The sequence below is a fragment of the Anser brachyrhynchus genome (assembly GCF_964034855.1).
Source record: "Anser brachyrhynchus genome assembly, chromosome: 3".
NCBI lineage: Eukaryota > Metazoa > Chordata > Aves > Anseriformes > Anatidae > Anser > Anser brachyrhynchus.
In genome coordinates this window covers 112,439,633-112,727,990 of record NC_137696.1, presented here as the reverse complement: position 1 = coordinate 112,727,990, position 288,358 = coordinate 112,439,633, and the positions used below count along the sequence as shown (strand labels likewise).

Sequence of the window (288,358 nt, the reverse complement as noted above, 5' to 3'; positions counted from 1 at the left end):
GACATGACCACATTAAAATAGGGAAAATCTGCTTATTCATATCAGAAAAATTACCTATATGCACTCTGTTGTTTCATTCATGAGCATAGTCTAAAAGTTTGTATTATTTACTTAAATTCAGTTTTACTTTTTATCTCTGTTAGGAAATAAAATATAGCCTAACCTTATGGTGAGCCTAACCAAATGATTGTAGCCATGAAATCTGTTTTTCTGGTGACTGTATTTGAAAGATTTTGGTTAAGTAACCTTGGTCTTAAATTTGCTAATTCAATCACATATTGGTATGAGTAGGTTCAATATTATATGTGAATTTATATTATTTATATTCTTTTTTTTTTCATTAAAAGTGCAGTTTCACATTACATTTAATCATGAATAAGAGGTGCACCAAATGACAGTGAGCTTTAACCCCAACTACATACTTCTTCAACTTCTTTTACAGCTGATCTTCTAATCATGTAGTTACAGGGTGAGTTTAAATTTACAGCACTGCTGAAGGAAATGTTGAATATGTGCCAGATGAAAAACAGATCTTTTTTTTAAAGGTGTTGGCGCTTTATATCTGGTGCTCTTAAACTGAAACAGTTGCAGGTATTGGTCTCTTATGAATATATGCTTTTGACAGGGCTTTTGTTAGACGTGGTTAATTGTTCCTATGATAAAAGGATGATGGTAGTGGCAACTTAGAAGGAAAATTCCCATAGTCTTCTCTAGCTCTAGCTAGAAGTAAATCTAAAATAAAAATGACATCATAACTTTTGTGCAGGGAAAATGGCTCCAGAAACTAGTGCAGCTTCAATAAAGAAGCTGATAGAAAAAAAAAAAAAAGTATTTGTAACCATCTTCTAATGCAATCTTATTAAGACAAAGGGCCACTGTCACGTGGCAAATCAACTTTTAATGTCTGTCTTCAACTAACATTTTGTAACTTCAGAAACTTCAGTAACTTCTTTCCTAATCAGTTTTGTAGACTGATTTTTTTTTTTCTGGAAATATCTGTCCATAAGGAGTAATATAGTAGTTCTTCACAACAGATGACTTTTCCAGTGTATGAGTCTTCATTAATGATATGTTAACTCTGTCCCTAAATGGCCTAATGAGAAATCCATAATAAATATGGAGTATCTAAGAACCTATTGTTTACTCAATTATCATATTATTAACCTTATTTACTATTAGCTTTGCCAGCTTGCTTGTTAACTATTAGCCAAGCTCTAGAAAGAGAAAAGGCAGAATGTTTTCTCCAGCATAAGACATGAAGTTTTCATGTAGTTCCCATGCAAAACTAGTGAGGATGTCTATTATACATACATGAGTATACATACACAAATATATATATATGCATGTGTAAATATATACCTAGTTGAAAAGCTGCTGGCAATTTAAAATTTGACTGCATGTGTTAAAACAGGGCTGCTTGTTTGCTTGGCCCTTTCATTTTCTGCATATGCTTTGGGATCCTTTATCATGTCATTGTTCTCTAAGTCCATTCTATTATAATTCTTCTCATTTTTAATATGTATGACATTCCTGCTGCTGCCCTGAAGGACTCCTCTGAAAATTAAATGTTTAAATAAAATGAGCACCCAATGTGTCTTTCTATTATGCTGGTTAATATTTTATAAAATATTTTTATCTGTGAGACTTTCAATACCTCAATTCCAAAAATGACTTTCTAAATATTATAAGCAATAACAAATACCCCTTGACTGAATAGCAAAGAAGAGATTCAATCTGTGTGACAGTTGCTATTCATAAACTGTTTGAGCTTCACTCTCATGGTTTATGATGTTAGCTGAACCCTTTTGACTGAGTTACAGAACTAGATTTAGTATGGGAATCATTGCTAGCTATATATAAATATCTTTTGGAGTTAGCCTCTATTTTCATTTTCCAAGTACAGAGCCCAGTCTTGAAGAACTAAGTCATTCAAAACTCATATCAATTATGCTGCCAGGCCAACCTCCTCCTGACTATAATACAGAGAAGTCTGTTACCAGGTGCATGCACACTATTTCCTTTGAAACCAATGAGATCTCTGTGTGCATTCAAAGAAAAAACTCAGACATAAATGCTTAGAAATGGCAAATTTATACAATTAGAATTCATTCTGTTTGTGAAGGTGTATTGAATAAAACCACTGAGACTGCACAATGATGCTTTTAAAAATAAGTTTCTGCTCAGCAGAAAATGAATTTGAATAAGTTTGAGCTTTTAAGTATTCCCAGTAAAAATTTGCAAATATTTTGAATCTTACAAATGCCAGCCTCTATACTTATCCTTGTGTCTAAAATGCAAGTAGTCTCTTCATATAACTAATTTTTACAGCTACAAGCCTGACTGACCTAATTAGATTCATATGTTAACCCCATTACCTTTATACTTGTTGTGACTATGTCTATATAAACCTATTATTTTCAAAATTTTTTGGAGATGTAGTGTACTAAACTTTAAACAACTACTTTATCTATAATGCATAGATGAGCGTAGACTAAAGCTCATTGTACTTAGCCACATTGTTTCTTCAGTAGGAACAGAAACCATACAGAGTTGTTGTTTTCCTTGTGTTTAGAAGATGCATCATGACTTGAATATACTTAGGATGGGTTGTACAAAATATGAAAGTACTTTACCGAAACATTTTTATTTTCATTTTTAGAAAACAGAAGTAAATGTAATTTTGGTAAAGAAAAAAAAATACTGTAAAGAAGAGAAAAAAAGCCTTCTGATTTGAAACAGGACTGGTTTTGTACCTCTTTGTTTTATTCTTATCTGTGCTACAAAGTCTCTCTAAGTTTCTCTGGCCATGTCAGTGAGGGTTAGGTTGGTGTTTTCAATCATTATTTAAAGCAACAGAACAGGAAGCAGTCTTCTGTTTTGACAACAAAGAGGCAAACATTATATCGTATCTTACTGTTACTCATCTTAGATGTGCAAAATCTGGGTTCAGTTCCTTATGTAGCCACAATGGCTTAAATCTATATCATTTACTTTAAGAGTATCTACTCATTAGACACTCTAGAGGTTATCTGGCTATTTTCCAGTCATCATGTTGTAACCTCAACATTAAGAAAATAATTCAAGGAAGCATGAGTGAAACTTTTAACTAATTGATTAGAGTACTCACCTTAAGGCAAAGAAACCTGGGTTCCTATTTCTGTTCCTATAGTTCAAAGACTACTTAATGTAAAAATGGAAATAGCCTTGAGATGAGAACTTTCCTCCAAAAATAGGTGCTTTTTTTTCTCTCTTATGGAACAGAAAAAAACCTCTGGATCCTACCTTCCTGATAAATGTTTTCTGATTTGACTCCTGATTACAAAATGGATGGTTGAGAACATCATCTTTTCTAACAGCAATGTTTTAAAACAATGTGGTTGTGAGCTGCACCCTGTGTTGGATGGTCAGCACTACAGAGCACAGCACATTGCTCCATGGAGCTTCCCAGGATTTAACATGAGCTCACACGGGGCCACTCTTGATACTCCTGTGTTGCTTAGGTTCAGAAAACTTCACGCATACTCATAAAAGGGAATACTAACCTCTTGTAAAGTCAGAGCTACAGTCTCTCTTGGGTGGAAGTGCCTTCAAGTTTAGAAAACAGATGTTGCTTTGCTGCTCAGATTACAACTATTCACCCAAGCATCTCTATTTTCTCCAAATCCTGCTTTAGATATGTAAATCTATTATTAGCTCTCTCAATCTCTGCACTGCTTACCTTCCCCATGTAAATGGGAATATTCATACTTCCTTCATCCCCTTTATCTTCTATGTTTCCTGATACCAGTTATATAGGACATGCCTGTCTATTTGTTTGCAGTAATTCTTACAAGTCTTTTTCTTTTGCGGACTCTTCAAACCCTTACTGGGACGTAAATTTGCAATAACAGTTGGGCTCAAGGTGCTAAATAATGTCGGGAGTGTTATTCCTTGCTAGGGAAGAAAAATAAATAAATAAAAATATTGGTGGCAATATGAGATGGTAATTTAGGACACAGAAGACGATAGTGCTACAATCTCAGGGAAGGTCTGGGGAGACAATGTAACACTGTTAAAATGAAACATAGTGATGTTAATACATCTCTGCAGGGAACGCGTAAGTGAAATGTAACAAACATGGGATATGGAGATACTGTCAGAAATGAATTTGAGCAATATAATTGCATATTCATTTCATTTTACTTACATGTTCCCTAGACCATCACTGACATTTCGCATACAGTGCTGTAAGAATTATGCTATTTTTGACATCATCAGGTTCGGGTGGTCAATAATGCACAATATGGATGAAGTTCCAGGGGTGAAAACACAGCCCATAGCAGCTCCTGTGTTGTACTTGTAGTGTACAAGAGAACTCCTAATGATAATAAGCCTTTGAACACTCTGAAACCCTGGATAAACTTCCAGTGACTGCTGTGCCATTTAACACAGAGGTATTCACCTAAGGTTAAGATCATAGACCAACGTCTATGATGTGATGAATCTTGCAGCTATAAAGCCCTGGTGTGGCCAGTGATTCTTTCAAGAATCACTCAGTCAAGAACTGTTGTTTATGAGCTGTGCTGCATCCAAAAATTTACCAGAAATTAAAAAAAAAATAAAAAATAACAGAACCCAAACAAAAATTTAACCTATGAAAATAAGTAATTTTATATTAAGTGAAATATTTATGACCTGAAAAGAGTGGGGAGTTTTAATCAAGCACTTTTTTTTTTTCGTGTAAGTGGGAAGTGAAATTTCCTTTTGAAAGAAAACAATTAATCTTTTTCAAATAATAATAATAGAATAGATGCTAATGCTAATGTCAAAACAGTATATTTAGAATCTTCAAAAATGCTGAATATTTTTTGGGCTGAAAGTTTTCACTGAATTTAACTTGAATTTGAAAAAAATAAAATGAGCAAGTAATATATATATATATATATATTCGTACACAGAGTATTTGCCAAAGAAAAAAGATGTAGCTGTTCTAGGAAACCATCCTGACAGAAGTGGAACTGCAGTGAATACTTTCCATGAACTGAAATTGCCTCTTGTTTTCATACTTTCATACTAAATAGCTTGATTATTACCTTTGTTCATGAGCTTGTCAAAATACAGGCATGAGAATGGTTTTGGTGCACATGACTCAAAATCATTTGTACAGTTGTCTGTGCAAGTGAAATAGGGGGAATTTTCATGGCTCCAGGATAAATTTACTTTCAGAACATGAGTTCAGTACAATATGACTGGAAGAATGATAACCCAAACAAATTGAGAGGAGAAATAAAACACTATAGTTTTACTAACAAAATAATTAGCTATTAGAAAAGAGTTCAGGGAATAATACAATACTTGCACTATCTAATATTTTAAACAGGATATATTGTACAGAACAGTCAAGTAACATTGGTTTCTATATAGTCAAAGGAAAAAATAAAATGAAATATTTTAATAAATTCATTGCCTAATCTCCTCCTTCTGAGCAATATCTCTGAATACTGATAGCTCTTGCACATCATTTTGAATATTTCTACAGTTGGAGAGTCCACAGTCTCCCAGAAAATCTATTTTAGCTATTTCACTATTCTTACCATACTACCAATACTTGTGTTACCATTTTCTTATATTCTAATCCTAATCTAAACCTTTGTTGCATTTTAAATCCATCAGTTCTTCTATTTAGTAGAGCATGAAGAATAATTTGCTCTTTGTCATGTTCTTGCAGTGTTTCATATACCTGAAGAAACTCCTTTTTTTTTTTTAATTCATTCAGTCTTTTCTCTCCAGTCTTGTTTTCTAGAATCCCAGTTGCTCTTTTTATTCTACTGAGCTCTCTTTAATTTTTCATCCTTCATAAACTACAGTGCCTGAAATTGAAAAAAGAAATCCAGCTGAGGCTTTAACAGAGCAGGGTAAAGCACAAGATTTTTTTGCAGGCTGTCTATATATTTCAATATAGTTTCATACCTTTCAGTATGTTGTGTAACTTCTTACAAAGGTGTGGAACTGTTGATTCACATTTACATTGTGATCCAACTAGATCTTTTTTCAATGAAACTTTTTTTTTTTTTCCTGAATTCCTATTTCTGACCTTAAAACTTTGGAATCTGTGAAATTCTTGTAAATCACTACAACTTGCTTCTTGCTCTCGTGATTATATCCACAAGTTTTTTCCTCTTTGCAGAACTCAATATCACTAAATCTCTTGTTCACAAAGCAGTTCATCTATATAAACTGAAAGACCCTGAAGAGAGACCCTGAAGAGCACACAAAGCATTTGAATAAGATGTAAGCAGAATAGAATTATAGAATGCTTTGGGTTGGAAGAGACCTTAAAGATCATCTAGTTCCACCCCCCCTGCCATCGGCAGGGACACTTCCCACTAGACCAGGTTGCTCAGAGACTCATCTTGGCTTTAAGCACTTCCAAGGATGGGGCATCTATAATTTCTCTGGCATACCTGTCCCTCACCACAAAGAATTTTTTGGAAATATCTAATCTAAATCTACTCTCTTTTAATTTAAAGCCCTTACTCCTTGTCCTATCACTACACTCCCTGACAAAGAGTCCCTCCTAATCTTTTCTTGTAGGCCCTCTTTAGGTACTGGAAGGCCGTTATATGGTCTCCCTGGAGCCTTCTCTTCTCCAGGATGAACAACCCCAATTCTCTCAGCCTGCCTTCATAAGAGAGGTGCTCCAGACCCTTGATCATCTTTGACTCACTCAAAGATGTCCATGTCTCTGTTGTCCTGGGGGTCCCAGAGCTGAACAGTGCTCCAGGTGGGGTAGCACAAGAGCAGATTAGAGGGTGAGAACCACCTCCCTTGACCTGCTGGTAATGCTTCTTTTCATGCAGCTCAGAATGTTTGGTTTTCTGGTCTGCAAGTGCACATTGCCAGCTCTTCAAGATGAGCTTCTCATCAACTAACCTCCCCAAGTCCTTCTCCTCAGGGCTGCTCTCAATCCATTTTCCACACAGCCTGTAGTTGTGCTTGGGATTGCCCCAACCCAGGTGCAGGACGTGGCATTTGTTGAACTTCATGAGGTTCACACAGGCCCACCCATCAAGCCTGTCAGAGTCCCTCTGGATGGCATCTCTTCCTTCCAGTGTGTTGACCACACCACACAGCTTGGTGTCATTGGCCGATTTGCTGAGGGTGTGCTCAATCCCATTGCCCATGTCACCAGCAAAGATACTAAACAACACTGTTCCCAATACTGACCCCTGAAGAATGCCACTTGTCAATGATATCATTCCATCTCACATGCAGAATTTTCTACTTCTTGAGCTTTACAAAGTTTCTGTTGGCACAGTTGTCATGTTTCTCAAGGTCCCAGGTCTGAATCCATATAATCTGATGTATTGAAAACTTCCTCCACAAATTTTCTGAAAGAGTGTTGTGCCTAGTGCTCCAGGAGAAGATACTAAACTGCACCGACACTGATATCAAACCCTGGGGTACCTCATTCATTACTAACCTTCAGACTTCAAACTATTTAATATGTCCTTGGAGCTCACTGGTGCAGCTACTTTTCAGTCCAGTTAAAAAAAACTATTTATCCCACCATACATTCTTAGGCTCCGTGTGATAATGTGGAAGACACTGACAAATGCCTTACTGAAGTGAAAGCTGCAGGAACAGTTATCCCTTATCTTCATAGTCAGTCATTTCTTCACAGAATTCAATCAGGTTGGTCAGGTATGATTTGCCTTTGTAAATCTGTAGTGACTGTTCCTGATTGCCTTCTTGTCATGTGCATGGTCATAAATGGATGCCAGGATGATATACATACTCCATCCTGCCAGGGATAGAGCTTAGTTTGACCAGCTGATAGTACCTCAGATTGTCCTTCTTACTATTTTTAGATATAAGCCTGATTTGTCTTTGCCATGATTTTTAAATATTATTAACAGCTTTATAATTACTGTAATAAAAATAAAAATAAATAAAAAAAATAAAAATTGGCCAACTCTTCTACAGGCTTGGGTACATCTTCAGAGTCTATAAGTTGAATAACTCAGTTTTAATGCCTGTCCTTTTGCTACCTGACCATTCTTCTTCCTAAACCATGCTGGCTTGCCTGGTAAGACAGAGGAAAAAAAACCAAAGTATTTCAGTTTTCCTACTGATCCATTGCCAAGATATGACCCTCATCCACCAATGTTCATTCATTTAGTGGCTAACTGATTTTTTTCTCCATTACTCTCTCACCAAAAGACATTACTAGGTCATCAAACACATTGAATGCTACAGTGCTGCTTACCTTAATAGCGTGTCATCTCCTTACCTGCAATGGTCTCACTGTCGCCTAAAAATGTTCCTGCTGTTGTGTTGTTCTGTGGGGCAGAAGTTCCATGTTACATGGCATTCCAGAAATAAAGAATGGGGTTAGTATTTCAAACTAAGTGACTAGGTTTAGTGGATATTTTTGATACTGATCTCTCCAAGACTCCTTTTGCCAGTAGGATATTCATTAATGACACAAGAGGTTTTGGTTCCTTGTTTTCCAAGTTTGGTCATCTTTCTTGCCTAGCCTTTTCCCCTTAGCCAGTATAGTCAAGTGATGTGCAGCATCCTCAGTCAGTCTGAGGCCTAGAACATGTGCAATTCTGTGCACAACACTAAGAACTATGTTAGGTTAAATGAAGCTCTAGCAAAACATTTTTTTTGAGCATGCAAAACTGACTTTTAATTTTTTGTTTTCCCCAAATGTTTAGAACTGGTAAATTTCTACAGATTTTTTTAAAAGATGATAAAAAGCCTTCCCATTGCAAATGTGATGTCTGGGCTTCAAAACACAGTTCTACTTTATAAAATGAGGTTATGCACATTGTAATGTTAATTTTTCCCTAATTCAATTCCCCAAAATGGTTGAGTTGTTTGATTGATTGTTACCCACCAAAGAAACAGCCTCAGGCAGGCATCTGTCATTAAAAAAATCACCTCAAATCATTAATATTTTGCAAAATTATAAGCTATAACAATGGTGACTTGAAAAATAAGGTGGCAGGGAGCCTCAGTACTACATTATGCTACTGTATTCCTGCAGCAGTAAGTTATTAGTAATGACTGTGTATTTAGTAAACTTCTTGAACTACACACATACACATATATATTCATAAATGGGTGCACAATTTTTGTTTAAATGTGCTTTGGATTTGTGTAGTTCTTTGTTACAACACCTAGGCACAAAAGATCTGTAATAATAGTGAAATGGCATTCTGAATTCAGAATGTCCATGCTTTAGTGTTTTGATGTTTCAGCTTTCATGTTATTTTTGTTGTTTCTTTCATCTTTAATTTTACCAAGATATTCATATTAGATGCATTATTAATCCCTGCAACACAGCCTTTCCTTTTTCTGCACAGTATGAGAGATTTCTGGCTTCAATAGAAATAATAATGTGTGAGATTATTTTCTACATTTAATATGTGAATAAACAAATAAACAATGTGGATTTGCTAAAATCTCTATGCATTATAATTTTCTTCCAAAGATTTCACTGATGCATTAGGACTGAGAGGCATGAACAATCATCAAAAGCTTTTAAGCAATGATTTTGGTTGTGTATTTTATAACCTGAGAAATCTCAGCATGCAGTGCATTATAACACATACTACACTGGAAAATAAACAAAAATGTGAAGCATATTAACTGAACTTTCTATATGGGTTTGACATACATTAAATGAAACACAATTCCAACATGATGAACTGCAGAAGAGGCAATTAAATGTCTCACTGATGATGGTTAATGGTACCAATTAGAGATTTGAAATGTGAGTGATAGTTATGATGCCTGCAACTTTGAGAGGCAGGAGGAAGGGCAATAAGAGATTTTTAATGGCTACTGGAAAGCTTGATAGTTTAGGGTCTGTTTCTTTTTTCTTTTATATATACATATTTATAAATTTTTATATCTATATATATATTGGGGGTAAAGCTGATTACAGATACTCTTTCTCTTTGAATTAAAATGTGTATCATATTCTTTTGGTAGTTTTACTTATTGAGCAGACAGTATCACAGTTTCACTGTGAGCAAACAAGTGAGCAAAAAAGAAAAAAATGTCTGGCCATAATATTTCTACATAACTGCAATAAATGGGAACTCATAGGGCGTCTATAGCATTGATCACAGCAAGATCATCTGATGGAGATCAGTCATCTATTCAAGTCTGGGAGCAATAACAATAATCCAATTACATAGAAAATTAATACTGAAAGAGTATTTTGGGGTCTAAACATCAGCAGGCAAAAGGTAGTGTGTTTTTGTAAAGTAGTGTTGTGCTTTTGTATCTGACCTCTTTTCTTCTATTAAAAACAATGACCATTGCAATGGTTAATGCTTCCTGAAACACTAAATTTGTATTTTATTTTATTTTATTTTATTTTATTTTATTTTATTTTATTTTATTTTATTTTATTTTATTTTATTTTATTTTATTTTATTTTATTTTATTTTATTTTATTTTATTATTTTATATTTTATTTATTTATTTTTAAGCAATGCTAAGCCATAAAGAAATTAAAGTATTTAGTATGCATGTTTGCAGTTAATACATTTCCAAGGATACTTGACTTTTTTCTTTTTTTTTTCAGAGGAACTGCCAAGGTGATTGGGAAGACTTGCTGGAGTGTTTTTTCTCCCACAGCTTGAATAGAAACTGTCTAACACTAGTTCAAACTGAGGAGAGAATAACTGATTGTTTTTAAAGTAACATATTGTGAGCCAGCAGTGTGCCCTGGTGGTCAAGAAGGCCAATGGGATCCTGGTGTGCATTAAAAGGAGCATGGCCAGCAGGTCAAGGGAGGTGATCCTCCCCCTCTACTCTGCCCTGGTCAAGCCTCACCTGGAGTACTGTGTCCAGTTCTGGGCTCCCCAGTACAGAAAAGACAGGGATCTCCTAGAAAGAGTCCAGCGGAGGGCCACAAAAATGATACGGGGCCTGAAGCATCTTCCCTATGAGGAAAGGCTGAGAGACCTGGGTCTGTTCAGCCTTGAGAATAGAAGACTGATAGGGGATCTCATCAATGTTTACAAATATCTTAAGTGTGGGAGACAGTGGGATTTGGCCAACCTCTTTTCAGTGGTTTGTGGGGACACGACAAGGGGCAATGGCCAAAAAATGGATCACAGGAAATTCTGCACCAACATGTGAAATAACTTATTCACGGTGAGGGTGACAGAGCACTGGAACAGGCTGCCCACGGAGGTTGTTGAGTCTCTTTCTCTGGAGATAATTCAAGGCCTGTCTGGACACCTACCTGGGTGGGCAACCTGCTCTACGGAACCTGCTTTGGCAAGGGAGTTGGACCCGATGATCTCTGGAGGTCCCTTCCAACCCCTACAATTCTGTGATTCTGTGATACTAAAACAGAAAAAAAAATAAAAATAAAAATAAAATAGGGTGCATAGTTTAAGCAACACAGTTTCAAGCACCACCACAGAAGTTGACTGTGGCAGATGTGACCTGTTATGAACTTGCTACATGAAATAGTGCTAAATGAGTATAAAATATCCCTGTTCTGCTTTGGAAAGGTATATGTTACATTACAAGGCAATGGAGATCAGTGCTGTCGGTGCTGTTGGTTTTGGTGAAGTTACTTCTGATATAAACCATTATATCTGAGATGAGATTATTGTCTATTAAGGCTTCATTTAGACTTATTCTCATTGTAATCCTCAGTGAAAAATACTTCACAGCAGAAAACAAATGTAATTGGGTATAATTCATGATTCATGGAACAACACCTGCTGTTCCAAGTCAGGACTGAAAAATACTAGGAGGCGTATTAATGTGAGACAAGTCCAGAAATGGTGTAAACGACTGTACCTCCATTGTTTTCAACGTGTGTGCATTCATTCAGACTCACTTATGTGTATTCAAATTGGAATTCAGCAAAGTTATTATCAGACTTTTAATAAGAAATATAAGCACAAGGCAGCTGGAGCTGGTGCTTTCTACTGTTCTTGGTTTTGTTGTTGTGGCTGGTATTTCTCATGAAATAAACAAGCACTGTTAGAAATATCCTCTTCTTGAAAATTTAATATAATTTAATCCATAAATACTTCTCTAAACACCTCTACTTTACTAATCATAACGACTATATTCACTGCAAAAGTCATAAAATAGATGAGGCAGTGAAAACATTTAGGAAATCTTAGAACTAATAATGATAATGACACTACTAGAACAGTTGGAGCACAACACACAAAGACACAGCAAGATGTTACAGCAAGCTCAGTGTACTCTATGCAGAATCAGTGGTAATCCAGGACTGAATAACTGGTATTACAGGCTGCACTGGAGCTGGTGCTGGCTTCTGGGATTGTTTTGTGCTAGCCGAGCCAAAAATAACGTAAATGTTCATTTGATATTTAGAATGCTTCCTCTCTCTCAGCATTCATTCTCTTTTCTGTCTCTTTACAGTGTTTAGGCTGAAGCTTTTTGTTTTGTCATTATCATCTTTTATCTTTAGCTCCAGTTGGTCAAAGAAAGAAGGTTCATTTCTTCTATATCATTTGGAGGTGCAATACTCAGTAGATCAGTGGTGTTATGCCACATCAGATCCAGGTATGTCACCCAGAACTGCAGAGCTCTGCTGCTGACTCACCTGGCTGTGAGGTGTTAGGTGTTTTTGCAGAAAGGCATGCTTAATATGCTGACTTCTCTCGGCAGGCAACCTAGGAAAATAAACAAGTTAAGTTTCTGAGTCTGAGAGAACTGAAGAATAAAGAAAAGTCCAAATGGAGTAAACTCAGCTAAGCACTGAAGAGGCAAAACTGCGGTTATGCAGTATGTATTTTTTAATTTGTATTGGGTCATTTTAAGTATGTATACTGTATGCACGAGTGTGCATGTTCATGTTCACATGTGTTAGGAGCCCAGTGGAATTACCACCAACATAGGAAACATTTTAGCTTGGAATACTTCCAGAAGAATTATTTACAAGCTGATCTTTGCTGGAGTTTATTGATAATAGTAATATTAATAAAATTAGATACAAGATCAGTTATGTTGCATTATGGAGGATGGTTGAAGAACCTAAATAGAGTAAATCATAAATAGAATAACTTAATTCAAAGCACAGAACAACCAATGAGGTGTTTGCAGTGAATTAGGTGTGTGCCTAGCCCAGGCCTGTTACCTTCTAAAATCAGCATACCTCACCCAAATATGAGGTCTGTTCATCCTCTGTGAAGTCTTTGTATCCCTATGTAGAAATTTATCTTAAATTTGATAATGTATAATTAACTAATAGTAGACTGTACTTCAGAAGATTATCAATGCTTATATTGTCATAAATAATTGATAATCTGACAAATGATATTGTAGGAAGTTAATTAGTACGCGGCAATATATGCCTTAGGAAGATAAGCTTGTTTCAGAGACCCTGTTTTCCTGACTCTGATTGATGATTCCCTTTTAGTTTAATAACAGTTCAAATCTGGGATCAAAAACTACATCTTGCTAATGTCTTGAAGTTATTGAGCTATTATTTGGAGTATTGTAACTACTCTAAAGTAGTTATTGCCTATAGGGATGCTATAAATATTTTTTGTCCCTTTGGTATTTTTCATCTATACCACATGACAAAATGCTTTGTAGTACTAAACTAATCAATTACAGAGATTTATATAATAGTGACTCAAAGAAACTGAGAGATTCTGGCAAACAAGAAAATATACATATTCAGAACAAAACTGGAAATAAATGAAAAGCCGGTGAAGACAAGGGGTGCCAGGAAATGCAAATCTTAGTAATAACGCAAAATAAATGGAAACAAGAAAACATGCACAGACAAGCAAAACCTACCTACAGAATACCCCATTTTCCAGACTGCAGTATTAGCATTTTGTATTTACTTGTCTTCTATTCTTAGAAGTGACCATATTTACAGTCAGTTTCTGTTCAAATCGTTGAAAATATGTAAAACTGCAATGTTTCATTTTAAGTTGGATGGATGTGTCAATTTTTTTCTGTCTAGGGCCCTCTTCTGCTTCTATTGTAATCATGAACAAAAACCTCAAATAGAAAATCTCAGTATGGAATTGAGACTCAGAGTACTAAATAAAGGTAAAATGAATATTATTCAAAATAGAGTTAATATTTTTAGTACTTATTCATCTAAGGAAAAGGAAAACTTTAGATCTTCATCAAGAAAAGCTTTAGTGTTAAAAAGAGAAACAAAATGAACAAGAAAAAACAAAAACAAAAAAAAATTACCCTGTATTTGTTACAAAACTTTTTTCCCCTTCCTCCTTAAAAACTCTCCAAAGATCGAAACGTACATTCGCTTTGGTTGTGAATGAATCTAAGTGCACAATTGTTTTTGTGGGATAGAAAATAATTAGCCTCTCACTCTACCTCATTAAACTTGACAGGCTAGAGCCTGTGCAGTGCTCAGAAGGCAAGTGGAATAACGCTATGTGTGTATATATATGTATAAGAATATATGTATACATGTGCATGTGTGTATATATTTATGTATACATGTATATGTATATATTTGTGTGTGTGTGCATGTGTATGTAGGTATATCTATATGATGATACCATCTCCCTGTCAAAGAAAGATGGCTTTTGACTGCTGGGAGAAGTCCCCTGCAGGTGTTGCCATCCCTTCCAAATGCATCCAGGGGTTGTTCAGGGCTATGTTAGGTGGCAGGAACCAAAGCAGCACTAGCAAGAGTCCTGCAATTAATAAAGACTCTAGGAAACCATTCCCTGCCTCTGCCTTCCCCGTTTTATCCAGCCTTATATGCACAGCACTTGGGGTCACCTCTACCCTGTGCAGGATGGCGTGAGTTAGAGGGACTGTCCCAGTTGCTAGCCAGTGTACTACTGTGGAAAAAAAGCAGTAGCTGTCTTGGAAAAGGGGACTAAAATGCACAGGAAGATCAGACAAACAATGTTTAAGACATCCCTCAGTCTGCTTTCTGCCTTGTGGCTTATCAGGGGGCAGTGAAGCACATTTAAGTAATTTACAGGGGTGCCTCAAAGATGTTCTGGAAGGCCACAATCCAGCATGTTATCACATGTGTCAGCCAGACGTCCACTAAGTGAAAGATAACGGCAGCTATGGGTGCAGCCTCTCTGCTGCACCACTGACACCACAGCTTATGCAGGTTGCAGAGGCTATGTGCACCCTTCTGGGGGTGTGAGAAGGAGGATGAAAGCAGGAAGAAGGGATGGGTGGTAATTAGATACTTTGTGGGAGGCAGAGATGTAATGCTAGAAGGAAAAAATATGTAGCTTTGCTGTACATCAAATTGTTAAACTGTTGTACTTTCTGCTTAAATCTGTGAATAAGTTAGACTTTATTTTTTTTATTTTTTTTTTCCTTTGGTGGTTGGACTGAAAAATTAGGCAGAAAAATAGTTTAGTGTTGGTCTGTCATTCAGAGGTTATTAAGTTTTTTATTTTCCATTGATTAACTGTAATTGTCAGACTCAAAGAGATTCTAAAATGAAAAAAAAACCAAAGCTTTCAACATAACAAGCATTTTAACAAAACTCTTTCATTGAAGAGTAATGTTTTATTTGGAAAATTTAAATTTCTTCAGTGAAATTATTTGCTGCAATTTCACTAAATTGACATATATTTACCGTTCTCTTAAAATGACACTTTCTGAGAAAGTTTGTAAGAATCAAAATCATGCATTTGGACTTAAGCAAGATTATGACTTGCCAGCAAAGCCTAACAGACTTACATGGCCTGTGGGCACTCAAAGTAATAGATATAATATGGAAGCTATTATCAAAGTTAATTTGATTCTGGAACATTAAAATAGACTTGTACAGATTTCAAATATTGTTTTACTTCCTGCTACGTGCACTGTGTAGCTACTGAACTCTTCCCTATGCAGGTGCAGAAGAGTGGCTGCTTGCAGATTTCCGTCTGCTGCAGCATGAACTGTGGAATGAGTTTGAGCTCAGGCTTACAAGGGCTATTCTTTGTGCAGACTTGTGAAAATGACATATTCTTCCTGTCAGACAATCCAATCAGGCCAACACAGCCAGGCTGTCCTGTCATCAATATTTTATTTGTGATTTTATATTTTCATGCAAGTTTCAAGTGAGGACATGACATGAGTAGATCTGTAGCACGCATTACCACTTACTTACTAGTATTTGAACAATATAAGTATATTACTGACCATTTTAATAAAAAATAGCAACCATTTTCTGGTGGAACAAGAAAAATTTTATGTAAAGTACTTTGCTCATGATAAGAGAAGATCTGTAAGATTGTTTTCTTTCCAGTACCCGGATTTTAAAACAGTTCCTGTCCCAGACAACGTATCAAGTTGTATAATATATGATTTTGTCCTATGAGTGGCACACCTGTTTTTTCCCTTTGACTTATCATGGAGTCATAGCATGGTTTGGGTTGGAAGGGACATTAAAAATCACTTAATTCTAACACCCCCGCCATGGACCGGGACACCTCCCACCAGACCAGGATGCTCAAAGCCCCATTCAACCTGGCCTTGAATACCTCCAGGGCTGGGGCATCTACAGCTTCTCTGAGCAATCTGTTCCAGTGTCTCACCACCCTCAGAGTGAAGAATTTCTTCTGAATCTAATCTAAATCTATCCTCTTTCAGTTTAAAGCCATTACTCCTTGACATATCACTACACTCCCTGACAAAAAGTTCCTCCCCAGCTTTTCTGTACCCTTTAGGTACTGGAAGGATGCTGTAAGGTCTCTCCAGAGCTTTCACTTCTCCAGGCTGAACAAACCCAATTGAAATAAAGATGTTGAAAATTCTGAAAAGTCCAAGGGGAAATTTAATATTTTTTTTTCTTAACTTCCATTCTATTCAATATTCTAAAAGACTCCTGGGTCCATTTAGATTAATTTACTTACAGCAAAGTTCTCTTCTTCTCAGTCTTTGATACATCATGTATAAGCAGAATATATCTGTGCAGAAGTTGACAGTAGTGGTTTATTAATTCTTTCATGCAAGCAGAAGAATGTACATGACAATTAAAGATAATTCAGCACTCAAATATAAACAAAAGAAATGTTAATATGTCTGTCAATAACTCAGCTCAAAGAAATAAAAAGGAAAAGGAAAATAAAAGGAAATAAGTCATTTCCAAGATTTTTTTTTTTTTAATGTACTACAAAATTTGTAATAGCACTGCCAGACAGTGCATGCCAACTTGTCTTTTTAAAACTTTCTTACATGGTTTATACTTCATTGTGAATATTCACTCTAGCTGAATACTTGGTTTTGTGGAGTTTAATTGGGCCACACTATTTCTGATACAAGCCAGGATGTTTGATGTTGGACAAACTTTCAGGAACAAACAAACAAACAAACAAGCAAACAGAAATAATCAACCACACTACTAGTCTCAGCATTTATTTATTGTTATTTTTTTACTGTCACAAGTATTTGAACAATATTGAATTTTTGAGATTTGTATGACTGTCTTAGATATATGGAGAAATGAAGACTTTTTTTCCAATATTCTAACAGTAATAATGTGTTTATTGATGCATTTTAAAGGTTGTCATTTTCACTTTTACCAAATATGTAAATCAAACAGGAGGGTGGCACATATCAGAGCCAAGTGTAGTAAACATGTGTTGCACTGTGAACACTAAGTAGTCATGACAGTGTAATCTCTGTCTGAAATAATCCTTCTATTTCACTGTTTTACAAGAATAGGACATAGAGTTCTGAAACATTTCATATTTTAACATGCCATCAAAAAATAGACAAAGAAAAACAAAAACAAAAAAGAAGGAAACAACCAAGAACCCTGAAGTAATGCACAATGATTATATAACAACGAAAGTGGACAGCAAGGCCAGCAATTAAAGCCTGGTTCAAAGGAGATTGATTTCATTAGCACCTAATGTTAGAAGTTTACAAGAAATGTACGTACAGTTCGGCTAGTAGCCTTAGCCTCATGGAGTAGTCTATGGGGAGAAACAGGCAATGGAAAAACAGTTTCTCAGGTCTGCTTTATAAATCTATGTCAGGAAATAATGAATGACACCTACAAATGCCTATTTCTCTTCTTTGTCTGTCAGAGGAATCTAGACCACCAGTTCAGATGTCAACTCCTATTCTGTAAATGTCTGCAGTTACTCAAATGTGTTTAACTTAGATACCCTTCTAGGTAAGATTTACCATTTCCTGGATAACTTGCTGAGGTTGTCTTAAGTTAAATGGATCTGAACCAGATAATGTGGTATAAGTGAACTAATACATCATTTTGAAAGTTCATAGGTCTATGGAGCCAGATGGGATTTATCCATGGGTACTGAAGAAGCTCGTGGAAGTGTTCACCAAGCTACGTTCAATAACTTACTTGCAGTCTTGGCTAACTGGGAGGTCTCAGTTGACTGGAGGTTAGTGAATGTGTCTCTAATCTACAAGATGGGAAGGAAGGAAGATGCAGGGAATTACAGACCTGTCAGTTTGACCTCAGTACCTGGTAAGGTTATTGAACAGGTCATCACGAATGTCTTCACATGACATTTATGGGACAATCAAGTGAATAGAAAAAGCCAGCCAGGGGGTTATGAAAGGCAGGTGTTTCCTGGCTAATCTGATCTCCTTCTATGATAAGGAGACCTGCTTAAGAGATGAAGGAATATTTGTGGATGTTGTTTACCTGGATTTTAGTAAAGTGTTTGACATTGTTTCCCACAGTATTCTCCTGAAGAAACTGGCTGCTCATGGCTTAGATACGTGTACAGTTCACTGGGTGAGGAACTGGCTGGATGGCTGGCCTCAAAGAGTCATTGCTAATGGAGTTCAAATCATTTGTCAGCCAGACACTTGTGGTGTTTCCCAGGGCTCAGTGCTGGGGCCAGTTTTGTTTAACATTTTTATCAATCATCTAGATGAGGGGTTCAAATTCACCCTCAGGAAGTTTGCAGAAGATACCGAGATGGGTGCAACTGTTGATCATAGAATGGCCTGGGTTGAAAAGGACCTTAAAGATCATCGAGTTTCAACCCCACTGCTCTGGACAGGGTTGCCAACCACTAGAGCAGGCTGCCCAGAGCCACATCCAGCCTGGCCTTGAATGCCTCCAGGGATGGGGCATCCACAACCTCTCTGGGCAACCTGTTCCAGAGGTTGATCTGCTGTAGGAAGGCTTTGCAGAAGGATCTGGATAGGCTAGATTGATGGTCTGAGTCCAGTCACATGATATTCAATAAGCCTAAGTGCCAAGTCCTTCACAGACCCCATGCAGTGGTATAAGCTTGGAGAATAGTGGCTAGAAAGTTGCCTGCCAGAAAAGGATCTGGAGGTGCTGGCTGACAGCCAGCTGAACATTAGCCAGCAGTATGACAGGTAGGCAAGAAGGCCAATGACATCCTGGCTTGTGTCAGAAATAGCGTGGCCAGCAGGGTTAGGGGTGTGATTGTCCTCTTGTATGAGGCACTGGTGGGACTGCGTTTTAAATATTGTGTTCAGTTTTGGGCCCCTCACTACAAGAATAATATTTGAGTTGCTTGAGCATGTGCAGAAAAGAGCAACAATGCTGGTGAAGGAACTGGAAAACAAGACATGAGGAGTGACTGAAGGAACTGGGGCTGTTTAGTCTGGAGAAGACGAGGCTGAGGGTAGACCTTACCACTCTCTACAACTACCTGAAAGGAGGTTGCAACAAGGAGGGTGTTGATCTCTTTTCTTCAGTGACAAGTGATAGGATGCAAAGAAATGGCCTCAAATTGCACCAGAGGAGGTTTAGATGGGACATTATGAAGAATTTCTTCATGGAGAATGTGGTTAGGCATTGGAGTGGGCTGGCCAGGGAAGTAGTGGAGTCCCCATCTCTTGAAGTATTTTAGAGATGCGTGGACATGGCATTAAGGGTTTTGTGATGGGGCTCAGTAGGTCAGGTTGATGGTTGGACTTGGTAATCTTGAAGGTCTTTTCCAGCCTAGATGATTCCATGATTCTATGATTTGATGCTTCTATACTAAGGCAGCTTCCAAGCTTTGTGGAGGCTTATTAAAGTTAAAAAAATAACATGAATCAGGAACTGTGTATGGTCATTGTGTCATATTAGCTATGTCTCCTACCATCAAATCAAGAAGTTTGCTTAGAAGTATAATGAAAAATGTGCATTCTTATATTTATTATCTCAGTGAGAAATAATCTTTTTTTTCTTTTTTTTTAATTTCCATAACCCTGAGCCTACTGTCCACAGCACTGCAGGCAGAATTGGATCTGACCACCACCAAGTCAGCTCCAGAAGCTGTTCATTCTCAACTCTCAGTGTGAAGGAAATGCCCTGGATGTTCCTAGCCCTGAAATTTCTGAATGCAGAGGGATTGAGGAGATAGGTAGCAAGAAAGCTTAGAGCCACTTCTGAGCCAATCTGTATGAGCCTGCCACAGGTTTAATTCTTCCAGCTTGGGAAGTTCATGGTGCTTGCATAGTGCCCCTTTTCTGAAATTCATCAAGCTCCTTTTAGGTCAGCAACATGGACATGATGGTATACAATATGTTTGTGTCCCCCATCTGCAAAGCAATGAATTATATACAAGTAGGCTTCTAAGTAATTTTTTCATATAATGTTTTCCCTCCATCTCACTATCCCACCCCCAAAGAAAAGAGTTTTAGAGATTTCCTTTGATGAGCTTAAATCATTAGGCTTTCTAAATTTGGTCTTACATGATGATTAGCAGACACTCATTTGCTTACTGGATTTTCATTTCTTGCTTGGACATGCCTTGTGCTCTCGTGTTTTCCCAGGAGCAGTTATGCAACATTGCAAAAGCAGATTAGTGATGGACAAGGGCATGGTTAGTCTATGTTAAGCAACAGCTAACTGTATGTTATTTGTCAAGATTCCTGTTAAGACATGTAGCGCAGTGTTCATTTTGAAAGGATATGAACATATTTGGTAGCAATACTGTAGGTTACTGTCAATCAAAAATTTTAAATGAAAATGTATGTTATTCAAAAACCCTCTTCAATCCATACATTTGATTTTTGGTGTTTTCAGTGAAATTGAATGGAATTCCCTACAGACTTCATTTTACTATATTTCTAGTCATTTTAAATAACAAAATAGGACTGTAAATGTAAACTACTGAAGATTTTCTCTTCACCTAAGTGACCCGAGACATTCTCATTATCTCCAAAATGATTGTCTTCCCAGTTTAGTTAGTTTAAAATTTTATTTTAAAAACACATGCGGCATTTAGGAAAAAAAATAAAATGTTAAAATCCAGGATTTTATCCTACCAATTGAATCTCAGAGTAGGTTCGCTAAAAGCACTGGTATCTCCTAAGGAGAACTGAAGGTATATTTAGTATTAGATGCACAATAGTATTAATGAGAACAATAAGTAACTGATATGATAACTACCTTTCTTGGATGAAGACCAACAAATTAGCATAGAAAATTTACCTGACTCTGTCATGTTAACCAAAGTCTTCATATCAACTTTTCACTTTTATGGCTTTTAACTGGCAATTGTTTTGATAGAATATATTTTAGAGTAGAGCCTTATGAGATTTCATATGGTCCCTGCAATCTGGAAACTTCACTTGACTGTTGAAAAGGATGATAGGCCAAAATGATATGGTTGCAGCATTACAGATGCCCAAATAACTGAGTAAACGCATTGACATAGACAAGCTTTCTGTGGTGCAAGCCCCAACAGGAATGTGCTTCTGACTCAGAGGAAAGGCTACATACTCACTGCAAAGTTGGAATACTGCAGAGGCAATGCACTTTACCAGGTAAACAGGATTTGCAGGCAAAGAGCTGTGAAACCCTGGAAGCTCCTCTAGCTGCAGAAGCCCTAGAGGGGATCTTTTAGGTCCTCCCAGACTCTCCAAGATGGATGATAGGGAGGAGTAAATTATGCTATTGTACCACATGTAGCTATGGTGTCTAAAGCATATAAAACCTCTGAGTGATAAAGATCAGTGATATGCACACTTTCTAACTGGGTAAGCTGCATTCCCTGTGTAGAGTGGGGAAGGAGTCCTTTTTGCTCCCCTGAAAAATCATATCAGTTGTGGAAGTGTCACCTATACAGTGCCTACATAGTGAGTGTAATGTGCAAAGAAGGGGTACTTCAGAAAGATAACTAGAAATGGACCTGCTTTAGCTCATGAAACCTACAAACTGGTTCCAAAAGTACTGTGCATTGATAGACCCCTGAAAAAAATGACTTCCAGGAGCCAGCAGGACCACAGCTTGAAAGCGAGGCTAACGCAACCAGTTTGTTTGTTTTCTGCTTTGTTGATCTTGGATATTTCCTATCACGCCTCCTGTGGAAATGCCCAGACAAACTTACAGTCAGAAACACCTCCTGGAGGAGAAGGGAGAACAGGCGCTCTCACTCAGGTATGCACTTCTTGTTTTAGCAACTCTGAGTGGGTGGCAGTTCCCAGAGGCCTATTTTCCTCTTTCTTTCCCTGTATTTGACACCACAAACTTTATTTGATTGTTTTATGCTGACCTCAGTGACAGTCGTCTCAGTAAAGGAAGGGCAGTCTGACATGAGAAGTTTGATCCCATGGGCAACTCTTTGTTATAATTTACATATAGAAAAGCATCATTGTCATATTATTGTGTCAATAAAGTTGACTTTAATCAAGACTCTGCAAGTATCATACAGAACAAAAGAAGAAATGTAGTTTGTTCCTGAAATGAGCTAAGGACTTTATAGTAACTATATGCCTTTTCATCTATGCGTGTGCATGTCTTTGCTTTCTTATTAATTTGTAGACTTCAGTAACTTTGGCTGGAATTTGAGATGTAACATTCAGGAATACACTATAAGAGTATAAAGATAGCAGTGTAGTTTAGGAAGGATGCATATAAAATGGGCATGCTGTGCTTCCTGAGCACACCTGACACTCTGAAATGCCTTTGTGGTCTACTCTGCGCATCATGTAAGACCTTTGTGGCACCATCTCTGCAGTTTTCCAAAGGAAACATAATAAGTGTCTAATCCTTTCACTTCACTGTCTACTGTGAGCTTTCAGCCAGTACCAGGTATTTTTTTTTTCTTTTTGTTCTCAGCTACATAGACAAGAATTTCAGTTATAAATGGTATTGGTTTAAATAAATAAATGAATAAAACGAATGACATTACAGTAGGTTTATAAATTAATAGTTTCAAGTGGTTCATCCTGAAACTGTAACATCAGACCGTGGCATAATAAATCACATTATTTTTTATCATAAGGAAGCATATCTTACAATACATAATGACTGATAAATAACGTTTTAGATAGCTCTGAGAATTTATATTTACATACTAAAACCCCCCTATAATTTCTAAAGAGGTAAATAGTTCACACAAAGCAAAATCATACTCAATATACACTTTACTACCCCAAAGTACATAATTCATAATTCTTTGAGAATTAACAGGTCTCAGGGGCATGCCCATTTGTCCTTGACTTTGGGCAGGTAGTTGAGCCCTGTGACTGTATGGTTAGGCAATTACTTCAAATCCAGGCTGGTGTCAGAGGAGTTGCTTAGTGGAAAAGCTGGAAGAAACCCTATTCATACTGTCCTCCAGGTCTGTACCACAGTAGCTAACTTTGCTGGAATTCAGAAGAAGTGATTCATAGACAGAAGAATTTCATATAGTTGTGAGCAAAAGAAAAATTAAATAACATTGAAAGTTTTTGTTTTGTTTATTTGTTTCTTATAGATAAGCCCATAACTGCTAAGAGAACTAATGCATTTGCATGTTTGACACCCCATGAAAATCATACTTCAAATTAAGATCAAGAAATCGTACATTTAGGTGTTCCTAACAGCCACTGAAAACTTTTGGACTGTTAATTTTTTCATCAGGAAATATGGACACTAGGAAGCTGAGCTCTTCATTAAATTCTACTAGCTAATTCATGACACATCATTAAAGACTTAAAAACCACCCTTTTTGTCAAGTACTTTTCCTTGTATTAATTATCTAATCACAACAGACTCAATTGATTAATAGTCCTTGTAAAATGTGTTTTCAGCTTGTTGGAAAGGTCCATCTGGTTAGAAAATTTGTCCTTATTATGGGAATTCTTGTAAGAAGGTCTAGCTCTATTAAATGCTAGCAGAGTATTTAAAACGGAGTGTGTAGAGTTATAATGGAGAATCACAGCAAGACCATTAAGGAAGTTAGAAGGGCTTTCCAATTTATTTTCATCCCCAAAATCTCTGTCTCTCCCTGTGCAGTATGTAGCACAGAATAAGAATTTCAAACAAAATGTGTTTGAATACTCTGTCAGAATTATCATATTTTTAAAACTATCTGTGCCAGGGATTCCTGCAACTTTTTTTGATGATTCTAGTGGTGTGATGGTATGCTCTGCAAGTGTCTGCAGCTAGAAACATGTTGTTAGTTTAATTAAATTAATTAATTTAATTTAATTTAAAGACTTGACAATAATGTCGGTGGATATTGAGAAATTTTATGTTAAACTCCATCTTTCAGGACAACGTATTTAATAATCATTGAGTTAAATGACTGTTTCAGAAACTAAACAAACTATCATTTTAATAATACAAATATTCCCAAGCATGAGGGTTTGATTTTTTTTCCCCCATATTCGAGTAGCTTTTGAGCATTTGATAAGATATATGAGCATGTCTCCATAGCTACTAAGGTAGCTACAGGTATGTATACATATCCATGTAAAAGCATTATATAAAATTCATATGTATATATATAATTTGACAAATACACGTCTGCATCATGTATTAGGATATGTGCAGTTGTGTATACATAGATAAGATTTATGTAGCACAATTATAATCCTTTTTTTTAATGAAACACTGATGGAGCCACAAGACTTCAAACAGTATGAAGTTTTCAAGCTTCATGATTTTTGAGAAGCTGAATTGAATTGAACACAAGAAGCTGAACTGAGTTGAACACAAAACTTTCTCTTTCAACCAATGTAAAACTTAATCAAGTGATGTTCATGAACAGCTCCAAAACCATAGTTAACATTGAATAAAACAAAACAAAACAAAATCTACAAATATCACTTCAGCACAGATGCTAGACAAATGCTATCAACCCAACTACACCCAACTACACCATAAGTGTTTCTTTTTCTAAAAAATTCCATGTGATTGGTTTAAAAATCATGAAAACAATAATAAGCCCCTCCTCCTCACACAAATGGTCAATTCCTGCTTTTTTTCTCTCACTGATTTTCAAGCTCTTTTTTTCCAACATGACAGATAGAAACTTATTTTCACAAGTAAAAGGTGATTTAATTCCAGCAGATGTGGCTTGAAGTAAAACACCATCCATTGTGAAATTCACAGTAAAATCACTGGAGCTAGCAATACTGTAATGACACTTATAGATAATGCCAAATTCTGTATCAGAAGTGAAGGTTCATTAAATTAACAGCGTAACTTTATTCCTTACTCTCAGAAAGCACTTTTCCATCCATCCATAAAATGCAATGAACAGCAATTGGTGCAGCCCCTCTCCTGTTTAGAAAACACTTCATTATAATCTTAAATTCAGAACACTTTGTCAGAGTTTAAAAAACACTTTGTCAGAGTTTAAAATTAATTTTCAAGACTCTCTCTTAAAGTGAAAATATCCTGATTTGAGAGCACACTTCCCTCAAAAATATTAGAAAGATTTATCCCGATCTATACAGAAAGGACATCGAGGTGATATCTGACACACTCAAGATGAGACATTCTTGATGATGAACACAGCTTTAAGGGAAAAAAAAAAAAAAAAAGCCTATACAGTAGCCCAGAATATCAATTGTTCATCTCATTTATTTCTTCCTATTGGGTATATGTGGAGTGGCATCCTAATTGAGTGTTAATGAGAAGTTAATTAGAATTAAGTGCTTCAATAGCAGTTGGTAATTATTAGCTTTTTTAGGATGGGGTAATTTAATTCTAAAGTAGTTCTCTCAAATTTTCAAAACAGGGATAAAACAAATAGAAAGGCTATTAGTTCTCATTTATCCCTTCAAGCTTTGAACTTGCATTCCTTCGTATGGTGACATTTTTAGTATGATTTTTTAATGACAGTACTAGAAACCTGCCTCTCCCGCCTATCCAAAGGAAAAGGACTGTCCAGGTTTTCAGTAAGATTTTTTTGCACATTTTCCACGATGTTTCCTCTCTGTTTTCAAGAAGACTTTTCTAACAGAGCAAAGGTGTTGTTCAGTGTCCATGCTCACTCAATTTTCAACCTGTCTGCTGAGATGACAAGTCTTGGAACTAGGATATAGATACGTAAGAAATCTAGCATTTCCAGGAAACAGAGTTTAAAAACAAACTGATTTCCCCGAGGTCAGAAGACACCTGCCAGGTGACAATGACTTATGGTCACGATGGAACTAAGTTAGACATGGCCCAGGGACTGCAGACAAGTGATTTTGTATTCCTTCAACCGAAAAAAAAGATTAGACTTTCTGTCAGTAACATCCCTGTGTGTTTTCAGACATGAGTGAGATTGGATTTTTTGATTTATTCTGTATTGACTTGATATGAGAAAATGAAACTCTAAATAGGAAGACCTTCTTAAAGAATTATTTTCTTAATGTTCTGGCAAACATGAGAAAAATCAACATTGTATAACTCAAAAGCTACAGAAATTACAGAATACGAAAACTTACATGTTCTCCTTATTTTATGGATATTACTGTTAGAGAATGGGAGAGCACGGTCACTCTCTGACATGAAAACAAGATGAGGTTAAATTAAGATAATGTGGTTCTGTGATACTTTTCTAGTCCTTCAGTTTCCTTAGTGATGATGCTGCCTGAGCTTTCCATGAAAAGTCTGAGCTAAGGAAGCGTGTCACAGGATATAAAACCTGCATGCAGGAGACCATAGCCCTGTTTAGAACTGCCAATAAACCTGTGTCTGCATATCTAAATGTAAACTTAGAGCAAACACACAAACAAACAAAAAGCCCCCACCAAAACAACAATTTTAAGTCAGACAAGTTGAAAACTTAACCCTAAAATACAAAAATGGAAAAAAAAAAAAGAAAAGTAAATTTGAATTTTACTCATTTCATATCACTAGGAAATGAAAAAATCAAAATATTTAACAATATTTAAAATACTAAAAAGTAGTATGTGTGTATGAATGTAAATATGAGTTTGTTTGCTTGATCTCATACCCAGGCAAAATATGTTGAACATGTTTTGCACATGAAATGAAGAGAATATTGGCCAATATGGGCTTTTGAAAGATGATATAAGAAGCATGAGTAATAAAAGCAACTGGATTTAAATAACATCCTTATGATTTAGTGATATTCGCCATGGTCAGGAACTGCATTCTAACACAAAATTATCATGGTCTAATGTTAAAATTTTGTTAACGAACAACTCCAGCTTGTAGTTCGGGGGTGGGGTAGGATTGGACTAGTTGTTCAGCTATTCTTTATGGTTCTTTAGTAAAAAAAGAAAACAATTTTTATCTTGAACACAAAAATGAATAACTGGGGCAGAGTATCAGTCTACTCATTCTGAAATATAGAAGATGGGGAGACCAATTTAGCTAGGTTCCTATAAAAGTATGTTCTTTTTTAGTCTGGGCATGCTAGCTGAATCAATGTGACATGGTATTCAAGCTTCACATAGAAGACCAGTTCAAGATTATTGCTAATACTTTTTTTTTCCTGATTAGTGTGTATCAGCATGAATAGGAGGCTCCTACTAATGTCTGTAAATCTACATGGTAATTAGCACTCATTTTGCTAGCTTTTAAGAATATGCAATACTTAACATTAAAAAAAAAAATCTCTTTATGAAAAAAAAAGATATTTTTCTTTGCAGTACTGAATGAAGATAACATGGTTGTGTTGACTTAGGCTTAAAAAGGAAAGGAATGAAGTATATGGCATACTAATAAGTATATTCAGTTTCTAACACAGAACTTAAATTTAAGCAAAATGGATGAAAAGTCTTGTGTATACAATTTCTGAAGTGGTACCTTGTCTTATTTATACTAATGAACCAAAATATTTATGGATCCTTGGAAACATTACTGTTGCAGAGTCTCTAATTTTGTAAGAGCTTCAAACACACAAAAAGTATACATTTATTTGCATATATGGATATGTATATATACGTGCATGTAAACTGTTACTGACAAATAATCTAAATAAATAACTGGAAAATATTTAGTTCTTACTAATCACCTTACTGAAATATAAAAGATGTTCCTTGAATGTCTCTGCTGGAGGAATATCATCTTTAAGAAGCTATCTTCACTAATCAGATTAAGAAAGAAATTCTTAATGTGTTAAGAAAATCACAGGAAATTCTTAACCCAAGCAAGAAATGCACTCAGAGAATACCACAGTAGCTATAAATTAAGGGGTGGGGGTGGGGGTGGGGGGAAGTCAATCTGGATAGAAGGTACTCAATCATGCAGATGTCTGAATAAGACTCAGTGAACCTGATCTCAGAGATACAGCATTAACTATTTTAAATAATGAACAATGTCAGTCTGAGGCCAACAAGCAATCTTGTAAGAGCCAAAACAACAAACAAAGGATGTGCCCTTTATGGACAAACCTAAAGCAATATTAACCTGAAGCCAGGGAAATTGAAGCCAGTCTTGCTGAAAGCTCATTTTGTTAGAAAGAATAATAGCATGTCATGATCATGTGGGGATACGTTCCCATGGCAAGGACATCAGTGGGAAAGAAAGGGCAAGTCATGTAGTTGCATGAAATGACTTGTAACTATCCCTGATACATGGCTGAAAAACTATCATAGAGTAATTAAAGGTATAAAGGAAGAGAGATCAAGCTTGTTTGAATTCCTACATAAGCAAGGGTCTGTTTTTCAGGAACTAAAATGTAAAGCATCCAGCATGAAGCACTCATTCCATGTCAAGACAGACCTTGGAGAGCCCAGGAACTGCATAATATGAGTTTATTACTATAAGACAAGATCTTTGAGGTATTGACAATAATAATAATAATAATATAATATTTACATGGGAATGTAAGAATATCAGTGCTTGGTCAGACCCAATATCTACCCATATCTGGTTTTTGAGAGCAGCCAGAAGCAAATGCTTAGTAAAAGATTGTACAAACAGAGTAAGCACACATTAATACTTTCCTGTAATACCCTCTCACCTTCTAGAATTCTGTACTTCAGCTGCTTTCAGCACCCGGGACTGCACTGTTATGGTTATTGTAATGTGAAATATTCATAAATGCATGTAGTACTAATGTCCATATATATGGAGAACTATATATATATATACACATAAGACCATGAACAGTGTATACATGTATGTATACATGTAAGTATATACAAAGGCAATTTATATATACATATACATATTGTATATATATACAATTTATAAAAATATATGTCTAATATATATGTTGTCTAACATTTGTCTAGCATAGATCCTCTTACTTTTTTTCACCTTTTTCACAAATTTCATATTACTTTTAAATATATCAGGAATGTTACTTTAAGCAAAATGCATATCATATAGTGGTACATCAAACCAATTTACTTCAATATATCAGTTTGTTCTTACATCTTGCATCCCCTCACCCCACCCTTTGTGTTCACGAGAACATCTTTGTCTAAAGAATGTTGTAATGTCCACTGTTTGCAATATAATTTCTATTGAATGAAATCTATAGCTGGTAAAAGCCAATTAAGTGAGATGTAAGTATGCCCTGGACTCAGCTCTTACCAGTTTCACTGACTGTTTCTTTAAATTTTTATGTCTGCATTCATTTTACAAGTACTGGGGAAAATATTGTCAAATTTTAAAGTTAATCATCTTATTTCTCTGGAGAATATTAAAAAAAATAAATCTTTGATTTGCAAATTAGAGGTTTATCTAAAATAAAATTTTTGGTTTAACAAAAATGAATCATCCAGTCATAAAATGTCTCCATGCCAAATATTCTTAGCTACAAAGGTCAGCCTTGGATATACACGTGGGTATGTGTGTGGGAGTGCATACAAAAGCAGTTCTTTATAAAGCTACAAAACTGGAGCAAATATAAAATCATTCACATTACTAATAGCTAAAAAATCAGAAAAAATATATTTTTTTTCTGAAAATCCATTATTTAATCTTAAAACCTCCAAGTCAACAAAACAATGATTTTCACATTTAAGAGAATGCAGTCTGACGTATTAAAATCAGTACATAATGTGCTTGAGAAATTAGTATTCAAAATCAACTATATATGCTTTTCTTTTTTTTAAATCTTTTTTTATTTTATTTATTTATTTATTTATTTATTAGTTTGTCAGCAGACCTTCCATTGAGTTCGTAGATCAATGGCTGACAGTTTAATTGATATAGTTAGGCTTCCTACAGCTTTCCAAGCTTTCCAAGTTTTTCAAAGCAATACTTAGAGAACAATGTGTATAAAACAAACTAGTTACTGATTATTTATCTGTTTGTTTATCTGTTTACTTATAATGAAAGGGGTTTGTACTAATCCAGTCAGTGCCTAAAGGATAGCAAAGGATGGCATCAATACCAGAGCCAGTGCCAAATTTTCCTAGCAGACATCAGAAGATCTTAAAGAGCTCCATACACTCATAAAGCTTCATTAGCAATGCCTTGCTGTTGGCATGGACTTAATAACACATGCAGCTAAATGAGGCAAAAATATAAATGAAAAAATGGTACCTGATAAACTAGATACATAAGCTACATACAGAACCTAGACAGTTTCTGAGGTCATTCTTTAGTAAAGCCAGCAAGTGACTTTTTTTTTAATTTTTTTTTTTTCTCTTTAATTTCATGGCTTTTTGAGTCTCTTCTGAGACTAGAAGAGTTTTTGGCCTATGTAGTTGGCCAGGCACACACCATGAAGTCAATGCATCATATATTTCAATTCTAGGCTCCCAGTGCTGAACGTGGCTCAGAGGATGGATGGTCTGTAAGAAAGGTAGTCTCTTCTGTAAGAAAAGTGCCTCTGTAAGAAAGGCAGAGTAACGGAAAAAATATATTTTGAGGGAAAAAGATTTGTAGAGATTTTTAAGTTTTGAAGAATTTCACTTAATGGTTTGGACTCTTTGTAGAAAAGCAGCACAGTTTAATAAACAACTGTCTACTCAAACTATCACATGCAAGAACATACTGCTTTTTTTAACTACAGCACAGATTGTGTGGGGGGAAACTCCTACAGATTAGAGAAATAAAGGAAAGATAGAGCATAAATTCACCCCCTGACACTATTGACACCTGTAATGACCATCCTTCTGGAATTCCATTGCATGACGTCTAACTAATTTAAGAATAAAACCAGTTATTTCAACATACTTTCATTTTGTGTTTTAACTTACAAAGCTGCCTTGTTTTTCTTAGCTGCAAAGGACTAGAGCCTTCTTTCATAAACATATGAACTACTCAAAGCATTTGAAATGTCCCAAGAAATTTAGAATGCATGTTTACTTACACTGATTTGTATTACATAAAGTGTAACAAAACACAAAAACCCTTCAAGAAAAAGAAAGAACTCAATTCTAATTATTGATTTTTTTTTCCTTCACTGTGATAAAAATTCTATTTATTTGAATGTAAACATGTACACAGACACTGGAGTAGAATTTCCAAAAGAGCATGAACAATTTGGGAGTACATAACATTCAATTTTGCCCAGATTAGTGGTGGTGCTAAGTGTCTTTATTTGTTTGTTTTGTTTTGTTTTGTTTTCTGAAACCTTAAGTTTTCTTCTCTCTTACAATGTTGGGCCAGCCTTATACCACCTGTGTAACCACCTCTCTGCTTTTAATCATCTCTTCCATCTGAATAATATAGTATAGAGTATACCTCAAATTTTCCTTATCTCAGTATATTTAATGCCTATGAATGAATTTGTTTTAGTGCTGCAGCATGCCAAATATGAGTTCACAGACACAAGTTTTAAAAGAGCACTTCCTCAACGTTTTTACAGCGTCATAAACAGTGGGTGGAAGGCAGGTTTCCAGAAGATTCTTGACAACTAAGACTCATTTTCTACAGCATGGATCTGGGAGGGTTTAATTCAGAAAGAATCTCTGCTCTATGGAGTAGTTACTGCCAGGGGTTAAATTTCCAGTTAGTAATTTATCTTTTGAAGGTTCTTTTTGTTTTCACTGGAGAATACTAGTAACAGTGCAGAAAACGTGTTGGAAGGAGGGGACAACTACACCAATCCTCCAGGTACACCAATCTTTCTAAAACTCAGTTTATAACTCCTCTTCTAATAGATTTTGATGTTTTATTTCTAACTTTTCTTGCAGAATATTTCCAATTTCCTTTCCAGCTAACGAAACTTCACCCATGATTTTTTTTCATCTCACTTCCTGACTGAGGCAGCCAGTCGAGGCCTGTCCATAACAGCAGCTAGGTTTCTGACTATTAAATTCCAGGTGCAAGATATAAGAAATTGAGTATTAATTATTTTATACTACATCCCTATGAGCTGGGTAAAGTCAAAATAGAATTACTTGAAAGGCTGACAGAAAGCACTAAGGAGTTGTAAATACCAAATTACCACTTTAAGTACATTGCTCAGTGGTCTATTATTTCAGCTATATATCATAATCTTGCTCCACATCTATTAGATTCAATTTTGGCTATTAATAAGTGTTTGCAATTGGACACAGATATAGTGTCTCCTGAACCCTGACCAAATTGTGACTTGAGTTGTAAAACCTACCCAAGGTCCAAACAATAATGTAGATTACTTGCTGTACAGCAGTGCTTAACTCTACAGGCACCTTCATTAACTGGGTGGTTTTTGTTAGCTTAAAAACTCTTTTTAAGCCAAACTTCAGTTGTTCTGTGCTGGGGATCATCCCTTGTATATTTATCTGCCAGACAAGCCACTTTCTAGGGAAGAAAGATAACTCTGTTCACAGTTCCATCCTTAATGGGCTGGCTGGCTGCATAGTGTTCTGGTTTCAAGGGAAGGGTTGCTGTGTGCTCCAGCACAGATTCTCCATGACTTTGGCTTTCTGATTGGGTATATGGTTCCACAATTATTATTTTAACTGTAATTTGTCTAAGAGGCCAAAATGCTGTTCTCAAACATCCCAAATATACATAAGAGCCTAGTATTTTCTTTTGGTTCCCATTATTCTTCACAAGGAGCAGATGTATATTTAAATATATAGCTTTGCACAGAGGTGTCTCATATAGAAGAGAAAGTATACAAAATGGGGTAGAAGATCTCCCTCATAAACATTTTCAGCAATTTCTTTCTCCTTCCATTAAGTATATGGAAGGGAGACAGGATGATCAGGCACTACTCACCCTCAAGACAGGTAATCAAGAATTTGGTAAGACTGCATGCTGGGTCAGGTGTCTGAATTACCTGCACTGTATTATGCCCAAAGTCATGTCGGTTTTTAGTGCAGTAGAACTTAATATAAATATGCCAATCTTTGTGGCAATTCTTTATATTTCTTTCATCTTTGAAAATGTTTTTATTTGCTGTTGTTTTCATTTAATGTGACAATTAACAACATTTTAACATATATTTGAAATATTTCTTTGTAATGTTTCCCAGTTCTGAAGCTAACATTGTTGGTAAGTGCTGAAAATTCCTGTTTTATTAATGTTCTCTAGAGTTAGATAATCCCTATGATCCTCGTGCCTAAAACTGCTCTGGAACAGACACCTGATGAATTCCAAACAATGAAAAGGCCAACACCTTAGCTACGCTGCTGGTTATTTCACATTCAAAATTCATGAATTTGCTTTACACTTTTGCCAACTTCCTGGTCTGAGATTAGGGGGAGGGGGAAAGAAATGCAAGTTTGAAAGTCCATGGCCATATTTTGTAAAACACCAGGATAAAAGAGAATGAAAAATAAAAGCATGGAGAAATGTCTTTACCACTGATTTTTGTAATTTTGTAATCAAAGTTCTAGGTAATAACAACAACAACAACAACAAAATTATTTGATCTCATTCATTATGAAAATATGCACTGCTTAAAATGTTTAGAAGAAGCTGATTCAGAATTTTATCCTAATATACTTTAAAAGGTATAATATTTAACTACTTTTACCATTTAGATCATTACTCAAGCAATTAAATTGCTTAACCATTTCCAAAAATATAGTTTGCATCCTCCATTTCTAATGATTATTTCTGTATCTCAGTATCACTCCATAACAAATGGCTACATCTAATATACTTAAATAACAAATACAGTTCTAAAGCTACAAATCTAAATTAAATTGAATTTCTGAATTGCAAAACATTATACTCTATTTTAGTTGCTGATAATTTTGCCAAGACTCAATCACTTGGACTAAAATCTTCCACAGATTTGCCTGCCTGCCTTCCTTCCTTCCTTCCTTCCTTCCTTCTCCTTCCTTCCTTCCTTCCTTCCTTCCTTCCTTCCTTCCTTCCTTCCTTCCTTCCTTCCTTCCTTCCTTCCTTCCTTCCTTCCTTCCTTCCTTCCTTCCTTCCTTCCTTCCTCTCCTTCCTCTCCTTCTCTTTCTCTCTCTCTCCTTTCTGTCTTTCTGTCTTTCTCTCTTTTCAGAAGGAAGTGAAAGGGATTTTTTTTTTTTTAACCTGAGTAGTTTGCTCAGGAGAGCTTCCCATAAAGCCCTCAAAGAAATAGCAGTACTATCTTAATTTGTCTTCTGAGTTCCTAGGCTTTTTGATGTAGTTACAGCATTACATACTACTTTTTTTTTTCTTCTTTTTTTTGGTCTTTTTTCTTTTTTTTTCCTCCTGACCATTGCTTCATTCACTGTAGAGGAAGGACACACCTCAGAGAATAGATCAGGACTGTGCAGTTACAAAACGCCCTCCTTGTCATTGTCATAGGCCCTCCACAATAATTTCCAGCGAAAGGTGTAGGGTGTATAGGGAGTGAGGGTGCAAGATGGGGTGGGAATGTCTTGGGAGGAAAGCACCAAAATGCCACAGCAGGTCTGAAATATCCTGCTTTGTAGAGCTGAATGGTTAAGGCAGAACATTGTATTAACACTAGTGTGCTGTTTCTTATATCCAAATCATTCATTCCAAGACGTTGCTCACAGATCTGCAACGTACTGTGTAGACACACGAAATGGTGTAGTCCTTGTTTTCTCACTGCCTGAATTGAGACTCCAGTGTCTGATTTCCAGTAACTGTGTTCACTCACAGCTGCCACTGATGCCTGTAGGAGGCTGCTTTGAACATCTAATATGCTGTGTAATTCTTTCTACTCCACAAAATCAGGTTCTGTGTTTCTCTGATTGAATGAGAAGATTAGTGGGAACTTTGGATGTTTGTATCCATGTGCCTCAATTCTCAATCTGTAAAATGGGGATGATAATTTTGTCAGATGGTTGTGGAAGTGAAGTCAGTAGTCTATGTAAAACACTCAGATACTACACTGATGAGTACCAGAAGAAAAGCCGCAGGAAATGAATAATTCTGTGTTCAGAGCAGGGTTTAACTAATGTGCAGAAAGTAATGCATTGAACTACTCATTGAGCGTAAGCAATAAAATAGCTGTTGAATAGTTCTATTCATATAATATAAGTTAATATAACAACACCATTATATGATAAAAATAATAATATATTATAATAACATTATCATTATATATTCATATAAGTTAATATAATGAGTTAATCATTATATGGACAGTTGTCAATCTTTGCACAAACAACAACAATATAAGAAATATATCATGTGAACTTGTAATTAAAGAGCACATCAAAATCTAAATACATTAAAAAAAAAGTCTTACTATTTTTCCTTTGCAAATTGTAGTATTGATATTTCCTCATTTCTAACTGCTTCATTAAATGTTCTTGCACATTCTTTATTCTACTATGTTAAAACTTTGGTGTACAATAATGGTTATGATGTCTTGGTTGAATTTTATTTCCCTGTAAACATCTAGAAATAATATTTGGAATTACGTAATGCCTACCTGTTGTCTGGACTACTTTGTTTAACTTCAAAGACTGATGTGAGCAAAATATGTACAAAATCTGTGTTTCTCACTCATCAAGATCTATGCCCATTTCTTCATAATCTATTTAACATGAGAAATGAATTTCATTTTCTGTGATCTTAATTTTTTATTGTGTAGTCCAGTGTAGGTTTCCTATCCATCTCTTTCCTAAGAACAGAACAGAATTTGAGGAAAAAAAACAAACACTCTGTGGTCTTCAGTATGTCCATCTTAGTGAATATACCTATGCATAACAAATATAATTCTGTTTTCACTCTGAACTTTACTTAAGCACTGTTGGTATTACATTTGGGAATATAATCAACAAATCTCTATAGAAACATTTTGTTGGTATAGTTACAACAGTTACAGCCTGCAGGACTATTCTTACTGAAATGAGAGGTGAGACCATAAACAACCCTTCTGTGACATGCCACTGTGAATATGCCAGTCAATAGAAATAAAAGGTATGCACCTTACAAATCACTGGCAAACACCCCTTAAAAAACAGCAATACCTTTTTCCTAAGTTGTTGCCATTCTCTTTCTTTCCATCACACGTGATAGAATGAAATGATACCTTTCACATTGATTTATTCCCAAGAGACACCTTATCTAAATTCAGCAAGGCATTAAACAATGTAAATAAGCAGAGTCTTCCCTCAAACTTCCCAAAATTAGCAACAAATTCTTATGATCTCATGCAGTTTCTTTCCAACTCCAAATAAGCTGAAATATTTGTGTATCACTTGTAGAGGGTCAGAATGAGATTAATTTTACTGAACTTTAGAAATCTGTGTATACATGTACAACATCTCTGACAACCAAATTCTGCTCCCTTTGTAGTCAGTGAGAGCATATTTAAAGCACAATCTATCTAATACATTTCCAGATGAGAGATGACACCCAGAAATGTTTATTTCTCTGTTCACTACAAGGAACTCAGGGAATCTAGACAACAAAAAGTCAAGACAACAAATTTAAACAGAAAAATGCATGTTTGGTCATAATCCCTCAATTTGCAACTAAATTGATAGCTGAGCACTCTAATATAGTGTGCATATTAGAAACTATTAGTAAACTGGTGATCTGCATGAGCAGTGGAATACCTGAGTCCATACTGTTACATTATTCAATAGCATCTGTTATAGGTAGGGCTGTGGCCACTGCTATATTATTCAAAGAGCCTCTGTTATGGGTAGGGCTGGGGCCACCTAGCATTAACTCAAGCAGTCCTTTGGTACAGACTGAGAGTCAGCATACGGCCTGGCCTGAGGGCTAGACAGCAAGTCCAACATTATTTAGCTTGCAGCTGTGGGTGTTCTTTATATGTGTTGTATCCCAGTAAGTGAAAGGCATCCATTCTGCTCTTGGGAGAGACTTTTGTTACCTGGAGCCAAGTAGAACAGTGCAATAAATGCACAGTACTAAATCTCTGGAGTTATAATCAAATTTCAGTATTTCTCTCTATTTTCTAGTAGCGGTCATACTATCTTTCTCTTCTTAAGTAGGACTTGATTCTTCAAACATATTTTTAATGAGCTCTAGTCTTACAAGTAAATATTTGTCATTATGCAGAATAAGTAAATTTCTTTGAGGTCAGGATTTCATCTATTTTATCAATAAGATTGGTCTATGGCTTTCTGTGCTTTCTGTGAAGCAGATATTACTCAGGTAATATGTCCTAATATTTCTCACTCTCTCTTTTTTTTTTTTTTTTTTTAAATTTTATTTCTATGCACGTGATTTTCTGAAATTAGCAGTAAACACACCAGGAAAGCGAATCTTTTTCTAACACAATTAAATCTTAGATATGTGGAGATATATCCAGGGAATGTAGCTGGTATATGTTGACTACCCAAATAAAAATAAAAAAAGATCAAGGTAAAGAAAATGAGTGTAATGCATGCTAGGATTTGTAATATGTCAGCTATCTGAACAGTAACATCCTAAATCTCATATATATTTTGTGAATGCCATTAAGGATCCAGACAGTACTTATAGTGGTGTCTCAAATATTTCAGACTGAAATATGCATACTAAATTTAGTACGAGCAGGTTATGGTAAAACCCAGTAACTCGATATGCTTTCTTATATTCAGCAATATATACTGACATATGCAATCCATGGGAAAAGATTAAGAAAAAGGTAGAGGGTAACATTAGGTGAGACAAAGGCAGATCAAACAGTCAAAGGCCAAGTTTTTGAATGAAAAGATAATAAGGTAGACCGGCAGAGAGTGCATTTTAAAAGAATGATGATAATAGAGACAGTAGGGAAATGTACTCTAATTTTGAGCTCTGCAGCTACAAAGATTAGAATTCGAAGGTGATAACAGTAAGCAGTTTCCATTAAATGTTTTTTTTTTTTTTCTTTTTCTTTCTTCTTTTCCCTAGCTGGGTGCCATTATTTATCTTCTATTTTCAGTTTCATATTCCTTTCCTTTATTGTCTGTCAAACTCCTTTCCCCTCCCTCTTTTTTTAACCTCTTCAACTTTCATCTTCACTTTTTTCGTATTGTCTCCTTTCTTCTAGATTCTACCCATTCTTTGATTTCTTTTAAACTGACTCTCTCAGTCTTCTGGTTGGTGTTTGTCAATTTGGTGTACATTATGAATGTAACTTTAACTTTGAGAGTATTTATTTGAAAATAATATTTTCATTTTTTTTTTGTGTGTGTACATTGTGAATGTGACTAACTTTGAGAGTAATTATTTGAAAATTATATTTTCATTTATTTTATTTATTTATTTATTTATTTATTAATGGTCATTCATCTCTACAGATTCCTTTTCCAAAAGAGATTTTGGCCCCTGACTTCCTGTATTATTAGCTCAGCTCTTAACACCAGAGATGAAGGTTTCACTATAGGAATAAGCAGCCTGAGATATCAGTAAGACAGATACAAACCCTTGCTCCAAGAAGGACCAAGGTTTGAAAGTTTGAATATGTTGCTCTGGACCTTGTTTTAAATATCTCTAAGTATGGATATTTTTCTGCATTTCTGGGCAACCTGTTTCAGTGTTTGACCACTTCAAACTGGGAAGGCTGAGTAAAGACCAAGGCAAAGAAGAAATCAGGTGTCTTGGTCTCTTCTTTTTCCTTTGGATATAAGTAATAATCCATATATAAGGGAGGTTTCATCTTTAAATTCATTTTGAACCCAAGTGAGAACTGAAAAATGCAGTTACTTTGTTATTTCATTTAGCCTCAAGATCTTAATAATCACTTAAGGCTAAATGTAAGTAAGTTGGGAAGCTACTACCAGCTTGTGTTCACTATCACATGGACTAACTCACCACCGTGGAGTACTGTTTTATTACAGGTTCTGAAACTGATCACATTTTCTAAATTCACACTGTGATAAATTTCCCAGAAACCACCTTGCCCTCTGCAAAGATATGACAGAATTTACACTTGCTTTTTACATGGGAAAACTGACCCATATTGAGATTTACATAATGACCTAAGACTGTAATTATAATAGGAGACAAAGTATGGGAAAATAAAACATTATTCAACATCTTGTGTATTAAAGTTTCCTAGGTCTTCAGGAAGGGGAAATGTTTGATAAGGCAGAAATATATGTATATATATATATATATAGTTTGAATTTTATTAAACTTTAAAAACAAACAAACAAAAAAAAAGAAACAATACCACACTATAAGTTTAAGAGTTAGATCAGATACTGTGAATGAAAATTTGACCCTGGAAAATCATCAAAGAGGAATGTGTCTAAGTTTTCACATGGCATATGCACTATCTACTTCAGTTTTTTATTACATTTTAAGTATGGGTGCAAAGCATTTTGAAAATAGACTGCTAATACTTATAGCAAGTTAGGTCTTTCACTAAGAAAATATTCAAAAAATAGAGAAATGTAAGTGTTAATAAATATTATTCTGCCTGTTAGAGGTAACATTTGCTTGCACTTAGAGTTTGATTGGGAGTTAATTGGTCCATAATTTTGCTCCTGACATTCAAATTAGCTCAGTACAAGAAACAATATAGAATGGTTCTCAATCCCAGATTAAAAGATGAAGGATGGGGAAGAGAGAGGGTGGGGTGGAAGACTACTTTCAGAAAATTAATTGAGATAGTAATAAACAGAAAAATAGAAAAGTTCCAGTCAATGGGTAGAATTAATAAGGGTAAAACTGCCAAATAAAATTCTACCTACAAGGTGTCTGTCATATCTCATACTAGATAATCAAAAGTTGAGGTCTCTGAAAGCAAAGGTCATTTCTGTAATTCTGACAGCAAATAGCTTTCAGTTAGCATAAAACTTAAAAGTACTGACTATATAAATCTTTCAAAGCTGGAACATTTATGAAATATATTAAATCAATATAATTTATTCAGAAGAAAAGATTAAATATACAATCTTACAAAGGTGAAATGTTGATGTCACCAATATTCTGTGATAACTCAGTTCTTAATGCATTCATCTGTGAACTGCCTACTGAATAGAAACAATGCCTCATAATAGCAAAATCCATTTTCAGATCAAATGAAGAAAAGACAATTTACATGCCACCTCTTTCCCACTGCCTGGCATTGTCATTAAAGAAACACTCTCAATCAATACCTCTCACTTGTGAATTAAGTATTTGAATGTATAAAAAGCATTAAAATTCATCAAATCCTACTCCTTCCAATACGTTTGGGAGTCTGACATTGTTCTCATGTATTCAACAAACTCGTGAAAGCTTACTGATAAAGCATTTTTCTGTGTTTCAAACTTTCATTTCCAAGTTGTAACAATCCAAAGACCTTGGATACTACAGAATGCTTTACTTTGTGGACTGAAACTAGCTATAGATTAATTGCAGATCCAGATCTGTACAAAATTCACAACAGCTAGACTGTGCGGTTTGGTCATGAGAAAGTTGAGCTTGGTGTTATGGGAAGTCTAAAGGGAGTCTAGATATCTCTTGGACTCCTACATGCATTGCCAATGGAGACAGTCTATTTGAAAAACATGTTACTTGTAAAGCTTGCAAGTTCAGCAGTTTAAAATGTAATGAAGGTGGTTTATGAGGGCACTTCTGTAAGTCCAAGGGTTTGTGGGGACAAAACAGCTTTTCTATAGTGTCAGTGCTGCAGACAGTGTAATTCCATCTTTATTCTGTTCTACCTCTGCTAAACTTTTCCAGCCTACATTTCTGTGAGGGAAGGTCTGCAATTTAGCTCATATATTTAACTACTATTATATATCATAATTATTTAGACAAGGAAGATAAGCACTGGTCATCTATAAATAACTTGGAATTCTATTTTGTTTTCTTCTCTTTCTGTTCCCTCTCTCTCCCCCCCAACTAGCTGACTATACACATCACTACATTTGCAGGTACTAATTTTCTGGCCATGAGACTGATATACAACCTTGTTGAATCAATGATATTGAATTCTTTTAAGACCAAAACCATGGGATGGCTGTATCCAATCCGGGTATTTGTTGGCTGTTGGTGGTCAACCCCATGGGGAAATGTCTCTGACCCAAGCTAAATTTCAAATTATGCAAGGATTTCTATGGGAGACACAATATGTCCCAGGTTAAAAAACAGAACAAAACAACAACAAAACAAAACAAAAACCACAAACCTTTTTTTCAGAAAACACAATAACATTTTAACAATAGACAACTGAGTTATAGTGACCTGGAGTTTGTTAGCACAAGCACAATTCTGTAGGGTGCGAAAGAATGTAAAGACAAAACCATTCCCTCTCCAACTATTCATCTTCAAATACACAGGAGTGCATGCATAGTGTTTTTAGTAATGAGGAATAATCTTAGATCCACTTTCCCAGCTAACAAACCTTACTGAGGGGCAAGAATGTCTAAGATCTCTAAATACAGGCTGGGCAGATCAAATCAGTATGATCCAAATAGGAGCGTTTCATGATACCAGAGATGTGCTGAGAAATTTTAGGTGTCATTTTTCTTTTTTAAAGAAATGACACAGTTCAGTCAGAAATTATTGATATAAGATTCAGCACCTGAAATTGCATGCCTTGTGGTATAAAGCAGGGTACGATAATCATAGTAGTTCCATCTTGTATTGCCAATTAAAACTTTTTTAAAGGAAGGTTGTAAAAATATACCATAATATAAAATTGATTTCTAACTTTATTTAACTTCATTTAAATGGAATTCTAGCATTTCTTTTTAAAAAAGCAATCCAAAGACTCCTGCTTGAGCAGCTGCAAAGCCCATTAGGAGTAATACTAGTTAAAAACTACATAATAATCTAAGACATCTTCTCCCTGAGACAGTACTACACTCCTCTGCAACACTTACATATTTAATAAGAGGTGGTCAATATCACCCTTACAAGTTATTCCCTTTACTATGCTTCAACAAATGAGTCCTGCTGTGTCAGTTATATTCTACCTGAAAGAAACTCCATTTTGGACCTCATCTAGCATAAACATCTAACTCACCTAGTCTGGGTGCCAATGGACTGTTTTGTGCTTTTTGCATTGCCTCGTTCTTCATGTACTTTTTAGAGAACCTGGACGTCTGAATCACCTGTGAGCCTAATTTTAGACATCATGAAATCTAAATTGAATGCACTTAAGGGGCCTATTTTGGTCTTTTTTCTATTCTCCAAAATAAATATTTAAAATAAATATTTAAACCTTCCATGAATTTCTGTAGAATACAGATGATTAGAAAAAAAAATATAATTCCAATACCTAAATACTAACAGAATAGTACCTCGAATATTATTTTCTCTTTTCTGCCATTCTTTCTAAGTTTGACAGTTTGAACCATGACTTTAACAGGGACAATCTGCAAAGCTTTACTCTGGAAGAAAATACAAGTATATTGAGTTTATAAAGCTCTACCTTCATCCTCACGTCACCTTCACTGATAACTGCAAAAGCTCAACAGTTCACAAATTTTTCACTTGCAAGCTCAGTTTTGGTTGTTACAACTTTAGTCCGTTAATCTTTCTCTCATCAACCCTGCAGACCATCTTGTCTCTCTGGTAATGCCATACAGAGTCTTAGACCACTCCGTTACTGGAAGATGCTTTCACTTTCAGGATTAATTCATGCATGGCAGATATGTTCCAGAGTAACTTACATGTATACTGCTAAAACTGATTGCCTTGTACAGTGAATTGGTACACTGGATCATTAAATTGCATTTAAAATCATAGAACAGTTTAGGCAGCAAGACACCTCTGGAGATCTGGTCTAATCCCCACTCAAAGTAGTCCTAACCTAGAATAAATTACATAGGGCCTTACCCAGTCAGCTTTCAACTGTCCTCAAAGGTGGACAGTTCACAGCCTCTGTGAGCAACCTGTTGCAGTGTTTTTCTACCCCTATGGTGTGATAAAATCCTAATATATGAATGGAATTTTTGTTGCACTTTTGATAGATGCCACTCATTCTTTCTCTTTCCACCTTCAAGAAGTCTCATTCCATCTTCTCCATATCTTCACATTAGATAGTCAGCTATAAGGTAGTATGGCATTAGGTAGTTAGCAGTAAGATCTCTCTTCTGGTATTTCTTATCAAGGCTGAAAAACACTTTTCTCTTAACCTCTCCTTGCACATTATGTGCTCCAGGCCTCTGAAAATCTTGGTGACACTTCCCTCAACCCATGTCTATGTCTTATTTAGATAGTATTTGGATAAAACTGAACAGAGTATACCAATGCCACCCCACAAGTGTGAATAGAAGGATCATTTCCCCATCAGTTTTATCTCCTCTGCAAATTGGGTCATTGCTGAAGTCATTGAACAGTATTGGCCCTATCATTGTGCAAAAGGAATCTCATTGGTAATCAGATGCGAGTTAGAATTTTTATTGATGACCACAACCTTTTGAGCCCTGTGATTAAGCAGTTTTCAACCCACATTTTAGGCCACACACCCAGTCCAACTCTTTTCAGCTTTGCTACAAGGATATTATGGTCAAAAGACATTGATGGATGTTATGACTATGTCAAAACCATTGCTAAAGTCAAAGTAAACAACATCCACTCCACTTCCCTCATTGATTGAGACAATCATCTTAACACAGAAGGACAAGATCTCCTTTGAGCCATATGTCATATCTCTTGGTGTGTGAGGAACAAATATTAGCTTATATATATATATATATTTTCATTTAAAAAACATCTGAAAACTTGTGAGGTCTGTTTTTATACTATGAAACTAAGATCAGATTCTACATGTTCTTTGGAGGAAAAAAAGTATATGTGACCATTTAAAACACAAATGTCACTGAAATAGTAAGAGAAGAGAGAATCAATTTGCCTGTCAGGAATGACCCTAGGGTAGATTATCCTCTGAAGCTCACCTGAGTTTCATCTCTGGAAGGACTACCTGGTTCACTGCAAAAGAGAGTGAGAGTGAACAGAATTAAATGAATGGATTTCTGAGGAGAAACCAAGGAACTAAGTTCTTTCACAATGTAAATGTACTCTCTGTTTGTACTCTATAAATGTACTCAGCCATCCAGGTTCTCTAAAAAGTACGTGAAGAATGAGGCAATGCAAAAAGCACACTGAAATCCTTGTCCCTTTGCTATATGAGATTTCCTCTGTCAGGATTACTGGCAGAGGAGAGACTGGGAGAAAGCACAAAGATGTGCTTTTTGCTCAGCTCCCTAAACTTTTCAACATAAAAAGAAATTTAGAACATGGATTTTCAGGGATGTGGTATGTCTCCTGGCGGGCAGGGTATTGTCAGAATTAAAGTTCTCTTATTTACAAATAAACAAGAAGGGTTTAACATATTTTTAAGCTATAACAGAGAAAAAGCTGGAAATCAGTGATCTGGAGGAAGCCAAACTCAAAAGCTTTAGAACCTGATTTAAGGATTATACTGTTTAAATCAAGACACTTTTTTAATAGTGTGATTATTAATGGTTCAATCCAAAATCATTCTGCAAAAAGTATAAAGACAGACAAGAAACATGAAATCTACAGAGTGGAGCAGGTGGAAAATCAAGTGTGAAATTGGCAATTTTTTGAGTTACATGGGAGTCTAAAGCTTTATTGTTAGACACGGTGTGACTGGAACTGAGTAGCTGAGGTTATGATGTCTAAACAATGGCTATTTATCATGTTGGAGTAACAGGATCTTTAATCCAGATTTGAAAAATGTGCAAAATTATGATTTAATTGAAGTGAGCTAGACAAGGCATGACCAACAAATAGCTTAGACCCATGTAATGGGAATTTTACTATGAGTGGAGATAAAATGGGATGTCTCATTTCCTAAGATGACCAGGGATTTCTGTCATGCCATGTCAGCACAGAGCAAAGGGGATGGGGCTACAGAATGATGCAAGAACTGTTAGGAAGGCAAGTTTATTCCTTTTGCTCAGGTTTGCTTTGTAATATTCTGACAGTATTAACCTTATAAAAAGCAAGGCTGTACGATATCACACCTGAATGGAAAATGTTGAATTAATAAGTATTTATGGTTAATATATATTATCAAAAAATAGGAGTTATCTATCATTTTTTGTAAATTTATAGTACTTATTGTACCATCAGACTGTATTTAACACAGACACATAGCTGACTAATGAGATACTACCGCTTAAATTACTGGAAAATTGTAGAAACTATGAAATGTAAAAACATCTTTAATTGATTACTCTTAAATAACATTACTCAACCTTTTAGACTTGTGAGGTCTGTTTTCATAATATGAAATCTTGTTGCTTTTGTCATGCTGTGCAGTGTGAAGATTATATTCATAGTGATTATGACATTAGTTCGTTCATTTCAGAGATGTGTACTGTTCAATCTTATCTCTTTCCTTGTTTTGCTTAGAAATATTGAAACTAATGTATCATAACAACTTACGTGGCATCTTTAATAGTATAAATCTGCTTAGGTTTAGAATCAAACAGGTAATCATAAGAAGCAACTACAGATCGTCAAATCTATGTCAGAGTTGTAACTGTATAGTTAGTATAAACAAATTGTCAAATAATAATAATAAAAAAGAAAACTGAAGTGTAGAAAAAACAGTGATCTGTGTGGCACTGCATTTTTTTCTCCTAATTGGTCTTTTCTTGAATGTGTGAAGTGCTTATTCACCTGGGGTGGGAGTGGCAGGATTGCACCTGATTCTATACTGCATTTTAGAGAACTGTTTTATAGGACCAAGAATCAGATAACAACTAAATAGTGACACTACAATAACAAGAGAACCTGAGAATATAGTTGTACAATTTTTAAGGAGAAGGATCAATATAGGCTTCTGAGAGACTATCATGTCAGCGCACAGCACCCATCATTCCCTCCCTGTAGATTACGACGTTATCAATGAAGCTGTCAGTCAAAACAGTGCACTTCATATGAAGGAGCAAAAGCTGCATCACCAAACTGTCCACAAATCTGGGAGACTGCCAGAGGAGAAAGCAAAGTGACTGTGAGTCTAAATGCTGTCAGGCTAACGTTGGGGACCTTGGTCCACACTGATGGGTCTCTCCCCCAGCCTTTCTCTGTTCCCCAGACAGTGGGTTTTGCTCAGATTCCCTTCCATGAAAATGGGGATAATAAATGTTGCTGAAGACAGGAGTTTTAATGTATTATGAAGTGCCTAGGTGTTCCAGCAGTGATATGGAAGGTATGAGTGTCACAGATAGTCTTTGATTGAATTTTCTCTCTGTTACAAAAAGGAAGGAAAATAAACCAAACAAAAAACACGTTTATTTCTCAGCAACTTGTCCCCCCAGATCAAGTCACAGTAGACTGAAGATAGCTATGCCCAGGTAGGTACAAATTCAGAATTTTCTCTATATATTCATACCTATATATATACTTCAGAGTTTTGTTTCATCCTCAGATATCTCTGTGATGAAAACCATTAAAAAAATTCATTCATTTTTAAAGAGAAATGTAAGTTATATGTCATATGCACTACTGACTTGACAAAAAAAATAAATCTAGTTGTATTGCACTTTTTAGGTGGTTGTTTTAAAGCACCCAGCTTCATTTGTGAGGCTGGTGATTAATAACGTTTTTTTTTTTTTTTTTTTTTTTTTTAATCTACCACTGTCATATTACTAGTTTCTGCTATTTTGCTATTTACTTCCTTATGTAAATCTAAAAAAAAACAAAAAAAAACCAAAAAAACACAACAGATAAGACCTGACGAGGACCTGGATATTATTTGAAAGCTGGAACTAACTAAACTGTAAATGATTGTAAACTGGAAGAAAAAAGTGTTCTAGCCACGCTTGAAAAAGCTAGTTTTCCCTTTTTGTTAAACTGTGACTCTTTTGGTCCTCACAATCTGTTACTGTTGACAATGTAGGAATAATTTCTGCATCTTCCCCTTTGGTTGCGGAACTTCATTTGCTAGTGGAAATCAATGGCTTTTGCTTTATGACATAGAAAGAAATCTCAGCAGCATTTGTGGCAGCTTAAGCATGTAATTTCTGTTAATGTTAATGGCAACTGCATGCCTAATCTACTATGCACGGCCCTAAAAACTTACTTCAGTAGATCCTCTTTTTCAGAAGTGCATTTGTGATATTGCTTGTCACAGAGAGTTGATACGTAATTTTACTTTTCTTTTTTTTTTCTAACATACAAGCAACAGCCATTGACATTTCTCTATGTAACTCATGTCATCATTATAAATAGCTACATTTATAATTATTACATGAACATACTATTTATACAAGAGAAGACAGAGAATCAAAGCCAATGTTTTCCTGTGAAGGACTCAAAACCAGAAGCACATTTTCTCTTAAACAGAAGGGATCAAACAGTGTAGGTTAGTGTGTATTTCAGTAATGTCTGTCCTTATTCTACCCTGTGGAACCCACTTGTAGTTGTTTTTAGCAACATGAAGTGCATTTTGAGGGAACTTGGAAGGTAAACATACAGACTTATTGAAGCCAGATGTCCCCAATTTAAGGCTATTGGGTATCCATAGATTTGCACCTTTTCCACACAGAATGCTACTGAATTCTTTGTTTTGAAAGTCAGTAGGTAATTTTATTTATTTTTTAATTTATTTTCCATTTGCACAATGTCCTTTCACTACAGTTTTACTGATAGATCATCAGTTTAAGGATTGCTTGGACTATTCCTAACAGATATTTATTTCTATCTGATACAGAAATAAAATGATTTTCCAGCAGAGTTCAGTTCCTGGGAAATGAGGGACAGTTCCCAAAGAATATGCACAGTAAAAATCATGAGAATTAACACCATGGTATATTGGCAGTATCCTTAGAGGCTGAGTGCTATCTGACCTGAGTCACATTCTCACCCTGAGGAGTAATACTTGCAAAGATAATATTATGTATTATGGGATACTTCTAAAGATCTCCATTTTTTTTTTCTGATTTATTCATCCCTATTAAAAATTCATTACAATACAGGCTGAGTGATTACTCCTTTAGAAAGAACTAGCACTGACTTTTCAGATGCAAGTGTAGCCATCATAAGGGCAAGAAACTGATTTATATTCAGAAGATATTTTCAGTTACGTACACAGATTAATCTAATTTAGGTAGCTAAGCATTAGCTGTTACAGTTCAAACTAATTACCTTAGGCTCCTAAATACGTGTGTTGAATCATCTTTGGGAATTATCTATTTATCTCCACTGACCAAAAGAAATTTTTAGGAGCCCAAATTAGATGAGATAAATCCTTTGCAGTTCATTTAAATTGCTAAGTGCTGGTCGATTCCTCTGTGACCTGTGTCACAGGTCAATTCCCCTGTGTCCCAAAACACTGGGGCATAAGGCAGCTTCAGTGCTGACACCATTTAGACAAATTCGCATGCACTGACATGACTGTGCTGAGTGTTAATGCATTCTGTGTCTCAGGTGGCTTACTAGCCTGTGGGCATATTCCTGCACTTCTAAGACATTTATTTTGTGGCCAGAAGTGGTTTGCACTATTCTGGCTTGGACTGTAGGTAGAGTTAGTTGTACTGAAAATGCTGTATAATTTGATCCTAGCTGGGCAGGAAACTAAGTGTAAAGGCAGTTTCACTTGACCATAAAGACAGATCTAAAATCACCCAGCCTTTATTTGACTGTGTATGAAGTCTTGTGTCCATTTGTCTTGATGTCCATGATGTCTTGAGTCCATTTAAGACTACATTGAATGTATACATTACAATTTTTCTTTACTATTTGGATCCAGAGCTTTTTTTTTTTTCAGGATTTCAACGGAAGTTTTCTGTACTGATGAAAGCATATTCTTGCTCATGACAAGAGAGATCTTGTCAGAAGATTAGGGATTGGGTTGTTGCATATGCAGCTTGAAAATAACTTTTGCAGCCAAGCATTTCAAATTGATTTGGCTGTTTCACTATTCCCCCATTTTTGTACAGCAACATTTGCCAGTTATGAAAATAATCTTATTTATTGTTTTTGAATACATTTCTTTTTTCCCCTGGACATAAAATATCGTCTAAAAAGCAACACACACACAAAAAAAAAAAAAAAAATAAGAGGAGGATCAGACTAGTGAAAATACATTTTTTTCCCTTACCTGTCCTCACAATATTATCTGTCCCCTCAGATGAACCCTCTTTCATCCATGTTGGAAAAAAAAAAAAAAAAAAAAAAAGAGGTTATTTGTCTATTCAACCTGTCTATGTAGAAACATACTGGTAGAAAAGCATTTGTGGATCCCCTATGTACTCTACAAGTCTAGACTCCTAACAAGTAGAAATTGCAACCAGTGGAACTATTTTGTTTTATTTTATTTTATTTTATTATTTTATTTTATTTTATTTTATTTTATTTTATTTTATTTTATTTTATTTTATTTTATTTTATTTTATTTTATTTTATTTTATTTTATTTTATTTTATTTTATCATTTTTATTTTATTTTATTTTATTACTTTATTTTATTTTATTTCTGTTATGAATTATCCTGAGAATTCTTGGGCACCCTAACATCTGTCCTCATTACCCTGAACTCTTCATTTTCTCCTAAATAAAGCTTCTGGATATGTCTTAATGCTCCTGAGCTTCAGGTCCGTAAAAGGACCATTGGCCTCTAAAAACATTACCTTTGAATTCGGCTGTTACGGAATGTTGCTAACCTGCAGGGTGGGCTTTTCTGTTCTCCACATACAGCCAACTGGGAAAACAGAAAGAATAAGCAACAGTAATGGCTCAGAAGAACAAACATTTTCCTTATCCGAAAAAAGATCTCATTCTTTCTCCCTCCTTCACCTTCTTCACACTCCAGTTTGTTTTCCTTTCTTTGCTTTGCTCAACAGATGATGACAGCATCATTAGCCATATGGGCTACAATGGCATTACCTGCAGATATTATCCATGGTAGAATTACAGTAATATTCCTCTTATGTGTGCACTAGAACTCGGTTTCTTATACTCTTTATTTGATTGTTGCAATATTACCTAGTCTGCTTTTCACTTTGACAGACTAACATTCTCCAGGATGTTTCCCATATGTAATTCAGGCGTTAAGCATAGGCCAAGTAGATAGTTTGGATGCAGACACATTGTGAAGAGAGGGGTCTAAGAGAGTTTCACAGAACAGATAAAACCAAGCCATGCTAGTTGGTTGGGGGAACAGAGTAAAATCTCTAAAATATTTTTCTTCGATATTATAAATGTAGCCAAAATTTTTCAGCTTTCCTGTTCCAATTCTCTTCTAAAATTACTCCAGTAACACCTTTACACTTACATATGTGAGACCCATAGGCTCTATGGTTATGTAGCAATATGATATACTGATATATTGATATCAGGGGAGTTCCACCACTGCTAGTAGCTGTTAACTACAGGACTATATGTACAGTTGTTTTTGAACACATTATTTTTTTTTTAATCATGCATTTTGGCTTCTCTTTAGAATGATTTCAGGCTTGGGCAGTATGTATGACTGTGCAATACTCCATGCATACTCCATGATCACCCATGTTAGCATGTTCTCAGGTTCCCACCTGGTGTGAAGCTACTAGATCTTTCCAGCAGGAAGCACAGGTGAAGTCAAAAGCTTTCTTCGGTCAGGATCCAGTCCTCATCTGCTACGTTAGAAGGCCTACATCACTGTTCACTCATTCCGTCAGTGTAACCCCCCGTTCCCCCTGTTACAATACCAGCAGATCTTGTGCCTTCACTAGCTTCCAAGGCATACATCAAGCATCCTTACTTGACAAGCTGTAGAAATGTAATTCTGATGGATTGCAAGCAATATCAGTATTTTATCAAGTGATTTTTGTTTGGGCATTGTGTGGTCAAAAGACCCATAAATAATTTTGTCTCGAGAGTTTGCAGAGGAGATACACAGAAAATATAAACCACTTGTTATATATATAAGAAGACATAGATCTTCATGGAGTTGTGTGTATAAGGAGTAGGGAAGCCATAGTTTTGTTGTGAGGAAGACTCCTCTAAATATATATATAGAAGTAGCTCAGCAAGTTGGTACTGCCATTTCTGAATTCAATCCTGGTCAGTTTAGATTTAATTTAAAACTTTTAAGGTAGCAAATCCAAGATTCAAGTATTCAGTGAGGTTTCTTTGTATTCACACTACAATGAACTGCCCCTGCTGTTTTTACATGAATCCAGAGAACTGTCAGACATGCTCTTCATCCCCATCTCTGAAGAAATGGTTAGAGGGAAGGAAAAGTGAAGAGAGCAGAGCAACTGCAGAAGCATTCCCTTCCAAACCATTTCACCTTCGTAAAAAGCACAGAAGAGCTGCATGGCAAATAGGAATGATGCTCTACACGTGAAAGAAACAGTGTGATGTTCTAGATTCACATGCCATTTTGAATACATAGAAAAGACAACAGAGAAATAACAAAACATGCTCATCATGCAGGATATACACACAGACTGATGCTGCCTTCTTTCCCTCCTTTCTGGAATTTCTAAGGCTGCTGCAGGTCACTGAAGCTATACATAAAGCCATTTATCCTTGCTTAGATGACCAGCAATAGGATAAGATTCTCCCCAAAAGACTTTTTAGATTTCAATATTCAAGTCATGAGGCTTGTCTAAACATCCTTATGCAAAGCTGAAACCTTTGGTACTGGGCTGAAGTAGGCCATGAAGATCCTGGCAATATTCTTAGTGGTGATTCTTTGATAGTTCTGTTTTCATATTTCTTTGGTCAGCTATCACTTTGCAAGAATGTAGTTTTTTTTCTCTTTTTATTTTTTTTTGGGGGGGGGTGGGGGTGGGGCTTCTTTCTTTGCTATTTTTAAGGCTGTGTCAGTTTCTTTACTGTTGATGTCCAGCTGTATGAAGCAGGATAGTTGTCATTGTCAGGCATCTTAAGCACTGTTATCTTTTAATGACAATGTTCACTAGAAAGGGAGAAGATAATTTTTTGTTCCCACTGTAATAGCTTGAAATTGTTTAAACCCAGACATTGTGTTCTTGCTGGTGTCTATATGTATAAACCTGTAATTGTTTAGGAGTGTGAGGAATAATTGAATGCTGGTCTTTGCAATTTGTATGGACATAGAACACGTACTCCAGAACTTATGTGATACAGAAATCCTATGAATTCTTCTTTGGCTTAGATCCCCTGTTATCTTTATCATTTGGTTGATACAGACTCTGTTGATATTGGCAAGAAATCAGAACTGGAAGGTCCATATTATATTTGCACTTATAGACTGATAACAGTCTGGGTTTATGAAAATGTGCAATGTGGTGACAAAAAGGTAGGATATTACCTTTATGTGAACGGGTCCATCAAAGGTGGCACCTGACCCTGATGGAACAGAATTTTACCCAATTCTGGTCCCCAGGTGTATGAAACTAAGAACATATTTATCTTCTTTTACCCAAGCCTGCTTTCCAAGCTGGGGAAAGTGTTTTGGCACGTGGATGTGAACTAGACCAGAGAAACAATACAATTTTGAGGACAAAGCCTTGAGGAACTCTGTATGGATCAGCAGCACTAGCCATCCACATGTGGTCAGTCTGCAAAAGTGAGTACAGTTTGGAAGGGTGCAGATGTGAGCCAGTCCACAACATCTACTCCAGAGGACAGTACCAAATGGAAATACCCTGAAAGAAACAGAAACAAACAAACTAACAAAGAACAAAAAACAAGTGGAAATTCTGTGCATATCTAACATTTCATTCAGAATATAATATGAAATTCACACATTAATACTACTAATAGGGTAAAAATTCAGGGGCATAAAGCCAAAATCTCCTTATGGCAATGGAGACCATTAACAATAACTGGAATAGTTCTCAAGTGTATGATGCAATTATCCAGTTTGACCATCTGTACTAACGTGAACAATATTTCATTGTAAGTCGGTTTTCTGAAATCAGTTGGAATTCTTTTCATGAAAGATTCTGCTTGGCATAAGGTTGTTAGGCATTGGAATAGGCTGCCCAGGGAAGTGGTTCAGTCACCATCCCTGGAGGTCTTTAAAAGACGTTTGGATTTAGAGCTTAGTGATATGGTTTAGTGGAGGACTTGTTAGTGTTAGGTCAGAGGTTGGACTTGGTGATCTTGGAGGTCTCTTCCAACCTAGATGATTCTGTGATTCTGTGATCTGTGATTCTGGTTCATGGTCTGAACCTGACAAAGAAAGACAAATACACAGAAAACTCGAACATACAATAATACAAAAAGCTTTTGTTTCGTGAGATCAAACTCTGAAAAGAAAAAAAAAATGTAATTACTGAGTGATATATTATAAATTCCACCATGATTTTTCTGGTGTTTCTGTTTTGTCTGTTTGTCATTCAGTTATGGATTTGTTCTTCATTTCTTGACAAAATAATTGTTTTTAATTGTGTGTTAATATAATTAAATTCCTTTTGAGTCTACCCTATTCAATACAGTTGCAAAATAATCAATATTAACAAACACAGAGGGAAATAGACAAATCCCAGTTTAATAATAATAAATAAAATCTAAGAAATACGTAAGTCAACTGTCTGGTATAAGGATATCAAAAGTATGTCTTAAACTGTACCATAACTAAAGCACACAATCTAGGAACAGCAAGGGTCCAGCCATGTTCTTTAATAAGTTCTCCATATTGTACCTGGAGTTCTGAAGTCAGGTTTTTATTTTATTTATTTATTTATTTTTTAAATGCTTTTATGATTTTGAATATAGTTCTTTTATGCAGTTTTTGTCTATAATGTATGTTGCTAAGAAATTGCTTTTATTATTATTATTATTATTTTGGTTAAGGAAAATCACAATTAAATGATTTGACATGAAGAGGATTCAATTTAAATCACTTTAATTTAAATTCCTCCATAGTTAAAAGAGATCAGGATCTAAAATCTGATATACAAGAGTAACACAATGCAGTAATCATACTGTTTTTCAAATCACTCAATAGAGAAATACGTGATGAACAGAAATGTTTGATATACTTGTAAGTTTTCAGTAAAACACAAGCCAAATTCTAATATGGGCTTTTTCACCAAAAATCCAAATGATAGCACATTTGAGATAAAGCATAATTTAATAGAGTGTGAATACTGACAGTCAGTTCATATTGACACAATGTTATCTTTGTAGTTTTCCTTTGAAATTACACTTTCTCAATTACTTTGTTCTTGCTGGTTTTTAGCTGCTATATAAAATTGTGCTCCTATCAAAGTTAGATTAAAATTCGTAAATACTTTAAAAGGGTTGAGATTTTACTCTTAGAATTTTGAAATATAATTTATTATTTATCTATTTAAATATCATTATTAGAATTAATGATATTAAATTATTTGGATTTTTTATAAAAATGAAAGAAAAAATCAAAATCAAAGGTAGCATTTTCCAGTTTTCTACCTCAGCTATATATATGTATATGTTTTTTCCACTGTGTTAGAAGACTGCTGTGAAATCAGTTTTGCATAAAACTTGCCCTCCAGATCAAAGTTGGATTTCCTTCTGACCAGAAATGAGTCAATATGGATAGAAAAACACACAATAGCAGATGACAAGATGTAGCAGCCTTACAAGAGGAAATAGAAGTACAGTACCTTCCATTACAAGTAGAATATATTCCAGAAGGACGCAGAGACAGAATTTTCTCATAAATATTAAAAGACTGGTGTTTTCAAGATGACATGTTACAGTTATCTTGTTTGGATAATGTTTTTCTGTTGGAAACACATAGACACATGCATGCTTCCCTCTTCTCCCCTCCTCCCCCAAATACACACACACGTATACACAGAAATATCATGAAGGATAAGAGTTTCCAATGCACAAACTAATTATGAATGTCATGGATACTGAAAAAAAATATTCAATTGTTTAAATGATTTTTAATCTTATGAATCCCATGGTAATAAGGACCATTCTGGAGTAGATACAGAAATTAAATGACATTGCTATGAGGCATTGCCTAATTGCATAAAAATTGTTTCCATTTAAGTAGGTTGAAAAAGACTCATAGCTTTTAGTCACTCTCTCTGTAAATATAACTGTAAATTGTACCAGATCAAATATTAAATAATTGACAGATACATATGTAGGAAAAAGGACTGAATATTTGCATGCACTTGAGGTATGTCTATGACAGAGAGAGAACTTCAGGTACCTAGCAGGCTGTAAATCTCACATCTCTAGCCTACGCATCTCTGAGGATAATTCCTCAGACATTGGATACAATAGATGAGAGGCTAGCTAAAATGTTCTCTAAGATGAGTAGGGAGAATTGACCTCTGGAGCTGCCTTAGTCTAATATGATCTCAATAATCGATGTTCTCTCTACACAAAGAACAGAAAGAAACTAATTACATGATTATTTAGTTGGGAAACTTAATTTTTAGATTAATACAGTTTGGTGAGTCTCAACTCATTTATCCTATCTGTCTCTCTTTTTATTTTTATTTTTTCCCCAAAAAACAATATTCTGAGACTATTTACATATATGTCTGATAGGGACAAATTCAAGCATCAAGCATCGACACAACAGTTTTCAAAACAATGCTACACTAGTTCTCCACAGACAGCAATCTAGAAAAACTATGACTAGATTAATCACCTAGTATTGCATCTTTTCAACTTGCATTCATTTCTCTTATGCAACATACCCCATTTCCCTGGGATACTGCATCGTCTAAATGAGTCTCATGCTACAGACTGAGCTCTCTTGGACAATAAAGATGCAAAGATAATTCTCCATGTTTTCCTGAGTAGTTCTAGAAGCTACATTTTCTACTCTGCTTAGCAGAGCTGAAAGAGATATATGACAGTAACAGTCACAGTGAAAACTTCAGTCAGATGTATCTTGGGTGCAACGCTATTGACATCACTGCCACTGACATTTTAACAAAGAAATATTGCTATTCAGGTAGGGACAGCTTGGAAAGAGCCTGGAACAATGTGGACGGTAACATAACCCATAACTATTTAATGAAAATTGCACAAAAATCTGATCAATTTACAAAAGTTTCATAGAAGCACGGATTTGCTTTTATTGAAACCTGCATGCCTCAGCTCAGTAACAATTGTGCCTAAGAGAAGAATTTAAATAATCAATATCAGATCGTCACACAGAATGGTTTAGAGCATATACTTCCTCTGAAATAGAAAGAGGTAGACCCAGGGAAATATATCAGAATCAGAACTGTAACTCTTGGCATCTAGCACAGCTGGAAATAACATGGTTTCCAGACAGCAATATAGAGCTAAATTTAAATGAACTACCTTTGCTCCTTGCAGCAGAGAAACAGATTTTCCAGGCTAAGAGGAGCTCTGTGTTGCCAAGGCCAGACTGCCAAGGCCAGACTGCTCCAGTATCTGATCTGGTTTCTTTGAAGCAAACTCTATTCTCATGAATAAGGAGTGGTAAACCAGACAGGGTTGCTTTGCTGGAGCACTTGAATATAAAGGGGATTCCTGGTAAAGCTGATCTGTGGCCAAGTGACAGAATCCAATGACATGTTTGCTAACTACAAACATATGGATCAGAAGTATTTCCTTCTGTTGCCAAACAGTGCCTTCAGTCACAAGTGCTCAGATTACTGGGAAAATATAAAACCCTTTGGCTGTGTCACCATAACAGCCTAGCTGGTGCCCTCAGACTGCAGGAAATATGACTCATGCTTCCCTGTGTCCATACATAAAAGTCTTTTCAGGCCCGTGTCTGGTGCTCAGAATATAGTCTTCAGCGAAAACTGGGGCAATATTCAGATTAGACTTCTGGCATTCCACCTACCATGGAATTTAGCATGGAGTTTAATTCCAAACAGAAGAATTTCCAAATCTAGCTTTGCTTACATGAAAGGCTGTCACATAGTCAATACTTTTTTTTTTTTTTTTTTCCTTCAAGACAGAAAGTCAAACTGCTTGGAAATAATCTCCACATCACCTAGTTTTCCTTCTTCGTTCCAGTAACAACCATATAGTGAATGAAAGGTTTAGAAAACAGCATAATTTCACACCAATAGAATCATTATTTGCTGATAATCTCACATGAGAATTTTTTAAGAGCTTGTTACTTTAAAATACTTTATATAAATCTGTGTGAGTTTGATCTCTTCTATTTCTAAAAAGCAATCAAGGAGACCTGACACTGATCTAACACAGAGTTAGATAGATGAGAAGTCAATAGTTAACATGACAATATACATTGCTGTTTGGCTGCACTGAGCATTCTGAAGGATGTACGATTTTGTGATGCTTGAAGAAGAACCCTAACAGGTGCTCAATGTGACATTTTACTCCTTAAAGATGTAGGCAGTCAATCAGCAACTGCCATTCATTGTAATCCTGAAGCTATTAAAAAGAAAAGCTACTACACCTGTATATCTCCTGTAAAAGGACTAAACTCTAAATTTTAAAATGTCTGGAAGAACCCATGATCTTGGAGATCTTTTCCAACCTTAATGATTCTATGATTCTATAATTAGCTGCAACACCTTTAAGTGGTAACTCTAAGGACATTAAGAGTTTTTTTTTTTTTTTTTTTTTTTTTCCCACCAGCTTTCTTGCTAAAATCAGGAAGAAATGGAGGAGAAAGGGGGAAAAAAGAGGAAATCTACATTTCTATTTCTCCTAAGGAAAAACAAAACAAACAAACAAACAAATCAACAATATAGGAATGATACATACATATACCTACCAAAGTTGCTCTGCAAAATCTGCATGTGTTAGAAGATTTCCTGTTCAAAATTTGCCTGCCAGACATTACTTTTAACATATGCTGCCTGAAAATACAAAATAGAGCTCCCTCATACAAGACTAGGGTGACTAGAGGTCCTGCATTTGCACTAAGCAGTATATTCAGTGAAAAGATCTGCCTACTGTTACATGGCTAACTTTATTCTCTCTTTTGTGTTGTCTGGGCTGTCAGACAAAATTACTGCCCTTCAATTAGGTTTTCTAGATCAGAGTGAGCTTTCTGCAAAAAAAAAATTCAAGAGCAAGGTTTTTTTTTTACCCCTCAATGCAAGTTTTGTTTAACTGAAACCATCTGTGATCTTGCATTGAATTCATTGTATTGTCAGATCTTTTCTGACATGTCAAAAGAAAATGATGCAACAACCTAGAGAAAAATAATCTTTTCTACTAGAACCAAAATAGTTGCTCTAACAATTTCTAATTGAAATGTGTTTTAACAACTCAGTGTTTTTCAATTCACTTGAAGTTTCTTTTTAGCTGGAATGATATTTTTATTCAGTTTTAAACACTGTTTTTACTACTTGGTGATTTTCAAAGAGCTACAATTGTTTGACCATTCCATTAACCTACTTTAATTCTTTCAGCTAACTTCCAACCAAACTTCTTGTATAACTTACTACAGCACATTCACTTCACTGTAGCTCTAAATAGCTACAGAAAGCTCACTCAGCACACAGTTTTATCTGTCTGCTCATTAGTTTTGTCACATGCTCCCCCATATCTACTACCTTTGGGTCTTGTTGTTTTCAAATAAATTGGAGGTTTGCTATTGGCTTACTTTTAAAGGGACTTCAGCTGATGAGCTGTGAGAAAACACGGTGAAGTAGAGATTCCTGAAGCAGCAAGGTAGAAGTTTCATGTCCTGGGTGTAGGTCTGAGGGCACGTGGAACATTGCAGGGTGCAAAGCTTTCTGGGACACTGTTGGGGAAGTGTATAGGGTAGAGAATGATAATTGGCAGGGGCTAAATAGTACTGGGAAATCTGCCTGTAAGTAACTTGAACAACTGCAGGAAGTCTGTCCTTGAGCCTGTGCCCAGGACTTGGCTTCTATATTAGCATAACTAGACAGCATAAGCTATCATAGATATTCCTGTTTCTGTAACCTGAAGATCGCTAGATCAAAAGATGTTTGACATGGATCCGGGCTAAAAGAGCAAGCTCTTTTTTAAATAAATATAAGTGCCCAGCCCCCCACCCCCCCCTTTTTCTTCTGAAGGAATGTTGCTTACTTTGCCACATGCATCTGGCCTGACATTGCTACCATATGTCATGCAGGAGTTTCTCTCCATTTACATAAACCAAGAAAAATGGTAGTCAGGTTTAATGTTAGAGGAAGGTGAATTTTAACAATGCTTCTGTTTTCTACAAAATTCAACCTTAAAGTGTACGCTTCTTTTTTGTATCACAAGATACCTCATTTGTTTTATTGACTCACAGTACTAAATGTTATGATGTATAAACCTGTCTTTCACTGTCATGCTTTATGTTAGCTGAACTGTTTTGGTGGAAGAGAAATGTTTCCTGACCTCCTCTACAGTCTCCACTAGCTTCTTTTTATCTCTGGCGTGTAAAGCAGAAGTCAATTAAAGGAGTTTGCTATGAAAATCTTGCAACTTTTTAGAAAAAACAAAGGAGATTTTGAACATTTCAGTGTGATTTCAGTTTTCTATGCTACCATATCATATGTTCAAAACAGTTCTTAATAATTGTTCTATGATCTTTTGGTAATGTTTTTAGTTTATTTATGCATTTATACATTTATTCTAAGAGTTTTTCTTTTGTGTGTGTGTGTTATATCCTTATATGAAAATTATTTTGTTCAGACTTAAGCTTTCATTAGCCACAAAGAATTCTAGTTTTCCTCTTGCATTTTTCATCAATAAGTTCAGAAGAGACCAATGAATGGAATGATTGCTCGACTGATTGTTGCACTGCAGCTCACGTACACTGAAGTGTGAATAATTTAAACTGTGCTGGCTTGTCAGTATTGGATTTGTATGTGGTGAGAGGAGAGCACAGAGGGAGGTTTCAGATAAATTATAAAGCAGAAAAAAAACAAAACAAAAATTCTTTCAAAAGGTGGATCAAGGGTGAGGAAAAAAGGGCTGTATTGTACGTACAGCATGAAGAGGGAGAGGAGGGTAAATCCTATCATTCTTGTCAAAGAACTGTTTTGGATACTCAGTAACTTTAAAAAAAAAAATGCATCAGCCTGCAGCACTGTTCAGATCTTCTGGAAGGAAAAGGTTTTCTGAATTCAGTGGCAGTGAATCCATTTCGAGAGATGTCTTTCAAAAAGTCATTACTTTCTTTTCTTTTGAAATCATTACTTTATATAGTAACAGTTTAATAGTACATGGTAACAGAAAAAAATCCAGCTCAGCATTAGGAAAATAACAAAGTCAAGGTTAAATGTCACTAATCTGTTGGTTGTTATGATTAAAGATTGGAAAGAAAAAGATTTTGTTTTGTGCCCATTTTTAACCTTCTCCATTTCAAAAATGCTATGAAATCCTCAGAGAAGAATCAAGGGGAGAAAAAGGATCTTTGTGTAAGTGTTTTACTGTGATTGTTTATTATTTATACTCTGGGAACCCTTAAATAGGACTGGTCCACAGAGTCATACAGCAGTTCTCTACCTGTCTCGGGACAGTTGTTGCCAAGTGAAAGCATAGTAACTGAAACCAATGTGCACATTTTACTACCAGTGATTGGTCATGTCCTCCTGAATCATTCCAAGGATTTCTCTGCATACTGCAGGTAGCAGAACTGAGCAAAAATAATAAAAAATAACTGGAGATCATTTCGACATTGAATGCTTTGGTTGTTACACTTTACCTACTTACTCATATATTCTTTTATTTCTCTTCTCTGTTTTTTTCAAAGTCTGACATGTCTTTTACCGTGTCTCAGACTTGAAATAGAGACAGCAACCCTGTTCTTGCCATGTTTTATCACAAGGTCTCTGCTATTTCCAGTTCTCTTTGTCTCAATGCATCTGATTAGCCTTCATGAGGGGTCAAACCAGATTTGCAGGTTTGGCTAAGGACTGACCATGATATCTTTACAGAAATAAAGTTTGATGAGATGCAAAATGTCAGGTCCCTCTAGCAATCACTGATGATTAAATGCCGGTTTTCCCCAGTGGGAGCTACATTGCTGTGCTGCTGCCAAGCTGATAAAAAATTGTCTGGGGATAAAAATAAATAAATAATCTATTTCATCATGTCCAATATTAAGTAATGCTTATTTGTAATAAAAAATGTGTTGCTTAAATATTCATTCATGGGGAGGATGGTTTCATACTTTTATAAGTCCCAAGGTGTTACGTAAACTGGAAAAGACAGCAAAGGAGAGCAATTAAAACAGTTCACATTTTTCTATGTAATATCACAAAATAATGGTCCCAGTAGCCCCTATTACAAAGATAAAATAATCATGAAATGAAATAATAATTATATGAAAGTCTTTTCAAAGACATTTTTCCTCTTAGTGCCTCATAACACACCCAGGTATGATGTGAAGGTTATTTCTGACTGCCTACTATTCATACTGTAAGTTTATTTGTAAGGAAAGCATCTGCCCCTTTCAGGGTATCTGGTTAATGTCCTTCTCCAATGCAACAAAGGGGAAGAAAGGGAGGAAATGATGGGAACCAAGTCTGGTCAGGAAAGAGATGTTAATGTTGGAATATTGATTCAAGCAAGGTTGTCTGAGTGAAGATCTCTGGAGCAGGATGATAGAAATAAAGAAGTTGGCACTGTAAACAAAAAGTTGAGACACAGACCTGACAAAGCAAAAATGAAACAATGACAAGAAACAAACCTCATCACACTGGTTGATGAGCTATCTAACTAAAGGTGCTATTTCCAAGAAGATCATCCTGGACTTTGCAGCTAATAAGATTGTGAACACGGACCATAAGGATGTAGAAACAGCAGAGCTCTTCAAACCCCTAGAGGTTTGTGCAATGGAAGGGAGAGCAGGAGGAACAAAGGAGGGGTAGGTAGAAAAGGGTATGAAAAGGTCAGTCGTGTGTAAGAGGGGGCTGGTCATGCATGTCTGGCCGAGCCCTGTGCCTGATCAGTGCAGTCTGTCTTATCTTCTTATATTTCCTCAATAAATCTTTCCTTTACTCTTTCTCTCTCTGTATTTGCACTCTCTCTTCTGTGTGTATGTGTGCTGCAAGGACTACATGCCAGCTCCTGGTGAGACCTGTGTGTGTGTGAATGAAACTGGTTCCCCTGCCAGGCCTCAGACCCAGGCAGGGGTACTGGACAGACAGTACAGGGTATTCAAGGGATCCATGAACGTGTGTGTGATTGTGAACCTAGAGACTGCTGTGTGCGTACCTTCACTAGTGAACTGTCTCCAACAGCCAGAGATGAGGAAGGGGACTTGGCTGTCTGTGCCTATGTTTTATGCGAGTCCTGTTGAAGGCAACCCTTGACTGGGCAGACTGTGTGGCCAGTCATGCCAGTGTGACAGAGTCTCTGCCTCTGTGTGTCACCAGGAAACAGGCTTAGCTTTGCCACCAGCTGAACCTGCAAAGGGGAAAGAGGCAGCCACGTCCCCCAGCCTGGGCAGAGACCCTGGGTCTCTGGGCTCTGGGCTGGGCCTCAGCAACTGGACAAGAGCAATCATGGGTCGGAGCGGCTGGAGGAGGTGTCTGGGCTTCTTTGCCTCACGTAACACATACCAATTCAGATCTCAGCATTTTTGGAGATTACATAAGACTTGCTCTTAAAACCAAGTTACCAGGACACCAGGAATACACTTTATTTTATTTTTATTTTTTCCTCTCAGTTCTGAAATTAACAGGAAAAAAAGAAGCTATTAATACTTATTCACAGCTATGTTTGTACTAAGAAACTGAACAGTGCCAGAGTTTTTCTCCAGTTCTGAGTCCAGCTGGCAGAATTTGACTAGCTTCATGCTACATTTTCTTAGCCTATATCCAGCATGTTACTGTTAACTTGTATGTAAACCATACCTGGAAATTTTAGGAATCAATTGTCCTAGGCCAAAAGTTTAGGGACTTTTCTGATAATTGACCAGTAGAAGGATTTAAGTTTCATTGTGTGGATCTATTTAGACACAGACGCTGTTTAGTGTACTGTTAGAGATGTAACCCTTATGTTCAGCACACAGAATTGTGTATAAGATTGATGTTTTGTCCTCAGAGCAGCTGCCCTGATTCAGGTTGTAACAGCAGCTGTTAAAACCAGAGCAGAGGACCTGTGCTACCTGCTATTTATATCTAACCCATGTTAGGTTGTATCAGAAATAAAGCTTACCGAAATTGTAAAGTTTTAATTATCTTAATGATAGAATGAATCCTTCTTTTAGGTTATACAGTTATAGAGCTTGGTACTGATGAAATAGCCTGGAACATGGCGGGATAGATTTTTTTTTGGAATTGTTGTTATTTTTGAGATACAAAATATTATTTTTGTTTGCATCAAAGAACAACATCATAATACAAAGATCATTAAAATGCTTAAAAAACAAACAAACAAAAACTTACACTTGTACAAACCTTTATGGAACCAAAGTGCCCATTTAAATGTCCATTTTGGAAAAGGGCAATTTTCTCTTTTTTTTCAGTGGAACTAAATAGTATCCATTTTGTCACACTATAGGTGGTCATCTTTCCTGGAAGCTGCTTAAGTGACCTAAATTTGACATATAGGATAGACATTTGAAAGAAGTATTTGTTTGTGAATTTTTGTGAAACCAGCATTAAAAAAAAAAAAAAAGTGAAGGATATTAAATATTTATTTAGTCAATATATTTTTTTTTCTTAAATGTTCCTACTACAAGAAATATAATGAACTGTAAATGTAGACAGAATAGGCAGATTAGTAAATAAATGTGTCTACATGTTTACATTGAAATTAAAGTTCAAGAGGCAGATTAACTAATGTCAAGGTAAAGATAGAGAAAATCCAGGATATTTACCCAGTTGCTTCATTATTCTCTAACGAGGAAAAAATATAAAATAAAAATTAACCCCATCTGTTATGGCTGCAAAGCTCTAGCTTTTCATGGTATCCCAAGAAACATAAAGTAAGCAGAACTTATAAAGGAATATGTTGTAACATTTTAATTACTTTTAAAAGTTTATATCTCATATTTTAGAATTTGAATATGTTAAGGTATAAAAGTGCAACTGAACAAACTAATACGCTGCTTTATAATTATATCATAAAGATTAAAATATACATTATATAAATAGAAATAAATATAGGCTAAAAAAGATTTTATAGTCCTGAAAGTTTATTTTCTAGACTTCCAATGTTTATTTTTGCTGTGATACAACATTACCTTGAAGTTGTATTCACATTTCTTTGCAGCCGTAACATCTGCTTCTGAATATACTTGGATGATATTATTTACATGGGAAAATTTTTTTCACAGTAGAGGTTGGAGCTTTCTCAAAGTGAATACAAAATAACATTTATTTATTTATTTATTTTATTTGGCCTTAGATTCAGGGCTTAGTTACAGGGTTTAGTTACATTATCAGACTGCATCTGAGTTTAACATTCTCTTAATGATCTGTCTCTTTTCCTATTAATTTCATATGCTATTAAAATCTTGCTGCATTTGTCATTGAGAAGTGTGTGCATTACATTAGCATAAAGTAAAGAAAGAAAAGAACTATTAATTTCTTCTTTTTATGCTCAGGCAAGGCAGGCTGTCAGACAGATTGGAAAATGGAATACCAGAAAAAACGCATGCCTTATGTAAGATAGAAGACATATTTTTCTCATATTCTCTGCTGCATGGTTTCTTTAGTTTGCTGGATGCTTTTAACAGTCATGCATTCAATACATATATTCAAACTGTGACAGTTGAACTTGTTGAGCTTTGTTTTACAAGTTGCAGGTTGAATTACCTTTCTGGGCTTGGTGGTATCGGTTTCTACACAGTGAAATTAGGAAGTAATTACATGATCAGTGTGTTAGATGCTTCCAGCATCAGAAGATATTTGGCACTTTGTCTGTTTTTAGGTTTTTATTTTCTTGTAAGCTATTTTGCATTTTCTATGGACTTAATGCTGCTCAATGAAGCTGACCAAGGCAGAAGGGCAGAGAAGAAAATACGAGAAAATTGTCACTGGAATTGCTTAGTTTGGAAAGAGAAGAGTGGGTATTTTGCAGTACAAATGGCTAATAAGTCAAAGCTAGTGTTTCCTCAACATTTACTACACCTATTGTACCACAATACCATTCCTAAGGTCTTTAGGTTTAATCCCAGCAGGCAGCTCAGCACCACCCAGACTTTTGCTCACTCTCCCCAAGTGTGCTGGGGAAGAGAATCAGAAAGGTAAAAGTGTGAGAACTCATGGGTTAAGACAAAGACAGTTCAGTAGGAAAGCAAAAGCCATGTGCACAAACAAAGAAAACTAAAGAATTCACTTGCTGCTTCCCATCGGCAGTCAGGTGTTCAGCCACCCTCAAGAAAGTAGGGCTCATTGCATGGAACGGTTTCTTGGGAGGACAAAAACCATTACCCTGAACATGACCCCTTCCTTTTTCTTTCCCCCAGCTTTTATTGCTGAGCATGATGCCCTGTGGTATGGAATATCCCTTTGGTCAGTACGGGTCAGCTGTCCTTGTTGTGTTCCCTTCCCACTTCCTGCCTCTTCCCTGGATGGGCAGTATAAGAAGCAAAAAATTCCTTGGCTCTATGTAAACACTACAGTGCAACAACTAAAAACATCAGTGTGTTATCATCACCATTCTCATCAAAAATCCAAAGCATTGTGTGAGCTTTTACAAACAAAATTAACTCTGTCCCAGCTAAAACCATGCTATAAGGCCATTTAGGTTGCATGTAGCTCTTAAATATGCTCCATTTCTCTCTCTCTCTCTTTTTTTTTTTTTTTTTTTTTAATCATAGTATCATGGAATGGTTTGAGTTGAAAGGGACCCTTAAAGATCTTCTAGTTCCAGCCCCTGTCATGGGCTGGGACACCTTCCATTAGACCAGGTTGCTCAAAGCTTCGTTCAACCTGGTTTTAAACACTTTCAGGGATGGATAACCCACAGCTTCTCTGGGAAACCTATTCCAGTGTCTCAGCACCCTCAGAGTAAAGAACTTCTTCTGAATATGTAATCTAGGTCTACCCTTTTTTTAGTTTAAAACCATGACTTCTTGTCCTATCACTATACTCCCTGACAAAGACTCCTTCTCCAGCTTTCCTTTAGGTACTGGAAGGCCACTGTAAGGTCTCTCTGGAGCCTTCTGTTCTCCAGGATGAACAACCCCAACTCTCTCAGCCTGGCTTCATGAGAAAGGTGTTCCACCCCTTTGATCACCCTCATGGCCCTCCTGTAGACCCACTTCTACAGGTTTTTCTTATGCTGGGGGCCTCCAGAGCTGAACTTGGTACTTGTGGGGTCTCATGAGAGCAGAGTAGAAGGGGACAATCACCTCCCTCAACCTGCTGGCCACACTTTTGATGCAGCCTGGCATATGGTTGGCTTTCTGGGTTGCAAGCGCACATTGCGGGGTCATGTTGAGCTTCTCGTCAACCAACACCCGCAGGTCCTTCTCCTTAGGGCTGCTCTCAATCCAGCCCTTTCAGTACTCCAAGAGTACAATCACCTGATCTATGGCACTGAATTGCAAAACTGTTTTAAAAGGAAGACTGTTGTCTTCTACAGTAGTAGGCATTTGCACTGCAGGAGCCTCACCGAGGCCAAAACATCCCCAGTGCCTCAAAAGAATGATCAGAGGCAAAACGTGATTAGTGTCTGTAGAGAAAAATGTGAGCTAAAAGCTTCTGAGATGAGGTTTCTTCTTAGGAATTCTGGTTTTACATAAAATGTCCTGTTCTTTATGACTGGAAGTAAAAGCATTTCCAACAGGGCAAAAACATTTTCTTACAAAAAGTAAAGGCAAGGAAAGAAAGAAAGAAAGTAAAGGCAAGGAAAGAAGGAAAAGCAAGGGAAAAAGTTAACTATAAAAAGACAGAAAAAAAGAAAAAAGAAAGACATCTTCACTGTATTTAGTATTTCTATCATTCTGTTTGTTATGTGGGGTGGTATTGACCATGGATTTGTGGGCGCAGCTACAGTTCACAAGGTTAGGCTTGCATATATGCTTAAATCTTCGGGCATCAAGTTGAAATTTTTCCTGTTTTTTTTTTTTTTTCTTTTTTTCAGTCTGTTTCTCATGGCTTAAAGTAAAACTCTTCTTTCTTCCTTTTCTGAACTTTTTGACTCCAGAGAATTTAAAACCACTATGTAATTGAAATCCATTTTAAGACTAAAAAGGTGTGGAGGCAGGAGGAAAAAAAAAAGTGCCAGTTTTCATCCTTTCTTGCCTGCCATTTGGGATGTCAATAACAGTGTAATATAAGCATAGGTAGGATGGAATCTGTGTGGGCTTTCTAACTACCATACTTTTACCTTATCAGTGAACTGAGCCTAAGATCTATGATTCCAGCAATAGATGAACAAGCATACTTTAAACTTACTTATGATACTGATTTTTTTTCCCCCAGTTTACTTGCTTTTGTTATGTTTGTCTGTCATAAAATATCTCTACTTCTTAAATAGTAATTAATCAATTAATTAAAGTAATTAATTAATTAATTAGTAATTTTTTTCATACTTCTATTTTCATATGGAAAATCTTTTTGCTCTGTTACTAGTATGGTAATTTCATAATTAACATTCTATTTTCAAAATGCTTATGTTTTTGACATGCATGACTATAGCTTAGAGGCAATTGAAAATTTTCAATTGTAACTAGACCATACATTTTGATTGGAAGTTTCATATAATTTTGACCAAATTAAGAGATCTTAAGTTTTGTTCTGCCAAAGTTTCTTGTCACAGAGCTGAGGATCACATCCATAAAAAACTTTTAGGAAATTGTATGAAACTACAAGTCTCAGGAGTCATAATAATGACTGAGAGTGCTCATAGTTTAAAAGCATAAAAGTATACAAATGACTCAAAACATAAATTGTATCAAATGCATCTGATAGTCTTTGTCACTTTCCTTTGGATGACCTCAGAAATAACCCAACCAGAATGTTCTTTCTCACTTTCATCTGAGCTGCGTGAAGGTGGGAATTTAATGATTTCTTGTCTGATATTAACTTATTGCTTTTAATATTTTGGCTTTAAAAAACAGCCACCAGCATATTATAAAAAGGTGTAGCCTGAGCATTAACTACTGCTTTATCTTTAAATTTCTTATTGAAGATGCAAAAGTAAGAATAATCAATAAGTGAAACAGGTTTTCTGTAAACTGCTGCTTTTCTACATATTGATACTTGGTGCGTAATTGAGAAATATATCACGTAAAGTTTCCATTTGCTTAAATTAGAAACTGGTAAGGGTGTAATTGTTATTATTATTATTGTTGTTGTTGTTGTTATTATTACCTTTAACCATAAATATCTGGAGGTCCAAGTGCCCAATTTTATCTATGGATTATATAATCATTATGCCAAAAGAATGGGTGTAAAGCAACAATCTGCCTACGTGTGTGTATAAGGCTAAGCATATGTGGTTCTTTCCTGAACCAGGAATATCACCCTTTATTCAGTGGCAGTAAGAAGAAACTTTCTTATGACAGCACAAGGTAAACACTTATAGAATCGATTAAGAATACAGTAAGGCACTTGCAGTAAGGTTGTATAACTACTAACTATTAGAGTATCTAACCCAGAAGAAAATAAATAATCCTACCTGGTAGCTTAAATATGATTATGATCATTGCATACAACTTATCAGGGATCACAGCTAACATTCTATTCTCCAAATGAACATTTAGAGTCAAATAGAAGAATTAAAGGAGTGGAATAAAATAAGAAAAATGACTTGTTCTACCAATCTTTACCTTTGTGCATTCTAACGCTTTTCATTTAGCATCTGTGTGATGTCCATATGCCATATTTACCTTGTGCAGCCTGGCTGAGCAACATTTTGGGGTTACTCATTACCTTCAAAGGTATGATTCAGAGCAGACATGCAAGGACACTCCAATTTTACAGTATTAAGTCAAAAACTTGGAAACCGCAGTTTATTTAAATTTGTCTCCATTTCAATTTGTAATAAATAGTAATTCTAGTCTTGTATTGTTATATTTGAGATCAGCATTGCTTATTCCGTGCTGAGAGCAGGGAGAACACATATCAGGGTTTTTATTATGCACTTGTAAAAATGTTACAGATAAGCCTTATTAATTTAACACAAAATTCTCTTGCATTTCTTTAGGGACTGGTTTCCTGGAATGCCAAAATGCAGTATAAAAACTTCTTTATCTTTGATTCACAAAGATCAAGATAAAGACCAACATGGACTTATTAAGAAATATAAAGATGCAACTAAATGGATTTGAAAGGGACTTTGTCAAGTGACTGAGTCCATCTCTGTGCTCTGACATAGCTGTGCAAAGAAAATGCTTCTTAGGTTTTTGCCTGCCATCTTCCTGTGAACCTCAGTGAAAAGACTCCATATCTTTCCTAGTCCATGCTTTCTAGTTTCTACAGATCTTTGCTTATTTTTTGTTTGTTTGTTTGTTTGTTTTTTGTTTGTTTTGTTTTGTTTTTCCTTATAAGTAAGTTATTCGTTATTTTTCAGCTACAAAAATAATGTCTGCTTCATACTTTACTTCCAGGGAATGCAGGAAACAATCATTATAATATCATTTTGTGAATGAAAGGAAGAGGCAGAAAGAATTCAGTTCATGCATTTGTGAGCGTATTGAAGCTTATAGACACCATTGACTTTAATTTCTTAACACTATAGTTAAGCTTACCTAAAAAATATTATATGTTGAGGTGCCCACATCAGTCCCCAGTCCTCTGTGTCCTCAGTTAAAAAAATAAAATAAAAAAAATTAGCTCTTTAGGTAGGAACATTATCAAGTAAATACTTCAGATTAAAATTTAAAATTAATTACTTAATTAAGAAAATGTCTTTTAACATGATAAATAATTCAGTTGTAGAACTTAGAATGGTGTATGGTGTAGATAGTGAAAGTGTAGTTGAAATTTAAAAAGTGTTTAAGTCAATTTATGGTGCTGAAGTTGTCAAGTGTTATTAAATTTGGTAAGAGGATGAAACATCATTCTTCACCTAAACTGCAATTTGTCAGAAACTTGGAGTATAGTGTTGGTGCATCACCTTATACTTGCCCTGTTCTTCTGATACTGGCCACTACCAGAAACATTCTCTGGGCTGTACACCTTTGTCTAATCATGAACATGTGTTTTCATCTCTTTATGTATAATCTTCTTTGTAAAAGTAATATTACAAAGAATACGCTATTTGTACTACAAGATAGTTCTTTCTAAAAGCTAAGATTTTTGTTGTAAAAATAGAATTAAAATATTCAAACTAATGAGATCTTAAAAGAGTTTAAGAGCTTTTTTAAGAGTTTAAGAGCTTAAAGAGTTTTAGTTTATATAAATAGTTATTATATATATTTATATGTATGTGCATAAACATACATATTGATATTAGTATTGCCATTTAAAACACTATGCAAATAAATACATTCTGTAGTCAAATGAGTTATACTAGTTATAAAATATTCTCACTGAGTCATAAAGAAAATAATGCTGTCTATCATAAATTGTTTTATTGACACCGTATTCAATCACTCTGTTTTGATTTTCTACTGTGAATATCCTTGAGTCAAATAGCAATTTTATTCAGTCCTCATTTTAAGTATCGGATGAAAAAAAGAGACAAAACGTTTCTTAAGCTTTGTAGGTATAAATTACATATGCCTTTGCTACATGTGTAAATGTAAGTATCTATGAATAAATATATATATGGGTAGATCTTCCTGTTCTTTTCTGGAAAAGACTGGATATTGCTATGCACACTAAACCTGAGGCTGGTATTTTTCTTCTTGATATTTCAGCTTTAAATGTAAGGATAGTCTCACAAGAAATCAAGACAAAGTCTATGTAACAGTTTGACCCAAAGGCAATTTAGTGAGAACTTCTGTAGAAATACATACCAGCTGTAAATTATTTCAAAGGCAATTTATAAAAGTGACAAGAGAATACATGCATGTAGATTCTCCAGCTGTTTGTTAGTCTTTGCTGAAAGATAAGAATTTACATTACATTCCTTTACACAGAATTCTTAACTCATATGTTCTAAAAATAATTTCTATAATTCCACTATATTACCACACTATAAAGTTAACAGTCATAGAAAATTGTGATTTATGCATTTCTGACAGTTAATTCAAATTTTTCATATGAAGAATAAAACTGAGGTTTTGTTTGTTTGTTTTCCTAGCTTTCCAATGTTCTTCCAGAGCTATGTCTTTTTGTACATCTTGAGTCTGGTTTCATTTTGGTTTTTATACCATATCAGAATGTGGTAGTTCAGGGCTTTTATTTTCCTGAATCACAATTTTCAAAGCATGTTCAGAGTCTTGGATTAAAAGCCTGCATGTTATTTAAACAAGAACACTTTCACTGTCTCAGCATGTGCTTTCTTATCTATTTTAACCCATCAAAAAGTGGTGTTGACTTTTGGCTTATTGAGAGCCAAACAAATTGTAAAATCCTCTATAGATCTAAGTTTACTCTGTAATTAGGATTAATTGAAATTACTTACACATCCTGGAAGAGACAACAGAAACTGCAAGCTAAACACCAACATTTAAAAATCAATAGTCCCTTAAAATAGATCTTCCTCAGTTACAACCCTAATGATACTAATATTTAAAAGAATTTTTTTTTTTTCAGATTGATGGGTTTCATTTTTAAATCATACTGCTCCAGTAAGATGTGTTTCCTTTGTCTCCATCTTTCAGTCTAAATGCCAGTATAAGAAGAAAATGATCATAGAGGTTTTCTTCGAGAAACTATAATAGAGGTGAGCATCTGGACTTTCTCTAAGGACCAGGAAAAGTAAGAACCTGAAGAGCAACACTGTGCAATTCCTGCTATACTAACAAGAACAAAAAAAGATGTTTAGTTCAATGTCAGCTCTGCATTTGTCTGATATGGCATACAAATCATGTTTTTCCCTCCAGCCTGGGGATGTTTCTTCCTAGATAGACAGGCCACAGGCATATTCCCTTAGCTTCTTATTAGGTTGAATGAAGTTCCTCTGATTTAAAATGTTGCCTTAAACAAAAACATTTGTGTTTATAACCAGATCATACATGTATATTATCTTCTTTGTTCATTTCTGGAGAAGAGGAACAAATATTTCTGAAGAGAATACTTTATATATATGTGTATATTTAAATACTTTTATTCAAGCAACTGTTTTCAATGTAATAAACATTTATTCAGTTAAGTGCCTTATGTTTCCAAACCATTTTTGTACTTCAGGTGTTCTTAAATCGTGCATAAATAATGAAGATTATTTTGGATTGCCGTGACCCAGGTGCAGCACCTTGCAGTTGGACTTCTTGGACTTCATGTGGTTCACATGGGCCGACTTCTCCAGCCTGTCCAGGTCCCTTTGAATGGCATCTCTTCCTTCTTTGGTATCAACTGCACCACTCAGCTTGGTGTCATCTGCAAACTTGCTGAGGGTACACTCAATCGCATTGTCCATGTCATTGATGAAGATATTGAAAAACACTGGTCTCCAGACAGACCCCTGAGGGACACTGCTCGTCACTGGTCTCTGCCTGGACATAGAACTATTGACCACTACTCTCTGGGTGTGGTCATCAAGCCAATTCCTTATCCACTGGATGGTCCACCCTTCAAATCTTTCTAATTTAGAGATTACGATGTCGTGTGGGCCTGTGTCAAAGGCCTTACAGAAGTCCAAGTAGATGACTGATACAGTCACTCCATCATAGAAGGCTACCAGATCGGTCAGGCATAATTTACCATTGGTGAAGCCATGCTGGCTGTCCCAGATCACCTCCTTGTCCTGCATAGATCATCAAGGCTGCAATTAAAATATGCGGTAACAGATATAGGAAGCAAATGAGAATTAGGAAAACTATAGTTTCATACTGACTTAACGCATTATTGACATTAAGCTGTAAAAGACAATGAATAATGAATAACGGAATTGAAAATATATTTAAATGAATCATTAGGACCAATGGAAACATCCATAAATTTATTCCATGGTTAAACAAAGATGGTCAAAACAAATAATAAAAGAGAGACACCGATTCTCAACCATTGACATTCATCCTCAAAGTGAGAAGATGATAAACAGAATAGCATCAAAAAGTAGTCGTAGTTTCCAGTGACTTTTATGAGCAAAATGATTGTATTATCTTCTGTTTATGAGCAAGCCATGAAAAATAGATGCTTTGCTCAGAATAAAGCTTTTATTTCACTTGTCATTTTCATCTTGCTTCATCCGTAGAAAAGTGTTCTTCATAAATTCTATACCATCATACCCAGAGGTATACACTACCACAAAAAAATGGCATTAAAGTTACCTTTAATGTTTTATTATCATTATTATTAATAAAAAGGCACATTATATTTCTTTTTCTATTGTAAAGAAATCATGCTCCCCTAGCACTCAGGAAACTCAGGCAATTAAAAATAGGAATTGATCAAGAAATGCTCAAACAGCTAGCCCTACCATAACATGATTACAATAAGAAACTATACATACGCTGAACATCAATAGCAAAGTCTGGTCTGCTGCTTTAAACAATATGGTCTAATTCTGCTATGGATTACATCTGACATTTCTATTAAAATATTCTGATTTCTGTATGTACTTTCAAAGTAATGTTGATATAAGACTTTAAAGAAGAGTAACTGACATGGTCCTGTAAGCCTTTCTACTCCTTTGTGCTGGAAAATCTAAAGAAGTTGAAATTATTTTGTCCAGTCATCTGAAAGATAAAACAAAAAGACAAGAATTATAGAGATACTGTTAAGAGCTAGTGCTGTCCTGCATACTTCTGCTGGATGCATCAGAAATTACTGAGGACTGATGCTAGCAAGTGTTGGTGTATTCCATATCTGGCAGGGTGACAAAGCACTATGTAGGCTAGCCCTTAACCTTCAGCTGTATTATTTGGCCAGTGATGTCAGCAGATCACACAAGTTAAACACCCTGACAATTGCCTGGGAGTTGCTTCATGGAGAAGTGGTTGTGATTTTTATATAGTTTTTTTTTCACTGAAACCTTCTCAGAGTATTTTCTCACCGTCTCTGGGGTTTATTTGCTTGCCTCAGATCTTTACAAGCACAATATTGCTTTTGATAAATTTGAAACCACTCCATCTGGCACAGTAATACTGTAAACAAAAGGACAGAGTTTGTAGTGATAATTGTGTCTTTCTTGTTATTAACATCATTTTTGGATGGGCATTTAATGGTTTCAGAAATCAACTTTTTGACTCAGATGTCTTTAAGAATATGGAAAAAGGAAAAAAAAAATAAAGTACATAAACATGTAGATCAAGCTTGCAAGTTTTTTCTTTGCTACTCAGGGGCAAGAATATCCAATTTAAAGAGAAGCAGAAGATTGACTTTAGATGGATCTTCTGTAAAAAACAGAGGGTGAATACCAGGGATAGTGATTAGCTAATTTTGTAGCTCTGTCATATCAGAGAACTGTCTGTTCTGGAAGAGCAGAAAAAGATAGCAGACACTTATGGTTAACAAGTAAGACTTTTCAGTGTGTTGCTCCAACAAAAAAGTTACTATTTTTCTTCAGTGAATTTAAATGAAAATGAACATTTGTAGGTTTTAGTAAGCTATAGCCCGTTGCTGTTCCTGCACTTGGAGTCCTCTGTGCACACTGACAATACTCAATGTAGAAAGATAATTTTATAAACTTAAAAAAAAAAATCCAGAAAGAAGGATTTGGAGCTGTGACATATGAAAAAAAGCTTAAGACATTTTAATATACTATTCCACAGTTTGACGGAAAGACTATAAAAATGATATGAGTACTTACAAATACCTCAGAGGCAAAGTGTGATAGTTACAGAGGCTGTTATAACTTTATTTACTGCATTGTCTCTTCTACCATCAACATTGACTATTAACTCTCTGAGGAATTTAAATTGAGCACAATGAGGCCCACTGCATAGGGATATTCCACAGAAAATCTGGAAATTGAATACACTGTACAGGAATTTTTAGGTTACATTTTAGGAAATAACTTTAAAGAGTAAGGCTTTGAGTGTTTCATCTTGCACCATTAATATCTTAGGGCATTTAAAAAGTGACTTGAATAAAAAATTAAGATATGGCCCTTCAAGCAAACCAAGGCATAGTTAATTCATGAAATTAACTTCCATCAAAGATATTTTTAAAGACCTTTGAGTGAGTGAATATCAGGGAATATCAGAGAGATGACTACAATGGTGGTTTTTTTTTTTTTTTTTTTTCTGGGTCTGTTGTAACTCACCTCAAAGGCTTTTAAATTGACTTTCATTTAGTATTTTAAACATGTCAAAACCAGAAAGTGAGCAGATCACATAGATGATATGCTATGTCATGCATATGACATGACGCTGAGGCTGCCTCCTGTCAGATATGACACAAATGAAGGAGGCTTCATTTCACAACTTGTTTGTAATTAGTGCAGACCAAAAATAAAGCCTCTCAGATATGAAATTCCATGTGTTTGAAAAACTACTTGTTTCTATAAATCTTACTGTGAGACAGACTATTTCCTTGTTGGTGTTTTCATAATCTTAAGGGTTTCCACACCTTTAATGACCATTATAGAATAATAAAACTGATGCATAATGGTGGGGGATCAAGATACAAGTGAAAATTTACAGTTTCAATGGACTATTTCCTATATGACACGCATTTCATTTGAAGAAATTGCCTATTTGCATTCTAAACTGTTTTCAATGTCATAATTTCAGAGCACAGCCTATAATTTTATGGAAATAATTCTAGTTCTAAGATTTATAGTAGAAAACTGATTTAAATAACAGCCAAACTACATAAGACTCAGTTTTCAATTCATGTTAAGCACTGACCATTCTTGTGATTTAGCACAAGTTTTTGGTGGTATAAGATGTATCAGTAGCTTCCAATACAATACATAGATGAGTAGTAAAAATCATTGTTCCTGGGTGCTATGGTTTCTAAAATTTTACACATTTCATAGGAAGATTGGACAAACACAGAATAAAAATCTGCTTTGGGTTACTAAATACGGACAGACCACTTCTGGCAGAGGAGACTCTTAAGCCATATATGATTCAAGCCTAAGACAGTACTTGGCAGAAGTGTCCTTGCCGTCTTCTTACACTTAACTCCAGGCATTCATTTTGGTCATTGTCTGTGAAAAGGTTTTATGCTGGATGCAGTGACTATGGCTACTGTCAAGAATGAAGAACTTTTGTCAATAAAAGCTATTCACTTTTTTGTTTGTGTATTGCATGCTCTTCGCTGGTAATTATCTGGCTGTCTCTGTGTATGATTCTGCTTAGGTCCTTGTACCGTGGTGTCTGACAGCTCTTTTGTTAAAAAGTGGGAAACTGATTTTATAATGTATGCACAAACAATCTGATGAATAACCCATTTGGCAGGGCAGGGTGCTGAAATGCACTGAATTTTTCCTTCTGTGAAACAAAACAAAACAAAACAAACAAAACAAAACACAGAACAATTCTCTGTGATCAACTCTTATTTTAATTTATAAACAATTCTGATGTATTATCAGATTCTTTTGTGACAGGATCTGAGGTGTACTTTTTCTATGTCCATGATTATCATAAAATCAGTGTTCCACAAATTTTTCTTTGTATTCTTTTCAGCATAATAGTTTGCATTTGTGAAAAAGTTAGCATCACGAAATCTAGTCAGATGGTGGTCAGATTAGATAAAAAAATGCATGAGTTTACTGAAAAATTCAGACAAAAAAAAAAAGATGAAAAATAATAATCTTACAACAGTCAATAAATGAACAGATTCTATATGCGAATGCAGTGTAAATAAGAAAAGGCATGTGTATAAGAAAAGGCAACTGTTTCTTCAGATTTATTCTTCAGAAACAATTTGGCCGCCAATTTAATAGTGTCATCCCTTAGAAATACCATATTTTTTAACATTTATCTGGGAAGAATGTATCATCGACCTTCATATCTCCATCAATGATTTCCTCAGGGCTTGTCAGGGTGCCTGCTTTGCTTCTGTATTTGAAATTAAACAGAAAAAAAAAAAAGACTATTTTCTTTTTGCTATTATTTCGGAATTCTTAGAGATCTTTATCCATTCTTTTTTTTTATTTCAAACAACCTCAGAATGAAGTCCATTTCAAATCAGACCTATTTTCTGTTGACTTTTCCTCAAAATTACATAAGCATCCTTTTGAAAAATCCTGTTTGAAATCATATAAACTGAAATTTGAAAGCAAATTCCTATAAATAGTTCCCTTATCTGAAAACTAAAACTCTTACTAGTACCACAGTGGAAAAGCTATCAGAGTAACCACAGTTCTGCTGTTCTTACATTAAGCAGCACCATACTCTGTAAGCAAATCCATATGCTTTCTTTCCACCTGTCTATTCTCTGTTTTGTAATTATTATAGTATATATATAAGCTTTATACATATATATGACATATATATATATACATATTGAATGGACCAGTCAAACTAAGTCTATGTTGATGTCATTTTCTCAGAGCATAGTTTGTTGTAGGATCTGTAATAGAGATAATGTTAATTGACCTTGACAACCTGGAAAAGAATTAGAATATGTTTAGTAAGTTATAATGTTATATATTTAAATATGTTATAATATCTACATAAAGTTATAATACTTAAATTACAAAGAATGACAAAAAAACATAGGATAGGAAAAGACCTGACCTGTAGTCCATCTTTAGGCCTAAGTAGCATATGCTTTATAAATATCATTCTTAACGGGCATTTGATTAGTCTTTTATTTTATTTTATTTTTAAGATGCACATTTTCTGAGGTTCCCATAACCTCCTAAAAAAATCTACCAGTCTTATCAGTAAAAATATTTCCCTCATGTATGAATTATTTTTTTTTATAACTGTTTAAGTCAATATCATTTTATCCTGTCAAGAACACAAGGGTCTGAGAATATTATTTGAAATACTTCTAACATGTATTAGAAGACTATTATCTTTTTTTTTTTTTTTTCCCCAACTGTTTTACCTTGCATTTTTGCCTACCTAGCTTCTCTCCAAACTAAAAACATTCTAAGCTTTACATCTTCCTTATCGTTGATGTTCTCCATTGTTACTCTCTTCTGGAGTCTATTCTATTAATCCCATTTTTTGTTGACAATTAAAGCCAAAACTAAACAGAGGTTAATGCAGTACTGAATAATGGAGAACAATTACCTATTACACTCTGCTTATACAGCCCAATATGGAATTTCACTGTTTCAGAACAACACGCCATTTCAGCATGTAAACTTTAATTCCTCTCATGAATGGAGTAACATTGTGAAGCCTTATATTTTGTATGTGGATATGTTGCATATTTTGAGGAAATGCATAGAATAATAAAGCCACAAAGGGAAAATATGTTATTATTATATATGAAATTATCTTTAGTGTTAAGCAGGATCCTGTGCCCAGTCCTGTGAATATTCTCACCAATTTACATGAACTATCAACACCTTCCATTGTGTTCACACTCAATACTTCAGGTAGTAATACAAGATTCAGAGTGATTATCTTTGAAACTGTGGCTACTTGAAGGCCACAGAAGTAGTTAAATCCTGTACTGAGATCAATTTATGAGCAAGAAACAGCTGTGTTGAAGTGAAGCAAATTGAAGAGTTTGTTTGGCACTAACTTCTTTAAATAAAGATACCTAGTTTGGAGAAAAAAGAGAATAAGAAGCAAATTCATTGTTCTCTATGACTTTATGAGAAGGGGAAATGGAGGAGGTGCTGGTCTCTTCAATGGTAACCAATAATAGGATGCGTTGGAACAGCACAAAGCTGTATCAGACAGATATTAGAAAAAAAATTCTTTACCATGAGGTTGATCAACCACTGGAACAGGCTTCCTAGTTAGGTGATTAATGCACCATGGCTGTCAGTGTTCAAGAGACATTTGGATAATTCCCTCAGTAACATCCTTTAATTTTTGGTTAGCCCTGAAGTGATCAGATAGTTGGACAAGATGATCTTTGTAGGTCTCTTCCAACTGAACTATTCTGTTCTGTTCTGTTCTGTTCTGTTCTGTTCTATTCTATTCTATTCTATTCTATTCTATTCTATTCTATTCTATTCTATTCTATTCTATTCTATTCTATTCTATTCTATTCTATATATAATTATCACAACATTACTTAGGAATGTTCTCATTTTTCTTACTGGTATTAAGGGTGGTTTTCACCTCTTCTATTGTCAGACATCTCTAAATTGACCATCTAATTTCAAGTTATACAGTCTTGGCTTCTTTACAAGCTATGGGCAGAACAAAGCAATTGTGAGGGTCAGTTCAATTATTTTACACCACTATCCTAAGGAAACTGACATCTGAAAGCACCTATTTCTTTTCATAGGCTAAAAACATGGCAGTCTCAGACAGCCTATGCTGGCATTGGACAACATACTGTGAGATGTCTATATGAAATTAACCCCTTGCAAAATTGTGGTGAAATCAAGTGAAGAATAGTTTCAGGCCAACCCACAGCTTTAATTAGTGGCAAGATAGAGGACAGTTTTTACATATAGTCTTGACCTGAAGTAATTGAATGACATTTTTCATGTCACTGTATTCACAGTGTTTTTGATACTGTGACATAAACAGATGATTAGCCATATTAACATCATAATGTTTTAAATTTTGGTGGTCATTCTGGGACAAAGATTGAATAACTATTTAAGTTTTGTTTTAAGTGATCGATTTACCAAAATATCACATATATTTGTCATGGCTGTTTGGTGGATTTGAAGTACCAGTAGAATTAGATATTGTTTGAGATGAGACAATGTTTGAACTTCAGTAAAACAAAAAGCAGTTCTTTGGGTACTGGTATGTTTGTAGATCTCACTGTGACAGCATGATTGGAAATGTATCATCCCTGCTGCTTTGAAGTTTTAATGTCATCCTCTTTCACTTATGCCATTAAATATAAATGCTGTTGAAGGTTAAAGCCCTTTATGATAGTTTACTTGAAAAAGTGTTTTGCAACTGGACAACTGTTTATGAATATATATTTGAAGGATACATTTACATTTTATTTCATGGTGTGATTAACTGATATGTAATTATACTACACAGACTAAAAAATGATCTCTTTGAATGAAGAAAAAAGGGATCAAAAATGGTATTATTATAAGTAAAACTAAAGATCGATTACCAATTGCAAAACCTCTAGGTCACAGCAAGCAAAGAATAATAATATGATTAAATCTTATAACTATGATGTGAGGAAAATAGGCAGTTTAATTTGTGCCAAGCAATTTTATTAGGGTAAGTTTTGCTTTTGGCGATTGGGGGTTTAGATGGCAAGGTTTTGGTAGCAGGGCGGCCACAGAGGTGTCTTCTGTGAGGAGATCTAGAAGCTGCCCCATGTTAGATAAGAGCCCTGCTGCTGGCCAGAGACGAGCCAATAAGCAATGTTCTTTGCACCTTTATGAGAGCATATTTAAGAAAGGGAAACAAAAAGTGCTGGGAACAGCAGCTGGGAGAGAGAGAGGAGTAAGAAACAGCCTTGCAGACAGACGCCAAGGTTGGTGAAGGAGGGGGAGAGGTGCTCCAGGAGCTGGAGCAAAAGTCCCCTGCAGTCTGTGGAGAGGCCCCTGGTGGAGCAGGCTGTCCCCCTGCAGCCCACGGGTCCCACATGGAGCAGATCTCCACGCTGCAGCCCGTGGAAGAGTCCCCGGTGGAGCAGGTGGACGTGGCCTGGAGGAGGCTGCGGCCCATGGAGAGCCCCCGCAGGAGCAGGCCCCGGGCCGGAGCTGCAGCCCGTGGAGAGGAGCCCACGCAGGAGCAGGGGGTCTGGGGGGAGCTGCCGCTCGTGGGGGACCTGTGCTGGAGCAGTTTGCTTCTAATGGATGGACCCCATGGTACGGAGCCGTGTGGGAGCAGTTCTTGAAGAGCTGCTGCCTGTGGGCAGCCCCCGCAGGCTCAGTTCGGGAAGGACGGCATCCCGTGCGAGGGACCCCATGTGGAGCAGGGGCACAGAGTGACCGTGAAGGAGCAGAGGAGACAAAGCGTCCGGGACTGACCACAGCCCCCGCTCCCCCGTTTCCCTGTGCTGCTTTGGGGGAGGAAGTTGAAGAGGGCGGATGGGGGGAAGGTGTTTTTGGTTTCTTTCCTTTGTTTCTAACTTCCCTAGCTTGTTAGTAAAAGGTAATAAATCTTGCTATCTCCCTACTCTGAGTCTGTTTTGCCCGTCACAATAATTGTTGAGTGATCTCCCTGTCCTTATCTCAACCCTTGAGCCCTTTGTGTCATATTTTCTCCCCCTTCCCCTTTAACAAGGGGGAGTGAAAGCGGCCATGGTGGAACTCAGCTGCCCACTCAAGTAAAGCTACCACAGCTGTAAACATGTTTTTGTATGGTGTTTTCTGTTATTGACTTTGATTAGTAAATATTGCTTCATTTGTGCTTTGGCGGAAAGAGGATGACATGTTCCTCTAATATTATTGTTTGGTTGGTTTTGGTTTTTGTTTTTAATTATTCCTTATCTGTAAAATACAGCCTAAATTTACCCACTTTTATAACCATCTCTTTATTGCTTACCAAGTGACTCCAATTACTTGTATGGTTTTAGCTTGTTTTCTTCCAGAGAATAGAACAAAATACAGGCCCTCTGTCTGAGAATCCTTAAACTACATGACTTATTTCATATGACATGGGGGAAAAAAAAAAAAAAAAAGGAAAATCCAGAAACTTTATATTAAAAAATAATACATGTTATTTCATTTTTAATTAATTTTAGACTACACTGAGTCACAAGCTCTCAAAGAAAACAAAATGTCTTGGAGATAATACACAAAAGCATGCTCATTACATTTAAGTAGCAGTTTACAATATACCTTTATTTCATGGAAGCTGCTGTCAGCACAAAATTTTCATGATGTCCCTTTATGTCACTTCTAAGCTGATTCTGACCAGGACCCATGGAGACCTTCCATACACTAGCATTTTGATTTCCTAGGTTTGAAATTTGCAAATGTAACTGGCTATCTCCTTGAGAATGTATTCCAAATTACAAACATGAACATAGGAAATCTCTAGCAATTTTCTGCGTACCAATGAAATTATGGCCATGAGGAAAAGGCTTTCTAGGAGAAATGGCACCAACACGAGCTATTTTGTTTTTAACCTTGAAGTTTCAATTAAGCTGTTTTGGAGACTATTTTTTTTTCCCTCCCATCTCTCTTATGTGCAGCTTCCAATTATTTCTAATAGCTTCCCTGTTTCCTTTTATCCACATAATAATTAATTTCCCTCAAACCAATTTAATTTGACAGAAAGAAAGATATTGAATGGTGATCACCATGGCTATGTCTATACCCCCCTAAAAAACAGTACTCAAGATGGATTGTCAGCTCTTAGAAAGACGGAATCTTAGAACCACCTAGCTTGGAAAAAACCTTCAAAATCATCAAGTCCAACCATCAGCCTAACACTACCAAGTCCACCTCTAAATCATGTACCTAAGAGCCATATCCACATATCTCTTAAATAACTCTAGGGATGGGAACTCCATCCCTTGGCAGTACTCTCCATTGACCACCCTCTCTGTGAATAAATTCTTCATAAGGTTGAACCTAAACCTCCCCTGGCACAATTTGAAACAATTTCCTTATATCCCATCACTTGTCAACTGCGAAAAGAGACCAACACCCTCCTTGCTGCAACCTCCTTTCAGGTATTTGTAGATAGCAATAAGGTCTCCCCACAGCCTCCTCTTCTCCAGACTAAACAACCCCAGTTCCCTCAGTCACTCTTCATAAGTCTTGTTTTCTAGTCCCTTCAACAGCTTTGTTGCTTTTCTGTACAAATGCCTGAGCAACTCAATATCCTTGTAGTTAGGAGCCCCAAACTGAACACAATATTTGAAGTTCGGTCTCACCAGTGTCACATACAAGAGGATAATCACATCCCTATTTTTGCTGGACATACTGTTTCTGAAGCAGGTCAGAATGCCAGTAGCTTTCTTGGTCATCTGGGCACACTCAGCCTACTGTTGACATGCACCACCAAGTCCTTTTCTGCCAGGCAACTGTTTATGAATATATTTGTTTCTGTTCATTTCTTCTCTAAATCTCATAGAAGATATTTGCTAGGTATCTCTGATGATATGACAGCATATTATGTGCTGCTTCTCAGGACAGTGTATCTCCTAGTTTATAATCTTGCTATTTTCCCTTGTCTATCTGCCTGTATGATTTTGTAGGTGATCGTGATATCTCCATTGACCCCTGCACACACATAATCTGTTTTATATTGCGTTACGAAGATTATTTACTGGTTTCCATCTCCACCACAGCTAGGCCTGGTCAAAAGGGCTAACATCATCCTTGGACACATTAGCATCCCCGGGGAGGTGCTGATGACCAGGTCTGGGGCTGCCACCAATGTCTCCTGGCCTGCCCCCTGTTCTTGGCTTTCTTGTTGGGATAGGCGCTGGCTGACAGTCCCTGCCCTGACATCCCTGGGGAGCCCCTGCCACTCACAGCACCAGGGAGCTGCTGGCCTGTGCTGCACCCTGACATATTTTACTCTGTTTCGTAAAATAAAAATTCAGCCAAGTTCCTGTCTTGACCAACTGTCTGCTTCTGAGGTCAAAGATTAAAGATGCCTTGAAGATGCTCAGAGAGGAGTGGGCAGCCTACTGAAGTCAGCCTACTGATATACATAAAGGGTACATCAAAAATGTAGTTCTAGACAGGAATGCCAACGCAGGCTGCTCTGACTGCAGTTACACTCTCCAAGTACAGAGTCCTCTGCATTCACTATTTTTGTATTTCAGATGCATGAGTCAGTCAGTTTGCATTTCAAATACTTATTACATTATCTGCATAAAAACAACATGCATTAAAGAGAGAGAGAGTTTGAGATTTGTGAGTTCTTCTTTGGGGTCTGAAGACTTAATCAGTAAGAAATAAATATTGTGTTGTTTAAAGTACTGGTGTCCTTGTTTCCATATTTAATAAAATATGAATAACTGTTTCGTTCTCCAACTACTTTTTTCACTCTTTTTTTTTCTTTCTTTTTTTTTCACTCTCTTTTTTAACTTTCTGTAGATTTGGTCACTGTTGTTAAGGGGACAATATATTACATATTTCATGCATTTTATTTTTCTGAAAATTTACTACTTTGTGGAAATAGCTTTTGAATGTCATGCAAAGTTTCAACTTTTGGCATAAAAATCACAGCTTCCTAGAATAAACTTCCAAGATGTTCACAATTAGCTTCAAATTCTAAAGCACTTTATGCAAGATTTGCAAATAGTAGAGACCAAACTCTGAAAGTATTAGCTCCATAGAGTGAGATGCAGTATTGGCCACCAACACCTCAGAAAAGAGATCACAAAATCAAAAAAATGTTTTGCTAAGTTTCATTGATAAAAGGCTGTGTGCAGTTTTTTTCATTAGCACATTTTTTCAGTCTGTCTCACAATGGTCTCACAATGTGCAAGGGAGCATGATTTGAAGTCAAGCTACAGAAGCAAATTTAATTTTAACATCAATGCTATTATGGAATAATAACAATTTTATTTATTTAATTATTTATCTATTGGTCCATTTAATGTCACCAGTATTTCAGCAGGGAATCACAAAATATAATTTGGCATATAGCTGTTTATTTATTTATTTATTTCCTAAACAGATTTTTTTTTTTTTCTGCACTAGTAACAAGAAGCAAAATCAGGAATTCACATGTATCACCTCCTATAACCTCACTGTGGTGAAGAGACTGACCTGACTCTTCTTACCTGTGCGAACCTCTCACTGAATAAAGACCTACTTTTTAACGATTTGGATGTGCTTTTGCTGCTGCTACATATTCTGCCAGACTCTTGCTGAAGCAGCAATTCAAATCATGTTTGTTCTTGGGCACAACAGAAACTTTATGTCTGACTACTGTACACTTTCTTTAGGTATTTCAGTCTCTTCAAGTACTCTATGATACAATCTTCTTGATTACAGCCTACATGAGTTCATGATTGATGCAAAGGATCCCCTGTTTCAAATACTTTGCAAGCAGAAAAAAAAAGTAAAAAGTTAAAAAAAAAAAAAAGAAAACTATTATGCTTCAATCTAATGCATTTTCTTTCAGAGCTACCATTAACCAAGAGATGACCTTTTCCATAGTGCTTGTCATTTGATTTCCAAATTGGAAGAAATAGATGTTAACAGAATCAGGCAGATTTTGTGTTTGACATTTACTGTCTCTTAAATCTAGCTGAATTCCCCAGATTATTTGTACCACTAATAAATATAAAAGTCAAATATTTTTCAACCTCTGTTGTACTGTGCCTGAGAAGCCTTTTAGTACAGACCATGTGAAAAACTTTGTGTGTAGGCAACTAGCAGCTATATTAAACCATTGTATCAAACCTGTGTGGGATCTTTTAAAATTCTGACCAGCCTCAACTGTTCTAGCTTAGTTCTGTGCTTTCTTGTATGGCTTTTTTTTTTTTTTTTTAAACTAATTATGTTGATCTTAAAGCTCTATAGTTGAACAAAACAAGATACTACTGCCGTACCAGTGCCCTTATTTCCAGCACCCCAGATTACTTTCATGCTGAAGCTGTCACCTCACATTCTACTCTTTATCTGATCCACTCTGAGTAAAAATTAGCAGACCACTCCTAGACTCTAACACTAGTTTCTTTGCTTGTACACTATTCCTGCAGCTGAATGCACAAAATTTGTGTTTAGATATCAAAATACTGACTGTTATCTAAAGAAAAAAAAAAAGGCAAACCAAAAAAAAACTTGATTTATATTTCTAAAACTATTTTCTCAAGGTGTAGGAAGGAAAAACGTCTTTTGCAGTCCTTGACAATCAGCATTTCTTTGAAGTTTCTGCTTTAGTGTGTGACATTGCAAAGATTTTTCTCTAAGGTTGACTTCAAATTAAATCACAGATTAGACAGCTGCTTTCTTTGAAGTTTGTTTGAGTGGATGATGCATTTGTGAGTGTCTAACAGGTAAGAGACTGATCGGCTGATTTTTATCTTATGTTACCAGAACAAATTCAGTAATGACCAACAATTTATTGAGGAAAAGCTTGGCAGAACATACCACGTGGAAGTGAATCACAAAAATTTGCTTACAAGATAACAGTATATGTACTGCTATCACCTGCCAACAGACCTGCTTGAAGTTGAAAATTGTAGTGTTTTATTCATTTGAAAGATAGTTCAGGGAGTCCACAGGCTGTGTGGTATAGTCCTCCTATAACTTTGTGTTCAGTTTGAAACTGTGACTATATGTATTTAGTAAAACATACAGCTACCAAAACAAGCAATATGAGACAAAGACATGTTTTCTTTGCAGATTTCTGGCTGCTGCAAAGCACACCATTTCTGGAAATAATTTTAGATTTGGTTATGGAAGAGCTTTATACTTACAAACAAGGCATGTATCTAGTTTGATTCAAAAAAGTCCGAACTGCTCTTTAATAGGTAATAGTACAAGGTATAATAGTATAATTGTCCCTTTTGTAAACGTACCTTTAGTTCAGCAATTTGATCATAGTACTTCTGAGTCTAAAAATAATACATTTAACTAACTTTATTATATTGCTTTTGGTCCATGCTATACTTTGCTCTCTAGGGTAGAGTAACAAAGAGTTTCTGAATTTTAAATACAAGACATACACTGTGTCAATTATTTTGACAAAAAGAACTACTGACAGCTATATGACATTTTTATTCTCAGAGGTCCACAGAGCAGACCAGAAGTCTGAGAACTATTTAATCAAATTAGAAAGAAACTATGAAAGCCAACTGCATTCTGCTCTGAAGTTGAACAGTTTTTCAAAAGTAGAGAAAATTCTAATTAAACACCTGCCAGAATAAAAAAGTTCTGCAAGGGAAAATGGGAGGTTGATAGACTGCAGCTCTGTGTAAGTGTTCAGAAGTAAATAAATAAATAAATAAATAAATGTCAAGATGACGATAGTGAATCTCAAGATTCATAGATAAAAAATGAATATTTAACATCTGCCTCTAACTGCTTCAAAATCATTAGAGCATCAGGGTTACACGTGATTTCATTCATTTTTATTTTTTTTAAAAGGGGGGAAAAAAGAAAAAGAAAATCATTGCTAGAAATGTTTGAGACCTTAGAAATAAAACTCATTGGAAAATACAGTGTCTCCAATGATTATTTCAGTCCAGAATGATGGGTCAGGGCTAAACTGGATGGAGTCGTGCCACTTGTGAATTACTACTACCCCACTGTACATTCTAGTCTTCCAAGGCAATTCAAGTATAGATCAGCATGAACTGAGATATCTCACTGGATCTTAGCAGATGATAACAAAACTTTCTCTTACGCATTCACTTGTTACACGATTTCTTTTCAGGATTTCTACTCACTAGTGTGCCACTAATATTCATAAAAAATAGTGAGCTGATTAATGACCTTTGGAAATTCTAGTAGATATACACTGTCATTGTGAAAGAGTTTTTAAGAAGTAGGACAGTTATGAGAGTACAAAAAGATCTTGTATGTAAGCAGATTTTCTTTGCTAGAAGAGACAAATTCTTATCCCACCTGGGTGTCAGATTCTTAACTTATATGACTGCTGTAGGTCAGCCCATCATTATTTCTTCACAGCTGTGAGTAGCTACATAGAATCATAGAATCATTAAGGTTGGAAAAGACCTCCAAGATCATCTGGTCCAACCATCACCATACCACCAATATCACCCACTAAAGCATGTCCCTAAGTACCACATCCAACTTTTCCTTAAACACCCCCAGGGACGGTGACTCCACCACCTCCCTGGGAAACCCATTTCAATGCCTGACTACTCTTTCTGAGAAGAAATGTCTCCTAATTTCCAACCTAAATCTCCCCTGTAGCAACTTGAGGCCACTCCCTCTAGTCCTATCGCTAGTTATCTGCGAGAAGAGGCCAACCTCCAGGTTGGGAGGCTGAGTACTCCAAGGATAAATGGTCTGGCTAGTAAATACAGATGTAAAGAAGGCATTAAGAACCTCAGCCTTTTCCTCAGTAGTCATGTTCCCCCCTGCATCCAGTAAAGGATGGAAATTCTCCCTGGCCTTCCTCTTGCTGTTAATGTATTTATAATTTTTTTTTTTTTTTAAATCCTTAACCATAGGGTCCGGGTTGAGCTCATACTGGGCTTTAGCCGTCCTGATTTTTTTTATGTTTTGTTATTGAAAATAATGCTACTATCTGTATCTTGATGTATTAACAGTTTATTTTATTTTTAAGGGACATCAATATATCTGAAGTGCTGTCTTAGGAATGAACGGATTTCTGCGTCTTCATGGTGATTACCTTGTATCTGAGAAAAAAAAATCTGAAAAAAAGAAAAAACCAAAACTGTCAACATTTTTTTTTCTTTCTTACAGACAATCAACTAAGGCCAACAAACAAAATAACAAAAAGTCTAACATTCCTATTGAAGTACACCTCATTAAGTGTGGAATTCATACTAAGACACATAAATTAAATATCCAAATCAGCACCAAAATTTATGAATAATTAACTGGCATTTAAAGGCCATTTAAAGATGGCGGACATGAATAGTTCAAATGATTTCTGATGAGATTTTGAGGCGATAAACAGTCTTGAAAATTAGAAAAGTATTTTAAAGCCACGAACATGCATGTTATCTTCAGAAGAAGGCTTGATTAGTATGTAATAATAAAACATGAAAACACACAGATAACAATTAAAAGAAATTTTGAACTGTTGTTCTTAAATAAACATCACTATGCACACACTCAGTGAGCCAGGGGTCTTGAAGAAGAAAAATGTATTTTGATTATATCATTGAACAACAAATACAAATTTATTATTTAAAAACAAAACAAAACAAACAAAAAAAACATGCTAATTTCTGACTTTTACTTTTCAGCTACAGGAAGATACATTGTAGATAAGGTTAAGTCCATGCTATGCTTTGGACTTAGTTTATGGTTGTGATTTAGATTTCTACCATCAAATACCTAACATTGCTGCTAGCATACAGAACAACCTACGGCATTCTACTTCCCCACAGCATCACGAGACCAGCAATGTTTACTTTCTCAGCAGATGTCGAACTAATGAATACTAGGTTTGAGGAATATTTTTTGGATCATCACAAGATCAAAAAAATCAATTTACACTTGTATATTTACCAGCCTTTTCTGTTTGCTTTCCTCACTCAGATAGTCATTTGACTGAGTTAGATACAAAGTTATTCAAAAGATTATGCATTTCAACAGTTGGTAGATTGAAATAAAAAAAACAAACAAAAATATTACCCGGGTGTTCAGTCAAGGTTTCAAGCCTTAGATGAAATACCATGTTCAATTAGTCACGAATGCATACAACTAAAACAAAGAGCATGACTTATATTTGCAGCAGTAAACCACTGAACCAAATATATTTGTAAAGACAGCAGAAAAACTGAATAGAAACATATACTTGAGAGACTTATTTTACAGATGTGTGAACAAAAGAAACACAAGCAAATTTTAATCTCTCTACAGAATTCTCTTTATGCAAGCTTATAGTAAGCACCATATTTATGCTGGAAAACAAATTGAAACAAAACAAAATATATTTTTTAAGTCTCAAACACCTGATTTTTTTTTATTTTTTAATAACAGTATAATGTAATGATTATGGTAAAGATAAGAGAACTTTTGACAGAAAAGACTTTTGTACAAACTGTTTTAATTTCCCTGTACATGGTATTTTAATTGTCTTGGGAAAAACATGTGACCTGTAAACAAAATGTTATATGAAGTCAAAAGATGCACTGCTGTGTTCAAGCTGTGTATTGCAGAAATAATTTGACTGAAAGATGTTTGAAATTACAATTAACTTTTTTTTTTTTTCCTTCAAAAGCATCATCCTTTTAAAAATATTTATTTATTCATTGCCTGTGCCAATGCACACATACCATCAGCCAAAGGAATGACTTTTACAACACATGCTCATGCCTGTTCAAAAATTTGTCATTCTCATAAGAAAGTCAATGAGAGGAAAGGAATTAACTGATAATTAACAATATTTTGATATTGTTCATTCATTTATCTGTTTTCTGAAAATCTTTCTGTAGAACTTTGTTATAAGAGCTGAAGCAGATACAGAGAACTCTGTTTTCCACTTTCTGGAGAAAAGAAACTTCTGTTGAATGTAATTGGAGTTGCTCACTCATGAGTGCAGGAAAAGAGTGTCTACGTGCCACATTAAAATGAGAAAAACATGTTACTCCTTAATATAAAATATATCTAGGATGGCATAATGTGTTGACAATTCTTATGAAAGACCTGATTAAACTAGTTGGACCTGAAATATTACCTGGCACACTAGAAACATAAAATAGAAATCACCTTGAAATGTGAATTTGAGTCATGCTCCCTGCTGTTTTACATGGGGGTAACCTTCTGAGTGTCAACATAATTAGGAGTGCTTTTTTCTACTCCAGCCCTTCCAGACTTGGGCTTATTAATGTTTTCTAAACAGGATCCTTCCACAGATGCTAGGTCTTCAGGCCGTTAAAAAATCTTCGGTGGTGCCAAGGAGGAAATCTGATCTTTTTTCATGCATTGTACGTACATATCTGTACATAGATATGTGTGTACATGCACACACACATACAATATCCATAAAGGCATACATAGATATAGCATAAAATTATACATACAGCAATCCTGTTTTATTCTATTTTATCACACAGTATTAATGAAATTTTATCCAGTTTGGGAAGTAAAATGACTAGGTGTGCACTAAGAATTTACAGATCATTTTAAACTTAACTCTATATTGTAGAACTCATATTGCTTCAGAAGCCACAAAAATAAATAAATAAGTAAATAAATACAAAAGAAAAAAATAGTAGATTATTGCATTAAGAGAAAAAAAAAGAAACAAAAGAAACATCTTTGGAAACAAATGAAAACCCTAATAATACTGGCACAGAGCTATCTGCATTACTCAAAAATTTGAAAATGAATTTTGCAGTTATTTATCTGTTTAATAGATTAGGGATTTTAAACACAGACAATCTTCTGAAGAGTATTACATATTGAACAAAGAAGCAAAAGGAATTTAACAAAGAATTGAAATAAGAATCAAAATACGAGGCTACACTCGCTGCATGCACACAGCCCACATTCATGTCAAGAGCATATGCATCACAGCTGAAAGAACACAAGGAAACATCACCAATTAGGAAAATATTTTTTTGTGGACCCTTGTTACTATAACAAAATGAGAGAAATATGTATTACCCTCCCTTTTAATTCCCTGAGGTGGCATCTTCTGCAGTGACAGGGATATTAATGTATTGAGCAGTTTCTGTGTCACTTTGAGTCTGCAGCCAGCAGGCAAGTTTCAGTCATGTCCATAATAGTAGATGCTCTTACTGTCTAAAACAGGGTGGCTGCTTTCAAAATATCTGTTGAAAATTAATTACTAGCTTGTAATAACTCCAGAAATGTGCCCGTGTATTCCTGCCCATGATTCCCATGTATCAATACATGACAATCACAGTGCTTGGGCTCTGGTACTGTTAAATTTAATTCTTTACCATTTTGAACAGTTTTTCATGTTTTAGAAATATGTATCCTCTGCAGTGAAACTCAGACAAAGTCTTTCTCAATTAACTAGTGTTTTTCCTGCTATTTCACATGAAAGATATTCACAAAGAAAAGATGAGAAAGACAGCAGTAAAAATATCAGAAAAATAAAAAAACACAAAACAAAACAAAAAACAAACAAACAAACAAACAAAAAGGACACTGTAGACAGAATCATCTGATGATTATTATGTACTCAGATGAAGAAGATGAGCAGACTCAAACTGCAGTTTGATGGGTCGGGGTGCCACTAAAAAGTTAGATGTTCAGGTTAATGGAGGAAACTTGTTCTTTAGTATCAGAGGACACTGACCTGGCTCTAGCTGTGAAGTGGAGCTGGTCAGATCATTCCGTTACTCAAACTGTTAAAAATAGGAATGAACTTGCAGCCCTTGTATGGTTAGAGAAAATTTGCAGTGCTATTTCAGGTACTATGCATGACAAAATTTGGCCACTGAATAATATGTGCAGAAAAGGAGGAAGTAGAAATAAGTCAGTGTTGGGAAGTGTTCCCAATGCAGTCTTTAAATTTTCACAGAATTGATAGATTTTTAAATGAATGCAATAATTGGAAAGTCTATATATGTGATATGTCTCATGGATAAAAGAAGCATAACTGTGTTGGTATCATTGCATACAAAGAAACACTGATGAGGATGTAGCAGTGACAGATTATCTGGAGACAGTTATTGATAAGAATTGTAGAAGAAAGCAGAGGAAGGGTTGAATGTATACTATGAAAAGAGATGACAAGCAGGTGTTTCACAGAGAGGAAGGAAAGGAAGGGGAGCATGCTTAAAAAGTACCTGATAAAACAACGAGGTAGTGGAATATATTGCCCAGAGAGGTGCACTCTACTTCCTTGGAAACTTTCAAGATCTAACAAGACTAAAGCTTAAGCAACCTAGTCTGACTTATAGTCGGCCATTTTTTTGGTCAGGAGGTTGGGCCAGAGATCACCTGAGGTCCCTTCCAACACAAATTATCTTATGATCCTAAGATCCCAGATCACAACATTAACAAGCGCAGCCAGATACATCAGTAGCATGGATACAAGTTCACTGATACAAAAGCTATTTATTAATAGCATATCCTTTATGGAAATAACTATGCCTGAATTAATCATCATTTATAAATATAAGTTCATCCATACCCACACTGGAGAAACGATGTAATCTTTTCCAGAACAGTTAACATGGTACACATTTCTAATGTAAAGAAGCCATATACTTCCAAGGAACAGTAACAAGAAAGCTAACAACATCACTTACCTGTAGAGAAGCAATTTACTAAAATACCATCATCATCCATCAGCAACTAATCACTAAATAGGAATAATTGCTAAATGTTCTTTTGTCTACTAAGCTGGACAAAACAGGATATAAACACATTGCTAGATCACTTAAACCATAACTTACAATGTTTGTCATGCAGCTTGAGTAAATATTGTTGACTTGGAGTTCACAGTAAGAATACAGAGTGGCAGGAAATTGTATTGCCTTAAGTAGACAAGCAGTTGCTTTCTTCAGTCTTAAGGGAATCTCTTTTTATAAATTTCTCTTAACAGTCATATACTTTATGAATCAAGTGACTCTTCCAAACTTAGCTGATTACAATGAATCATATTCAAATGGTGAATTTCTTTTGGAATGCTTTCTAAAGATCAGAAAAGTTGCATAAGAGTGTTCTTCGCACTCACATGCTGTCTCAAGTAAAAAAAATTGTCAGTACGGTCTCGTGGAAAAACGTGACGTATCCACTTATGCTGTCCACCTGTCACTGAAGTTCCCAAATCACGCAGTCTTTCTACCTAATATAATGAAATATAGCTAAGACAACATGAGATATCCTTGAGAACTTTCTCACACTGACATAATTTTGAACGTTATAACTGGATATTTAATCCATATATATATATATATTTTATATATATATATATTTAGGTTTGTGGACTGGAAACAAATGTAGGATTAATAAGAAAGAATGTTCTATTTAATATGAAAATCCAGTACTATACCACTAGTTTCTATGTTTGGATTAAAATTTGGGGGGGTGGGGGGAGGGTGCTGAATTTAGATTCACGATATGAAAGTGTTATAAAACAGTGGTTGCAGTTGCCATGTCCTCATTTATACAATCAGTTAAGGCTCCCCTCTTGGAACTTAATATACAAGAATAAAAAAGAAGGAAAAAAGAAAGAAAGAAGAAACAAAAATGACGAAACACAAGTGGTTGAGCATTTGCATGTAAGCCGATGATTGGAGAGCAGATCTAGATTTTTAAGACCAACATTTTAAAACACAGGCAGGTGTATATGACCTTGACATCATTCTGGTTGGAAGGGACCTCAGGAGATCTCTAGTTCAACCTTTTGCTCAAAACTTGCTCAGTGTTTTATTTACAGGTAATAGCTGTAAACTGTAGCAGTGTTTTATTTACCTCTTTTATTTACAGGTATAGCTGAGAATTCAGTGAACATTCTGGTCAGACCAGAATGCTTCGGACTTTTTCCAATTGATCTTGAAAACTTCCAAAAAGGGGAACTGTACAATCTCTCTTAGCAACGTGACAAGTAGGCAAGTGGTTCACTGCTTGACTGTCCTCACTGGAGAGAAAGATTTTAACTCATATCCAGTATGGATATATATTATTTCAGTGCATGTCCTTTGCCTCTGCTCCCTCAATGTACCACTGTGAACAGCCTAGCTTCATCTCCTTGATCACCTTCCTGAAAGTACTGTCAGGCAGCTATTAGATCCCTCAGAAACCATCTCTTTGGATGAACAAACCCCAGTCCATCAGTCTGCTCTAATATGTTATGCATTGGCCCCTGACTAACCTTGTGGCCCTGTGCTGAACTTTCTCCAGTTTATCAATGTCTTCTGGGGAAAACAAAACTGGAAATAATATTCAGTGCTGAGTAGGGGGATAATGTCCTCCCTTGGCCTCCTGACTCTACTTCTGTTCATACAGCTCATGATGCTGATGCATATCATTCCTTTCAAGGTACTCTAAGAGCACCTGTGCAGCCTTCCCCAGGTTTTCAACAGAGTTGCTCCCCATCCAGTCGGTACCCAGCCTGTGTTGTTGCAAAGGATCGTTTCTTCCCAGGTGAAGGACTTCATATTTTAGCTTGATGAATTTCATAAGGTTCCTATAAAACCATTTTTCCAGCCTTTCTAGGTCCCTCAGGATGTCAGCCTGTTCTCTGAAGTAACAAATCATCTCTCCAATCTGATGTCATCTGCAAAGTTGATGATGCAGCACTCCACCTGCTCTGGGGCATTGGTAAGGACAGTTGTACGATTGACCCCTGTGGTACCCTGCTAGCTATCAACCTCTAAGCATATTATGATCCATTACCCACTACTCTCTAAGCCCAAACATCCAACCAGAAATTCATGTATCTGGTTTTCCATTTATTCAGACTAGATGGATATGAGAATATTGTGGAAGATGGTGATAAAGGCACATATTTTGACTACTCTAAAGTTTTAAAGATATATAATGTATAAAGGTTTAAAATTGTGTTTATCAAGAACTAAAGTCAATGCAGATGGTTAGATATTTTTAAAAAAGATAGTTCCAGAGTTATTGTATGCAAGTGTTTTCAAAATAAGCCATACGGCATTTTTGCATATTTACTCATCCATGCATTTTTGTTTGGCTTCATTCAAATTTGTCTCATACAATAAAAGAAGCATTGCTGTCTTTGTTCCATGTAGCACATGTACCACCTGACCTATAATGAACTTCAATGACACAAAAAAGAGAAGCACTTTTGCACAACTTAAGCCTCTTCAGTCTTTACAACAAAAGATTCTCTATCAGACCTTTTGTATATTCTGGTGCTCCTTCCTCCTCCAAGTATTTCTGAAAAAAAAAAACAACAACAACAAAAAAAATTAAATGATCATGCCATTGTTTTTACCATGTCACTGTCCTTTATGAGTCACAAAATCTGCTTGTCATTACACATTTTAACAGAAAAAAAAAAAGTGTAAATCTCTGTCTTTAGTTTTTAGAATCAAATTATTTTTATTTATTTGTTTTTCTTTTCTTTTCTCTGCACACCTCTAAACTGTGAATTCTTTGCTGAACCACTATTTTACAGTAACTGAACCACAATGCTGTACAGACAAACAGGACCAAAACTGTCCTTTTTTGAAAAGGAGAGGTAGAAGGAATAGGTATCTACCACCAGAAGAGCTTTGGACATCCAGTACATGCCTGTGTGAGTGAAGCATGCAACCAGATGCACTCAAACAGGCAATGTTCCCCCAAATGGGAGTTAGTTCAACCATGGCTTTGTATTTAGCATTTCAGCAGAATATGTGTGCCTGCTACTATTAAGTATCAGAATGTCGTAGATTTTTAATGCAAGGCACTGATTGTTTCCAAGCTTTTTTTTTTTTTTGTGCCCCTGCCACTAATACAGATCTCTTGGAGACAGCTACTGGCTGGGGGGCCTCCGGAGGCTAACTGCTTATCAGCAACTGCATGCAGAACTGAGGTCCTCTCACCTTCAGGTAGTCAGGATGTGAACTAGCTCCAGTTCAGGAAACCTATATCAACATTAGCGTTATCATATCAGATTAACACAGTCTTGAAAAAACAGGGTATATGTGCATGAAATCAATGAAATGCCCACTAGCTTGTCTTGAATCTTAGCTGGTTTCTGGTTGGCCAGCCCTATGTGCAGCATGTGTGCTTGCATCTACCTGTTTTTACTGTGTGTAGGCAGCACAAAATTCTGTATGTGCACTAAAATGCTGAGAATCAATGCATTATATATAATTACCAAGTGAATCCTGATCCTGGACACACAAACACAAAAATAATAATAATAAAAAAAAAATCCTATTTTAAGGCATTTTAAAGTTTTGTTTTAGTCTGTAGTTTCTTTCCTTAACTGGGATCACTGAATTAGCAGAGCTGGCAGCATCATCTATTTCCCTGTGGTGGCAGACTCCTGTCCTTATGCAGCCATAACTTCTGTCTCAACCTTTCTATCAACTCTAGCAATCACGGTGTATTTTTGATAAAGGAACTAATAAAGGAAAAAGTATGCCCACCATATTCTACAGGTAAAAGATTTTAACAGTGTTGAACAGTCATCTCTCTGCCAAGGAACACTCCCTGCCCTCTTTTATTTACAGGTATAGATGTGAATTCAATGAACTAATAATGAGTAATGGTGCAATTTTGTGCTGGGAAGAGAAACAAAATGAAATATTGGATGACAAAAAAATAATAATAATAAAAAAGAAAACTGTAAGCTGAAAGCCATGAGAAGTGGCTGGAGAGTAGCAAATGAAGCTTGTAAAACTATTTCTCTATTTAGACTGGAAAGCTTTCAAAGCACGACCTGACAAATAAATAAAAAACAAACAAGCAAACAAATAAATGAATAAAATAAACGGAGGGAATGTCCATGTAAATAGACAGCTGGAGAACTGAAGCAGCAGAACCAAAATGTGTATGAGATCACTCATGAAAAACAGGAATCAAAACAGGACATTCAGGGTCTTAAACTGTTGCCCAGTTTTAAGACAAAAAGTGTCTTACAGATGAGAATATACTATGCTATGACGTATTTCTACATCCAGGGTCCTCTGTATCTCATGTAGTACTGGGAATTTCTTCCCTATGGTGAATTCTATAGGAAGTCTCAACTGCCCTATGTCAAGAAAATACTCTGTTCCAAAGAGGTGTAACTTATCTGAATTCTTGCAGTGCTGAGTAAGAAAATAAACAATAAATAATTGCAAGTAAAGGCTTTAGGAGGGATGAATAAAACTGATGATTATTTGGTATATGACATCTGTGTTTCAGACAGCATTATGCCACTTTTCAGACATTTTTGGGAAAAAAAAATAAATAAAGTGTCTCTTCAGTCACTAGCATCTATCCTTTGCCTTACTCTCTTGAAAATAGATGATATTGATCAGTAGCAATCTTTTCTGAAATAGGCAGAAAGGTATAAGCCTATTAAATTTATGTTATTGAGGTTGAATATGATTAAAAAGAATAATTAATTCCTCCTAAATTTGTTAGCTTTTTATCATAATTCCCTATTTATAACATTTCCTTACACAACTTCAGAAGCTATTTGTATTTCTTTTTATTTAATTCTGTGGTTTTCACCTCTGGTATCCTAAAAGAGGGACCAATGTTTTTCTTATTTTGCTATTAATATTATTTTGAAGATATTAATTTTGAACCAATCAAAACCTTGAAAATTATGTTTTCTGGGGGAATCTTAGTCAGCTATGTCCAATGTCTTTTGTTAGTGATGTTTACAATTACTGCAGAAGTTTTAATGTCTCAATATCAGTATTTAAATCTCAAATCATAACATTTTTCTTTGAATATGAAAATTGGAGGTCTTTGATTAAAAGATCAAAGAAAGAAAAGTGAAATGGGAAACTTTTGAACAAATATTTCTAAACAAGTCCTCTGCTAAAGGGAAAGAAATAGAACAGTCTCTGACTACCCAGTCTCTCAGTGTTCTCTGTGAGTTTTCATATAAGAGTCCAAACAACATGGTTCAGTGCAGGAGAAAAAATAAAGTTCTGAATATGCAGCCAGCTATTCAAGTGGCTCTACTCTGGCCAGTGCCATGCTTAGCAACTAAGATGTCAGCTAGGATGCTTGCATATAAGTTGAGTTACATTTTAAAAATGGGATTTCAAAATTAGCACTTTGAAAAGAGTTGATTATAATTTTTCTGTGTCCTTTAATAAGAATGAAGTTAGGACTAAATTATTTCAAGCCAGTCAGATCGTTTAGAATAGATATATATAGTAACTATCCGTATATGTTTGAATGTTTTTCTAATTTATCAACAGAAATTTTGTTATTGATGTTGCCTGCATTTCTTGCATCATCTTCAGCTCTGTTTGAACCCCGAGGGCCCAGCATTGTGTCTTGGTGAATGTTTTACAATGACTGTTTTCTAAAACAAATGTATATTTGGGTTGCCTGAAGTCATTACTGAATTCATGTTGAACTAGAGAAAAGAAAAGTAGTTGGATATGTCAGAATAAACCAACTCAGGCTAGATTCTTGAGTATATGAGATGTGGTTTGTAAAAGGTAAGAAAAGTATTGATTGCCTCTGAACATCTCTGAAGAATATCTTAGTCAATGGGCTGAAGATTATCATTGTGTCAAAAGAAATAATGAGTTTCTAATTTTTGAAGTGGTCATGTGTACCTACAACTTTCTTCACGTTGAAAAAAAAAAAAGTTCAAGCTGACCCATAATATTTTACTTCACTTCTTAGTTCACCCATCAAACCAAAACACCTTTAAAATCAATCAGACAAACAAACAAAAAAAACACACCAAAACACCTTTAAAATCAATCAGACAAACAAACAAAAAAACCACATGCATATTGTTGGTTATCTTTAAATAGAAGCGAATTTAAGCATTTCTCAGAACATGATTTCCTGAAAATATTATTTAAACTCTGCATGTATGCACTACTGGAGACTTTTTGAAATATTTTTGATTTAAACAAATGTTCTTTGAGCAATGTATCTGAAATGTGAGATACTTAATAATTTTCGTTTTCTTTCTTTCTTTTCTTTCTTTCTTTTTCTTTTTCTTTCTTTCTCCTTCTCTCTCTTTCTCTCTCTCTCTTTCTCTCCTTCCTTCATTCCTTCCCTCCCTATTTATCTCTCAGTCTGTAGTCTTTTTATCTCTTTCTTTCTAAACACAGAAATTATCCTGACTCCAGGTCTAAAATCCAATTATAAAATAGTTTATTGAAAATATGTTTGTTACATCACAGACAATGAAGTGGAGATCATTTCTAGTGCCACTTTTGAGTTCTAAATCTCCTATTTCTCTTTATAACAGTTTTCTGCTTCTTTGCTGTTTATTTTCCATCAGAATACAATCAGGTTCTTAGACCTCCCCTCCTAATTTCATCAAAATGGTAATGAACTGAGTTTGTTCAATTTTAAAGAAAATTGAACTGCTTCTTGAAGAACAACATAATAAGGAGATGGACATATATTTCTCATACTTTTGAAGTTCAATATAATTGTCTAAAAATATGTTGGGGCAAACAATATAGAATATGCCTTGCCTGATATTTTAAAAATAATAATAATAATAAACACAATAAGAAGCAACACAATAGAATTTAATTTGTTTGAAGGCTATGATTAAATGTGAATGTCAAACCTGAGAAGGTTCACAGAGAGATGCCAGAAAAGCAAGCTTGCTTTTTTTTTTTTTTCAAGTTTATGTTCCTATGGAGAGTTTAATTAATATCATTTATCGTGAATCCTTACTTACTGATTGAAGGGAAAGAGAGGCAAAAAGGAATTAGGAAAAAAAAAAGATGCAAAAATACATACACACTTAAAGAAATTATTGAGCATTTTCAGAACAGGTGGAAGAGATTGCTTTTAGTACACAATTTTTAGCAACTGTACGATGTTATTCATTACTGAGCTCTGAGTTTGTAAAGGTAATTATTATGTTCAGTGATTAAACTTGTCCTGAGCTTGTACTGTGACCTTCTGAAGTTAGTACAGAAAATTAAGGACTTAAGAAATAATTTTGTGCTGGTGGATACTGACTACAGGTGACTGGTGAGACTATAGGTAGGCAGAATATCATCTCTAAAAATTGTATCAACTGAGCTGACTGACAAAGATATACCTGCTGATCCATGACCTATACACACAAGAAAAGGCACTAAAATTTCATTAAAATAATTTTATACATTTCAGCTTTCTCACATAGAGAAAAATATGAAGGAAGAGTGGTGGAGATTGAAGATATCTTAATAAAACAAAACTAGTTCTGGGATAAGTAATAGTCTCTTAGTAGTGTGGACAATAAACATCAGACAGACTACAAAGAGAATAGGTAGGTTCACCCAATCTCAGTGTAGATATCTGCATAGATAGATAGATAGATCTGCATTATCTTCTTTCTCTCTCTCTCTCTCTCTCTCTCTCTCTCTCTCTCTCTCTCTCTATCCCTTCCTTCCTGGTTATATGAACTTTTCTTTCAAAATAACTGGTCCATATGGAAATTGTTTTTTAATACTTGTCAGCTAATGATATGTTTCTGTATAAAAATATGAAGATTTATTCCCATTTTGAACAAAATCATTATTTTCTATCTAATATAACAGTGGGTGTTCCCATTATCCATGTAAATGGTTAGTTGTTTTAAAGCTTACTAGGCTCTTGAACTCACCAACATATTATGGCAATGAGTTCTAGAAGTTAAACAGATTTCCACTGTGAAAAACAGATGTCTTGCCATCAGTTTTAAATCTGTTCTTATCAATTTACTTTAATTTAAGTTTAAAAAGGTTAAACAAAAAGCCTTTGGATTTGCTGTTTCACTTATTATTCCTTTGACTTTATGCACATCTACATTGCAATGTATTACTTCATTAATATTACTTTATAATATAAATACAATATATATATTATATTAATATATTAACATTTTGTTTTATATTAATATAAAATATAATATTATTTATTAATTACATTAATGTTAATATTTAGCATTATTAATATCTTTTCAATCTTTTCTTTTGTCATAAAATGTACATCTTCTTTCCTTTACATTTGAAATCACTTTTATCAAAAGTGATCACCAAAGCAGGATAGTCACAAGTAAAATTTATGATGAATCCATAAAGAAAGTATCATAGGAGCTTTCATGGATAGAGAATTATCAAGTGGAAGCTCTCAAAGTAGAGATGAAATGATTGAATTCATAACTTCTTTAACCAGGAGTCAGGTAATCAAGAATGAGAAGAAAAATGGTGACTTTCAACAGCTCCTGTGACCTGTGTGTTAGCCCTTGATGATGTGGACCTCTGTGGTCCACTTCATGAGAAAGGTAGGGGCTACTTCATTTTCCAGTGAGTCCTGACTCTGTGTATGAGGCATGAAAATGCACAGGTTGAAAAGGTTTCAAGAGCAGATGAACCTATAGTCCTACCATACTCTGTCAAAGTGGTTGAAATGAACTTTCATATAGCTGAGAGAATTGAGTTCTGACTCCCTGACCTCTTTTGGTTTCACAACTGATGTCAAGCCCTGACAATACTGCTGCTGGCAAGGTTATTTTCTTGACTTTCCTCAACAACATGAGCTTCTTCCAAGCATTTTTAAAATGACAGCTTTCATAACCTGACAGGGAAGAATTTGCAACTACAGCAGCATCTGTGATTGCTGATATTCAATCCAAACTCTCAATTTCTCCTTCTTTTTTTTTTTTTTTTTTTTTTTTTTTTGGTGGCAGACACTGAAAAAGAGCAGCCACAAGGAAGAAATGATGTCAGTCTGGTTTTAGAGTGAAGGAAGTACTCCAAGAAGCAGAAAATGAGGGACTCCATTCTCATGGATACTCATGGTATATTATGAAATAGACTTCTGCAAATATGCCTGTAGTAGTAAAATAAACAGTGCCATAGCCCATTTGCTCTCTATGAAACTGACTGTTTTAGATTGGTTCAGTGCCTATGAATTGTTTTGAAGATTTGACCTGACGCAGAAACCATTAAGGATTGTTCTAACAGTGGCTAGTTTCTTGCACTGCTTGACTTGCTAGTACATATATACAGAACTGGCACAGCCAGTGCAACTGCCCACAAACAATTTACCAACATTTGTGTGCTTCTCCTTCTAGGCTAACATCTGTGTAGACATCATACAGACAGAGCTGGATTGCTATTATTGGTATAGGCATATTTCCTCTGCTTCATCTCCTCATTAATAAATGGGATAGGAAGGAAAGGGGAACAGTACTTCCTTTGTCAGTGTTTCTGTTTCTTTTCACTTGAGAGATGTGAGGATTTAGATTATAGCTGGGTGATTTAAGATGCTCTGATGTCGCAGTAGTCTGATTTTAATAAAAAGAAGGGCAGTTAAATATTTTTAGTTTCACCTTAGAAAAACAACACATTTTTCTTTAAATAGAAATCTGTGTTACATGGATGCAGTAAAAAAGAAGCTTATCTCCAAGTTTAAGAATTGCCTAGGTCACCTAATTTCTAAACACTTTGAAGCGATTCATCATGCTCAGCAGTAAGTAACCAACCTGGAGGAAGTACATAATGCTCTGAAAACAGACGGGATTTCAGCTGAACTTAGTTTTCCTATCATGGAGCAGTGTGACTTCAAGATGAGAAAAAAATTGCTCATGTTGAGCTCATAAAATAGTTAGCTCAGTCACTTAATTATTGCTAATGCTATATGATATCCCTGTAATCAGGTGCTTCGCCCTGCTCTCATGCCACTAAAATAGAGCAAATGATCTCAGCGCATCATCTGCTTTATGTCTCTGCTACTATTCATTTTTGAAACTGGCTGAGAATGTTCATGTATTTTCATTCACTATAATTGTCTCTGGTACCTCAACAGAATTGAAGACAAACCTTGGCTTAGCAAGAAAAAATGTCACTCTGCCATTCTAAGCTAGAAATAGTGATGGTGACTCAAAAGTATATTCATTTTCAGAACTGTAGTTAAATCACTAGAGTAACAGCAACAAGAACTGCAAAATCGTACTTTAAGGTCCAATGAACAAATGAAAAGATTTAAGGTCAATATTAATAGTTTTTCTGTAATATTGTGTTTCATATGCTGAAATTACACGCTATTTATAGTTCATGCTGTGGGAGCTGAAGTAATATATTGCTTTGGCAGACCTGTACTTCAAGTATATTTATAAAGTGGGTTTGTATTAATATGAAAAGTCAAATAGAAGTGTCCACATTTCACAACCGATGAAGCCAAGATGGAAAAAAAAAAGGCAAGAAAAAACTATTTTTTAAGAATGTATCTTGAATCACCAAGGTGATTCTCCCCCTACATTTTTTGATGGGACACTACAAGGTTTCCAGTGCATTTTGAACTACATCATTTTGGCTTCTACAGAAGAGTGTTTGACAGTTTTTAGTAACAAAAGTGACCATGCAGATGATGTTTCCTGAATAAGCTAACATTCACAGAGATGTTACAGAAGACAAATTCTCGTCTTTTTACTTAATAACTCAAATTCTTTGACTAATAATCTATCCTTAATTTAGTGACATTTACTGCACTGATCAGCAATATCATACAATTTCTACTGAGTGAGTCTCATTTAATTTCTGTAATAAATTGGCAGGTCTATACAAATAGATGATTTTCCCACACCTTGTTTCTTTCTGAGACAATCATCCATTCTCTAAACTGAATGCTGAAAGGATCCTTCACTACCTAAATAATTCAGTACTGTTAAATAGCACCTAAGAAAGAAGTTAGACAAATGAAGACATATTAATAAATAAATAAATAAATAAAGTTTCTTAACATCTCTCTATAATCTGAGAAATTGAAAAGATTTCCCTGTTAAAGGTACAGCTATATAAGGATATATTTTAATGTGAACATTTGAAATTCTGTTTACATTATACAAATTATTTAATCTTAAAATCCAGTTTCATAGTATAGGTGTTGAAAATTATCTGTATTTATTTGTTCACTAAAAAGTAACCAAATATATAAAGTGAATGAAAATACTAATTTCTGAAAATCTGTTAAAGCATATGTCAGTTATTGAATCTAGTCTATGAGGGATAGTAGGCTGTGGGTATCGCAACTAGAAACATATTTATAGAAAAGGAAAAGTGTTCTGAGAAAGGGAAAACTCATTCGGAAGGACTGCTTCTTGGGCAAACCAACAACGTTACAACATAACTCAATTCTTGAATGTAATCTTATAACTAAATAGTCCTCAACATGTGATTTATCCAAATGCACTGTCAGCTACCCCTGGATGAGCCATAAGTCCAAACTGGCAATAAGTCACAGTATGCTGAGTAGTGTACAAATTCAAAGATCAGCCAAAGGGTTTGTACTCTGGTTTACATGATGTTTGACTCTGAGAGGGATGGGTTCATAGAGCACGAAAGAAGCATTAACAGCATAATATACTTAGAATGGAAATTGATATAAACTTCATAAAGGACTTTTGCACAGCAATCTTGAGAACTCTGTTATAGCTAAAGATTCCTATCTCCCTAATGAAGCAGCTCTCTTTGGCTGCTTACAGCTTTGCCTAATAAGAAAATATGGGAGGCTATTGTCCAAGTCACCATCTGAAATTTTGAATGTATCAGTTAAGGAAAACACATTGCTTTTAGAAAGAACTGCCTTGAAACTATTGAACTAACAGGCATGAAAAATGGAAACATCTCTACTCTTGGTGAAAGGACAAAGTGTTTGAAAGAGGAGACTGACTGCAATTTTTACATAAGGAATGTGAGTTTTTATCTGCCATGAAAATTTACTCAAAATTAATAAAACATATGAACATTGAAAATGTATTATTTTGAAAATATGTGAATAAACCACTTTGTTGGAAGCTTCTGAGACATAATTTCGTATTACTAAACGTAATTGAACAAGAAAAGTCTGAATTTCAGTTATTCATAAGTTAATTATGTAAAGCAAATAATAATGTTCTGCTATTTAGTGAAATGTTTTTCTATTTTAATGCTGCATTATCACAGTCATTTTATTGTCCTCTTAATTTCAATGTTTTTTAAATAGATATAAGTATTTACATTTTTCTGAACATCATAGTCAATATGTTTATCCTTTAAGTACAACACAGTTCTATTTTTTTTCTTCCTACAAAACCACAAAATCTACTGCTGAGTTCTAAATTTCAGAAAAACTGAATGATCATAGACAACAAGCATCCCAAATGTATCATGCATAATTATTAGATTCTTTCTCCATTTGTCCTTCTGCTTCCTACAGTTTCAGTTGCCCAGTGAGTTATATATTTGAGAGGAGGAAAGAAAGCTATTGACTACAGAGTCAAATTCAGTTAATATGGCTCACACTAGTAGGACAGTGCTTGTAACACAGCAGGTTGAATTTGCTGTCCCTTTTGTCCATTACTGCCTGTGAATATAACCAACAAATGTTTGCAGTCAAGTGTTTTTCATTGCACTGAAATTCCACGGTATGAGATTCTTGACAAACTTTCATGACCAAAATTCTCTTTTTTAAAAAATGTACTCTTTTCCAAAGACGTTCTGCTTAGGCACCACAAGTAAATGAAGTACTTAAAAAAGTATATCTGCTGAAAAACATGAAAATACACCCTGTCTTGGTATCTGAAGTCAAGTGTAACCAAAGAAACAACCTTCTAAAGGAACAGCAAAAGACCAAGTTGTTAGCTTTCATATATAAATGTATACACTCCCTGAGAATAGGTTCTTCTAATTGATTGCCAAGTCCATGAGAACACTCCAATACATTATTTTCTGGAAGCAGAAAGCATGACTGTGGCTTTGAAAGAATTCTGCTGAATATGCAAGGTTAACATGGTGTTTAAAGGCAAAAGAAAAATTCAGCAGGGGAACTTTTTTTCTTCAAATAGTTGCTACAGTAATCAGACTCCTGTTTTATAACTGGGTTATCAAAGGGACAGCACTCAAAAAACCTCTCTGCTGTATTCAGTACCTTGTTCTCATTACGCTTGTTGCTAGTAGCACTAATCATCCCTATATTTTTACACTGAACAGTGACATTGTGATTTCAGCCTTGAGAGCAGAGGGAGAGAAAAAGATGAATCTAGCAGTCTTTCAGTTGTATAAATCTTTTGGGATCAGTTATTAGGAGATAATGATTTCAATACATTCCCACACACCTGTAATTGTCCTAATTCTCTACCATTTTCTTTAAGTTATAACTCTTTCCTGTGATCTTTCCAAGTTCCTTTGCTGGTTTAAAGAGAGGCAGGCAGAGGGGGATGTGTTCTGGTCCACGATGCAATTTATAATGTACGACCAAGTAGTTGCCCTTTGGGTTTGGGCAGAACTACCCAGTGAGTAGTTTAGGCATATCTAGGTTGTTACAGGATGACTCAACCTTCTTTAAAACAAATAGGTAAGAAAATGCAGAAAGTAGACAACAAGGTTTTGAGAGGATAATTGACGGAATAGAGCCATTTTAGAGCATTTGATTATATGATGTACTGATGATATTAACAAACTGGAAGTAAATCAATAGCCAGTTGCCATGCCTGAAAGAGTCAAAAAAATATCTATCAGGTATTTGTGTTTCTGAGAGAAAAGGGCTAAACTATAGAGTATCTGGACTTTTGGACAACATGTGGCTGGTTTAAATCCAGAAAGAGGGTACTAGCATTTAAGTTGCCAGCTGGAAAGATGACCTGACCTGTCTGAACTCCTGGTCCATCCTTGGAGCTGTTAGCAAAAGTTAGCTGTTTTCAGGCTGGCCTAATCCAAAACCATAGTAAACGGCTACAGAATGTCTAGTGCTCATATTTGTGCCCATACCCTGGCATTACTGAGGCTACCAGTGAGTTTGTAGCCTGTTGCTCCTTAGGAACACCTCTGAAATGGCCTGGGGAAATGATTGCAAACAGAAGTCTGTGGGAAACTACTTCTCAGTACACCTGGTACGTTCAACTGAATAAAATATCAACACAAGCAAGAAATAACTACAACGCATTCACGAAAAAATCCTGAGGTCTGACTGTCTTCTTGTTTGTGGCATGTAACACGAAAAGGATGATGAAGAAAATGAAGAAAATTCTTTTTACTACATATTTGGATGGCATGACATGGAAAAATGTAACATTTAACAAAAGCACCTGCATTACTGCTATCTAAGGATGTTGCCCCTATCTGTGGAATGGTTTCAAGTACCAGCACTGGGAATGATATCATTAAAAACTGTTTACTACCTAAGGCTGTCGCTCCTACAGAGCTGCATGAAGCCTGAGGTCAAATTTGAACTGAGATGTTAGAGACAAACTTCCTAAGCTAAAACATGAATTCAAACTCTTTTGGGATATTTCAAGGAAGACAAATGGAGAGACATCCTTTATTTTGAGGTCGTTACAGAAGGAGTAAATACCCTGGAAGGAAAAGAAGGAAAGGGGGAAAAATGAACTGCTGATTGTGAATGGTTTGATACTGAGTTAGTTTAAATACTGAGAACATACAACAATTAAACCAAAAGCAAGATTATTGCTAGATACATTTTTGCTAGATGCATTTTTAACTCTAGTGGCTGAATTACACTGTGCATGATTATTAACTAGTACAAGACTTATATCAGGCAGTTGCTGCTTAATTTTACCTGACAACACTCAGTTTTCAGTATTACTTTTTAATATCATCCACCAGAAAAAAAATGTTGTTAGGAAATTAGAAATGGATTAGAAAAGTGATTTGTTTTGCAATTCCTCAGTTCAGTCAACAACAACAACACACACACACAAAAAAAAAAAAAAGGAAAAGAAAACCTGGGAATATAGGCATTGTTATTTCAGCATCTGTAAGAAACAATTTAAATGAAGGCCAAATTAATCAATGTGCAGATAGCCATTTTTACATATCAAACTTGCCGTTATGCAGAAAGAAAATAAAAAAACAAACAACTCTACAGTCTGACTCTAATTAAAGTAGGAATATTATTGACTCATAAATCAAGGAGGTATTGTTTGCATTATATAGAATACACAAAGTTAAACTCAGTCTTAGAGTAAAGCATTGAATTCATGACATCATCAAATAAGATGGAGTAATCACCAACCACTAATTAATAATTTTATGGTAACCTTGTTTTCCCTGTACATGAAGGTTTTTACGAAATAAGATATTTTATTCTCCCCCCACCACCTTTTTTTTTTGGGGGGGGGGGAGGGGTGTAGAAATGAATATTTAAATGGCTGTTTCCAGCTAGAGTTTTCTGCTCTTTTGGGACTGAACACTTCTAATTAGGTTTGTATAGCCCTTAGCCAAATTACTAGAGAAGACTTTTCCCTGTTTTCTATGCAAAAATGTAGGCCAGTCAGCATTACACAGAATTTTCTCTCAAAAAAAAGTACACTCCTCTTCTAAAAACAGATCCTAAGTCTTAGGATCCCAACATCCTAACAGACCACTTCTGAGAAATCAGAACAGTCTGGACAGTGTGGTTACTTCATACGGTGTGATACTACATTTAGGTTTAGATAATTCTAATATTTTATTAGAATTAAGTGAAAAGAAAATGATTAAATGCAGGCTTGCAGTCAATATGAAGTGGAATAATTAGTCACAACCTCTTTTGCTATTAGTGGCTGAACTCTCCTTACCCAGACGTTGTACTAAGCAGTGTAACAATGAATGGGAGAAAGAACTTTCACTGGGGCATATCCCTAGAGAGAAGGATATCACAGGTCTTTAGACCCCTCACTAAACATAAGATGCTCTCTGCTCTCTGTCTGGACACAGGATTGAAGCACTGAGTCACTCAAATGTTACATGTAAACCAGCTCCTGGCAGTAGATATCATTTTGCTCTTTCTCTTGTTCTGTTATTTTTCTGTTATTTTTCCAAAGTAGTAGCTAATAATAGAATAGAATAAAAATAATAGTAGTAGCTAATAATAATTTCCCCTGCTTTTTGAAATGGACCATGGCATCTGTGCAATCTTTCTCCTTCCTGTATGAGCACTCCCCTGAGTTTCCACTGAGTCCATCCAGTTTAACCACCCTCACAGTGTCGCAGATAACCTCATCATCTTCATTCTCAGAATGTCCTGTTACTAATCTCCAGCCCCTCCACTAAACCTCTGCCTCCTCTACTACCAACAGACTTGATGCTCACTGTGATGGCAGCTGTGTGTTCACTAGCATAGCTTTGCTAGCATTTGGGAGCCAGTGTGCATCAGCTTTTTCACTTCGGCTCACTGGTGCATTGTCTTAGTAACAATGGGTCCAGGGCAGATATAGAACAGAAGGTTCAAGAGACTTTACACTGGGAAGGGATGGAATAACATCTAGTATCTAACTAACTCATAGTAGTTAGAAGTGAGTGAAAATGAATATTTTCCCCAAACCTCTGATTTAAAAAAGATGTACCAATATAGTTCCGCATGTTTAGACTATCTATGCAAAAGTCTGTGTTTGATCGAATCCTGCATAGATAGCTTTTAGCTTCAGCAACATGCTGAAGGGTAAATTCTAGAAAGTTAAATATGCATGGTGCAAAGATATAAATGTACCCATTGATAAGGTTTGAATTTACTAATTGTAGGAATCCTTGAACACTTCTGCTTCTGCATAATAAAGATAATAGAGATTTCTGATTTGGATAACGCATTTGTCATAGCTAATACAGAGAAAACTGAAGCTGGTAGAATGTATGAAGCTAGGGGTGATAAATACATGAACACAAACTTACTCTTACCAGCATTCTCTTCATAACTGAGCAGTAGTGGGATTATAGGAAAAAAATAATTAAAATCAAACAAAGCTGAACTGTAGTTCATCCCTCAAAGCCTGTCAATGCAAGTGAATCTTTAAGCCATGAGACTCTCCTTAAAAGTCCTTACCACTGAATATTGTCTGCCAAGATGAGAATAAGTAAATCTTGTGGCTTGAATAGACTTACACTCATTTATTAACACACAATTCACCCAGGTTGTCAGATTTCAGAGCTAAGAAAGCCTGTCTGGGTAAGGAATGGGCTGCCACTGTGACTATACCAAGAAAGCCTCTAAATGGAGAGAGCTTATATCAGAATAACAGCTCTTGAAACAGCAGTTTGCATTGCTCTTCTAAATGAAAGGTGCTATATCAAAACCATCAAAAATATATATCAAAAAGAGGGGGGTTGTTTGTTTATGTTTTCAGTGTTACTGCTTTTTCTTGTCTTCCTTTGTTGTTGTTGTTGCTGTTGTTTGGCATACATATTGGGCTGGCTACGCTAGGTTGGTAATTACTAATAGGTAATTCTAACATCAACATATTAAAGCTACAGAAGCATTTAAATGCATGCTAGTCCAAACATTCTAGCTTCCTAATTAACAGTAAGAAGAATGACAATGAGCTCTTAAAAAAACAAATCTCAGACTATGCAAGGCTGTAAAAATCATCATTAATATTCTGAAATATACCTGAGAGCACATCCGAAGCCAGTAAAGAAATTTAGCACAAGTGTCAGCAAGATTGCTGGAGATTTTTGTTCTGCATCCAATTAGAATCAAACAACTTAGCAAAGATGAAGATCTTAACTGATTCAAGAATATTATAAAGGAGATATTTTATAAAATTAGTTTTTATTTTTATTATAATATATATATATAATAATTAAAATTAAAAATATGTATAATTGTGAAGGCCTTGGCATGTAAGAACATTTGTTTCATGTAATACACTTGCAATATTTTTATTACAGCTTCTTGCAATATGTCTGAAAACCAGACCTGAAGAACAGTTCATGATTATTCCCAGAATCATGTACCATTCTTCACAAACAACTGTGAAAGAGAGGGAGTATTGCACCGGACTTAGTGTTCAGTAGGTAGCGGCTATTATTATGAAATGTTTATGTCACATTACACCAAAATGTTTAAATAAAAATCACTGTTCTGCTACTTTAAGGTACTATATAAAAAAAGCCATTAGTAGACCAGAAAATTATGTTGTGATACTGTTATCAGTACCTTACTCCAACTTAGATGATCCTAGTCTGACATTGAAATGGCAACAGACAGAACTCAACAGCAACATTTTATTTTCTGTTCTAGAATAGCATAGTCATATTAGACTTTAGTACGTTAATGAATTCTGACAAAATGTATCTAAAACGCAGAGTACTTGTGTTTGCAGTGCATAAAATGGAATAAAGTAGAAGTGAGAAATAAAATGATAAACTTCTTAATTGTTCCTGATGTTACTGGTGAAACAGAGCTGGGAGCCAACTGATGTTTTGAGTTTGCAGCAAGTTATTTTCACAGATATTTTAAGTGGCTGAACCTCCATCATTTTTTATTTGTAGTTTGAAAATCTGTCAGATGAGCTGTCACCTTCCATTATTAATTAAAATATGAAGAATAGCTCTGTTACTAATACTTTTCCCCCTAAACCTGAAAATGAATACAGGACAAGCTTTCATACTGTGGTTTGATTCATTCAAGAACTACTCTTTTGGACGTGTTAGAAGATCTAAACAAACCCCAAATCAATATGCACATGGCTTTGTTCCACAACCCTAGGCACGGTCTTGCACATTCTTTTAACTTTCAGGGTGGGGCTATATTATTTTTGAAGTTTCTTTCTCTACTCCATAAGTAATAAACAGGAATAAACTAGAAACAGCAGAAGCAGAACCTTATAAGCAGCCACTTACAGCTGTAATCAAGCTGTCCTTAATAAATTCAAGAACAAGTTGAAAACTACCTGCCATCAGGCCTGAAAACCAGTCCTCTCTCCTAATTTAAAGCTGAAAGTCATCCAACTTTCTAATGAGGCAGGGGCTCATTAGGAGTTCTCTGTTCTTAGGGTTGCCAAAATTTAAGGTTCTGGATATTTTTAGTTTATAATTTATATGGTTTTATTATAGTTTAACAAAAATAATCTGAATGGGATTTGCAATACATCCAAATATTAATCTATTAAAGACACCAAAAACTCCCTCCTCCCCAAAAAAAAATTAACAGTACAGCTGTTTCAGAGAATAAGGCCATGAAAGGAATACATCATTCCACTAACATGTAAAAGTATTGATTTTTTTTAACAAAACGTGCTTAGATTGATAAATTTAAGTTACGAAACGTATTTAAGTTCCCATGAAAATCTACTCAAAGTTGAAAATGATTCAGCTTACATAGAATCCTCCTTAAATAGGTCTCTCCTTAACTCCAAAGAGATTTTATTCATCTTTAGCACAGAGATTGCCTTCCTCTGTAAACCAATATCTGTGAAATCCATTAAGTGTGTATCTCTTCCATACGGCATATTGAATTTCACAAAGGGTGACAACTTGTAAGTGCCAGTAGTTATTATATATTGCTTGGTATGACCAACAGAGTGGATCTAAATTTTCCACATTTGTAAGACCGTATAAAAAAAAAAAAAGGGCCTTCCAGTTACAGCAGTTACTTGGTGACCTAGACATCAGAATGCTTGCATGGAACTATATATAATTCTCTGATTGTAGTAAATCACTTAAATTCAGTCTTTCAGAGGAGACTACCAACTACATGTTCCTCATTTTCTGTGTGTCTAACTTGAGACTGTAGGCTCTGATTTATAGAAGTGCAAATGCAGTCAATAGAGATTGTGCTTTGAATATATAAAATGCAATATGAACACTCTGCAAAATCAGATTCTGCATTTCTTATTCTGGACACTTAGAATTTCTAGATCTCTTGCATTTAATCTATAAAGGGAAACAAGTCTTACTTTTTAGAGTGGGGATGATATACTGTTCACCTTACAAGATGCTATGGAAATAAATTCACATCTCTATGTGATACAGACAGATATGATTTTACGGGATAAATAGGGGCACTGGTTCACACATCATCATGTGATATGTAGAGAAGAGGATGCAAGATAAACTATTTTCAATCACTTTGAAGAAATATAGTTCAGTAACATAAAATAGATACCATCATAAAATAAGATTAATATTTTAAAATTTAAGTGTTTATTCTGATCTTTGACATGATTGTAATTCTTTCCTATATAGTTCTTTTAGAATTTTTTTAAGAGTTCAAGTTATCTTTTGAAAAGCAACAAAATAAAACAAGGATTTTCTGTGTGATAGACATTAAAAAAAACTTTAGAATATCTACTCCAGACACCTAACCCAGGCATGCACTTTAGCTTCTATACATTGAGAGAATTATTTAGCTCTGTGCGGGAGGTATGGAGTTCCACACAACGGTGAGGAAATGCACAGAGATTTCTGTAATGCTATTTTTAGAATGGGAATGACAAAAATCTTTGGTGCAGTCATTTCCTATATATTATAGCACAAATTTGCTAACTCCACAAGTCAGAAAGAAGAAAGTTTTCTATCATTTAAACAGGATGATCCTTAATTAAAGTATTTCTTGTTTCCTTGTATTTTCTGACTTTTTTTTATTTTTGTATTGCTCCTGGCAAAATGAAAATTAAGCTTTTAGATTATTTGTTGTCTGTAAGCAGCACAGAATAAAGTAAAATAGAATATTAAAAACAAAGTAAAATAAAATCTCTGCGTAACCTTGTATCAGTAAGACACTTTACACTGTAAGAATTCACCCTCTTCTGAATTAATGGGCATTTGCTACCACCATTAAAAAAGGCACTCAAACTTGTATGTTTTATGCTGTGCCAGATTTGTGCCATTTCCTTCAACTAATAAGCCATTTTAAATAACTCCACTTATAAATATAAATTATGTGCTATGTATATAAGAAGCTTGACTGAAAAAAGAAAACACCTTTGTAGGTAAATTCCAGTGTTATTCACACAAGTTTCCTCATGAAAACTACAATCATATCTGTCAAATCAGCTGTTGTTTAACAGAACTGTTGATAAAAATCTAATTCTCCATAATTTATTTATTTTTTAATATGATATTATTGAATATCTGTCCTTGCTGACTCTTCTGAAAATTGAGTGCTCTGTTTTTTCAAGGAAAGAAAAATACTGCTGCTGCCACCCGTGGTGAAAACATCCTCATGTACCTTTGAGGGCCCAATCCAACTCAGCTGAACACAATGTCTATCTTTTGATGGACTTCAGTGCATGGTTGAACCGGACCTGAAGGGAAAGGCTGACTGAAAAATGAAATATATCAAACTCTAAAAGTAAAAGATCATCTCAGCCAAAGTCCATACCATGTCAGCTTTAACGGGCTGAATCTGCCCTCAGTCCTTGGACATTCTTTGAACCTCAGAATCAAAGTGGTGTTTAGTGCAACATGGTGATAGGGAGTATGCAAGGAAGACAAAAATCACAATAAAATTTAGTGCAAAAACCTATAGATAGATACTTTTACATGCAAGAACATGACTTGCTCTAACCAAAGGCTAGAAATTCTTATGATTTTCAATGCTTTGTGCATGCTCCTGAAAATATTAAAAAGAAAATAAAAATTCAGATATATAATTGGAGAAATCAACATGCACATTTCTGATTATGCAGACAAATAAATGTCCCCATATAATGTCACTTTTAATAGAAAACCTTTAATGTAGCTGCTAAAGTAAAAGAATATCCACATGGGGTACTGCAGGCTGAATTCATTAGTTCAATTAAAGTAGCTAGCTCTGCACAGCTCCACTCAAAGATTTGGAAGGAGACAGCTCTGCTTGAACATTTCATTTTAATTGTGATAATATTGCCATTCTCCTCATGAAAGTCTTTAAAGGGTGAATGCAAAATACTAAAAGATATTCTTCTTTTATTAAAAGCAAAGAAAAGAGGAGGATAGTCTTAAATATAAGAGAAGGAAATCATTAACAATCAAATATAATGATAATATTGTAATGTGAATTAGGACATCATGAATGCAGCTCAGTACTGGAGTTTATCAGAAATTTATACTATTTTCTCTATTTTCTTTTTTTTTATTATTATTATTTTTTAATGTCTGTGGAATAAAGTAAATTCAGGTTATAGAAACACAGGGAAGCTTTTTTTTAATGAAATTTACGGAGTGCTGAAAAGCTAACATATTTCTTTTACTAATCAGTGGGGAAAAAAAAGTTCTGTTTTTCTCCAAAGCAACTTTTGCTAGCAGTAGCTGAATTAGTCAACAATAATTCATGGAATAGTACCAGTTAAGCCAAGTTTACAGTTATTTTATGTCAGGAAAGCAATGCAAACCAGAATGGGTGGTTCTGATTCACAACTTCTAATGAAGCTGTCAGAAAACTGAACCAACCATTTAGTCACAGCTAAAATGATAATCTTGTCATAGTGCTTCAGTTTTTACCTTTTCTTAAATCTATATAAAATATTTTCAAACTTTCAGAGGAAGTACAGAAAACAGCTTTTCTGCTGCAAGCATGAAGAACATCTGTTTTTCCACAATTCACTCCCTGTGATGAATGGCTCAAGTACAGTCTCTAGGAGGAAAATTTTGCCTTACAGCACAGAATATCTCTGGAATAATCCTTTGGGCTCTTATTCTGACCATTTAATATTATCTAAGCTGTGGTTCTTGTTATTGTTTCAGATTAAGTAAACACAATTTTATAACAATAAAGAAGCTCCAGCCATAGTAATAGATAAGTTTCCCCAAGGAAAAGATGCTGTTCTGATAAAAACACTGAGTAATGCATTGGCAGTGCTCTGTGCATCTTGGAAGACAGTAATGCTCCAATGACTGAAATTCGTCCTTGGGAAAGTTGGTTTTCCACTTAAACATCCTTAAATTACCAAAATTTTTGCAATGGTAATTCCCTCACTAAAAGGCATATTTCAGCATGGATACTACAGAGGGCTGCAGGGTACTGGGTCAGTTGTCGGAAGAGGCTCCCTCTGGTCTTGCAGATGTCAGTAAACTCTCCCTGAAACACAGTAGCTTCAGGGATAAACAACAGAGACTTCAGCTTGTCCTGCTATTCTGAATTGGCCTGACAACTTCAGATATGAGCAAGTGACAGAGATTATAATGGTTATGTTGGAAGTATTGGAGAACATGCTAGAAGGTGACAAAAATTTTTCATCCTTAGTAAGGTTCAGGTAAGTAGGAGAATACTGAGCAGTTTGGGTGGAAAATTCTGCTGGAATTCATTTAAAATTTAGAACCTGCTCAACACAAACTAAAGCTACTATTAAAAATCTACTTCAGCAATGTTGTCTTCCTATCTAATGTGCAAGATCATGACAAAATACTGTTTTTAATCAAAGTCAGCAGGCATGTTAAACTGTTGAGACTGTGTCATTTTAGATCATATAATTCTCTGCTGCAAATCAAGAAGCGCATATTTAATATCTGAGCATGAGAGACACCTTGCTGAGATCTTTGGGTCTATTTCTGTGCTTGAAGAGAAGTAAACAAAAACAACAACAACAAAAAAAAAAACACAAACAAAAACAAAACAACAACAACAGCAGCAAGGTACTCCCGAACAAAAGCATGGTATTCCTTATCTTGAAAGGGAATTTTTTTAAAGAAAGATGAGCGCACACATAGAATGCAGATAGGTTTCTGTGCTGGCCCATGAAGGGTTTCTAACATGCAGTAACCTGGTCTGCAACCCTGATCCCCACATTGCCTCTGTACTTCATATTTTCTAATCTATCGATAAAATATAAAAATATAAAAAAATAAAAACAGTATAAAACAGTAAAAACAGTATTTTGTATAAAAATATAAACAGTCCGTGTTGAGGTTTTTCAAAGAGCAATATGCTGCAAAAAATCCCCCCCCCCCTTTTTTTTTTAAACCTTCTGAGATTTCTCAGTCTTGTCAGTGCACCTGCAAAAGAAAGCAGCCCTTCACTCAGAAAGTAGGTTTGTGTTCACTGGCTTCAGAAACATCTAACTGGTAAGTATAAACGTGGTGATGTCTGGCAGGTGGCAGCATATGATGATAGAATCAAAACACCATGGCCCAGTGCCTTATTGTAAGGCACTATTATATTAACTACAAAAAGCATTTATGCCCCATACACAAGGTTCATTGATTTCTGGCTTCTCATATTTCTGCAAGCATGTTTTCCTTGGTTTGTTGCTGAAGTTCCTGACTCAGCAAATCATATGAGTGTGTAACAGCATAAACTCTTTTGATTTGTTTGCCTGCATAGTGACCTACTAATACGTGGCTTCAAAATAGTGTGGTTGGAAATGCAATACATGGCAAAATGCTTTGAATCAGCTGGTACGTGAAAGAGAGGTAAAAATCCCTGTGCTGCACCTGTCTTTCTCCACATCCTCTTGTAAGTCTGCATCTGCAGAAGTATGGTTATTAGTTCTGGTATTTAGGTTAAAAAATAACCAACTATTCAACTCCAAAGCAAATTAGAAACTATGGGGAAAAAAAATAATGTTATGTCTTGTCTCTATTTCAAAGGAACAGTGCTCTAGGGAAGGACCAGAACATTAAAGTTATACAAACAAAACAAGAGGTTTAATCCAGATTTTACTCTTTTGATTTTCATCAGTGCTGCAGCCTTAAAATGTACATTAAATAATGTAAAAAAAAAAGAGAGAGAGAGAAGCTTGAAAAATACTCTTAGTGCCTTTCCCATCAGTCAGACGATCATTTTCATTAATCAGTTTCTAAACAGTATATGAAGTAGAACACCAGTTAAGAATCTGATGTATAATACCTTTATTTACATTAATTGTCTTAGTCCCCTTTTTAACAGTGCAGGTGACCATAGAGAGCAACACAGAAAGGAAAAAAAAAGTGGAATAATTCTAATCAGGAAAAAAAGCCAAAGGATAAATTTCATTATGAGCTGAATTGCTAAATATGCACAATTTTTCAAATATAAGTGAGTTCAGAGGAGGGCTGCTAAGATGATTAGAGGACTGGAACACCTGTTGTATGAGGACAGGCTGAAAAAAATGGGCCTGTTTAGCCCAGAAAAGAGAAGACTGAGGGGAGATCTCATCAATGTATATATTGGTAAGTATTGCAGGGGAGGATGTCGAGAGGATGGTCTCTTTCCAGTTGTGCCCAGCAACAGGACAAGAGGCAATGGGCACAAACTGAAGCACAGCTGAAAATGAGAGGGCACTTCTTTACTGTGAGGGTGCCAGAGCACTGGAACAGGTTGCCCAGAGAGGTTGTGGAGTCTCCTTCTCTGGAGACATTCAAAACCCACCTGGATACCATCCTGCATAAAATGCTCGAGGTGATCCTGCTCAGCTGGGGGTTGGTCTGGATGATCTCCAGAGGTCCCTTCCAACCTCGGCCATTCTGTGATTCTAAAAATTAAAATTCCTCATAAAGTAAAACCTATATTTGAATGTGTGATTAGGTTAAAAATGCAAACACTGGCTGGACTGGAAAATAATATGCTTTGTTTTAACTATTTGCACTTGGTCAATTATTGGAATTTCTAGATGGTAATAAAATTATGCAAATGAAAAATTTCAAGCACAAAGATTTCTATAGTTGAAATTCAGTTGTTGGCATTATTAATGCCTGGATATTTTTAATAACATGCTTTCAAATTTTCCTAGGGTTATTATAAGACTATTATGAAACAATCCTGTTTGTTGTTATTATTGTCATTATTTTGAATATTAACTTGCATAAACAGTATGGCTAAAGGTACCATACTGCAGCACAAGCACTTCAAAACCTGGAGTGGAAACCTGTCCCATGGCTGAAATTCACTGCTGCTCTAAGCCATCATGGCTATACTGCAGTCAGTGGTGATAAGCAGATTTGCACTGATCAGAGATATTACTAGTATGTAGTCCTCCACCTCAGACAGTTATTCTGAATACATATATATGACTTCGTTTGCTTGTTAATTTATAAAGGCAGGTATTTCCAAATAAGAATGAAGAAGGAACTTCTACAGAAGAGTCCCTGACTACATGAATCTCCCACATCAAGCACAGTGTCAAGATGAGGCCCAATTTGTACTTCTGCTAGCCAAACCAATCATAAACCTCCTGTTTCAATGAGAAAGATTGCAAGCTATATAAGAAAGGTTCAGGAGACACAGGAGAAAGCAGTTAGAGAAAATTGCTTATTGAAATTTCCACAGTTGGTAGTAGCCTACAAAAGGATCATCTGGTCAGTGAGGGTGTAAAGGGGGGTAAGACTAAAAACAAGGATAGGGGAGAAGGAAGAAAATAAAATGTAGGATGAAATTGTTTTGAGAAAGGCTGTGACTGAATTTAGCTATTAAGAGTTAATGCTAATGCTTACTCTTATTTTACTATTTTCCTAAAAAAAAAAAAAAGTAACTAGTAAAATGCATCATTTAGTTCAGCACGGACTTAGATGTTAATTAGAGACTTGATAAATACAAATAAATAAACTATGTAGTATATAGAGTGAAAGAGTTCTCAGCTCTATCTACAAACGCAGTCAGAAAGAGATTCTTGCCTACTGATTAAAAATGTTCCTGGTAAATAAGAAAATGTGTCAAGTCTATTAAGCAAGAAGGGCCACATTGCATCTGCATTACAATGTACATACAAAGATAGCTGAAGTCAGTGTTAAAACTTCTTTGCCCTAATTTGTCTTTGGACAAGGTCCCCAATATTCTGACAGCTAGTGCTCAGAGTAGTTAGAGTTCATAGGCATTAAAAGAAAGAGGAGGAGGCCAGGAGAGCACAAAGCACCTCATTAACTCATCCTGGTGTGTGTCATTGGTCTTTATAAATTATTTTGAGCCACACAGTATCAAGAAACATACTCTCATACTAATTTCTTACGTGTCACTGTGAGGTTTGGTAGATTCACTGGGAGTGACATGTTTATGTCACATCTCACAAAAAGTTTTTGTCATCTGCTAAGAAAGATGCCACTATGTTATCTGCTAAGGAACCCATGCACAGATCATTGTGTGCTTCTTTACTGATTCTTTTTCATCTTTTCTACCTCTTCTAAACTTTTACATGTGTCTAGGTCCTAAAACAAGGGTTTTAGTCCAGAAAGCTCTATTAAAGCAGTTCTTCTCAGTCATGCTGGGAGCGCACAGCATCACCTGGAGGATTTCTGTCAGGATGGTATATATCATTCCTCCAGATCCTTAAGGAAGACCTGGTTTGTAAAATATGACTGTTGCATTGTCTTCTCTTACAATAATTTTTAATTGTTTTTTTTTTTCAACTTTGTGCTTGGTCCTGTCTCTTTAAATGATGGGGAGGCCTGTATAGCTTTCATCTTAGAGGTTCTATCATTTGTTGCATATTTCAAAGTGCTGTTTCAAAAGGATAAACCCATATTTTGATTAATTTACTCTGACATAGTCAAAAAGAAGGCACAGATGTATATCTTTAGGTCTATATTAACCTCCTTAATAGCAACCATGTGCTCAGTTTCACATGTTGTATAAGACAATAAAAGTTAAAACAACCTGATTAAAAATCAAAAAGGGCAAGGGGATGCAAGAATTTTATGCTGATGCCATCTTACACAACTGGGAAAAGGAACATTCTCCATGTTACGCAGAAGTTTCATTTTCTTATCCTTATGTCTTTCCCTTTATTCCACAAATCCCACTGAAAGTGAATGTATTTAAAACAATTTTTACCCTTTGCATTGGCTTGCTGGTATTAAACTTTCTCAGTAAGTTTTCCCAGTAGTTTTTCCCCAGTTTTCATAGTACTTAGTTTCATTAAGACCAGTCATAATCGTGCCTGATTTATTTGAAAGTTTTATTGAAAACAATAAACAATGAACCTAAGGGCCCCCAAAAGAAAAATATGGGCACCCAACATTAAACAATCCTTTTACTACCATATAAGACTGTTCAGATTCAAAAGAAGATCACAGTTAATGTTACTAACAGCAGTTATAAATCTAAAAGAATTAATATAGAAATATCTTCATCCATTATAATTGTGAAGAAAGATTTGAGCTAACTCCAGCTGAAATGGTTTCAGTTGCTTACTTGGTCATATTGTCCTTTCAGTATTCAAAGATAAAGCAATAGAATTGGTGCTTCTGGAAACAGCCCAGTTCTCTGTGCTGTGCTTTATACACTGTTGAGCTAAGCCAGATAAACAAGAACAACACAGCTGCTGCTCATCCTGCTTGATTTCTACATTTCTGCTTTGCCCCCGCCCCTTTCCCAGGTGATTGGTTGGGTACCAGGTGGGCCTAATGGTATATAAGCCGCAGGTGTCCCATCAGAGACCTTTTTCTGCCTGAGCTGCTCTTTGGGGTAAGTGCTTTGTTTTTCCTTCAGCCAGTTGCAGGGTTCTTTAGGTGGGTCAGAGTGTATGGGCTGATGCGTTTCCAAGTTGAGAGAGGTAAGCATGTCTTAACAATTAGTAATGTTAATAATTGGTAGGATCTTTTAGAGTAAAGCAAGCTATATGGTAGTAGGTGCCTTGACTGCATGCAGCTCTTCTTCGGGTAAGTAACTTTTAGAGCATCCTTATGGATAGGAAGATGGTGTTACTTTAAGTGTTTGCTTTGTGGTTCTAGGTCTCTTATGATTTTTGCAGAATTATGGGGCTTACTGTGAATGTGACCTTATGCCTTCACCTGTATGTCAAATGTTATCAAAGTTACAACCTTGGTGTTAAAGTGATGCAGCAGGGTTTAGGGGAAATGTGTCATCCGAGTTCCCTGTGTCAGTGAGTATCTGAAAACAGCAAAAGTAGGTACGTAAGGTGTAGCCTTTTTCAGGGTTAGGGACAGTTTTTTATATTTCTGGAGCTTTTTTTCTGCTGTTTTGATGGCAGTAGACTCTTCAGACCTTGCAGCCTTCTAGATTTTAAGTGCTTGGAATTCCCTTAACAGAGGGATATTTAGCGAAGGTTGCCGGCTAACTTGTTGTTGGGATGTGGTGGGGTACATTTCTGTTTTTGGGTTATGTTTTAATCTCTAGATATATCAAACCATTTGTGTAACTCTCCAGAGGATTCACAGAGAGCTTCAGTATGTACTGCAAGGGGCTTGACCACATAGGTGCAGTATTACCAAGAGACTGAGCAGGGTCACTTTTTTCATCTGTGAAGGGTAAGTCTGTGATTAACTCTGCTGGGGCTGCTGTGTATTCATGTCCTGTTGGCATTTGTGGATCTGAGGTTTTTTTTCTGGCTCTGGTGTCTGTGCTTGAGTCCTCTGCAAGGAGCTGTACTGTTTGTATGTCCATCATGGATATGACCTTCTCCTTTTGTTTCTTGTAGAAAGAAAATAAAAAAACTTATTCTACCCCAAGCACCACTACAGGCTGGTAGATGAGTGGTTGGAAAGCTGCCTGACAGAGAAGGACCTGGGAGTATTGGTTGATAGGCAGCTGAATATGAGCCAGCAGTGTGCTCAGGTGGCCAAGAAGGCCAACAGCATCCTGGCTTGTATCAGAAACAGTGTGGCCAGCAGGTCTAGGGAGGTGATTGTCCCCCTGTACTTGGCTCTGGTGAGGCCGCGCCTTGAGTACTGTGTTCAGTTTTGGGCCCTTCACTACAAGAAGGACATGGAGGTGCTTGAGTGAGCCCAGAGAAGGGCAACAAAGCTGGTGAGGGGTCTGGAGAACAAGTCTTACGAGGAGTGGCTGAGGGAGCTGGGATCAGCCTGGAAAAGAGGAGGCTCAGGGGCAACCATATCACTCTCTGTAGGTACCTTAAAGGAGGCTGTAGAGAGGTGGGGGTTGGTCTATTCTCCCATGTGCCTGGTGACAGGACGAGGGGGAATGGGCTAAAGTTGTGCCAGGGGAGGTTTAGGTTGGATATTAGGAGGAACTTCTTTACTGAAAGGGTTGTTAGGCATTGGAATGGGCTGCCCAGGGAAGTGGTTGAGTCACCATCCCTGGAGGTCTTTAAGAGATGTTTAGATGTAGAGCTTAGTGATATGGTTTAGTGGAGGACTTGATAGTGTTAGGTCAGAGGTTGGACTAGGTAATCTTGGAGGTCTCTTCCAACCTAGATGATTCTGTATGATTCTGCGTATATATGCTGCGGGCTGCTGCTGATTCACCTCCAACTGTGGAGTTCCTTGTAGTGGCAGCTATTACATTACATTATAAGGGACTTTATAAAATAGGATTTAGACTGTTTTGTTGTTTTGTTGGTTTTTGTTTGTTTTATATATAGATAGATAGAAGCGTGCATTATTCCTGGAGTTCTAATCAAGCCTTGCTCAAAATGCATGAGCACTCTCTAAATACATTTTGTGTGCAGATGTTCCAGAAGTAGAATATCTCTTAAAAAGGACAAAACAGAGATGATATCTGTTAAAGTAATGATGCTGGCTGAGAAGTGACTAGTTACAATAATACACTCAAAATTGTCTAAACCACTTCAACGGTGAGCTTCCTGTAGTGCTGGTAAAGTGTATTGGTCTTTAAAACTGTGTATTTCTCTAGCTGTATTGCAAAGGCAGGTTATCAGTAGTGAAGGTCATATTTTAAAAGTGAGATTGTTTCCTGAACCTGTCTACTCTGTCTTGTTCTTATCATTGTCTAAAGGAAATTACAACAATTACTTAGCTGGGGAACTAATATTAAAATAAATATTTGTTTCCTTTAATAATATTCAGAAGGCAGAAGCAGAGATGGATGGTATCTTCTACTTGGTATCTTTCTCTTTCATGCCTTTAAATCAGCAACACCACAAAGGGCTCTGTCAATCAGGCATCTGGGACTGTTGTTACTGTTCTGCATTATCTCTGACTGGACTTTGCAGGAAAGCTTATCAGAACTCATAGTCTATTAATTACACAATCCAACCAAAAATCTTTTCTGGAACTGTACTGATAGGCAATGTGATGCACTTAGATGTTCTAAAAAGAAGTTAATGTTTTTGGTTAGTAGCAGTTGAACAGCTAGAACTTTTTCTCTCACCTATTTACAGCACAGTTCTTTTGAGCCAACAGTGGAACCATTGCATATACTGATCAGTCCAAACAGTTCCATTGCTTTTAATGCATACATTCATATATCTAAGTAATGATCAGCAAAAGCAATTTTTTTCATATTTGGAGTTTTATTCACAGTTTAAGTTCTTCATTATGCCTAGAGGAAAATACGCTTACCAGCCTAACAAAGTAGGACCCTACCAAGCTTCAGAACCCAAGAGAGAATACATATGTGCCAGGGCAAGGAAATGCACCATTACACCACTAAAAGATAGATAATATAAAATATCTATGAATAGTGTTTTTCACAGCACTTTAAGAACCATTAGCAAATTTGCAAATATTATTCTTAAATCCTATATCAGGTGTACAGATTTTTTTCTGAAAAACCGTTAATCTGCTTATTTTAGACTAAAAGGAGAACAGTGACTAATAGATTGGAAAGTATGATAATCCTTTGGACTTGAAATCTACACTTTGTATCGAAAAGACTTTCGAGTTAAGTGAAATTTAAAAAGGAGTATCGTGTGTACACATACTTGGTAATGACTTTGTGATATAAGGGAAGCATAGCAGCTCCTCTTTAAATAAATAAAATCATCCTGATAAATGTTCTGATTATTTATTTTTTATTTTTTTGTGAAATAACCAAAACTTGGCTTACAATACTTCTAACAGATTGTTTCCCTCCAATTAGTCTATTGTAATAATCAGAGCTTAGTTTTGCTGAAAACTCTTCATCTAACTATACCAAACTTTGGCATGTAGGAATGGGCTGGAAATAAGTCAGCTGCCCTACTGATGACTTCAATACAAGAAACTAATTAAAACAGAATCTGTGTTATGTAGCTTGAAACCATCTCCACTGTAAACGTCAAATGAATCAGTTAATTATTAATATTATCACAGAGCCTGAAGGGACATGAAATCAGGGTCCATTATGCTTGGGACTGCATGAATACAAGAGACAGCCCTGAAGAGCCTTACATCAAATAGACAAGTCAAAGTATGGCAAAATCATTGTGATGGTGGAACTGCCATAGAGATTGAATCATTTATTTGCAGGTATCTAGGAAGTTTTTGAAGGTATTCTACGCCATGTTGTGTATCATTTTAATATACATAATATTCATTTTATGTAGCATCCTTAATACACTGTAATCTGAATACATTTTAATAATATTAATGCTCTGCCAGCAGTAAAATGTTGAGCTATCATGCAATTGATGAAGTTACCTCATAGAATCATACAATCATAGGATGGTTTGGGTTGGAAGGGACCTTAAAGGTCATCTAATTCCAACCCCCCAGCCATAGGCAGGGACACCTCCCCCCACTGGACAAGGTTGCTCAAAGACCTATCCAACCTGGCCTTGAACACTTCCAGGGATGGGGTGTCCACAGTTTACCTGGGCAACCTGTTCCAGTGTCTCACCACCCTCACAGTAAAGAATTTTTTCCTTATATCTAATGTAAATCTACTCTCCTTTAATTTAAAACCATTGCTCCTTGTCCTATACTACACTCCATGACGGAGACCATTTCCTGTTTTCTTGTAGGTCCCCTTCAGGTATTGGATGACCTCTATAATGTCTCCCTGGTGCCTTTTTTTCTCCAGGCTGAACAACCTCAACACTCTCAGCCTGTCCTCATAGGAGAGGTGCTTCAGCCCATTTGATCATCCTCATGGCCCTCCTCTGGACTTGCTGTAATAGGCCCATGTCCTTCATATACTGGGGACTTCATAACTGAATGCAGTACTCCAGGTAGGGTCTCACAGGAGCAGAGTAAAGGGGGAGAATCACTTCCCTGAACTTGCTGGCCATGCTTTTGATGCAGCCCAGGATACAGTTGGCTTTCTGTACTGCAAGCACACACTAGCAGCTCATGTTGAGCTTCTCATCAACTAATATCCCTAAGTCCTTCTCCTCAGAGCTGCTCTCAATCCATTCTCTGCCTGGCCTGTACTTGTACTTGGGATAACCCCAACCTAGATGCAGGACCTTGCACTTGGCCTTGTTCAACCTCATGAGGTTCACACAGGCCCTCCTCTCAGGCCTGAATAGGTCTCTTCTCTCAGGCCTGCACAGGTCTCTCTGGATGGCATCCCTTCCCTCCAGCATGTTGACTGCAACACACAGCTTGGTGTCATCAGCAAACTTGCTGAGGGTGCACTCGATCTCACTGTCCATATCTCTGAAAAAGATGTTAAATAGCACTGGTCCCAATACCGACTCCTGAGGAACACCACTGGACTGTAGTCTCAGTACTTCAGGACATATATACTTTAAATCATCAGCATATAAACTTTATGAAGTGTCATTCTACTACAGTAAAAGCTGGAACTTTTGACATTGTTATGAGAGAACTTTCTGCAGTTTTTTTAGACAATTACATGTGTAAAGAGTTATCTTATAAATTCATAACCAATCATTATAGAATGTGGTTCATATTTTTGAAAGAAAGGAAAATACAAAGAACTTTGTTTCCCTGTTGCAGCTCATTGCTTTTACCTGCTGAGAAAGTGTACATATGTGCAAACAAATGCAAGTTAACTACAGGTTTGGTTTAACACTACATGTTTTTCCATATTGGCTGGGAACAGATATGTGTCAAAGTTGGCTATTTCTGTAGCCAGATATCTACTTAAGATCTCATTATGGGACATCATGGTAAATTAACAGCTTTACAGGTCAGTTCAATGTTGCCTAGGAGCCAGTGACCCTGACCTAGATATATTTAAAACGGGCAAACAAAGAAACATCGTTATCAGCAGTAAATGTATGCCCACTACTTGTAAATGGAAAGTTTACTAAAGCTTAAGGTAATTCAACCAAAGAAGAAAAATAGAGGAAAAAAAAAAAGGTGAATTAGAATTTACAGTTCTTTATGAAGAGTTCACTGAATATCCTAACAGCTTAATCTAAAGGGAGGATAACATTAGACATCATCAAAATTTAATTAAAGGCTGGAGGTTAAGTAAAAGTAGCGATAACAAATCATAGTATTTTATGAATTGAAAAGAAGACAATTTTAGCAATGTATATAAATTCAAAGATAAAGATTGTAATATATTGATACAGGATGATAGGTAAGCAAAGTAAGAAATCCATGGCTTATGGAGCTAATGACAGTAAGAACAATTATTATTTGTTTACTAATTTATAAGAATGAAAAAATAGTTTGAGTCTGATAGTGGAGATTTATTTTTAGCAATCTATCAGAAAAGCCAGAAATCTTCAAGTATTTTTTTCCATATTTAAGAAATAACAAGATGATTGATTACATCACACAAGCATGATGAAGTTCTTTACAGCCCATTAGAAACAGTGGAGCATGTCAAACATCTACTAGGTATAAACATTTTTAAATCAATGTGTTTGGTGAAATTGCAAACAGTATTACTAAATGAGCTAACTGTGGATTTTTCTGGCCTACTAGTGCTCATTTTTATTAAGTTTTGAAACACTGAAAAATCCCAAAGGTCAGAAAACTATTGACATTCAAAGAAGGCAAGCAAGAAAATAGCTCAATGGCCCAAGCTTCATTTGCTGTGAAGTAAAATTATTTAAATGTATTTGTCCAAAGAAACCTGAGAAATTTTAAATATACACCTTCACATTAGGTTATTGAAAACATCTGAAATAGCTCTGCTAGCATCTTACAAATTAAGGTTTCCTTTTTTTTCTGCTGACCAGCATAGAATAATTTTGGCCTCTAATGGCTACAAAGGACCTGTGTCATAATGTTTGGACTTAGAAAATGTTATGTTAGTATTCAGTATGATCAAACCCAGCTTTCTCCTCAAACCTCTCCAGGGTAAAGGTTTTTCTCATTAGTCTCTTGCAAATCCTGAATACCTGTGTTAGATAATGTGTTAGAAACTTAGGATATCATTTCAAAACATGCCAAGCTCAAAATCTCACAAAATCTGGTCCTAATAAAATTTCAGATGTTTTGTTTTATTTTAATGCAAGTTAAATTTACTGCTTGGGATGTAAGGCAAGGTAAAAATAGCTCATATTAGTGATTCTAATAATGACTAATATTAGTATACTAGGCTGTACAGATCTGCATCCAAATCTGCAGAACTAGTTCTATTTTCTTTGACAGTGTTTTCACAGTAACTTTTCCTGTAGGAACTCAGTAATTTTGAATTTATCAACAATAGGTCTTACACTAAGCCTTATCTACAAACCAACAATTTTAAAATTTATTATTACTATCCATATAGGTTTCCTTTTTACAGTGTTTTCCCTCAAACATACCCCATGTCTTTTACTAGCCACAGAGTGCCTTCTACATAATACATTAGTATTACATAATTAGTATACATAATACATAGTACGGTAATCTACGTTACTGTACTCCTGCTTCTTAAAGCAGAGAACTGTCTGTCTTTATATTCCCATAATACGATGAGCTGCTTCTACTCTATTCTGCCCTTGTGAGGCCCAGCTAGAGAACTGCATCCAGGTCTGGGGCCCCTAGCACAAGAGGGATGTTGATCTGTTAGAGAGGGTCCGGAGGAGGGCCACAAAGATTATCAGATGACTGGAGCACCTCTCCTACGAAGAAAGGTTGAGAGAGATGGGGATGTGCAGCTTGATGAAGAGAGAGCTCCAGTAAGACTTCACTGAAGCCTTTCAATACTTAAAGGGGGCTTATGAAAAAGATGGAAAGCAACTTCTAGCTTGGGCAGATAATGACAGGACAAGGGGGGATGGTTTTAAACTAAAAGAGGAGAGATTTAGATTAGAGGTCAGGAGGAAGTTCTTCATTCAGAGGGTGGTGAGGCACTGGAACAGGTTGCCCAGTGATTGTGGATGTCCCATTCCTGGAGGTGTTCAAGGCCAGGTTGGATGAGGCCCTGTGCAACCTGACATAGTGGGTAGTGTCCCTGCCTATGGCAATAGGGTTGGAACTAGATGATCTTTAAGATCCCATCCAACCCAAGGCATTCTATGATTTTCTGAGTTTGCCTTTGCTTCAGAACTATCCAACCCAGAAAGAAAGGAGAAATTAGATTGCTGTATGTGATTGTTTATCAGCATCTGGAAAAAAAATCATAGAATGGTTTGGGTTGGAAGGGACCTTAAAGCTAATTTATTTCCAACACCATTGCCATACGCAGGGACACCTTCCACTAGACCAGGTTGCTCAAAGCCCTGTCCAGCCTGGCCTCAAACAATATTAGGGATGGGGCACCCACAGCTTACCTGGGCAACTTGTTCCAGTGCCTCACGACCCTCACAGTAAAGAATTTCTTCCAACTATCTAATCTAAATCTCCCTTCCTTCAGTTTAAAAACATTATTCCTTGTCCTATCACTACATTCCCTGACAAGAGACCCTCTACTGCTTTCTCATAGGCCCCCTTTAGATACCAGAAGTCCCATATGAGGGCAACCCAAGGGTCTTCTACCACTCTGCAATTGTATGCTGTGCTTCTTCTCTATCTTCCCTTAGGATGACAGTGTCCATACCGAGGGGGGGAAAAAAAGGTAGGAGTCAAACATCATTTCCCTTCTATTACAAAAGGGAGGAAAGTTATTTATCATACATACTAGTATAAGAAATCAGTATTTTTACATTGCCCATTGCTGATCTGGTTTCTTCTTTGGACTTCAGTCTGTATACCTATCCTTTTGGAAATCCCTGCTCGTTTAGATGTCTGTTTTAGCAATAGAAATAAAGTTGGATATTAGGAGTTTTTTTTTTTTTTTACTGAAAGGGTTGTGCTGCATTTGAATAGGCTGCCCAGGGAAATGGCTGAGTCACCATCCCTGAAGGTTTTCAAGAAATGTGTAGATGTAGAACTTATTAGCATGGTGTAGTGGTGGACTTCATTACTAGCTTAAAGATTGGCCTAGATGATCTTATATAGAATCATAGAATATCCCAAGCTGGAAGGGAACCATAAGGATCAAGTCCAACTCAATCTTAGAGGTCTTTTCCAATCTGAATGATTCTATGGTTCTACAGTTGTCTTTGAAGACCTTTGGAGTGAGATGCACTCTGCCTAATTTCCATGTTTAATGTAATGAAAAAATCTAGAGTAATTTATTTCGCTCCATTGGCAAAATGCGATGAGATAAATTTGACGGATGGTTTTACAGTTGCAATTTAGGCACATATGAGTTACAGAAGTTAAGCAGTCTATAGCCTACCTTGAAATTCTGAATGTACATCTTCAGCTATCAAGAGTTATCTGATTTGATCTTGAGCACTAAGATTCCCCGGTGTGACTCCTGACTTATTCTGTGCTACTTCTTTCTCCTCAGGAGTTCTTCCACATTACAAACAATAAACAAAAAACTTCTGTCAGTTTGAATGAAACATATGCCTGATATGATATGCTTTGATTCAGCTTTAGAGAATTCTGTGTGTTGTGAAAATATAAATTAATTTAGGTATGTTTAAAAATTAGAAGATTCCTACAAAAAAAATCAAACTCTCCCAAAGTCATTAGAAGACATGAAACATTTGTTTCAACTTCTTTCTTCTGTGCAACAACACTATGAATTAAATTAATTGAATTTTTTCCAGTTACGTATTCAGATATGTATTTTTCAATTGTTGCAACTCCAAGTTGCTTCCAATAACTCCTTTAAAGGATCAGCTGACCCTTTTGTAGTCTGTTCAAGGATAACAGACTTTCCAGTTAAGGGAAAAAAGATAGCAGGAGATTTACTGGTGTACTGGGTCTGACTGGGGTGGAGTTAACTTTTCCCGTAGCAGTTCATATAGTGCTGTGCTCTGCACTTGTAGCTAGAACAGCACTGGTATCACACCAGTGTCTCATTTATTGCTGAGCAGTACTGGCACAGCATCAGGACAAAGTCATACATAAGGCTACTAATGTGACAGAAAGTTACTAACCACAGCAGTGACATTAGCATGATACATCTGGGAGTAGAACTGGGAGTAGAAAGTAAATATTTTTTTGTCTCCTTTCTGATATTGTCACCTACTTACCACCAAGAGTAAATTATTAACATCTACAGATTCCTAAGAGTACTTTTATTTATTTATTTTCCACAGGGTTGGGGTTGACAACCTTTGTTGTGGCAGTTATATTGACACACATTATTTGCATGGTTAATTTTACAGCAATTCAATGTGAGATACATCAGATCAACCTAATACTTAAGGCAAGGGAAGCCTGAATAGTTATTTTCAGTTTATTCTGACAATGATAAAAAAAGCTTAAAAAAAGCTTCTTAAAAAACAAGAGAAATTCAAGGGCTGTTTCAGTGGGACAATTTTATAACCATAAGCTGACTTCAGTTAAGTGATACTGCCTCCCACTGTTAGTTTTGTCTCTAGACTTCTTTAAACGGACAGGTTGTGCTGTGAGAGGGGAAGGTCAGCTGCCTGTATTGGATAAAAGCAGCACTTATAGGCTGAAGTCAAGTTAAAGACACACATCAACAATATGGCAACTAGTGGTGCTGCCTTTGCTGGAAGAAACAATGTCAAGAGATACCATTAAGATCAAAGTAATTATTTCCAAATTTGCAGAAAGAACACAAGAAGCATGTATTATGTTGTTTTTCCTGTAACTTAGCACCCACTCAGAAACACTTAATAAAAGATACTCATAATTATGGATACATGATAGCTTACCAGTATTCTCAAATAATTCTATTTTTTAAATACAAACTGTCTCCAAAAAGTTCTGATGAGCTGTGATAATTTTTAAGCAAAGTGGGATGTTCTTGTGGGACAAGATCTTCATCCTATTTTAAAAAGACAGACAAGTATAAGATTGTCAGTATCATATACCAAGCGCTATTAAAGACGCTGGATGTATTTGTATTTGGTCCTGAAAGTGTTTTATTATTGACAGCCTATGCAATGCAGTATTTAGTGTGTAGTGACTCCTAGGGGCCATTTAGAAAAAGTGAATGTCTTTTGTTTGAGTACTTGCTTCAAAGTTTTTTTTCCCCTAAAAGGGAGTACATTTCTAATTTTGGAAATTATTATTACAATTTATCTGAAAACAGTGAATCCCATCACCTGGAGGATTACCAGTGACAAGATGCAAGAAACCATTCAATAATTTCAAATTCTCTAGGATAGTAAGCAATATTTAATTTGGTTTTTGTCTGGTAAATCAATATACTGCTTCTAGTCATGGTCTCACCATGAAGAAAATATAATCTAGATTAATCAAATAGAAATATGAGATATGGCTCCAGCCAAGTACCAAGATACATTATTTAAAACTCTAGTGAACTTCTTACAGACATTATCAGGGAATTTTTAAACAATAATAAGTCAGTTTCAGTAAACAGGGAGATAAACCAAAAATCACTGTGGTTGTGTAGGGGAATTGGGGTTTTTTTTTTTCCTCTCCAGTTCTTTATGTGCATCTTTTTCTTTTCTTTGTGGTGGTGAAGAAGAACGGTTTAGACTTAGATAAAAGGTGCAGATTCAGATTTTATTCCGTTGTAACACTCTATTTAAGGGCAACATCCAGAATATATGATTCTCCTCACATCATTTTCATGATGATTTTTTGGGAAACTCCAGGTTAACACTCACAGGAAAATAAACTTATTATTTGTGGCGGCATTTTACTTTCTGAAAGGATGATGTAACTGCAGTCCGGCTGGCTTTTTTTTAAGGAAAGAATTCATAAGGCTAGGGAAGTGTTTTGTTAAGAATGGGAGAGGATAAAGACACATTCTTTATCATAATTCATATCATAATATCTCCAGAAAAGTCTGTCTAGAGGAATGAAACTATACTATTCAACTGTAGGATGCAGGAAGTTAGACTCAATGGTCCTGTGTTCTATTCTTGGACATATCAAAAGCCAGTGATTTTTTATTAATTAAGGTTTAATCTTGAGGAATTTACCGTAAGACAGTCTGAATGAATTCTTCGTTCTGAAGAACTGCAGATGTCGTCATAAAGAAACAGGAAATTGCTTCAGAATATTATAAAGTCAAGAGAAATAATGTCACCTAAAATGTTTCCAAGGTTCCTACCCTTTCTGGTCATTCTATTTTTCTAGCTGTTGGCTCTGTTTCATGTTCCTTCATGATATGTTAATGCAAGCAATAAATACTGTACAACTCACATCTGTTATATCTATGACATCTTTTTGAACTGAAGAAATATCTGTTCTTTACATAAAAAATGACATAGTGAAAATAGGAATGAAAAACATCTCCCTAAATTTTAAAGGGTTTACTCTTTGATCTAAGAAAAATTTCCATTTCACTAAAGTAATATCAATATCTGCTCAGTCTATGCTAGATAGAGTTTCATGGTATATATCAAATATAGTTGTGGTTCATGGCCTAAGCATTTCTGTCCTTTCCTCTGTGACAGAAGGCTTCATTTTCCATTGGGGTAAACAGTCTGGATCTTTGAGGTGAATGAGGAGTATACAGATTGAGAGAGAGAGATTTTGCAAAAGTGAGTTTTCTCCCACCTTCCTGTCTCCTGTCTTTCTCTACTTTGGTACATCAGGTGCCAATAACAATTTAGAACTTTCCCTGTGACCTTTAAAATTACACTCCCAATACTTTCTAGTGTTTTTAGCAATGCAAAAACAAACAAAAAAATGTAATTTTAAGCTAGTTTACGTTAGGTGTAGGAGAAGAGTTTAGTCAGGCAACATGTTCTTGTTCAATCTATTCCTTCCAGTGTGAAGGAATTTTCACATACAAGGATTGGGCACATATGTGTTAGGTAGTTTTGCAAAAGAGAGCTGAAATAGCTTTTGCTACAGAAGTGCATCTCTGCACAGAATAAAGCAAAAGCCCCCCAAGCAAGGTAAGATACAAGAGCAGCTAAGATCCTTGTCAAGTATGATCTAAGATTAAGTTTTCCTATTTTATGCTTTACTTTGGAGGCACTGCTTCCAGCTTTGTAATCAAGAACATAACTCTGTGCTGCAAGGAAATGTATGAGTTTTATTTTGAGCTAGAGGGCTTGAAGTGGACTCAAAGGTCTTTACCAGGCACCAAGTCTGCTTCTCATATAGATACAGCAAATAAATAAATAACCTGTGCAAAAAAACATGTTTTGCTATATTTACGAAGACAGACTGGAGAACTTTAGTTAAGTTCTTAGTAAGCTATAATGGCTCGGGCAGGGGGGCAATGTTAGGAAGTGCCATCTGACAGGGATGTTGTAATCTGGAATGGGTAAAGGGGAAAGCTATTAGGAAAAGCTCACAGCCAGAGGACTAATTCTCATTAAAGTAATCAAACTGAAAAGAACTATACTTAATATATTATAAGCTTAACATTAATGAAATGTGGCATATAAAAGTGTTTATGAAGAGAGCTTTGTTACAAGACTTTATCAAAAAAGAAAGACTCATTCATCCCTGAGTGGTATCAGTATAACTTTATTTATCTGAATTTCTGTTATCATGGGAGCTTAATAGTGACATACCCCTTGGTAAACAGTTCTTGCATTACCTTGCTACTTCCCAGCTGGTTTTGGAACCATGCATAGCTTTTTTTTTTTTTTATCAAGACACACAAACTCAACTCCTCGGTCCAGGGAATGAATTGCTACTTCATTTTTTCCTCCTATTCTAGAAAAACCTAGATCATTTTTCTTGATTATTATTATTGTTACAAGAAGTAGCTACTGCAGCAGAAATGGCAAGTTGCTTTTCTCTGCTTCATACAGTCTCATATTTCTAAATATACTTTAATCAGTTGTCCTCTTGCAAATAATAGCTATAGTCTTATTAAAATACTGCTCCTTCTAAGCTTGTGATGGTTAACATTTGTTAATGTTAATTTGTTAACATTTTGTTAACTCTGAGTTCTTCTCCAGAAGTGTCAGACACCTTCATCTCCCACTTAGTGAAACAGGATTTGCAACCATGCAGCATCTCCCCAAAAAGGCACATGCTGAATCTTGCAAAAAAAAAAAAAAAAAAAAAAAAACAACCACACTTACAAGAGGGGGGGAAAAAAAAGAAAAACTGCTTACATCCAAACAAAGCCTAAGAAATTTTAGCAATGAGCCAGTGCCAAATTACTTGATTTCATTCAAATCCTTGTTCAATTTACTACTTGAACATGAAAGACTACAAAACACACTTTTCAGGAGATCTCTGAAGATCCTTGACTTAAGTTAAATGAGAGCAAGTGTATATTTTTTTAAAGATGTAGTGGGTTTATGTGGCAAGGTTTTGGTGGCAGGAGGCTGTAGGAGTGGCCTCTGTGACAAGAGTTCAGAAGCTGCCCCATGTTAGATAAGGGCCAGTTTCCCCTGGCTCCAAAGGGACCCGCCACTGGCCAGAGCTGAGCCAGTAAGCGATGTTGTTTGCACCTTTGTGAGAGCATATTTAAGAAAGGGAAAAAGAGACTCCTACACAACTGCAGCTGAGAGAGCGAGGAGTGAGACCCAGCCCTGCAGCCCCCAAGGTCAGTGCAGAAGGAGGGCAGGAGACGCGCCAGGAATGCAGCAGAAGTTCCCCTGCGGCCTGTGTAGAGGCCCCTGGTGGAGCAGGCTGTCCCCCTGCAGCCCACGGGTCCCACACGGAGCAGATCTCCACGCTGCAGCCCGTGGAGGAGCCCCCGGTGGAGCAGGTGGATGTGGCCTGGAGGAGGCTGCGGCCCATGGAGAGCCCCCGCAGGAGCAGGCCCCGGGCCGGAGCTGCAGCCCGTGGAGAGGAGCCCACGCAGGAGCAGGGGGCCTGGGGGGAGCTGCCGCCCGTGGGGGACCCGTGCTGGAGCAGTTTGCTCCTGGGGGATGGCCCCCGTGGTACGGAGCCGTGTGGGAGCAGTTCTTGAAGAGCTGCTGCCTGTGGGCAGCCCCCGCAGGCTCAGTTCGGGAAGGACGGCATCCCGTGGGAGGGACCCCACGTGGAGCAGGGGCAGAGAGTGACTGTGAAGGAGCAGTGGAGACAAAGTGTTAAGGGCTGACCGCAGCCTCCATTCCTGGTTCTCCTGCACTGCTCAGGGGGAGGAGGTGGAAGAGGGTGGATTGGGGGGGGGGGGGGGGGGGGGGAAGGTGTTTTTAGTTGATTTTCTTTGTTTCTCACTTCTGTAGCTAGTTGGTAATAAATTTAGATAATAAATATATCGGTAATAAATTTCTCTTATCTCCCATTGCTGAGTCTTTTTTGCCCGTGATGATAATTATACAGTGATCTCCCTGTCCTTATCTCAGCACTTGAGCCCTTTTCATCATATTTCCTCTCCCCTTTCCATTGAGAAAGGGGAGTGAGAGAGCAGTTGTGGTTTTGGTGGAGCTCAGCTGTCCAGCTGGGTCAAACCACCACACTAGATATGATAAAATTTACATTTACAGTTCTTATGAGAATCTGAGTTCTCCTACCAAAGAATAAACAAAAATGGAAAGAAAATGTATTGAATTCCCTACTTAATTCCTGTAATCAATACGTTTCACAATAATTTCTCATAGAACATTATCACAGTTGCTTTCTTTCATGCTTGACAAAACTTGGCAGATTAAGTAATTTTGTCATCTCAAAATCACAGGAGGTGTAATTATAAATAAATCAGGATCAGGGCTGGGCAAAGATTACAACTTCTAAAATTCCAGAAGTGGAATCTGTCAAAGCAGAAGCCATAGAAAGGGACTGTATTTCCTCAATCATTTATGTTTGACATATGTCAAAGATTCACAAGGTTAAATGCATTTATATCCATGAGGCAGAGAACTGGAAACACAGGGCCAAGCCTCCACAAATCGTGTCACCAGGTATGACAGATATTTTTGAAGATGATAGCCTGGAAGAATTTTTTCAGAGTCTGGTTACTAAGCAGAGAAAATAAAATTGCATTCTTCCACCCACTCTCCTGCTCTCAAGTACACTGTTTAAAATTTAAAAGTATGTTCTGAAAACAAAAGACTGTGCAGCAAGTGATGATCTGCTCTAAAGAAACTTTCCCCTAACTTCACCAATTCAGAGAAATTTTATACTGTGATATATGAACACAACCTCCTCACTCAAACTTCCAGTTTTAGTTTTATTATAAATTCTGCACTGTCAAAGAGACTTCCACAGCTTGTTAAGGTAAATTATTTGTAATATGCATACCAGTCCTACCCCATATTGCACTAGCTGACCAGCCCTCTGTAATGGGTGCCTTGGGGAAGACATCACGTTTGAGTAGTTAGTGATCTTGGGCAAGCCACATATGCTCTATTGAGCCTTGTACTTAAAGCTTCAAAAGCCGTAACATGAGCAGCTGCCATATAACCAAGCCTCTGTATGCAGCACTGTAATTGAAGGTGCTGGATGCTCTGGGATGATCAGTGCCGAGCTCTAGGGGGATGTCAAGAAAGAGATAACATCCCATCCTGTCAGGAGAAGACACAGTTTTCTTTGCTACACAAAGCAAAATGCACCACAGTGTGGCAGGGAGACAGAACCTCTCCGCAGATGGGATCTGCCCAGTGTGCTGTGGGAATTCACCCAGGGTCCATTCAATGCTGCACAGAAGCAGAGTTCCCAGCATCTGAAGGAATGAAAGATTTACTTGTGATAGCAAGTAGTATATAGTATATATAGTTCTCTTCTTATTTCCATCTTATTATTAAAGCATTTTTATTACACTATTTGCTGTTGTGCCCTTCTTATTGAGATCCAGAAAGAATCTTGTACTGTCCGCCCCCCAGAGCAGAGCATCCTCTCAGTCATCCCTTTGCCATCCACCCCATGACATGGATACCTACAAAATGGCACATCTGAATCACTGCAGCTTACAAAGGAGGAAGCAATTTCCATATAGCCAGGTGTTGTGTTAAAGGTTAAAGTAATTGGGAGAGATGCCCAATTAGCCATTATATGTCTGGTCACGTTCAGTGTACAGAACTATCATGATTACGGATTCACGAATAACATAATACACCCTCAATCTAGTTGCATTCCATGAACTACCACAGCCACACTTAAAGAGTTTGATCGTGTTCAGTGAGAACTATCATGGCTAGGTTTAATGAAATCTACTGCAATTTATTAAAGCAATAGGTGCACAGGTTTTTTGGGTTGCCCATGATAAATTCACTCTCTGCAAAGCACACTCAAATACCAAAAGTATGAGTAACACAACCTGGCTATAAACGCATTAAAAGGCACAAAGACTCTATAGAGATTTCTAAGTTTCCTGGGAAGGCACATGGTATGACCAAGTGTTCAGATCTTACCCAGAGGCATCCCAGTGTGGGGGGAGATAGACCAAAGTATAGCATTTTGTCAAAAAGATGGCAGGCCATTGGGCCAGGGTAGCAAAAATGAAGTTTATCAGTTCTGATGTACCTTTGAGTTCCCATCTTATCACAGAGCGTGGCCACGGTGTCTCCACTCTGCTCCACTCTCCATACAGTTCCTCTTAAAGTCAGCACACCAAGTTCCCGTGGTGTGGCCAACATCTAAGGTTGGAGGCCTAAGGAACTTCTGTGGAATGCAGCTACACTACGCCCTGGAAGCTTCTTAAATGCTGTACCTTTTCTGTAAAATATGAATATAAGCTTAATTTCTAAATCACCTCAGGCAATTATTCCACATCAGGAAAGCCAAACACAGACAGGTATAACTACCTCCCCTGTTGGTACAAACAAATGGAGTTTTGCTCAGTTCTTTTTCTAGGAATTTGGATTGTGAATATACCTTCAGGATATCTTCAAAGCTGGTCTAGTGACTCTTTTCTGCTTTTCATCCCATGTTTCTCATTGTTTCTTAAAGCTGTAATTTCACAATAGCCCTGAACTGGTTTTAAGGCAAAAATGCCTTATTCTCAAAAACAGATAGAATGTTTTATTTCTACTAATTGTACTTTCTTTCAAATAATTATTCTATAAGCAAATGTTATGTGGTTAAACTCTTTCTAACTATAGTCTCATTAAAATGCTGCCATTATTTGGAAAGCTGTGTGAATGGAAATTATTGACATCAATTCATTTCTAACAAATCAGTATTATAAAAGGCAGTGTCATAGCTGACACTAATTAACGCTTATTTTTACCATTTCCCCAGAAAGTCAACATAATGAATGACTGTAACCTACCATTTGCTATTTTATAAATTGTAACTTCCCTTACCTCTAAAAAGAACAGTGTAAAATTGTGGTAATGAGATGTGCATTTTATAAATAGATGAATAAATAAATAAATAAATAATAAAAGTAGCAAGCTGAAAAAGTTTAGGGTTGAGGTTATTGTCATAAAAATAAGATGAGGGTATCATCATAAAAATCTTAAAATCTATTTAATAATAATAATAACAACAACAACAACAACAATAATGCAAAGGGGCCCAACCCTTTTGATAGTTTTACATAAAAATAAGTGTTTTTCCCATTTATTATTTTATTCTCTGGTTTTGGGTGACCTGTTACAACATTAATTTTACACAACAGAATTTCCACTCATTTATCAACAGCTGAAGAATTTGACAGAAATATTCAAAGAAAATTTAAAACAATGAGAGACGAGGGAGTGAAAGTGATGTGACAAGGCAACCATCTAGGATGCAAGATAAGTTTGTGCTTGTGATCAAAATTAAGTCAATCCACATTTCATGTAATGTTTGTTCACTATCACACAGTGAAGAGTTTTAAGAATCTGTGTTTTCTCCAATGTATAACAGAAAAACAAAACAAAAACAAAACAAACAACACGTTTATTTTAATTCAGGTGCATGTGAGGGGAACCACTTTTCCTGACTAATGCCGAGAATCAGCTGTTCCAGAACAGGTTTAAAGTATCCTGCAGTTCACTGAACCTTCAACTCTCTTGAGGGTCGCAGTCTCCAGACCAACCACTCCAGCACCTTTCATTAAAGTCATTGACCCCCACCCTCAGCATGCCTCAAAAAAAAAAGGGGGGGGGGGCAGAGTAGGATTTTTTCTATGTATTTGGAAGCCTCAGAAATTCCATAGCTAATTGGGTTTTGTTCTTCCTGCTTGCTCTCTAAAATGCACCTTTCTCACAACAACTATGCTAGTGACAGCGCTAGTCTAACATGAACATTTTACTTTAGCCCAATTATTTCCTGTATATAAGATTTTATAATAGCAAGCTAGTGTAGAAGCATATACTGGAAAGCCCTTATTATATACCATGTATCAAGATTAATTATTGCACTTAGCCTAAAGCACATCAGGTTATTCTCTGCTATCATTTAATTATCTTCCTCGTTATCTTTTAATTATCCCATTCCCTACTACTGATAATATATGTAGCTACTATTCTGTATCTTTTCCTTTACACAGAACACACACTGCTTTTGAACTGCAGCACAGCTTGTGCCAAAGTTTTGTAAATGCCACCTACGTTAGAAAATCTTTTCTTTAAAACCACAGATGTCATCATGGTAGAATATCATCCACACAGTAACTGATCAGAGTAAACAGAGTGTTTAATTATTTTATGAGAATTTTTATAATCTGAAATGTTACCCTGATAATTGCTTTTCCTTTCACGTATGTTTTGTCATGCATTAGGCAGAATATCATTATGTGAAGCAGTGGGGATTGACCTTTCACTCACTGTTCAGTCATTCCCTCTCCAGTTGATAAGAGATCTTATCGGATAGATTTTATAAGAGGAACACACACACATGCTTTTTTATTATTATTATTATTACGGAGGATGTTTTGCCTAAGCTTCTTTTCATTTTTATTTCAATAAGAATCTTGAAAAGTAACAAAACCAAAAAGTCTGATTTCACAGGAAACCACAAGAGATGGTTGCTTGGGCAGTACATGTAAAATTTTATCATTCTTTGTTACAAAAGAATAAATTAGCAGAAGTAAGAGAAATAAATTAGTAGAAATAAGAGAAAGCTGGATAATGGTACAAATTTTTAAACTCCAGTGATTATTCAGTGTAAGTTATGCTAAAATACCAATTGCAAGGAAACTAAATGTTGTGCTTCATTGAACAACCTGATAAGGTATATAGTGCAGTAGATTATCTGTTTGTTGTTAATTTAGCCAGAATGGTATGCTTCACATAACAAAGGGAATAATATGCAATAAATAAACAAACAATAACAACAAAACAACAACAACAACATCAATAATAATAATAATAATAATAATAATAATAATAAAGCACAAGAGGTACCTCTTCCTAAAAGCTTGCATAAAGTTCAGGCAGAGATAGGGCTTTTGCTGAAGATATAAGTACACAAAATGTGCTTGCCTGATGAATTATAACTATTAACACTCTATCAAATATCATTAATCAAATATTTGGTATCAACAGTGATCTGATAACCAACCCCTGCTTCAACTGTCAACTTTTTGTACCAAACCTGAAAGCAGCTAAGGAGAGTTGAGGCTGAAGAGACTCAAGAAAGTATTGAAGATGGGCTGCTACATTTGTGTTTTCCCAGATGTATGTCTATTTTTTGGCAAGCACATCAAATTGAGCATATCAAAAAGAGATACTTGTTCATTTCTCTAGAGTTTCCAGATGTTTAGTACCTTGCTGAAAGCCACTTTGCTCTACAGAAGTAATTATGACACACTGGAGTCTATATGTCAGCACATTTAACTAATTCCACACTCCTTGCTCAGAAACATTTTTACTTTTTTTTTCTTTTTCTTTTTTTTCCTGTAGACCAGAGTTATGCAGGGAAGGGATCTCATTTAACCGTTTGCTTTTAAATGGAGGAAGATGCTGCTGAAGAATATAATGTACAGTATTAAAGAGAAAATTCTACTTAGCCCGGACATTGGTTTGGGTAGCACTTGACATCAAAATATGAGGAGAAAAATGTAGTTCAGAATGTTTTCACTTGTCCCTCTAAAAATAATTACATGTGAAATTGTGTGCTACAGTGGCACTGCTTTTTGTCAATTAGTGTAAGATGAAAATGCTTGTTGAATCCAATTCTGCCTGGGTCTATGCTAATTTCATGGTATGTTTCCAGATTATATCCTTCAGTTTGACATATTTTGTGAAATGTTATATGGCAACATCTGATTTATTTTGTTAGAGTTGCTACCTAATGAGAAAAGTAATCATCCCCACTAGCCTTTGCTTTTAAATATCAGTTCCCATTAGAGACATTTCTGAAAACCCTTGCTGCTCTTCAGTTTGTTAAGTGGAGATTTTCTGACTGAGAAAACTTTCTAAATTCACACATCATAATTTAACTGAAATAGAGTTGCTTTCTCCAATGTATGTATTTCCCTTTCTACCTTTTTTTTTTTTTTTAATAGCTTCTTTTTGCTGTTCAGATTTAAGCAAAGTTTCTTCTCTCCTGCTAGCCAATTATTCTCATTTGGTTGATTCTGCAGAGGAAGTACAATCAGTCCACAACCTGTGATGATGCAGCCATTGCCATGACAATACCTCATCAGACTTGCTTTATGGAATGAGCTGTCAAGATTTGTTGTAAGCCAGAATATTCTTCAATAATATTTAGCACTTGTAACTTTTACAGAAATGTACAGATATTAAACAACCAATCATTACACCAGTCATGATTGATAGAGTGCTATTATCTCCCTTACTCTACAGAGGTTTTCCAGTATTACCAGTAAGCCAGCTGGAGAACAGGGTCAAAAGTTATAGACTCCTACATCCTAAATTTATGCTAAAGATATTATTTTCCTCATTTAACTATTTCCACAACATTTATAAATGTAAATGTTGCAAGACAATTGCTATCATAGTCTAATGTTACAAGAACAAATTGCTGTGCTATTTTTTAAACAAAGGGGAAACTAAAGGACTACTTCAATGAAATTTTCATGTAGACTGATAAACTTTAAATTCCTGCCATTGTATTTTACCAAAAGTGAGTACTTAGCTATAAAGAAAGAAAGGGGTGATGATAGAGGCTGAAAAAAGTTGTAAAATTACATGGAGAGTTACAAAGTTTAAAATAAAAATAAAAACCTTTTGCAGTTCCATAATGGAATTCATAACATCTCCCAGAAACAGATTATTTGTTTAACTGACATTTTTATAAACTTTTGCAAATAATCTCAGGCATTATTTTCTTTTCCACAAAGCTGTGTAGCAGCTCACAAATTTCATTATGATCGTTTCATAAAATGTAATATGGATCAAATGCACTGAACCTGTCATAATGCATATGATTTAGCTAGTATTATTAATGACAAGTCCTGTAATAAAAGTGGAACATTTATCTTTGTTTAATTCAGATGCACATGCAGGGACTTAAGAACTACACTGTTTTCCATCATGTATTCTTGTATACCGAATCATTAAGTTTCATGTTAAAAATGATGTTCAGAAAACAGTATTGTGTAAAAGGACTCTATTAAGAGAACAATAAAAATGGCTCAGGTTTTAAAATAGCTTGAATCATTTTATATTCCAATATAATGCTGATTAACAAAAGCTATCAATTCAAATCCAAACAACTCAAGCATTCATCACAGACTGAATCACAATTCTTCATCTATTTCCTCTCTTCCTGGACCACCTGCCCCTTTTAAAATGAGGTGGTGTTTTGTTTTTATTATTAATTTTTTATTTTATTTTATTTTATTTTATTTTATTTTATTTTATTTTATTTTATTTTATTTTATTTTATTTTATTTATTTTTTTATTATTTTATTTTATTTTATTCTGTGTGGAATCAAACACAACAAATGGTAAGCTCAGTCCACAGAGGCTTTGCTCTGAGAATTTTCAGCTGTTCATTCTGCAGGAGAGGAGGTTTGCTCTCCCTTTCCTTTTACAAATAAAGCAAAGAAGAAATTGAACTTCCAGAGCCTTGGCTCCTGCCTAGCCACGAGCACCACAGATTCTCTGGATTCCTAGTACAATGATTATCTAATTGTCCAGGGGAAAAGCTATCCTGCTGTGCACCTCACTTACCTGAGGTGCCTGATTTAAGAACCTCATCATTAGAAGGTATCTTGTCTTCACTGAAATGCTCTTCATGACTGGTCTAAAGCCAGTTTAAGACAAACTCACTCTCAAGAGGACTTTCTTCATTATTATAGCAAAAGTGTAGGTATCACTTGGAGTATTGCATCCAGGGCCCCCAGCACAAGAAGGATATAGACCTGTTAGAGAAGGTCCAGGAGGGCCACAAAGATGATCAGAGGGCTGGAGCACCTCTCCTATGAAGAAAGGCTGAGAGAGCTGGGGATGTTCAGCCTGAAGAAGAGAAGGTTCCTGGGAGAAATCACTGAAAATAGAAGATTGAGAGGAGACCTCATCAATGTGTATAAATATCTGAGGGGAGTTTGCCAAGAGGATGGAGCTGATCTCCTTTTACTTGTGCCCAGTGACAGGACAAGAGGCAATGGGCACAAACTGAAGCACAGGAGGTTCCAGCTGAAAATGAAAGGGCACTTCTTTACTGTGAGGGTGCCAGAGCACTGGAACAGGTTGCCCAGAGAGGTTGTGGAGTCTCCTTCTCTGGAGACATTCAAAACCCACCTGGATGCAATCCTGCACAATGTGTTCTAGGCGATTTTGCTTGGCAGGGGAGTTGGACTAGATGATCTCCAGAGGTCCCTTCCAACCTCGGACATTCTGTGATTCTGTGATTGCAGCCTTTCAATACTTAAAGAGGGCTTATAAGAAAGATGGAGAGCAACATCTAGCTTAGACTCATAGAATAGCTTAGGTTGGAAGGGACTTCAAAGACAATCTAGTTCCAAGCCCCCTGCCATAGGCAGGGATGCCACCCACTAGATCAGGTTGCTCCAGGTCTCATCCAATCTGGTCTTGAACACCTCCAGGCATCCATAGCTTCTCTGGACAGCCTGTTCCAGTGCCTCACCACCATCTAAGTGAAGAATTTCCTCCTAACCTCTAATCTAAATCTCCCCTCTTTTTGTTTAAAAACATCCCCCCTGGTCCTGTCAATATCTGATTAAGCAAAGAGTTCTCCATCTTTTTTATAAGTCCCCTTCAAGTACTGAAAGGTTGCAAAGAGGTCACCCCAGAGCCTTCTCTTCTCCAGGCTGAACATCCCTAGCTCTCTCAGCCTTTCTTGTTAGGAGAGGTGCTCCATCCCCTTGATCATCTTTGTGGCCCCCCTCTGAAACAGTTCTAACAGATCAACATCCTTCAACATCCTCCTGACTATTTTTTATTTTATTTTATTTTATTTTAGCTATTTTATTTTTTGCTTGCATTCAGTATTTAAATAGTCCATGAAAGCAACTTCATGTACATTACTGATTAACAAATTATGTCAGCAGTTTACTATTGGACAGTGCTATATAGTGAATTCTGTAGCTAGGTTTTCTGTAGCAACATTTGTCTAATAAATTACTGTGCATCAGTTACAGCAACTCAGTCCCAAGGTACAAGGCAGTAGTCTCTTACAAAGAGCATTGTGGGGATGCTTACCGATAACTACACAGTCATTAGACTGAATATATCCTTAGGATACAAGGAAAAAAACATTTCAGGCTAACACAGAGACTGCTTTAGAAAACAAGGTTTTACAGAACTAATACAAGCAACATATATGGTTCTCTGACAGCCACCTCTATGGCTGAACTTAGAAATAGTTCCAAAATTAAATGTTTTAGTTCACTTCTGAAAGCACTGAAAAAAGGCAGAGTATGCCTTCATGATTCATCAGGAGTAAAATTTCAGTTCACAACAATTACACTAACTATACTGGAATTAAGTTACTTATTAAAAACAGGCAGACTCATGTAGAAAGCAGCTGCAAAGAAGAGTTTCACTTCTGCCTTTGCTCCCATTCCTTGCCCAAGAGAGGGAGATAGCAACTTGTGGGCTTCCTGAGAGTATCGTATCTATCTCTGAGAGTATGATGGGCAACAGCCATGTAGGCAGTCAGCAAATACAGATCAAGATATTAATTGGACAGTGTGAAGACATTTCTCTTCTTCTGACGCAAGGAATAAAAAGGGACAAGCTCAGTGCTGTGGAGTTGAAATAGACCTATATATGATCATATCAGCAATTTTCAATTATCATTGAAATATTTTTTTCTGAATAGTATAAGAAGGTGATAGTACTCTATACCAGGACTTTCATTTTACCATTCAGACCACCAAGGAAGAATATTGCCCACTGATGTGCTGAAAGGAATGTGAGCTGCCAACCTAGTCCAGGCAGAGAACAGATCTCATGCAAGCCAGTAAAGGTCATTAAAATGTTTCTTCTGTTCAAACTTAAAAATGTTCATTCTTAAAAATGCAAAGTTCTGTACAAATACTTTCTGATGCAGACACCTTTAAATATAAATTCTATTTTGGTTTTATTTCAGTGAGTGCTGTTGCTCAAGCATAGCTTTTAAAGACGCTTGACTGTATCTTAAAAAAAGGTTTACTCTTGGGTCTGACTCATTATTGAACATCACCGTCTGGGTGACAATAACTCTAGATTTGAAAAAAAAAAAAAAATCAAATTTCCCCCTTCATTTGATGAAGGTGGGTTTTCTGATAGAAATTATAGTACAAGCTGCCTAGATGCTTGGACTGATTAAGTTCATTGAGTTGAATACCAGATTTGATCTGTCATGTCTTTGTAGTTCAAATACAAGTCAAACTTTACAAGTTAACATTTAGCTATAGATGAGACAGCACAGTGGGTATTTTTAAGAGACAACTAGAAATGTACAAGCACTACAGTCTTGACAAGGGTATAAAACTAAAGAATGTCCTGAGATGAAGGGCCTTCTGCAAGGTTTTTGAGTTATCACAAATAATATTGGTATTGCTACTGAGTAAAATTTGTTGATGACTTTATCTTATCTCTCTGGCAGAATTAAGCAATTTCATTCACTTGCATAAACATTAAGATGTTATCAAGAGCTGACAAGCTCAGTAACAGGAAAAAAAAAAAGAATAAAGACAAGGTATCTTTTTTAATTGAATTAAACTACAGGACTCTCAGAAAAAAAAAAATCTGCAGGATAAATTCTTAATTGCTTCAGCCTTTATTTCTTCAGTTTTATTTGGGTGTCCGTTGTTTAATTTAACACTCCAGTGCACTATCCAATGAAAAACTACGTGTGACAGTTATCAACTTTCACATTTTCACTTATAGTAACAAATTAAGACCTTCAGTACAAATTATTATTATTATTTATTATTTATTATAACAATTCCCAGATGTGGGCTCCAATAGTTCATGCATCACTAAATCTATCAAGTAATGATTGTGTTCTTGCAGCTAACAGAGATGGAACCATTCATTTTTTAGTGTCTTTTTCCTATGCTGATGTTAAGTTTTGCCTTAGCTGTTTCAGACAGAAATGAATGGTTCCCCCAAGGCAGAAAGAATCTGTAAATTTAGCTTTGAATTCTACCCCAAATCCAATTATTATAACAAGCCTGCTACTAGTGTTATAGTTAAATGCTTGTCACTGTTTCTATTATAAACCTTTACATGGGAGTTTATAACTCAACCATTAAAAAAAAAAAAAGCTCCAAGTTACAGCTTGGCATGTATGGTTTCAGCCCAGAAAAAAAAGAAAAAAAGAAAAAAATAATAATAAACTTGCAAAGACACTTCCCCTTCACCTATTTTATAAACCACCTCATTAGTGATTTTTAAATGTTTAGGAGGGAAAAAGAAAAAAGTTTCAAAGAAATTGAAAAATAACAAAGAACATGCAAGCCTTCATTCATCTTGTATGAAATCAACAGCAAAAGTTGAGAAACAACTGGACCAAAAATTTTGGGAGCAATCCATCTCTGGGTAAAACCTTGATTACAGAATCTTTCTTGACACTGTTACTGCTGCAGGCTCCTTGACAAATAAGTGTTTCTTGAAATAGGCTGTAGTATGGTTTTACCAAGCCCCGCAGATGAGCTCTACCACAACTGCTCTCTCACTCCTCCTCCTCAAAGGGAAAGGGGGGGGGGGGGGGGGGCGAAATATGATGAAAAGGGCTTGAGCGCTGAGATAAGGACAGGGAGATCACTCAAAATGGGCAAAAAAAGACTCAGCACTGGGAGATTAGCGAAATGTATTACCTGTTACTAACAAGCTAGAGAAGTGAGAAACAAAGAAAACCAACTAAAAACACCTTCCCCCCATCCATCCTCTTTCACCTCCTCCCCCTGAGCAGCAGGGGAAAGGGGGAATGGGGGTTGCAGTCAGTCTATAGCACTTAATCTCAGCTGCTCTTTCATGGTCACTCTCTGCCCCCGCTCCCCGTGGGGTCCCTCCCACGGGATGCCATCCTTCCCGAACTGAGCCTGCGGGGGCTGCCCACAGGCAGCAGCTCTTCAAGAACTGCTCCCACACGGCTCCGTACCACGGGGTCCATCCCCCAGGAGCAAACTGCTCCAGCACGGGTCCCCCACGGGCGGCAGCTCCCCCCAGGCCCCCTGCTCCTGCGTGGGCTCCTCTCCACGGGCTGCAGCTCCGGCCCGGGGCCTGCTCCTGCGGGGGCTCTCCATGGGCCGCAGCCTCCTCCAGGCCACATCCACCTGCTCCACCGGGGGCTCCTCCACGGGCTGCAGGGGAACTGCTGCTGTGTGTCTGGAGCACTTCCTGCCCTCCTTCTGCATTGACCTTGGCATCTGCAGGGCTGGTTCTCTCACATTTTCTCACTCCTCACTCTCCCAGCTGCTGTTGTGCAGCAGTTTTTGTTTTTTTTTTTTTTTTTCCCCTTTCTTAAGTCTGCACTCACAAAGGCGTAAACAACATTGCTTATTGCTTTGTCTCTGGGCAGTGGTGGGTCCCTTCTGAGCCAGCTGAAACTGGCCCTTATCTGGCATGGGGCAGCTTCTGGGTTATTTTCATAGAGGCCACTCTTGCAGCCCACTACTACCAAAACCTTGCCACATAAACCCAATACAATGTTACGGTTAATACATACTTGCTGTAATTACCTGATCTAAATAATGATAAATATTAAAGAGTGAAGGGACAAGAGAAATGTCACCAAAAGACTTGAGGAAGTCCCAATATGAAGCTGTAGAGAGTAGACCCGTATGCAGAACTGCAGTGGTGGCACCATCAGTGACATATTCAGCTAGCATCCTGACTTGTTGATGCATGCTTTTTTCAATCAACTGCACCATAACAAATGTGATTTTTCTTATAAGATATAAATTAAAGTCTGTGCATTTTCTTATCCTATGGTGTTACAAATTATGGAAACCAGCACTCATCAATCAACTCAGCAGTGCAGTTTTGGACATGGAGAAGCCAATACCTAGGACAGGGATAAGAGCAGTCAGATTTGCTTTTAAAATATAGCCAGAAGCATCCTGTTCTAAAATATATCACTTACTAAAACAGTGCACTGGGGAACATCGGAATGAACTGTTATATTAGGATGCTGGAGAAAAGGTTTTCAGACAGCTTTGATTTTGATTTCATCCTTTTTTTTTTTTTTTTTTTTGTGTGTGTGTGTGTGATTTGTTTGTAGTAATTTTTTTTCAAAGCATTATTCATCCTTTGTTTGGTTGACTTTTTCAGTATTACTTCAGGAAATTATCAGAGGGTTTACAGTTTACAGTCTAGGTTTGCATGAGGGTTTACAGTCTAGGTTTGCATGAGTTGCTCAATAGCTTCTGTCCAATCCACCTTACTTTGATGTTGTAAGGTTCCCTCTGCCATTGCTTTGTGTCTTTAGAATTTCTCATAATCTTTTACAGTACAGCTTAGACTCAACTAATTAAATGTGTGATCAGCAGGCTGTCACCCAGTGTGACCTTTTACAGATCGTAGCCTGAGTACAATACCTGCCTTCCCCCTCTTAACCTTTTGGAATTTTGAAATATACCATTTAAACCTATCTCTGTTGTTTTATTGCTGTTTTCTTATTTTGTATTCAAACACAAATCCATTTTATTTTTTTTTGTTAATACTATTTTATACATATAGATACATACATATGGATAACATTATCCATTATAACATTATAACATTAACTGAACTGAATTGGCATGGATACTTTCAGTTCTAGGAATCATACTGATGAATAACAAAAGATGATTTGATTATATGTGTTTTATGCACCACCTATAAGACACTCTGACATGTAAGTAGACGTGCATATACTTCAGTTTTCTTATATTTTGCTGAACTTCAGTATTTTGCTTAATTGTTAAAAACTGCATTTTAGGATTTAATTCATTTCTTTAAGGTAATCTATTCAGCCTACTCATTATTTCGTGAGGTTGCTACGGGGCATATAGAGTGACTTTGCTGACAGACGTAAGCGTATTAACAAGCAATATTTCAGTGTTTTTAATTTACAATGCTAAATTCTTACTCTACGTGAATACAATCTGAATGGCATGACGAGCTCATGGAAATATATGGAAATACAGACCTTCATTTACACTCTTTTGATAAAATGTTGTACTACAGAGGCTAAATATATTTGTAATGTGCTTAGTCCCTAATTGTTTGAACTTCGTTTTAGAAGTAACTCCTGCAAACAACAGGAGATTCCTGATAGCATGCTGACTCAGTTTATCAACCATATGGATAGAAAGCTTAAAATCATAAGTAAATATTTTGAAAAGTGTCTTGCAGTAACCTCTTGAGCAAACCTCAGGTTTGCTTGAACTATGCTGTAAGGAATGACTCAGACCTGTCATCAAGCTCCACAAATCCTCCCCACCCAAAACTGTGGTGCCATTGCAGATATCAAAGCATGTATGATAGATAAGATATATGGAAGGCCTCATAATTTAAAATGAAGGTTTCAATATAACAACAATTGAGACTAAAATGAATCTACCTGTGGCTTAAGAAAATTATCTGCCCTGAACTAGATAGCTAGACTTCCTGTAGAATATATGAAATATATTAAACTTTTCATGCTGATCTTGTACTTTTAGCAAGTTCCATGTCAATAGGAAATCCAATATATAATAAATAAATAAATAAAAAACATATGCCTTAAATCTTGTTCCTGTCTAATATTAAAATGTTTTACTCTGTTTCTCTGTTCAGCACTCATAGCCCTGAACCTCCCCCAAGAGAAAGTATTTAAATCCTTTCTTTTGAAACAGTTGGAGTCACTGAACTAGAGCCATTACATTACCCTAAGAAACAGGCAGAGGTGATAATGACTTTCATAAACCTGCCAGTACAAAGGTTTCAGCACTCTTCCAGGACTTGAGAAAATTGGTATCCATAGGAAAGTGAACTTAGGTGTTTTCATTTTCCAAGGAGATTCTACTATATGCTTTCCCAGGCAAGTGTCCAAAGTGTGATGGTTTTGCCCTATCACTCTCCTGGGGAAAATGTTTCATTTGCATTAAAGAATGAAAACTTCTGTAGCCCAGAAAGGGAGAGAAGTCCATTTTTTTGGACTTTCTGTACAATACTTAGTGTAATGAGCAGAAAGTCTGGATTCAAACAGTCATTAACTTGAAATGTACAATTTTATGTTGCTACTGTAAGTACTATGGTCTGGTGACCCAGAGATCTCATTCTAGTATTCTCATGAACAGAAGACTAAAGAAGAATTTGGGCATTGTTTTATTGCAATTGACAATTACAGACAAAAGTCTGTGAAATTTCTTGCACTATCAAGTTTAATTTTTTGAAAGACTCCTATTGAAAAGCAAGGTCAAATTGCAATTTTAAGAGGAGAACAGGTTTTGTGAACTCTGTCATCACTTCATCTTGCCTTTATGCAAATAAAATTGTATATTATGTTCCAAGTCACAGTACATTTATTCTCAGATAGTTTTACACTGCAGTCACCACCACATATTTTCTGTCAAAATGTTTATGTCAACTGTGGAACTGTTACAGAATCTAGCTACGCTTCTATAGTTTGGAAAGAGCAGACTTCCTCTGGGCTTGGCACATCTTTTTTTTCACAGCATAAGTGAAGTATATTTCCAAGGTTTTAATACAGTGTAGTGATCAATAAAGCAGGAGTACAGCTATTTCCATAATGCTTAAAAAAGGGTTATAACCCCACCACCATTCTTGGTATACATTGATTCCTGCTAATGCTGAAACCTAAACAGGTTCTTCTTCATTTGAGCATTATGGAATTGAAACTCCTCAAACATACTAAAGAAAATATCTTCAAAGCTTCATAGTAAACTGGCTAAAAATTATTACTTCCAAATTACAAACTATGAATTAATTAAGTTTATATGCAAAATATAACACCCACTGGAAAGATTCAGACTTGTTTTTTCATTTAAAGTTTTTTTAATTTATTTTTTCAACCCCCTGAGGGTCTGACTACAAAATCTTTAAGATAAAAATCCTATACACTAATTCTAAAGCATTGCAGAGGAAAAAGCCCAAGTGAGCTGGCTGGTATATCCTATGCTACTGATGCTGGTCAGAGAAGGTAGGGTAGCTCATTAGCGGAGTGGCTCTACAGTAAACCATGGCCTTAGGCATCAACTGTCTGTGACTTAAAGTCCAATTTTGTGAATTGTGGCTGTGTTACCTTGGCATATTTTTGCAGCATTAAAAAATATGTATATCGTTGGGCACTGAGAGAGTAAGATAAGTTACAACATAGAAACTGTTGAGGTGGTAAGAATGACTCAGTGATTCACAAAGATAATGCTGAACTTCATGAAAGTTATATACCCCTATAAGCCCTCAGAAACAGAAGATGACAATTCAGCATAACTGAATATCAGCCATTTGGAAAAATGGATGCTGATGGTGAGCATGTGAACAGGTAAACTAGTTGAATGCCAAACCTAGTTATCTACTGTGTATGAGCTAATGAATAAGTGGTGCATACTGTTAAGCTGTGCATATTCTGCTAACAAAGACTCTTTTCATGTAGCAAAAACTGTATGAACAAGGTGTTCATGAGGGAGAGTTACAATGCCTCCCTATATGACATATTTAAATTTTATAAATCATCTATACATCCCCTCTTATCAGGAATGCGAAACACGAAACAGGGTCAGGGTCCACAGCTTTCATCCCATCCCCTTCTTTTACGGACGATACAGATCCAGTTTAGGTTATAGTCCAGAGTAAGAAAGTTTACAAGAGATCCAGAATTAAGCTGAGATCCTTTGATTTCTTTGTGGTGTTGTAGTGTCCATTTTTCACCTTAGGAAGTCTTTGTCATTTTTGATCTGACCATGAAGCTTTTCAATGGAAATTGAAAGCTATGCCATTCTTGCATCTCACATCTTCACAGGGAAGAAATAATATTAGTTGATCATGTCATTCTTACATGATATTCTGCAGGTGACTGATCTAAATCTTCATGAGGCTTGAAGGGTCACTTGTATGTTCTTTGTTTTTCACCTACAGAGGGTGATTTATAAAGGACAAGTTTATGATTGACTAGCTTTTGCTTGTCCTGGTTTAAATAAGTGACAAGGAACAACTGCTGTGTTTATAAACATGACTGGAGTTTATTTTTAATCAACTTTTATCTCCTATTAAACCTTTCTAAAGGGAAATAGGCTATATTAAGACATACTTGATCAGAAAAAAAAATAAATAAAAAAGAATTGAATGCTTCTGTTATTTAGCATGTAGGCAATTTATTTCATATCCTCAACAGCCTTCATCAGTATAAGTCTTACTAATTTTTACTGTGCAAATAGGTACTGTTGCTGGTATGGAATTATTAGAATTCAGATTTGATGGCCTCAAAGTTGTAAAAGTAAAGTAAAAATGCCATTAAATCCTAAAACCCAATTCACTAACAGGCAACATTGTCCTGGGAGAGGGTAAATCTATACTCACCTCAATTAATTGTTAATGTATAAATGTATGTTATTAATGTTGATCCACCACTTATTGGATTCAAGTCTTGCCATTAAATCTGTGAATCCCATCAGGAGCTATTTAAGATGCCTGCATTACTCCCCCTTTCTTCTTGCCTCCCAAAACCTGCACATGATGTTATTGACCTTACACTTCTGTCTTTTACTATCGCTATAGAGATAGAGATATATGAGGGTGATGGTGGAAGGGGGGGGGGGGGGGGATATTTGTGACAGAATCAATGTGGAGACCGAATTTCCACTCAAACATACATATCATTCTAAAAAAAAAAAGTCTCAGTTGTATTTAAGTGGATTTTGTTGGTATAGGTAATATATCCCAATATTATAGGTAAAGTAAAGCTACATGACTAAGATTACAACTGATACAAACTCTCAGCTCCTAGCTCAGTTTTCCCTTCTATCTGAGATGTATTTGAGTCTTTGTCCAAATAATTTTTTTCCCTATAATTTGAAAGTCTCAACAATAATATGTGGTATATCTTGTTTGTTTTTCTGTAGGAATGCCAATCTGACAGGCAACCTAATGGCATTTTTGAATTTACAATATTACAACAAATAGAACCTTTTGTTGTTGTTGTTGTTGTTGTTTGTAAAATCAGCAGATCAGCAGATCTCTGGAATAGAGAAAGACCTATTCAAGATCCAGCACTCATCATGAGCAATGCATATCCTAAAACAGAGTATTCTATTGAAAGAATTAAATAAAGGGAGATCTTAAGGATCAAAGCATTTCAGTCCTTAGTTGTGTGTAGTTTATCTAAATGTTTTTTAGACACCTACAGGACAAAGCCAAAGTTTGCGAAGTATAGAGAGCAAATGGTGAAATCTACTGTAAAAAGAGTTCAATTTAAAAGCAGTCCTGAGATTTAGGAAATATAATAGTAGGAAAAAGAGCCTGTGGATATTAGCATACATATTAGCATAAAAGGAATACAAGGAACTCAGTAAAACAACTTGTGTTTTACTAAATATTGCACCATATGTGCAGGAAAAACAAAGTCACAATGGAACACTGATGCCTATATTAAGAATATAGGCATATCTTAGAAATATAATTCAGCTTTTAGATAGCAGCAGAACCCATAGAGGCTGAGATTGTAACCTTCAATACGTAAGTCATAATACATTACTAACTCAACAAAGAAAATAATAACAGTTTTTTTAAATAAAAAGAACAACATTAAAAAGGTTGTTAAAAATTCTAGAAAAGTGCAGCCAAAAGGATAAAATGGTTGCCTGTATGAAATGGTTACATGTATGAAGATTGCTTACAGATGACCAGAGAAATGAAGCCAGCTTAGAACAAACTTCAAAAATATAGCAAATTGGAAGAATACAAAAATATATTTAAAGTATGAAGATACCCTTAAAAAACAAAAAACAAAACAAAACAAAACAAAACCACTAAAGTCATGTCCACATGAGGAAAACACAAAAGGAAAACTGAAATGGAAAATAAAATTTAAAAAGCTCAACATCACCAGCATCATTAAATAAATAAATAAATAAATAAATATAAGGAGATACACTTCTCTAAGGGAAAAGATCCAACAAGAAATCCGTTGATGCAAGATGCCTGCCAGGGAGTCTTTAGGGTTGGTAGATCATGAAAGAGTGAATGTACCTAAAAATATAGGCATAGAAGGAAAAATAGATTATACTTTCACATTCATGTCTAGTGCAGGAGATCTTAAATATTCCCACACTAGAACCTTTCCTCACATTAGGCTAGCCAGAGAAAATGTCTGATATTTAAGTGTGAACACGGAGGGGTTTAGCACAAGTCAACAAAATGAAGAATAACAAATGAATACAACCAGCTGTTATTCCTTCAAGAGTTGTAAAGGAACTTGAGTATGAAATAGCTAAGCTGTCAGATTCAAATGTAGTAATAACTTCTAATTTATGACTGCCCTAATACCATAGGATGAAATATGTTTTTTTTATATCGTAGGATGACATATGATTTTTTTCTGGTTTCTTTGAAAGGAATGAAGATTTTCTTTTTTGAAAGACTTTAAATATGACTCATGAAATGCTAACCAGAAAAATAAATCAAAGTACTCCCAAATTAAATATAAACAATAATGTTATAGAAAAATCAGTGTAGCTCTTATAAAAGAAAGTCTGAACTTAGAACATTTTTTTAGGAGTCAAAAAATGTGTGGACAAGAGAGATGGGGTCAAAAAAGTCTAACTGGATTTCTAAAAAGTATTTGACAAAATTCTTCACTAAAAGGTTTTAAAGAAACAAAAGCATAAAGGAGGAAAGATCCTGTAAGCTAATTACTAGCTAGAAGATAGCAAGTCAAGGATAGAAATAATTAGGCAGCTTGAACAGTGTAGGGAGGTCATCACCAAAGATCTGCAGGGACCGGTCCTAAGGCTTGTGCTCTTGAAAGGCAGAATAAAACATCCAATTCAGATTTGTAAAGATAAAAACAAATATGACAAGTTACAGAAGGATTACACAATATTACAGGAGTGTAGTATAAAATGGTAAATAAAATTCAGTGTTGAAAATGTCAAGTGATATACCTGAGTAAAATCAATGAAACAACAGCAAATAAACTATCTTTAAATACAAAGCAAAAGTCCAGAAGTAGTTATAAGGAAAAAAAATCTATGAGGTGTATGCAGTTCTATGAAAACATTTCTGCATTGCTTGGAAGTGGTCAAAAACAGAACTGTGTATTAGCAGTTACTAGGAACTAAGTAGAGAAGAAACATACATAGAATTATAAAATGCTTTGGGTTGGAAGGAACCCTAAAGATCATCTAATTCCAACCCCCTTGCAATGGGCAGGGATACTTCCCACTAGACCAGGTTGCTCAAAGCCCCATCCAACCTGGCCCTGAACACTTCCAGGGCTGGGGCATCCACAGCTTCTCTGGGATACCTATTCCAGTGCCTCACCATCCTCACAGTAAATTTTTTTTTCCTTATATCTAATCTAAATCTCCCCTCCTTTAGTTTAAAATCATTACTCCTTGTCCTATCACTACACTCCCTGACAAAGAGTCCCTCTCCTGCTTTCCTGTAGGCACTCTTTAGGTACTGGAAGGCTGCTATAAGGTCTCTACAGAGCCTTCTCTTCTCCAGGCTGAACAACCTCAACTCTCTCAGCCTGTCTTCATAGGAGGGGTGCTCTAGCCCCTTTGATCATCCTCATGGCCCTCCTCTGGACTTGTTATAATATGTCTATATACTTGTGCTGGGGGCCCCAGAACTGAATGCAGTACTCTAGGTGGGGTTTCACAAGAGTAGAGCGTGAGAATCACCTCCTTTGACCTGCTGGCCATGCTTCTTTTAATGCAGCCCAGAATACAGCTGGCTTTCTGATCTGCAAGTGCACACTGCCAGCTCATGTCGAGCTTCTTTTCAACCAGCACCCCCAAGTCCTCCTCAAAGTTGTTCTCAATCCATTCTCCACTCAGCCTGTATTTGTTCTTGTGATTGCCCAGGACCATATGCAGGACCATGCACTTGGTCTTGTTGAACTTCATGGGGTTTGCACAGGCCCACATAAATGCAAAGATTTGCCATTACATAAATCCATTGTGCTTCCTCCAACACACTTGAGTTTTGCTGAAAGATATGGTCCCCTACTTCAGAAGATTCATATTAATACATGAAAAGATATGAAGATGGGCAGTGCGGATAATCCAAAGTGAGAAATAAGTAAGACAAAAGATTCAGATTTCGGAATAGTGAAAGGGTCAATGGTAAAAGAGAATTATGTAATACATACAAAGATAAGTTAGCTGTGAAACTATTGTGAAATCAAATTGCTTTTTAGTAGTCAAAGATGGTGTGTTTTCGCACATTTTTTGCACACAACATTGCTTTATTGGCTTGGAGCTGGCCGGAGCTGGCTCTGATCTGACATGGAACAACTGCTAGACCCTTCTCACAGAGGCCCACCCTGCAGCCCCCCAGCTACCAAAACCTTGCCAGCTAAACCCAATACATTGCATAATCTCAGGTAAATGTTGCAGATTTCTGAGTACATTAAAGTTCTAGATGTAACAGCCAAGGCGACTGTTTGTAAGAGACGTCATGTCTTAAAGCCTCCATGCTCCATGATACAATAAAAAAAAAAAAAAAGATTAGAAATAATTAGAGAGTTTATAAGCAGGAAGAAAAACTTAAATTTTAATCATGTAAAAAGATTCAAATAAATCCGTAATTATTTGTATAGCTATTGTGCTTAAAAACTGCAATGGTTCTCAGAATCAACAGCACAAAAGGCAACTGGTAATATGATTACAATTCTATGAAAACTGAAAATGTTGAAAGCAGCTAAAAAGTTGCATTGTAAACAGTGGATTTACTTCAGGATTTTATTTAATTTGTATGTTTTGCCTGTTTGACATTTTTCTGCCCCATGTAAAATGAAATAAGTGATTTAACTCTTTTCTAAAATGGCTTCCAAGACACGGGATTATACCTATACACTGACAGAAAATTAATGCTTGCTGAAGTACTCAAAGAGACTTTCTATGTTCCTGTGGAACATTCATGGAACATTCATCTTTGAGGCACCTAATATATGAATAAATAAGTACTGGCATTGAGGGAGGATGGGAAACAAGTATTTGTAGTACAGCCAAGAGGTAAGATGGGTCAAACCAAAACCATCAGCATTACACTAAGAGAATCTTGATATATTCTCCTGTCATGGCATTAATGTCTTACAATAGTACTGATCTTTGTGACCTTAGCAGGAGAACTCCGTGTTGACTTGCAGCCTCGCTGATACACGCAGGAACATATAAATAACACAGATGTGCTAGAAGTTAGAAACATAAGCTTCCTTTGTATCTTTTCAAATCCCATAGTTCATTGCTAAGGAACGTAAATAAAATAAATATATTTTGTATGACAGAGGAATGTCTCAGTTATAAGAAGGAAAACATAAGCAAATGTCATAAGCTGAACGTAAGAAGAGACATTCTGGAGCCCTGGACCTTATTTTGTAAAGCATAAAGGTTTTTAAACCCTTTTTTTTAAAGGGGGACACAACACCAAATTCCACATTAACATAATCCTACATTAGCATTTTAATGCATGTGTGTTTTTAATATGTTAATGACCCTTAATGAGCAAAAGGTTATAAATCAGTCTGGAATCTTCCTACAACTGGTTTTTTTTTTTTTTAACCTTTCATCCCTTATCTTCCTTGCTTCTGCTAGCTCAACGCTACCAGTCTCTATTTTCTTTAAGGCTTCCTTATTTTCTCAGCTAAAGACTACACAAGCTACAAGTCTCCTTATTTTCTTCAAGGTTTCCTTGTTTCTTCCCAGTTTGGGACTACAATTTCACCAACAGTACTTTTGAGAGTTACATCTCCAAAGGCATGAAGCATTTTTTTTGAATGAATATGTCATGATCCATTGCACAGACTGGCCTTTGAATACTCATCTCCTTGGGAAAATTGCAGGAGATTTTTCAGTAGTTCTTGAATCATTCAGGAACCAGACAGATTTCTTTTAAAGATTCTTTATGTTTTCTATGGTCTATAACCATAGTTACATTTTAAGGTTAAACAGTGTCATCTCTACTCTGAAGATAATATTATACATATTTACATGAATTGTGCATGAGGAGGTGCACAGGAGGCTTATTTACAGAGTTAATAGACAAGCATTCAAAGAAAAAAAAAATTGTTCTGAATGCCTTAAAGCATAATGATCTCTCTAGGGTATGACTAAAAGCTTAAGATACTAGAATTGGCTGATTAAGAAATCATTTGTGCTCCCTTCTTGTTGGCAAGATATATACAATGTATTTCATTAAGCAGAGATATGATGATCAAACATGAATTATAACATTCTAGTAAGTTACAATGACACAGGCAAGCAAAACGAAAGAACAGTCAAGTTGATGAAAGTGAATTACAGGCTTCTTCTGCTGTTTTACCAGACAACTTTATACAGACAGCTTTTTCCTTTTCTTAAATTGATATCTAAAAAGACAACTTTTGTTGTTATTTTGTATGCAAATATAATCTATATTGTAGAACTGCAATATATGTGTATATATATATATCCATTTTCAAAGGCACTTGAAGACTTTACCCTCTAGCAATTAAAAATGGCCATTCTCCAAATTATTAACCAGTTTCCAATTTGATGCTATAATTCACATTTTTAAGAGAAAAAAAAGACTATAAAACTTTAGGGCATATGACAACAGTAAAAATAAGCATAAAAAGTATGTATTTTTACATGTAAAAATTATTTATTACAGAGTGACAATAAGATGATTCAGGATTCTGAACTTGTGATTAATATATTCTTATGTACATCAGCTTCACTTCATGCCTTGCTACACACCCAAGATGTCCATTAATCAGCACTGCCACATAGTTTGTCATATCTTGTAGCTTAAATAACACAATCACTCACGGTGGGAGGTATCTAAAGCTATATTACTTTTTTTCCACTTTGAGCTTAATTTCAGAGTTAGAACTTCTTAAGTTTTTTTGTTGTTTTTTGTTTTTTTGTTTTTTTTCACAAGACATTTTATCATCATTCTAGCACAGACACATGAACATGTCATGTAGAAGTAGAGCATAATCACAGAATCACAGAATATCCCAAGCTGGAAAGGACCCACAAGGATCATCGAGTCCAAGTCCTGGGTCTGCATAGGACCAAATGAAATCTTTTTAATATGTAGGTATTCCTGATCTACATTTGAGGAGTTTTCCTCAGCATACTGTGCAGTGAGTTATGGTGGCTTATTTGGGACTTTCAGATGAAGTGGCAAGATACTGGATTTAAAAAGTTGTAATTTAAAATAAAGTGTGATCTCTTTGTCAGCATGAATGCACCAAGGATGACAGTATCATCATCATACATTTAATAAAAAAATAGAAGATACTTGTATTTTGAAGAAAGTACGTAAAGCATCTGAAAAGAGAAACTGAAGTCTTGAATATTTTCTGTCAAATCTTATTTGGGGAAAAAAAAAAAACCAAAAAACTAATGAGTTACATTTAACAAAAACAAACAAACAAACAAACAAAACAAACAAACAAACATAGGAAACCAGAATTTCTTACTCCATTGATTTCTCCCTTCTCCAAGGGAACATCTCACATTTTGGACTGTCAAAATAATTGATGCTTCCCCCCCCCCCCCCCCCCCCCAATAAAATAATAAAACATTTTGTTTGACACGGGAGAAGCAAAGCTTTTATCAAAATACAGATATATAATAGTAAAAGCACTGAAAAAGAAGAAGACAATTTTCTTCTGCCTCTTGCCTTGTTCTCAGCCCTGAGAAAAAGAATTTCTTCCCTTCTCTTTTTTGAATTATATCAAACTTATGAACCAAGTACCCTATATTAGTGTATGGTAAGGTCCCTCATATTCTACTACTGATGTCATCCTATTTATAAAAAGTAATGGAACACTCACTAAATCTAAAGCCATGGTATCTAAAAATTTCAGCTGATAGGGCATATCTAGGATTTAGTCGCTCTTCTAAATTAAAAATGTTGAAAGTCTTCTATAATTTTGAATTACAGAATCACAGAATATCCTCCCCCTGGAAAGGATCCCCAATGATCACTGAGTCCAGCTCTTGGCTCCACGCGCGACCACCCAAAAATCAGACCATACGCCTGAGAGCATTGTCCAAATTCTTCTTGAACTCCAACAGGTTCAATGTTATGACCATTTCTCTGGAGAGCTTGATCTAGTGCCAAACCACCCTACCTTTAGCTAACATCCACCCTGAACCTCTCCTGATGCAGCTTCATGCCATTCCCTTGAGTTCTATTGCTGGTCACCAGAGAGCAGAGCTCAGCACCTGCCCCTCCGCTGCCCTCATGGGGAAGCTGCAGGCCGCCATGAGGCCTCCCCTCAGTCTCCTCTTTTCTAGGCTGAGCAAACTAAGTGACTTCAGCAACTTCTCATACATCTTGACCTCTAGACCCTTCACCATCTTTGTAGCCTTACTTTGGACACTCTTTAATAGTTTTATGTCCTTTTTATAATGTGGTATCCAAAACTACACACAGTACTCAAAGTGAGATTGCACCAGTGCACAACAGAGAGGTACAATCTCTTCCCTCAGCCAGCTAGCAATGCACCCGTGGGTACAGTTGGCCCTCCACAGTTGATTCATATTCAACTTGCCATCAATCATGATCCCCAGATCCTCTTCTGTGGGGCTGCTCTTCAGCCTCTCATCCCCCAGTCTGTACATCTAGAGTTGTCCCTTCCCAGGTGCAAAATCGGGCACTTGCCCTTGTTAAACTTCATACTATTGGAGATTGCCCAGCTCTCTAATTTGTCAGGATCTCCCTGAAAGGCCTCTCCACCCTCAACAGAGCCCACAGCTCCTCCAAGTTTAGTGTCCTCCACAAACTTTGTTAGTATACCTCCAACTCCAGCGCCCAAGTCATTTATGAAAACATTAAAGAGAACTGGCCTTAAAATGGATCCCTGCTAGTGGCTGTCAACTAATGTAACCACATTTACTAGAACCCTTTGAGCCTGAGCTGTCTGTCAATTCTTCATCCATCATGCTACATATTTATCTAGCTGTGTGCTGGACATTTTATTCATAAGGATACTGTGAGAAACAGTATCAAAACCTTTACTGAATTCAAAAAGATTGCATCAACTGGCTTCCCTTGGTCAGCTAGATGGGTGACCTTGTCATAAAATTAAATTAAGTTTGTTAAGGACCCTCCCCTCATGAACCTGTGGCTGTGATCAATTACTGCATTGTCCTTCAGGTGTTTTTCAATAACTCCCAGAATAATTTTCTCTATATTTTTACCAGCAGAGAGAAATACTGGTGTCTAGATTTATACTACTGGTTTAGAAAAGCCTCGGCTGTTTTTCTTGAACATGTAAAATGTGAGAAAATATGGTGGACAGTATCTAAGTGAACTATTAACTAATTTATATAATTATATCTGTTTCAAGTTTTTAAAAAAATACGTACAAGTGTGTTTGTGGAAATTACAAACCTCAGTGTGAGAAAAGGAGCAACCTAAGATAGGAACTGTAGTAGTAGCATTGGTTAAAAACAAACCAAGCTATGCCACGCCATGCCACGCCACACCACGCCACGCCACGCCAAGACACGCCAAGCCAAGCCACCAAACCCTAGATGAGAGTAAGAATAAATAAATAAATTAATTAATTAATTAATTAAATTTAAGACCAAACTTCCCTTCTCCCCTTTTCCTCCTCCCGTAACCTCCCAGAATTGAGACGCAAGAATTCTTAATTCTCTTGGAGTGGATCTCAAGAAGGTATGGGTTTATACAAAATGGGGAACTAAGCTGAAGTCAACATTTTTCAGAATAACTAGTTCAGCAAGAATCAGCACAATAAAAAGGGGAATAGCAATTTTCTAACCATTAACCAAAGCTGTGAAAAACAAGAATTTTTTTAAAGTGGGAATGATTAATTGCATCTGTGCTCTGCTTGGATTCAGAGGCAGTATTTCACATTCATTATTTATTTCCCAGTACTGAACTGAGATTAATAACTTGGACATATGCTTCACCAAGGATATTTAATAAATTCCTAGAGTCTGTATCACAGACTCCTGTGCCACAGGAAGGTAACTTAGGAGACAGAAATTTGCATTTTGAAAGGTGTTTTACCAGAGTTTTGATACAAAACCAATGTGTTTGCTATTTTGTGTACTGAAAGACAAAACTCTACACTTGCCAGCTTCAGATAGTTGATGGGCCATCACCACATTATACTCAGAACTTTCCATACAGAAACTGTCATAGTAATGTGTGATATCTTGGTTGACTGCCTTTTATACATAAAGAATTAGAGCATGAAAAGATTTGAGCCCAAATTCTGTCTTATGATTTGTACCAATTGTTTCTTCTGACCTTAGTAGGGTAAGTAAATCAGAGAACAATCATTGTATATGATTTGCTCAAGAACCTTTGTCAATTATTGCTAGACTATTAAATTAATTGTAAAACTAAAGATCTAGAAAGATGCCAAGTAGGATTTTAGAATCTTGTCGTTTCATAAGTTGATATAAATTGCACTGCTTAACTGTTTTAATGCAATTAATCCCATAAAAATCTATTTCTTGAGGTTAAGCTAATAAAATAAATACATATTTTAGCTTTTCACAGAGATGTTGCCATGCTCAAGGTCTAGAAGGAAATTTTTCCAGGCTTTTATGAAAAGTTTAAACATGAACAGATTTAAATAACAAATGAAACTACATAAAGACCTTTAAAAAACTTTAAAAAACTCCATCATCCAAAAATTTTATTTGTTTTGTATTCAGACTCCAGAAAATGTTTGTATCCCATTGTGATAGGATGATGTTTGTCTGCACAGCATGCAAATATTCTTCTTGACATATGGACCATGGCAAGTATGTAGAACGTAATTTCTACAAAGATTCTTCATCCAAAAAGAATAAAAGAAAATATGTTGGTATGGTTTACATTGTAAAGCACACAAAACAGAATGAAAAATAATAGAATATGAATTTAGAGTAAGTAAAAGCAGCTGTTTCATGAATGACCAACACATTCCAAATAGCTTATTCAAAAAAATGTGTTGAATATTTAGGATTACAAAATACATTTGCAACATGAACACTTTATGTGTAAAGTGTTCACAGATTATCAGACAGATGGAATATCTTCTTTAAGGAACATCTTTACCCTTTAGGGTATGTTGTATGTCCCGTCCCCGTTCCCCCGCCCCCCCAGTTAAGAGAAAATGTGAGTCACGGGGTGTTTGTAGCACCTGTACTCTTATGAAATACAAAATTCTTTAGATGTGTTGCTAAGGCAAAGAAAATAACAGAAAATAAGCCACAACAGTTCAAACTTGTGTCTTTATTGTGGGTAGGTATAAACACAGCAAAACAACAACAAAAAAAGAAGGATTTACAGTAGTGAATAATATAGGTTTATGACTAATAAGCTTTATTTCATATTTGTTTTCAGAGTAAAAAGGAAAATAAATTATAAATATATTTGCAGAAATAGATTCAAGTTTGACAGTCACCAGCAAGAGTGTGAGAGAGATTTTCTGTGGTCCATCTATTTGAGATCCAAGCTCCCAGGGTAAAGATAGAGAGAAATATTCATTAAAAAAAAAAAAAAAACCAAAAAACAAAAAACAAAAAAAAAACCAACAGCAACAACAAAAACCACACACAGAATAAACAAAAACAAAGAAGCCTTAGTTAAGGTGTGCAGGATTATGCCAAAGCTGTACAAAACAGTTTCTACCGCTTGCCTCTCAACACAACGCACAAGCAAAATTAAAGTTTAATGTCTTTAATTACAAAAATCTATATGTGGTTGAAAGTAGGGAAAAACCTACATTTCCCTTGCACATAAGCGTTATAATACTCTTTAAGCTAAAGCACTCATGACTTATTCAGCATGCTGGAATAATGGAATCAGGGTAAAGAAAAAAAGATGCATCATAAATAGTGCTAATGGAAGGAATAATACTTTATTTTCTCTAGATTTTGGGAGTTATATGGAAAATAAAACAGAACTGCAGAAGGAAAATATTACATCTCCTGGTTTAAATGAATACCACCGTAAATAAATAAATAAAATTAGTACCTCAGCTGCAAGTTTTCTATGGTATTCTTATGAAATCATATGACAAGTTCCTTGTCACTAGTTTTTGAAACTGATTTCATTCTCATTTTTGATGCCTTACAAAGGTCTAAAGTGTAATATACTTGGTGAAAAGCACCCACAACTATTTAAGTGGAAAAGTGGGTACGTAGAATTGTAGAGCCCGTACTATCATACAGCTGGAAGACAGCAGGTCTAAAAGGACCAGCCGGGACCCCAGAAGAAGTTTTTGTTTCAGGCTTGTCCTCCCTTGTGATATATTGTCCTACAACAGAGAAAGCAGACCTACCATGGCTACCAAAGTTTGGAATTCCAAGAAACTATATATATATATAGTCTAGTATTTCAATAAATTTCAGTAAATGCAGTGGGCCCCTTCAAAAAAAAAAAAAAAAGTAGGAAAAGGATGTTCTAGTCTCAGCTCTAGGTTGCTCACTACACTGAGGTTATCATGGATCCTAGAGGGTTAAGAAAATGGCAGGCTATCATAAAACATTTTCAAAAGTATTGGATAATGTTGCCTAGGTAACTTAAATTCAAGCATCCCCTCATTAAAGTGCTTAACTTACTTTCTTCAGAGAGGTTTTTTTTTTTTTTTAAGAATCTTGTTGCCATAATCATCTACCTCATTAAACTGGTTCTATGCCAGTGTGATTGAACTCTTGTCAATGGAGTCAAAGCAAAGCAAAACTGGTGCAGTGAGGTGAAGAATCGGGAATAACATGAATAAAACTGTCAAGTTGAACTTTCATCTAGTCGGAATTTTTTTCTTGTTAATATTTATATAATTATGCTTAGCGAGATACACAAATGGGAGTTAAGATTTGAAAGGAATGGTCTTCAAAATAACCTTTCAACTTCTGAAACAACTCGTTATATTCAAGTACTGAATCTAAGCTGCACAATGCCCACTGAGCAATAGCAGTACTTCAGAATGGACATAGTCCTAACAATATGATGATTAAGAAGTTGAATCAGCAGTTTCCTAACCAGTGTCAGGAAAAGGCTAAAATCTTGGTCTTCTGAAGTTCTCACCACTGAATAAAGTTGAGACTATATCTACTAAAGACTAGAATTTAAGTTGTTCAACAAATGAACTTCTCAAGTTAGGAATGTGTATTATCTCTTAATTTAAACATTCAGGGAGTCAGTACAAAACCAGGGATCAAACTCTGTCTTTACAGTTGTGTTCAAGTTCCCATTACTAGTTTTGATCTGCCTAAGTATCAGATATGCAGTACCCTGAAGCTTGTTGTTCAGTTCCACATGTTGGAGCTTTCTTTCTTTCTCCTGGAAATATTCAAATATGCCTTGAGTTAGAAAATGAATGAGTGTAGCTTCTGATGTGCTAATTGTGCTCAGGCTCAGGTCTTGCACTGAGGTCAAATGACATAGAAAGCCCTAATATACAACCTACAGTACTCATCCTCCAAAGTGGAACAGTTGCATGAGAACAGTCCACTAGAAATGGTTCCCTGTGAAAGCTCCCATCCTGTACTCAGGAACTGTTTGGGCAAGTACTTACTGGCCTGGACCAAGACTACTCCAGGTACAGTTCAAACAATATAGTATTATAAATAGTAAGATTCCAGTACCTAGCGAGTTCCCTTGATTTTTTTTTTTTGTCAAGTATAACCAATAAATTCTATATTCATATGACACTACAGCTTATATGTGAGGGTACATACAAGAAGGTGTAAAAGATCCTATCACCAGTGTGTATTTAAATCACCTATCTTATAATACGTATTATAGGTATATATTCTTACATTATGACTTCCAACATGTTAGATATCTGAACGTTTTCATGTAAGGAGAAATGTCACAGCAGGGGCAAGAGAGGTACCATCTGCACATATAACAGCATACAGTATTGGTTAATCATAACCCATAAAATACTGTTATAAGTGACATATTCTTTTACATTGTTTTCATCCTTCATATTTTTTAGGGTGATGAAATTGCCTAAACCTCATATCAGACACTATAATGATGCAGCCAAGTAAATGTCCCCTTCTTATCCTCTTAAAGAGACTTCTCAAGGGCATTATAAGATCACAGTATATAAAATCAATGAATACTGTGAAGATTTCAAAAGTTATATTCAGACACGGAATGCAGGTAGAGATCTCATAATTCCCAGGCATACAGTATTACTTTTTTTCTGCAACTAGCTTATGATAAAAGCAAGCAAACAAACAAAAACAAACAAACACACACACACAAACAAACAAAAAACACCACACATGGACATTTATCCACAATACAGCAAAATGCCTAAATGTATGCTTAGACTTGCTTATGTCTTTCCTTTATCAAAATACTTCAAAACAAGAAAAGGAGGCAGGATCCTTGCCCTGAAGATTTTTCAGTTTATTTTATGTATGTTGAATGTATCTTAATTTAATATAGCTCCCAAATGATTACCACAAATTTTTACTTTAGAATTTGTAATCTTAGTTGTTAAGATACCTCAGAGCTATTAAGATGACTATTTCTTTTAACCTTTCTACAATTATGTAGGTGATTTGAAGATGACAACTCTATGACACCTAAATCCATTTACTAGATTTATACAATACCTTTGCATAATACGAAAAAAATTGGAAGATGGAAAATCTTGTAATATTAATGCATAAAGTTTCAAGCTTGAAGATCTACTAAAAAGAAATTCAAGAGTGACAGACTGTCATCAGAGTGTAAAAGATTTGGGGAAAGCAAAATGCAAAGAGAGAATTAACCAGAATGTACAAAAGAAAAAAGGTACTTAAACCTTATTGTCATTTTTCTGGCAAAGTTAAAATATGTAAGATGAAACTAGACATGGAGGAAAAGAAGAGAATGAAAGAAATACATGGAATAATTTGGCTACATCAGATAACCTGAATCAGAACAAAGCATTTGCATCAGTAGAAGACATGCATAACAAATGCTGCTAAAAATAAAGGCTCCTTTTATGATCATTTTATTTTCTTGTCCTTCATCTAGTTCACATTCAAACACAAAAGAAAAGAAAAAAAACAACCACAGTTGCATGCATAAGCAGAAGGGCTTTCATGGTCCTATTATTATAACTGTATTCCTGTCAGAAGTTATGGGTAATCCTCATATGTTTTATATTGTTTTCCTTCACTGGTTTCCTGTATTACTCCCATACTGTATTACTCCCACAGTTGTTTTCTTGCACTTACTGAAGTTCCTATGAAATAGTCATTGATTGCTTTCTTTTCATTAGATGGGTGGGTAGAAGTGATAGCATCTAACTGAGTTACTCTGTTAAATAACTCTGTTAAATACTCTATTTCATTTGGATATATACTAGATACAATGTCTGTAAAAGCATATTTGGCTTTCATCAAAGCTGTCTGCTAAACTATATCAAAAGACTGTATTTCATAGAATATTTGGGGAGCAGGGGTAGACCTTGGAAATAAAGAGGTGTCTTAACACACATTTTAAAAATTGTTTAATCTGTTTAGAGTTCCAAAATACTTGATAGACACAGGTAATTATTTCCTTCTTGGTGACAGCTGTAGCACTGACAAGGCCATAAGAGATGGAAATGCAAATGCTATATGCTCCCCAGCTAAAGCTGGCTGCAAGGAGGAGTCTTCTGTATTTTACAGTCAGAAGCTGCCTTCTTTTTCCTGAATAATCTCATTTGTACCAAATATCATAATTTTACCCTAAAACACAGCTCTTTACAGTGTATTCTGAGTACAGGCAGAATAAAAGTTAGCACATTGGTTTCCAAGCTATATGTGCTTTTCTGGACAGCCAAAAAAATCTGTCAGAAAATAACTATCAAGTCTACTTTACAGCTTTTTTTTTTTTTTTTTTTTCTAGGAGTGAAAATGTCTTCTCCAACTCATGATTTTTATTAAGCCATTGGAAGTTCATACTTCTGAAACTTTTATCCTTCAGATATATTTGTTGAAACTCATCAAGGCAATCATGTATTTGAAGTTACTGGCAGAGAATAGTCATTTCTGTCTTACCCTTTTTGATTTTTTCCTGGCTTAGGAACACTTAATAAAAGCAGAGTTGAGCAAAATCCTTCCATGTGTGGCTGTATGCATATTTGTAGTGATCATTTAGTGATCATTTCTCTTTCTGTGTAACATCTAGCCATTTCACTAAAGAAAGTGCAAAAGAGTGCTACTAGGAGCCCACTTCTTCATGATACAGCATGATCCTGTAGGTACACACCATTTATCAGCTTTTGCCCATACCTGAAAAAATAATTTAAGTATTTAAAGTCAAATTTCCATTCTTTCTTTTGTACAGCTCACAAATATGAAAATGCTTTCAGTCAAAATACATACTTAAAGTCAATATAAAATATTAAATCAGTAAAGTTCAAAAACTTTCCCCTATCAGGCAAAGTTTCAGTCATTCGTTTCCTCTATATGTTCTACTTCTCTCATTTTTAGCCCCCTAACCTTTTTTTCGTATAAAACACACACACACAAAAAAAAACGTACAAAAAATTATTTTCTGCCCCCACCCCATGCACAGCCTTTTTTTTTTTTTTTTTTTTTACTTTTCCCTCTGTCTTGGAAATTTGTGATACTGCTTTTTCAGTGTACTCCTTTTGATATGCTAAACCACAACTTCAAAACAACATTACATTTGATGTGAACAGCATCCTCTTATTTACATTTGTGGCTAGTCACTCAGCTTGGCTCAATCAAAGGAGATTGTAGATTAATACTTATGATTGCCAGAGGTTAAGGTTAAAAAAAAAAAAAAAAAAAAAGTAAAATTATCTTCATAAGAAAGATATAAACCCTCTTCAAAACAAAATACTGAGGCAGGTTTCTGTCTTGTTTATGGTCTTCTCATGAATCTGAAAATGGACTGACTTCAAAAGGCTTTACTCTAATTCTCACTTATTCATTTACATAAAAGTCTAAGTGAGAATTAAACCCGTATGTCAGTAATCATGGGCAATTTTGTTCTCTTAGGTTTTCTAAGCATTCAAGTCTAGAGAATTTAAAAATACAAAAGAAAAAGATCCTAACAAACTTATACAGACAGTAAGTGCAAGGGAGCAAACAACAATAAAAAATGGATTATAGATGCTTAAAGCAGAGTTCTCCCTCTTTGTCTCTTCAAGGCTCAGAAATAATCAGCTTCCCTGAGGGATATGTTTTTTTATATATGAAACATAGTTAAAATGTTGATATGTATGAATTATCTAAATCATCTACAACTTTAACAAAAGGTTATCATGTTTTATACATTTTACTTCTGAACTGTGTATTGTTTGTAGGGCTGTCATCTGGTTTATCATAAACATTAAATACAATTTTTCTCATCCAGGCAGCAGCATTGATGAAAACTGAAGCCTCCATCTTGCTCAGTCAGAATTGATCTTTCATAAAAATCTCTTTATCCATCATTCTCAAGTACAGCCAAACTTTTATTCTGGTTTAAGAGTAAGACTGCATTTTCGTGTATGAATACACACAAAACAGACCTTTGCCTGACACTTCGGGTTATACCATCCACGTCCCAAATACATCCTGTGCTTTGTAAAATTATAGTTCTAAAAGAGGGTATAATTATATAAAGCCAGGAAAAATGAGAGGTAAGGGGGATCACTATTGAGTGGCATAGAGGAGAAGTAATGTCTAGGCTATAAAACTGGAGTTTAAATCATTTAATCAGTTAATCAAAGTTGCTTAAGTCCTCAATGTCGTCCTGTTTTCGTTCTCTTCAGTCCTGTTGCATTAATATTGGTTATTAATATTATAAAAGGTGATGGGTTTTGATTCTTGGGCTTGGAAAAAGGACTTTAAATATTTTTTCCTGTTTTGTTTTAAACACAGCAGTATGTATTTCTATTTTAAACTTCATACTGTTAGTGTATCCTTTTAGAAACATGACATTTTCATGCTCTTGCAGTATCATTGATTCAAGCTACAGAATTTGATGCCACTTCAATTCCTCTGGTCCTTCTAGGTGACGATAGCTCATCTTGTTCAAACATAAATTTCACTTCTGCTCATATGAGATATCATGGAAGTGTTGTGTTTAGAATACCGGCAGACAATCGTACTCTTGTCCCCATGTTTTTAGGATAAAATGTAAACTTTGTCCTTATCACTCATACATTTGAAACTTGATCTTTATACTTCTCCTATAAAATAATATTACATCTTAGAAAAGGTGACACAAAACTAATTTGTATATTTCTGAGGTTACACTCTAAAATTTATATGAAACATTATTAAACTGTCAAATAATAACCTTTAAATGATCATGAATGGTTTGAAAGAGTGCATTTCACCCCCATGTCAGTGAAACAATTCAAGTGAAGAGAAAGGAGGTGTACCCAACTGATTTAATTATGAATTTTGCATAGCTTTCAAGAATTTCCTTAGGGCCTAAAATCCTGGAATATGGTGAGTATCTCAAACTTTAATAGTTTGCATGGATATATATACCCAAGCTTTAGAAAGCAAGCAAGCAAACAAACAAACAAAACCAGAAAATCAGTAAAACAAGGAAAATCATAACATGAAAGTTACCTGAGATGTTGATTTTAATCTTGGGACAGCTTTCACAGAATTGCTAGGTTTCCATTATGCGCATAAGTTTCACTTTTCTTGAAATGGACATTGCTACTGCTGCATACTGTAGAACCATATCTGCTTTCTGTCAAGATGTTTTCCTTTGCATCTGAAAGATATGCTCTTCTTGGGAAAGACTACCTTCTTCCTAAAGCTTAATGCTTTGTAGCATAACCTAGCGGTGATTATCATGGGAAGTTTCAGGACCTACCTTTATTTTCCAATATATTGTTATTCAATAACTGTTGGGGAAAAATAGTGAAAAACTAATATCCTGCTTGGCACAATGAAGTCATATAATAAAGGTAATTTTCCTTTTTTAAACTGGTGCTTTATGAAGAACGTGAAACACAGAAAGTAAGATAACAGACTAACTTCCGGGAGATTCTTTTTTGACTTTTCTTTTTAGATAAAACATGAGACCATATACTTAATGGACTATTTATTTGTATGGCTTTTAAGTTTATAAATGATATTTTATTTTATATTTTGTATTATCTAATATTTAAAATCAGTTCATGACCTGTTCTGAACACAGGAATATTTCTTTTTCTCATGATAAAAGAAAGCTTAACAATATTCTTCTCTGCAAAAAGGACTGTCTGTTTCCCTTGAGTCATAAGTGTTTCTTTTTTCACTGATTATTCTCAGATGTAATATAGATATCCTATTAAATTAAAAACATGGCCAAATTCTGCTTTATTAAAGCATAATGGTAGATTTTAATATACTGTGGATCATATTTATTAATAGCAAAGAGTAGACTGTGCTCTATAATACATACAAAGATACAATATAATACATACAAAGATAAAGCAACTTTTCTAAACAGCACTTTGTATTCTTAAACTGAAATTGGTAATGAATATGCACAACTACTGCAAAATGCATGTAGGTTTTAATACTGTTTTTCTTGCTTTTGTAGACTTTCATGCATTAAAATCCTTTCAGTACCATGCTTCACATATGATTATAGAGACCAACTAAATAAAAATGAGACAGGAAGTGACAGTAGTAGCTTCAAAATAAACTACTGTGATTTGAAAATATCTTCTGCCTTAAACCACATTCTCAAGACTGAATAGAGTATTTCTTGTCTTCTGTAATAAGTGATGCTAACTGTTATAGATAAATATGATTTCAGATTTAGCAATTACTTTTAGAGCCATTTTGTATACAGCTTTGTGTGAATTTGGATAAATCTAGCTTACTCCATCATGGTTTGTCTGGAGAGGACATATGTTAGATTTCACAAATTTTAAAGTTAATAGTGGGTATCATTCAATTATTTTTCAACGTGCTGGGGAAATTCTAAGCCTTAATCTTTTTATTCCTTGGCAACAATTTTCACTTCGAAAATGCCTGTCTCTCTTTTCAAACTGAATGAAAAAATAAATAAATAAATTCTACATAAAAAACACCTCTTGCTATTGACAAACATATATATATATATATCCTTGTTAGATGAAAGAAATTTAAAATAGATAAGTCCCCTAAGAATTCCCCAGCCGTGCAGAGAAAAATAAACTAGGAATACATTCATTAATAAAACTGGGCAATGCGCTGATTAAAATAAATACATGTACGTAAGTCTTAAGAAGTTGAGTAGTAAGGAACACTGAATGTCCTAACATTGCTTAAGAGGACATTGTTTTTGATTGCTGTCCTGGTTTTGGCTAAGATAGAGTTAATTTTCCTCCTAGTAGCTGGTACAGTGTTGTGTTTTGGATTTAGGATGAGAATAAAGTTGATAATGCTGACGTTTTAATTGTTGAAGAGCAATGCTTACACCAAGTCAAGGACTTCTCAGTTTTTCACACTGTCCTGCAAGCGAGCAGGCTGGAGTTGCACAGTGAGCTGGGAGGAGACAGAACCAAGACAGCTGACCCAAACTGGCCAAAGGGGTATTCCATACCATCTGATGTCATGCTGAACAATTAATATGGGAGGGCTGGCCGGGATGTGGGGACTGGCTGCTCGGGGATAGGCTGGTCGGCGGGTGGTGAGCAGTTGCATTGTGCATCACTTGCTTTGTACACATTATTATTATTACTATTATCATTATTAATTATTATTGTTATTTCTCTTTCTTTTCTGTCTATTAAGTTTTATTTATCTCAACCCACAAGCTTTTACTTTTTTTCCTGATTCTCCCCCCCATCCCACAGAGGAGTGAGCAAACGGCTGTGTGGTGCCTAGCTGCTTGCCAGGTTAAACCACAACGTGTAATAACAGTATTAGTGCCAGGCTGATAACAAATAAGTCTCCATTATCTGCACTGTAAAACTGATGGGAACGTGGAAGACGTCGTTGTGCAATGTGAGTATGAATGTTGCCTAGTACATATGCCTGGTAATTAGCTACACTGATTTAGTAAATGAATAAATTCTGAATTTGTGAGTACAGGAGTATAAGAAATTCTAGCACTGAAGTGTAGTCCTTAAAATTTATGCTGCAGTGAGCTGTCACTTTTTGTCAAATGTTTTTTTGCATGGAAGTTTTAGTCATTCATATAAAAGAAAATATCTTACATGATAAACAAAGAACAGAAAATAGATTAAATGGATATATAGTTTGTTCAAAATGTTTAGCAAAATATGTTTTAATTATAAATATTACACAATATAAATGTAAACACAGATAAATTGAAAGGCCATTGTGATGTCAGCTGTATTTTATAAAATTCTGAAAAACAGTACAGTTATATCCTAAAGCTTATATGCATGACCAGAATGTTTCATTTCAAGCTGTTGGAATTATAAGGATTTGATAAGCTTCAGATTTCTAGAATTGGCATTTACTTAAAATACAGTCCAGAACTCTGCTGAGACATTCCTTTTAGGACAAGTTTGAAAGCTATCACAGCATTCTATTACACATTAATTATGCTTTTATCCATCACAAGTTTGAACAATAAGAAAAGCTACATATTTTTCTTTAGATAGTTTTGATCACATGTAAGAAATTTTGTAAATCTTCAAGTTATACATATATTTAATTGCTTATGTTAATTCACAACTCTATAGCAATTTTAATTCTCAATTTAGCAGTTCATAAGTGCTAAGTCTTTTACCAACACCTTGGGTTAATCCTCACTCCCAAGAGCTATCAATTCTTGCAGTATGTGAATGTATTTGTGAATGAGAAACCAGAAAAAAGTTCACCATGGGACAGTATATGTAATGTGCATTTCTAATACAAACATTTTTTATTTTTTTTTCCTGGACTGTATGCATTATCTCTCTACTCGTTGCTTTTGTTTTCTCTTATGCATTTGTACAGTTTATTTGACAACTTTCAGCAACAAGCATACAAGCTTCCTTTCCATAGTTGCTTGTAGAAGAGTATAGCAGCTCTTCCTGACCCAGTAGCTAGAGAGATGATGCTATGACAGAGGATCAAACATTTCTTGATTCCTTTTAATCATACATTTGAATCTGGAATATTACATTCTATTAGATTAATTATATCATATATATTATATATATATATTTCTTAGATAAATATATTCTTATACAATATACATTAAAGAACGTAACTCGAAGTCAATTCAAACAAAAGTCTAGAGAAAGAAAAGAAAGAGGAAGAGGAAGAGAGAAAGAGATGGAATAATCTTAATTTAACATTTCAATTAAAGATTATGTTTTAAATTTGTACAACCTTTTGGTACTATTTTGGTTTCTATACTTTGTCTAGGCATGATTATTGAGTTTTGCAAGTGTGGGCTCACATCCAAGAAAACATTTGTGGATTAAATGTCCTTTACATAAAAAAAATGTGAAAAACATAAAAAGATCATTCAGCAATCTTGTATTTATGCATCAATGGATTGACATATATGTATGTAAAAGCAATAAATGAATGAGCTTTATTTCCTATCTTCAATCTGTTAAGAATACAAAAACATTGAATGAATTTGTAGAAATATTAGTATGTAATACTCTACTCGATAGAATATTGAATTAAAATAAGGCAGTCATATTATTATAATAGATTTGAAAGGCAATACAGGAGTTCAAGGTTCTGAAAAAGTTTTATAAAGCAATTCAGTGTAGGTCATTCGTCAGATATCTTATCTAAGCAGAATGATGGAGTAATGTGCACAAATAAGAGCATTTCTGTTAAATTGGAATACTGATTTAAATGTAATCTACACAAATGATTCATGGTCATGGGAGTTCAACTGATTCAACGTATTCAAATTAAAGATGTGTCAAATTATAATTACCTACCAATGCTGATTTGTTTCACATTTAGGAAATAAATTATTTAACTATTTCTATGCACATATGTCTATATGATTGACTAGTTTCTATAACTAATTATGTGATAGACCACCACAAATGTTTGCTCTTTTTTGCTTTATTTTTTTTTCAATTTAACTTATTTATCTGAATAAAAAACCTTAAATATCACCTACTTCCAACCCCCCTGCCATGGGTAGGGATACCTCCCACTACATCAGGTTTCTCAAATCCTCATCCAGCTTGGCCTTGAACACTTCCATGGAAGGGGCATCCACAACCTCTCTGGGCAACCCGTGCCAGTGCCTCGCCACCCTCTGACTGAAGAATTTCTTGCTCATATGTAATTTAAACCTACCCTCTTTTAGTTCAAAGCCGTTGCTCCTTGTGCTATCACTACGGCCCTTGACAAAGAGTCCCTCCCCAGCTTTCCTGTAGGCCCCTTTTATGGAAAGCCACTCTAAGGTCTCCCTGGAGCCTTCTCTTCTCCAGGATGAGCAACCCCAACTTCCTCATCCTATCTTTGCAGGAGAGATGCTCTAGTCTTCTGATCATCCTCGTGGCCCTCTTCTGGACTTGTTCTAACAACCACGTCTTTGTGCTGGGGGCCCCAGAGCTAAACACAGTACTCCAGCTGGGGTCAAGAGCAGATTAAGGGGGAGAATCACCTCCCTCAAACTGCTTGCCACGCTTCTTTTCATGCAGCCCAAGGCTCATTTAAGGCTCTACTCTGTAATATCACCATCTGAAGGTCCAAAATTCAAATTAAAATCCAAACACTTTCTGCCCAACCATCTTCTAACACTGGATCCTCACCAATTTTCATTACTCACACTCGTGTGGATGCCAGCCAAGTATAGCCTGAGTTTTGACAGAAACCTTGAGAATCTTTTTACACCTAATTTGATTCCTATTCTCTTTATGCTCTATATTTTAAAAGGGTGAAGTTGTGGAACTGAGAATTCAACAGAAAATCCTTAAAAATTTTTATGTTGAATTTTCTTTCCTCAGGTCTGGAAGATATCAGAGTCTTTCCAACAGCAGGTACTGGGAAACATATTCTTCATGCACAACTCAGAATACTCCTAGCCACTCATATCCTGGCTTATTTCTCTCTCCTTCCTGTTTTATTCAGTCTTATTTATTTATTTATTTCTCCTGTATAAAAAAAATACTGATGCTCTCATGTTCAGCTTGGAAAGCTAAAAGAAAGCTGATTATGATAACAATGCAGGACAAGGGATGTTCCCTCTCTCTCGAATAGTCTTTATACCTGGTATAAAATTCTGCATTGCATCATGAAAAATGACATGGCCAAAATTTTATTGCTGAAGAGGTGAAAGAATTTGTTTCATTTGTAGCTACTGAATAAAAGAAAATCTGGAGAGAAGATGATAATAGTATTCTGTATCTGTAGTACGTTATGCAGGACTCATTGTATATGTAGGGAACACAAGATGAAGGTTACATATCTTAAGGGACTTATGTAAAAAAAATATTGCATAAGAATTGGTTCTGAGATGCCTATGATGAAAGCGTTAAAGCATATCAAGATGAATTTGGTGGACATCAAAAGTAGCATGACATAATTATCTGAAATTCTGGAGTAGAGATCTAGCTGATGATTAAAATGTAGAACTATGTAAGAAAAAATGCATATGTGTCAATTAATTTTTAATTTTCAGAAAAAATATATATATATTTAAATGTAATAATTCTGTGCAATCCCTTTTGCCTCTTATTAAGGAATAATGTTACAATCAGGTGGTTGGAAACAACTATGCATAAAGCCACAAACTCCATCTGTCAGTCCGTCAAGAAAAGCTGAGAAACCTTAATAAAGTCTAGAGGTTTAAAGTTTTACTTAAAGGTAATTGTTATTATTTATTTTTTCAAATTATTTGGCTACAGATTGCATATAAACAGTAAGAAAGATGTGAAATAAAATTAAGTCTGAAACTCTTTTGCAACCTGGAATAAACTTCCTTGAGACTTTAAGATGCTTTTGAATGGATTTGTTCCGAATGATGAAACTGAAGTGACATCAGTAGCATATGTGATGAAGCAGACATTGTACAGGGAAGATATTAGTGACTGACTTCAGCAAGAAAAATCTCAGAGAAGGACAAGGGAATAGACAGTAGACTATTTCATCAGCTGAATCAGTGAACTAGCACTGAAGCATTTGATATCTATATCAGCTATCTTGAACAGCAGCTTGATAGAAATGATAGAAACAGGTATCTGAATGCTACTATATAAATGTTAAGGATCCGCTGTCAAAGAATAAGGAAAGATATCCCCAAAACAAGACAAAAGCAAAGGAAAATTTCTTACTTCGGAATTAGCTCCTTCTAGACATTTTTCTGATAAAATAAAACATCACTTGAGCATGTAATTTACTAAGAATTTATGTATAAAACTTACACTGTGTATATTTAGGTCTCATAAGGGAAAAAATTGTTAATTTTTATGGAATTATAACACGTGTCAAAGTTACTGGGGTTTCATTTTGTCTTTTGTCAGATATTTGTTTGCAGTAACAACACAAGCTCAGTGTATTTGGTAGTATGCTTGTTAATGAAAATGAATTTTAACCAATTTTAATAAAAGTAGTAACAACACGCTCAGTTTAACAAACTTCATATCATTTAGCTTTGGATGACATATTGTTAACAAACACATCTTTTATATGAACTTCTAAGCTAATAACTAACTGTTGTTCATTAAGGAACACAAAAATAAATCATGAATGACCTAGTAAATTTATGTTTATTTTGTCTTTCCTTTACTAACAGCATAGGGAAAAGTGAGTTACAGAACTAGCAAATTAGCAGTCATTTTAATCTGACCTCCTGGCTTTCAGTTATGATTAAACACATCTTGGAATAGCATACTTTCTTGTTCTTCAGAGCTCATTCATTATTTTAGAATTGTCATCTCACCATTGTGTTATACATGTTCAGTAGCTCAGGTCACTTTTTAGAACTTTTCATTGAAATGCTGTTGTTAAAAGGCTGCTTAGTCTCTCAAGAAGAACTTTTATCATAAGAAACCAGAGTTTATCATGCCCAAGAGGAGAGCTAAGTCCTTCAGTGGTCAGTTGCTAAAGGTAATTAATTCATCTCTACTTTAGAATAATTGTGTTGTCAAAAAGGAGACAATGAAGACATTATTGGGATTGCCCTATTGAATCATTATTCTACTTGTTTGCATGACAACCAATCAAAAATCATACTCTGAGTTCTTAAATGGCAACAGGAATTCAAATTAGCTTGCAATTGTGCATGAAGTTGTTAATGTAAGCATGGAAGTCATTTGGAAAAATACTAGGATATGCATGAAGAGCCACATAAACATGATGATCAGAGTAATAGAAAATCAGATAAATTATAGAGGGCAAGATCATGCTCTTGAGTATTAATAGGAATTTGTGCACGAGTTTATTAATTGAAAATGGCCAGTGTAAATGATGATGATGATGATGATGATATGGTCTTCCATTACCTTCTGATAAACTACCAAAAAAAATCAGTAGTAAAAAGAGAAATGTTAGCTCAGAATATATATTGTAGCATACCAGTAGGATAGAGCACCAGTAATGCAGGAAATTGTTAACTCTACCTTAAAAACTCTTGGTGATGATATGTAACAATAATAAAACTATTAATGTATTTGTCCTGTACACGTGTGTGGGCCAAGAGAAGCTAGTGTGCATGAGTAATAAAGAACCTATCTTGCCAAGAAAGGTAAAAGCTTTAGTGTTATATGTTCAAAGACCATGTTTAATAAGAAAAGAAGGAAACTCAATCTGAGCTGAAAGGATAAATTAATGAAAGGATAAATTTACATATAAACTAGAAATTACAGGAAGATTCCAAAATAACTCAATGAGGCTCAATTGCAGCCTTTTAGTAGGACTGCCACTACAAAACCATAAAAAACAATTTAAGATGAATTTTGACTAGTGTACAAAAGTGGTCTGATTACTGAGGCTAGGGTTTTTGTTTGTTTGTTTGTTTCTAAATCTTTTGCCAACTATTTGGAGAAAGTTAGAAAAGAGTCCATAATAATGTTCTATCCGTCCATTGGAGTGTTCAGGTTTAAATAATAATAAAATTATAAGAATAAAAAATTTGTTTGGCTACAGGACCAAATATTCTAGAACTTCTAGAAAAATAATGATAATAATAATAAATTAATTACTGTTTAGGGATTAGGTTGCTTTAAAGCAAGCAGGAAGCCACCTCATAAACAACATGGATAGTGTTTCTGACATGCTGGAACACTCCTGTGTCATTCACTTGTCATTCCTGTCACTCATATTGACACTATATGTCATCATCATCTTAGAATCATCTTACTTACGTCAGATCAAAAAGACGGAACACAACAACAAATACCTGTCTTCGCTTCAGCTTGGATTTGGAGAAATCCTGATATATAAAACACTGGTTCAAATCATTTCTGTCTCTCTCTCTCTCTCTCTCTCTCTCTCCATTCCCCCAATCCCCCTTCCTCTCCCCCTCTCCCTTCTTTTTTTTGGTTACAACAGTTTGCATTACTTTATCAAGAAGGTCTCTCAGTACTGGAAAATAACTCATGATCAAACATTTACAGAAGCATCTGATGCATTTTACTGGCACAAGATTACCACATCTTCATCTGATTAAAAGACCAGTTACTGCTCTATGCTTCTCCAGCAATGAGTTTGTCCAAATCTAAAAAGAGAAGGGTTGCAAATTTTTGCTATTCTTCCTTCTTTGACTTCACAAATCACCTGTCAACTTTTCTGTGCTGCTTTAAAAATAATCTGCTTCTCCCTGAATGAGAAAATAGTAGGCAACAGCTCTTGTTATCAAGAAAATTTTGCTGTAGGATAACTCTCTTTATGTAAAGAATTACATGGCTGAAGGAAATTAAAGAAATGTTTACCCTTGGAATGTGTAGTACTAATTATTTTGCTTTCTCAGATTTTCCAAGTGTCTTAACTTTCTCCCTGCTTATTGTATTTTTATAATCAAATGTGATTGTCACAATACTATTATCAGCAGTAATAGGACCTAAAACCCCAAATCACATTTAATTGTTCAATGTTTCAACAATCAACAAGCACTTCAATTTCTTAGACTTCATTGGCCCCAGAACACTCATCAGTACATGGTCTTTCTCAGCATTGTTCCTTAATTATGTAGGCTTGTACTGGGTCTGGCTGGGATGGAGTTAACTTGCCCTGTAGCAGCCCATACAGTGCTGTGCTCTGCACTTGTAGCTAGAACAGCACTGGTATCACACCAGTGTTTTGTTTATTGCTGAGCAATACTGGCACAGCATCAGGATTCCCTTAACGCCAACACCCCCCCCCCCCCCCCCCAAGAGCCAATAGGCTGGGGATGGGCAAGGGGTGGGGAGGGGACATCACCAGGGCAGCTGACCTAAACCAACCAAATGGATCCTCCTTACTATATCGTGTCACACTCAGCAATAAAAGGTGGGAAATGGGAAGGAGAGGGGAAGCTCTCATTATGAAGATGTCTTTGCTCTCAAACAATGGCTATGGGTATTAAGGCTCTCCTTCCTGGGACGTGGCCAAACATCGCTCGTTTGTGGGAAGTAGAGAGTAATTTCTTTTCCCTCTCTCTCTGCTTCTGCATGGCCTTTTCTTGTTTTTCCCCCCTCTTCCTTTTCCCTTTAATTAAACTATCCTTATCTCAATCTGTGAGTTATTATTTTCTTTCCAGCATACTTTCTTCTCCCCCTCTCCTTCTAAGGAGGGGGAGTGAGAGAGCGGTTGTGGTGGAGTTCAGCTGCATAGCAAGATATAACCACCACAAGTCTCTTGGTCAAATTATCAAAAAACAAACAAACAAACTACAACAACAAACAACAGAAAAACTTTCAGAAGTGTTTCTGTTGCATTTGCAGAAATCAGCCAAATAATAACCCATCAGGAATACCTACCTTTTAGCATGTCCAAATGCTACCATGTGAAGATAGATGTACATAGTAACAATACAGGCATAGGCTATACAGGTGCTTTGACAGCTTGTCAGGTGGAAATGAGTTAAGATTGCTGTCATTATAAACAAAACGAGCAAAATGTTCTGCACTCCACTTAAAACTTCATCCTGAAAAACAAACAAAAAAAAATTAATTTTCACTTATTTGCAGAGGTATACGAAGTCATGATCAGAATCACAAGAAGGAAAGCAATATCATTAGCATGTCAGGGCTGTGAGCATATCTCACCTTCTAAGAGTTCAGCTGGCTGAATCCAAGCTGAATGTAAATCAGCTTCTTGACTGGGCACAGCTGTCATGAACAAAACTAGAAAGGGAGGCTGCCCCTCCTTTCTTTGGGAGCTGCTTTTAAATTTCTTGAGGGTGAGAGTAAATCAGGCAGCAATAAGGAGTTATGTTATTGACTTAGAGAGTTAGGTTCAGGATCTAACATGTGGGCAGCGATCATAATCAGCCTGAGTGCTGTGCTGGTCCATCACGATGACACAGGTCCAAGATCAAGCAAACCAATAGGTCAGGGTTAGAATTGAGGAGATGTGACTAGGTGCAGACATACTTTTAGTACAGGGCATCAGCAGAACTCTAGCATAAAATTAGCTTCTCAGAGTAAGAAGGGATACTCTTTCTTTTAGCTGTCTTCATAACAGCTCTTATAAGTGAGGGAACTGACCTTAGACTCAGCCAGCTGTACTTGCCTTAGCCAGGTAAACTCTTGGAAGAGGAGTTAGGCACTTTGTGTTAGGCAACAGTGTGGAGCAAAAAACCAAAGATCAGGTGATGAAAGATATAGAAAGATATATAGAAATTTTGTTGTGGTCTAAAATAAGAAAGTTGGAAGATGCTATCAGTATACTCTATATTTAGATTTATATTTTGCTTATGGGGGGTCAATAAAGACTGTCCTCTAATACCATATAGATGTTCACTTACAGCTGTATTAACAACTAGTAACTTGGCAAATGACTGCTAGTATCATTGTCTACACAAACATCAATTTAACAAGTTCCGTGATTTTAGAAAAATATAATTGCATCTTACTTCATAAATTGCTAATTCATATGTGGAAATGAGATCAGGCAGGAGCAAAGTAGATTTTTTATTTTTTATTTTTATCAGTTTTTGGCAAGGTTAATGAGATAGCAGAAATAAGAAGATAAGTCTGGATTAAGTAAAAAACATAATTAAGTCCAGTCATCGTTCTGGTACATAAAGAGCTGCCATTTAAGATTATGGACTTCAAAGGATTTCCATCCATTTATCAGTTCTAGATTTCTCACGTGGTTGTTATGATTTCTGTGTATGTGTCTATTCTGATTTGCTGCAGAAGGTTAGTACTCAGAAGTTTTCTTGCATAAATGTTAGATAATGGTTACTATGTTCATGTCAACACTGAGTGCTGCTCCAGCCTTTGTTGTCTAGCTTGTTATGATCATTTTTACATCATAGATTCTTTAAAAGCTCAGATTGATTATTGGTAAAAGAGTGATAGATGAGAAATATCTTGTGAGACTGGAAGGACCTGTGCTCTTAATCAGTAACAGCTTAGTCATTCAGACAATTAAATGTGAGTAGCTATTTCTCCCCCAGGTCAAGTTTAGGGTTTTTCAATTTTAGGCTTTTTTATTTGTTTGTTTGTATTGTGTTGTTTTTTTTTTTCCTTTCTTTCTTTTTTCTGTGTAGTATGGAGCATGGATCAACTGCTGACATTTTGATGTTATATCCTCCTCAGTTCATCCTTTCCATTGTGTCAATATTAAACAGAAAAATATATTGGCCATACTCTTTGTCGACTTGTTTTCTCACAGATGCATTTATATTAGGCTTATAGAAACCGTTAGTCACTTTTTATGTAATGGGAAGAGATGGATAATCTGCTTGATAAATTTATAATATTAATCAAGATGGCAAGTGGGTTGCTAACTTAGCTGCTTCAGCTAAAGTCCCAACATTAAACTAGAGAATGTGGGCATCAGCTCCCTGACTTTAAAAAGATAACTAGATAAACCTTAATAATTCAGGACCCTTTGTGCTAAGCTGGGTTAACTTTGGGATTTTAAAGTGTCAATTAATGTTCATAAATATAGAGCTGGACAGACAGTAAGAGAGTAGCAAACATCAGACTTACAAGAAAGGCTTACTTGAATTTTTGACCTTGCGGAAAAAAATAATCTGAATAATAATATTATATCTATACAAAATAACTATACATCTGTAGAATAAAACATATGGAGATTCCAAGCACAATTCCTCTTTTAGAGCAGACAATAATTTGGCATGATTTATTTATTTATTTTGAATGCAGGTAATGGTATTGCTGATATTTTGATGTAATTCAAAAAGTGAATAGTTCACAATTATTCCAGGGACTTGAATTGAAGTTATCCTCTTACTTATAAGTACTCAAGCCAATAGGACATTATTCAGTAACTTAGTTTTTCCTAACACTTTTTTTTTCTTTCCCCACCAAATTAAAGCAGTAATAGTCATATTATTTTCTGTTAAAAATGAAACCTTAAGCAACATATTTCAGCTACTCAGCCAACATGCTGCTCAATAGCTACCTTTCCACTGTATCCCATTGTGATTCAGGTGTGCAAAGGTGTTCTAAACTGGTTAAATGATCAGAAATACCCCAGAGGTTTTGCTACGAGTATGTTCTCTCTGGACTTATGAAAACTATAAATTTCAACTATAGGACTTTAGGACTCTAATAAAAAGAAACACTTAAAATAGTATTTTTTCTCTTCAACGTGCAATGCCAGGATCAGATTCATGTTTATCCATTCCCCAAATAAACACTAGGTTTCACTGTACCCTCTACTACAGGGACAGTGAAGCAGTTTATAAACAAACTGAGTCTCCTCTGTTTCGATCATCAAACACAGAAATATAGAATCAAATTAGAGGTCAAGTAATTATCTAGACAGCAGAAAAACTCTTGTTGGGGATCAGGTTGAAATTTACACAGCTATTAGAAAAGAAATATCACTTTATATATATATATATCAACAGAACCTGACATATTTGTTATTAAAAACAAATTGCTACTTAATTCCACAACACTATTACTAATTTCACTGTTTGTGAAGACATTTTTTTTCTATATTTGTTCAGTCTTGCAGAATGAAGCTTATTTCCCTCAATGAACAAAACATTTTGATCTTTACTTTCTGTTGATTCCAGAGTAATGTAGCTACAAATGGGAGGAAGAATGGTTTCTTTAATCTTTCTACAAAATGAGATGAAAGTATTCAATAAGATTATTACTATTCTCACGTCAATCAGCATTTCACATTAAGATGTGCTTTTTTTTTTTTTTTCTTTCCCCTCTTAATCAAGTACAGAAACTCTCCAAATCTATCTTTCTGGTTATTATTATTTATTTATTTTTTAGCCTAATTTAACCAGACAGAGGAATTTCACACTCAAATGTCTTATACAGCATCACGTACAGTCTATTCTTTACAAGTGTGGTAAGGAAAATCCAGCTTACCGAATTTCATGTTTGGGCTTTCAAGGTTTTATTCCAATTATATTGAATTTGATTTGTTGACAGCTAACATAAGTAGAAATGCTGAATCAGAAATCTAGTTGCATTACAGAGGTAGTCTTTCAAATTTCAAGTTTATTTTCATGACCCATATATGAACTAAAACTTGAAAATAACCAAGACATTGAAAAAATTGTTTATCCCACATATACCAACTGGAAGCTTTTCTGATAGACTCCTTGAATATTTTGTTTAGTTCTTCATATACCTTACAATTTAATATTTATCTCTACTCTTTCCACAGAGACTCTTGAAAATAATGAAATAAAATCCTCCAGAAGACAGTAAACAACATTAATAACAAATATTTTCTGATGTGAGTCAATGCTAATACTGTAAGTATTTTTTTAACCACTGCTGATGTTGCATTGACAGAAAAGTTACTAGCCACCCCCCCCCCCAGCTTTTTTTTTTTTTTGTGGCCAATAGAATAAATGTCACTAATTTTCTCTCTATTAGAACTTTTGATGATTTCGTCAAAGTGTGTGTGATAAAAGATAAAGAAGAAAACAGTTCAGAGAACATTCTTACACCTGCTGATATTAAAATCCAAAGAACTTGTTCTTTGTGGTTTCTGATCTTCAGTAGCTACCATGAGTCTGAAATCGTAAGTTTTCTTCTTCACAAAGCACATCACTCTCTGTCCCCTCCCCACTTGCACTCTGTTATTGTCAAAATATTTTTGCTATCTCCACAATTGTAATAAAGCTATAATGCTTTGGTCTCACTTGCCACTAAAAGGAGATCATAACTCCCTTGTGGGCACTGAAATTTTGGGAATTCCTTACATTACTGATAATGACTTAATTTTATTATTTGATATTCTCCCGGTACTGTTCTTTTTATAAACTACTCAGATCAGGAGCGTACCCCAACCTTATCAGCACATTCTATTTTCAGAAAAAGTATATATATACATAATTAAAAAGTATAACTGCAAAAGATCAATTTTACCAGAAATTAGATCATTATTTGAAGTTAGAACTGTCTGAGTAAGTGAAGAAGAAGTGGGAAAGAAAGAGGAAAAAATAATTTTCATTCAGTAGCTCCCTTATATGTAATATGCTCATGTTTTGCCCTTTTGTTCTTGCTTACTTTGAAAGAAGTTTCCTTTCAGAACCTGCTATTGCATTGGGTATAAATATCAATGTATTGGTAGTGAAGGAAAGTGTGGATGGTCTCTATGAGAAGAGGCCAGGGTTGCCCCATGCAAGACATGGTTCCAGCTGGCTTCACAGCTGAACTAGAGCAGGGCATAGTTGAGCCCATTCACAAAGTTTGTGATGCCTTTGTTAAAACACACTTAAGAAAGAACAGAAACAGAAAGTGCTTAAGAGGAGGAGGTGCTTATAGTACAGAACCTCTTTGTTCTTGTTATATTACTAATTGCAAAATTATGCAAGTATATCTCAAACATTAAACTCTTCATTTGCATTAAAAATAAGGTTTACAGCAGTATCTAACATATAAACCCTCATTTGCCAGAAACATAAGGCTCATTTCCAGCTACTGTGAAGAAAGAAAAAACAGAAACTAGTACCAGAAAACAAAAAGTCAGATGAGTATACCAAGGTCCAGTACACAAGCCTCTGAAGGAGAGAGAGAGAGATCTGATGATCGAGAACTCTCATCTCACAGTCCAGAAGACATCTGCACTTGGTGAGTGGTTTATCCTATAGTTAATAGAGTAAAGTGTAGCTGTGTATTAGGGCTGTGATAACTTAGTGCAGTTAGGTCATTAATTTCACAGGTGACCCAGCAACTTCCTGGCTAGTATATATTAGACAACATACTGATAGAAGACAATAAAACAACTTCTGATGAGGTGATTGACTCGACCACTAGGGCATTCAAAACAAAATATTTGATTAACTGTTACAAAAGCTCTGTTAGTGGGAATTTCCACAATATCTAGGATTACCCTAGGCAGTTCCTGCTTCCTAAACAGTTGTTCAGAACTATATGTATGTTTTTGTGTTGTTTAGCATGCTGGAGAATCTGACCATCTCAGAGACTCCCCAAGGTTGTCCTTGCTGCAGATTCAGCAAACATTATAAGTACTTGTAAACAGTCAGTAGAAAATATTCCTGCAGATCAATAAATGATCACATATGATAGTCTTTTGCACTTAGTAAGAATAGCTAGATGATATTTTTATAGGTAGCTTCAGAGAATTAATAGTGATAAATCTTACATTAATGAAGTCATCAGGTAGGACTGTGGGGGAACTAGAATTGAAAATAACAATGCTTTTGATCCAGGTAAAGACGCAGTTTCAAAGAGCTTTGCAACATAGCTATCCATCACCATCTAGACAGTGGCTGAGCATCCTGCTTAGGAGATTTGATTGCCTGGGTGAGCATTAAATCCTAAAACACTAAATCCCAAAAAATCTAAGGAAGTGTTTGTTTGCTTGTTTTTGTTGGTGGGGTAGGAGTATTTTATTTATTTTATTAGCATGCTATCTGTACTTCTCTTTGACAGTGTATTAAATAGCTATGTAAGGTCTCAACTTACTTAAAATTTACTATGCTTGCTACTTTTGTGCCATATATAGATAGTGATGAATTATGATGTTTTTGTCTTTTCTCTGTGGTTTTCCTTCAGTTCAGAAGTATAAATTCAATTGTAGCATTGATCAGGGCAAAATAATTCTAGTTAGATGGATCCAGTTATTTAGTAACTGGAAAAGAAAATATTATATTAAGTTTAATGTATATTTTTAAACCATTATTATTATATATTTTACATTTTGCTATTTATGAATTAAGCTTTGCTCCACAAGACTGGCAAAACTTTCTCAGAATCTTCCTGACATATTGAGAATAAAATCAACAGTGTGGAGGAACGAACAAAAATCTCCATCATGCACCAGTCTGCTATTTCTGTCTGACTTTGAGTTGTACTTTGAAATCTGGTCTTTCCTTTTTCAAGTAAATGTTTACTTGAGCATAAAGAAATATTTCCTTCTCATTATACTTTGTGGAAAAGAAGAAGTAATTCTGATCAGAATAGATCTATAGCTAAATCTCCAAGTGTTTCCCAGCAGTTTACCAGTACAATATTTGAGAAGGAAACATACTCCTCTCCACAAGATCCTTGTTAGCTAGGGAGCAGCTATGAACCCACCCTGCTTATATATGTGAACAACATTTTCATTACTCAGTGCTTGCTCTCCATGTATTCTAAAGGTGTGGTTGTTTTCCATAGGTGTTTTAGTGGGAAAAACTTAAAACTCAGCATATCAGAGTCTTATGAATCCAATCTTTCATTTTAGATAACAGAAGAGACACACCCTTTCTCATATTATCATTATTTCCCATACCTCTGGGCAACTAGGCTTTCAGTACCTCAATTTTAGTCTAAACACTTTGATGAGGGAATAAGGACTTTGTAATAGCTTTCATGATGAGACTACAGCTCAAACACCCATCTTTAAAATGTCATCTTCATGCTTCATTTACCACTGAAAAATAATGTTATGACAACAATTTTCCATTTACATGTGTCAGCAGGTGGCACTCAGGAAGATGGGCAATCAGTTATTTCCAATATTTGTTAGTACCTAACAAAGTATAATACACTGAGATCATACAGAAGATTCATTTCCTTGTGAAGACTCCTGTCCGTTAAACTTTCTCTATCCCCCTGGACAGAATTAAAGAGCATAATGTTTTTAACTTCTTAATATATAATATATAAAGTCTATAACATTTCCTCAAATTCCTTTAAGGCACCTGTCATGGGTACAAGTTTCAAAGGATCTTGAGTTGCATGACTCGGCCTTTACTAAAGCAAGACTACACAACAGCACAGAGTGCTCCTCACCCTACTGCCCAACAAAACCCCTCTTTGGTTGAAACCTGAGAATGGATTCTCGATTTAATGCTTATCTAATAGCAGAACATTTCCTTTATAGTGAGGGAATTCTATGATTTCCTTTGCTCTACTTGGAGGTTCAAAGGTCTGTAATATTGTCTGAAGATCCCTGCTTTCAATGTTTGAAAAGATTTCTTGGTTTTACATCTGGAAGACAAATGCATTACAGAATTGCCAGCTCTCATTCATGAGTTGGATCCCACTAAGTATAGCAGATTTCTTAACAATCATAAGAATTTAATTAAGTACGAGTAAATGTAAATGTTTATGTTGCTATTTTGTCCAGCAGTTACTTCAGCTGGAACACCGAGCTTGTTACATAACACCAGGCATGGATATATAAAACAGACTTACCATGGATTCTGGAACAGGGTGTCAGCCATACACTTTTCTGTAGACTATTTAAAAAGTTATTCTCTTTTTAGTTGTTGAACCAAAATGGATTTGTATTTTCAGTCCCAGAAAGACTTACTTTCTGAAAACTATTTCATAACGGTGATCACTTAAACAATATTATCAGTGATCCATAGTAGGATTCTCAGCTTGAAAAGCAATGAAGAGTATGGTACACTCTAATTGCCTCTTGACTGCAGGTAGGTTATTGAATAGGTAATATCAATTTTACTATACAGTGAGCAGACGTAGACTTAAGGCAGTCTTATTAAAGAGCTGGTCAAAAGTCATTTCCAATTGAAGAGTTTTCTGTCAGAAAATGCTAATTTACCTGTCACACTTTTAGTGCTATCCGGAACTGACCAGTTTCCTGATAGCCTACCCAAAAAGGAAACAGAAGTTGCTGAGCCAAGCTAACTAGTGCTTTCTGTAGAGGGCTAGGGACAATTTAAACTTTCGTTATTTCAGTGTATGCACTATTTCATTATCTTTTTTGTTGATAAAAAGGGTGGAGGAGGATTTAATGTGTGCCCTGGGGTCTTTGCCAACAGTATTTTCCTCCATACTATGTTTTTATTGAAAAGAAGCATACCATATGATGGTTTTGCTGTACATCTTCAGAATCTCAGTTCTGGAAAACCTGTTCTAAAATTACAGGTTTTATTTTATATGACTTCTGAGAATTACAAACACTCTGGTGTCTGTAACAGTAGTCTTTTTTTCTTCACCCAATTCATAATGAAGTAGGTATAAACTCATCTGAAAAGCCAAAAAGAGGTCTTAAATCCTAGATGAAGTAGTTTCTTGGTGAAGTTCCAAGGTGAAGTAGTGAAGTAGAAACTGCTTAACCTTGGATAACGCTGTTGTTGCATAGTATGGGAGCAAAAAAGCACACTTTTCTTACTTTCACAAAGGATTGTTAAAATTCAAAAATCTAAACCACAAAAATAAAGAGAAAATCATTCTCATTCCAAATTTTGAGACAAGAAAAGGCAACGTATTTTTAATATAAAAATTGATTTTGTGGTATACATATAATTACTACAAAAGAAATATTAATACTTCAGTGAATTCTACTGATATGAAGTGTATTAGGAAGTGTGAGTTATATTAAGAAAATCTTACTATTTATCACTAGTATCATTTTTTTAATGTTACTTCTTGTGAATCAAGAAAATAACAAACAACAACGAAACACCACAAATATTCTGAAACAAATATTTGAAATACGTTCACAGGACAGATACTTTCAAGGCTATTTGTCAAGACATAAAACTATTGTTGCAGAAAATACATTGCATTAAGGTCTATGATGAACTGTAAATATTTTCTTCCTCTTTCCTTTCGTATTTGCTGACATAATAGATCATAATGGTTTCTTCCAGAACTAGTATCATGCAATTAACCTATCAAAGTCCCCAAGTAGTAATTCATGTGATGGACTACCATTATAGAGACTAATTAATTATTTGTGGGTAGTGCAGTGGAGAGTCTCTGCAATAGCTCTAAATGAATCATTACTGTCTACTGGCAATAAATGTGTTTTAAGAAACTTATTAATATGTTTGTCTAAGGAGATGGGTATTCCAGAGAGAAGTCCTCCCCATTTTCTCACAGCCACATTCAAAATGCCTAGTACTTTTATTCTTCCGTTATTTCAGTGGGGTTACTACCAGAGCAGTGTTATAATTAAGAATAAAACAGGAAGATGCAGCTGTAAATTATCCAAACATATTTAGGTGAGTTTATGCTTTCTACAAGATCATTATGCAAAACATAATTTGAAATGTACCAATACCAGCACTGTTTCAAATATCACTTCCTACTACCTTTCTTCTGGCTGTGAAGAGATAATAAATCTTAATATGAATCACGATGAGCATTAAGTATGATTAAGTGAAAGATTCTAGTGAAATATGATATTGGTTGCTCTTCACAGGAATTATGAATATACTGAAAAATAAGCAATGACATCTCTATCAAGTTTGGTTTATTCATCTTCACTGTTCAGAGCACCTGAAGCCAATCTGCTGGGTTTGGGGGTAAACAGTTTTGCCCATATAATGGTTATTTATTTGAATATGAGCTTTAAGAAACCCACTGTCTCAAGTGTCCTCATATCAACAGACTGACTTCACGTGTGTCATTGCTTTCACTAGACACCACAGAATAGAAATTTATTCCAAAATATACAAACCTCTAGAAAGCTGGTTTAAATTACACTTGGTGTAACTTTGGTATTTTCCTGCCTTTTGCTACTCAGATCCATTCAGGTTGTGATACTGGAAGTGATAAAACCAATTAATTCAGATGTTCAAAATAATTATTTCTTTCAAGACATTGAAATCATGTTAGATTATGATTTTTTTTGTTAAAATGAATTATGTGGATTATTGATAAAGTAGAAAAATATGGAAAATCTAAGGCATGCATCATGGTGACAAACATAATTATTGGCTTTTGTGTTGACACTTTGCATTTTCTTTATCTACTTCACTCATCCTAAGATTTCTCTTTATGTGGAGAAATAGATTTCTCAAATGAAAGATTTGCCTATGGACAAATAATAATGTCAGCATATCACAGAATTGGTGATTAATCGAAATAAAGTCCAGTATAGAGACCTTGTTGGGTGATTGAATGCACTATAACCTCAGTAAGGAATTGCTGCTTCTGACCCTTTGCTCCTAGAAGACTTCTGGGTACAGAGCAGCAAACAGAGAAGTAACCAACAAATTCAACCACTGATCTATTAGTTTAGATGGAGAAAACAAGCCCTTTAAATTATCTACTAAATGAAATCTTGCTGGGGAATGGAGTAATATGGAGCCATATGCTAATGGATGACAGTCAGTAACAAGCCACTTCCTAACCAGCCTTTCAGCTGTAACTAATCCTGTGATTATGCTGAGTGTGTTCCAGTGCAAATAAAACATAGACCTCCTTAAATCACCTATGTTCTTTGCACAGAAGCATATCTGGAGTGCTGAGATGAGTATCATAGCTCAGCTGAGAGAAACAAATGAAAATTCAAGGAGTAATCCGAATCACTGTAGCATGTGTTGTAGCAAAGATGAAATTACTAGAAAAGTTACCTGTCTTCATGATCATACTGTTCAAAACCTTTGTTTCATAGCAAGTTACATGTCAATAGTCACAGCTATATAATAATGGGCTGGGATGTGGCCATTCCCTAGGATGTGTGCATGCCCCCATAGCATGCAGCTCATATTAAAAGAATAATCAGAGCAGGCCAAGTTGTTCTGAAAGCCAAGACGCTGAATACAGGCTTAGGCTATACATCTAGTACGGACATATGTTAATAACCTAGGGAGCAGCTGGGAAATGGAGGGCTCCCCCGTGGTTGACCCGAGGGTAGTTGGGGAGCGCCTGAGTGGGCTCAACGCACACAAATCCATGGGTCCCGATGGGATAAATCCACGTGTGCTAAGGGAGTTGGCAGAGGTGATCGCTGAACTGCTCTCTATCATCTTTGAAAGGTCCTGGAGAACAGGAGAGGTGCCGGAAGCTTGAAGGATAGCCAATGTCACTCCGGTCTTCAAGAAGGGCAAGAAGGAGGATCCGGGAAACTACAGGCCGGTCAGTCTCACCTCTGTCCCTGGAAAGGTGTTGGAACAGCTCATTCTGGATGTCATCGCCAAGCAATTGGAAGAATGTTATGAGGAGTAGTCAGCATGGATTTACCAAGGGGAAGTCATGCTCGACCAACCTCGTTGCCTTCTATGATGACATCACCAGCTGGATAGATGGGGGGAGAGCAGTGGATGTCATCTACCTTGACTTTAGCAAGGCTTTCGATACTGTCTCCCATGACATCCTGATAGCAAAGCTGAGAAAGTGTGGGATAGAGGAGTGGACAGTTAGGTGGGTTGAGAACTGGCTGAGTGGCCGAGCTCAGAGGGTGGTGATCGGTGGCGCAGAGCCCGGCTGGAGACCTGTGACTAGCGGCGTTCCCCAGGGGTCGGTGGTGGGTCCGGTTTTGTTCAACATCTTCATCGACGACCTTGATGAGGGAATAGTGTCTGCCCTCAGCAAGTATGCCGATGACACGAAGCTGGGAGGAGTGGCTGACACGACAGAAGGTTGTGCCGCCATTCAGCGAGACCTGGACCAGCTGGAGAGATGGGCAGGAATAAACCAAATGAGGTTTAATAAGAGCAAGTCTAGAGTCCTGCATCTGGGAAGGAACAACCGGATGTATCAGTACAGGCTGGGGGACAACCTGCTGGAGAGGAGCTCTGAGGAGAAGGACCTGGGGGTCCTGGTGGACGACAGGTTGACCATGAGCTGGCAGTGTGCCCTCGTGGCCAAGAGGGCCAATGGGATCCTGGCGTGCATTAAAAGGAGCGGGGCCAGCAGGTCAAGGGAGGTGATCCTCCCCCTCTACTCCGCCCTAGTCAGGCCTCACCTGGAGTACTGTGTCCAGTTCTGGGCTCCCCAGTACAAAAAAGACAGGGATCTTCTGGAAAGAGTCCAGCGGAGGGCCACAAAGATGATACGGGGCCTGGAGCATCTTCCCTATGAGGAAAGACTGAGAGACCTGGGCCTGTTCAGCCTGGAGAATAGAAGACTGAGAGGGGATCTCATCAATGTGTATAAATACCTGAGGTGTGGGAGACAGTGGGATTTGGCCAACCTCTTCTCAGTGGTTTGTGGGGATAGGACAAGGGGCAATGGCTACAAGATAGAGCACAGGAAGTTCCGCACCGGCATGCGAAAGAACTTCTTCATGGTGAGGGTGACGGAGCACTGGAACAGGCTGCCCACGGAGGTTGTGGAGTCTCCTTATCTGGAGATATCCAAGGCCCGTCTGGACGCCTACCTGGGCAGCCTGCTCTAAGGAGCCTGCTTTGGCAGGGGGGTTGGACCCGATGATCTTTCGAGGTCCCTTCCAACCCCTTCGATTCTGTAATTCTGTGACATGCTTCTTCATAAAGAAAGGCTACTCAGAGCCAGAAGCCAGGACAAGACAGACGGAGGGAGTAGCATCATGTACAATGACAGAGTACTGTGGTACCTTAGAAAGAAGATTAGTGATTAGGCCAAGAGCCTAATGATCACCATCTAAGTCCAAACTGACAAGGACAATCTGAGTTCAAGTCAGGAAACCAGCTCTACCAGCCAGGGTCATTGTCCAGACTAATAGTGTCAATGACCAGGCAGAGGCATAACTGTAATGCTGCTTCAGGCAGCAGTTCAGGCAATGATTAAATGCAAGAGTCTCAGCTTAAAAGCAACAACCAAGCAAAAGAAGGGGGGGGGGCACTGCAGAGGCTCTTTAGCAGAATTGTTAGGGGAAAGGCTCTTCTGAGCCTTCTTTCAGTTTTTTCTTAAAGATCCCCAAGGCTGTCAAGACTTCTACAGATCTATCAGCAAGCTGAACTTGTCAGAAGAACTAAACTCCTAAGAGGGGAGTCTTCTGAACCCTGACAGTTTCCAGACCATGAAAGCTTTCAACTGGAAGAAATATAACACTGTGCTAGACTTATGTCTTCTAATTCTCCTAGAAGCAGAACTGAAAACAGTGAGATAAACCAGATTGTGTCCAAAGATTAACGGTTTGGATCACTTCTGAAACTCTTTCCTGCAGATTCAACATCAAGAAGTTAAAGAGATATGGTCTATTTTGGAATGAAATTAAAGCAATATAGTGCACTGTAAACTGTAAACTACCTTGGCAAGTGAGGAGGTGGTCAAAACATGGAGTGTCAACTGAAAGACCATCTATCATTGACATAAAAGAAAATCTTTTCTGGAAAACTTGTTTTCACTTTCTTTCCACAAAGAGGTAATGAAAATCGTTAATCAGACACATTTTTGTAGGTAAATATTACCTGACCCCAATGATCTCAAGTTAAGTAATTATGGGGTGCTATCTTAAAAGAATCAGGTGCTAAAATTTAATCGTAATTTGTTTCCTCACATACTCTATGGTGTTGTTTTTTGTTGTTCTTGTTGTTAGTTTTATTTTTTCAAATCTATTTATAATGCAGCTACATTCAAAAGAGATTGGAAATGAAATACTATCTTGATTATGCTCAACATACTAGTACCACCTTCCTGAATTGAATCAGCAGCTGTGTAGATCTGGAAGTAGGAGATACTACAGGTTAAATGGAATTATAAAATGTTACATTTTTGCGTCCACTTGCCAATCATTTTTCAGGTTGGTATATGTAGGTTGCTTCTGTCTTAGATGTTGTTGCTGATAAAAATTATTTATTTACCTTATTTAATACCACTAAAACACTTCAATTTTGAACAATCTTTTTTTTTTCTTTTTTAAGAAGAAAAAATTTTTGATATGTTCAATTATTTCTGTATATTATACCCATCAACATCAAAACCAGGAGAAAATGTGTTTTGTTCATTTTATTGATTCAGCAGCTTGATGGCCTATCAGAAAATGAAGCATCATTTGACCTTGTTTACATATAACACCTTGTTTATAGTATAGACTTGTCTGTTAATTGAAGAAATTACTGCTTCACTGGAGTACACTAACCCAGGAGCTTGAAATCACTTTCTGCTAAAAATATTAAGCAGTTTTTGTGTAAGATTCAATATTTGTGGATGTTATCATGAGAATGATAATTTGATTTTTGGAAAGTACACATAAAAGTTTAAAGGAGTCACATAACTCTTTAAAATACTAGCAGAGAAATAACCAAGACAGCTGTTAGAAAAACAGGTTTTAAAAACAGATTATAGATATATATATACAGAGAGAGAGAAAGAGAGAGAGAGAGAGAGAGAAGTAAACTAACTTGACAAAAACAACAACAACAACATTCATGTAAACTTTTAGTCTCTTGATATCCTTTCTATTATTCGATATCATCTGTCAACAAATATTATTTGGCAGTAACCAACTGCCAACTGCTGACCCTAAAAATTATTGTATTGTTCTCTTCCTAAGCACAGAATAAGAAGGTAATATATCTCCCAAGTGGTGTAGATTTATATTTAAATCTAACATTTCTCTTGAAAACAAAACACTTTTTTTTTTTTCATTTTTTTGGTCAATTTTATTTGTCACTAGGGAAAGTATAGCCCATCAGTTTCTGAGAAGGAAAAAGAATTTCTGTATAGAGTTTGAAGACAAGGCAGTCCACTACAGGTCTGATACAAAATGACGTCTGTTCACTTTTCTATTTTAAATCTCCAAGGTGTCCTTTGAAGGAAACGTTACGCATACTGCAGTCTTTCTCTTGGTCATCTCTACCAAGCAGAACTCACTGCGTCATGTTTTGTGCCAGCAGACCAGGGTGGTAAATCCTTCTCTGCTGAGATTCAAAGTCTTGACACCTCCTAGCCATCTTTCAGAAAAATAAAGAATATTATATCACATAACAAATAATAGAACTGGAAGAATAAATATCCTCCTTTACCAACCTCATGTATACACAAACATGTCTCTGGAATTCCAGCAGCAGAAGTATATTAGCAAAGGCTACTGCCTTTGAAAGTACTTGCTAATACTAAAATAGTCCAACATCATGAAATACCACGTACTTGTTCTTTTTTGTTTTTGTTTTTGTTTTGTTTTGTTTTATTTTATTTTATTTTATTTTATTTTATTTTATTTTATTTTATTTTATTTTATTTATTTTTCCCCAGTATTTTTATCAGCAGGTATCCTTATGGCAGCAGATATTCATCCTTATCTGGATAGTTCCTACAGCAGTTTGAATTGCCCCTGACAGATAATTCACTATAGAGTCTGTAGTATCTGAAGGAGACTTGAACAGTCAAAGAATAAGTGCCAAAAGTGGCACATAAGAATAAAATGGAGCAATCTTGCTTCTTCAGAAGGAAGTAATAGCTAAGGAAGTTATTTATGACTTTGCAATCCATAAGATCACCGTTACCTCCTTGTATTATAGTTATACTCTTGCTACCTCGGTAAAATATCTCCCAGAACATAAAATACTTTAAAATTTGAGTTAAAACAGATTAGCTTTTATTAAGGTTGGTTAGAACTGAAATACATGTAGCAAGAGCCCCAAAGGACTTATGTGTTATTTTGCCTGAGGTATAAGTGAGAAAATCTGGCAGAATTCTTACATCTTTCAGCATGGTGAGGACTCCACTTTCAGCTACAAATTGCAGACTGGGAAATCCTATGAATTCTTACCACTGGAAAGGCTGTGCTAGGGCCTGTTAAGGAGAAAAATATGATAAAATTGCCCACTAGTCTAATACATGAGATGCTGCTCTCAGGGAAAGAGATACATAGGCTGTGCAGCTGTGGAGCAGATGGCACACATAAATGGCACAGAGAATTGCTTTGTGTTCTCCAGTGGAGTTTCCTTTAGGGAATGGGCAACGGAAGAAAGTGTGTGGCACTAGACTCATTGTCTAGATTATTTGTAGAAGAAAAGGTCTGCTAACTTGAAGTTTCAGTACAGGCAAGGTAAATTAAAGTCTTGAAACTGAACCTGGCAGCCTTATTGTGCAATGAGAATAGCCCAGCACTCCAGTGTATTTATATGATCAGTGGAACTAAACCCATTTTATTAAAAGTGGTAAAAGGCAATTAATTGTTTACAATGTCAATGTGTTAGCTCATACCTGTGTTCCATTTTGAAGTGAGACAGGTAGCTCTTTTGACAGGGAGAAGAGAATAGTTTTTATCAGAGTTTAGATCTCACGTGCATATTGTATGTGACAACCACTTGTACCACAAAGCAGTGCAGGATCACTGGTTTGTTAATAAAAGCTGTGTAGGTGTAAGTGGTGTTTTGAACTGTGATATAAGAAGCAATTATGTGAAATTGCTAACTACTGGAATGACACAAGGATGGAAGGTCACTTTCACAAAGGGAGAAATTAGTTTAAGAAAACATAATCTCAAAATGGTCTCAAAAACCATAGTCTTTGATTCTCCAAAAATATTTTTTACCACTCTTAAACATTAGATCAGCCCTTTGCTCTGTTTATTTCCAAGCTAGGCACCAAAAATGGAGACATAAAAAATGGTTGGTTGCTCCTGAAAATTTTGATTAGTTTATTTCCCACAGCTACCATCATTGAAATAATCCAAAGAATTTTCCATAGATTAGGTTATGTTATAGACAAAAGATATGTTCTTACTTATTAAGAAAGCAATGAAAACTTGTAAATAATACAAATTAAATTCTATGCAGAGCAGTATATATATGGGAAATCTATCCATTCTTGAGCTGTCACAGTTCAACATTGAGTATATTATTCTAAATCCCCATCTCTTTAATTTTGTGTTGGTATACTGGACTATGAAGTAAAGCATATCAGAGCTCTGATGCACAGTTCTTGTCAGAATTAACTTTAGTGACTGAAGAGGTCACCGTTTGCCCAGCTGGAAGTGGTAACCTGCTCTGACACCATGCTGAAAGCTGACAGAAATCACACATCACAGTTCCCACATGCTGACCCTTTTCTGATTTTGCTCTGAAATGGCCTGGAGTCAGTCTCACAGTGCAGCCTAGCAAAGACACCACCTCCTAGACAAAATCCAATAATTGACTTTGAGTTTAGTGAATCTGTTAAGGCAAAGTGAAACTCCTAACTTGTATCACTGGTGAAGGTGATCTCAGCTGAACAATTTTGTCTTGAAATGCTCTGTTAAAATTCACTTATTATCAGGTACAACAAGGTTACAACTTGATAATTTATCGTATTGTTATGTAATGACGGTTACAGTTCTCAGCTGAGACTCGGTAGCTTCTCCTGTGCTTTTTAGAAGTACAGGCCAAAATGGAACAAAGAAGGAACATGTTCTTCAACATTTGATAGTTAACAGTGATTCAGGTGCAGCCAAAAATCAGGAAGTTAGAATAAATGGATGCTTCAAAATACTGTTCTTAACCAACTCCACAAATGAAAGCCAATCCAAATTTTTGTATCTGCTCCTACTAGTCTGTGCAATGCCCTTCCTTATAAAGTCAAAATTCTCACTAGCTGAGAGAAATTTGATTTCAAACATTAAATTGACCAAGGTGCAAGTCATTCATTCATTTTTTTTTGTCTTCATTCAATATATTTCATATTCATAAATTGATAGAACTGTGAAGTAAATGATGTAATGTGTAAATGCAGAAGAGAAAAATCCAAGAATTTTGCTTTTAACTGTATAGCTTTCTCCTTCTGTTTCTCCCTTCTCCTTTCTCTACTTGTCTATGAAGTGGGAAACAATTTAGCTGTGCAACACAGTTACCACCCCCCCCCCCACACACACACCGAAAAAAGTCACTAAAAAAAAACACAACTAAACAAGTAACCAACCAACCAACCAACAACAACAAAAGCAGCAATTTCAGTTTTGCACTTCTAGAAAGCTGGTCTCTGTCATTTGATTGCATGTTGATTGATAACATATAATTTTATCCCCCATAATAAAAACTTTGGAAATTATTTTTATACTAGCATCTCAAACAGGGAACAGGAAGGAAAAGAAGGAAGATATATATCCATCGAGGAACCAGTATACAATCACTGGTGCTTCATCCTGCAAAGTAATAAGAATTTTCTTTCATGTTCAAAAACGTTTCCAAAGGCACAAAAACCTGGTGCCTTCACAAAGAAGGCATCAAGGGCCTTGGGAACACTACTGGATTAAGATTCCAGTGTTCTCATTATAGCCTTCTCAAGTTATTTACATGCAGTCAAGTTTCAGAAAAGGTAATTTCTGTGATTATAAGGAGTCACATAACACTGAATATTGGATGAAGCAAGAAGGATAGAGTGAATAGTAACTGGAAATAATAAAATTAAAATAGAACATTTTATGTTCACATTAATAATGTTTGAATGAATAGAAGAACGTCTTCAATATCACTAATGACAACTGAATCATGTCAGAGAGATATGAGTCAGGAATATGATCCATGCTGTTTACCATGTATTAATCAGTACTTTGAGAGAGGGAGAAAATAGAATTGAATAATACACTTAGATTGTACATGTTATATTTACTCTAAGTTAAATGAAATGCCTTAAACAAGGTCTTTATACATTTTTTTTTCTTGGAAAATTCTCCCAATTTATATTTTTGTCAGTTGTTTTAAGACAAGAAACAATACACTTGAAAGCCATTTATAAATATTTTTTCAGTATTTTCTGTTAATATGGTACCCCAATGCATACAGGAACATTTTATAGTTGGATGAAGAGTTCACTGAGTGTCCAGAGGAGTTTTTTGGTAACCCTATTTCAGATTTCTTGAATTATATTGGTCAAAAGATTTAAACTTCTATTTTGTGGACCCTTCATTTTATTTTTTTTTTTTTTGTTGACCTAACCATAACACCTCAGGGATGAAGATTTACAATTTCTCTTACCTCAAGACCCTCAGACTCTTGAATCATAGAGTGCAATCAAACCCTTGTTCCCACTAAAATTTGATTGACATGTTGCACTGTATTCCCTTTGGGTGCTTCTGTGAAGAGTAAGAGCAATGACAGTCACCAGGCTTATGGTAGTAATATTTCCCCACATTTCACCCCTTGGTAGAAATATCACTGTTTATTTCCCTTGAAGCTTAGGAACTCAGTAGAATTTAGGAACTGTAAACAAGTCACTGTCTTTTTACTATGGCTCTTTCCTATAAGTCACTAAAAATCCACCTGGATCAGCTTGTCTAGAAGGCTAATTTTCATATCATGGTTTCTGTCTGTCTCCTAACTCTTTAACTGATATAATTTTCCAGGTCTGGCAATGTACATATTGGCTATTTCACATATACTGTTTATGCCTGGTTGTCAACACTCATGGCTTCAAGTATTGTCAGCATATGGAATGAGATGAGGACACAGAACTAGAAAGGTTGCACAAAATAGTTGTGGTAACATTATATATTACCTTGTTTATTTGTTTCCATTACTTATTGACAAAGAAAACCAGTCTCCACCTTTAGACTGTACATTCAAGAAGTAGACATGTTGTGACACAGAAGTGACCAGGACTGTTAGGTCTTTCATTTCTCCTATTCTGTATGGAGCATTCAGTCATTATAAAGTAAAATTGCCTTAACTCTGAGTTTCCACCAGTATGATCTTATGCTGAAAAAAATGTTAATTTGTGATGTATAATTAAAGTCAACAAACTATCTGAGATTAAAGGGGAAAATGCATTTCTGAGTCCATATTCTGTTACAGAGAATACCTTATTTATGGTTCTTATTTCATAAATTAAAAAGGGTCAAGATGATGTACCTCTTATAACAAGGACTTGAGTAATTTAGCAATGGGTTAAAGAACAGTTTCTGAAAAAATGAGTTCCCATTAGGCTTCAACAAAACTGTGCATGAAATGACATGCAAAGGTTAACCGATTATAAAGATCACAGTATTATACACTAGCACAATTCTGTATCCCAACTGAGATGTTTTACATGATAAGGAAGCTGCAAAATGCATTAAGAGCTTCCTTATGCTCCTAAAATGGTAACATATTACATTATCAGTAACTCAGTCTTGGAATAACATATTAATATCCTGAAGTGTTAATTAATCTCTTGTCTCTTGCATAGCACTTTATCCTGCAGTTTCTGATATTTCTGTCTTCTGTCTCACTTTCCTTGTTTTATTTTTTATGTATTTTGAGAATATAAACACTGAAATGAAATTATTCACACTAATCTGTTAATATTCAGCTAATACTTCAAGCAGCACTATTTTTATGGCAGCACTATTGCCATAACTTTGCCTTTAGAGTTTTTTCCATGTAATATTTCATTAATCACAAATGGATGAATAAGTAAATTTCTCTATCACAAAACCACCTTCAGAATCTGTCAGGTATTTTTTGGATAGTCATTTTTCATGTACTACTTCCTTTATTTCTTCCTTCTGTATCTGTATTATCAGACTCCTGCATCATAGGAATCTATCACGTGGTCTGCCACTTGGTCATTTGGCACATATCTTAACAGTTTAGACTTGTCCTGACTTTATTTTTCTTAACATTTGGTACTTTCCCATAACTCTCATTCATTGTTCTATAGAACTTTTGTGTTGATATAATATTCCACTAATTTTGACAGTGCTCAAAGTCTCCAATACCCTTTGTACATCTCTGTTGAAATGGAATAGAAGTACTTCTTTCTTCATGTTACATGATGTTATATGGTTTATTTATATTACTCTTTCTATGCACAATATAAACTTTTCTAAACAAGGTAGGTATGTTTTGAGTCACCAGTGTATTCCAGAACATGCATAAATCTGTCATCTTGATCTTATCAAAATCAACAAACACAGATAACTCTCTTTCTAAATTACTTAATCAGCAGAGATATTATCAGAGGAATTTTATATACAGCTGGGAGGTCATATGAGGCTCAGGCACTTATAGACTACTTTCCTTGTAAATTATACTTTAGATCACCAGTGTGGAAAATTTCATTTCACACTTGATTAGCTACTTTGGGGAAGAGAACATTAAGATTCACATTTCCTTCCCAACCTTCATCTTCGTGGTTTCATCCTACATGTTATCATAAGTGTAGTATGTAGCAATATTACTTCACAGTTATGTTAAAATGCTCCACTTCCTTATTCATCTGTCTATCTGGTCTGTAATTTTTTTTTTCCCTTTGAGAACCAGGTTGTCAACAGTATATACTTCCTTAATCCTTTAATGCTTTAATACATCTTCATCTCATTTTTTGAACATTGATTATAAAATCAGCTTACCATGAAGCAAAAATATGGGTGACAGGCAGGGTAAGGATGAGTTTTACTTTGATGTGATCAACTTCTTGTGGAAAAGGTTTCAGAAAGGGGCACCAATAAATTGATCATTAGATGAAATCTTTTAAGGAAGACAAGTCCTGTGAGGAGCGGCTGATGGAACTGTGATTGTTTAGTCTGGATAAGATGAGGCTCAGGGGAGACCTTATTGCTCTCTCCAACTACCTGAAAGAAACTTGTGGGGAATTGGGGGTCAGCCTCTTCTTGCAGGTAACTAGTGATATGACTAGAGGGAATGGTCTCAAGTTGCGCCAGGGAAATTTAGGTTAGAAATTAGGAGACATTTCTTCTCAGAAAGAGCAGTCAGGCACTGGAATTGGTTTCCTAGGGAGGTGGTGGCATCACTATCCCTGGGGGTGCTCAAGGAAAGGTTAGACCTGGTGCTTAGGGACATGGTTTAGTGGGTGACATTGGTAGTAGGGTAATGGTTGAACCAGGTGATCTTGACAGTCTTTTACAACCTTAATGATTCTATGATTCTAAGATAAGTCTATTGTGAGACAAAATCTAATGAGAACTATTCCTTTCTCTGAGGTGTGGAATTGCCACTCCCCTGTGCAAAATAAATTAATCTGACAAGACTTCGTTGTAGAATACAATGTTCTCCAGCTGCAAAACTACATATAACAGATGTGAAGCATTTCCACGTCTACCGGGGAAATTTTGACAGCTGTCACAAACTCTCTACTCATTATCAGGTGACACTGCCAATAACACCACTTCTTTACATGCCAGGGGAATGTAACAAGCTTTAAGGAAAAAAAAAAAAAAAAGAAAAAAAAAAGAAAAAAAAAAGAAAAAAAAAAAGAGTTAAGATCTCGTGTAGGTGAGTTGCAAATGATGCTACACAATCCTGTTAAACAATCTGTTTGTTGCTGTTTTGGGTTAAGACAGTTAACTTAGCTGCCCGGTTGGCGTCTAAGCCCCCAAAAGAGCCACTCTCTCCATCCCTTCCACTGGGATGGAAAAGAGAATTAGAATGCTAAAAGTGAGAAAACTTGTGGGTTGAGATAAAGACAATTTAATAGGTAAAGCAAAAGGTGTGTGTGCAAGCAAAACAAAAAGGAACTATTTTCCATCAGCAGACAGATGTTCAGCCATTTCCAGGAGAGCAGGGCTTCATCACACATCACAGTTACTTGGGAAGACAAATGCCATTACTCCAAACATTCCCCCTTCTTCCTTCTTTCCTCCAACTTTTATTGCTGAGCATGATGACATATGGTATGGAATATTCCTTTTGTCAGTTTTGGTCAGCTGTCCTGATTCTGTCCCCCTCCAGCTTCTTGTGCTCCCCCAGCCTATTTGCTGGTGCGGCACAGTGAGAAACAAAAAATACCTTGATTGTATAAGCACTGTTCAACAACAAGTAAAACCATATCAGTGTTATCAACACTGCTTATGTCACAAATCCAAACCATAGCAGCATAGATGTTACTATGATGAAAATTAAGTCTATCCAAGCCAAGACCACTACAGTCCCATATTAGCCATTAATGATCAGAGTTTGTTAATAAATAACTATTTAGCCTAAATATGTATTAAGTAGTGCAGCTGTCTGAAATGATGTAAATGCAACTGTTCTTAGGAGAAGAGAAGCTTGAACTGTGTCAGGGTTAATTTGCTAAGTTAAAAGAACAGCCGCACCTTGAGTACTGTGTTCAGTTTTGGGCCCCTCGCTACAAGAAGGACATGGAGGTGCTCGAGCGAGTCCAGAGAAGGTCAATGAGGCTGGTGAGGGGTCTGGAGAACAGGTCTTATGAGGAGCAGCTGAGGGAGCTGGGATTGTTCAGCCTGGAGAAGAGGAGGCTCAGGGGCGACCTTGTCGCTCTCTATAGGTACCTTAAAGGAGGCTGTAGCGAGGTGGGGGTTAGTCTATTCTCCCACGTTCCTGGTGACAGGACGAGGGGGAATGGGCTAAAGTTACGCCAGGGGAGGTTTAAGTTGGATGTTAGGAAGAACTTCTTTACTGAAAGGGTTGTTAGGCATTGGAATGGGCTGCCCAGGGAAGTGGTTGAGTCACCATCCCTGGAGGTCTTTAAGAGATGTTTAGATGTAGAGCTTAGTGATATGGTTTAGTGGAGGACTTGATAGTGTTAGGTCAGAGGTTGGACTAGGTGATCTTGGAGGTCTCTTCCAACCTAGATGATTCTGTGATTCTGTGAAATGCCGTGAAGAACATCAGTCTTGTTATCAATCAATGAAAAAATGAGAGAGAGGACATTCTAGAGATTTGAATTCCAAAAGTCTATTTAAATTAAATTATGCCTATAGGAAACTTCCTTTGAATTCTAAAATGTCACAGTGGACATGAAATGGAAATGAAATGTTTTCATAGAAATGGAAAACATCCTCATTTATAATTCACTCTACCATATATTGACATTATAAACCATTCTCATGCTCCTTGCAAACTATGATACACTTCAAAACAGAAATATGCAAAATGATCATATAACCAAATATTGATCAAAATATAGCATTTTGATGAACTCTGAACACACACACACACACACACACATAACATCTATTAATAAAGAAAATAGAGGTTAATGAAACTATGTAAACAATGCAGAATACTGAATTAATAAGGAGGTCATATGACATTTTCCTTTTCTGCTTGAGGACAAAGGTAACATTTAGAAGTTCACAATACATTCAAGCTTTATAAATGTTATACCATTAGCTTTTCTCTTGGGAAAACTGGACTGAACTGACAGCATTTAAGAGTGTATACAGAGATAACGTATTAAATAATTCTTAATTTAAGAAATTAAGAAATTTGAGAAATGATTTTATATTCAGTTTTGAAATATATTTTTGATAAGTATAGTATATTGAGTAAATACAGGAAATGTGATTATTACAGAATAAATGATTATTACAGGAAATCAAGTGATAATATTTTTATAGTATTTTTAGAAGATTTTTAATATTAGGATCTAGGAAGGGCTTACCACTACCAAAGAAGTTCTGGCATCCCTAAGGGCCCTTCCAATGCAAGGTATTCTATGATTCTGCAATGCAATAAAATTTCAGATGATTCTATTTAGAATCTATGATTCTGTGATTCTAAGTAGAATCATCTGAAATTTTATTGTATCACAGAATCGTAGAATATCTTGGGTTGGAAGGGACCATAAAGATCATCTAGTTCCAACTCCCCTGTCACAGATAGGGATGCCACCCAGTATATCAAGTTGCCCAAGGCTCCATCCAAAATGTCCTTGAACACCACCAGGGATGGGGCATCCACAGCTTCTCTGGGCAACCAGCTCCAGTGCCTGACTACCCTTACAGTGAAGAATTTCCTCCTAATGTCTAATATAAATATATCCTCTTTTAGTTTAAGACCATTCCCTGTCCTATCATTATCTACCCAAGTAAAGAGTCCCTCTCTATCCTTTTTATAACACTCCTTTAAATATTGAAAGGCCGTGATGAGGTCTCCCCGAAGCCTTCTCTTCTCCAGGCTGAACATCTCCAGCTCTCTCAGCCTTTCTTCATAGGAAAAGTGCTCTAGCCCTTTGATCATCTTTGTGGCCCCTGCTCTAACAAGTCCACATCTTTCTTGTGCTGGGGGCCCCAAATCTGGGGCCCAGTACTCCAGGTAATCATAATAAACATAATCATAATACTGTATCTGGAGAAAGAAAAGGGATGTATAAGGTTAAATAAAAAATGGTTCATTTACTTGCCTGTTGTGCAAGAGTCAATGTAGAGTGGATTGGTAAATGAGGTGAAATGCACCATTAAACCTGAAAGGTTAACAGTGGCTTGAGAATCTTAAAGGATGTCATGCTTGAAAAAATTTCTTTAAAATATAGTACATGTTTTTTCATTCAGCATCTTACCAGGAATAAAATAATGGCAATGAACAACAAAACAAAAAAAAAAAATAAAACAAAACAAACAAACCAGAAAACAGTTAAAGGAAATTGACAGTCTTGGGGATTACTGTAGGAGAATATATGTAACTACAACTCCACTTATCTTCAGCCCTGTTTTTCCCTTAAAAGCTAAAATAAGATAATGTGGTAGATATAATGAACATGAATTTTGAATTCCTTATAAGCTTCCACGTCTATACTTCCTTATTTATAAGTAAGCATATGCTCAAGTAGTCACAAAATGGCAGAATAATAGAATGGTGTAGGTTGGAAGGGATCTCTGGAAGTCATCTGTTATAATCCCCTACTCAAACAAGGACACCTAGAGCCAGTTTTCCAGGATGATGCCCAGACTTTTGTCAGGCTTTTGAATATCTACAAGGAGAGAGACTTCATATCCTCTCTGGACAACCTGTTCCAGTGCTCAGTCACCCACACAGTAAAGAAGTGCATCCTGATGTTCTGATGAAACCTCCTGGAGATGCTGGCACAACCCCTTCTTTGCACTGTTGCTTCAGGTATTTGTATACATTGATAAGTTCCCCCTGAGCCTTCTCTCTTAAAGGCCAAACATACCCAGATCTCTCAGCCTTTCATCACAGGAGAGATGCTTCAATTGCTTAATCATTTTTGTGTTTTTGAAAAAAAAAATGTAGCCCAGATATTTGAATCTATAAATTCTCTTAGCTGTGGTCTTACATATTTAAATGCAGGAAAAAGTTATAAGCATTTTACATTGGTAAGTGTTTATTAATAAAACGTAAAATTGGTCAAGGCTTTTATTACTGAACAAGGAATAAATGTGAACATTTTGGAGGATGCATTCTGAAGGGCTGTACTGGGTAATCTTGCTGGGAGTGGTCAGTCATACTGAAGACTCGAGAAAAAACAGATGTGATGCTGGCTACAGCAGCCTCTTTTGTGCCATAAGCTAAAAAGCCTGGCACACTTCTACTTACTTGTTTGATGAGCTAATCAAGACTTAGTCATTTATCCAACAAAGAAAATCTATTAGGACAGGCTACATTTCCTTTCATGATGGAAGTTTAGATGCAAGTCTAGAACTAGAATTTTTCTCTTTTAATATGCTTGGACACTGTTATCACATTGCATAATGATAGATCTAATGATACAATTGAAGCCTTTATCATCATCATAAATTATCTTACTTCATCATAAGTTATCTTACTCTGTTACTAATGTGCTTAATGCAAGTGGGAGTGATTATTAAAGAGAATATTCCTGAAAGTAAAGGTATCAGAATTTGCCTCTTATACCATGTTATCTTAAATGAAAAAAAATAATAATAAAAAATAAGATCCTGCCTTTAGTTTTCGACACCATAAAATGTGAAGAATTATCAATATATAGTATGTCTCTAACATTTTACTCTAGGAGTGAAATACAAGAATAGCATGAAAGTTGTCAGGATGAAATTTTAAATCCTTTCAAAGGATTTTTCAGTGCATAATTTATAAACAGTTTCCTTCTTTATTTACTTGAAAACATATTAGATTGTTTGGAAATGAAAATTCAATTATTTTATGAGTCTTTGAAGGAACTTAATTATTTTTACTTTCTCTAGACATGTACAGGCCCATTGATAGCCAGTGGTTTATTAAATCTTTAATAAGTAACTTTATATCTTATCTCTATAAGCTCGAATCAATACAATGCTGCAAAGATCCCTGACCTTTATGTTTCATATCATTTTTATTAAACTTGGATACCTCAGTTGCTCTTCATTCAGAATTTGAAAATCAGCCTATAAAATGAACAGTTGCAGCTTTGTGCTGGAGTAAAAATGATGGTCAACATTGTCAAGGAAAACAGAATTGTCAGCCTGCCACATTGTCTCCTTAGGAGATATCTAAATTGGTATCAGGGAGTCATTAATAAACAATAGTTTTAAAACTATTTGTACATATTTATACAATATTTACACAATATAAGAATAGACACCAAATATCCAAAGTCTGGTTAGATTTTTTTTTTTTGCTATTATTTATTTTTAGAAATCTTTGCTACTGTATGAAAATGAAATATTATTCTGGGCCTTCCACTAAAATAAGAACTTACTGTCACAGAAAGTTTAATAACTGTTGTTGTTTTTGTTGTTTGTTGTTGTTGTTGTTTTCTTTTCTTTTAGGGAGATAAACATCGTTAGACACAGTCCTGTTTTCTTTGCTTAACATTAAATCAATTCTTGTCTGAACTATTTTGGTAAAGTCACAGTGATTTGGGGTAATCCTTACTAATGATTAAGTCAGTGTATTTATTACAGCATAATCATGAGTGGAATTCATCACTGCTTAGCATTGTGTAGAAAAATTCCATATAAATGATTTTACAAAATCGATGTCCCTCTACATCAGAGGAAGTGTCACTTATAGAGAAGAAACAGCAGCCAAAAAAACTCACAGTTTGATTCCAAAAGAGTTTAGGTTTTCCCCTTCATCTCAAAGGTGGTGTAGGGTGTTTAAATCCATACCATTTTTTACTTGGTAATGGAAAGTTCTAGAATACCAAAGGACAGATCATTGCAGGATTAATAATTTTTAATTTCAAAAAACTATCAAGCTCCAGTTCATATTGAACTACTTGTATGACAAAACTTTATTGTGTGAAATTCAGACAAAGGTCCCAAAATGGCTGTTGCTAAAAAGGAAGTGGTTCTATGGCTCACTACGAGAAAATCACATGAAAGTAGAAGTGTTAGTGTGTGTGATGATCTTCACAAGTTATTTGCCTCAAAATATCATTATAAAAATTACACCTAAATGTTTTCCTTAATCTGCTAAATGAATGTTAAGAGAATACTCTACAAAGTGTCTATAATGGGACTGTATAAGTGTAAAAATGTAAGAGAAATGGACAGTTCACCTCCAGGGTTGCAGGTGGATCATAAAGAGTACCAAATATATTTTGTTTTATTCTTTAAGAATTATTTTGTTGTGTGGGCCATCTACCCCATTTCCACACAAAAGTTTATTAGAACTCTGAACTTGCTAAAATGAAGGAAGAAAATTGAGATTTTACAGACATCTAAGACTATAAAGAAAAAAAAAAAAAAGACAGAAAGAAAGCTTGTTTTTAAAGATCCTTTTAAGTCCTTCAATGTGTGTTCTATCTTGTATGCAGCATTTAAACAATGTGATGCAGACACAGATGTCATTCAAAAAAAGCCCTAGTTTTCCAACTCTATAAGCAGGCTGTGTTTTTCAAGATGCAATGAAAGGATCTTTTTCCTTTCTGAAGCCTCTTCTGATAATGATTTCATAATTTTTGCCTGCAGGCATTGAGCTGCAGGTAGCAAAGAGGAGGAAGCTGGACTGAGCGACCATTAGCCATCTAGCTGTGCAGTGAGATAGTGGCCACTGAGAGGGGTAGACCCTTCAGATATTTGTCTAAAGATGTCTACTTGGACTGAATCTTTTTTTATCTATCTGCAGTTCCCATATAGATCAATGCTGAAACTCCTCTTGGTCTTCAGGTTCAGATTCTGAATGACTTTTAGACGTAATTTTATATGAAGGTTACTAAGCATAAGAATAACACGTCTACAACTTCAATTCTGCAGGCAACATTTGAGGTACATAAATGGTATTTTTATTTTATTTTTCTTAGATAGAGGTATGAAAAGTTACTATCAAACGTATTTCAATGCTGATTTAATTTTAGTATTCTCAAAAGTAGTATTTCTGCAGAGATTCAATGAATGCTTCAGCCTTTATACCCTAAATTTTTATTTTACACATTTTACGGGCTTTATAGGCTAGACTATTTCATTTTTCAGTAGGGGCCTGAAGGCAGTTGGCATCTGTGCAATCATTTTAGTGAGCTTTGGGTCAACTTCACTATGTTTTGGGAAACCAGAATATTCCTGGGTGACACACAACACTGATTCAGATTTTCAGTAAAACTTACCATTCAAAGAAGTTATGGCCAAAAAAGAATAGCGTCATAATTTCATTTTACATCCTGTATAACAGTATATACTATCACACACAAACAATGTTATCAAGCCATGTGGGAAATGATTAACTGAACTGGTGAAAAAGAAGATTACCAAATGTTTTGTGAAGCAAATGGTGTGGCGGTATACTCCTCCTCACCTCCCCTAACCTGACCCTTCACTTGTAACCTTGCTTGGGCAATAGCCATCAGTGGTGACTGTGATGTGTGCACCTGGTTATGATAGCTGAACCAGGCTCAAGGTAGATTTGTATGACATAGATCCAAGGGCTAATGGAGCATGCACCAACCAAATATGGCTGGTATGGAAATATGACTCGTAGTCAATCACCCTACCCCAAAAATAGGGGACAGGCCAGAGTCCATTGAGCTTTCCTGTACTGCAGTGGTCCTGTACTCCATGTGCCAGGATCTTCCCCTTGAGCAGGGATGCCTCTCAAGGTCACTGCTTGAGGTGAAGAGATCATTTACCTGTGGCAGATACTCTGTAAGTAACCAATAGTTATCTTGCTGAAACTGCGTTTAATTGTCTAAGCATGCTGAAACTTTGTAACCTTAGCTAAGCGATATAAAGGATTGATTGTGCATAATCCTTTAGGTATAAATTATTAAATCTGGGATTGGGATAGGATCTGGTTGTATCTTGGATTTTGGACGGCAAAAGGGACTTTTTTCTGAACCTCATGACTAAATAAGTGGGTCTCCCTGACACTTTTAGTCTCACTCTGTCCTCTATGCAGTAAATAACCAAATGACCTTGGCATCACAAACCTTGTTAATGTTGCATTTACCATTAGAATTTTGTTAAATCACTCTCCGTTTCACAATTAAGCCCTGATAAATCACTGTTTTCATCAATAAATATATTACCGTTTCTGTCTTATGAGTGAAGTGCATCATTCTTTTTGTGACAAATTAACGGACAGATAGACAGAGAAATGAAATTGTTATGAGGTGGTAGAAGTTGAACTCCTCAGGTGGTCTTCCCCAGAGACAGACTTTAGGATCCATTCCAGCCAGTATTTTTGTAAGCTACTGTGACAACACCTAGACCTAGATATGTACCTTCCAAGTTCTCTTATATCCCTCATCTCAGTATGGGACTAGAAATCCTCATGAACATCCCAGAAAAAGTTGTGACAATAGTCCAGATTTGTCACCTAAAATTGCATAGCCCATAAAATTCATATTTAATGTGACAGAATAACAAAATTATTTCTATAGAGATTAAAATTATAAATATATGAAGGGTTCTTGTTATATCAAAGAACATTTTAAACCTTAATAATGAGACTGTAGAGTTCCCTTAAAACAAAACAAAACAAAAAACAAACAAGCAAACAAACAAAACAAACAACAATAATAAAAAATCAAAACAAAACAAACAAACAAACCAAAAGGTTTGGGGGGTTACAAGTCCAGAAAAGTACTTGCCTCTGTTCAACATAAGTAAGTGTGATTTACTTTTAGCCCAGAAAAATGTGTTTTTTTTTTTTTCTTTTTCCTTAATGAATAGAAGAAAAATAACATCCCAAAGGATATTTATTTATTTATTTCTCCTTTGAATGTTAGAGGACTTTTGATATTGGAGAGTTAAGATTTACAAGACAACAAGAGTTTATAAAAGACATTTATTAAAATAATGCAATTTTAAATGATTTTAACAAAATATTTCTAAGATAATCGTGACCCTACTGATGTTTCAAATATAAAAATTAGACAATTATAACAAATACTTTTAAATTTGTTGCACAATGTACACTTCATTGGGCATTATGAGTACATAAATCAGATTATACAAGCAAGAATTCATTTAAGAAATATATCTTTGAAACCTAACAACTGGTTAGTTTTTTGTTGTTTGTTTTGTTTTATTTTTAAAGCAATAAAAAGTATCAATTCTATAATTAATTCTTATTTTCTGCTTAAGTCAGCCTGTGACTTCCAATTATAATTTTTACATCACTGGCCAAAACTGAACCTAGTAAAATTAATAACAAATGGCAAACTAAATTCTGCTTAATCTTACTGTAATTTGATGGTGAGTGTTTTTAAGACGTGAGTGCAATCTGAAAGTTAAAGACTGCTGAGAAGCAGAAGAGAGAAACTTTTATCACTTAAAAATATACTGTCGACCAAGGCATCTTGGCAATCCATTTTCTGATTTGTTAAATCTCATTATTTTCTAATTGACAATTCGGTTTGTACTAACTTAGATTTTTCTACACCATAAAGATGCATTTTACTCTTTCTCCTTTTTTTTTTTTTTGTTCAACTATAATATTAGTCATGTGCAGAAAACTGTTTTCTTCTGCATTTAGAACATATTAATATTTTTCTCAAAATATTCGTAAAATGAAAACTCGGCTATGATTGAGTCTAAACATGGATTCAGAGTCAGAGACTCCACAGAAGGGGAGGAAAGGAAGGGACCCACAAGAGACAGTGACTCAGAAACGGTTACAGGTAAAACAGCACAGAAATTGATGCGGTGACATGCAGGTGGGGAAAAAGGATACCATATGTGAGTTTTGAATTGTGAAGCAGGGAGCTTATGACAGAAAATTGAAACAGAAGAGCATGAAAGGAATTTTGTTTGCTAGCATGAGAATTTTTTAATGTTTGAAAATTGAAACATCTTAAAGTGTAATAATTAAAGATAAATTATGAGTTTTTCTTTTTATATAAATACTCAATTTTCAACTCTGTAATATCGAAGTGCTTGAGAAGGGGGAAAAACAAAACAAAGCAACAGAAACAAACAAACAAACAAACAAGAAACTTCTCCAGACGTTCCTATCTTAATTTTCCCTAGAATAACTTGGAACTTGCTGTGTATCTTTGTAAAAATCCATTTAGATGTTAAAGGTTAATCTGTTCTCATGTCAACTGAACTAAACTAAACGGAAAATATCAAGGCTGTTTCCATATAGATTTTTATAATGCATTCACTGTAGGAATTTAAAAAAAACAGTCTTTTTAGAACTTAGATTAAAAATTTGATGAGCTTGTCTTTTGCTTTGATACATCCATGAAGCAAAAAAAAAAAAAAAAAAAAAAAAATACTTCAATTACTTCTCTGTACTATAACATTTTGGTTTTGCAAATCATTCCTGTAATTGCTTTTGCAAAAATAACAAGTTAAAAAAAAAAAAAAGTTTTTGGCATTGTAAAGAAAGTTCTAAGGGTTTTCCAACTAAACTATACATTTATTCTAAGTTATTTTTTGGCCTATTTAAAGATGAATATGAAATATTAGTTGGCAAAGGCAGCCTAGAAAAACATAAGATTTTCTGTATTCTTCAAGGCATCCTAATACTGCATTAAACACTGACATCCTTCCTGCTGGTCTAGTAGTCTTTTATCTTAAATTCTCTCTAAATTAGATCAGCTTAGACTTACACATGAATTATTATTATTCCACGATTATTATTATTACACATAATTATTATTATTACTATTACACATGAATAGGAAATGTAAGTGAATATAAGCTACTTTAGTTTGTACCACCTTATATCCAGCAACATTTTTCACTATGTTTTCTCTAAGAAATAGTATTTTGAGAAGCACAGTGGATTCAATATGTTCTAGATCAGAGTGCTATTGCGTTCTGAAGCTGTCTTCAGAATGTCACCTACTAAATGAGTAACACATATTCCCACACCATTTACATTTTTGCTCCCATCACAGCTCTGACCTATAGACATTCTGCTGAAAATTCTATTTAACAGCTGCTTGTAAAAATCAGTTGTATCCAGTTAGCACAGACTTACATGATATACTGATCGGATAGAGTTCAAACACCTGATTAGCGGTTCTCACTTTTGAACAACTGTTGGACAACATAGCTATTTATTTCACTTAACAGGATAATGAATGTGAGGGACAGAGCACTATGTGGAGCTGTTTGAATACTTTTTTTCTCAGTCTTCTTACAGTACAGAATCACTTTCCTGATATTACAAAGAAAAAAAAAAAGATATTCACAAAGAGGTTTTATTTATTTTATTTTATTTTATTTTACATTTTATTTTATTTTACTTATTATTTTATTTTATTTTATTTTACTTCATTTTATTTTAATTCCATTTGTTTTTTGTTATTATCAATGTTAATCAGTCATTCATATATAAGGGATAGTAACATGTTCTTGAAAGTTGATTTGGTAAAATTGGTGCTTGTTTTGACATCATGTCAGTTTACATCAGGTGCTCATCTTGTTGCAGGACGCTGAGGCAACTGATATCCTACAATCTTCTGAAGATCCCCAGCTCCTCTCTTTGTATGACTCCTCCGTACATCCAGATTGGTCTTTTCTCTAAAAAACTGCTTACCCAATCCTATAACTTGCTCTACGGTTAGGTTAGATTTGAAAAGTTTTAGCAGTTTAACCTCTTTTCTACTCCCAACTTTCTTATTTTAAAATCTTTGTACTTATTTTAAAATCTCTCTGAAAATGGAGATTGTCACAGTTCATCGCAGTTGAACTTCACAGTTAAAATGATGTTATTCAGAGATTCCAAACTGACACTTCTGGAAATTAATATCTTTAATTTCACTAGATAATAGGAAGAGCATAGCACCCTGTCAGCTACGTCCAAATTAGAGTGCCTTTGTTGTGGCTAAGTCAAGGAGCCACAGACATGAGTCAGAAGAGAGCCATGGAGGTTTTATACTCCAGCCTCTATCTTGAAACTCAAATATTAGTAATACAAGGTCAAATCTACATTTTCTCTAGCAAATGTCTGAAACTTTCAATGATGGAGATAAAATGTTCTAGGGAGGTATTACCCTAGTTATTTTTATTTAAGGAAGTCCTTCCTAAAACAGAAAGATCCGTTAGAGAAAAGACATCAGGTTCAGAGTTTCTCTGTGATGACGGTTTCATAATATTCATAAACGTTAACCTGTTTCATATAAACTATACAACTCCTATATTGCCAGTATATTCTGCATTTAAAGATAGTAACAGGGGAAGAGATAGATGTATATTTCTTTATCAAACATGAATGGCTAGATGACACAATTTAATTTACCCTGATGAAAAAACATTTATTGTATGAATTTAGAAAGAATGGATGTGTATATTCAAGCTAATACAGATGTCCCACACTGATGAATGTGAAATTATCCCAGGGACTTGGCTGGTGCCTATATCTTTGTATCTACCTGGCCTCTCTCTGTTTGTTGAATTCTATTTCTTTTTAAAGAAACAGATGGGATGCCAGTAGGAGTTAGAGGTCAAAATACTAAACCTAACACTTAAATCTTCATTTAGATTAGGTACTGAACTGTTTTAGGACTACTGAATGATCAAGGCCCAGTCTATGAAAAAATTAATCCACTCTAATGTTGATACACATTTCTAGATTATTTAATTTACAAAATTTCAGAGGAAAAAATTTACAAGATGAAATGGTAGATCTAATCTCTTTATCTCTGAACTCCATTCATTAGGGTCTGCAGTGGAGCAAACATAACATTTATTATTTTGTGAAGCTCTAAAGACAATTTGTATTCAATATCCCATAAGAAAATGTTTTCCTTTCCTTTTTTCTTCTTCTTTAAAAAAAAAAAAATCGGAAACTTTCTTCACTTCTTTTGCACATCACATGACATTTCCATGACTTTTACATGACAGCACTGACATAGGCACAATAGCTTGTCTGCTTTATTTAATCTGTTTTATAAAATGACACAGAATACATAGTGATGGATAAAACAGCTACCAGGAGAAAACGACACAGAAAAAAGAAATCCAAGGAAACTGTAACAGCAAATTCTAATATGACCGAAGAAAGAGAATCTATCTAGAGAAGAGGCTTTCTTTTGACATTTCCAGTGAGCAAGCTGGTATCACCATAGACATAGAAGACACAAGAATTATCCTGATTAAAAGGGAGAGAGGTTACAACAGATTTGATAAAACAGAATATTTTCATGAAAAAGAGATTACTAAACAAAATAATAATAATAATGGCAGAGTAATTTTCACTTGTGTGTATCACACCTAAAATATTTTTTTAAAGCTTTATTACTTTTGAGACACTTATGATCCACCTAATTGCATATAATGACTATAAATTTTAGCAATAAATTTGAAATGATTTTAAAAGACTTTCAGGGCAAGAGCAACATCCAAAATAAAGCTGAGCACAAGTAGTCATTACTTTAAAAGCAGAAAATGCCTGGCCTACATTTTATTTTGTTTGAACTGACAGCACTAATTTCTGATGGAATGACTGCACATGGAAATCATTGACAGTATGTGCAAATTGTACCTAATGGATTTGGTTTGTGGTTCACTAGCTTATCAGCATTGATTGGAAAGTATAACCTGTACTACAAAAATTATAATACACTCACATCATCAACTGTCTTGTCAGAAATATGCATTGAAAAGATATGTCTCATTTAATACTGCTAGTACAGGGTGTGGTTTTCTTCCCACACAGTTTATGAAGTTGATTTTTTGGCCCAGATTCAGCCAGGTACATAACCCCACACTTAATGTAATTAGTATCTAAAACGAAATACAAAGAGAATATTTTGATAAAGCTGGTGTATACTTCCAGAAGTCCCACCCATAGATACCCAGCAGCATTGCTAATATGCAAAAAGAAGTCACTAAGCACCTGTCCTGCACTGCATGAAGATCTAGGGTACTAACCTTTATCTGAGGCTTCTTGCATTTGTAATTATAATATGCTATATATGCCTCCCTTTCAGAAGCCTAAGGACAATATAAAAGTTTCGTACACAATAGGAGCAACACGTAGCTTCTGTCAGTCATGGAACTCCCTCTTTCCTCAGCTTCTACAGATTTATTTATTCATTTATTTATTTTCAATTAGAAATTACAGGTAAATAAAAAAAATGTTCAATCTCTGCTATTCTTTCTTACTTCATTTTTCTGCAAATTCCAAAACCCTAAACATTTAGTCAAGGTAGACTTCACACATTTGGATCACCTCTTGGCTTCTTAATTAAGTTGTTGAGGGAAAATAACTTATTTTTTAGTAAAGGATAAAATGGGATGCATTTATAGGTCAGTTAGTGCAGTGACAATACTTCTGGTGTTTTCAGATTTTTGATCAAAGATCAGATCCAGACATGACACTAATAGAGACAGAATCATGTACAAAAACAGAAGGAATAATTTGAGACAGTAGTAGGGAAGAGCCAGACTGATGTTGGAGAGAATGGTGAGGACAGGGGAGAAAGGAGTTGGAAAAGGAAAATAGAAGGTAAAGGAAACAAGATGTTCTGGGGAAAATATTTTTTTTTCTTCCATATAACACATTTATTTTGTTGTTGTTGTTGTTTTGTTTTGTTTTGTTTTTATTATTGTTTGTTTGTTTGCTTTGAAAATCCTACTTTATTTTTAAAATACATTTAGGAGCATTCATTGTCCTTTTTTTGGTCATATTATTTGAGATATTTAACAAAGTAAGTGAGTAGACAAATTTCAGATCAAAATCTCTTTATTTTCCAGGATTATATTGAATATGACCAGATCTCTTCTTCGAAAAAGCCAGTTTTTGTTTTATATAATTCTTTGGAACCATACCTTTCAAATTACATGGGCGATTTTTTTTTTTTTTTTTTGCTATTTATTTAGAATTACTTAGTAAAGGTAGCCACACCTCAAGATGACAGTCTTGTCACTTTGTTTTTAAAATTATGGAAACAGGTATATGATATCATATGATCAATATCAATATGATTATCACTATTAATATCGATAATAATGAAAAGAATATCAATATAATATTTCAGTGCAAGCCAAGCTTCATATCTACATAAGTCAAAGGCTGTATGATAAGCAGTGTCTGAAGTTATTGTCTTCTAAAAGCAGCTCAGAGGAAGAGAAAATTAATGGGAGACGGTGGATAGAAGGGAAAAATAGAACAATGTTTTTTTCTTTTTAACTTCTTTCTTCACTGGGGAGGAATAGACTAGAAAAACAGGTCAATTCTAGTGAAGAAAGAACTTTTCTATTTATTTCTGCAGGGATGAGTTCAGTTAAATTCAACTTCAATGAGCTCTGCTTGAAATGAGTAAAGAAAAATTAAAATTAAATAAATATTCCCTAGCCTACCTTGAGCTGCTCATAGTTACTGTTATTGCCAGAGAAGCTGGCTGAGTAAGCCAGAGTAAAGGGAAACATATATATATATATATTGACCTATATATAGACCTGTATATAAAGATCTATCTTTAAAGTGTTTAAACTAAGTTTAATTTAAATAAGTAGTCTAGGGAGCCATTACAGGAAGAGTTCAGACAGACTATTTTAGGTGTTTGGTGATCTTTGGCAAGTGGAAACGAAAAAGCAACAGATCAGAGTAATTTTTTTTACTGTAATATAACAGGTCCAGAAGAGGATCCCAGTCACTGTCCAAAAGCAAATGAATTGAGAAAGCTCTGGGGTGGGGAGCTTTCAGATGGGTGTCTTCACACCCTGACAGCCATGCTGGTAAGATCAGTAGTCCATATCTTCTGCTTTATGGACAGCAGAACCATAGAATCATTTTTTTTTCCAGACATTTTAATAACACAGGAGACTACAGAACATCCACGTATTTCATACTTAGTGCAAATTAAGGCATCAGTATTAATTTCTCTTCTTCTTTAGGAGAAAAGAAATTGCCCATAAGATTTCAAAATTTCAGTTTACCCCTTTACAATTGCCCTCTTCCCTAGTCTCCGTGAAAGCATCACCTGATCTGCTTTTGGGAGCTGCTGACAGGCAAGAATCAGAACTCAAAGCTACAGGCCTGGAGCTACTAGTTTTACCATGTTTCTAAAAAAAGAAAACCCACACAAATATCACTGTCAACTCATTTTATATTAATTTCAGTTTTAAAATACTAATATTTTAATTTTATTACTTCTCATTTTTATAAATATCTCATTTACATATATATATATTCACTTTAAAGTTCAACAACTGAATCTTTATTGTGGAATAAGCTACTTGATTTACTTTTTAAATTAAAATAAAAATAACCTTCAAGAAGAAAAAAAAGTATTCTATGTTTGTTAGAATTTATGCAGTGTATTAGTTAGAATTAATATGCTTAAATATTTGTATCTTGCTGGCATCAAGTTGGTAACAAGGCTTGTGTAACATTTTAAGGTTATACACATTGGTATATAAATAACAATATGTTTGCGTTAGTATAAAATTATATATGTATTATATATAGAAGCTATATAGAATCTTATGTTATTAATTTGCATATATAACTTATCTGCATGTCTTTTCATCTATTTATGAAGTAGGGAAAATCATCTAATCCAGAACAAAAATCATTTTAATGTAGAATATGACATGAGAACAAGAAATTCCATGAGTGATTATGTGGGAAGGAGAAAGTATACTTGTGACAGTATAAGGTAGCTTCACTGCTATACAGAAGAAGATATAGCTTAGAAAAAAATACATAACATATATATTGTACTGTGGTTTGTAAAGTAGGAAGAGAAAAGTTCCTCTGCCAAATTTCTGCAGAGTTGTCCTGCACAGAAAAAAATCACTTATCTTATTTTCATGCTGCTTCCAAATCTGTGCCAGGAGCAAAGTGGCTTTAATGGACCAAGAAATCCTGGCCGATATTTGCTAAATTTTATAAGCAGCAAGCTATTTTGGCAATAAGAATTTGAAGACAAATAAAAATGCATAATAGTCATACCATCATGTTCACAATGGTCTTACTGAAAACAGTGGGGTAATAAATACCTCATGCTTTCTGTCTGTTAACCTAGTTCTAAGGAGAAAGAATGGTTTGGAGAAACAAATGCAATTTACACTTCTAAGGACAAAGTTTGAGTGCTTTTCTTTTACTCAGAGGAAGAAACAAAATACAAAGGAGGGTAGAAAGCTTAGAAAGTAAAAACATATTTCAGTCCTACCTCCATGCTGATTTCAAAGGCAGTTTGCTTGTTCAAGCAATACAGCCACATGCATGAAATCTTCAGTTCACAGCAGTGTGCAGAGGTTCATAACTACAAGTTTTCCATGTTTTGTCTTCCAGTTCAGGTTATTACGAAAAAAAAAAAAAAAAGCTATTCAAACATTTTATGCTGGGATTCAAGCATAGGTCTGCTTCCTTTCCCTTACAGTCACAAAGCCTGTGCTTACCTTCTGTATAACAAATTATGTGACCTTGTTTGGAAGCTTGCCTTACAGGATGATTCATTGCCATGCCTTGAAGAAGCTAAATTACTAACAGCAAAAGGACTGCCATATCTTTTCATTATCTTCTAATTAGGAAAATTGAGGGTTTATAATTAAGTTCAAACATAGTAAGATGATGGCAGTAGGCTTTTACAAGGCTTTGTATGTTACACCTCACAACTTGGTTAAAATAAGAATTAGAAGTAATGTATCTTTGTGTCTAGTACACATCTGAGGGACAAAATGTTCTGAATGAATCTGTATTTTGCTTTTTCACATTTGACCAGGAAAATTTGGAGCCATAATTTGGTGTTAAAATTCATGACAACATTCAAATGCATTGCTCACAACATAATCCTCCAGCAGAGTCTAAACCCTGCTTTTCCAAAACAAAAGGATGCTCTTTCAGATGGTGGGATATGGTTAAATGTATTTTATTGTTATTACTGGGGTATTTATGTGAATGAATTCCATAGGATTTAAAGAAAAACAAATTTAAAAGCCAAATAAAGAAAACAAAAACAACAAAAAAAAACAACAAATTGTTGTTGTTGTTGTTTTGGCCCTTAGAAAAAGCCAGATTACATATTCTTTCAACAGACCGAGTAGGTCTGTTCCCTCTTGATCTAGTTTCTTGAATCTCCTTGCTTGACCCATGGGCAGTAAAATATTACAGTTCAAAAGAACGTAATACTGCTACATCATCTTACTAGCCTCCAGCATGTCTCTGCTCCTTTCATTCTTGCATAACAGCTAGGTAATTCAATGAGTCAAGAATTTAGTCTCAAGATACTGATTTTCTCTCTCTCTCTCTATTTTCCTCAGTCCAGAACATTTTGGAGGATTCTGTTAATATTTTGAAGAAGCACAGTTATTTACACACTTATAAAAATGAATAAGGTAAACCTATAGAAAAATAGGGTGGCATTTATAATCTGCAAAATCACCTCTTACTCTAGGATTATGAGACAAGTAGCTGATATTCCTTTGTCACTAGCTAAAATATTTAACAGAACAGCTGCAATTCCATGTGTTTGTGTATCAGGGACAGTACAGTCTGACAAGATAAATAGGAGCGGTCCAAGGAGGCGCTACAGGGACCTGTGGGAAGTAAGAGGAAATGTGGATGTTTAAGAAGCTAGTGGCAGGAAGAGAAGGGTCTTGGGTTTGACTAGAACAATGAGACAGTCCTTTAGGAGCCATGGGTCAGACAGCGAGAAGCAGAAACAAAATGGGAAGCTCTAGCCAAGAATGGAGTATCAATGGAATGAGACAAATGAGGAACAAGACATCCAGGTGAGAAGGGATATCATGACAGAAGAAGTCAACGGTAGGAAGACCCCAGTGTACACATAGTGGTAACTGCTTCTCCCAGGAACCAGTACAACACTAGCAAAATGCATTAAAATATTCGTACTGACTTCAGCACACACTGGATAAAGTGAAGGTCTCTACAATAAAGTACTGTGAATATTATTACTTTCAAATTCAGGGAATGTAGCTAGGATTCAAATCCAGAATGCTAAAGACAAGCTTAATCTGGATCAGATTCCCCATGGTGGTATCACAAAATGGGGGCTTAGAAAAAATGATCAAAAGACAGGCAAGGAATGGCTGCTTGACAAAGTGTCCTTCTAACAGACATGAAGACCACTACAGACAAAGAGTCTGTTTGGAAAACTAACACAAGATAGAGGTCACCATAAAGAACATTATGCACAAGAAACTTCTTTGCCTCTTTGTCCTGGTTCCAGTTAGGACAGAGTTAAGTAGCTCATAGTAGCTGGTAGGGTGCTATGTTTTGGATTAGGATGAGAAGAGCGCTGATAACATGTTGATGTTTTAATTGTTGCAGAGCAGTGTTTACACCAGGCCAAGGACTTTTCGGCTTCTTGCTCTGTCCTGCCAGCGAGCAGGCTGGGGGTGCAGCAGGAGCTGGGAGGGGACAGACCCAGGACAGCTGACCCAAACTGGCCAAAGGGGTATTCCATACCATCTGACGTCATGCTAAACAATATATAGGGGTGGCTGGCCGGGGTGGGGGGCCGGCTGCTCGGGAATAGGCTGGGCATCGGTCAGCGGGTGGTGAGCAATTGCATTGTGCATCACTTGTTTTCTTACACATTATTATTGTTAATACTATTACCATTATCACTATTATTATTATTATTGTTATTATTATTTTCCTGTCTTAATAAACTGTCTTTATCTCAACTCACAGGCTTCACTTTCCCGTTTCTCTCCCCCATCCCAGAGAGGGAGGGGGGAGGGTGAGCGAACAGCTGTGTGGTGTTTAGCTGCCAGCCGGGTTAAACCACAACAGTTTTTTTTGGCGCCCAACGTGGGGCCCGAAGGGTTGAGATATCGACAAATCTGACCAGAGTGTGTTAAACTAAAATTGGTATAAGTATTGGACCTGCTTAATAGTTGCTAGTCACGATGTTGATTGCCTTAATCTCCAGTCTGCTGTACCTGTATTCCAAATTGAGTTTTATGGTGCGTTACTTTCTGTATGTGCTCCCTGTTGCACTGTTTATCCTTTCCGGGCCCTGGTTTAAGATTGTTATGGTACTGTGCGGTGTAGCAATGGCTTATGAAATGATGAGATATCTGGTCATGACTTTAACCTGGTATTTGTACTCAGCACTGACATCGACTCTATACTTTGGAACCCATATCTCGGAAACTATTAGCAATTACACCTATTGCCTGTTTTCGTTAGGGAGCCAATCTGTGAAGGGGACAGGGGAAGACATGTTTCCCTACCTGTTCACTCTCCCTTTCTCCTTCACCACCACCCTCTTATCCCCCGAGTTAGTTACGGTGGTTCTCCAAGATGTTGAATATCCTTGGGATACTCAGACCAGCCTGCTCTTGTTGTTATGTCTCCTGAATGCGCTTCAGATTTTGTGGAGGGTTAAACAACTACTCAGGAATCTCATCCGGAGATCTGTCTTGAGGCGGGATAGTTGCGAGTGGCAGGGAGTGTGGGAGGATATGGGCAGGTTTCTAGAGCAGTGGTCACCTCCAGTGTTTTGGACATTCACCCCTGAACAACTGCAAAATCCTAAAAAGCTGGCAGAATGCTTGAAAAAAAGGTGTCATGACTCTGGCAGTTCCAAAGTGACACAAATCACTGTAGCGTGCTGGGGTCTGGCTTGTGCCTATCGAGCTGCAATTGATGCTACTAGCAACCTAGCTCCAGCTCCTGTAGCCGTTCCAGCTGCAGCTCCTGCAGCCACTCCAGCTGCAGCTCCTGCAGCCGCTCCAGCTCCAGCTCCTGCAGCCGCTCCAGCTCCTGCAGCCGCTCCAGCTCCTGCAGCCGCTCCAGTTCCAGCTCCTGCAGCTACTCCAGCTCCAGCTCCTGCAGCCGTTCCAGTTCCAGCTCCTGCAGCCGCTCCAGCTCCTGCAGCCGCTCCAGTTCCAGCTCCTGCAGCTACTCCAGCTCCAGCTCCTGCAGCCGCTCCAGCTCCTGCAGCCGTTCCAGTTCCAGCTCCTGCAGCCGCTCCAGCTCCTGCAGCCATTCCGGCTCCTGCAGCCGCTCCAGCTCCAGCCCCTGCAGCCACTCCAGCTCCAGCTCCTGCAGCCGCTCCAGCTCCTGCAGCTGCTCCAGCCCCTGCAGCCACTCCAGCTCCAGCCCCTGCAGCCGCTCCAGCTCCAGCCCCTGCAGCTGCCCCAGCTCCTGCAGCTGCCCCAGCTCGTGCAGCTGCTCCCACTCCTGTGGCTGGGTCAGAGAAACGAGCTGTAGCAGTGCAAGTTGACCCCGCAGAGGGTATTCCAACCCCTGTGGCAGACCCTGCGTCTGGGTCAGAGAAACGAGCTGTAGCAGTGCAAGTTGACCCCGCAGAGGGTATTCCAACCCCTGTGGCAGACCCTGCGTCTGGGTCAGAGAAACGAGCTGTAGCAGTGCAAGTTGACCCCGCAGAGGGTATTCCAACCCCTGTGGCAGACCCTGTGGCTGGGTCAGAGAAACGAGCTGTAGCAGTGCAAGTTGCCCCTGTAGACAAGGTGAAAAAATGGTATAGAGGCTCAGGTCGTTTAAAACGCAGACAGTCTTCTGCTAAGTCTGGGCGTAGTGAAGACGAGGCTGGGCCATCAAAGGTGCAGGAGACTGAAGATGAGGGTGAGGATGGCGAAAAATCAACAGTAACTACCCGGACTCCATACCAGCCATCAAAGGTGCAGAAGACTGAAGATGAGGATGAGGATGTCGAAAAATCAACAGTAATTACCCGGACTCTATACCAGCGTGAGCTACGAGATGTGCGAAAAGATTTTGGTCGCTGTATAGGCGAGCAGCTTGTTACCTGGCTGCTCCGGTGCTGGGACACGGGAGCCAATTATGTGGAATTGGAGGGCAAGGAAGCCAGGCGGCTGGGATCCCTTGCTAGGGACGCATGCATTGACAAAGCAATTGGAGATGGAGCACAATCTCGCAGCCTCTGGAGGCGTCTCCTGTCAGCTGTGAAGGAAAGGTATCTCTTCAAGGAAGAACTTGTATGTTTACCAAGCAAATGGACCACCATGGAGAAGGGAATTCAGTACCTGAGGGAATTGGCCGTACGGGAAGTAATTTATAAGGACCTAGACGACGCACAAACATCCGCAGATCCAGATGCAGTCCGGTGTACACTACCCATGTGGCGGAAGTTTGTACAGAGTGCCCCATCATCATATGCCAGCTCATTGGCAATGCTAGCCTGGAAAACGGAGGAGAATCCCACAGTGAATGAAGTGACTAAAATACTCCGGCAGTACGAAGGAAATCTCTCCTCTTCCCTAAAGGCCTGTGTCTCAGCTGTGGAGAAACTCTCTGAAGAGGTCCACCAACTTAAAGAGAATTTATCTTCCCCTCCACCTGAACGAACCAGTGTCCACCAGCTAAAAGAGAATGCTTTAGAGAAACTTTCTGAAAAGATCCACCAACTTGAAGAAAGATTATCTTCCCCTTCACCTGAACGAACCAGTGTCCACCAGCTAAAAGAGAATACCTTGGAGAAACTTTCTGAAGAGATCCACCAACTTAAAGAGAGTTTATTTTCCTCCCCACCTGTACAAACCAGTGTCTCAGCTATTAGGGGTAAACGTTCATCTATGCAAGGAAGACAATATGGTGGGCACACACACCGCGCCACCCTGTGGTTTTACCTACGTGACCATGGAGAGGACATGAGAAAATGGGATGGAAAATCTACTGCGACCCTAGAGGCACGGGTACGTGAATTGCAAAGGAAAACAATTGGGAAAAAGGAGTTCTCTGAAAGGTTTGCTGCTCCAACTTCCAGCAGGCAGTCCTTTAAACACAGAAATGAAGATTCTGACCAGGACTAGAGGGGCCCTGCCTCCAGCCAGGGGGAGGAAAGGGACAATCGAGTTTATTGGACTGTGTGGATTCGATGGCCTGGCACGTCAGACGCACAGAAGTATAAGGCTTTGGTAGACACCGGTGCACAATGTACTCTAATGCCATCAAGCTATAAAGGGCCAGAGCCCATCTGTATTTATGGTGTGACGGGGGGATCCCAGCAGTTAACTGTATTGGAGGCTGAAGTGAGTCTAACCGGTAATGAGTGGCAAAAGCACCGTATTGTGACTGGCCCAGATGCTCCGTGCATCCTTGGCATAGACTATCTTAGAAGAGGATATTTCAAGGACCCAAAAGGGTTCCGCTGGGCTTTTGGCATAGCTGCTTTGGAGACAGAGGACATTAAACAGTTGTCTACCTTGCCTGGTCTCTCAGAGGACCCTTCTGTTGTGGGGTTGCTGAGGGTTGAAGAACAGCAAGTGCCGATCGCTACCACAACTGTGCACCGGCGGCAATATCGCACCAACCGAGACTCCCTGAGTCCCATCCATAAGCTAATTCGTCAACTGGAGAGCCAAGGAGTGATCAGCAAGACTCATTCACCTTTTAATAGTCCCATATGGCCAGTGCGAAAGTCTAATGGTGAGTGGAGACTAACAGTGGACTATCGTGGCCTGAACGAAGTCACGCCACCACTGAGTGCTGCAGTGACGGACATGCTAGAACTCCAGTATGAACTGGAATCAAAGGCAGCCAAGTGGTATGCCACAATTGATATCGCTAATGCATTTTTCTCCATCCCTCTAGCAGCACAGTGCAGGCCACAGTTTGCTTTCACTTGGAGGGGAGTCCAATATACTTGGAATCGGCTGCCCCAGGGGTGGAAACACAGCCCTACCATTTGCCATGGACTGATCCAGTCTGCGCTGGAGCAGGGGGAAGCTCCTGAACACCTGCAGTACATCGATGACATCATTGTGTGGGGTGACACTGCAGAAGAAGTTTTCGAGAAAGGGAAGAAAATAGTCCAAATCCTTCTGAAGGCTGGTTTTGCCATAAAACAGAATAAAGTTAAAGGACCTGCACGAGAGATCCAGTTTTTAGGAATAAAATGGCAAGATGGACGCCGTCAAATCCCAATGGATGTGATCAACAAAATAACAGCTATGTCTCCACCAACTAGCAAAAAAGAAACACAAACTTTCCTAGGTGTCGTGGGGTTTTGGAGAATGCATATTCCAAATTACAGTCTGATTGTAAACCCGCTCTACCAAGTAACCCGTAAGAAGAATGCTTTTGAATGGGGCCCTGAGCAACGACAAGCCTTTGAACAAATTAAGCAGGAAATAGTTCATGCAGTAGCCCTCGGGCCAGTCCGAACAGGACCAGATGTAAAGAATGTGCTCTACACCGCAGCCGGAGAGAATGGTCCCACCTGGAGCCTCTGGCAGAAAGAACCTGGGGAAACTCGAGGTCGACCCCTGGGGTTTTGGAGTCGGGGATACAGAGGATCTGAAGCCCGCTATACTCCAACTGAAAAGGAGATATTGGCAGCATATGAAGGAGTTCGATCTGCTTCGGAAGTGGTCGGTACTGAAGCGCAGCTCCTCCTGGCACCCCGACTGCCGGTACTAGGCTGGATGTTCAAAGGAAGGGTCCCCTCTACGCATCATGCAACTGATGCTACATGGAGCAAGTGGGTTGCACTGATTACTCAGCGGGCTCGAATAGGAAACCCCAGTCGCCCAGGAATCTTGGAGGTGATTATGGACTGGCCAGAAGGCAAATACTTTGGGATATCACCAGAGGAGGAGGTGGTTCGTGCTGAAGAAGCCCCCCTGTACAACAAGCTACCAGAAAATGAGAAGAAATATGCCTTGTTCACTGACGGGTCCTGTCGTATTGTGGGAAAGCATCGGAGATGGAAAGCTGCTGTATGGAGTCCTACACGACGAGTTGCAGAAGCTGCTGAGGGAGAAGGTGAATCGAGTCAGTTTGCAGAAGTAAAAGCCATTCAGCTGGCTTTAGATATTGCTGAACGAGAAAAGTGGCCAGCTCTCTATCTCTATACTGATTCATGGATGGTAGCAAATGCCCTGTGGGGGTGGTTACAGCAATGGAAGCAGAACAACTGGCAGCGCAGGGGCAAGCCCATCTGGGCTGCGGCATTGTGGCAAGATATTGCTGCCCGGGTAGAGAACCTGGTTGTAAAGGTACGCCATGTAGATGCTCATGTGCCCAAGAATCGGGCTACTGAAGAACACCAAAACAACCAGCAGGTGGATCAGGCTGCTAAGATTGAAGTGGCTCAGGTGGACCTGGACTGGCAACATAAAGGTGAATTATTTATAGCCCGATGGGCCCATGACACCTCAGGCCATCAAGGTAGAGATGCAACCTACAGATGGGCTCGTGATCGAGGGGTGGACCTGACCATGGACACTATAGCACAGGTTATTCATGACTGTGAAACATGTGCTGCAATCAAGCAAGCCAAACGGTCAAAACCTCTTTGGTATGGAGGACGATGGCTGAAATATAAATATGGAGAGGCCTGGCAGATTGATTACATCACACTCCCTCAAACCCGCAACGGCAAGCGCCACGTACTTACAATGGTGGAAGCAACCACCGGATGGCTGGAAACATATCCTGTGCCCCATGCCACCGCCCGGAACACTATCCTGGGCCTTGAAAAGCAAGTCTTATGGCGACATGGCACCCCAGAGAGAATTGAGTCAGACAACGGGACTCATTTCCGAAACAACCTTATAGACACTTGGGCCAAAGAACATGGTATTGAGTGGGTGTATCACATCCCCTATCATGCACCAGCCTCTGGAAAAGTTGAATGATACAATGGACTGTTGAAGACTACACTGAAAGCAATGGGTGCTGGGACATTCAAAAATTGGGATACACATTTGGCAAAGGCCACCTGGTTAGTCAATACCAGGGGATCTGCCAACCGAGCTGGACCTGCCCAATCAAACCTGTTACGCACTGTAGAAGGGGATAAAGTTCCTGTAGTGCACGTAAGAAACATGCTGGGTAAAACAGTCTGGGCTACTCCTGCCTCAGGAAAAGGCAAACCCATTCGTGGAATTGCTTTTGCTCAGGGACCTGGATGCACTTGGTGGGTAATGCAAAAGAATGGGGAGGTCCGGTGTGTACCTCAAGGGGATTTGATACTGGGTGAGAATAGCCCATGAGTTGAATTGTAGTATGTTAATTATTATATAATAATGTATGTCATCACTACCATGATTGCTATATATCATAGATGAAAATGGTGATTAATTAGAATGTATTGGACAGAGTGTAACCTGAGCATGACATAAATGGTATGGAATAAGGGGTGGATATCTGTCCTGGTTCCAGTTAGGACAGAGTTAAGTAGCTCATAGTAGCTGGTAGGGTGCTATGTTTTGGATTAGGATGAGAAGAGCGCTGATAACATGCTGATGTTTTAATTGTTGCAGAGCAGTGTTTACACCAGGCCAAGGACTTTTCGGCTTCTTGCTCTGTCCTGCCAGCGAGCAGGCTGGGGGTGCAGCAGGAGCTGGGAGGGGACAGACCCAGGACAGCTGACCCAAACTGGCCAAAGGGGTATTCCATACCATCTGACGTCATGCTAAACAATATATAGGGGTGGCTGGCCGGGGTGGGGGGCCGGCTGCTCGGGAATAGGCTGGGCATCGGTCAGCGGGTGGTGAGCAATTGCATTGTGCATCACTTGTTTTCTTACACATTATTATTGTTAATACTATTACCATTATCACTATTATTATTATTATTGTTATTATTATTTTCCTGTCTTAATAAACTGTCTTTATCTCAACTCACAGGCTTCACTTTCCCGTTTCTCTCCCCCATCCCAGAGAGGGAGGGGGGAGGGTGAGCGAACGGCTGTGTGGTGTTTAGCTGCCAGCCGGGTTAAACCACAACACTCTTTCAAACTGTCTTAGTTATGAAATTATCTCACTTTCTTGGCAGATGAAATTTTCTGTTGTATTGTTTCCTTGTTAACTTCTTCATGGTTCTGTAACAATGACCAAATCCTTGCACTACACTGTGGCTGCAGAGAACTCCTTGCCTGCCACTGAACTAGTTTAGATGTAGTTAGAGAGAGAGACTGTGTGCAGATGGTGGCTCAGTAGGTGTGCTCATGCTGCACAGCACAGAAATCCACTTTGTTCCACCTAACTAAATATAATTATGAGGTGGTTTTGTTCTTTCCCCACACGCCGGGTATGGCTTACAAGAGGTGGAGTCATAGGAGAGTGCCAGCTTCAGGGCAGCCAGTAAAATTCTTTATTCATAATAAAATTTTGCCTGTACTCCTTGCTGTTATCTTTCATGATTTATTTATTTATTTTCGAGGCTGAGAAAATTCTTTAAGTCACAATACTCAGAATGAAAACAGAATTTTTTTTGACTTTCACACAAAATATAATTCTGCAAATTTCTGAGGAAAATTTTCCAGACAAAAGATGATAAAAAAAGTAAAATATGCTTATATATATATTTTTTTTTTCATTTTGCCTTTTGAACAATCTCCTGCTCCTCTGAAGTTATCTGTGAAGACCAAAACCTGATTTTTTCCGGTTTAAACTCCAATTTTACATATTGATGCCAATCATACATAGCGGTGCCAATTTTTTTAAAATATCACCGAGTTAATTTTCTCAATATTATTTACCTATATCTCCTAAAATATCTACCTATAATATATTACCTATATCTCCTTATATCTCCTAAAAAAAAATTTAATCTGAAATGATGCTGTAAAGCCTCATTAACATATTCAAAAAGTCACCACTGGTTCACTTTTGAATGAGAAATAGGTAATACTACGATATTTTCTTTACTGCAGATGATGCACTTCCTGACTAAAATCATTTTTCTTCCCCACAAGGTACCTCTCAAACATTTAGCCTAAGAATAAATGGGAAAAAAAATGGATACATGACTCTATGCTACTAGAAGTGAAAATATAAAGTCCTAAAAAGAAAGTTTAAAATACAATATCTGCAAAAACAAAGTTTTATATATATATATATATAGGCCTAGCATATGACCTATATATTTGAAGTTAAGAGAGAGAGAGAGAGGGAGAGAGAGAGAGAGAGAGAGAGAGAGAGGGAGAGAGAGAGAGGGGGAGAGAGAGAGAGAGAGAGAGAGAGAGAGGGAGAGAGAGAGAGAGAGAGAGAGAGAGAGAGAGAGAGAGAGAGAGAGAGTTTTTCATTTGTCAATTTGTCATTTATCATTCAGGTCCTTTATTATTCAGGACCTGGTCTGTTGTATGTCTAAATATTTGAGACATTTTTCATTTTTCCCTGAATACAGAGAAATGAGAGCTGTACCACTCTTTAGAACTATGGGAAGATTAGGTTTTTAAGTGGAAATATTTGCTGAATATCTTCAAATTTATACAGTATCATCTTTAAATGACACTTCCCTATCATTGTTATGATTATATGAGAGCTTCGACACACTTCCTTAGAGAAAGTTTCTAGTCACAGAGAATTTTTTATACATGATCCCAAAGGGCTCATGCTCACAAAAGCAAACAGAAAAAAAAAAAAAAAAAGGCATTTTTATTATTTTAACATCGGTTACATATAAGGTAGTCTCTTAACCTTCCAATACAACTCCATCACTTTCTAATGAAGAAGATCCAGGTCCATTCATCGAAAAAAGACTCTAAGAATGTGCTGGGGAAGTGATCTTCACACTTTTTAACATGTAATCATGTAACCTAGTAAATTCTCATAGACTAAAACAGCAGATGAAATTTACTTCTGCCTCTTGCTCATCTTTGTCCTCCTAGTAACATCCATGCTTCTCCTTCCTGGACATCAGGAAGAGGTTCTTCATCGAGAGGGTGGTCGCACACTGGAACAGGCTCCCCAGTGAAGTAGTCACTGCACCAAGCCTATCTGAATTTAAGAAGCGATTGGGCTGTGCACTTAGTCACATGGTCTAAAATTCTGGGTAGACCTGTGCGGTGCCAGGAGTTGGACTTGATGATCCTTATGGGTCCCTTCCAACTCAGGATATTCTATGATTCTATGATCCTTCTAACAAAACAAGATGCAGGAAGATGCCTAGATACAGTCATATAAAGTCCAAGGCTCACACTGATTATAATTAAGACATTAAACTACATTGTTGAATGCTCCTAGCTATGAAGTAACTAAGACTAAGAAGAACAGGAAGATATCAGAACATTTGAAATTAAACAGCTGAAAAGTAAACAGAAGTGCTACTACAACTCCCAGAGGCAAACACTGAACAAAGACATATTTATTTAAAACTGGATAATATACATCAGTGTAAAGTTATCAGCTTACCATGACAGCCACAGATTCAGAGTTTAATTTGGATAAATGGATTGGAAAAGAAATGTTGTTTACAGCTGGAAGGTAACTCTGTTCTCAGTTGAGATAAATTGTTCCACCAAATAACTTATATTGACAGGCTTAAGAGGTAAGAAAATATGTTTGTGAGCTGACGGTACAATTGGGAAAGGATTTTATTTATTTAGATATTTTCATATAAGGTGGTAAAGCCGTAAGTTCTGAAGGTTCATTCTGCTGCTAGCAGCAACGCAGATTATAGCATGTCTGAGTTGCCTAGGCTGCAGTATATATTTTTTCAAAGGTATGAACAATAGAAAATATTGTGTTTCTTTTAAGCTACTGGACAAATGTATAAAAGGCTGTGGTTCTGCTCACCCAATCATTTTCCAGCCAAACCAGAATAATATCATTGCTGATTACATATTTGCTTCTGCTCTCTTTCCCCCTCCATTTATCTATAAAAGACAAATTTATCTACCACACTTATCAATTGGAAAATTGCAATAAAAATCTAAGTTGATTAAATTTAAAGAAAAAAAAAAAACACACAAAACAACAACCTAGAATTAATATTGTACAGTTACTCTTAGTTCGATGTTATCATTTACACATGATTTCTTCACATATTTTATCCCTTCACATATTTTTAGTTGGAATTATGCCTGACTTTGTGAAATAATTCTTTTTATATTTTTGTCACTATGTTTAAAAGGAAACTGGAAAAAAAATAGAATTCTTTCATAATGACATCTACCCTTAGTTGCAAGAGGAAACTATTATCCCTTATGTGAATCGGCATATAAGGAGCTGACATGCATCAGAGGTTGTTTCCAAAGACAGACAATAACAGCTGTAGCTAGATAATGCTCAGAGGATCATTGCCAGATTTTGGTATGATGCATGGCTTAGAAGATTTATCCTCATCGGACTATTTTTTTGACAGTTTTTTTCCTATGCCATTTATACTGTGTCCATATTCTCGATATCTTCCACTTTCAGACTAGCTATTTGGGGGCAATAAACATACCCTCAGTGATGTCTCCCTAGTCCCTTGTCCTAAATCTCTGTAATTAGTTTGAATAGTTCTGTTAACAGAACTGTTAAATGAACTGTCAACAGAACTGTTCTAAGTTTCTACCAGTGTCCCATTATTCATGGAAAAACAAAATGGAAAGGTCCTCAAAGTACTCCAGCTACAGTTCAGGAACCTTATCAGATGAAAGGCCACTAAAACTCTTTTTTGTTTGTTTTTTGTTTGTTTGTTTTGTTTGTATGTTTGTTTGTTTGTTTAACACTGAGAGATATTATCTCTTCTGTGCTTGGCAGAAAAAGCCAGAGAAATAATGCTGAAATTTTCTAAGGGTATTCAGTCTGAGATATATAATCAGTAAAGGTGTAAATGTGATGAAAATATTATAATAGGCATGCTTCTAACTCCTGATTTGTTGATTATTTAATCTAAAATGGTTGTTTTAGATTTGCTTCCTTCCTTCCTTCCTTCCTTTCTTCCTTCCTTCCTTCCCTGTTAGTCCTCAGAAAAGAAAAAGTTTTTAATGCTTACTTTAAAACGGTAAGTCTAGCCAACAAGTCTATGTAGAACAGACTAGAATGCATAACAGTGGTTATACATATATGGTTAGAAAATTGTCCTGAAAGCCAGGAAAGCTAGATGAAGTGGAGACAGAAAGTCTATTTAATAATTTAAGGTTAGTGTAATATTCTAGAACTCAACAAAAATACATTAAGATAAACACCTTAAAAATGCAGTTAGTCAACATCTCAATAAAAGACACAAGCATACTGATTTCAGCAAAGTTTATAACAGTGAAGTGTCAAAACAAATCATTTAGAGATTTTACTTTGATAGTATAAAATGCTTCAATTATGCTCGAACATAAAGACTCATCTAGGATTAGTATCACAATATAAATTGAATAAAATATATAAATATAAATCCTTTCATGCACTTTTTCTCATTCTTTAAAGGGAATTGTTTTGTGTTAACAGCTAGAAATTTTTCAGAAATTTCAGACATTTAAAAATTCTAATTCCCAAAAAAAAACAACATTTAGAATATTATTTCTGTAGAAAAATAAATTGCAATCAATTTCCACAGCTGCAGGTTGCAATGACATTAATAAAGTTTTTAAAAAGGTACTATGAATAATTATTATTTTCTGTCATATCTGCATACCAATGAATAGCCTTTCCTGCATGAAATCTTAACGTGGAAATATTTTTAGTATTTATAAATCTGATTTTGCTACCTAACCAGTTTTTCACATCACTTTACACTCCTTAAGAACCAGTTCAGTTTACTTGGTAGATCCCTGTAGTTCTCTGAGAAGACAGTAAGTACTTGTATATAAACAGACCTCCAAAACACATGTAGTCAGTGTTGAAAATGAGGTCTTGACTGAGTTCTCATTTCCTTTATTAAAAAAAAAACAAAACAAAACAAAACAAAACATAAAAGCAACACAAAAGCAACCAACCAAAAAAAAAAAAAAAACGAAACTGTAGTGAAATACGGACAGTGTAAACTAATAGTGGAAACATTTCTGTTACTTTTCACGTATTTAGTGAAAATATTAAAAATAAATTGGAAAACCAAGCAGATCTGAGATATTTCATGGAATAAGACAGAAGTAAGGAAAAACATGTCTTGACAATGCAGCAGTGGGTAAGACACCTCATAATTAACCTTTGAAACTGGACCCTGGAACAAAATTTGACAGGAGTATATCATGGCACTTTCCACGTGACAGTAAGTACTTTGAGCAATGTGCTGACTGGAAAAAAAGAATTCAAAAATAATCTCCTGTCCTTATGACTCTGTTGTGCATAATACTGTCACTCTCACTTCAAGCTGTTCCCTGCTAATTTGCTGATGCAGGTGTTGCATCATCTGCAAGTAAGGTAACAGGGACATGGAGCATTTCTGAATTTATTTTAAATTTATTTTCACAGAACCATCATGCAGCCAAGGATTCTTATCATGCTACTAGTGTTGCTCTATCCATCATGATCTGCAAATGTAAACAAGAAATAATTTTAGGGAGAGAGGTAGTACCTTTTGTTTAAGTAATTTCTTCTATAAAACAAATTTCCTCTGACGAGATTTGTTTATCCTTATACTTAAGTTTATTGTGGTTAATATATTGCTTTACCAAACCTCTGTTCTTTTCTTTCCTGATGTTTCATTCCTGGGGGGATTGAACTTGGAAGCAATCTTTCCTTATGTAGAAATAAGAAAGGGTATGTTTAAAAGAATGTACCTGGAATTTCAGGAAAGATGGAACTGATAGAAGCTACTAAAGCATCTGGTGAGTATATGAGATCCCAGACAAGGAGATCAGAACTCACAGATATTACCTGACATCCCACAACAATAGCAATGATTAAATTCTCAATAGCATGTAATATGCAAACCTTGTTAATCTACACCACTTGGATGAACAAGCACAGTGAGCTATTAGGTGGTTTTGGAATAATTTTATATACACATACATACATGTATACATCTACACATATGCATGTATGTGTGATCATATGCATACACACAAATTCTTATTGTGTGTCAGAGACAGAGACAGTTCCAGCCAGCTTGAAAAGGAATCCACCACTGGCCAAACCTGAGCCAGTGAGCACTAGTGGTTGTGTCTCTGTGACAACATATTTAAGAAAGCATAAAAACTGATGCACGACAGCAGCTGGGAGAGAGGAGTGAGAAAATGTGAGTGAAACATCCCTACAGCCACCAAGGTCAGTGCAGGAGAGGGAGGAGGTGCTCAGGGCATTGGAGCAGAAGTTCCTCTGCAGCCCATGGAGAGGCCCATGGTGGAGGAGGCTGTTGGCCTGCGGCCTATGGTGTGCCATGTCAGATCATATATCTAGGCTACACCTGGTGGAGGTGGATGTGACCTGAAAGAAGCTGTAGCCTGTGGAGAGCCAACACAGGAGCAGGTTGTCTGTCAGGAGGTGTGCCCTGTGGGTGGCCCACGCTATAGCAGTCCATTCCTGAGGAATTGCATCCTGTAGTACAGATCCATGCTGGAGCAGTTTTTGAAGAACTGCAGCTAATGGGAATACCATACTGGAGTTTTTCCTGAAGTACTGTTGGAGGGACCCCATGCTGGAGCAGTGGAAGAGCATGAGGACGAAGGAGTGGCAAAAATGAATTGTTATGGACTGACCACAGCTCCCATTCTCCATCCCCCTGCATTGCACAGGGAGAGGAAGTAGAAAAAATTAGATTGAAATTGAGCCTGGGAAGAATAGGATTTGGGGGAAGGTGTGCTTATTTGTTTATAGTTCTCACTGCTCTACACTGTTTGTAATTGGCAATAATTTAAATTAATCTTCCCCAAATTAAGTTTTGCCCATGATGGCAATAGATGAGTGTCCTGGTTCCAGTTAGGACAGAGTTAAGTAGCTCATAGTAGCTGGTAGGGTGCTATGTTTTGGATTAGGATGAGAAGAGCGCTGATAACATGTTGATGTTTTAATTGTTGCAGAGCAGTGTTTACACCAGGCCAAGGACTTTTCGGCTTCTTGCTCTGTCCTGCCAGCGAGCAGGCTGGGGGTGCAGCAGGAGCTGGGAGGGGACAGACCCAGGACAGCTGACCCAAACTGGCCAAAGGGGTATTCCATACCATCTGACGTCATGCTAAACAATATATAGGGGTGGCTGGCCGGGGTGGGGGGGCCGGCTGCTCGGGAATAGGCTGGGCATCGGTCAGCGGGTGGTGAGCAATTGCATTGTGCATCACTTGTTTTCTTACACATTATTATTGTTAATACTATTACCATTATCACTATTATTATTATTATTGTTATTATTATTTTCCTGTCGTAATAAACTGTCTTTATCTCAACTCACAGGCTTCACTTTCCCGTTTCTCTCCCCCATCCCAGAGAGGGAGGGGGGAGGGTGAGCGAACGGCTGTGTGGTGTTTAGCTGCCAGCCGGGTTAAACCACAACAATGAGTAATCTCCCTGTCCTAATATGAAAACCTACCAGCTTTTCAATTGTATTTTCTTCCCCCATCTTGCTGAGGAGGGGGAATGTGAGAACGGCTTGGCAGGCACCTGTTGGCTAGCCACTGTAGTGGCAGAAGGTAAAATTTTATCTTTTGTGTAATATCTCCTTCATGAAATCTTACACTTGTAACATTTTGAAGAAGGTAATGATATCAAAATACTGAATCTTCTATATTAAGGTATTTTGCAGTACACCTAGCCAACTCTTGTCCTTATTTTAATTCTGCTTAGAGATGGAAGTCAGTCCTTTCACCAAGATGTTTAAGGATAATTCAAATAAATGGGGGTTGCAGAGCATGAGTGACATTGTTTCAGAGTAAAGAGCTTTCAGAAATAAAGAGAAGTAGAGTGAAGAAAGGGTAATAGCTGTTAAAAGAAAGTTTTGAATTGTCTGTGCTTGCATTTCCCAATAGCAAATAGGAGAAGTACTTTATATCCTTATTTTTTGTAAAACATTTGTATTCTGGTGGTCCATTCAGCTTGCATCTGTGACCCTATCATTTGGCTTCCAGAGGAGACAGCACAACAAACATTAACAGTAAAAGACATAACTGCTAGTATTCTCAGGACAATATTTTTTTTTTCCATTTCATTATTGTGATACACTGGAGAAACTTCAAAAGCTCCATTAATCCAAATAAATCTACAAACTTTACAGTTATTACCTTCTTTTAAAACTGGAATTTGACTAAAATCTATTTAAATATTGGAATAGTTTAAATTTTGTCATCTGATAATTACTCATATTTTTATATTTACAATAAAGATACCCTGTTCTCCGTATCTGGCTTCCATCAAAGTTGATTTTTTTTTTTTCTCAGTGTCTTTAGCAAAATGTAGAAGACTATTTCTTCATCATAGAATCATAGAATAATAGAATGATTGGATTGGAAGAGACCATAAAGATCATCTAGTTCCAAGCTGTGTGCCTTGGGCAGGGACACCTTCCACTAGATCAGGTTGCTCAAAGCCCCATCCAACCTGGCGTTGAACACTTCCAGGGATGGGGCATCCGCAGATTCTCTGGGCAACACGTTCCAGCGTCTCACCACACTCAAAATAAGGAATTTCTTCCTAATATCTATTCTAATCTATCCTCTTTTAAGTTTAAACCCTTACCTCTTGACCTATTATTGCACTCCCTAATAAAGGGTCACTCTTCATCTTTCCTGTAGGCACCCTTTAAGTACTAGAAGATCATTCCAGAGCCTTCTCTTCTCTAGGCTGAACAATTCCAACTCTCTCAACCTCTGTTCACAGGAGAGGTGCTCCAGTCCTCTGATCACCCTTGTGGTCCTCCTCTGTACCTGCTTTAATTGGTCTTATGAAATTTTTAATATTTTTCTCATGGTGGGGTCCCCTCAGCTGAATTCAGTACTCCAGGTAAGGTCTCATGAGAGTGTAGTAGAGAGGGAGAATCGCCTTTTTGACCTGACTTTTTTCCTGTTTTTTTTTTTTTTTTTTAATGCAGCTCACAAAACTATTTACTTACTTTGGAGAAAAAAAAAAGAAAAAAAATCTCACTTAAACTAAACTAAACAAACAAACGAATAAACAAAAAAGAAACAACCAAAAATCCACATCTACAAATGAACCTCCAGATAGTAGGACTTTTTTAAAAAATACATATCCCCACTGCCATTAAAAACAGTCTTTCAGACTGATAGGCAACAAAGAACGGCATCCTCCATACGTTGACTGAATCATTACATGAGTGATGATTCAACTGATGTATTGTAGATATTTATGATAGGTTTCCATATTTGAATTAGCCACCCTGGAGTCTCTTGTGGTAACAGAGAAATTCCTTGTGACAATAATTGGTCTTGTGTGATACTAATGTATTATATCTTTTTGCTCTGACAGTGAATATACTGAGTACCTGGCTTACAGACAGAATCACTTGAAATTGAGAATTTTCTATGTTTCTTTCTCTTCATCTGTTTTAAACCATCTTGAACTGCATAACCCCATATCATCTGCAAATGAAGTCATTAGATATGAAAAGGAACATTTTAATGGGACCAAATTACTTAGAGAACTCATTAAATTTCTGCCCTTTTAGCTGTGAGAATGTTCCTTAAAAAAATATATATAAATAAATAAATAAAAAATTAACCTTTTTATTGATGATATTTGCTGCAGTGACTGCATTATTATGGCCATAATCATGTAATTGCATTATATTGTTTTTAACTGGAACATTGAAATAGCCATCGGAAATGCTAGGCACGAAGTGCAGGTCTATAAGCATATGCTAACTCTCTTCTGCACTGGTGGAGATGTAGGTTGTTTAGGGGTATCCTTAGATTAAGACCTGAACCTTTTTCATTATATTGCTGTTCTCTCATGTATTTAAGGCTATTAAAGTCTAATCTTGACTTTCTGATCTTTTAAAGTTTATCATAATGAGTCAGTTTTACTCAGTGGAATAAATCCTCTGATGTATCTTTTAAACATAAGAGAACAATTCTTCAACATGTTCAATTATGATAGTGGGAAAAGAAAGTCACAGCAATTTCAGAGTCTCCTAATTCCATGCACAGAGCAAAGGTCAACACTTTCATATTCAAGTGCTTGTCATTAGGACTTTGGAGTGCAAACCATTTGTTCCTGTTTTTGCCTCATAAAAAGAAAAGAGCTTGTTCAAATTAGGCCGGAGAATCCAGCTGCAAACACTCCCAGCCAGATAAGTAATCATTTTTCTCTCATGTCTCATTTTTCTGCAAATTTCATACTGTTTCCTGTCTGCAGCCCACATTTTTAATTAAAAAAAAAAAAAGAGAAAAAAGAAAAAAGAGAAAAGGTTGACTAAAGTTCAATAATAGCCTTCAAACTTTCAAATAGAAAGACCGATGTCATTGTTTGTTTTTGAAAATATGTTAAAGTTCAGATAAGAAATGTAAAAGATCTGAGTATTATGCAATTTATTTGAGTTTAATTCCATTAATCATACCTGTATTTGCTTTGGCTGAAATAGTGGTCTGATATGTAAATTTTTCATAAAAATCAGCCAACTACTTAATATAACTGTTTTATATTAACATAACCAAAACGCTGTGAAATTGGCTCTAAATTGAATAAGCATCTGTGTTTGATTGTGATTTGTCATAATAAGCTGTCAGGTGTTTCAGTAAGTGCTAAGTGTTTATATTTCTATAATGCTGCCAGTTTTCCTTAGCAAAAGAGGCGACAACACAAAGTCATAATATACAGACTGTTCTCAGAGTGAAACATGAGAAAATAAAATAGATTTGTAGAATCAATTCAATCTTCATATTATAACATCCAGCAGACTCATAGATAATGGCCAGACTTACTATGTCCAGACTTATACAGAAAAGCAAATGCTGCACAGGCAGTAAGTACAGAAAGTAAGAAAAAAGACTTTTAGACCAAATTTATACCTAATAAACTCACACAGACTGCTCATATTGTTTTGATTATTTTTTCCCAGTTTTTGTAACTCTTCTTGCAAGACAATACCTCCTTAGCATATCAAGAAATTTGGGCTGCTCCTTATATTGAATTTCTCAATTTTCTTTATAAAGAGGTATCTCATCAGTCAGACTGGTTGTCTTTTCTGTCTTTTTCTGGTTTTCATTTGTACCAATGGTCAATCTAAGAATTTGTTTTAAATTTAGAGGCCTTTAATGATACAGTAACATTAAGATCATTTTTTTCCTCTGTGGTGGTTTTACTCAGGTGGGCAGCCGAGCTCCACCACAACCGCTCTCTTACTCCCCCTCCTCAAAGTAAAAGGGGGAGAAAATATGATGATAAGTGGCTCAAGGGCTGAGATAAGGATGGGAAGATTGCTCAGCAATTAATGTGATGGGCAAAACAGACTCAGAGTTGAGAGATTACTAAAATTTATTGCCTATTACTAACAAGGTAGAGAAGTGAGAAACAAAGGAAGGAAATCAAAAACACCTTCCCCCCCATCCACCCTCTTCCTCCTCCTCTCCCTGAGTGGCAAAGGGGAATGGGGTAACGGGGGTTGCAGTCAGTCTATAGCACTTTGTGTCTGCCACTCCTTCACGGTCACTCTCTGCCCCTGCTCCACGTGGGGTCCCTCCCACGGGATGCCGTCCTTCCTGAACTGAGCCTGCGGGGGCTGCCCACAGGCAGCAGCTCTTCAAGAACTGCTCCCACATGGCTCCGTACCACGGGGGCCATCCATCAGGAGCAAACTGCTCCAGCACGGGTCCCCCACGGGTGGGCGGCAGCTCCCCCCAGACCCCCTGCTCCTGCGTGGGCTCCTCTCCACGGGCTGCAGCTCCGGCCCGGGGCCTGCTCCTGCGGGGGCTCTCCATGGGCCGCAGCCTCCTCCAGGCCACATCCACCTGCTCCACCGGGGGCTCCTCCACGGGCTGCAGCGTGGAGATCTGCTCCATGTGGGACCCATGGGCTGCAGGGGGACAGCCTGCTCCACCAGGGGCCTCTCCACAGGCCTCAGGGAAACTTCTGCTGTGTGCCTGGAGCACCTCCTGCCCTCCTGCTGCACACGCCTTGGGGTCTGCAGGGCTGTTTCTCACTCCTCTCTCTCTCCCAGCCGCTGTTTTGCAGCATTTTTATTTTTATTTTTCCCCCTTTCTTAAATATGCTCTCACAAAGGTGCAAACAATGTCGCTTATTGGCTCAGCTCTGGCCAGCAGTTGGGTCCCTTTCCTAACATGGGGCAGCTTCTAGATTCTTGTGGGAGAAGGCACCCCTATGCATCCCCTCCCAAACCTTGCCACATAAACCTACTACACCCTCAAGCAGATTCCTGTTTCTTCCAGGATACTACTGCCCGTAATATCAGCCCTGTAGAAACTTCAGTCATTTACACCAGTCTAGTGTGTACTCGGGTGGCTCTGTCTTGGGCCTGCTTACTTTTTGGAGGGGGGCTACATAACACTGGGGAGGAAGGATCGTCTTTGTGAGTGTTTTTTGCATTTTTGGCATTTAGATGTTCTAATGCAAAGAAAACACAAAGCTTCACTAAATGAAAATGAGGACACTTTGCACCTATTTTGCAAAAGTAAAAATTTGCTTTTGAAGAAAAGAGTAAATGCTGCTTATTGACAAATAATAAATAAAGAAATAAAGAAATATAAAAGGAAGGATTTCTTTATAGCTTTTTATAAACTTTGTATCTCAATCCCACAAGTATTCAGGGTCACTATACCTCTGAATTCATTCCAGAGGGTTCAATTGGTTTTGCTTAAATCTTGAAAAGCAGATTACAGAATTGAAAGCTTAGTGTGTGTGACTGAAGGCAATCCTTTAATTTCTCTCTGCCTACTTTTGTAGCTCACAGTTTCCTTTACTATTGCTGAAAAAGCTTTACATTACTTTTCTATGTAAGAGGGTCAGGGAAAGAAAAGGCTAATCATTCAAATTCTGAATTCACTGTACAGGTTGCAGCATTTATCACATAATATGTGGTACAGCACCAACAAACCACCTATCAAAAAATTCACATGCTGAAAGTCAAAAAAACACACAAATATTTTATGAATGTTACTTGCCCACTATGTAAGTGTAGAGTTAAGACAAATCCTGACCATATCTTTTGAATATTCCAAATAAATGAGTTATGGTATGGTTAGAAATCCTTATTTCCAAGGCAGCCAGAAAAAAAATAAAATAAATAAATAAAACTGTTCTGGGTTCAAACTAAGACTGTCAGTCTGACCTTGTTGCCAGGGAAGATCATGGAGCAGATCATCTTGAGTGTCATCATACAGTACAGTATACAGTACAGTATACATACAGTAAACATACAGGACATCATACAGGACAACAGGTGATCAGGCCCAGCCAGCATGGGTTTAAGAAAGGCTGGTCCTGCTTGACTAACCTGATCTCCTTCTATGACAAGATGACCTGCTTAGTGGACAAAGGAAAGACTGTGGATGGTGTTTACTTAGACTTTGCAAAGTGTTTGATACTGTTTCCTACAGCCTTCTTCTGGAGAAGTTGGCTACAGGTGTACAGTTCACTGGGTGAAAAACTGGCTGCACGCACGGGCCCAAAAGATCATTGTGAATGAAGTTAAATCTGGTTGGTAGCCAGTCACCATTGGTGTTAGGCAAGGCTCAGTACTGGGGCAAGTTTTGTGTAACATTTTTGTCAGTGAGGGGATTGAGTGCACATTCAGTAAGTTTGCAGACAACACCAAGTTGCAGGGGAGTGTTGATCTGCTTGAGGGTAGGAGGGCTCTGCAGAGAGGTAGGCTAGATTGATGGGCCGTGTCCAATTGTATGGCACTCAACAATGCTAAACGCTGAGTGCTGCTCTTGAGTCGTAACAACCCCATGCAGCAGTAATAGGCTTGGGGAAGAGTGGCTGGAAAGCTGCCCAGAAGAAAAGGGCCTGGATTTGAAGGCCAATGAAGAAGATCAATGCCATCCTGGCTTCTATCAGAAATAGTGTGGCAAGCAGGACTAGGGAAGTAATTGTCCTGCTGTACTCAGCACAGGCAAGACCACACCTCAAGTACTGTGTTTAGTTTTGGGCCCCTCACTACAAGAAAGATACTGAGCTGGTGAAACACATTCAGAGAAGAGCAATGAAGCTGGTGAATGGACTAGAAAACAAGATTTATGAGGAGTGATTGAAAAACTGTGGTTGTTTAGACTGAAGAAAAGGAAGCTGAAAGGAGGCCTAATTGCTCTCTACCACTACCTGAAAGGAGGATGTAGTGAAGTAGTTGTCAGTCTCTTCTCAGGTGACAAATGAGAGGACGTGAGGAAACATACTCAAGTTATGCTATGGATGTTTCAGTTGGTTATTAAGAAGAATTTCCTCATGGAGAAGGTGATCAAGCATTGGAATGGGCTGCCCAGGGAAGTGGTGGAGTTGCCATACCTGGAGGTATTTAAGAAACCTGTGGATGTGATGCTAAAGAAAAGCATGTTTTAGTGGTGGATCTGGTAGGTAGGTGGATGGTTGGACTTGATGATCTTAAGGGTCTTTTCCAACCTAAGTGATTTTATGATTCTATTCTAAATCTGTTACTGTGGGGTCTCTGGCATCCTAGTGGGAAGCAAGAGGCAGTGCATATTTCTCTGTTGGGTTCTGATAATTCTCCCAAGCATGACAATTTCTGTTTTTCTGAAATTACTTAAATGAAGAAGACTGAAGTCCCACATCTCCCGTTCTCAGTTCAAATCTACATTTTATCATATTATGACACAGCTGTTTTATGCACACCAGTAGGAATCCTGGAAATTGATTTTTACAGAATATGTCCTTTGTGAATACGTGCATAAAAGAGAAAAAGGTGATGCTGGCCACAAAGAAGCACTGCTTGATCTGTTTATCTGTTTCAAGTGAAACAAGAGTAACTCAAAACAATTTGATGACAAAAACAGTGATCTTTCTACATCTTTCCCTTACTATTAACTCAAGATATAAATAAGTCCTAAGAGGCCCTGTAATCACAATTCCTATTCAGCCATTTCCATTTCCTACAAAGAGTTTCCACTGTTTCCTCTATACAAAACTTAAGTGAGACCTGTGATAATAAAACATTTATTTTTAATAATGCTAAGCAAGATTCACCCACATCTCCTTGGGAGCTACATCTTCAAATGGTTGAAGCAGAAAAGTCACAATTGAATATATTACGTTTGACTTTTAAGAATGTGAGTAGTTTTACATTCATTTGCAGCTGGGTAATTGATTGTTCTGGTGTTTTAAGAGTGGAAGTATGAGCCTTCTTTTTACAGCTGATCTCAAGCTTAGCATCAAGCTACCTTAAAAGCTAACTTCAGAGAATAAAAATAGCTTTTGATTAGATAGATCTTATGATGCATCAAAGCGTATATGACTTCCACAGCAGCTTAATTACTTTCTTTATCTGTCATTAGTGCATAAACCTATCAGATAAATCTGAATCAGATCTGACCAAGAAGTGAGCATATCTAAGGCTCAGTTATGTCTATGCCATAAAAGAAGATTTGGGATATTGTTAGCACTGAGTTAACAGAAATGAGATGAAAAAATAGTGGAACAGATCAGAAGATTAGTCATATAGGAAATATTAAGAAAAAAAGATCTGTTCTAAACTGGGTAACACAGGCAGAAATGAGAGACTGGGAAAAAGATTTAGAATTACTAAATTAAAAGTATATTTGTATGATCTATCACATTCAGATGTTGCCAAGAGAGATCAGAAGTATTAATGCTGTTGTACAAGACCCTGTGAACTGTTATGGAAATCAACATTCAGAAAAACACATCAATAATATTTACCATCATGAACCTGGATATTGTAAGAGTTGATTTATTTAGCTTAACAGAATCTAGACCAAAAGGAAAACATGCTTCCTTTCTATAAATATTTTACAAGAGTAAAATACCAGAGAAGACAACTTACCTATAAAAAAGAACAATGCTGACAAAGAACTGAATGTCCATAAATGAATTAATTTAGACTGGCAACTAGTAGGTTTATAGTAATTAGCATAGTAAAGCTGTGGAAAAAAAAATCCGAAGAAAGCAGCAGGACAAATAAAACAAATATATTTTGTGATAACTCTCAGGATATCAAGAGGTATATGAGCATTTGTGTTAGTAGAGAGCTAAACATAGTGCTCAGGTTCATGGCCCCTCTTTTAATTAAATATTTTAAAACATCAGAACAAATTAGTTTACTACTCCTGTGTCTTTGCATCTGCGTGTGTGTGTGAAAGTTTGCTTGTACTTTTAAGTCTTATTCTTCCAAAGAATTCTACAGATCCTTCTTCATGAGAGTTGATGTAGTTCTGAGTTTGCAAAGATAACTGTAATAAACAAGGGCCAGAAGTTAATTGAATTCTTGGAATAGTCTGCAATGTACCAACGATGTAGCAACAGGAAGAGTGAGGTCTATATAAAGCAATTTTGGGGTCCTGGGGAGACAACTGAAAGACTCAGGAACACAGATAGTGTTTTCCTCAGTCCTCCTAGTAATCGGGAGAGACAGAATGAAGCAGGTGAACCCAAGTCATCAATGCCTGCCTCCAAAACTGATGCCTCTGCCAGAATTTTTTATAAACATGGAAGAGTTTTCTAGATGCAAGGACTGCTGGGGACTGACAGGACCAACATGTCTTGGTAGGGGAAAAGTTTCTTGGCCAGTAACCTGGTGAGATTGAGAGGGCTTCAAACTAGGACTGATGCGGGAGGGAGATACCATTAGGAACACTGAAGTAAAGCCGAGGAACAGTATGGTGCCATTTGAAGGTGCCAAGGCTAATGGTGCTCTAGGGAGCACTGCAGTTTCAAGAGCACATCTGAAATGCTTGTATACCAATGGACACAGTATGAGGAATGAACAGGATCAACTGGAAGCTTTGTTCCTTTCCCAGAGTTATGATATCACTGGTATTAATGAGACTTAGTGGGACAAGTCCCACGACTGGAGTGTACAGATAAAGGGCTATCGGCTGTTCAGGAGGGATAGGTGGGGCAGATGAGGTGGAGATGTTGTGTGGTATATAAGGGAGATTAGACTCTACAGACCTTGTTTTTATAGATGACGTGGTAGAGAGCCTCTGGGTGATGATAGCAAAGCAGATATCATCATGGGTGTCTGCTATATACCACCCACCTAGGACGATTGCATGGATGAGCTATTCAATGGGCAATTGAGGGAAATCTGTGGATTGGTTGCTCTCATTCTTGTGGGAGAATTCAACTTCCTATAAACTGGGAATATCATACTACCATGACAAGTAAGTCTGAGAAATTCCTAAAACATGTTGAAGATAACTTTCTGTCATAAGTACTGAATGAGCCAACTAGGAAAGGTGCCCTCCTAGATCTGTTGTTTGAGAATAGGGAAGTCCTTGTGGGTGATGTGATGGTAGGTGACACTCATGGCTACAGCAGTCTTGAAATAGTTGAGTTCAAAATTCTTGGTGTGAAAAGAAAAAAAGGTCAGCAGGGTTGTCATCCTTGACTTTAAGAGAGAAAACTTTACGTTTTTCAGGGAGCTCATTAGCAGTGTCATCTGGGAGTAGGCTCTAAAAGTTTTAGGGGTCCATGAAAGTTTGTCGCTTTACAACAACCCCCTTTTTAAAGCCCAAGAGACAGCAATCCCATTGTAAAATAAGTCAAATAAGAAGGGCAGAAGACTTCTGAACAGGGAACTCGTCCTAGGACTAGGGCAGAAAAAGAAAATATTACTCTGAAATATCAAGGTCTGGATTCAGAGTACAGAGCTGCAGTTCAAATCTATAGGGAGAAAACAAGAAAAGCCAAAGCTCAATTTTAGTTGACACTGGACAGTGTGGTATCAAAAAAAGGCTTTTACAAGTATATCAACAGCAAAAGAAAATCTAAGGAAACAATGGATTGATACTTGAAACATATGGTCACCTAACAAGTAGGGTTGAGGAAAAGGTGAAAGCATTTAATGCCCTTCTTTGCCTCAGTTTTTAATACTAATGACAGATTTGGGGCTGCCTGGTCCTCAGAGTTGGAGGAGAGCAGTGACTTCCATCTGTGGTCAGCAAAATTTTAAGGAACAGTTGTATCAGCTCAACTTTCCTACCTTCATGGGAACAGATGGAATTCAACCCGAACTACTGAAGGAATTAGTGGATATTATAGCTGGGCCATTCTCAAAAATTTACTGAAGGTTGTGGGAGCATAAGGAGGTCCCTGCTAGCAAACATTGTACCCACCTACAAAAAGGGCATGAGAAAAGACCCAGAGAACAACAGACCTGTTAGTCTAAACTCAGACCCTGGAAATGTTCTGCAGAAGATTATCCTGAGGGTTATTGCAAGACATTTACAGAACACAGCTATTATTGAGCATAGTCATCATGGATTCATGAAGGAAAAATCGTGCCTTAGTAATCTGATCTCTTTCTATGATAAGGTCACCCACTTTGTGGATGAGGGGAAGGTAGCAAATGTAAACTTTCTGGATTTAGTAAAGCCTTTGGTATGGTCCCTCACAGCATCCTTCTGGACAGATTGTCCAGATAAACAGATTCATGCTATGCCGGGCGATGTACTGGCTCAAAGATAGATCTCAAAGTGTTTTAGTGAACAGGACTACATCTGGCTGGTGGATGGTCACTAGTGGTGTTCTGCAGGGATCAATTTAGGGCCAAGTCTGTTCAACATTTTTATCAGTGATCTGGATGCAGGAGTGGGATACATCCTCAGCAAGTTTGCTGATAATACTAAACTGGAATGTGTTGTTGACTCTCTGGAGGGATGAGAGGCCTTGCAGATGGATATAGATAGATTCCAACATTGGACAATCATCAACAGCATGAAGTTGAATTTCAGCATAGGAGAATGTTGGGTTCTGCACTTGCTACATAGTAATACTGGATACAGGTACATACTGGGAGATGAGTGGATAAAGAACAGCTCAGAAGAAAGGGATCTGGGGGTAATTGTTGACAGTAGGCTCAACATGGGCCAGCAGTGTGCCGTGGCAGCCAAGGACAAACTAAATTTTTGGGTATATTAAACAAAGCATAGCCATTCAGTTGAAAGAGGTGATTCTCTCACTATATGTTGTGTTGGTGTGGCCTTACTTTGAATATCGTGTGCAGTTCTGGACTCCGTAGTATAAAAAGGATGTTAAGTATCCTTGAAAGCGTCCAGAGAAGGGCAACAAAATTTGTGAAAGGTCTGGAAAGCATGTCCTGTGAGGAGAGGCTGAGGACACTTGGGTTGTCTAGTCTGGAGAAAGGGAGGGTAAGAGGTGACCTCATTGCTCTCTACAACTTCCAATCTCTTCTCCCCAGTGACCAATGACAGGATGCGAGGGAATGGCACAAAGCTGTGCCAAGGGAGGTTCTGACTGGAGGTTCAGACATTAGGAAAAATTTCTTTACCATGATGGTGGTCAAACACTGGAACAGGCTTCCTAATGACGTGTTTGATGTCCCATGCCTGTTCAAGAGGCATTTGGACAATGTCCTCAATAACATTCTTTAACTTTTGGTTAGACTTGATGAGGTCAAGCATTTAGACACAATGATCTTTGAAAGTCCCTTCCAACTGAACTATTCTATTCTATTCTATTCTATTCTATTCTATTCTATTCTATTCTATTCTATTCTATTCTATTCTATTCTATTCTATTCTATTCTATTCTATTCTATTCTATTCATGTGAATGGTGTAGGAAAACAGTAAATATTTCAAGGTTTCCAATTATCCTTCCTTCATTGTCTGGAACTTCCAAATTTCAGGAAGAAATCTGTGGTAATAGGAGATACCCAGAAGATTACTAGATGACTTTTTTTTTTTGGTCTTTTTTTTTTGTTTGTTTGCTTTTTAGTGTTATTTAATGTCAGCTTGTTTCCTGCCCACTGATCTGGACTGATTAGGACTGAAGAAAATGGCAGTTCTACCATGTAATGTTTCTCACACATTTTCAGGTCCCTTGAAGACAGATATCCTAGGCAGTAAGAAATATCTTCTGATAGTTTCAGGATGGAATCCCTTGTTTGTTAAGTTCCCTTAAGAGAATGATACAAATGACAATCCATTAGCAGAACATGGTCCAATTGCCACTTATACCACATAGGATTTGCTTGTATCATGTATATTCTTAGCCCTGGAAATTAGAGATGAAAATTCATTTGCAAAAAATGTTCCCTACAGTCTGTGTTTTGCATAATTTGCTTTAACTTAGTCACACAATGCTTCTTGAAACATTTCACTTGGGAGTCAATTCTAGTCTTACACTCATTTAAGTATAAATTTCCCTGACTTACAGCCTACGGTTTCTTTTGCTTAACAGCATCCTTTTACCTTTAATCAAGCCTTGTTGCCAACCTTGCTGCCAACCAGCTAGTTCATACATCTTGTGTGATCTGTTTCAATCAAAAACTTAACTTTGCTGAATTTTTGTGAGACTATTACAAGCTTTCATTAAGCAGTCAAAGTGGATGTCAAATCAGCAAACACTATTCAGAATGGTTGTCATCTTGTATATACTATCAAGAAAATACAAACAGCAAATTAGGATGGAAGATATAAGAGTTGAGAGAATAGCACAGTGAGATCAAACCATCTAGTAGGCTGGCATCTAGCTGGCCACTAGCTGGCCAGCTGGCCATCTAGCTGGCACTGAAGGTGTCAAGCAAGGTGAGTTTGATGGGAAACATGCTTCTTGGGACACAGCTATTTTTGTTTATGCAGACTGCATGTTTTTGCTATGTCTCTAGCAGAAAGTGATAGACATGCTGGTACTATTCCCTAGAATATACGTTAGACAAAAAGAACCTCTTCCTTCCTGCTCAAAGGAAAGATGGGAAAAAATAAAAAATAAAATATTATTTTTCCTTTCAGAAGGAAAAAAAATTGCAACAATAACTACTTCTTCCCAGATTAATGGCAAAAACTTCTGTATATCAGAAATGAAAATGGCTCTTTTTGATCACTAAGCTATTTTGACTATGAAACACAGCAGAGGTAAAGAATATTCTGCTGGGAGGGAATAACAAGGTTTACTATGATCAAAAGGCTGTTAGAAGTTGGTATTCACTGAAATAGCATACGCCTGCTGATCAAGCATAATTTTATTATGCATACCATTTTCTATTGGATTAGCTCTGGGAAAATTTTCCTGTTACCGTGTCTTATCTCTTAGTGAATCTTTTCCTGATGCCTAGCAATAATGTTAGAATTTATGCTTGATGATGTTCTCATAGAACAAGTAGATGTTTTTAAACAGTGAGTCAAAGTAAAAGGAAGTATTCTTTCTCCTGTCCCCTTCTTATTTCCTTATACAGAGTCTACTAAGCAGCAGGAGCAGAAGAAAAAGGGTCTAAGAGGGGAGACAGCAATGACCAAACACAGGAAAACAGAAACAATACATCCATGATAACAAAAAGTGTCCTTTGCTAACCCAGTGAGTGGGAATGCCAGGCTTACTGTTTCTGTAGAGTAAAAAAGGACATTTTATTTCCTTGAAGTCTTGCTCTTAGAGAAAAGGATACAGCTGGAATGGAGAAAAGTAAAATGACAACCTTAAGTCTCCCTCTCTTTCATTTTTTCTCATACAAACACTTCCCTGATGATACACTTGCTCCTAAACTGACTCTTAATAGGCAGAGGTCTTACAGACCTATTTATATATTACATTCTTTACTAAAAAATATTTGTCTCAGCATAAAAATATAAAATAAATTCATTATTAATGACCAATTTAGTCAATATTTAATATATATCTATTTTTCTGAAATATAAAATTATTGGTATAAAATAATAATTAACAGTCAGCATGCTGGAACTGTATTTTATTTAATGATACTTAAAACTAAATACCAGATGTCATACATTTCAATAAGTCTCAAGGCCAGGATCAGCTTGAGTGAAAATCTAGATTGCATCTAGATTGCAGCTTCAGATATCTATCAGATGAATTGTTTAAATTTTTAATACAGAGAGCATCATTCTAACAACAAAATAGAAAATGTAGATTGTAAATATGTCTTCAAGGAAAGTGTGTTTGACATGGCAAGAGACTTAATATTCTTTCTATTTTCTCTTTTAGACATTTGTTATCCTATTCAATGAAAGAAAAGGCATACATGCTTAAAAAAAAAAAAGTACTGTATATATTCAGTCAAATGTACTGATTTTTAATTTTTCAGTGCCATCGTTGTCATCAATGACTGCTTGTGTTCACTTTGTTTTGGTAGGCATTTACGTTTCTCTAAACTATGGCAGGTTACATATATACATAACATGTTACATTATGATAGTTATGTTGATTCCCTAAGACAGAAGAGCTTGTCAGTTGTGTCTTGTCCAGGACAACTCTTAACTTTATTTTTTACACGACAATCAAATACAAAATGAGATATAAACAGAACTGATGGTGACATTTAGCTTAAGAATATGAGACTTTCTCTCTTAAGAAAATAAATGGCTTATTAACTTGCAACTATTCTATAAATTTAGATATTTGCATAGCTGCTGTACGTTTTACTTATTTTAATTAATGAGCAACTTCCTTTAAAATGCTGTGAAGCATTGAAACATATGGAGAACACAACTAGCCACCACCACCACCACTAAACAACAAAAATACAGCCCTCCCATATCTTTGAGACCGAATTGATTCATACCTATATCTTTAGGCATCCAGTTGAAGAGTAGGAAGCTTAGTACCTTAGCTTTATACCTTTTATAAAGAGGATAGAATGACTAAGCTCTCAACTTTGGCGTCTTCCTGTGAACAATGGGGAAAAAGGTAAAGGACAGCACTGAGCTGACGTTGGCTGAGAGAAGTTGGGTTATTCAGAACTCTCAACAGGCTTTTCCCAAGAATAATTGTACTGAAGTTGGGATCTTGTTTTGAGTCACAGTGTACCATTTTTCTTCAGAGACTGCAGAAGAACCTGTGGAGTTAACTTTTCCTGTCTAAAGTCATTACCTCACTGCAGGCCCCAACAAGAAAATAGCACCAAACCAAACAAACAAATAAACAAAAAAACAGAGACATGAATTACGTCACCAGACAAAATATTTTTTTGCAATGGAAATTTGTGAGATCAAATCCTGTTTTAAGTGGGTACTGCTGTCTAATAAAGTAAGGCAAGAAAGGAAAACTGAAATTATTTTAACCCCCCAAAAAAGAATTGTAGAATTACTCTCTGAAAGGTGCTGACACACAAGCTGTCTGAGCCATGGAAGAGCTTTCCTGCAAAGCCTTGTTCCCGTCTTCTCTTTCTCATTTTTCCTTGTGCTGGTAGACACAGTGTGCATCTCCACAACCTCAACTGGAATACGTAATATGGCATCTTTTTGAAAGCTATGCTTGTTAGCCCTATGGGTTGCTGTCTAGAAGTTTCAGGATAAAGCAAGAAAAAGACGGATTAGCTGAGCTGATCTGTGATGGTTTCACGTAGGCTTCTGTTCATCAGGTCCATGCCATGGTATCAGGAAAGTCCTTGTAGGTCACTTTTAGATTCATATCTGCAAATGCTGAATACCAAGATTATACAACAAAATGCTATTATATGATATTCTTGAAATGTTATTCCTTATGGGAAATACTGTATTATTCACTATATTTCTCCATTTAGATCTCACCAACTGCTTAATGACTTACATGGTTGAAAGAAAAGAAAATCTTCTTGGCTGCAAAGAAAACCTTAAGGTTTTTCTGCAGCCAACAATTGAAGCTATTTCCACATGAACTATGGGGTTCCTTGATCTCTGCGTTTTCTAGCCCTCTCTTTTAACACCATGCCATTATGCAAGTCTCAACTTTTGTGGAACAAAGAATACAATTTCTTCTATAATGTGCTCAGATCTCACAGCTTTTACAATAAGAGAATGAGTTCTAAACTCCTCAAAGTGGCAAAATACCAGTTCATTAGTTCCAGTCATAAATGTCTCAATCTACCTTCCCAAAAGACAGAGGGATGTCATACTAGGTAGAAATGAACAGAGGTCAGTATCAGCAAATCCCAGAATAATGTTAATGGACAGTTACCAGTTGACAGAGATCATAGTAATCCTATTTGGAGGAATTAGCTACATTACCTGAGTGAACGGTGTCATTAGACTAATCTTGTCCATTAACAATACTGCAATGTTTTAATATCTGGCAATCATAAAACCTCAGTGGGGAAGTGATTTCTGTCAAAGGGTGCCAGGTCAACAGTGACAGATCTCAATTACAGCAAAATGAAAGAACTTCAGCAAAATTTAATGTATGATAGACTGGGAAAAAAGTTTCCTCCTCTTAAATGCAAAATTTATCTCTGTAATTCTAATGAATTAGCAACGAATCTGAGGTGTGTGCTAATTCCCCAACCAACACCATTTAAAACGAGATAAAGGGCACTGTAATGCTTAATAACTTCATCCATAGTCCCCCTTGTGCACCTACAACAGAAATTCTGAAAGAAAAAAAGCTATCATTGAATGCAAGACTAACAGAGAACTTTATAATCCCATAAATACAGTACACGGCAGGTTTACATACTTATTTTGTTGGTTCTATCAGAAAACATCTATTCTGATATGCCCTATATGGAAAAATATATAGATGTCCTGTGAATATTTGTTGTTTTAAAAGGTTTGACATCTTGGGGGGGGGGGGGGGGGGGGGCGGGAATAAAAAGGAACAAAAGCAATTAGTCCTCCTGTTCCACACAGCAAAATCAGGTAGAGAATGAAACAAGCTTTAAATATAGGAATATTTCCACGGTATTTACAAACCTCAAGGAGAAGTGTTTGCTTAAAATGTACTTTGCAACCTTTACATATAGCTGTAGAAAATAAATGTTTCTAAGCTAAAGCTATACATGTAAAAATGCAGATAAACTGTTAGAAGGTTCAGCAATCAATGTGTATTTTTTGCAAGACATTCATAGGTTTGTGAGACAACATGGTAATGTTAGCTCACCTGGTCTAATATATTGCCTGCTTTAGGCTGCATAATTCTCCATATTTGCTTTCTTTGGCAAGGTCTGATTGGCCATGAAGATATACATAAAGACAGTAAGAGATTCAACACTATCTTTTTAAAAGGACTACCCTCACTTGAAGAAGTGTTGTGTTTGATTACCAGTTTGAACAAGGACAGCTTTACTGTCCATGTATAGGTTTGTTCTGCCCTTCTTTGTGCAGTCGGGGAGCCTGTCAGAACTTGTATTTTCTCTCTGTGAAGAAAATGACTTACTATAATCAAGTCACCTTCTAGTCTCATTTCCAGTAAGCCAAATAAATACAGTGGTCTGATTTATTTTTATTTACTTATTTATTTATAAGGTAAGAGGAGTACAGAAACTGTTTCTGAAGTCCAGTAGCATATCCAAGGAAAAAGAAAAAAAAAAGAGAGAGACATTTTTTGAGTTCTGTATACTACTCTACTGTTCAGATAGTCAAGAATCATGCTATTTTAACCCTTTTGCACAGTTCTTAAGTTCTATTGTGTATGGTTTATTATGGCCCTGCTTTGCAAGTTAGATTCTCAATCTGTAAATAAGGTCTACATTGCCTGTTCACAGACGTAGGACACAGAATTTGATTAATAAATTATTTTTGTCTGAACTGTCTCAGTTTTCCAAGATTCACGTCTCCCCATCTTTTGTCATTCATTTAGTGTTTTCATCTGAACATTTTACTGGCAGTGATTTTGTGTTTTCTTCTGGTTCACTGATTAAACATTCAACAAAGTTGGAAGTTACCATGCCTATGGGATGTCACTAGAAATTCACATTAGAATATGCATTTCAATGATCAACAGCTTCCTGAGATGTGTCACCTGGTTTATAATCTGTTTAATGTTTACATTACTGATTTCAAATACAGCTAATCTTTATGCCAGATAACATACAGTACTTTGTCACAAACACCTTACAAGAAGCTGTTTCATCAGTGTGCATCTATCATTATCAATTATATGTATAATTTGAAATTGTATAGTTTGTTTAACAACCCCCTTTTTTTTTTCTGTAAAACTATGCTGATTAGCAGTGGCTATAATTTAATCATTTAATTCTTTATTAATTAAATTCCCTAGCAGTTTTTTTTTTTTCTCCTTATTTTTACCTTTGACTCAAGCTAGGTCACCTTGAATTACCTGGTTGCCTTGCTAAATTTTCTTTAACATTGAGAAATCATACTTCTTCCTCAAGGCCTGAATTTATTTTATTTTATCTTTATCTTTTTTTTTTATTATTATTTCATATTTTATTTTGTTTTCAGGATTAACCACTGGAAAAACTAGAATGGTGATATTCTCAAACGACTCCTACATGATTCTGTGATGTAAATTGTCCAGGTCATACGATTGTAAATATTTATCTCTACTGTATATGATATAACATTTTATTTACTGTCTATTATTTACTCACTCATGGCTTGCAGTTTGTCTCAGTAGTTCTCATGTGATATGCGAATTATAATGCTACTTTGCAAAGCATACCCCCCCCAAAATGAAATAAATTATTAAACATTCTGTTAGTGTTTCTCAGTAATAGACCTAATGTAGTTATTAACTTCATTTTGATTATTCTTACTATGATTATATGAAAAATGTCTGTAAATTTTTCTAATCTAATCTATAGATCTAATATAGATAATATTAGATTTAATATTAGATTTAATCTAATATAGATTTATACATGTACGTCTATGAGACATATGAGACATGAGACATGAGAAAATGTCCCTAAACAGCAGAATTTTCCCTTTTTTCAAAAAAAAGTTTTTTACTTATTTGAGACATATCTGAAATTTAATATATATTAAATTTTCACTTTTTAATTAGAATATATTTTTTATTTCAAATTGTTCAATCCTTAGCACTTTAACCTAGAGAGGGTTTAAGAAAAGAGAATCTCTTTTTTTTCTTGTTATTCTATAAAAGTCTTCTAAAAGAACTTCCAACTTACCATCATGAATTTACACTCCTTTACTTTCCTAATAGCCAATATCAATTAAAAATTTCTTCAGATTTCAGGAAAATTGCCTCTGTGAAACATCACAGCTTCTTTTCTTTCCATAATACATTTAGAATACATTTAGAATACATAACACATTTAGAATACATTTAGAATCTGCCCTCTCTTTATTTATTATAATTGCACTCCACTTGTGTTTACTGGTTGCTGGTCAACATATAGTTTAAAATATTTTTTAGAACAAGTTATTAAACAAACTTAATTTCATCATTAGGTATAATACCATATGTGTTAGAAAACTTATCAACAGTATCTACTTTGGAAACATCAGTATCTGAACAGGAACTCCAAGATATATATACTCCAAGATTATGGCTACTCAAGCCAAAATTCCCACAACAGCTTAATTCTTCCTTCTAAAAATTAAAGACAAATATTTGAATTCTGTCTCAGTTTGTAAGATGAGACTGGCTTGTAAGAAACTCATCACTAGTGGTCTTTATAATTAGCATAGTAACCTGACTCCTGTTACCTTTACAGTTCAACTTGGCTCTGCCAATCTCTTTGCCTGGCTAAATTGGCTGGCTAAGTGTTGGCTGGCTAAATTATAATATCGTTCTTCTGAAGATTTTTTTTTTCTTTTGAGATGGCTTCACATATATTGTTTTTCCCTCCAAAATGATACAATTCCATTGTATATTTGTAATTGACACCCTAGCAAATTCTGTCAGAAAGTATGTATTGCTTTTTTACTTGTAAATTCTAATCTTTACCAGTATTATAAAATCTCCTTTCAGTGTTGACAGTCTCCAGTTCATGTTAGTTTTTACTCAGAATTATGCATCTTATCTTTAATACTTAAATATTAATGTGACAGCCACATGAATTTTTTAAAGTCTTACTTCTGTGAATGGGAAGTGAAGTGCTTCCAAGCAGATTATGCATAGTTTCCTCTCTTTCAGATGCTTTGTAAGGTCCCTGCTGCCCTCTCTAAGCTTTAGTTCTGCTTGATTGTGGGACACTTATAACTGCATGAATGCTTTCCAAAAATATTTGAAAGTACCATTCAGACTTCAGTGTGGAAGTGGTTCTTGAGATGAAGAGACCTAAAGAGAATGAGCTGAACCTGAATTGTTTGGTCAAAGGGGTAGCTGTACTGAATATTGCTTGTTGAAGTCAGGACCAAAAACAAAAATTTAGCCGTAATAAAACACTTTTTTTTTTTTCTTTTTCCCCAGGAAGCTGATATTTTAAATAGTTGCCATAATGCACTTATAATTTAATTTCAAATGTAAGGGATTTCCGCAGCAGAAAATCAGACATAAAATAAATTACTTAAACATCCATAAAATCCTGATTAGTCCTACAGGTGCTAGAACTTCATCCATTTAAATTGAGATTTGAAACTGATAGGCTTACTAATCTGGGTTTGTAAAATGCAACACAAATTTTATATAATTCTCTTTAGTGTAAATTTAGAAAGATCATTTTAATCCCCTGGGCTTTATCTTGCATAGTGAAAATGACTTGAGAGTTTATGAAATAAAATCAGTTTCTCATAAAAACTGGATCTGTCCTCTTTTACTTAAATCTTTCAAATATGTCTATACCTTTCAGCTCCCCCTCCCCCCTTTCATCCCATTTTTTATCTTCAGAAACACAAAATAGCAATTACTAATATACTTAGAAAAAAAAAAAAGTAAAAGGAAGACTTCTCTGAAGTTGTTACAGACATTATATGAACTATTTTAAACCAGCTATGTAAGAAACAAGAAGATCTTCCTGTTCCAGTTCCCAGAATTAAAGAACACCTTTGGTCTTCACTGTGCAGTTCTCGCAGAAACTGAGATTTGCATGTGCATTTATAATAAAAAGATAAAAGGAAAATCCTGTCTTTTATGAAACAGTATTAGCTATTATTTTAGTGGAACCAGCTTTTAGCCTGAGCCCTACCTAATGCTACAGTTGCACAATAAATAAAGCAGGTTAACAATTGTTCCTTGACTCTGTGGCAAACCGGCTTAGTTCAGTTCATGCTCACTGCCTAAGCATGTTACTTCACCATATCAGGTGATACATCCAAAATGCCTCTTGGGAACAGTCCCTAACTAGTCCTGTCCCCTGAACTATAGGTGGTCTCTGTCTGGGAAAGTCCTGACAAAAGTTAAAGCAGCAAAAAAAGGCACATTAACCATTCAGCCATATGGACAGTTGTGAGGTAATGCTCTCAAGCTAGTGTCCGTTTCACTTCACTAGCAGGCAAGTCAAATGTCAACATGACTTATGAGTTGAAGTCAAGATTACTGTGTATCAAAGATAATGTTTCACAAGTCTTAAAATGAATGAAGAATCTTTATGAATTGTCGACAATGATTCTACACTTTTAGTTTTGACTCCCCAAACCAGGAAAGAATCCAACAGAGCAGATTAATTTTACGTAACTTAAATAACATAGCATCTATATCTGACCTGTTTGTCTTTTTTAATGGTACAAAGATACAGGTACAAAGAAACAGTGCAGTTTTTCTGGACCAATTTTAGACATCTATGTTAGGATGAGAATAATTTTAGGATGTGCCTATTTCTTTCCTTTTACTGTAATGGAAACCGCAGACAGCTGTCTAAAATGTAGACATTAACATTTGGTCAGATGAATTCTACTCAAAGAGCCTCAATTTTATTTATTTATTTATTTATTTATTTAATATTCCTCTAGTCTGAGTTACAACTTGGGATAAAGTATTCTGCAGATGGTCATAAAATCTACAGTTGTCCTATGTCACTTGCACAATCAGATCTTTTATCAAGTTTCGAAGAACAATATATTGATTCACTGAGAAAGCACAGTTTAAACAGAAGATTAAGTATCATTTTCTGAGACAGAATCAGTAGCCCAGGGCAGCTATCTCAAGGAAATTTGGTTTTCTCTGCAGCACACTGCAGATATTTTTTCACCTCTGTTTTCTAGAATCATGTTAAGAAGAAAGAGTGTTTCTCAGAAAGCTTTTCAACTGTCCAAAAATTTAATGGAAAATTTTCTTGTGGGCATTATAACAATACAGACTGTTGAAAGAAGTCCTAATGAAGAGAGAGCAGCCATTAAAGGCCAACATAAGGACTGTATTCAATACATAAGTAATGACATCAAAGTAAAAAGAAAAAAAAATAATTATTGGGCTATAATGGATTACGGGCTAAAGTTGTTGATGGACTAGTAACAAAAATGAAGAAAATATTGTGAGAGTTAGAGTTGTGCAGAACCAAGGAGAAAGATGGGACAATTATGATTTTATGGTTTGATTTTTCAGTAGTCCTGTGTAGAGCCAGATATTGGTCCCTTCTAACTCAGGTTATTCTATGATTCTTTGAATCTGTGATTACATTGGCTGCTGAATTAGTAGATGTCTCGAGCAATCGAGTTGGATCTCAAGAGGTCCCTTCCAATCTGAATGATTCTCATATCCTCTCTTTCTGTCTCTTCCATTTTTTTCTTGAGGGGTCTAAGAGTGATAAAGATTAAAAAAAAAAAAAAAAAAAAAAAAAAGTAACTGTATAATTATTAAAATATTCTTAAACTAAACTTTTAACCTAATCACATCTGTTCCTTAATTAAATATTGCCAGACACAAAGGCTGCATGCCTGACTGGTGATAGCAACTCACATGTTCCCTTGGCATGCCGTAAAATTAAGAGGAAGTTCTACTTGGAATAATCTCTTCTGTTTCATCTTGCAAGATACAGCAAGAGTTGACAATAACTTATGTCACTGCAGGTCAGTGCCTACAAGGTTTGAAAAAGCCTTTGACGTGAACTCTTTCATCAATGATCTGAGAACTTTTGCTCTATTGCAGCACTGTATTTTTGAATCCATCATGTAAAGCACAGAATCAATGTTATCTCTAGTCTGTATCTACTTGACATTCCAATGGAAAATTTTATTTTAAAGTATATTTCCATCGTATCACCCTGTATAACCTCATATTTAGTGAAGAAAATGCAAATTTAACAAATGGATTTTGGCAGTGATTGTAGACATATGATTCAAGTATATTAAATTACTTGTGGGTAATTTGAGAACATAGGATATTGTAATACAGTGTATAAATATGATTAGTTTAACCTAGAGAACCTCATTAATAATACACGCTAAGTGCTTTTCCTGCCTTTATCGACTGCATGGAACGTTTGAGGGGTTTTCTAATGTTGTCATAATTGAGGTTTTAAATATGGTTAGGCTTTCTCAGTGTTCTAAGCTAAACATATATATAAAATCTAATCCTATGAAATAAAATAATATATATATTCTGGTAATTCTGTTGTGCATCTGTCAAAGCTTATGAATAAGTCTGTACATTAAGACCTAACTAAATATTTCATAACATCTACACAGATTATTTTAGATACCTTCAGATTCATTGCACAAAAGCAGTATGCTTCTCTGAAGTATTGTGCCAGGCAGTCATTTTCTGACTCTTGTACAAATCAAAATTGAAAAATCTTTCATTCTGTACCAAATTAATCATGCTAAAAATATACTGTTTAAGGAGCTTGAAACTTAGTGACAGAAAATGGGAGTCCTAAATATTTGTGACTTTCAGCAGGGTTGTGAATCAAATATGCTAGCATAAAAAGTGATGTTGATTTATAAAAAGAAATTCAAGAATTTGCTGTGATAATTTAAGAAAAATCAGTTCTGCTCTTTCAAGAGGAGCTCAATACTTCAAGTAATCTTTTTTGCTTTTTGAACTGGATTTAATGGAATCTTCCACAAAGTCATGTATTTTAAGATGAGAATTAACCACTATAGCAACATGTTCTGAATTATGTCTGAATTCAGTCTACAGCATTTCAAGAAGAGCTTCCTGCAGTTGTGGAAATTGTTTTTCTCTGTTCCATGTGTAGATACCACCAAGAGAAAGAACTTGCACTTTTGTCTGACCTCATTCTGGGTTTGCAGTGTTGCTGTTTATTTATTTAATTATTTATTTTAACTGCATTTCTCCAAGGAGGGATACTCCACAGCCTCTCTGGGCAACTGTGGAGTCTCCCTCCTTGGAGATCTTTAAAAACCATCTGGATGTGAACTCCAGAGGTCCCTTCCAACCTTAATCGTTCCATGATTCTGTGATTCTGTGATACAATCTTCCACAATGAGTTAAATGTTACAAACTCAGAGGGGATTGCCAAGCCTGTTAAAAAAGCATGACACTAAAATGGGGGAAAAGGAGAGATTACAGGTCTGAGCAATGGGGAAATAAAATCATTACAGCTAATTAAAGTCCTCAGGCAAGAAAGTGAAGAATTCTTCAAGACTATTTTTTCCATGGAGTCTAGCCTGGTGTTTGAGTGACAAGTAAGAAGACACTGGGAACAAAAGGAGGACATCAGATGATAGGTTGTCTGTAAAGATATTAATATTTCAAAACTCATAGAATCATAGAATGATTTGGATTAGAAGGGACCTTAAAGATCATTTAATTCCAACATCCCTGCCTGGGGCAGGGATACCATCCGCTAGACCAGGTTGCTTAAAGTCCTATCCAACCTGTCCTGAAACAATTCTAGGAATGGGTGCATCCATAACTTCTCTGGGCAACCTGTTCCAGACCTTCATAATAATTTCTTCCTTATATCTAAAATGAATCTCCCCTCTTTTAGTTTAAAATCCTTGCTCTCTCACCTTCCTGACTCTCGCACGGGTATTTAACAGTGCTTAAATAACAGAATCACAAAGAAGATGAAGAAAAAGAAAAAAAAAAAAGATCTGGATTTTATTGATGGACCATTTGGTGGGTAAGGAATTGGCTGGATGGTCACACTCAAAGAGTTGAAGTCAACAATCTGATGTCCATGTAGAGACCAGAGACGAGTGATGTCCCACAGCCATCTGTATTGGAACTGGTGTTATATTTTGCAGGTGACATGGACAGTGAGACTGAGTGCACCGTCAGCAAGTTTGCAGACAACACCAAGCTGTGTGGTGCAGTTGAAATACTGGAGGGAAGGGATGGCATCCAGAGGGATCTGGACAGGCTTGAGAGGTGGACATCATGTAGTTCAAATAGGCCAAGTGCAAGGTCCTTCTTCTAGGCTAGGTTAATCCCAAGTACAAATACAAGCTGGGCAGAGAATGGTTTGAAAGCAGCCCTGATGAGAAAAACTTGGGTGTGCTGGTGGATTAAAATAATAATAATAAAAAAGAATATGATCTGGAAATATGCTCTTGCAGCCCAGAAACCCAATCTTACTCTAGGCTGCATCAGAAGAAATATAGCTAGCAGGTAGAGGGAGGTGATTCTCCCTCTGCTCCACTGTCGTGAGACCTTACCTGGAGTACTATGTTCAGCTCAGGGACAGCTGAAATCATAAGAAAGTCATGGACCAGTTGGAGCGAGTCCAGAGTAGGGCCAGGAAGATGATCAGAGGGCTGGAGCACTTCTCCTGTGAAGACAAACTAAGAATTGGGGTTATTTAGCAAAACAAGGAGAATGGAAGAGAAGGGGAAGGGGAAGGGGAAGGGGAAGGGGAAGGGGAAGGGGAAGGGGAAGGGGAAGGGGAAGGGGAAGGGGAAGGGGAAGGGGAAGGGGGAGGGGAAGGGGGAGGGGAAGGGGAGGGGAAGGGGGAGGGGAAGGGGAAGGGGAAGGGGAAGGGGAAGGGGAAGGGGAAGGGGAAGGGGAAGGGGAAGGGGAAGGGGAAGGGGGAAGGGGAAGGGGAAGGGGAAGGGAAGGGGAAGGGGAAGGGGAGGGGGAAGGGGAGGGGAGGGGAAGGGGAAGGGGGAAGGGGAAGGGGGGAAGGGGAAGGGGGAAGGGGGAAGGGGAAGGGGAAGGGGAAGGGGAAGGGGAAGGGAAGGGGAAGGGGAAGGGGAAGGGGAAGGGGGAAGGGGAAGGGGAAGGGGAAGGGGAAGGGGGAAGGGGAGGGGGAGGGGAAGGGGGAAGGGGGAAGGGGAAGGGGAAGGGGAAGGGGGAAGGGGAAGGGGAAGGGGAAGGGGAAGGGGAAGGGGAAGGGGAAGGGGAAGGGGAAGGGGAAGGGGAAGGGGAAGGGAAGGGGAAGGGGAAGGGGAAGGGGAAGGGGAAGGGGAAGGGGAAGGGGAAGGGGAAGGGGAAGGGAAGGGGAAGGGGAAGGGGAAGGGAAGGGGAAGGGGAAGGGGAAGGGGGAAGGGGAAGGGGAAGGGGAAGGGGAAGGGGAAGGGGAAGGGGAAGGGGAAGGGGAAGGGGAAGGGGAAGGGGAAGGGGAAGGGGAAGGAAGGGGAAGGGGAAGGGGAAGGGGAAGGGAAGGGGAAGGGGAAGGGGAAGGGGAAGGGGAAGGGGAAGGGGAAGGGGAAGGGGAAGGGAAGGGGAAGGGGAAGGGGAAGGGGAAGGAAGGGGAAGGGAAGGGAAGGGAAGGGAAGGAAGGGAAGGGAAGGGAAGGGAAGGGAAGGGAAGGGAGGGAAGGGAAGGGAAGGGAAGGGAAGGGAAGGGAAGGGAAGGGAAGGGAAGGGAAGGGAAGGGAAGGAAGGGAAGGGAAGGGAAGGGAAGGGAAGGGAAGGGAAGGAAGGGAAGGGAAGGGAAGGGAAGGGAAGGGAAGGGAAGGGAAGGGAAGGGAAGAATTTGAGCTATTTTGGCTCAAATTATTACTATTGTTAACTTATAAGTTAACAATACAATAACTTTCTCTTTATTTCTCCCTTTTCCCTTTCAGAGTTTTTGCCCCGTGTTGTTGACGAGTTCAAACTAAATTGATTAAGCAAGTGTTAAATTGTTCACAGTATACATCATATTAAGAAGTCATGATGCATAAATTTCTAGATGCGAAGCCTATTTTTAAAAATAAATTCTATGATTATGCTAATGTAAGTCCTGTATCTAATTTCCTCTTCTAAAAGTTTACCCCTAAAGTCTTAAAATATGTAGTAGCTGTCTAACTGAGGCACACATAAAAATCAGCTGTTAAGCACAATGAAATATTCATTAAAAAGTCCAACCTGGGAAAAAAAAATAAAATTCTGTTGTCTTAAGTTCTATTTTATTACATTAATGATATGTTAATAATTCCATTCATCTTCAAGGTGCTTTACCAGCATTAAGGTTATTTGGTATGTAATATTTTTTTCCTATCATACAGAAAATGAAACCAAGACAAACAGAGCCACTTAAATAACTTGTACAGAACACAGTGTGCCAAAGCCAGGATTAGAACTCAAAATTCCTGACAGTCATCAGAACATTTTTCAAACTTTCAAATTCAATTTGCCAGTCAAGTACAATACCTTCAAGTCACTGCTGGTGTTTATTTCAATTTTAAAGAAAAAATGGGAGGTATAGCTATAGCACATAAGGCCAAAATTCAGCTTTATTTACAGTGATGTCCACATCACTCCTAAAGATAAGAATCTGATACTCAAAACCTTGTTTGAAACTTATCAAATGATGTATCTTACAACAAGCTCTAGTGATGCCAGACACTTATCTAACTGTAATATCATAGAATCATAGAATCATAAAGGTTGGAAAAGACCTCCAAGATCATCTAGTCCACTGTCCCCCTGCCACCAGTATCACCCACTAATTTATGTCCCTAAGTACCACATCCAACCATATTCCTTAAATATCCCCAGGGATGGTCACTCTACCACCTCCCTTGGCAACCCTTTCCAATGCCTGACCACTCTTTCTGAGAAGAAATGTCTCCTAATTTCCAACCTATTCTGATCCCCCTGCCCCCCCCCCCCCCCCCCCCCCCACCCCCAGCCACCCCAACCCAGCACAACTTGAGGCCATTCTCTCTAGTCCTATCACTAGTTATCTGTGAGAAGGGGCCAAACCCCAGCTCCCCACACCTTCCTTTCAGGTAGTTGTAGAAAGCAATAAGGTCTCCCCTGAGCCTCCTCTTCTCCAGACTAAGCAACCCCAGTTCTCTCAGCCGCTCCTCATAGGACTTGTGTTCCCGGCCCTTCACCAGCTTCATAGCCCTTCTCTGGACATGCTCCAGGGCTTTGATGTCCTTCTTGTAGTGAGGGGCCCAAAGCTGAACACAGTACTGAATTGTGGCCTCACCAGAGCAGAATGCAAGGGGACAGTCACCTCCTTGGTTCTGCTGGCTACACTATTCCTGACACAAGCCAGGGTTTCACTGGCCTTATTGAACATCTGGGCACACTGCCGGCTCATGTTTGGGCGAGCATCGACTAACACTCCCAGATCCTTTTCTTCTGCACGCCTTTCCAGCCACTCTGCCCCAAGCCTGTAGTGTTGAATGGGGTTGTTGTGACCAAAGTGCAGGACCCAGCACTTAGCCATGTTGAACCTTTTCCCATTAGCTTCTGCCCATTGATCCAACCTGTCCAGGTCCCTAGGGCCTTCCCACCCTCTGGCAGATTGACACTTCTCCCCAACTTGGTGTTGTCTGCAAACTTACTGAGGTTGCACTCAATTACCACATCCAAGTCATCAATAAATATATTAAGGAAGATGGTCCCCAACACTGACCCCTGGGGAACACCACCTGTGACTGGAATACTTGCGTTTTTGTTATTTAAACATATCCCATATAAGAAAGTCAATAAATGTGTAAGGAAATTAAGTCAATGAAGTCAGTAAAGATGTAAGGAAATATACCTTTCTCAGAAATCAAAGTTTTGCATCAATTTCATGGATTATGATTCATATTCACAGACTCATTAAGGCTGTTGCTTTTTTTGAACTTTGTTGGCGTTCTGCCTTGCCATTGCTGGACAGTAGAGGTTCATCATCTGTCCATGACAAAGTTCACTCAAATACAAAGGCAGGAATAGCATAAAATATTTCTGAAGGATAACTTAAGCCTGTTTTCGGATAACAAGAATTAACTTTGAGGGTAACCTCTTTCTAAACTCAACACCACTTCTAAGGTATACTGCGAAAATTTCGTAACACCCCAAACCAAACAGTACTAAACAATGGATGTCATTCTGATGAAACAAAATCCATTGTAGTTTATCTTGAACTTTTACTTCACCTGCTTTAAACTATTTATTAAAGTTCTTTGGATATATTTTTTCAGATGTTTTCATTTACCAGCTCCTTTATATTTAATTTTCTAGATATAAAACTAATGATTTTTTTTCCTAATTAATCTTTTAAATTTTCTCTTTAATTTCTGTTTACATTTTTTAATATTTTATATATATATTTTTTCTGTTTTAGTTTCATCAAAGATTTTATTAGGTAGTTTCTCGTCAATACAATTGAAGTTGAGAATCTTTGTGCAACTGAGGAGGGCTTCAGAATGTCTCTGTAGCACTGAACACAGCTTGAGCTCTCCTTAAGGTATATGAGGTATTGAGAGTTGAACAATTTCTCCATGTAGAGAAGGACAACATAGAACAAGATTTTGAGCTTTTATTTTCCATCCCTTATGTCCTACCAACTTCATTATTAGTTATCCTGTCAAGAACGTAAAAAACAAACAAACAAATAAATAAAAAGTGAAGAAAACATGCAATAATGGCAAATTAAACATTTTTTATTTGTTTATTTAGTCAGCTGTTACATTTCATTTATCTTAAGTAATTTACAGAAGACATGAAGAACATTTTGTGAAAAATAAGAAATGGAAAACAATCCTTATTTTCTAATTTAAGTTTCATTTTAGAGAAAAGATCACAATTCAGTAAAAGCTTGTCTTTATGTGAAAAATGCTGACTAGTTTTAAACTCAAACTCTTGAGTTCTTTTGAGAATATAGCCACTTACATAAATGGAATGTTAAACAGTGTAAAGATCTGTGTATAAAAACAGTGGATACTGATGCAGAGGCAGTGGATTTACTGTCACAAGTAATTTAACATAATCTTTGACCTGTTGCTCATTTAACCCTTGTTCAAGATCATTTATGAATGGCAGTCCCCTCAGAGACTCCTTCCCACACTAAAAAAGCTGATATTTTATTCCCACACTTCCTTTCTGGATCAGTTGTCGAAGCACAAGAGGACCTCTCTTGTTATCCCATAACAATTTTGTCTCTTTAAAAGATTTTGGTGAGCAGCTTTGCTGAATATCTGTTAAGCATCCAAGAAAATTACTGTCTTTGTAACTGTGTAGCTGTTTCCATAACCTAAAGAGTTGAAATTTGCCCACTATATATTTATCCATTGACTTGCTTATCCTATTCTTTATTATACTTATTTACATTTACCTGTCACATATAAAGATTGTTATTGACCTATAGTTCCCTGGATCCTCCTTGAATCCTGTTTAAAAAATAATGTGGCATAAAAACCAGGCTATGTAATAATGGGTTCATCATCCCCAGTAAATCTGTTGTAAAACACTGTGGTTGGATTGGTAGTTGTCAATCAGGAGGGGAAGTCTTGGCATTCATTGTCTTCTGGCTTTGGCTGATTTTTAAGTTGCTGTTTTCCAACTGCTTCTTTCCCCTCCTTATGCTCCTTAATTTTGTTTGTTTGTTTGTTTGTTTTTAATCTCAAAAACATTAGTTACCCTGGCTTCAAATTTTAACACTGACCACTGATTCATGATTTCTCATCATGAATCTTTATGCATCTAACCGAGAGCTAACCACTTAGTCGTTTTCTCAGAAACCTGAAAAAAGGTTTCTCAGTGATACTATATCAGAAGTAGGCATTGATTACAGACAGCTGAGGACACAGCTAGGAGAAGAGTCATGTAAGGGAAGGAATAATACTGCATAGAGCAGAGGAGCTGGAAGCTCTGGACTGGAATAGGGACATTGAAACAGGAAGATCACCAGCTAGTATGGCTATTTACAACTCTTTTTTTGAGGTTCTAATTTGTTAATCTCTTTGTTCTTCCTTTGTCTCATATGGGGAATTTCTAGTCTTCAAACCCTTTCATTGCGGATGAGCAGCTTCCCCTTATTTTGACAAACCTCTTCAGAATGCTAACTGCTTGGTCAAAAAAGTTATTTCAAAATGAAAGCCTCTTCACTGTGCCCATTCTAATGGAAGGGGCTTGTTTGAGGTGTGCCATTAGAGTTAGATGTATAGACATCTGCTGTCACAGAGAGTTTCACAGAGACAGTTTCATAATGTCAGATAAAATGCATGTACTGGAAATGGACACACAGATCACCACACCCTTCATAAACAAGCGGGAGAGAGGACCTTAGTAGTAACTCCTGAAATGTTCAGAGAAAAATGGTGGAAAAAAGGTGTTAACTCAATCCTGAGGGGAAGATAGTAAAATAAATGAATATTTGTTATTATCTGGACAATCACACCAACTCTGTATTTTATTCAGCTAATACAATTGATAGAAATAAGGAGCTTGTTCAATACAGGTAATGTCATACATACAGCATACATAGCAGAATGGGCGTATTTTACAAAAAAACAATAATAGTTAACATGACTATGCTAACTGAAACTTTTAAATTATACCAATTTATCGGTATAAAGATGGTCTTTGGGTCATAATTCAGAAGACAGAGCTTTCTCAGAATCTCAACTACAAGAATATTTGCTAAGGGTCTTTCATTACTGATAAGAGACTTGGTAATGTAATCCTTAAATACTCACACAATATTTGGGTAACCTGAGGTCATGTATTTGGGCAAACAATTCTAAATATCAAAATATAACGAAATAAGTTTGACAATAGCTAAATAGTTTTACGAATGTGACCTTGAGCTTCATATTCAACAGTCATAGTGGAGAGCAGAATTTGAAATATCAGAGCAAGAAAACAGTACGCCTCCTATATTCAACCAAAAAGGACTTCCAGCATGTTCTTCTGTATTCAACATCATACTTACTGATGGCTCCCAGTGGTGGATGACAGCTCCATGATGTCAAGACACAATACTTGTTCAGTAACACCAACACAGGGTGGTTGGGGTTTACACATCACTTATGTCATTTATTTTATATTTACATTATATCAAAAAATTAGATTCTAACTTTGATTATGATTCACAACTGTCATAATTTCTGCAATAATGTATGATGATTTATAAAGGCAGGACTACTTTGTCTTGATCACCTACCATCACAAAAGCTGTAATCTGATATTGCTGAATTACTGATGCACCTTTCTAATTTGGAAATTTTGTATTACAGAAAATATCTTTAGCATAATTTACATTTTTATAACATGATAGTTTTCATGATATTAACATTCTGATAATAATACAGAAATATATATATATTTAGAACTGATTTTTTATTATGAGTCAAGAAGGAAACAAAGCAATAAATAAACTAATGTTTCAAGGGCTGTTCTCAGATTAAGATGTATGTATCTTTCATTAAAACAAAACAACCCATAAAAACATTTTATCTAGCAAATTAAGCTTGGAATGATGCCACACTGTAAAACAAAAACACAAAACAAACAAACAAAACACATTTAAATTTATGAATTTTATTTTAGATTTAAAAAGTAACACAAATAATAATGTTTTAACATAGATGCTGATGTTTTAATGGAGAATGAATGAAAAATTGTGGTGACTTTTCTTAATGAGATGGATATCCTAAATCACAGTGCTGTAGCAATCCAGTGCAGACAATGGAGGTGAATTAGCTCACTTGAAATAAAAAGCATACAAGTCCTCAAGGATGGCAGAACAATTTAATGCTGTATAGGATTAGCTTTCTAAGAGCACACTGTGGAGGTCCTGAGGGTCTCATAGCTCACTTATTCCAAGCTTTTAATATCCTGATTTAAATTTCCTCAGACTTAATAATAGACCCTAAAGTCAGAATTTGCTATTTAGGGAAAATATAAATACAACAATTAACAGCTCAGTACTACCCTCAAAGACAATGATCATGCATACAGTCATCCTGCTGGGTCCACTAGGAATTTGCAAGAAGTCTGGAGGAGTTTTCACACATTCTTATACTGCTGTGTGGATGAATGCAGTTACATATGAGGAAACTGCCCAGATTAGTATGCTCTTCAGGTACGGTACTGCACCATTACAAGAATGTCTACTACAAACTGAATCTGACTTCTATCCAGGCAGCTTTAAGCACAGTTATAGGAATGATAGCCGTTCTAACAAAAACACCTCCAACCTAAAAGTATATAGAGTAATATGTACTCTGTGTTTAAAACCAGCTCTTGGTTAATATCTGGTTTAATATTACTTTCTCTACAACATATCCAAAATATTCTATGTCCATTTTAAATCAATGTAAACACCTACTGAGGTTATAAGATAATGGAGAAAGATTGGAACATTTTGCCAGTTAGTGGCTTAGTGTAGCACACCTTACGAGGTCAAATATTTAAAGTGAGATACAAGAACTGGGTCTTCTATATTTAAGAACTAGAATCAAAGCCATGACTAACCCATGAAGGTACATTAAATGAAGCAGTAGAAGAGTAGAAAGAGTTATTTTCAGTGTCAGACAAATGTGAAAAAAGATGTGACAGAATAAATCTATGGCTTGATAATTAATCCTGGGCATATGCACTAGAGACCAGCAATTTGTGGAGAGCTGAGATTGTTAATAGCATTGGTACATGAGTGTTACAAATAGGAACCAATGGACTGGCAAGAAGGTAGAGAAGTTCATTTTGTGAGAATGCACCACAGATACTGCTTTGCATGTTGCATTCTATTGTATTCAGCTGTTCTTGCTTGCCCTGTGGGCTTTGGTATGACAGACCATTTTGACTGTCTTTGGCTGCGCTGATCCTCAGATCAATCACTAACCCCCATAAAATGAGTGATCTACCCCAAAGTGGGACTAGGCCGCAGCTGCACTGCAGCATGGTAATGACAATATGACATTTTTATGTTCTGCCTTGGGTAGCCATGTCAGTGACAGCAGCTGCATCCACCATTGGCATGGCTGGAGGAAGAATCTTACACTGTGCTTGTTCAGAGCCAGTGACACACATGCAGATTGATTTACAGTATCCCAAACTGCATGACTCGTTGAAAAAACAAAAAAAAAGTGAAAATGAAAGTGAACTACACCCTTTTTCTCCAATGTCTGGTTCATTAGAATAAAGATGCCTCATGGCACAGAGTAGCATGCAAAATATGGGGAAATTATAAGGAGAACGAGAACTGAACAATAAGAAATGTGATGCTTACTCAGACAAAAAAATAGTAAATGACTAGTATAATAATAACAACAGTTACCATCAAGAAGAATACTACATGATGCATTTGGAAATATGCAACCCTCAATTTCCATTGCTCTGTTTACAGTCAGTTCAAGGACTGAAAAATGACTTGGAGAATTAGCAACTCCTGTTCTTAACTCATGTTGTTTTTCAGTAATGACATGTATATCAGCATAGCAGGCTTTGCTCATGTGAATCTCCCAGCTGTGTTGACAATACTGATGACACACATATCTACATATCCAGACTCCCCAACAGACATGTGTCAGCAACTAAAAAGGATGTTACTCCATTAGAACTTTTCTCATCTCTGTGTATGGCTACTACCGCTGCCAGATGGCCTAGCAAAATACATGGTGCCCCAGTCCACACCTCCTTTCTAGAATATGACAGACTAACAAATCTGTATATTCATGGTGTTAAGCCAGAAAAGATTAATGGAACCATTGTGCCATTGGTACTTGGCAGAGTACTTATACTCTTATTACCATGGCTCATAAAGTCCAAAAAGGCAACCTCATCTATCATGAGAACATCTTTAGTTACCACCTAAGGAGATACCAGATGGCCAGGGAATAAGTTTTTCATGGAGGAAAGGACTTAAATCACTCTTATTTACATGGAGTCTAATTTAGCTATGTATTTGCAAAAGCAAAGGGAACATATAAAAAAAGAATGGGATCAGGAGTCCAAGTGAAGCCATGGTCACTACCTGTGCCAGCTAGAGTTAGTTCACTCATCTGTGGGAACCAGAAGTATAAAATAGTTAAAATATTCCAGGTAGAATATTTTATATACATTTTTGACAGCTATTTGCATGTATTGGGATATTTCATAAATAGCGTATGCAAGTCATTAAGAAATGTCCCTATCTCCTTTCTTCCATTATTTCTTCCTCCTGAAGTCATTGAAATCTCACCATTCAGCCCCTGGCAGCCCTTGGCCTGAAGCTTCTGCCTGTAGAATCAATTTTCAGCAATATTTTAAAACCCAGCCGTGCTGCCTTTGTAATCCAAAAACTCCATTTGGCAGCTCTGGAGTTTGTTTTTCAAGCTCTGGTCTTTGTGTCATTGATGCTACCTTACTTTGAAGGCCCCAAAAATGTAATTACATTTTTACAGTGAAAAATGAACCATAAAAGTCTCTATTAAAAATCAAAATACACCATGTAAGATGGATATCAAAACAGATTAAATTAATTCGGAATCATTTATGATTTGTAATGTAGAGGGTGGAGAGATGCTGGTTAGCTTCCAGTTAATGTTCTGCATTTGGTAATAGCAGGTGCATTATTGATGAATGGACATCAGTAAAGAGAATGACTTTCAGACTGTGGTTATGCCAACCAAAGGGGTTGTTTGGGAGCTACTTGACATGCAGTGAACAGCCTCTCTTGTAGAAGTTACATGTGGGTTGCAAAAGCTATGCATAGGGTGGCAAAGGTACTGAAAAAGCAGAAATAGATCTGAATCTGCAATCTATATTGCCATTACTTAGTAGATTTAGTTATTACTAAAAAAAAAAAAAAAAAAAAAGTGAATACAAAATTGACTCAACAATAGACTTATGAGCTCAACAGAGACAACAAATGACAAATGTTGCTTGGTTATGAAGCAAAATTGCTATGAAATGTCCTATTGGCAATGTGAATCCATGTATGTTCAATCTACTACCTCTTCTCCCCCTTCTACCTATTTTTGACCGACTATAGCTTGTTATCTTCTCAGATGAGCTGAAAAGTCATATTCTTTGGCCTCATATATATATATTTTTTTATAATAAACAAATGAAAAAATAGTCTCTCCCCATCAGACACTGTAGGAAAAAGGGGTGGATTAAGGCAGCTCAGTAAATGTACATTGGGATAGAATGTAGTTGAAAGTGATCTAGGATCATGGATTCCTTTTCAGTTATTCTGAACTAGAAGTGTCTGGAAAAAAAAATAAATAAATAAAAAATAAAAAATTGGTGATTGCCATCATATTGTGGTGGTATTTTTTATTTGGTAATACGTGCCTTCAGACTATAAAAAGCACGTACTACAGTAGCATTGATGTGACTGGAGAAAGAGCAGCAGACACAGCAACAGTAGCAGCCACTTCAAGGAAATAATGGATCAATAAATGTTAGAGAGGCAGCAACTAGATCTTCAGGTAAGCTGATGAAGCTTTACTGGTGAAAAAGTTATTTAGTGAAAAAATCAAATTTTGAGTTAATGAAAGCTATTTGTAGATTTGGATTGAAATTCTTTATGATTCCTTTTGGAAACATCTCATACTGTCTCTTAATCATACTGATTTCTCTGCGCGGAATATTTCTTCTTGAATAATTCTTCCTTTTATAATTCATTGCCACTTTTCACCCTAGACAATTATCAGGAACTGCTCTTTAAACAAAAAATGAAAAGACTGAATATGGGACATATCTTTAATTATTTTTAGTGGTTGTGTCAAGGCTGCAATGTTTGTGGAAGAGTGTCTATTGAAAATTTACCAAATTTCAGGTTGTATTTTTAAGTGCTCTGAGTGAAGCCTGATTAAAAATCTGATCCTTTGGACGAACTTCACTTTGCAAAAAAAAAATATTTAAAATTGTTTCAGTTTGTTCATTTCTGTATGAAAGGGGGTGAGAAAGAGAGATTAGAATCCTCCAAAATGATATTATTCTCCATAATGAATTAATAAAACAAAGTTACATTCAACATAATCAGTCAGTAAGTCTGAAAAGATTTTCACAAACACCACTGATTTGTTCTCAAAAAGTTTATTGTAATTCGTGTGTAATTACTTCATACTCCTTTAACATTCCTTATTTTCCTTGACATTGTCACTCCCTTTTTAGCAACGCAATGACTGTTCTTAATGGTGTTATTTTAAAAATATTTTTCTTTAATCAATTTATGAGAAACAGGTATCTCTGTTCTCATATCATAACATGGTCCTCTATGACTGTAAATCCTAAAGTAAATCTTAAGTCCTGAGATTGCCATTCTTTTCCATTCAAAAATCATGATAGATCAGTATTAAAATTATAATTAAAAGTAATAAATAAATACATGTTTTTATTGCTATGCATTTAGAGATAAAATTGTGTTTGAATTGTTCTTGAAACTAAGAAGTCTACACATTTAAATGTTTATAATATAAAATGGATATTTTTAAGTAAATCCCAGGTTCCTAAAACAGCTTGATGTCAAACATGAACTACGTATCTTTTAGTAAGCTCAGTAAGAGTACTGTTGTTTTATTTTTTCTTGCTTATTCAGATTTACTGTTTGTGTGCATCAGAGACAAGTTGTTCCCCTCAAAGAGAACAATTATCCAACTGCTGGATTGTAGACCATTATAATTAACTTTACTGTTAATATACAAGCACAAAAACACACCTATTAAAAAAAAAAAAAAACATACTTTCAATAGGAAGAGTTCAAGGTACTACAGCAAAAATGTGTAGAATATAAGATTTTGGCTTGCAAGATCACTGTAACTATGGACTGAAGAACAACTAGTGATATTTTTGAGGCTTGAAGCTCTCAGTAAATAACAGTGATTGAAAGTTCTTCGTCCCCAGTTCCTATTCCATCATTTTGCAGTTAGTTTTCCAAGCAACTCTAATCTCCTGAAACAAAACTCAAAGCCTGCAATTTTCCAAACCCTCACTTGTCCTAATTCTTTTTTTTCCTCATATGAGTGAAATTATGTGGTCCAGCAAGGATTTTCATTCTGGCCTAAACATTTCCAGCAGAATAATTCAGCTACATTGCATTTCGTTAATGTACATACATTCTGAGAAGGATAAAGCATCAAAATTTGTAGAAATTTTCTGATTTGAACATGTCTGTCATTTACTATTCATCACACATAGTAATGGAAAAAAGGTTAATTTGACTTTTTTTTCAAATTATATATAAAATCCTAAGGGATGAGCTTATAAAGCAGTACCATTTTTACCAAATTTCTGTATAGGTTTTTGTCCAATCATACAATTTAGAAATACAGCTATCTGGACTATAATTAGTTTTGGAGAAGAGTTTTTCTTACTGCTGCCTGATTCACAATACATGACACCTGATTCACAAATACATGACAACAACAAAAGTCTAAGTTTCTTCTCAGATCAGAAAATATAAATTTTGCTCTCTATTCTCAGACAAGGTTATTGTAATCCATTGGATAAATCTCTTCTATTCTGATGGAACATTTTAAATGTAAGCCTCCTTAGTTTGGCAATTTGTTTGGGAGCAGATGGTGAATATGACCAGGTGGTTATAATTGGGCTTTTTCAGTAGAGAAATTCACTATTTCAGTAAATGATAACTAAACAAATTATCTTCTGGCATTTCTAACTCTTTAAATAGCATACACCATTGAGCACGGAAGACTATAATGTCCATAGTAATGATGTACAGTATTCTCACCGCCATTTTAAAGAAATATAACATATTTTAATAAAATAAATGGAAAGTAAAATAAATTTTAAATATGGTAAATAGCAAAGGCTTAATACCAACATACTACTTATTACATTGTGCTAGGATTTACATCCAGATATTCATGTAAAATAGTTTTCAAAACATTATATTTTTTAAAGTTAGCATAAATCTCTATGGAGTACAATGAAAATGGCATCAATTACTTAATTCGAAATACTGTTCAGGATGGATGAATACATACTCCACATAGATTTGAATGTGATGGTCATCTTCAATATTAGATAAATAAAAATGTTTCTAGATTTATTTTTTTTTTTAAATTGAGCCAGTGATCTCATTTCTGAACAAGTATGTAGTTTTAAAAAAGCAAACAGATTACTGTAACACGTAATAATCATGAATGGAATACAGCTGATTCACTTTTATAAAAATATAAAAATAAGCAGACGATTTTTGATTTTTTTTTTTTTAATAACGGAGAATTGAGAATTTTAAGAAGAAAAAGTAAGAATGAGAAATCTTCTTGTCCTGGATTATTTCAATTTTTTTGTTTGTTTGTATTTTTTTATGTTTTTTTTAATGCTTATTTTGTTGTGTTTTGTTTTGTTTTTTAATCCAAAAACTTTCTAATGTAAAAAGCATGAGTAGAAATTAGAACAGAATGAAGGTCCTTTCCCACCCTTTATAGATGCGACTATTTTTAAGCTACTGCTAGCATGACAGCTGGAAACAGATTTATTTATTTATTTTGTCACTTCTGTGGTACTGTTCCACTTATTACCATCAACAAGATCCTTCTTTGAGTTCAGAGGCTCCATAACAAAACAATTACAGACTGTAATTTAAGTACTTCGTTATTCTTGATTCATGATTTATGGCATCAAAGACAACATTGCTATTCCCACATGTAAAATGAAGGGTGTCAGTGTTTGTAGGATTGAGCCTAACTGACACTGACAAAGTATAACTATTAAATTTTTAATTATTCTTGTTTTCTTTAATGTGTCTCTCTGCCCCACATTTATTTTCTATTTATTTTGCCATTTATTTTCTAAGTTAAATTTCTGGATTTTAGGTGAAGACTTCCTTAGTTGAGTTTTCTTTGATTTCTTTCCAAGGAGAAAACATACTCTGAAGAACCTCTGAAAATTATATTCATCCCGTTCTACTTTGTGGATATCCTGGTCTGACTGCGGGGCAACAAGTGCTTTGTGCAACTTATCAATGTTCTCAGTGGACAAACAAAGAATTAAGATTTCCTACAGCAAATATCATTGAAAAATGATATTACTTCCTATTTTTGGGTCAGTTATACAGTCATTGATTTTTATCAGAATGGAGAATTTTGTAAATTAGCTTGCCAAATAATTTCCTTGGGTCAATACAAGTTTTATTTATTTAATTATTTATTTTTCCAGGAAACTGATAGATAGGCTGAGTTGTCTACTGACTACAACTAGACAAAAATGTAATTGTATACCTTGTATGTGGTTTGTCTAGCAGTTTAGCTACAGGAGAATCCTCTAATCTCCAAATTGGGTCTGGGAACGAAGTCTTTAAATTTAATGTACTCTATATCTTACACTATCTTAATATAGAAACTAAAGATTATTTTATTTATCAATACAAAAGCCCACAGAGGTAAGTAATTTAATCTGAGTTCATTTTTCTCTTATCTCTGTTTATAGAATCATCAACTTTTTTTTTTTTCTCACACAGGAAATGATATTAAAAGGTAGAATCTTTGTATTCTAAAGTATATATATTATTTTAATTGTATTATGTTGAGGTCCAAATGAAATGATATTTTCACCATTAAGTATATAAAATTTTGATTCTAATTCCAATGAAAGCAGCATGAACGCTAGCATCAATTAAGGATGACTAGTCACAGTTTAATTGTGGTGTGACACATTTTCCTGATAAAGGCAAACACACAATTACCAAGCTTAAAGAATGAATTTCAATAGCACCTTTAAAAAAAAGAAGGGGAAGGGGGGGAAGAGGATTTCCATCATCTGCTTCTGATTTTTAAAATATAATTTATCTGCACAGTCACAACTTGTGAGCACAATCCATCAATAAATTAATATTACAGTTCTTCAGCTGTTAAATTATGATCCATTTTAGATAGTTTACAAGCCTCTGGGATTCTTTATATATAGTTTCCTCTAGTGTTTATTTTTTAATTTGCAACATGTGCTAAAGTAATGAGTTATAGCAATGAATTTCTGTTTTGTGATTATTAGTTTTTTAGATTAAGCATTTTATCTTGCTGGCTGCAGACAAACAAATGTAATTTACACACAGAGCAGACTATTATATTCATTTTGTTCATGGGGTTTCATTTTTTTCAATCTAAATGCAATCCCAGTGGCTAGCCAACAATACAGTGTAGTGATCAGAATCTGTAGAGCAATTATAAGCACATATCACGTGACCATGTAGGGAGAGATCAGTGATGGACCATAAAGGAAGGACTGTTCTGATATTTTACTGTTTACTTTACTCTATTTTTCTCATATTAATCATCTAATATTTAGGCTTTTATTATGCAATTATTTCAAATATATGCAATTATTATGGCTTAATATATTCAATACCTGTTTTATTGATTTGAAATTATTCGTGTAATCTGATGACAGTGATGGGACACAACCACAAAAATGCTGACATTTTTCTGCAAGGAACAGATTCATTAACGTTTGACTCTCCTTTTCTATCTACTTTTATTACCACCGCTTCCTGTGTTAATCTCGCAAGTTCAGGATAAAAGTTAGATTTTATTTATTTATTTATTTATTTTCCCAAAATGTTTATAGCACATTCATCTGTACTCCAACCATTTATTTTCCTCCCTCCCCACCCAGGAAACTTTCAAGTTCACTTCATTCTGAGAGTGTATTCCCCAGTTGTGGCCATATCACAGACCAAACAACCATAGTTTAGTCAGCCTTTTTTTTTGTCTGTGTTGGATTTACCTGGCAAGGCTTTGGTGACAGGTGAGAGGCAGGGCTGGCCTCTGTGAGAAGAGACCATGAGCTGCCCCATGCTGGACAGAGTCAGAGGCATCTGACTCCAAAATTAAACTACCACTGGCCAAATCTGAGTGATGCTGGTTGCACCTCTTTGAGAGCATACTACAGAAAGGGTAAAAATGCTTTTTGGAACTGAGGGAAAGGACCCACACTGGAGCAGTTCTTTCAGAACTGAAGTCTGTGGGAAACCCATGCTGGATCAGTTAGTGAAGGACTAAATCCCATAGGAGGGACCCCACATTAGAGCTGGGGAAGAGAGCAAAGATGAAGGACTAGCAGAGATGAAGCCTTATGAACTGACCACAACCTCCATTCCCCATTCCCCTCTGCTACTCGTGTGGAGGAAGTAGCAGAATCAGGACTGTGACTGAGCTGGGGGATGGAAGGGTGGGGGGGAAGTGGTAGTGAGGGGAAAGCATTTTTAGTTTATTTTCAATATATGAGAACTAAAACCAAATTAATCATAGAATCGTTCAGGTTGGCAAAGACCTCTATCATCTTGTACAACCTTTAACCTAGTAGTAATCTTCCCTAAGCTGTCTGTTTTGCCTGTCATGGTAACTGGTAAACCATCTCTCTGTCCTTATGTGAACCCATGAGTTTTTTCATCCCATTTTCTTCCCTTGGATGTCAACTGGCAGCCAGCTAAATTCGACCCATCACACTTACATAGTTCTTACGGCTTCATGTATGTTAGCAATTAGACAGAATAGCCAAGATTACACTGAATATCCAGTCAGTGGAGTACTTGAGGTAGCTGCTGGTAACAGTCTTATGATGGTAAAACTGTGAATAATCTGGAGGAAATGGTATGAGATTTCTCCATAGTAGACATGAAACATTGCAAAAATATATGGTTTAGATGTGACCATCACCCAGATGGAGTATAGGAATGCCTAAAGAAATCTACAAGGGCCCAGATGTGTCTGAGATTTCTCTCCTAGAAGTGTTACTTGGCTTGTTCTCAGGATGTTATGGGAGGAAGATTAAGGAACAGCAATGTGGACAGCCAGGGAATTTTACCTCGAGGGCTTTGTCAAGATGGACAAGGTTTTGAGAGTGTTCAAGGTTTGAGTTCCGTCACCATTAATTTTACTCTTTAGAAAAGTGTTATTCTCAATTAGCCTTTAATTTCTGTCCTGCTACTTTAATCAGGTACCTTTAAATTTCTAAGTGACAGGAACATGGAGAAAGGCTAATATACCCAGAATTGCCTATTCTTCCTTTACATTCACAATAATAAAATTAAATTGTTCATACAGCTTTTCAGACATTGGGTGCTATGAAGTGTTTTACAAAGTAATGAATTAAATGTTGATAGTGCTGTGCCCTGTAGGCAAACAGAACTGCTATTATGCTGCAACAATAGTTCACATGCAGACATAGAATTGCAACTTGATTTTATATTGGGAACATGAATGGAGAGGACATTGAGGTTATTCTGTACTCATTTTGTATAGTTCTACAAGCTCTTAAAATTTCCACCTGAATAGATGAAGACATACAAGGCAGAAAGAACAGCCATAGATGAAAAGACTGTGCACAGATACATTTTACTGATTTAAGCCACCAGAAACAGCTAGCCAAAAGCTCTTGTTGCTGTTGTGATTTGTTGATATGCATAAATGGTGTAGTCACAGAGAAAAAATATACAACAGTATTCAGATTTTGTTTGCAGAGCACCGTATCCAACTTTATCAACAATATAAAGAATATTATTGAATGAATGAAGCCTGTGAATTAAGTGCTGAAGAGATCAGAATGAGTAATTTGTAAATAAGTAATCACTCCCTTGGGCCAAACTTCTCAGACTAATTCCTTCTGATCACTTCCCAACTATGTCCCATTATGATTTTTGTTTCTTTTTAATGAATGGGAATCTTTCTCCTTTTATGTATCCTAGAAAAGAGATTTACATTACAAATATATGTGTACGTGTATAAAACAGGAAATCAAGTCCTAGGAAAAGCACTGCAGATAGGGAATTAGTGGTTATTTGAAGTTCTCTTTCTCATCTAGTTTAGTAAATAAAAGCTTGTGTTATTATGTTTCTCTGTCTGATCCTTTTTTCTTATTGCTATAATGACTTTGAACCGGTTATCCAGTCACCGGCTAACTTTACAATTTTAGCAGGTTACAGTGTTGACAATATCAGTTTTTGCAGAAACTGATGACTACTAAGATGTGAGAGATAATGATGAACACGTGACATGTCTGTATTTCCTGTCTTGTCCCCAGCTTCCTTCTCTCAAGGAGGTTTGAACTTGCCACAGCGTATGACAATCCTTATGAGAGCATGTAAAATATTTTAGGAAGATATCACAAAAAAAGTCACAAAACATATGAAGTCAGAAGAGACTTCTGGAGATTAGTCCAACAGCCCTTTACAAAGCAGGGTCAACTAGAGCAGGTTGCTCAGAACTGTTTACTGTTTAAATGTCTCCATAGGTGGAGACTCCAGAAGCTCACTGGGTAGCCCGTTCATGTGTTCATGTGTTCAGTCACCAACACAATAAAAATGTTTTTCTTCATTTGGGGTAATGGAGGACATTGAAGGGGACATGATATAATGGATAATCTACAAATAGCCTTTGCAGCAAAATTAATGTAAGGGAGAATTAAATGTTGAAATTGAGATGGGGGTGCATAGAAAAAAAAAAAGTTAGAAAACATAACGTGTAGGTGATATACAAGTAACAGAAACATTTAGACAAAGGACGAGATAAGCAGAAGAGACTGCAAATAGAAAGGACATCCACCTGCATACATAAGGATGAATGACGATTGAAAACATGACAGGCAGTACTGGGAGCAGATGAGATCCCTTTATTATTTTTGAGGGGGATTTTAGAGCAAAATATCACAAAATCATCAGGCAAAGATCATCAGAAAAGAAAGACAAAAGCACTCTTCACCTTCATTAGCAAAGATCACCTTGACCATAGCCATCAATAAGTGTGTGGCATCAGTTTCATGGTATTGCACACCCACATGTAAATGTTAAACACAGATAATTTTGAACACTTAGTAATACTAATTAATAATGCATAAAAATTAACTACTGGCATAAAATGTGTTAGTGAAATCAATTCAGTGAAGTTCAGTTTTAAAGTTTAGTTTTAAAGGTTAATACTGACCTGATTTGTCAGTCTTCTAAACAAATCTCAAAAAATCGATTCCATAACTGGCACATGTATATTTGTATGCTTCAGTTGTTAATGCAGCCCAGGATGTGTTTGTCCTTTTTTGCTGCAAAGGTACACTGCTGACTCAAGTTCAACTTGTTGCCCAACACGACACCCAGGGCCTTCTCTGCCCCAGCCAGTACTGGTTCATGGCTTTATCCCATCCATTTCTACTTCCATTTTGTGTGTATTACTTTTTTCAACTGAGCTTCAATTTGTTCTTCATGGCCTTTCACAACCCCTTTCTGAGCCCTATGTGCATTAAAAAAAAAAATCTGCTGTACCTGTTTTCACCTCTGAAGAGGTCATTCTTGGAGATCGGACAGCTCTCAGTCCCTTTTGCTCGCTCATAGGGCAGTCTTCCATGACAAACTGCTGCCACGGCAGATCCCTGAACTAGAGAGTCTACTTTCATGCAGTTGTAATTCCACTGTTCATTTTGTTCATTTATCCCAGAATCTTAAATGCCATGATCTCATGGCTGTTGAAGCTGCAGAAGAAAGCCCAAAACTAAATATCTATCTGACACCTATTTCTTACTCTAGAAGGAGTAAGAAAACAAACAAACACATAAAAAACGCATGAAAATTATTATACTTATTCAGATCAAAGTTCTAAAAAGCCACACGCACATTTGATCATTATAATAACAAGACACTTCAGTTAAAAACCTTTCTAGTTTTCATAAAGATTATTATTTAATTTACAAGGAAAATGCAAACAGAACACCCACACTTTCACATAGATTTCCAAGAAGAAAATAAGCCTTTGAAATTAAATAATTATTTAGGCAAAACATCAAAATGGTGAACCTCATTTTTATTTTAATCCTCAGAATAAATTTACTGGATTCAGCTATACTAAGTAAGCGTGAAGCCACAGCCTTCTTTGCGACTAGTCACAAGAGTAACTTCCAGAATGTGTACTGAAATTTCCACTGGCCTATATTAAATCTCAAACCATTCACAGAAATTGTTTAGGAGAAAAAGAGCTAATTAGGTCAAAATGATGCCAAAGACTGTCTGACATCTTAGCTGTACAAATAAATTGAGGTCCAGTGCCTGCTAATATTTCCTATTATAATGTTCCCTGTTACAGACTAAAAATCAGATTGTTAATATTTGTGTTGCTTGGGGTTTATGTTAAATCTCTGCAAAAAGACATACAGATTCTTTTTCCAGTGAAATTCTTTGCTGTTGTGTAATCACTCTTTCAAAAATTCCTAGATTTCAATAACGAAGAAAACTCAGATTTTTCATCTTTTTTTCCCCCATGAAATGAAATTTCCCCCAATGAAATTTCAGAAGTATTTGTTTGTTTGTTTCAGATCAACATTATGAAAATGATTCACTTTGTTAAGGTCAAAATATTTTTCTTTGACGTTCTAAAGTGGAATTTATTTTATATTTAAGTATATATTCTTATAGGGAAGAAAAATATTTTAGATTCTCTCTTGATGTTGAATTTGTATGTCTCTTGTCTACTCTAGAGTAGTCTCTCTACTACTTGCCTGCCTAGTCCATCATTAGACCATTTTTATTTATTTATTTGTTTGATTGTTTAAATCTAATCGTGATAAATACCTCTCAACCCCCCTGCTTGTAGTCAATAAAATATCTTCAATATGTTTTTGTTTGGATGTTTTAGCTGTTCATATGATAGTAACACAAATGCAAAGATGCATGTAGATGGCTTTCTTAAACAATTTTGCTTCTTCTGTTTGCTCTTGCATAAGCAGCTTGACCATACTTGGATACTTGAAGATTATTTTCAACAACAACAAAAAGGTAGAAAAAAAGGTAAAAAGGCATCCCGCTAAAAGAAATGTTTTAACCAAATCCTTGTCCTGTACATTAATGCATATACAACCATGGATATGAATGCTCAAACACAGCTACTTGAAATGTATTTTAGAATTTTTAAGGCATTCATGAGATTACATTTACACTCATTTTCCATCTGTACCATCATCCATTTTCATAAATGGATAAGGCTTTATTCGAATATCTGAGTGCCAATCTGAGCCCAGTAATGAGACAGTCTTATATCGTATGATTGCATATTTAAGATTCAACTTAAAGAACAAAAGGGAAAAACAGTCTAGGGGTAACAGTAAAGCACAGATAAGTAGAGACATCTGTTTTCCCAGAATTAGCTCAAGTAAACTTAGTAGTTTGTTGTTACACTATACAATTCTGTATTTACATTTTCATAGATTTTTTTCTTGTCTTTTTCCTTTAAAACCTACAAAACTTTATGATAATGTATTTCATTTCATAGCACTACCACTATGGCTATGCTGCATGAAAATGTGTTAGGGAACCCTGTTTTGCTCAAACTGCTTGATTTCACATGCTTCAGCTTTGAAAAAATATGTAACATTATTTATTTAAACATTATTTTTCTTCTAAATGAGCTTAGATTTTAGAGGAAAACTATATTTGTTATTTTCTTTCATACAACAGAGTTCACTTACAGATCTAGGGCTATTAAAAATGCTATGCTGGCCTATAACATCCCTGAGAATTATCTCCTTTCTCATACAATCTCTTTCCTGAAATAATTTATGACATATCTTGTCCTTTTGCTCTTTGGCCCTCATCATTATTGGTTATTAATTGCTGGGTCACTTATAAATTGATTTATAGCGCTCATATACTCCCCTTAGGGTACCGATTATCCACATTTCTCTCAGCGATAAGAGGCTCTCATGAAACTGACTGCTAGGACTCTGTTGTTACTACAGTTGAACAAACTATTTTTTTCAGGATATCACAATAAATAGATAGATAGATAGATAGGTAGATAGATAGATAGATAGATAGATAGATAGATAGAATGCCTTATGTTTACCTAGTTCATGGCATGACTCTATATGAAATAGAAATGAAAGCCTGCTAGTTTTGTTGTTGTTGTTGTTCTTTTTACCTTCAAAGAAACAAAGCAATTATATATATAATTTTATTAAAAACAAAACTGCTGAAGAAATAGATAAGCACATATCTAAATGCACTCTAAAATTGTGTTAGGGTTAGTCTTTTACTGAACAGGAATACAAGGCAACCTCTAGATCTGTGTCCCTGTTACAACAAACAGGACAAGCAAACCATTTAAGAAACAAATTGTTTTTAAAAGGACTTGAGTTTATACACTGCCAAAACTTAGTGTGCTAAAGTTGTCATAGAACCTCACTGTTGGATAGAAGTATTTTCATTTATAGCCTGAACTCCTCATGCTCAGGTAGAACCTGCAGGTTCTGGAATTACCGTTCATAGAATCATTCTTTGTGTGCATTCCCCTTTTCCCTATATACCCTACCAGATGGCTCTTATGTCTTTTCAGGAAGTATTTTTGATAAACAAATTGTATATGCATCTTTTTTCATTCCCAAAATAGTAGCAGCACAAGTTGTATTATATTTAATAAGATAGACTATTAAGTGTACTTGGATGCTGACAGACAAAATATTGGCCTTGCATAACTTCTGACTGTTGGATTAAGTTTGTTCAAAAAGCAAGTGACATTTTAATTAATTTTTCAAATACTTACCTCCTATAGCACATTGTAGCTTTGGTGGACCTCATTGCAGACTCATAGCATTTTGCCAGTGTTTTTTGGTCCCCTTTTCAAAGAACATTTATCTTCCATCCTTCAACTTGCCTTTTTTATGCAAGCTGGGACTCTACATTTATTTTGATATCAAGATGAAACATCCCTTGACTCAGATTTCTGTATAAGACCTATATCTCAAAACTTAATATTGTCTCAGTGTTCAACATTTGGAGCAGCACTGTGGCTGTTGTTTGCTTTTGTGATGCCAGTATATTACATCCAAAATGAGATTTTTGAAACTAGTTCTAAACTGAATTAGCTCTGTACCATCAGTAGACTGTGCCCTCTGTGTAATGTACTAATATGGAATTAATAATGTTAAAATGCAAAATTAGAATTACATTAAGTATTCTATATACAGCTCCTGTGAGGAGGACATTAATGCTACTACTGCAGTAGTATGATATCTTTACTGAAAATATTTTCATAGTACCATCTATTTTTTCCTTTTCACTACTCATTAACACTGACGTGACACAGTGGTTCTGTATCTAACTATCATACACAGGCCTTTCTTCCCACAGTCGTTTCCAGAAACAACTTCTCACAACCACAAAACAGGGATATATGCAAGAAATACAGTCTTCTTAAATCTGACTCATCTCCTCATAACTGTGTAGCAAATGTTTTACAGAAATCAAAGTAATTTTTGTGGCTTATACTAATACTACAAAATATGGATTACATGTCCATCTCTGATCTGTCTTAATTAAGACCCTGTTGAATTTTATCCTTTTCTTTTTTTTTTTCTGGAATCATGTACATAATAATCCTAATGTTTTAAGATATTGACTGTTTACTCAGATTAAACTCATTAAACTCTTCTTTTTTTTTTTTTTTTTTTTTTAAATAAAAGTTCCTACCGTTAAGGCAGACTCATCAGAGCCAAAACTTGGCCTCTGAAGAGTTGAGTACTATAGTCATATATGTTTAGCAATGTTTAGCACGTACTTCATTAAGCTCATTATGAGGGGTATTCAGGGGTGTTAACTTTAATATTCATTCTACAAATAATGAAACACTCTGGGCACTGTGGCCTTCAAGATTCTGTTCTGCTGCCAAAACAGGGACTTCCCACCAACACAAGACTCCCTCCTTTGATATCCTCTGATACCAAGCCTGAAGAACTCCATCCACAATGTTTGTAAAAGAGATAAGCAGGAGCAAGCTGCTTAACTCCCCTTTGCC

At 36.3% G+C, this 288,358-nt stretch overlaps 6 long non-coding RNA genes across 8 annotated transcripts; 5 read left to right on the top strand and 1 right to left on the bottom strand.

Annotated features, from left to right (window-relative positions):
* Window positions 1-58,711: 58,711 nt before the first annotated feature.
* On the top strand, window positions 58,712-73,840 carry LOC308193461. Its single transcript, XR_013949653.1, has 3 exons — window positions 58,712-58,854; window positions 71,819-71,880; window positions 72,345-73,840. It is a non-coding gene; the product is annotated as an uncharacterized lncRNA (long non-coding RNA).
* A 14,407-nt stretch (window positions 73,841-88,247) lies between these two features.
* LOC308193466 lies at window positions 88,248-222,563 on the bottom strand. Its single transcript, XR_013949660.1, has 6 exons — window positions 221,467-222,563; window positions 182,047-182,213; window positions 162,639-162,777; window positions 95,453-95,583; window positions 89,386-89,454; window positions 88,248-88,433 (listed from the first exon to the last, which is right to left on the bottom strand). It is a non-coding gene; the product is annotated as an uncharacterized lncRNA (long non-coding RNA).
* On the top strand, window positions 121,379-125,871 carry LOC308193459. 2 transcript variants are annotated; one of them, XR_013949649.1, is made up of 3 exons: window positions 121,392-121,450; window positions 122,035-122,165; window positions 125,561-125,871. It is a non-coding gene; the product is annotated as an uncharacterized lncRNA (long non-coding RNA). The 2 variants fall into 2 exon arrangements; XR_013949648.1 differs by having other exon boundaries at window positions 121,379-122,165.
* Window positions 162,866-171,747, top strand: LOC308193464. Of its 2 annotated transcripts, XR_013949658.1 has the most exons (4): window positions 162,870-162,926; window positions 163,940-164,029; window positions 167,787-168,026; window positions 169,110-171,747. It is a non-coding gene; the product is annotated as an uncharacterized lncRNA (long non-coding RNA). The 2 variants fall into 2 exon arrangements; XR_013949657.1 differs by lacking the exon at window positions 163,940-164,029 and having other exon boundaries at window positions 162,866-162,926.
* LOC308193465 lies at window positions 183,311-188,853 on the top strand. The gene is made up of 5 exons (XR_013949659.1): window positions 183,311-183,432; window positions 185,900-185,990; window positions 186,115-186,262; window positions 187,141-187,314; window positions 187,917-188,853. It is a non-coding gene; the product is annotated as an uncharacterized lncRNA (long non-coding RNA).
* A 38,277-nt stretch (window positions 222,564-260,840) lies between the features above and the next one.
* On the top strand, window positions 260,841-266,034 carry LOC308192969. Its single transcript, XR_013949268.1, has 3 exons — window positions 260,841-261,596; window positions 263,742-263,865; window positions 265,502-266,034. It is a non-coding gene; the product is annotated as an uncharacterized lncRNA (long non-coding RNA).
* The last annotated feature ends 22,324 nt before the right edge of the window (window positions 266,035-288,358 follow it).